Source organism: Natator depressus, chromosome 18 (genome assembly GCF_965152275.1).
Source record: "Natator depressus isolate rNatDep1 chromosome 18, rNatDep2.hap1, whole genome shotgun sequence".
In the NCBI taxonomy this organism is placed as follows: domain Eukaryota; kingdom Metazoa; phylum Chordata; order Testudines; family Cheloniidae; genus Natator; species Natator depressus.
In genome coordinates this window covers 2364316-2648636 of record NC_134251.1, presented here as the reverse complement: position 1 = coordinate 2648636, position 284321 = coordinate 2364316, and the positions used below count along the sequence as shown (strand labels likewise).

The 284321-nt window shown below is 53.3% G+C and overlaps 3 protein-coding genes across 6 annotated transcripts; 1 reads left to right on the top strand and 2 right to left on the bottom strand.

The window, feature by feature from the left end:
- Positions 1 to 58335: 58335 nt before the first annotated feature.
- LOC141974368 (small ribosomal subunit protein uS3mA-like) lies at positions 58336 to 98366 on the bottom strand. Its single transcript, XM_074934045.1, has 3 exons — positions 98271 to 98366; positions 60104 to 60233; positions 58336 to 58619 (listed from the first exon to the last, which is right to left on the bottom strand). Exons 1-3 carry the CDS (start codon positions 98364 to 98366, stop codon positions 58336 to 58338), a joined length of 510 nt encoding a protein of 169 aa, XP_074790146.1.
- A 28741-nt stretch (positions 98367 to 127107) lies between these two features.
- Positions 127108 to 264814, top strand: PHC2 (polyhomeotic homolog 2). Of its 4 annotated transcripts, XM_074933997.1 has the most exons (16): positions 127108 to 127334; positions 169319 to 169415; positions 197695 to 197904; positions 218591 to 218749; positions 219746 to 219823; positions 220923 to 221087; positions 226037 to 226192; positions 226719 to 227022; positions 239972 to 240432; positions 240780 to 240945; positions 256599 to 256801; positions 258983 to 259112; positions 260506 to 260620; positions 261039 to 261180; positions 261943 to 262234; positions 263331 to 264814. In XM_074933997.1, the coding sequence occupies exons 3-16, from the start codon at positions 197782 to 197784 to the stop codon at positions 263483 to 263485; spliced, it is 2649 nt and encodes an 882-aa protein (XP_074790098.1). In that variant the 5' UTR covers positions 127108 to 127334; positions 169319 to 169415; positions 197695 to 197781; the 3' UTR covers positions 263486 to 264814. The 4 variants fall into 4 exon arrangements, with proteins under 4 accessions (XP_074790098.1, XP_074790099.1, XP_074790100.1 ...); XM_074933998.1 differs by lacking the exon at positions 169319 to 169415; XM_074933999.1 differs by lacking the exon at positions 127108 to 127334 and having other exon boundaries at positions 169231 to 169415; positions 226103 to 226192.
- On the bottom strand, positions 187386 to 191687 carry LOC141974367 (small ribosomal subunit protein uS5-like). Its single transcript, XM_074934043.1, is given in 2 exon segments — positions 187386 to 187915; positions 191604 to 191687. Coding segments are annotated over 2 exon segments (588 nt in total). The 3' UTR covers positions 187386 to 187411.
- Positions 264815 to 284321: the final 19507 nt, after the last annotated feature.

Genomic DNA, 284321 nt, shown 5'->3' with positions numbered 1-284321 from the left:
ACAAACCATGAGTAAAACCCACCCCAGAAAATTGGGCCATGTCCTTTCCCTTTGGTTCTTGAGTCCAGCAAATCCCCAAATCACCCAAGGTCCCAAAAGTCCAACAACCCAAAAGTCTCTGTCCCTGGTCAGTGCAGGCCCAGAGTTCGAAAGTTTATCTGCAGAGTTTTACTCCCAGCCTGGATGGAAATGGTTGGGGGGGGGGCGGCTAAGGGGCACCTTACGTGGTCCAAAGCCAACTGCCCTGCCTCTCCCTGGGGTCCACTTCACCAGCCATGCCACAAGTCACTCTGCTCCGCCAGCCGCTCCACTTCACCAGCTGTCCTACAAACTGCTCCACTCCACCAGCCGCTCCAGCCATCCCATGAACTGCTCCACTCAGCCAGCCATCCCATGAGCTGCTCCGCAATATATCTTCAGGCCCCCACACCACTTAACAAGGTACTCAGTGACTTCAGCTCTTAATAATTTTAGCTCTTTATTGATTTACAGCTTGTAGTAGGGGAGCCTCAGTGCTAGGGCACCGTTGGCCCAAAGTGAATTCAGCTCAGCAGCCTGTGACTAGACTCCTAGTAAAAACAAAATTAGCTCTGATATTCCACCATGAACAGAGAAGCAGGTACAACTACTGTTTCAGACCCCCAACTAATACTTATCCCCAACCTCTCAATTCACTGGGTTTTGGAACCCACGACCCTTGCCTGGAAAGTGTTGTTTAGTTGATGGCGAGTCCCTCCATCATAACAAAAGGCCAAGTACAGTTCCTCTGTCCTTGATTCACATAATCAGGATAACAACACTTTATTCTTCTTGCCCCAGTAACAGAGAAACTGGGGCTCCTACAGCAGCCAAAGTGACCATCTAGGCAGGGTGGGTGTGCCTACGCAAATGAGATCAGCCCCTAAAGTCCTTTTCCACAACCCGCCAAAACTCACCACTAGATGTCAGGGTACAGCTCATCCTGACTCTGCTTACATCTAAAAGCCAGGAAATGATTTGTTTCTAGAGCTGCCTTTATTTAGATCTGCTCATTGTGTCTCCTAAGCATAAGGCTGAAATGAACAGCAGAGCCAAAGTCTCCAGCGGGGGAGAGAGATGCAAACAGAGAGCCGAGAACAATCTAAATGCCAGTGTTACAGCTGGCAAAGGAGCCAGCCGAGAGGTGGGTGGCAGAGTGGCTTTAGCTGAGGTGGGAGTAGCGATAGCACTTGTAACCAAAGGGTTACAATCTTTCTAAGGCTTGGCTGGGCCGAGCCTTTCGCGTGATGTCCTGTTACTGACATGACAAGTTACTAGAGATCTCAGGGCTTTGTTAACCTTGGGAAAGTGCATGATTCCCCCCCACCCCGCCCCATCTCTTTTATGTTGCCAGTAGCAACTACCCAAAGACGTCACCTCAGGCTTAAGGCTTTTCCCAGCAGCTCTGCGGTGTTTATTTTCCCTGCCTTCGCTTAGCGTCAGGCGCCTCTTTAATCCACGCCTTTCATCTGCAGCACATTTCCTTCAATCAGTTCAAACAAAGCAAAGTGATGCGTATCCGGGAAAGGAGGGCTGCCCACACCAGCAAAGGGGATTCATTCTAGGAGGATGGATAGCTCAGTGGTTTGAGCATTGGCCTACTAAACCCAGGGTTGTGAGTTCAATCCTTGAGGGGGCCATTTAGGGATATTGGGGATTGGTCCTTCTTCAAGCAGGGTGTTGGACTAAATGACCTCCTGAGGTCCCTTCCAACCCTGATATTCTGTGATCTGATCCAGTGCAGCCTAGGCTGGGGCAGCCTGGACAACCCACTGCCATTAGTGACTGGTCAAGAGGTGGGAACCCCCCACTCCCTTGGACAGTCAGGGTTCAAGATGTTCAGAGTCAAACCCACTGCAGGAGTCTGAATGTCAGGACACTCCCTGCAGCCAGCCAGCTGGGAGGAGTTTAGGAAGAGGAGCTCAAGGCAGATGAATGGGGGGAGGTAGCACCAGTCAGCAGCTGGGTCACTACCTGGGCTGGCCACATTCCAGACCTAGTAGCAACGCAGAGCAGGGCTAGCAGATGCATGGGACCTGCGGTAGAGAGAAGAGGGACTTTGGCTCCATCCTTGGCCTTTCACTGATCCCAGCGCAGACCTGGCAAGGGCTCTCTGTGTGCCATGTAGATAACCAAGCAGCACAGCCCTGCCCCCTAATGCTCACAGTCAGGTACCTCCCTGCATTGAATCTCAAGAGTGTTGGTCCAAGGTGCGCCAATAACTGGAACACAATAGAGTAGAGAAAGAGAGGCCTCTGCAGAAACTGAACCGTAACATTATCCAGAGATCCCAAAGCCAGAGAGGACCATCTAGCCCAACCTCCTAGCCTAGGCCAGAGACCCTCCCCCAGGGACCCCTGCATCCTGTCCAGCGGCCCAGCACTGCTGGGTGAGCTACCTGACCTCAGAGAAAGAAAAGGAGGACTTGTGGCACCTTAGAGACTAACCAATTTATTTGAGCATGAGCTTTCGTGAGCTACAGCTCACTTCATCGGATGCATACTGTGGAAATTGCAGAAGACATTATATACACAGACACCATGAAACAATACCTCCTCCCACCCCACTCTCATGCTGGTAATAGCTTATCTAAAGTGATCATCAAGTTGGGCCATTTCCAGCACAAATCCAGGTTTTCTCACCCTCCGCCCCCCCACAGACAAACTCACTCTCTTGCTGGTAATAGCCCATCCAAAGTGACCACTCTCTTCACAATGTGTATGATAATCAAGGTGTGAGTTTGTGTGTGGCGGGGGGTGAGAAAACCTGGATTTGTGCTGGAAATGGCCCACCTTGATTATCATGCACATTGTAGGGAGAGTGGTCACTTTGGATGAGCTATTACCAGCAGGAGAGTGAGTTTGTGTGTGTATGGGGGTGGGGGAGTGAGAAAACCTGTATTTGTGCTGGAAATGGCCCACCTTGATTTTCATGCAGGTTATAAGGAGAGTGGTCACTTTGGATAGGCTATTACCAGCAGGAGAGTGAGTTTGTGTGTGTGGTTTTTGGAGGGGGGTGAGGGGGTGAGAAAAGCTGGATTTCTGAAGGAAATGGCCCACCTTGATTATCATACACATTGTGAAGAGAGTGGTCACTTTGGATGGGCTATTACCAGCAAGAGAGTGAGTTTGTCTGTGGGGGGGCGGAGGGTGAGAAAACATGGATTTGTGCTGGAAATGGCCCAACTTGATGATCACTTTAGATAAGCTATTACCAGCATGAGAGTGGGGTGGGAGGAGGTACTGTTTCATGGTGTCTGTGTATGTATATAATGTCTTCTGCAATTTCCACAGTATGCATCCGATGAAGTGAGCTGTAGCTCACGAAAGCTCATGCTCAAATAAATTGGTTAGTCTCTAAGGTGTCACAAGTACTCCTTTTCTTTTTGCGAATACAGACTAACACGGCTGTTACTCTGAAACCTGACCCCAGAGAGAAGGTCCATGACCCGAGAATGGAGGAGAACACTTCGAAGAAGGAGAAGGTCTCAGCATTGAAGGGGAGAAGGTCAGCGAGTTAAGGAGGAAGTGTAATGAATTAGAGGGGGAGGAGCTGAGCAAGGAGGTTAGAGGCAATAATGCACAGAGCCTGATGGGCGGAACAAGCGGATTGTCTCATATTGACAGGTTTCAGAGTAGCAGCCGTGTTAGTCTGTATTAGCAAAAAGAAAAGGAGTACTTGTGGCACCTTAGTCTCTAAGGTGCCACAAGTACTCCTTTTCTTTTTGTCTCATATTGTAACTGCCCTGCCCAAGGGTGGAAGGGGACATGAGGAGCCTTCTTTCCTTCCCGTGGCTCAGGAGAGCAGGTACTGCCACCAGCTCGAGCCACCCCAGGAGAGTAGAAGAGGCTGGTGGATGCAGGTCCAGCAGGTTGGGTGCAGAGGCTGTTACCCTTTCAGCCCAAGGGGTTAGCCAATGGTCAGGGCCTTGCAGGTTGTTTGCACTAGGAGAAGAAATTGATGAGGGAGTCAGGTATTTCTTTGATGCAATCCTGTTTATTTACAAAGAACCTACATTGTCCTGTTTTCCTGAACACAGGAGGAATCAAACAACAGGAGACAATTTCTTTGCTCACAGTCCCATGCCCCTTTCCAGCCAGCACTTAGCCCAAAAGCTCTCTCGCTTTTTCTCAGGGTCACACAGCCCATGCTTCTTTGGCTGCCTGTGATAATACTTTGCTGCTCCTCTGTCTCTCTCTCAGGCAAACAATGCCCTGATCCCCGTGTTTGTATTCATAGAATATCAGGGTTGGAAGGGACCTCTAGTCTAATCCCCTGCTCAAAGCAGGACCAGACCAAGTACTGCCCCTTATTTTTGCCCCAGATCCCTAAATGGCCCCCTCAAGGATTGAACTCACAACCCTGGGTTTAGCAGGCCAATGCTCACACGCCTGAGCTATCCCTCCCCCAGTCAATCCCTCCACCCACACAGCTCATATTCCTGATTGGCCTGTGTTTGGGTGGTGGTGGGGAGGGGGTTGTTGGCTTCTCTTGTTTCAGCTCTCTGTTCATAAAGGAGCTGAATTAATTTTACATCTACCCTGAATGAAGCATGACCGTTATGCCCACCAGCTGCAATGAGATTTTTACCCTGTCCCCAGGATAATGAGGATATACACGCGCTGCTCCCATTTTAAGTGTGGTTGAGCTCCCACTGCAGCATGGACTAGCTGAGAGCCACAAGTGGAATTCCAGCTGGCTCAGGCACTTGGTCCTGCAGTGAATCCCTGTCTGCATCTCCCCAGCATGGGGCTGGGCCTTAAAGGTACAACGTAGTCTTTACAGGGGGTGCTGGTGAAAGAGGTTCGTAGGGTAATGTGCCACACAGAGCAAAAAACAAATACAAATGGTGCATCCACCCTTACAGATGAGATGCTGCTCCTCATACAGCTAGACCGGAGCAGGAAGGCTGTAATCACCACTAGATACCCTTAGTGCTGGCAGTTAGGGAAAAGTCACGGCCTCATTTACTAAGTGTTTCCTCTCCCTAGTTATGCAGTAGTAAGATCAGTGTTCCTAGGCCAGGGTGTGCGGCCTGGCTAAGATGGGAATGCTGAGGATCCTCTAGAACTGAAGTCCACACAGGATGGATCCCGGGAGCCTTGTTGCTGCATTTACTTACCTGAGCCTAGTAAAATGGCCTGGAGGAAACAATAAGATGATCGTTACTCTTGGGAAGGGCTTTATTAATAACTTGGCATTACTATATTGGAGGAATTTGCGTAGATACAATTCAGATTGATCAGACTTCCCCTTGTTCCTTAACAGCTGACAAGCAGAGTAACGAGCTCCTTGGGTTGCCAGCAGAAACTGGTGGATTGGAGATAATAATATCAAGTGAACATTGGCTGAAGATTTGTAGCCCCTCAGGCAATGAATATGCCACTCTGGGCTCTGCTTCCGCATCCATGTGAGACAGCAAGGAAAGGTGCATCACAAATCGAAGCCAGAAGCCAATAACCTGGTGTGGAATGGGTTCAGTTACTTAATAGGAATATAACACCCGTGAATCGAACCCTTTTTCCTGATCCTGATCTTGGGGAATGTTCTCATTTGAAACTATTCACCAGAGAATTTGTGGAAACACATTTTTATTTAGGTGCATTTCTATGTATTCAATCGCCTACATGAGATACCCAGTTATGAAAACGGTGCCTTCTGTGTAAATCACACGGGAATATAAAGGAAAATATTTTTGCACCCCTCAACCACACCTAACTGTGCAAAGGCATCTGTCTTTATCTGTCATGCTTACCCAGTAAGGAATTTAAGGCACGCAGGTGTCAGGCCAAAGAATAAAGGTATTTCAGTCTGACCCATGGTCATATGCCTGACACAAGGAGGTGCGTCTCAATCCATAGTTTAATTGCATCTGATTTGTTCCCAGGAAGATGGTTATGGTGCGGCAACAGCTGGTCTCAAGTTGCAGTGGGGGAGGTTTAGGTTGGATTTTAGGAAAAACTTTTCACTAGGAGGGTGGTGAAGCACTGGAATGGGTTACCTAGGGAGGTGGTGGAATCTCCTTCCTTAGAAGCTGTTAAGGTCAGGCTTGACAAAGCCCTGGCTGGGATGATTTAATTGGGGATCGGTCCTGCTTTGAGCAGGGGGTTGGACTAGATGACCTCCTGAGGTCCCTTCCAACCCTGAGATTCTATGATTCTATGATTCTATTCCATTGTAGCCTATTCCCTTTCTCAGGTGGGACTGGATGTACCGGTATAAACACCTTTATGCAGCACAATTGCAGCCGCACAAGGCGTGTTGCACGGCTTTAACTCTCCCACCGAGTTAAGATGGTCTCACTCTCTAGTGGAAGCAAGCCCTAAATGAGCCACTAGGACCTACAGATTTGACCAGCAAAGTTACTCAGCAGCCAGCAAAGCAACACAATGTAACACGCATGTGCCCCTGTGAAATTTCTCAACAGGTGCCATCTCCATGGGCACATCTGGAACATCCAGCGGTACAGCAGCTGCAGTTTATGTGGACATGTCATGGGGCCAATGGCCTTCAGGGAAATTAGGGCCTACTTGGCCCCTGACCACCCTGTGGGCTACACTGGGAGCAGTCACGTGCTCCAGGGGGTGTCCCTTTAGCTAACTGAATTGGAGTAGCTGAGGTAGGCTATATAGGAAGTTGCTCTAGGGAAAGGGAGCTCTCTCCAGGGAGACCCTGTGGTTGCTGCAGGCTTGTGGAACAGGCCAGGAAGAAGGGCTAAGGTTGCCAGTAAGAGCCCCAGGAGAACTGTTAGATCCCTGGGGCAGGGACACAGTGAGGGACTCCTGTCAGTAAGCCCAGGAAAAGGGCTGGTGTCTACCTTGAGAGCAGAGATGCCTACCGTTTGAGCCTGGCTCCTGGGAAAGGAGGAGGAAGAGTGTGCTGGTGAGGAGAGAAAGCCCCTGGATGGGGGCAAGCCATGAAGAGGCTCTGAGCTGGAGTAGCAGAACAAGAGACTGAACCCCAGCGTAGTGGGCCCAGCAGCTGAGTGTGAGCAACAGGAAGGGCTGCTGGCAGCATACAGGTGAGAAGAGGCAAGAAGATGATGACAACTCTGGGAAGGAGTGAGCTGATGCGTGGGACTGTCTCTTTACTCTGGTGTATTGGTTACTGATAAATAAAGTCTCCCCTGGATAAGGTATTCTTGAAGGCAAAATCTGAGTCGGGTCTGATTTATATAGCTAGAAGGGGAAACTGAGGCACAGCCCAGTGTGTAGGCCTGTGACAGGGCACATCTGAGATTCCCAGCAGCACAACAGGTGTTCTGCCCTGATGGCACCTGGTCCATGTACTTGGTCACACCTCAAGACTGTCCAGCAGTAGGAACGGCGTCCTGACTTAGGGCACCTCTTCACTGACAATGTTAAAGTGCTGCCGGCTCATGTAGTCTCCCAGCGCTCTAAAAAACCCACCTCCACGAGGGGCGCAGCTCCCAGCGCTGGGGCACTGTCTACACGGGCGCTTTACAGCGCTGACACTTGCAGCGCTCAGGGGGATGGTTTTTCACACCAGTGAGCGAGAAAGTTGCAGCGCTGTAACATGTCAGGGTAGACAAGCCCTTAGGATCTGCTGAACTCCGTGCAACCGTCCCTTTAATGGCCAAAGCTGAGGGCAGGAGCTGTCCCACCCATGGAGCAGTAGAGTTGCTTGTGCTCACTGAAAGTCGTCCACCTGCAAGTGACCTGCTCACTGTGCTGGCCCAGCTGGCCTGGTTTGGTGATGGGGATGGGGATGGGCAAAGCGAAGCATCTCCCTGGCCAGCTGCCAAGCTAAATTTCTCCCTCAACGCATAAAGCTCCTTAGTGCCCAGCCATCAGCCCAGTATCTGTCGGATCAGCAGGGGCCTGGGAAGAAACATGATTAACACTGAGGGGAGGGGACCTCACCATGCTGCTCTCATCACATTCTGCCCCCTCCCGTCCTTTATTTTTAATTACTTTGGATTTAACGAATTCTTGGCAGGGTCCCTCAGGCCCCTTTGCACGCCTTGGGCCACATAATCCCCTGAATGAGGCTCCCTGGGAGCAAGGTCAGTGTTGGTGCCACTCTCCTTTGGGGAGCTCGGGAGGCAGCTTTCCCACTCCGGGCAAGCACAAAACAGACCTCGGCGAGAACAATGCAGCCCAGGAGAAACAACAAACACCCCGGCCTGCATTGTCTCACCGAGTCCGATTGCAACTGCAAGCACTGTGCAGAGATCCTCCTTTGTTAGCACCCGCTGGATTCATCGCCCTCCTGCTCATGTCTTCCCCAGCACTGGGTCTAGATAGGTGCTGCGTGCTGAAGACAGAGGGGGAGCCAGGTGAGTGCCAGCAGTAGGGGGGGCAGGACACAAGTGCTGTAATAACACCTCCGGGACACTGGGAGGCGCTGGCTAGGCAGGGACGTTTGCTTTGCCTGTAACCGTTGTAGTCACCGTGCCCCCTCCCCAGCATGGCTGGCCCCCTTCCTGCCTCTTGGAGCCTGGCACTGCCCGCAAGGGTGCGCTGGAGCGAAGTGGGAAGGGGCTGCCCCAGCCACCCATCCACCCAGGCCAGCTGTATTCTGGCCCAGAGTTTGCACGGAGAAGCTGCTGGGAGGAGATCTGCCAGGGGAATCTATCTAGTGTGGCCACTGCCGGAGGGGATCAGCGTCACCATGCCCCCTGTGTGGGGGCTGGGATTCATTGACTTCAGTGGGCACTGCAGAGCTCAGACCCTCTGCACAAAGCTATGTCCAGGGTGCAGTTAGCCCTGCAGACCCTGGGAGGTGCAGGAGGAACATGGAGGCAGACAAGTGGCCAATGGAGATGGCTAGACCCTGCTGTAACCCAGAGCCATGGCCACTGCATAAAGTGTCTCCAGACCCAGTGACTTGGCCCCATCACCCCCCTGCCTGCGGGCTCCAGCCCTGGCCAGTTGTCATGCCTGGAGCAGCTGCTCTGTGCCTGAGTGACTGAATCTTCCAGCCTCGTCTCCGCAGCCTGATCCCCCGTGTAACTACAGCCAGACCCACTGCTGGTCTGGCCATGGGACTGAGAGCCAGGAGACCCCAGAGCATGGGGACAAGACTCACTGGCAGGTGCTCACAAGGTTCAAGCATGTTGAAGTAGGGAACAGTGCTAGGGGAAGGCCCTGCCCTGTTTGGGGGCATGGCAGGTGTGCTGGGGGACAGAGAGGAGGCATGTTCCCTGTGCACTTGGACTAGGAGGGGGCACTGGATAACATGCCCACTGGGGCTGGGGTCTGCTGGCTAGGGACATGGGAAGGCCCAGTGTGTATGTCACACTCAGCATGTGCTAAATGGGAGAGCATGATCTGCCGTGTCCCCTACGCCAGCTGGATGGGTCTCACACCCCCTTTGGCTACGTCTACTCTATGAGCTGCGGATGGGATTTCCCCGCTCGATGAGACCTAGCGCGACTGTGGGTAGCAGCAGGGGAGGTATGGCTGAGGCAGGCTGACGACGTACCCACCTGTTTCAGGTAGGTTTCACCCCCCAGCTCATAGTGCCTTCCAAGCCAGCTTCACCCTGCTTCCTGCCCTCACTCCCCCATGTCTATGTCTGGCAAGGGCAGCATTTTGCCCAATGTATCCACATAGGCAGCTAGGTAGAGCCTCTGCAGTCAGCCTTACTGAGCTACCAGTGTGCGTTAGCGGTCAGGAGTAGCTGGTCTCTGCACGCCTCAGGTGTCAGGCCTCCTTCTACAGCACCCTGTGTATCCACCGCGCTTACCCTGCAGATCTGACTTAGAATCATAGAATCATAGAATCATAGAATATCAGGGTTGGAAGGGACCCCAGAAGGTCATCTAGTCCAACCCCCTGCTCGAAGCAGGACCAATTCCCAGTTAAATCATCCCAGCCAGGGCTTTGTCAAGCCTGACCTTAAAAACCTCTAAGGAAGGAGATTCTACCACCTCCCTAGGTAACGCATTCCAGTGTTTCACCACCCTCTTAGTGAAAAAGTTTTTCCTAATATCCAATCTAAACCTCCCCCATTGCAACTTGAGACCATTACTCCTCGTTCTGTCATCTGCTACCATTGAGAACAGTCTAGAGCCATCCTCTTTGGAACCCCCTTTCAGGTAGTTGAAAGCAGCTATCAAATCCCCCCTCATTCTTCTCTTCCGCAGACTAAACAATCCCAGCTCCCTCAGCCTCTCTTCATAAGTCATGTGCTCTAGACCCCTAATCATTTTTGTTGCCCTTCGCTGGACTCTCTCCAATTTATCCACATCCTTCTTGTAGTGTGGGGCCCAAAACTGGACACAGTACTCCAGATGAGGCCTCACCAGTGTCGAATAGAGGGGAACGATCACATCCCTTGATCTGCTCGCTATGCCCCTACTTATACATCCCAAAATGCCATTGGCCTTCTTGGCAACAAGGGCACACTGTTGACTCATATCCAGCTTCTCGTCCACTGTCACCCCTAGGTCCTTTTCCGCAGAACTGCTGCCTAGCCATTCGGTCCCTAGTCTGTAGCGGTGCATTGGATTCTTCCATCCTAAGTGCAGGACCCTGCACTTATCCTTATTGAACCTCATCAGACAAGTTCAGACAAGCCTTGTTCTTCCCTTTGGGAGTCTGTGATCAGCAGTGAATATAGTGACCTGCCAGCCTTCTTAAACCAAAGTATTGTTCACGTCGCAATAGGCACAAATCATACAATAAAAGGATTGTACAACCACAATCTACATATGATCACCTAGGCAGGCCTAGCTTATTCAGAAACCCAGCAGGTGCCTGTGTCTTAGTCTGGTTCTCCTGAACAGCTGCCCCCTCTCTTGAGAGACCCCTTTTAAAGCCCGATAGTCTTTTTGATCTCCGGTGTGTGCTGGCTTGTTCCTGTAATGGCTGTCTCTCTTCACAACTGTCACATCTTTGTGGTGAAGAAACTTATCGCAAGCTCTGTTATCACAAGCTCTGTGTTTCCTTCCGTCTTGTTTCGCCATACAGCCCCTCGTACAGTAAGATCCCAATATCCGGCTCAACAGACAGTATTAGTAAATTAGTACAGGGACGTGCTGCATCCACAAAGCCACAGTCACACAAACTACAATGGCCTTTAAATGACCTGGTGTGATCGGGGTCCCCATCCTCTGTCCCCATCCTCCATCCATCTGATACCACAGGGCTGGCAGTCTGCATTTTGAGAACAGCTTAGACATTTTGCCCGAGCTTTGGAGAATGATGCTGAAGTTCTGGATTTCATCCACTCGTTGAGTGATGCTCATCTAGATCCATCCTCTTTGGAACCCCCTTTCAGGTAGTTGAAAGCAGCTATCAAATCCCCCCTCATTCTTCTCTTCCGCAGACTAAACAATCCCAGTTCCCTCAGCCTCTCCTCATAACTCATGTGTTCCAGTCCCCTAATCATTTTTATTACCCTGTGCTGGACGTTTTCCAATTTTTCCACATCCTTCTTGTAGTGTGGGGCCCAAAACTGGACACAGTTCTCCAGATGAGGCCTCACCAATGTCGAATAGAGGGGAACGATCACGTCCCTCGATCTGCTGGCAATGCCCCTACTTATACATCCCAAAATGCCATTGGCCTTCTTGGCAACAAGGGCACACTGTTGACTCATACCCAGCTTCTCGTCCACTGTAACCCCTAGGTCCTTTTCTGCAGAACTTCTGCCGAGCCATTCGGTCCCTAGTCTGTAGCGGTGCATGGGATTCTTCCATCCTAAGGGCAGGACTCTGCACTTGTCCTTGTTGAACCTCATCAGATTTCTTTTGGCCCAATCCTCCAATTTGTCTAGGGCCCTCTGAATCCTATCCCTACCCTCCAGCGTATCTACCACTCCTCCCGGTTTAGTGTCGTCTGCAAACTTGCTGAGGGTGCAATCCACACCATCCTCCAGATCATTAATGAAGATATAGAACAAAACCGGCCCCAGGACCAACCCTTGGGGCACTCTGCTTGAAACCAGCTGCCAACTAGACATGGAGCCATTGATCACTACCCGTTGAGCCCGACAAGCTAGCCAGCTTTCTATCCACCTTATAGTCCATTCATCCAGCCGATATTTCTTTAACTTACTGGAAAGAATACTGTGGGAGACCATGTCAAAAGCTTTGCTAAAGTCAAGGAACAACACATCCACTGCTTTCCCCTCATCCACAGAGCCAGTTATCTTGTCACAGAAGGCAATTAGATTAGTCAGGCATGACTTGCCCTTGGTGAATCCATGCTGACTGTTCCTGATCACTTTCCTCTCCTCTAAGCGCTTAGAACTGATTCCTTGAGGACTTGCTCCATGATTTTTCCAGGGACTGAGGTGAGGCTGACTGGCCTGTAGTTCCCAGGATCCTCCTTCTTCCCTTTTTTAAAGATGGGCACTACATTAGCCTTTTTTCCGTCATCCGGGACCTCCCCCGATCGCCATGAGTTTTCAAAGATAATGGCCAATGGCTCTGCAATCTCATCCGCCAACTCCTTTAGCACTCTCAGATGCAGCGCATCTGGCCCCATGGACTTGTGCTCATCCAGCTTTTCTAAATAGTCCCGAACCACTTCTTTCTTCACAGAGGGCTGGTCACCTCCTCCCCATCCTGTGCTGCCCAGTGCAGCAGTCTGGGAGCTGACCTTGTTCGTGAAGACAGAGGCAAAAAAAACATTGAGTACATTAGCTTTTTCCACATCCTCTGTCACTAGGTTGCCTCCCTCATTCAGTCAGGGGCCCACACTTTCCTTGACTTTCTTCTTGTTGCTAACATACCGGAAGAAACCCTTCTTGTTACTTTTAACATATCTTGGTAGCTGCAACTCCAGGTGTGATTTGGCCTTCCTGATTTCACTCCTGCATGCCCGAGCAATATTTTTATACTCTTCCCTGGTCATTTGTCCAATCTTCCACTTCTTGTAAGCTTCTTTTTTGTGTTTAAGATCAGCAAGGATTTCACTAAAAGAAAAGGAGTACTTGTGGCACCTTAGAGACTAACCAATTTATTTAAGCAGAAGCTTTCATGAGCTACAGCTCACTTCGTCGGATGAAGTGAGCTGTAGCTCACAAAAGCTTATGCTTAAATAAATTGGTTAGTCTCTAAGGTGCCACAAGTACTCCTTTTCTTTTTGCGAATACAGACTAACACGGCTGTTAATCTGAAATCAAGGATTTCACTGTTAAGCCAAGCTGGTCGGCTGCCATATTTACTATTCTTTCTACACTTTGGGATCGTTTGTCCCTGTAACCTCAATAAGGATTCCTTAAAATATAGCCGGCTATCCTGGGCTCCTTTCCCCCTCATGTTATTCTCCCAGGGGATCCTGCCCATCAGTTCCCTGAGGTTGTCAAAGTCTGCTTTTCTGAAGTCCAGGGTCCGTATTCTGCTGCTCTCCTTTCTTCCCTGTGTCACGATCCTGAACTCGACCTTCTCATGATCACTGCCTCCCAGGTTCCCATCCACTTTTGCTTCCCCATCTAATTCTTCCCGGTTTGTGAGCAGCAGGTCAAGAAGAGCTCTCCCCCTAGTTGGTTCCTCCAGCACTTGCACCAGGAAATTGTCCCCTCCACTTTCCAAAAACTTCCTGGATTGTCTGTGCACCTCTGTATTGCTCTCCCAGCAGATATCAGGGTGATTGAAGTCTCCCATGAGAACCAGGGCCTGCGATCTAGTAACTTCTGTGAGTTGCCGGAAGAAAGCCTCGTCCACCTCATCCCCCTGGTCTGGTGGTCTCTAGTAGACTCCCACCCTTGTTGCTCACATTTCTAAACTTAATCCAGAGACACTCAGGTTTTTCTGCAGTTTCATACTGGAACTCTGAGCAGTCATACTGCTCCCTTACATACAGTGCAACTCCCCCACCTTTTGTCCCCTGCCTGTCCTTCCTGAACAGTTTATGTCCATCCATCACAGTACTCCAGTCATGTGAGTTATCCCACCAAGTCTCTGTTATTCCAATCACATCATAATTCCTTGACTGTGCCAGGACTTCCAGTTCTCCCTGCTTGTTTCCCAGGCTTCTTGCATTTGTGTATAGGCACTTGAGATAACTTGCTGTTTGTCCTTCTTTCTTAGTATGAGGCAGGAGCCCTCCCCTTTCGCGTTCTCCTGCTCGTGCTTCCTCCTGGTATCCCACGTCCCCACTTACCTCAGGGCTTTGGTCTCCTTCCCCTGGTGAACCTAGTTTGAAGCCCTCCTCACTAGGTTAGACAGCCTGCTTGCGAAGATGCTCTTCCCTCTCTTCATTAGGTGGAGCCCATCTCTTCCTAGCACTCCTCCTTCTTGGAACACCATCCCTTGGTCAAAGAATCCAAAGCCTTCTCTCCGACACCACCTGTGTAGCCATTCGTTGACTTCCACGATTCGACGGTCTCTACCCAGGCCTTTTCCTTCCACAGAGAGGATGGACGAGAACACCACTTGCGCCTCAAACTCCTTTACCCTTCTTCCCAGAGCCATGTAGTCTGCAGTGATCCACTCATGGTCATTCTTGGCAGTATCATTGGTGGCCACGTAGAGAAGCAGGAAGGGGTAGCAATCCAAGGGCTTGATGAGTCTCGGCAGTCTCTCCATCACATCATGAATCCTAGCTCCTGGCAAGCAGCAGACTTCTCGGTTTTCCCGGTTGGGGCGTCAGACAGATAACTCAGTCCCCCTGAGAAGAGAGTCCCTGAGAAGAGAGTCCCCAACCACCACCACCACCCGCCTCCTCCTCTTGGGAGCGGTGGTCAAATAAGGCAACTTTATACCAGAATAACTGCATGTCTGCAGCCGCACTCTGGGTTTTAGAAGTAAAACGATGTTGGTAAAAAAATCTCATCCCTATCTGAAATAATGGTACCAGTGCAACTGTGGGCAGCCACTCTAAAACCTGTGGGCTTTATGTGCACCACAACGGCACGTGCCCTCTTCACCAGCACAGATCCCAGACCTACGTGTGTGCGTGCAGGGCAGGTCATCATGCGTGCTCCTGACTGTCTGCAGAGGTCCCTCCAGCTCCCAAGAAGGCAGGATGTGCAAGCACAGTGAGCGCTTGTGCATTGTTGTGGGCACAACTGCGGTGCTAGTATCTGAGCATTTGTCCTTGGGTGTGAAGAGCAGGTGAGTCTCTCATGGAGCTCCCCTGGGCAGCAAACATTTTAGACAAAGAAAATCAATGCTGCTCATCCAGTGTTTCCTGCACAAAGAAACGTTACATTCCAGGTGCAGAGACAGGGACTGTTAGAACTGTCCACAGTGGATTTGATCTGGTTTTTGCTCTGCCTCCGCATACCTTAGAGGCCTGTGTCCATCTGAAGGAGAGGGGCTCTTGCTAGGGGAGCACAAGGGAGGGGCAATGAATAAAGTGGAACAGCTCCATAGCAACTCAGTTGGCATCTGATTCGCAAACAAGCTGGTAATGGTGCCCCAAACCAGCTGTGATTGCAGGCAGCTCAAAAAGGAGCTGGGAAACCACAACCAAAGCCTAGGCGTCTTTCCCAGGGAGGGTTTCTTTTGGAGGAACTTGTCTGAATTTTGTGCAGGTCGGGGCAGCCCTGCATGGTAAAGGTTGAGTGACAGTCTTAGCTCTTTATTATAATCAGGGTGCCAAGCCGGCCAGAGGAAAAGCTTTATTTTAAGAGGGTATTTCTTAATGAGGCAGTGTCACAATTCAGCATGATTCCCAGCAAAGAACCTACGATCTTTAATCCCTGGGCCTGAGAGTTTGTCACGGGGGTTTTGCTCAACAATCACCAGAGAGTATATAAAATCAGTTCTTACTTCTGGTGGCCAAGGTCTTCAGAGCCCCTCCCACACGTACACACTACCAGAGACAGAGGCCACGGTAGATTCCTCAGCCTCAACACAGTCCCCTCAGACAACTGTCCCCAGCTTCAGCAGCTCCACCTGTGCTCCCATCAGTCTGCCCAGAGTGATGGAGTCCCGGGAGCAAGAAGATAAACTTGGCTGCTGAGGAGAAGGGGGCTCCTTACAGACAAGCTATCATCCCTCTGAGCTTCCTGGATGGGGGAGGGGAGAGCAAATTCCCATTCGTCCCCCTGAGACCCAGGCATTAAGGCTAGGATTCCCATAAGCCACCACTTTGCCACCTCCTACTGGCAGACATCTCATCCCAAGAAGGTCCATCCAGAGGCAGCATGGAGTGGATGTTACAGTGCTCCCCCACCCAGGGGAGCATTGTGTAGTGGTGGATCTGCCTGGGGGGCAGGCACTGATGACACCATGCAGCTCAGTGTCCCTTTCTCACTCGAAGGGAGCTATTTTCCATGCCAGGGGTATTTGAAAGGGAAGCTGAGAACTGATGAGGTGCTGATGCAGTGTAAACTCTAGAAATGGCTTCTAAAGCCTCATCCTTCACCCACTTTGTGCCATGGGACCTGGTGGTTACGGACGGTCGGCTAGAATGCAGGAGGATCTCAATCAACTGCGTGCAAGTGATGTGAGTGCAGATTAATTGCCCCTTGCTCAGCATCGGGGGGATGGGTCAATCAGTGACGTTCTGCACTAAGGGATCTCTTGTCATTGGGCTTCTCATGCCTCCAAATGTCTTTCTTCTTCCAGATGTAGCAAATCTTCAAGCTCCTCATTCCAAAAGCATTTCAGAATCATTTTCCCATACACCTCTGTCCTCGCTCTGTGGATTTACAGGAGAGCAGAGGGAAGAACAGACCTTGGCTTTCAATTCAATGCAGCCACACAAATCTAGGCTGTTCACTTTGCCCCTGTTCCCCAGCTGCAGCCTGAAACTCGTGGAGTACAAAAATGAAGGTTCCATAGTTGGATCAGGTAATTTCACCTATTGTTTCTCTCCTGATCTCTGAGGTGAAGACACTAGCAGAGCTGGATTAAGGCACAGGCATGTGCCCAGGACTCCAGCTCCAGAGCCACGTGATTCCATCAGTCTTTGCCTCATGGAGAAAAGTTTGGAACTGCCAGTGTAACTGGTGCAGTAGCGTCTGCCTGAGTCTGCAAACAGCCTGAAACAATTGCTCTGAGAGATGTACTACCTCATGCATCTTACTGGACATCTGTCACACCCAAATGAAGGAGGAGGCCATGGCAGTGGGGCCCCCATGATGAGCCCTCGCAGACTGCCTTAATCCATTCCTGGCCACTAGGTCACACTGTACCACAGCTTGATGCCTGATTTCGGTCCCAATGAAGTCCATGTCCTTGCCATATTTCAATGTTATTACACTGAAGCCATGGCCTGGCTCTCAGAATGCAGGGGAGAGCTGAGCAGTGCGGGTGGGAAGGACAGCTGTATATGGGGGAGATGTCCCTAGACGTCACCCTTTCCCCCTGCCCAGGAATGCACAACAGTTCGGAGAGTGTAGGGCAGCAGTACCCTTTACACAGGGGAGTGGTCTGATGAGCGTGATATGATTTATACTCTGGTAGAGACCTCAGCTGAGCTGTGCGTCCCATTATGCCCAGGGTGGCAGCTGAGTCCTCTAGGTGCTATTGTAATACAAACAATAGTCATCATTACCTGGGTTTTAGGCCTTCAGAGCAAATCTACCAGGACACGAAGGCAAACACCTCATGGTTGAAGCTCAGGGTCCACCTGCCATGATGGCAGCTCAGTGCAGGGTCATGCACCAGCACCAGGGCTTAATGACAGGTTTCAGAGTAGCAGCCATGTTAGTCTGTATCCGCAAAAAGAACAGGAGTACTTGTGGCACCTTAGAGACTAACGAGGCCTTCAGCCAGCCAGCCTGGTCTGGGATCTGGAAGCTGCGTCACCATAATCAGGAAAGCCATTACTTAGCCCAGAGAATCAGTATGTGGGGGTCAGTTCACTGTCCAGACAGGACAGAGCCTGCACACAGTGCCTCCCTTGTTCAGAGCCCTGGCCCTCGCTTTCCATACAGCTGAGACAGTTATTGCTGCCAGGCGAGTTTGTGTCTTTTACACCCCCTTATTTCCCTGAGCAGCCTCTCCTGCGGGAGTCTCACACTCATTATCCCTCATTAGCAAAGCATCAGTCTCCCTTTGTTTGCAAATGGCTGATTTGCCATGGAACAGGGCAAGCTGTCACTGCCCATTGCTCACTGGCCTTCCCTCGCCGGGCCCATGGCTGAGAATGAGACCTGGCCTTCAGTGTCCTGCCTAAGCTCCACTGGGGCAGAACAATTTAATAAAGAGGCAGGAGTCCAGAGGCACAAGGGGTTGCTCTATCCTGAGCAGCCCATTGCCTCATCGCTGTGATTGTACACGGTGGCAGGAAACAGCCTGGTGCTTCTCATTTCCTAGGGGATCATGGCTGTAGGGGCCAATTCCACTCCTGCCGGTCACTTAGGTACAAGCGCCAAAACAATGGGTGAACTTCATGCAAGCGTGGAGGTTCAGCTGCTCTTCGGGCCAGGATGCAGGCTGCGAAGGTCCCTGAGGGAGCAGCTCCCCTGTGAGAGCTCCAGCATTTGGCAAGTTGGAGAATCCCAAGAAAACATCTGTTTTATCACAGCATTCCCATGCTGCTGGTCCCCAGTGTCTGATGATACCAGATCACACACACTCACTTACCGAATAGCCATTGTTATTGGCAGTCAGGCATTACAGTGTCTGTGTGGTGATGGCAGCCCATTGTGACACTTTCCAGGGGGACCCAGTGCTGTGAGGCATCTCACCCTACCTGCCCATAGCTTGAATCATAGAATCATAGAATATCAGGGTTGGAAGGGACCTCAGGAGGTCATCTAGTCCAACCCCCTGCTCAAAGCAGGACCAACCTCAACTAAATCATCCCAGGCAGGGCTTTGTCAAGCCTGACCTTAAAAACCTCAGAGGAAGGAGATCCCACCACCTCCCTAGGTATAGAATCATAGAATAATGATGAAGCAGCTCCCTGAAACCCCAAGCCTCTGGCAGCACCTGCACTGCCTTCCACGCCTCTGCAGGCTAGTCTCTCTGCCTCCATTTCCTCTCCTCTCCTTTATCTGTCTTCCCTATTCTCACAGGAAGATCTCTGCACTAGGGACTGCCTCTGACTCTGTATTTGTCCAGTGCCCAGCCCAACGGGGCTCTAATATTGGTTGGGGCACACAATATATGGGAATAGGACAGTGTCCCTGTGATAAATGAAAGGGGTGGGGGGGAGCTCTCCTTTATGGACCCAGCCAGCCAGTTAGCTATAAAATCCCTCTTAGTAGTTGTTCTCTACTTGCTTTACCTGTAAAGGGTTAAAAAGTTTCCCTGCATAGTTAAACGGAATGATTAGGGGTCTGGAGCACATGACTTATGAGGAGAGGCTGAGGGAACTGGGATTGTTTAGTCTGCAGAAGAGAAGAATGAGGGGGGATTTGACAGCTGCTTTCAACTACCTGAAGGGGGGTTCCAAAGAGGATGGATCTAGACTGTTCTCAGTGGTAGCAGAGGACAGAACGAGGAGTAATGGTCTCAAGTTGCAGTGGGGGAGGTTTAGGTTGGCTATTAGGAAAAACTTTTTCACTAGGAGGGTGGTGAAGCACTGGAATGCGTTACCTAGGGAGGTGGTGGATTCTCCTTCCTTTGAGGTTTTTAAGGTCAGGCTTGACAAAGCCCTGGCTGGGATGATTTAGTTGGGGATTGGTCCTGCTTTGAGCAGGGGGTTGGACTAGATGACCTCCTGAGGTCCCTTCCAGCCCTGATATTCTATGATTCTATGAGTGGGCACCTGACCAAAAGAACCAATGGAAAGGCTAGAACTTTTTAAATTGGGAAAAAACTTCCCCTTTGTCTGTCTGTTGTTGTTCTTGGGGAGAAGTAGAGACAGGGCTGGAACTATGCTGTAAGAAGTTTGGGGCCAGGTATGAAAAATCATCTGAATCAGACCTAGAAACTACTCACTTGAAACCTCCAGGTATGTAAGTAGATCAGGAAATGTCAAGGAAGATGCGATTAGCTTTATTTCTTTGTATTTCTTTATGGCTTGTGGACTCCACTGTGCTAACCCCAAATGTTTTTGTTTTGCTTGTAACCTTTAAACTGGACTTCAAGAAGGTTATTCTTGGTGCTTAATTCTTGTAAGTGGGTTTTTTAAATCTAGCAATAGCATGTGTTTTCAAATGTATTTTCTTTCTTTTTGTCTTTAATAATATTTACCTTTTTTAAGAACAGGATTGGATTTTGTGTCCAAAGAGGTTTGTGAATATGTTGTTTAATTAGCTGGTGGCAACAGCTGATTTCCGTTGTTTTCTTTTTCAGCTGTTTCCCGGGGGAGAGGTGGGGAGGGTGTAAAAGAGCTTGAGGGTACCCCACAGGAAGGAATTCCCAAGTGTGCCTTCCTGGGTTCTCAAGGGGGTTTTTGCACTTGGGTGGTGGCAGCATCTACCCATCCAAGGTCAGAGAAAAGCTGTAACCTTGGGAGTTTAATTCAAGCCTGGAGTGGTCAGTATGAATTGTTAGAATCCTTTATGGGCCCCCACCTTCTGCACTCAAAGTGCCAGAATGGGGAATCAGCCTTGACAGTCTCTTTAAATAGTTTCAAGTATCAGGGGGTAGAAGTGGTGTTTTACCTACGAAAGCTTATGCCCTAATAAATCTGTTAGTCTCTAAGGTGCCACCAGACTCCTTGTTGTTTTTTTAATAGTTTGCATGTCCTCTAGTGGCACTCACCAGGTTCTATATTTTAGAAGCCACCAGAAACCAGTTAGAATAGCAGCATGTAGCTAGGCCATGCATGTTTGGGGATAGTTAGAAAACATGGTGATTTGGGACTCAGTGCGGCGTCTGTGTGCTGATTGGTATGTACAGATCAGACAAAACAACAGGGCATACAAGTGCTATATGGAGATGAATAATAATAGTCCACTTCTATTTCTTGCCATTTCATTTCCTCGATACACACACATGGCTTTTGATTACAGTGGAAGTAGCAGCAACAGCTGTCATTACGGTGGCCTAATGGTTTCCATTTTATCCTTGTTTTCAGTCATTTTTACCCAAAACTTACATCTTTTGGGCTGAGATTTCTCTTGCTTGGTCCCTGCCCAAAGGTCTCTGGAAAACCTGAACAAAAGGGTTGAGTTGCACCATTCTGGGTTCCGAACAGAGGGAAGCTGTGGAGCTGCTCTGCAGTAACGGGCGAATTCTGTATGTTGACCTGGTCATCGGGACATTCATGACTATCCAGGTTTAGCTTAATAGCAGGATGGAAGGAAAGATACAGGCAGGAAGCAATGGCTTAAGAAAAGCCACCCCCCACCCTCCTGGGTAAACACTTGAGGGTTGTTACAGGTCAATGGCAAGGCACTGACTGTGAGGAGTCTGGCTCAGACTCCTGCTGGGTTAGAAGGACTCTGTCTCTCCAGAGAGGGGGTTAATTGCTGGGGAGCTATTTGGGGAAATGAGGTTAATGCTGGCACCTACTCAGATATCTGAAGAAATGCTTAGGCCTACTTAGGTCATCACCCCAGGGGGTAGGGACTATGTACGATAGACACACGAGTAAATGGGTGTTTTAAAATCTTTTTTCTCTAAATGCCTTGTTCCTGCTGTTAAAATTAAACCATGCTTTGGGTTTAGGTGACCGTCTAGTTACTCTATACCTCTCAACTCCCAAAGGGAAGACGTGCTGCTCCCAGAACCCAGTTGGACCTGCTGGGCAAGTACAATTGATGCACAGGTCTGTAGCCCAAGGCAAAGGCCCAAGACCCGATGCCCAAGGGAACGCACTCAGAGAGACCAGGAAGGGGACAGAAGTCTGCTAGCGCTGTAACCATGACAGAATTGAATAGACTTTTCCCAGTTCTGCAAGTGAAGTGGCTGAGACTGACAAGCTGAAATTCAGCCTGGAAACAGCCCTCCTTGGCATTGTCTACAGCAGTAGCAGCAACTGCACAGCTGCTAATTATGATGGGAGCTCTAGGTTCTGTCCAGGGCTCAGTTAAGGTAATCTGAGGTCATGGCCCCAGCCCTGTGAAGTAGTAGCAAGCTTCAGAATTAAGGTGAATGGAACTGTTCACAGCTATTGTTGGGCTACTGTTACAGGCTCTCTGCAAACTCAGGCAGGCATCACTTATACTCAGGTCACATTTTCAACCTTTTCTTTGAGTCCATGAGGGCTAGAAACACACACACAAACACACACACACACACACACACACACACACACACAGTGTGACTCCAGGAGCTAGTTCCTAGGCACAGCCTATAGTGTCTATTTCTTTATCTGTCCCTGCTCTGTTCGGAGCAGGTGTAAGCGACAAGGTGTTTTAAATGGAATAGCATCTGCAGGGCTGCCAACATTGGAGCTGTGACAATGTTAGCAAGGTAGGAACGGTCTGACAATCCCCCTAATGTAGACAGGGTTTAGGATCAGAAGTTATTCCCAATTCCATCTTTGAGGAGCAATATTTTCTAAGCAGGATAAGAATGGGAATTATTAGGGCACACGTAGTGCAGTTTCACTGGGGTTACTTTATGTGATGGAGGAATGTGCTGGAGATATTTTGTCTCAGTTGCATATGCTTGTCCAATCTGTTCTTTCAAGTCCGGCCCTGAGATTGTGCTCCCGGCCATATTTAATTGGCAATGAGCATCTGTATGTGCCATCTGTGAATGCTGCACACAATTCTGCCTCCATACATTTGCAACCGTCTCCTCCCTGAGACTGGTACTATTAAATCTAGCTGTGCGGGGCCTTCCGGGGAATCCAGAGGGGGCATCCCCAGGATCTTTCTAATCTGCAGTCACTGAAGACCGTGTTTCATGCCTGGCCTGAACAAAGGACAGAAACCAGCTGTCGTGGCACAAATCTGATGTGGCAGAACCTCACTACCAGCTCTGCAGAGGCTGAGCAGTTTACTGAAGCAATCAGATTCCACAGGCAAGCCTGGACTCAGCCACCAGGAAACTAGGCAAAAAGCCCTTCGGGCTGGTCATGGGAATGCCTCAGCTGGCACCTGGGAGCAGGTACGGAAATACTTTCCCAAGGAAGGATTCCTTCAGGCCCCCTATGAGGGCCTTAGCCCTCCCCCTTTGTCTCTATTACCAGTGTAGCAGGAGGCCCTGCAGGTATAGCCTGTGGGCTCTGGCATCTCAAGCCTCAGGCAGCACTGGGCACTGCATTGCTTTCAAAACTTGCCCCCAAAGGGCATTTCCTTTCTAGGGAATAGAGCTGATCACCTCCAGCTGCCCCAGGCAGCCTGTCATCTACCCCCTAAAGGACACTTAGAGGGAATCTCAGGTTTAACAATAATAATTAGGGCTGTCAAAAAAGTGAACAGAATGTTGGGAATCATTAAGAAAGGGACAGATAATAAGACACCCACACCCTGAACACTGAGTGCAGGTCTGGTCACCCCATCCCCAAAAAGATACACTGGAACTGGAAAAGGTTCAGAGAAGGGCTATGAAAATGATTGGGGTGTGGAACAGCTTCCGTCTGAGGAGAGAGTAAAAAGACTGGGACTGTTCAGTTTAGAAAAGGAAGTAAGGGTGTTACGACAATAGGGGTCTACACATCATGAGTGGTGTGGAGAGCGTGACAAAGGCAGGGCTATCTACCCCTTCCCATAACACACGAGCCAGGGGTCATCCAATGAAATCAATAGGCAGAAGGTTTAAAAGAAACAAAAGGAAGTGTTTCTTCACAAAACACAGAGTCAACCTGTGGAACTCATTGCCAGGAGATTCTGTGAAGGCCCAAGGTATAACTGGGTTCAGAAAAGAACGAGATAAGTTCATGGAGGACAGATCCATCAATGGCAATTAACCAAGATGGTCAGGGATACAATCCCATGCTCCGAGTGTCCCTAACCTCCGATTGCCAGAAACTGGGACTAGACAACAAGGGATGGATTGCTCCAAAATTGCCCTGTGCTCTTCATTCCCTCTGGAGCATCTGGCACTGGACACTGTTGCAAGACAGGATACTGGTCTAGATGGCCCATTGGTCTGACCCAGTTATAGCTGTTCTTATGTTCTTATGAAATGAAACTGACATTTTCCAGTATTGATTGTGCATGGGACATAAAACCACAGCACATTAAGCCTGCCTGAGCCCTAGGGTGTTTCATGTACCATATGCAGGATAATAATATGAGAGGTCTCCATGTTTTTAAAACTAAACTGGCTCTTTATCAGGAGAACTATTTCCAGAGGTGCTGCAAGTGGATGAGCATTCCAGCCATGTGCACACAGATTGACTTCCTGGGGCCTCTTCAAACTCTTTCCTTTTGCAACCTATACAAGTTCCTCCCTCCAAGGCCATGTCTACACTACAAAATTAGGTCAAATTTATAGAATTCGGTTTTGTAGAAAGCGTTTTTATACAGTCGATCATGTGTGTCCCCACACAAATGCTCTAAGTGCATTTAGTTGGCAGAGTGCGTCCACAGTACCGAGGTAACCGTCGATTTCCGGAGCGTTGCACTGTGGGTAGCTATCCCACAGTTCCTGCAGTCTCTGCTGCCCATTTGAATTCTGGATAGAAATCCCAATGCCTGATGGGTCAAAAACATTGTCGCGGGTGGTTCTGGGTACATATAGTCAGGCCCCCACTTCCCTCCCTCCCTCCGTGAAAGCAACGGCAGACAATCGTTTCGCGCCTTTTTTCCTAAGTTACCTGAGCAGATGCCATACCACGGCAAGCATGGAGCCCGCTCAGCTCACCGTCACCGTATGTCTCCTGGGTGCTGGCAGATGCAGCAGCTCATTGCCTTTTGGCAGCAGACAGTGCAGTATGACTGGTAGCCATTGTCACTGTACTCCAGGGTGCTCTTTTAGCCGACCTCAGTGGGGTCAGTCGGGGCACCTGGGCAGACAGGGGAGTGACTCAGTCAGGTCATTTCTCTTTTAAGTTTCATCTCATGGCAATTCAGTCCTGCTAGCACTCCTACTGCCCCGTCTTCTAATGAGCAGCCAGGAGATGACGATAGCCAGCAGTCGTACTGCACCGTCTGCTGTCAGCAAGATGTATAAAGATAGATGAAGTGGATCAAAACAAGAAATAGACCAGATTTGTTTTGTATTCATTTTCTCCTTCCTCCCTCCCTCTGTGAAATCAATGGCCTGCTAAATCCAGGGTTTTGAGTTCTATCCTTGAGGGGGCAATTCTGTTTCTCCTTGATGCAAAGCCACCCCCTTTGTTGATTTTAATTCCCTGTAAGCCAACCCTGTAAGCCATGTTGTCAGTCGCCCCTCCCTCTGTCAGAGCAATGGCAAACAATCATTTCGCGCCCTTTTCCCTGGATTGCCCGAGCAGACGCCATAGCACAGCAAGCATGGAGCCCGTTCAGCTCACTGCAGCAGTTATGACCATTGTAAACACCTCACGCATTATCGTGCAGCTTATGCAGAACCAGCATCTGAAAAACCAGGCAAGGAGGCGACGGCAGCGCGGTGATGAGGACATGAACACAGATTTCTCTAAAACTGCAGTCCCCAGCAATTTGGAGATCATGGTGTTACTGGGGCAGGCTCATGCCGTGGAACGCTGGTTTTGGGCCCGGGAAACAAGCACAGAGTGGTGGGACCGCATAGTGTTGCACGTTTGGGATGATTCCCAGTGGCTCCGAAACTTTCGCATGCGTAAGGGCACTTTTATGGAACTTTGTGACTTGCTTTTCCCTGCCCTGAAGCACAAGAATACCAAGATGAGAGCAGCCCTCACAGTTCACGAGTGGCAATAGCCCTGTGGAAGCTTGCAGCGCCAGACAGCTACCGGTCAGTCGGTAATCAATTTGGAGTGGGCAAATCTACGTGGGGGTTGCTGTGATGCAAGTAGCCAACGCAATCACTGAGCTGCTGCTATCAAAGGTAGTGACTCTGGGAAATGTGCAGGTCATACTAGATGGCTTTGCTGCAATGGGATTCTCTAACTGTTGTGGGGCTATAGATGGAACGCATATCCCTATCTTGGGACCGGACCACCAGGGCAGCCAGTACATAAACCGAAAGGGGTACTTTTCAATGGTGCTGCAAACATCACAATGGATGTTTCACCAACATCAACATGGGATGGCCGGGAAAGGTTCATGACACTCGCATCTTCAGGAACTCTGATCTGTTTCAACAGCTGCAGCAAGGGATTTTCTTCCCAGACCAGAAAATAACTGTTGGGGATGTTGAAATGCCTACAGTTATCCTTGGGGACCCAGCCTACCCCTTAATGCCCTGGCTCATGAAGCCGTACACAGGCACCCTGGACAGTAGTAAGGAGCTGGTCAACTATAGGCTGAGAAAGTGCAGAATGGTGGTAGAGGGTTTTGGATGTTTAAAGGGTCGCTGGTGCAGTTTACTGACTAGCTCAGACCTCAGCGAAACCAATATTCCCATTGTTATTGCTGCTTGCTGTGTGTTCCACAATCTCTGTGAGAGTAAGGGGGAGACGTTTATGGTGGGGTGGGAGGTTGATGCAAATCACCTGGCTGCTGAATACGCACAGCCAGACACAAGGGCAGTTAGAAGAGCACAGCAGGAAGCACTGCGCATAGAGAAGCTTTGAAAACCAGTTTCATGATTGGGCAGGGTACTGTGTGACACTTCTGTTTGTTTCTCCTTGATGAAAACCCGCCCTCTTGGTTGCCTCTAAATTCTCTGTAAGCCACCCGCCCTCCCCCCTTCGATCACAGCTTGCTTGCAAAGGAAATAAACTCACTATCATTTTAAAAACATGTATTCTTTATTAATTGATTATAAAAATAGGGAGATAACTCACAAGGTAGCCCGGGTGGGTTGTGGGAGGAGGGTAGGAGGGAAGGAAAAGGCTTTAAAACTTCTTGAATGACAGCTTTCTGTTGCTTGGGCTGTCCACTTGGGTGGAGTGGTTGGGTGCCAGGAGCCTCCCCCCCCACCCCGCATTCTTGGGCGTCTGGGTGAGGAGGCTATGGAACTTGGGGAGGAGGGAGAGCAGTTAAACAGGGGTGCAACAACAGTCTGTGATCCTGCTGCCATTCATCAACTTCCACCAGATGCCAGAGCATGTCCGTTTGATCCCGCAGTAGCCTCAGCATTGCCTCACGCCTCCTCTGATCTTCCTGACGCCACCTCTCATCTCAATCATCCCTCCTGTCCTCATGTTCATTGGCCACTTTCCTGTACCATGCTACTGTGTCCCTCCACACATTCTGCTGAGCTCTGTCAGTGCCAGACGACTGCATTAGCTCAGAGAACATTTCATCGCGTGTGCGTTTTTTTCACCGCCTTATCTGAGATAGCCTCTGGAACGGAGGAGGGAGGCTTGAAACATTTGCAGCTGCTGGAGGAAAAAAAGGGAGTGAAGTATTTTAAAAGATACATTTTACAGAACAATGGCTGTACTCTTTCACGGCGAACAACACTATTCACATTACATAGCACATGTGATTTTGGTACAAGGTCGCATTTTGCATCTTATATTGAGTGCCTGCAGCTTTGGTGTTAGAGATCACACTCGCAGTGCCGGGCAACAGAATTTGGCTTGCAGGCAGTCATGGTAAGCCATAGTCTTTCGGCTTCTGCAACCTTCATAACCGCAGCGCCCTCCTCTCCCATACCAAGCAAAGCCCGTTGAGTTGGCCATTTAGAGCTGCGGTTTTCCTGTTAAGGTGCAGCAGCAGAAACCAAACTAACCCCCCCCCATCCAATTCTCTGGGATGATCGCTTTACCCCTCCCCCCACCTCATGGCTGGTATCAGGGAAGATCCCTGCTAGCCAAACGCGAACAGCTCAGCACCAGTGCCCCCCCACCCACCCACCGCGTGGCTAACTGCAGGGAGGATTTATTTTCAGCCACAGGCAAACAGCCCAGTAGGAACGGCCACCTCTGAATGTCCCCTTAATTAAATTCCCCTATTTCAACCAGGTTACCATGAACAATATCACTCTCCTGAGGATAACACAGAGAGATAAAGAACGGATGTTGCTTGACTGCCAGCAGACACCGGGACCATCCGCTGCCAGGCTTTGTCATGCAGTGATACCAGATTACTTGCTACTAGCATGGCGTGGTAAAGTGTCCTACCATGGAGGACGGAATAAGGCTGCTCTCCCCAGAAACCCTCTGCAAAGGCTTTTAGAGTACCTCCAGGAGAGCTTCATGGAGATGTCCCTGGAGGATTTCCGCTCCATCCCCAGACACGTTAACAGTCTTTTCCAGTAGCTGTACTGGCCACGAATGCATCCCAAGTCCTCAGGGCTACTTAATCATTAAAAAACACTTGCTTTTATAAAGTGTATTATATTTAAAAAGGTACACTCACCAGAGGTCCCTTCTCCAGCTTCGTTGGGTTAGGAGGGTATTTCAGTCAGGGTGAGAAAAAGATCCTGGCTGTTGGAGAGAACGGTGTGCTGTGTGCTCTCCCCAAGCTCTTCCTCCTCCTCCTCATCTTCCCCATCCACAAAATCCTCAGGCATGGTGGAGAGTATCCCATCATTGGAGTCCAAGGACAGGGGTGGGGTAGTGGTGGTGGCCCCCCTAGAATTGCATGCAGCTCAGGGTAGAAGCGGCATGTCTGGGGCTCTGTCCCGGAGCGTCCGTTTGATTCTTTGGTTTTCTGGTTTGTCTGAGCTCCTTAAGTTTCACACGGCACTGTGTTGCGTCCCTGCTGTAGCCTCTGTCCCTCATGGCCTCTGAGATTTTTTGAAATGTTTTGGCATTTCGACTTTTGGCATTTCATCTGATAGCATGGATTCCTCTCCCCATTCAGTGATCAGATCCAGTACCTCCCGTTCGGTCCATGCTGGAGCTCTTTTTCAATTCTGGGACTGCATGGTCACCTGTGCTGATGAGCTCGCGTGATCAAACAGGAAATGAGATTCAAAAGTTCCTGGGGCTTTTCCTGTACACCTGGCCAGTGCATCCGAGTTCAAAGTGCTGTCCAGAGCGGTCACAATGGTGCACTGTGGGATAGCTCCCGGAGGCCAATACCTTCAAATTGCTTCCACACTAACCCTAATTCGAAATGGTGATGTTGATTTCAGTGCTAATCCCCTCGTTGGGGAGGAGTACAGAAATCGGTTTTAAGAGCCCGTTATGTCAAAAAAAATGGCTTCGTTGTGTGGACGGGTGCAGGGTTAATTCGACGTAACGTTGCTAAATCCGACATAAACTCGTAGTGTAGACCAGGCCTAAGTTCCATGCAGATTTTGTTACAGGATGTATCCCATGGGTCCAGTTAATAGGGCATTTCTGAGGCTTCACAGATATACTGAGTGTGGGAGCCTGCCTTGGAAATCTCAAGGATGGGCCAGTCAGAGCAGAAGTCTGACCACCTGTGTGGCACTTATGGTGATGTGGAGAAAAGGAGATTGTCATGGACAGGACACTTCAAACTTGGTTGGCTCCTCAGCCAGCCATGGAGCTGGGCTTCTTCAGTGCTTCAGACACTATAGCAAGTATAGTATATATATAGGCGTGGGCAAACTTTTTGGCCCGAGGGCCACATCTTGGTATGAAAATTGTATGGTGGGCCATGAATGCTCACGAAATTGGGGTTGGGGTGCAGGAGGGGGTGAGGGCTCCAGCTGGGGCACGGGCTGTCAGGTGGGGCCAGAAATGAGGAGTTCAGGTGCAGGAGGGGACTCCGGACTGGGGCAGGGGGTTCGGGTGCGGGGGGGGAGGGGAAAGAGTCCAACTGGAGGTCCTGGCTCTTGGGTGAGGCTGGGGATGAGGCATTTGGCGTGTAGGAGGGTGCTCCAGGCTAGGAGCAAGGGGTTCAAAGGGCGGGAGGGGACTCTGGGTTGGGGCAGGGGGTTGGGATGCAGGAGAGGGACCAGGGCTGGGGCAGGGGCACGGGAGGGGGTAGGGGTGAAGGCTCCAGGTGGTGCTTACCTGAAGCAGCTCCTGGAAGCAGCGGCATGTCCCCCTTCCAACTACTATGCAGAGGTGTGGCCAGGTGGCTCTGCATGCTGCCCTGTCTGCAGGCACTGCCCCTGCAGCAGCCAAATGGAGCTGCAGGGGTGGTGCTTGAGGCGGAAGCAGCGTGTGCAGCCCCATGGCTGCCCCTAAGTGTAAGAGCCGGAGGGGGAACACGCTGCTGTTTCCAGGAGCCTTGGCATATGCGCGAGGAGCAGCCTCTGACCCTGCTCCCTGGCTGGAGCACGGGAGCAGGGCAAGTGTCAAACAGAGCTTGAGGGCCGGTTTAAGGTGGCTGGAGGGCCGGATATGGCCCCCGGGCCGTAGTTTGCCCACCACTCCACTATAGTAACTATCTGGCACTACAGTAACTGAGCACCTCCATGAGCACAACCCCTTTAAAAGCAGGTCTCTGGTGGAGCAAGGTTTCTGGGGAGACAATGTTAAATCTGCACCAGTGCCACAAAAAATGATCTCGCAGAACCCTTCAATATCTCTGACTCCCCACCACAGCCTGGGCGAGTGGCACTTGTTAGGGGACACAGCAGCTGTGTCAGGAAGCAGCACAGTAAGCCAGTTTGGTCAGAAGGGTAGCTGGGTCTGGACTAACACAGGGGGATATAGGCTCAAAGAGAGAACAGAGATACTAGTGAAAAGAGGCCCTTAAGGAAAGGATTTTCCAAATTCAAACACAACATTGACCCAGCTAGGTCCGGAGTTTTCAATCTTCCCCAGGCCACAGCCCCCTTTTCTACACCAGGACCACCCTCCCATCCAGGCGGGGACCTCGCTAGCACCCCCTTGTATTTAGCAATGCAAGATGGTCATGACCCCTTGATGTCTGTTTGCAGCTACCTGAGAGTTGTGACCCCCCTCCCCCCCATGCAGCTGAGAATCCCTCATCTAGTCCAGTATAATTACCCTGCTGTGACTTAGACCACTTGCTCCAGAGGAAGGTCAGAACATCCCAGCTTCATGCACCTGGCCAACCACACACCATAGAAACCACATTGTTCAAGGTATTTTGAATAAATCGGAGCAAAACAATGGAAATACACTGCTGGGCCCAAGCCTGGCCTGGCAGGGAATGGCCTAGATAACCCAATAAAGGAGTCATAATTTCTAACCACTGTGATTCTAGGTTGGAGAAATCTCTTCCTGATGATCAGCATATGCTGAGAGACATCCTTTTGTAGATTTGTACAGCTAGTGAACACGTGTGCAGAGTGTGAGAGGAAGGGCTGGAGTGGTGGGAGAGATTTGTGGGTGGACCTAGAAGTGAGAGAAAGGATGGAGGGAAGAAGAGAAATTAGGGGAGGGAGAATGGAAAAAAGCCCAGAGGAAAGGTCTAGTAGTGGGGGAAAAGGAGATTGCCAGGGATTCTCCTACTATTTCGCTGGGTCTCAGTGGGCCACATGTCCCTATGGGACAGTCAGCACTGGATGGGCAGAAGAATCCCATCAAAGAGACTAAGAGAGGGACATCTCAGAGGGTTCCTTTGGGGCTTGATTTAGGTTGCCAGGTATCCAGTTTTTACCTGGAACACTTGGTAAAAACGGGACCCTAGTGGCTCCCGTCAGCACTGCTGCCTGGGCCGCTAAAATTTCAGTTGGTGGCATGGTGGGACTAAGGCAGGCTCCCTACCCGGCTCCGCACAGCTCCCAGAAGCAGCCAGCATGTCTGGCTCCTAGGCGCAGGGGTGGCCAGGAGGCTCCACATGCTGCCCCGGCCCCGCGCACTGGCTCTGCAGCTCCCATTGGCCAGGAACCATGGCCAAGGGGAGCTGCGGGGAAGCTCCTGTGGGTGAGGGCAGTGCACAGAGCCCCCAGGCCACCCCTGCACCTAGGGGCCACAGGGACATACCGGCCGCTTCTGGGAGCCGCCTGAAGTAAACGCCTGAAGTAAGCACCCACACCAGAGCCCGCACCCCACAGACCCAACTCTGCTAGAGGGACCACCCAGTGACAGAGCCAATTTTACCCTGGGAGCCTGGGCAAACATTTTACACCAAATCATTTTTTCAAAAGAAAATTGGGTTTTCCGTAGCAATTTTCTCAGAAAGCATCTCTTTTCCTCCAAAAATGTTGTCAGAAAACTGGAAATTTTGTTAAAAAACTGAAAAACAGTTTTCCGCTGAAAATGTTGAGTTTTCAACAAAAAGTTGATATTTTCAATGACAAAAACATTTCTGACCAGCTCTAGTCAGGGGACCCAGGAATCAGCTGGATCATGGTCCCTGAGAACTCTGAGGGGCGCATCAGTGGGTTAGGTGGAAACTAACACGCGCAGAAGGACAAAGATCTCTCATCACTGGCACCAGAGGAAGGAGGCTCCGTGACCTTATTGCCCAAGCACAGAATCCTTGTGCCTGAATGGGCCCAGGCCATTACGTGAGTCAGTGAGGTGGGCCAAGGCAAAGGAATGACCAAGGTTGGTCCATAATTCCCTGAGGAATGTGGAATAAAAGGCAGCCAATGATGTCACTTTCACATACTCCAGGTTTTAACCAGAGAGGAGACTCAGAAGTCATTGCAGCCTAATCCTTTTAAGAAGGAATTTAAATCTTACCTAATTAATTTAATTTTTATTGATGTTTTTGACTTACAAACTAAGGTCCTGCTCCAGCAAATGCCTTTGACTTCAGTGTGCTTTGGATCAAACCCTAAGACAAAAAGGCCAGAGAGATAGTCAGAGTAACAACCAAAATTTCCAGGAGAGTAGCAAGCAAGCAGAGCATGAATTCTGCTGCATTGAGCTGAGCAGGCATGCTTATTGGCTAAGAGCGCGTTCTCGTTTCCCAGTGCTTACAGGTTACTCAAATCACTTCCCTGAAACAGCTACAAAGATCGGCAAGATTTAGAATGAAAACCTCTGGAAAATGCTTAGGAGGACCTGATGGAGATCAAAGGATAGACCAGGAGTAATTCCACTGCTAGTCAAAGAAGTTACACTGGTATAAAAGTGGTGCAAGAGGAGAAAACAACAGGAGATGCCCTTTGATGGAGAGGCTAGCGCATCAATTTACTAAGGCTTTGTCTACACTGGCAATTGAGCGACACAACTTTTGTCGTTCACAAATGCTTAACCCCCCCCCCCCCCCCCCCCGGAAAGACAAAAGTTTTGCCATGGCAAGTGGCAGTGTAAACAGCACATTGTTGGCAGAAGCGCTCTCCTGTTGACAATGCGAACCCTGCTTGTAAGGGGTGGAAGTATTTTGTTGGCAAAAGTGCCGACAAACAGCGTTTACACTGCCTGACTTTCAGCGACACGGCCACGCCACTGAAAGCTGTGTAGTGTAGACAAAGCCTAAGTAACAGGCTATGGAAGAGCCTCTGGTCTCGATTTGTCGAACTCAAGTTTTTTTTAATATTTGCCGAACTGTAACCCTTGGGCTCACAGTAACCACCGTGCATGTGCTGCCTTGTCAATAAATTGTTGGTTTTGATTAATTCTTTGATGGCATCAAATGTAAGGCAACATAATAATCCTGGGGGCTGTCTACATGTATAAGTTGCCCTGGTTTAACTGAAAGGGGGAACTTAAACTGATTTAGTTAAACCAGAGCAAACCCCAGTATGGCAGCTCTTATTTCAGTTTAAGGGTATGTGTTCACTGCAGATATGGTGTGTTTTGGTATCAGGATTGATATAAAATCTGAGTGGAGAGAAGGCACAGGTAGTTCTGACCTTGCTGTAGCCTAAACCCCAGCTGGGGGACCTAGGGTGACCTCAGCTAAGCGCACTGCGGTATAACAGGGCCTTGTTCCCATTCAGGTTTTACACTGAGACAGCGATCGCCACTTCCCCACATCTGTGTCAAGCCACAACTTTTTTTCGCAGTGAAAACAAAATCTGAGAGCAGCTTTCCCCACTTGAGTTTAAGTTGCCTGGGAGCAGGTTGAAATTAAACCAAAATAAGCTGCTCAACCTGAAATCAAACTGTCCACACGGGGGTTTGCACCAGTTTAACTAAACTGGTTTAACAATCAATTTACATTAAAATGGTGCAAAAAGTAGCAGTGTCTCCCAGAGACTCAGCACCCAAAGGAGAGTCCCTGCCGTAGGCTATGTCTTCAGTGCCAAAAAGGTTGTTTTTACTGCCTTTGTGCTCTTCTCGCTGTCTGTATTTGTCTGTTGTCTCTTATCTTATACTTCGATTATAAGCTCGTGAGGGCAGGAACTATTTTTTTGTTCAGTTTGTACAGTGCCTAGCACAATGGCATCTTGATCCATGACTTGGGCTCCTGAGTGCTATGAGAATACAAACAAGAAATAATAAATATATTGAGATCTCTATCTTGATGTGAAATCCTAGCGAAGACAAGGCACAGGTAATGTTTACCTTGAGGTAGCTAGTCAAAGTCAACACAACTCCCCACACCTAAGAAGCTGACCTCAATTAGCCAGAGACACAGAGGTAAAAGCTACAGCACTTTGTCTCCACTAGGACTTTATAGCAAGAGCACTATATATATTTGCAAAAACTTTCCAGGTTTTGATTTAAAAAGTGAAACCATTTTGGTTTGCAGGAACAGCTTTTGATTTTTGAAAACCGAAAACAATTACCCAAAATGGAATATTTTCCAGTTTTTAGGTTAAAAAAAAGATTCTGTTAAAAAAACAACAACTCCAAACCCCAGACAATTAAAATGGCCAATTTTTGTCTAAAAAAACCTTTTCATGGAATAATTGTGCCTCATTGTAATGAGATGCAAGTTTGCAGATGACACTAAACTGGGAGGAGAGGTAGATACGCTGGAGGGTAGGGATAGGATACAGAGGGACCTAGACAAATTGGAGGATTGGGCCAAAAGAAATCTGATGAGGTTCAACAAGGTTCGGACGGAAGAATCCCATGCACCGCTACAGACTAGGGACCGAATGGCTCGGCAGCAGTTCTGCAGAAAAGGACCTAGGGGTGACAGTGGACGAGAAGCTGGATATGAGTCAGCATTGTGCCCTTGTTGCCAAGAAGGCCAATGGCATTTTGGGATGTATAAGTAGGGGCATTGCCAGCAGATCGAGGGACGTGATCGTTCCCCTCTATTCGACATTGGTGAGGCCTCATCTGGAGTATTGTGTCCAGTTTTGTGCCCCACACTACAAGAAGGACGTGAAAAAATTGGAAAGCATCCAGCGGAGGGCAACAAAATGATTAGGGGACTGGAACACATGACTTATGAGGAGAGGCGGAGGGAACTGGGATTGTTTAGTCTGCGGAAGAGAAGAGTGAGGGGGGATTTGATAGCTGCTTTCAACTACCTGAAAGGGGTTCCAAAGAGGATGGATCTAGACTATTCTCTGTGGTACCAGATGACAGAACAAGGAGTAATGGTCTCAAGTTGCAGTGGGGGAGGTTTAGGTTGGATATTAGGAAAAACTTTTTCACTAGGAGGGTGATGAAGCACTGGGATGGGTTACGTAGAGAGGTGGTGGAATTTCCTTCCTTTGAGGTTTTTAAGGTCAGGCTTGACAAAGCCCTGGCTGGGATGATTTAGTTGGGGATTGGTCCTATTTGAGATGACCTCCTGATGTCCCTTCCAGCCCTGATATTCTATGATTCTGTGATGCGACACATGGTCCAAAGCAAACCCTTCTGCTTATTCCAAGACAGGCTGAGGAGATTGCAATGGAGAGGGGTATAACCCAGCAATCAAGCAGAGACCCATATTGGCCAGATAGTGTCAAGATGCTTAGGAGGAGGGATATCCCAGGACTCAGCTGGTGAAGCCTGAGAAGAGGACGTCATCCCAGCAGTCAGGTCTGAACAAAGACACCCAAGCAATGCCATATCCTCATCTCTCTGAACTTAACAGGGGCTTTGCCATTGCTTTCAACTGGACTGAGGTTTTGGCCTTTCGGTCCGGATCCGGAGTGAAGTCTACCTGACATCAGAACCTGACCCCACCCCAGGAGCCGGACTTGGCAGGTCCACCTCTGCATAAAGAGGGCGACTGGAATGTTTGACTTAGCATCCGGTGCAGGGAGGCGTTGCCGTGGGCCAGGGCAGAATGTCCGGTGCTGAAGAGTTCATGGACCTTCCCGTCCCTGCATTATTTACCCGGCTAGAATGGAGCAGGCACCCAACTGTTCTGTAGCATCCGTCAGAAAGCAAAACATTACGGTAAGTGAGTGGCATGTGACTCACCAACAAGCCAACAGGAAACGATTCCAGCCCCACCACCTTGGACCAACAGCTCTGCCTCTGTCTCTGTTCATGTTTATTAAATAAAAACTTCAAACCAAACCCCACACATCACAGTCACAATGGGTACAATGCACAGCTACAAAAGAAAACATCCGACCCTTCCCCATGCCAGACTCTTTGTCCTGAGAATGAAGAGGTCAGTTTGATGCCACAGGCCCTTGTGCCAACTGCCATTTTGCCAAACTCATCTGTTTTTTCTCCGCCATTGCTAGCAGCTGAATGACTGCACAAGTAGCCCTGCACCTGAAAAGAGGCCAAAGAGCTCTGCTATCATGAACACAGAACTACTGCGTTAGTAACTGCCTGGGGCCCACAGAAACTATATGGCAAATGTCTGACCGGCCTCCCTTCGCAAGGTAACTGCTGAATCCTCTGGTGTCTGGAAAAGTCTAAAAGTCAATCGTCTGTAAGCTGGTCACACGGCCGTGGAACTCTCAGTGCTGAGGGCAACAGATCGCAGATGTGGATGTTAAAGGAGTGGAAGAGCGGAAAGTGTTCCACCATCTCCTCCCTAGGGGCAGCCTTTATCTGCTATGTGCTTCCCTGGTAGGTGACCTCCCGAAGAAATACCCACCACCGTATATCCCTGTACAACATGCCCTCTCTTTCCCTTTGCACCTTGGTGTCACTCAGTCTGGAGATGACTCTGCTCCCAATCATTCCAGGAGCACCACTTACCACCCCGAATTCCAAAGAATTAACGAACACTGGGCCAATCTGCACTCCTAGCCCTGAGAGCTGGGGCTTGGACTGGCCTTGCACGAGGACAGAAACTGGTGAATGTAATCTGCCACAAGGTAGCAATTTGCTGACTCCCTGTGTGCGTCTGGAATGCAGCGGCCTGTGGACAGACAACCACCTTCAAGATCCCATCTGGGGACTGACGGCCTTAGCAATGTATGAAAACACAGAACAAGAGCTCCCCACGCCCACTTTAAAGGGACAGTTCTTACATTAGGGAACGTACAGACCTATGGCCAAAGCTTCACAGCTGTAGGTGGAAGGTCCCTGTGCTTTATGCAGCATTTCTGGCTAGAGCCACGGCTTAGTCCACAGGAGCAAGTGCCTTGCAGCTCCACTCTGCCTGAGCTGCTCTTTTAGTTCTGTGTAAAACATCAAAACCTCGGCCAAGCTTTAATCTTTACCACTGGCTGGGGTGCATGGAGTGGGATCCTGTCTAGCCTCCATTCATTCTGCATGGCCGTAAGGACAGAGATTGCACATCCCATGTCATAGAACATCAGCTCCCAACCCTTCACCCCTTCAAAACTGGTTGTGTTTCCTTATTCCTCTGTGGACTGTGCACCTTTGTGTTGGGACACAGACTAACAGCTCCATCACCTTGAGGTTGGAGCTCTGGGTACCCGCCCCATCAGTCTGTGTTCCTTTCTAAATGAGCTAATGTGTGTGTTATCCTGCATCACTAACCCTCACACCCCCCTGTGGTATAGGCAAGTGCAGTATTAGCACCCCCATTTTACAGAGAGGGAAACTGAGGCATGGAAAGTTTAAGGCCAATTTATTTTCAAAACTGGGTGCCTGAAACTAAATCAGTAGCCTGGTTTTCAGTATGCTGGTGGCCTGCAGAGCCCAAGAGTCTGCAAGTGAATGGAACCTGTGTGCACTACACACCACTTGTGGCTTTGGTGCTGCAATCATTTATGAATGCTCTATGTCGGCCTGGCCAGTGGGGTGTTTTCTGTATAACTATATTGATCTAGCTCATCAGCAGTCTGTCTGGAAGGGTAGACAGGAAGGAAAGGAGTGGCTCAAGATAAGCTATTCAGCAAACCCCTGAGAATTGTTAAAGGACAATTGCAGAGCCATTGGCTCCGAGGATTGGCTCAATCAGCTCCTGAGCCTACAGGGCTGGTTTGGCCCCCATGGATCATAGGCCCTGGACACAGAAGAGCCAAAGAACTGGGGGAGGATTAAAAAGGACCCTCTCTCAGGAGAGGGATGGAAGTTGTTTGAGGGAACCAGACTCAGATACAGGCACCCGGCGGGGTACCTGAAGAAATGAGCTCTGCTTAGGTCATCATCAGCGGATGGAAAGGTGTTAGGTGAGACAGACATGCACGTAGGTGTTGTTTTAAATTTCTTCTTCACGTATCCTTTGTTCCTCTGGCTAAAACTAAACAATCGTTGACCTGGAGGAAGGCTCTGGTGCCAACACTCTTCACAGCCCCGCAAAAGGAAGAGCCAGAGGGACCCGAATTCAGTCGGACCTGCAGGGGAAGCATGCTGGACACACGGGGCCGAGTCTGAAAGTGGGAGAATTGTGAAATCCCCCCATTCCCCCAGAGAGGTACAGGCACAAAGCTGGAGATCCGAGAGGGTGCATCAGAGAGACCACAAAGAGAACAAAAGTTCAGCTAGCCCTGTAACCATGACAACCTCTAAAAATCGGCCCCATTATTTAGATTCTCAAATCTGGATTTAGGTGCCAACTTTAGGCACACAATTCTGACTTAGGTGGCTTGCCCTGTGGTCTCATAACAAATCATTGGCAGTTACAAATATAGAACCCAGGTGTTTTAACTCACACCTCCTTGCCCTAACTCCACAAGGACACACCAAATGCCCCATCACAGGGTGCAGACCTGCCCAGGGCACTGACAGCAACAAGGAAAAACTAAATCAAGGAAGGAGGAGAAAGGGGCACAGAAGAAAAGAGTTCCGTTAAATATCCTGGATTGCATCACAAGCTGTATCCTGAGACACCACCCTGCCCTGTCTTCCCTCCTGCTCACTTTGGAATATTGTTCTTGAGATCAAAGAAGAATATGCACTCACACCCAGAGACGCTGTGATATGCACTCACACCCAGAGACATTGTGATATGCACTCACACCCAGAGACACTGGAGCAAAGGCAGGGAGGTGAAGAACAGAGCAATTCAGGGGCAGAACCATGAATAAACCCCAAATCTCCTCATCTTAGGCCCATGATGACGGCACTAGCCTGGGTTTAGTCTCTTCCTCTTCTACATACACGGCACTTAGGGCTTGTCTTCACTGCATAGCGAACCCAGGTTCTCACCCGGTGTTGCCCCTAACCTGACTCCCCTCCGCACACAAATCCCTAGCACCCCAGGGCGATGGTGCTTTACACCTGGGATAGCTGGCCCACCCTGGGGCACAGGCAAAAGCCCAGGTCCTGCTTTAGCTCAGGTTGGTATATCACCCACTTTGCATTGAAGACACAGGCTAAACCACGCACGTGCTGATAGTCTAGCAGAGCCTTCCCACTGTCCCCCTGACCCTCCGTGTACCCAGAAGGACAGACATATTCTCTCACAATTCACTGGGAAGGAATCACAGGGCGGCTGGGCTCCCTGATGCACCCCCAGAAGTCCTAGTGACACCCCCAGGGGAGCGCAGCCCCAGCGATGACCCAGTAACCCAGACTGGGCTTTGCAGTGTGGCTGCTCACACCCAGGGTAGGCTAACCCAGGTACTAGGGCCCAGGAGCCAATTACTCAGGTTATGTTTGCAGTGAAGACATACCCGTATCTTTCTGTGCCTCAGTTCCTCCTCTGTAGAATGGGGGTGAGATCCCTGCTCCGCCTCCCAGGATGTGGCGAGGTTAAACACATTAAAGTTTGTGACGCCCTCACACTAGTGATAGTATAGTAAGGGAGCTGTGTAGGTATCTGGGATGCTCTAGCCACAAGACCATCCCTCATTTTCCTTCTACCCACTATGACCCTTGCCTGGTGCATTGTGATCCATATGTTCAAGCACTCACCAGGGCTGCTTATCAGCTCCAAGGAGTGAAGCTGAGAGGGCAGCCGTGCAGTCTCTCCTCCCCCATTGCCCATGCTGATTACAAGCGGAATATCCAGCTATTTATAATGAGTTATCCGAGCTGAGCTACCCAGAGGCATTCTGGCTGGTGTGTGTGTTACCACTGCTCTCTACTGGAATCGGACTTGCTTAAGAGTTTTAGTCCACAATTTAGCCCTTTGCTACCTATCCCTGTGAAAAAGGAGCCCAGCCTTCCAGAGAGAGGAGCTGCAAGGTCCCGTGCCATAGGCTATATACATTCGTGGTGGAGCAGAGCCTGCAGAGAAAGGCTGCAACCAGGGCTAGTGCCAACATCAGCTGCTGATCCCGTTTGTACTTTCCTAACAAAACATTGTGTCCCAGTGTGAAGAGAGGGATTATGGCTGACTAACACCATCCCAAAATACCTATTCCAGAGCTTTCTTCGACTGTTACTCAGTGTTTGAAATATGCACACCTAAAAGTTACTATTTAATACGAAGATTAACCCCTTTGTTGTTTATTGGGTCATTATCAAGTTAAAAATCATGGGCCAGATCCTACATGTAAACCCATGTAGCTCCTCCTGTATGCCAAAGCTAACATGGAAATAACTATAAAGAACTAATTCACTTTTCATTCTTTGTGTTTGTTTTAGTTTTTGCATTCCTTTCATCTGGGACAATGAAATAAATGTCCCAGATGTCAATTTCATGTTTCTTGCTAGTCAATTTCACTTTCAGGAATCCTTTGCAGGAGCTACCAGTAAAATGATGCCATGTCTGGGTTGCAAAGCCTGTTAGGGAAAGTTTGATTGTTTTTTTAGAACAGCTGTTTCCACGGAATTTCTTTTATAGCATGGAATGTTCTCTCCAAGTGTTGCTAGAATTGTTTGTTAATATTTGAACATCAAATATAACCTAGGACTGAAAAAATAAAAACTGCAAGCCAGAATCCAATTTCATTTCAGTTGTTTAAATATTAAAAACAAAAATGATGTACCTGATTATGTGCATAAATTGATTACAATTAATGGGAGTTAGATATCTAAATCCCTTAGGTGGCTTTCGAAATCTCAGCCTTAATGTACATAATTGTAAAACCTCTGTTTGGGACCAGTTTTGACCTGACTGTTCCCCAGTCATAGAAGATTCATAGACTCACAGATTCTAAAGCTAGAGGGGACCATTATATCATCTTGTCTGACCCTTTGTATAACACAGGTCAGAGAATGTCACCTAGTTATCCCTATATTGAGCCCAATAACTTGTGTTTGACGAAGGCCGATTGTCCGTTCCAGCAGGGCATCCAGTCTGGATCTGAAGATTTCAAGAGACGGAGAATCCACCACCTCCCTTCGCAGCTTGTTCCTATGAACCACGCTGCCCCAGGGTCGGTCTCAGCGTAAAGACTCCCGCTATATGTCTTTTTTACAGCAGTCTTGCTGTGTGACATGTAATAATTTAAAGAAATGCACATCTAATAGAGCATAAATATTTTCTCTTCTAGCCTTGCCCCCCTGGCCAATTTGTGACCTTCTGTCAGGGTGCATGTGCACCAGTTTCCTTATAACAGGCCCATGGCAAGGCCTTGTGTACAGTAGCGTTTTGCCGACAACTGTCCCGTGTCACACGGCCCCGCTACAGCTCCACAGCTGGACACAGTAGCAGGACTGTTGCTGCTGCTGCTGCTAAGGCTTTTAACAGCTGTGTTATTAGCGTTGCCAACCCTCCGGGATTGGCCTGGAGTTTCCAGGAATTAAAGATTACTCTTTAATTGAAGATTATATCAAGTGATTAAATCTCCAGGAATACATCCAACCAAAATTGGCAACCCCTCCCTCCCACAGCTTGTTACACTGCGAAACAGCTGTTTTGCGGCGGCAAGCGCTGGGAGGAGAAGCGGGGACATCACGCACTCAGGGGAGGAGGCGGAGGCAGAGGGGAACAGGGGTGTGGGGGCAGGGTGGGAAGCTGACGGTGGGTGCAGAGCACCCACCCATTTTTCCCCGTGGGTGCTCCAGCCCCAGAGCACCAACAGAGTCAGCGCCTATGCGTTGACCTAACTCCGTCAGTGTCTACACGACAGCATTGCTTCCGCCGGTGTAATTCGTCCATTGCACCAAACTAATGACTCCACCTCCGTAAGAGCCGTAGTGCTAAGGCTGATGTAGTTAGAACAGGGGTGGGCAAACTTTTTGGCCCGAGGGCCACATCTTGGTATGAAAATTATATGGTGGGCCATGAATGCTCATGAAATTGGGGTTGGGGTACAGGAGGGAGTGAGGGCTACAGTTGGGGAGAGGGCTCTGGAGTGGGGCCAGAAATGAGGAGTTCAGGGTGTGGGAGGGGGCTCCGGGCTGGGGCAGGGGGTTGGGGTATGGGAGGGGGTCAGGGGTGCAGGCTCCAGGTGGCACTTACCTGAAGCAGCTCCTGGAAGCAGCGGCATGTCCCTCCTCCAGCTCCTATATGGAGGTGCAGCCAGGAGGCTTGGGCGCTGCCCCATCCACAGGCACTGCCCCTGCAGCTCCCAGTAGCCACAGTTCCTGGCCAATGGGAGCTGCGGGGGTGGCACTTGGGGCATGGGCAGCACGCGCAGCCCCTTGGCTGCCCCTAAACATAGGAGCCAGAGAGGGGACATGCTTCTGCTTCCGGGAGCCTCAGCACACGCGTGCAGAGTGGCCCCTGACCCTGCTGCCTGGCTGGAGCATGGGAGCAGGGCAAGCCCCAGACCCTGCTCCCCAGCTGGAGCTTGAGGGCTGGTTTAAACCAGCTGGAGGGCCGGATGTGGCCCCCGGGCTGTAGTTTGCCCACCCCTGAGTTAGGGTGATGCAGTATCTATGTAGACACTGCATTTCTTACATTGCCTGTTGGCTGTCATCCCCAGACGGGCTCACAGCTGGACTCCTGCTGCCACCGGGGGCTGAGAGAGTTCTCAGCTCTGGGACAGGAGGGGCCTCCAGCTGTGAGCCCCACACTGGGCTAACAGCTCCAGCTGTCAGCCCTGGAGTGAGGGTGCGGGACGCCAGCTGTCAGTGTCCCACACCGCCCTACTTCAGTAGGTGGAAGCTCCTGGTGAGGACACGCACCACTGGCAGAAGGAGCAAGTGTGGACGTGAACCACCCCTTTCATTACTGTGGTGGCTGTGTGTCGAATTCAGTCGACTTTATTTTGTAGTGCAGACATTCCCTTAGATCCCAGGGTTCAGGCCCTGCAGACGGCCCAGCCAAAGCCAAGCTCTGTTTTGTTACTGAGAGGTTTCTAGGGTGACCAGATGTCCCAATTTTATAGGAACAGTCCCAATATTTGGGCTTTTTTTTATATGGGCTTCTATTACCCCCCCATCCCCTGTCCTGATTTTTCACACATGCCCTCTGGTCACCCTAGAGGTTTCTGAGTGACTGATTGTTATGGTGCCATTATTATTCCTATTGCCATAATGCCTAAGAGCCCGAGCCATGGACCAGGTCCTCATGACTCCCGTTTGAGGCTGGTCACAGCCCTGGTCTGTACACACTGTTTTGGCTTGGTCCTGCAAGCCGTTTCAGGAGCAGCAAGCTGATTGTTCCAGCACTGACAGCTCTGCTTTGGAAAGGGCGTCCACCCTTCTGCTGCAGCATCTGAGCCAGCTCCCAACTAGTGGGGCTCGGGGGGCAAATGCCCCCATGGGTAGGTTATTCCATGATAGCCCGCTACAAGGTTTCTGCCTCTGAAGCATCTAGTACTGGTCTCTGTGAGAACCAGGATCTCAGACCAGTTCAACCACTGGTCTGATCTGGCAATTTCTATGTTCCCAAGAAACCACATACAATGAACTACAAGTCAAGGCTACTGCAAAAACAAAGATGCTATTAGGGAAAATCCTGGGCTGGGCTGCATCTTGGGGCCCCATGGCTGTGATCCCATCCCTTTGAAAACAGCTCTGGTGCAGCAAGGGGATGTCATCTTGCTATACAGCTTTCCGTCCCCTAATGCACAGGAACTTCGCTCACATGTAGCTTAAGCAATTTCCACATGAGTTGGCGTTATTTAAATCACACACAAACAAGACCCAGGAGAATGAGCACAGAGCAGCTCCCAAGGAGAGTAAGGCCAGAAAAAAGGGGATAATTGGCTAGATGGTTTTCATTTTCCTAATGGCATTCCATGCCTGGTGTATATTTATCTGCTTTCCGAGTCTGACACAGAGCCTCAGCCAGAGTCACCAGCGACCCTAGCTACCAGGTGCTTGCTCAGTGCCACTGGATGATACAACACATGTGCCGATTTCTCCTAAATACAGAAATGTGGCCAGTGTCCCCAGGCTATTGACGCACATTCCAAAGAAGATACGGAACAAATTGGGATGTCATTTATTCGTTTTAAAAAAACAGCACTAGCTCTGCAGGCCCCTTTCGATGAATCTCGTACAATTCCTGTAATTACCACATTCTGCAAGCCACTCAGGCCAGGATCCACCAGTGATGGGTGTCAGTGCAAATCTCCCTCAACTTATACTCCAGAAATCTTCATGACAGCCACAGCAGACAGTCGCCCCTGAGGAATGTGCACAGGCTAGGTGTGAAAGGGGTGTGAGAAGCATGAGATTGTAGCTCTGGTGCTGTGAAGAGCAATGTGGTGTTTACAGCACGTTTCATCATCATCTGGAGGCCGAAGGAAGCTCCTGGCAAGGCTCGAGTCTGGTACTGAATGGGCTGTAGTATGGGGATAGAGGTGTCCCATTACTTGGCATTTCCTTGCTCTTTAGAGTTTGTTTTTGGGGGTATCACACTTCCCCAGATTTCATTCCTTTGAAACGAAGTTTTTGCTTATGGAATGACCTGACTTTTTAATACAGCAAATGTAGGAGAGTTATGGGGGAATAGAAGGGGGACAAGGATGTCCCCCCAACTTTCCCTGTGCTGTGTGGGGTTACAGAGTGAGCAGGGATGTCGAATGCACAAGAGCTTTTCACAGTGTCTGTGTTTGAATCTCTTCCTTTGCACCTCTGAAAATGAGCCTTGCCCAAGTGTGATAACCTGCCACGAGAAAGGTAATGGGCGGGGTGGGAGCGGCAGGTGTTTGACAAATGCTGGAACTGTGCATGTGGCAAGTGGAGCTTGAGACAGGGGCATCAGTGCTAGGCACTGTGAGACCCCTGGACCCCAAGCATACTGGGCTGGTGTATTCGCAGGCAACCTACTCCCGCCCGCTGGAGCACCAGAGGGCAGTCCAGAGCAGAGCTGCTCTTCCAGGTGTTACAGCAACTCGGCTCACCTCCCCCACCCACTGCATCTCAGCCTGTCAAATAAACCAGAAAGTGTCGAGCTTTGAAAACCTCCACAAGACCTTGGCTGACTGCACAGCAAGTGTGTCCCCAGCCTACTCCCAGGGGCTGGGACCCCATCACCCTGCACCTCAGGGCACTTGTTCTCCCAGACACCAGGTTTGGAGCATCGAGGGCCAAATGCTGCCATTCCCTCCTTGGCGGGCACGTGGCACTTTCACAGGCCTCAGTGGCGCTGCAAATGGTCCAGCCTCCGGCACCCCTGTCTGACAGACCCACCCACACCCAGCTCCTTTGCTGAATGAATGCCACTCTCCTGGGCAAGCCAGCACATGACTCCGTTGGATTCAGCACACAAAGGTGCTGAAAATGACTCTGCCTTGAATGGTCCCTTACAATATATGCTAACAGCTTGGGCTAAACAATCTGTTCCCCCTTGTATTTAGCTGTGATGGTTGCAATGCCTTTCCCAGCCCCCGAGCAGAGCTCTGTGTGGTCCACCTTGTCTCTACTATACAAAGAGAAAAAGAAACCCCCACAATGCTTTACTGGAGAACCTGTCAATCAACTGATATTAATGAGTTTCAGATGGTGGGTTCATTGCTATTAATGAGTGTGGGGGTGAGCAAATTACCATTCATAATTTGTAGTAATTAATATAAAATAGTGGTGGGCTAAAGTCAGGAATGTTCATGAGCAGTCAGGGAAGCTGGTGGGGTCATTGATACTACTGAGTGAATGGGGTGTTAGTCGGCTAATTAATATTGATGAGAAGTGGGGCTTGGGTGCTGTATGTCAGTGAGCAGAGGGGGTTGGTAGGATAATTAATATTAATGAGTTGGGGGGCCGGTCACTCATATTAATACATTTGGAGAGCTGGGATTTTGCTGTGTAAGCAGGTTAGCAGTGAATCTCTGGCACAGTAAAATTAGTGCCCTAATTGCAATGAGTTTAATTTCCCCCCAAAAAACCTCTTTTTAAGTAGAAGCGTATGGCTGCTCCAGTGTCCTAAGCCCTAAGCCGATTTGTGAACCTTCTCTCCACAAACAAGCCCTCCCATTCAGGCAGGTGCCTTGGCTCTTGCTTCACTGCTGTGACCAAGCCATGCTGTGGGGTCACCTGAGGTAACCCGGGCTCTTGTCTTAAGGGAGATTCCCTGGAGTGGGTGCATGGCTGGGATGGCAACAGCTGCTGGGAGGCATTGTGGCAGCCCTGCACCAGCACACGGGGTGCAAGCTGCAGTACAGGGGATCACGAATGGTCTGTGGAGCCGTCTGTCAATACGTCATTGGCTCAGGGACCATCCATCCTGACACCCAGCAGGCTGGCCTCATGGGGGGCCATCAACAGGGTCCTTGGGGATTTTCTGCCCCCCCACCTGCCCCCTCTGCTGCAAGGCTGGGCCCAGCAGTCTGTGCTGGGAGCTGCACACAGTTGTCAGACTGTGACAGCCCTTTCCACAGCACAAAGTCCCAGACAAGCCAGGGCCTGGCAGTCACTAGCCCCTGATGAGCTTTCTGTCCTCCCTGCTCATGCCTGGGTCCTTTGTCCCATCTCCAGTTGTCCGGTGGCAGAAGCCGGAGCAGCCAGCAATAGTGGCATAAACGTTCAAAGCAGCTGTCTTGCTAATTCCACTCGGTTTCCAGAGAGACTGGCCATTTACCAGGGGAGCACAGTGCAAACACTATGGCCTTCTCAGAGCTTCACAAAGGCAATATGGGCGGACATCAAAACCACCTGCTCCAGGAGGACATATCCTTGACACCTGAGCTAGAGGAGAATCACCAAATAGTTTGGGCAGAATAGGGTCTATGATGCACAGCTTAGCAGTACACTGTAGACGGTTCAGTACTTTGTGAATGGATGGATGGATAGACAGACAGACAGAAGACCAACAGCATATTGGGCTGTATAAGTAGGAACATTGCCAGCAGATTGAGGGAAGTGATTCCCTTCTATTTGGCACTGGTGAGGCCACATCTGGAGTATTGCATCCAGTTTTTGTTCCCCCACTGCAGAAGGGATGTGGACAAATTGGAGAGAGTCCAGCGGAGGGCAACACAAATGATTAGGGGGCTGGGGCACATGACTTATGAGGAGAGGCTGAGGGAACTGGGATTGTTTAGTCTGCAGAAGAGAAGAATGAGGGGGGATTTGATAGCTGTTTTCAACTACCTGAGAGGTGGTTCCAGAGAGGATGGTTCTAGACTATTCTCAGTGGTAGCAGATGACAGAACAAGGAGTAATGGTCTCAAGTTGCAGTGGGGGTGGTCTAGGTTGGATATTAGGAAAAACGTTTTCACCAGGAGGGTGGTGAAGCACTGGAATGCGTTACCTAGGGAGGTGGTGGAATCTCCATCCTTAGAGGTTTTTAAGGTCAGGCTTGACCAAGCGCTGGCTGGGATGATTTAGTTGAGGTTGGTCCTGCTTTGAGCAGGGGGTTGGACTAGATGACCTCCTGAGGTCCCTTCCAACCCTAATCTTCTATGAGTCTATGATTCTAAGACAAGACAGCCAGATCAGTTCTGTGGAATTTAGGCTTATAATGTGAAATTGACCAGATTACAGACAGTCTGTACCTGGCCTTCTGTGCCATTGAAACCCTTACTGTGGAGTTTGAGGCTGGGGTTTTCCATGGAGCCCAAGGGAGTTTGGTGCTTCAATCCTGTTTGATGGCGGAGCCGAGCCTAAGCTTTGCAGAGCCTTGCGCAGACCCTGGCAACGGAGTGATTTTTGCCTGAAATGAACATTTGGACGTTTTTGACACAATAAGCAAAACTTGGTGGGATTCAGGCTGGCCAAGCTTGTCTTAAACTTCTTCAGTGCAGACAAACAGAACAAACTAAGGAGCCGCTGTGATGGAAAGGGAACAAATACCTGATTCAACAGCTTGACACACTTCCTAAATCCAACAACAAAAACATACCCTGATTCAACGGCTGCGTCCCACTTCCTGAGATTAAAACCAAGCTGAGTAGATTCACATGGGAATGGCTCGGAGCCCTGAGTCACAAGCAGAGTGTGTTGGCTGCTCCATCCCTGGCCCTAGGGAAAAGGACAAATGATGCCAGCTCCCAGACTGCAGCTCCGGGTCAGCTGAATGCAGCAGGCACATGTTCAAAGTGCTGAGTGTTCTGCTCCTAGGCTCAGGTCCCTGTCCATGAGGGATCCTCTTTATTTTGGTGGGGCGGGTGTTTCACTGCGATGGGACATGGACAAATATACATGGAGAGACGGGACTGAGATGCAGCAGTCACACAATGAGCTGCCATGTCTGGTGAGATGATGTAGAACTCATCACCCTTCTCTTAGGAACTGGCTACTAACCCGCCATGGATTTTCCTTTGGGTCTCCCAGCGTTATCTACATGTACTCTCTCCTACAATATATTAAGAATGACATGAATTAATGAGCCGGGTCTAAGAGGTGTCTAGGTATTGTGCTGCCCCCTGCACTAGGTGCCTTTTACTCGGTGTGGAATCCCATCTGCTTAGCCAGTGATGCCAGCACACCTGACTCACAGGGAAGGGAGTGGTTCCTTCCTAGCCCCTGGGGCTGGTATTTAGCACCACGGTCTGCAGCACGGGTGTTGTTACAGTGGTGGGGTTGGAGTTTACTGGATGCTGGGGATCCTGGGGAAGTGAAGAGAAGCAGCGTGGTTACCATCCTGCAAACCCTTTAGAAATGACTATGGGGTAATTAGTCCTGCTGGGTCCCAGTCTGTGGGCCAGCAGTCAGCAATGAGCTGTCAGTCGCCTGGCTGGAAAGGTAGCAGGCAATGGAGAAGGCAAGCAATCAGCTGCATGCCAAGAGGGATTTCCAGCACAGAAGGCTGCATGGTACACACCCTGGGCTCACCCCGCTGGCCTGTTCCCTGCCTGCCACCCATCCTCATTCAGCTCCCATCTGGCCTGGGGGCCTTACTTCACCAACAGCCACTCCCAGCAGATGGCTAGAATCAACAGGCCAAGCAGCGCATCATGCTTTCCTTGCCTGCGGTGCGGTTTCACCCAGCCTTCCTACGGGACCTTGGGCTAGTCCCTTAGGCACCAATGTGCAAATTTACAGAAAGCTCCAATGTCAGGGGCCCAATTTTAGCCACCCAATGCCTGATTTTCCAGAGATGCTGAGTACCCATAACTCGAGGGGAAGCTAATGGCACCTGGGGAAACTCAGCATCTCTGAAAATCAAAGCCCAGGAACTGAAAGTGGGACCCCAAAAAGCTCTCTGTGGTCACCGCCCTGGGAAATGGGGCTGATATTTTCCTCCCTCCCAAGGGCCAAGAGGAGGGAGGCACCGGGGCTGAGGGGCTGGGTGGAAGGTGGCTGGCAGAGAAAGGAGAGGGTGAAGATGGGAGATGGATGGGAAGACAGAGAAAGCAGGAGGGCAGATTTCACACAGGCCATGAGAGTGTAGGTAAGCCCTGAAACCCGGGGCATGCTGGCAGGTGAGGCATGAGGATTGTTGCTGGAGCACTAGGAGGGTAGCTGGGGTGGTGTCCAGTCAACACTCGGTTGAAGCTTAGAGTGTTCCCAGAGCTCTGCTTTGTTCTGTAGCCGCTTCCAACTGGCTGAGCAGAGCAACAAGAGCTTCACAGCACCCGGCCCGGACTCTCCAGCTGGGCAGCTCGGCCGTGAAAGGAACAGGCCACAACACCACACATGCCACGTAGGTGGATGGTGCACCAAGGAAAGGGTGGCGGGCAGTCTGCCAAGATCGGGGCTGGTGCACTGAGGTAACATATGACACACGGAGGTGGTGAACAGTACACTGGGGCGATGGATGGGCGCTGGCCATGTGGGTGGATGGTGCTCTGGGGCTGTGGATGGACGCTGGCCATGCGGGTGGATGGTGCTCTGGGGCGGTGGATGGACGCTGGCCATGCGGGTGGATGGTGCTCTGGGATGGCGGATGGCACGCTGGTCATGCGGGTGGATGGTGCTCTGGGGTGGTGGATGGACGCTGGCCATGGGTGTGGATGGTGCTCTGGGACAGCGGATGGCACACTGGCCATGCGGGTGGGTGTTGCTCTGGGGTGGTGGATGGACGCTGGCCATGGGGGTGGGTATTGCTCTGGGGCAGTGGATGGACACTGGCCATGCGGGTGGGTGGTACATGGAGGTAGCCGATGGAGAACTGGGCACTGCACAGCATGCTATGATGAATGACAGTGTTTAATCCTCTGTGAAGGAACAGGAACAAAACAAGATCCATTTTACGGAGTGGTTTTGCAGTCTGAGGGCTTGTCTGTACGGGAGGCTGGTGCACAGCAAGTTGTGGTGGAAATGTATCGCACACGAACCTGCTGTGCGCTAATTGTGCATGTGGACCCTGCTCCCATGCACTAAACATTGGCTGATGCCTGGTGACGTTCTCCCATTTCATTCAGCAACAGATCTAAGTGCACTAAGGAACCTGCAGCGCACTGGAGCAGGATACACAAGACCAGGTAGTGCGTGGCAGGCTAGCGTGCTGTAGATTGACACCCCATGTGCCATGCCCTGACTCTCTGTATAGACAAGCCCCGAGATCTTTCCTGCGACTCTGCAGAGGGATGGCTAGCTGACTCGGAGGCTCCATCTCCCTGGAAACCTGTGGTCCTAGGGTCACTCTCTGTTTCAAAATACATTGACAAGTTTGTTCAAGTTTCTCCAGGTTGGGAACCAAGTGGATTTCAGCTCAAATGAGAGCGTGACTGTCAGAGTATGCGAGGCCAGGGCCTTTTGCCCAGAGCTCACCCTGAACTCCCGCTTTGTCTGGAAGGACTCCAAAGGAAACAGGCATTGTTTGGCTAATGTGGGGGATAGAGCGGAGCAGTGCAGCTGATGTGCTATTGCCAGGAGATGCGGTGCCCCCAGGAAGCAGCCAGAGCTGCTGGAGGCTGCCTTGCTTTCCCCGAGGAGTGGGATTTCTTTCTGTGTCCTTTCTGCAACAACCCTCCTTTCACCAATGAGAGTATCAGCTGCCCTGGAAATCGCTGACAGCTTTGGGCCACATCTCAGCCCACACACTTCTGCCTGGGTCATGTATTGGCTTGGATTACTCCACCCTCTCCCGCCTGATGGGACAGCAGGGTCCTGTGGGTCTCCATCGCATCCATCACTGCCCCCGGGCACTGATTACGATGAACACGTCTCCACCCGTGGGTTCTACAAGGACAGACCATCTGTGCCAGCATCTGGGACTTCAGCTCATCGAAAGGAGGGACGGGAGGGCTTGGGGGTTGTGACTGGGAACCCTGAGTCGCAGGGTCACTGATCTGAATCCAGCCCAGGTGGGACGACGTTGAAAGCTGTTATCCTTGGGTGCCTCATTATTGGTCTGCGGAAAATGAATTGGCAGGTTTCAGTCCATTTCCGAGGACACACCACACCCCCTGCAAGGGGCTCAGCAGAGATGGTTGTTGCAGGGTTCTCACACAGCTCCTGCTCCACAGGGCCAGCGAGCGTAGCAAGCAGATCCTCCTGATCCAGCCCTGCTGTTGCTGAGTGTGGTGCAGGCATCAAGGAAGGAGGCAATGCCCTCCTGTAGTCCGGGGCTCTTGGGGGGCAGCTCAGCCCACGCTGCAGATCAGAGCAGCCTTCTAGGGTTAAGTCACCTAGGCTGGGATTTTCAAAGGGACCTAGAGGAGTAAGGCACCCACTCTCAGAGACATGCTGTGTTTAACTCCAGTGTCTCTAAGGGTGGAATTTGGTCCCTGCGATTTGGGCCCAGGCTCTATTTGGTGCCTTTGAAAATCCCAGCTTTGGGATTGCCTCAGTTTCCTGATCTGTAAAATGGAGATAATAACCTACTGAGCTGCTTTCCCAGGGTGTTGTGAAGTGCTCTGTGATTCCAGGTGTGTGTGATTATGGTGACTGTGATTGGAAGAGCTGCCTGCTTACACGCTGGTCAGACCCAGAGAGGATATCACAGCCTAGCTCCCTTTGACAAATGCACCATGTGCCAACAAAGAAGGGGCTGAGCCAAAGCCCACCAGCAGACAGCTCTTCTCAGGTTCCAAGACAGCATCTGTGGACTGAGAGGTCAATGCTGAGGACTGGAGCCATCTGGATAAGCAGGGCCACTGGATGGGCCTGAGCCATGAAGTCAGGAGTCAGAGGTTTGGCTGCAGCTCACCTAATGTTAATAGCCAGCTCAGCTGCTGTCTCATCATAGAATCATAGAATACCAGGGTTGGAAGGGACCTCAGGAGGTCATCTAGTCCAAACCCCTGCTCAAAGCAGGACCCAATTTTTGCCCCAAATGGCCTCCTCAAGGATTGAACTCACAACCTTGGGTTTAGCACGCCAATGCTCAAACCACTGAGCTATCCCTCATCACAGATGGCCCCCTTCTGGCTTTAAAGCCTATGATCTCTGCAGATTTGTCCTGTGTTACCGAAGGCAGAGATTGAGCCTGGATCCCAGGGTCTGGTCATGGCTGATGAGCGCAGGGAGGTGTTAGGGGCCCTGCGGTGCTACCTCCCCTCAGAACTGCGCAGAAATGGGTCCATGCTGCTCAATGCTGCAGTAACTTCAGCTCTGCCCCGGCACCCTCTTGGAGAATGGGCATTGGCTTAGAAGCGGACATTGCCCTGGCTGCTTAGGGAGAAGGGCTGCATGAAGGAAAGGGAGGGACAAGGAGCAGCATGAAGGCTCCAGAGTATCTCCAGGGAGGCTCAGGTATGTTTACACTGCATTAAACCCGGATCTGTGGGACCGGGCTTGCTGACTTGGGGTTTCCTAGCCCACGCTTGAGCATCCACACTGTATTGTACAACTGGACTTACTATGGCTGGACCTGGGTCTCACAGCTGTTAATACGTCCACACTGCACTGCGCAGACCTCCCGACTCAGGTCTGTGGCTTGAGCTGCATCCATACTGCAGTGTGACTGGGCTTGGACCTGAGTCACAGTGAGACTCACCCCACTAGCAGGGTCCTAGGACCTGGGTCCTGCTGACCTGAGTCAGGCTGATTTGTGTGTGAACAGAAGAGGGGCTTGAGCTCCAACCTGATGCAGGGCCCAGGCTTAGTGGGCAGCGTAGACACACTCTGCAGGACTTCTGCAAAGGCCCTGGCATGGGGAGTGCAGCTAGGCCTCCGACAGCTCTGCTGCTCTTCCCTCCTGGGCAGGTTTCCCCACAGGCCGGAGGCCAGCATTTGTGTTTATCACTAGACAAGAGCACGGCCTGAATTTTTACCTGCACAGTTTGAATTGCGCAGTGCAGTGGTTTCTTACATGGCTGCAATGGGGCATTAGCTCAGCAAGCGCAGGCAGGGGACGATTCAGCTCTCCAGCCCGGGGATTTCCAGGGTGAGACACTTTCCTCTCCTGAACCAGAGCTCGCTGGATCTAAATCCTTGTTACCTACTCCCACCCCCTGGTGAACAGCACTGGTGCAGGGGGCCTTCCTGTCAGGAGCAGAGCCAGGGGTGAGAGGAAGTGTGGCCAGGGTGGTCTCGCATTGGTGATTCCCTGCTGCTGCAATGGGCGATTGCATCGGGGGTGCAAACTAAGGCAGTTCTGAAGGCTGCTCTAGCCAGCTCTCGAGAGGTGACACTCGCCTGGGCCAGCCCTCATCTCCACTGCGGAGCAGTTCCCCACTGAGAGCTATTTTCACCGACTATCAATGCACATATCACAGGAGCTACCATCCAAACACAGTGGCTCCTACTTATTCATCCATCACCAACACAGTTAGAACACATGGACCAGCTTGGATCAAATAAGAAGTGGGTGAACCTTCATCCAAACCCTGAAATTATGATCAATGTGGCTATTAAGCCATGTCCAGCACCTTTAAATTGAGAGGTCATTTTGCTCCGAGCTGCTGCAGCATTTTATGGCCCCTCAAACACACTGCACTCTCCCCTGGTGACTTTACCTTTGTTCCTTCTTGTTGTTTCCTGGACTCGGAAATAAAAGTCATTCCCAAGGAGCCTATGGCTGCTGTGTGGGTGGGAAAACAGGCAGAGACAACCCTTCGAAAGACTCCAGTGATTTCTGGTGTGTTTCCTGTTCAGTTTTTGGCTCCCTTTGCCCTTCCTACTTCCCAAGGGATCTGGAAGGGAAAGGCCTGAAGTATCCCAAGAGCAGCTGTTTGTGTGAAAACTCCATCACAGTCAGAGGTGGGAAACACAGTGGGTGCCAGGCAGAAGAAATCAACATTTACTGCCCGAGGGCAGAGGGTGATGTGATGGGGCCTGGGCTATGGCTCTCCATCCTGCCCAACAGCAGGGAGATCAGGTCAGCTGAGAGCCATTAGACATTCATGACAGGTTTCAGAGTAGCAGCCCTGTTAGTCTGTATCCGCAAAAAGAAAAGGAGGACTTGCGGCACCTTAGAGACTAACAAATTTATTTGAGCATAAGCTTTCGTGAGCTACATTGAATGCATCCGATGAAGTGAGCTGTAGCCCACGAAAGCTTATGCTCAGATAAATGGGTTAGTCTCTAAGGTGCCACAAGTCCTCATTAGACATTCAGCGTATTGACTCCTTCCTGGATTTGTTCACTGCAGATGACGGGCATCCCTGCGCAGAACGAGCACACGGCCCACCGGCCCTCAGGCATAGCTGGACTTCACTGTGACTTTCAAACAACACCTTTCCCAGCTCTTCCTCCTGCCCTGGAGGAGGAGCTCCTCACAGACACCCACAGAGCCACTTCCTTGTCCCCCTAAAGATCTCTCCTTTGCCGGGACACCTACAAACCACTAGACAACGGCTCCACTGCTGCTGTGCTGAGCTCACGGCCTGCCATGCTGACCAGTCGCCTCTGTTCCCTTGCCTGGCTGTGTTCACCTACTGGCTGTGTTTGTACAGCGCCTGGCACAGCAGGACCTGTCCAGGCCAGGGGCTCCCGGGAGCTACCATGATTCACAGGTACAGTGGCCTCAGGCTGGCCACCTGCACAGGCTGCACTTCACCCAGGATGTACAAGTCCTGTTAACCCCGAGACTCTACAAGAGCCACCGCAGGAAAGCCTCGGACGGGTGACTCCAGCTAGAACTCCAGCATCCCAGCAGGGCCTCAGCCTAGCTCTGGGGCCTGCTTTCTCCATACACTCCCCTGTCCTCCGGCCTAAATCACCCCAGCCCAAAGCCACTTCCCCACCCAGCCTTCGGTTCTCAGGGTGAGCACAGGGAGGCCAGATGGGTTGGGTTGGACACTAGACTGGGACTCAGAAGACCTGGGTTCACTTCCTAGCTTTGCCACGGGGAGACCTGGCGTCACTTCTCTTGCAGTGCTTCAGTTTCTCTACCTGTAGAATAGGGATAATGATAGTGAGTCTCTTGCTAAAGAGCTTTGAGATCTCTGGGTGAAAAGAGCTAGGTGCTATTCTCTTTGTTCAGCTCCCAGCCTGTGTCCCCTGGAGCCAGCTTCTCTGCAGGCTCTGTCCAGAAGAGAGTGATCCTAGCGCATAAGTACCAGGCTGGCTGTGCCTGGAGTAGCCAGCTCCTGTCCTGTGCTGCCAATGATCTGCATCAAACCCTTGCAATGGAGTATTTCATATCAAGGTTCCCTGTCCCAATAATCCAGGAGGAGGCATTTCATGACCAGCTGCTCCGGGCACTAGTCACCACATCCCCAGCCCTGCTGAGCAAGAGCATGGCAGAGCAAGGATTTCGGGATTAATCACAGCAGTGCTGCTGGAATTGAGAATCCCAGCTGGGAATGCTCTGGGCTTCCTAACTGCACCTGAGGTGCTCAAGTGCATCGGGGGCTGGAGAGGCTGAGAGGCTGGAATGGGGTGACAAGCTGGGGAGCTGTGCAGAGAGGAGCTGCCCAGTAGAGGCTGCTAGGCTGAGTCTCGTGTTTGTTTTGGAGTTTATGGATCCTGATGCTGCATGAAGGGGAAGCAGCTGGAGATTTTGCTCCTGTGTTTTGAATTGATGGTGCTAGATAAAGCCTGGAAATTAACTTGACATCCCAGAAAGGGTTTTCTCCATGTGATCTGGGGGTCCCTCGAGATCCTGCCCTGGCCCAGCCACGTGTGATGGTCACAGCATCCTGCTCTGTGTACTGCCCAGTAAATACTGGAAAGTCAGGTATCAAGGGCTGCTGAATTATGATTGTCTTCTAGGTAGCAAACAACACTTCCCCAGAGAGATCAGGGCCCCCCTGGCGGAGTGCTGCACAGCCCCCTGTGCCAAAGGGCTTACAGTGTAAACAGACAGAAAGGTGGACAAGGAAGTCAGGATACAGAAAGTAGAGATAACTAACCAAGGGTAGCACAGCTGGTGTGGGGCTAGAACCCAAGTCTGTTGCAGCCCAGTCCTGTAGCCTACCCGTAGGTCCATGCTGTCCCCAGCTTCCCCTACCCCAAACAGTCCCTCAGAATCCCTTCCAACAAGACTTTTAGCCCAGTTCTCCAGGCCTGAGACATCAGAGCAAATGAACATGGGGCTGCTTCCCTGGCTGGAACCACCGGGAAGTTTGCCCATCACTCGGTGCCAGGGTAGAATCTGAAGAGCACTAAGACATAAGGCTGGATCCTGACCCATGTTCATGCCTCTGTGCTCTGGGTTAGATACCTCTAGTGTGGGAGACTCCTTGGCTGCCCGTCATAGCATCATGAGGCAAACTAGGCTGCATGGTCTAGAGATCTGACCACAGGCCCAGGAGCCAGGACCCTGTGTTACTCAGCCTGATCCCCCAGTGACGTGTCCTTGGGGAAGTCACCTGGAGCTGCTGGGGAATTGTTTTGGAAAATGCTGATTTGTCAAAACCAAAACTTTTTGCAGGAAAGTGTCTGTTACGACAGAGCATTCAGCAGGAAGGTCAAGAGCAAGCTCTCAGAATAGTCAATAGCCCATTGGGCTACACACTAGTTCACAGCCCTTCTCTGCCCGATTCAATCCATGGCCCCCACCCCCCGCACCTGGGGCAGTGCCTTAGCCATGGAGCTATTGGTCTCCCTTGTTTCTGTCTGTGAAAGATACTTATATGGCCCCATCACCATAACCTCTGAGCACCTGGAGAGCCTGGGCGGTAGGGCAGTGATATTCCCCCCACTGCATGGAGGATGGCCAGAGACAGAGTCTAAAGCCATCACCTTCAGTCGATGTGAGGCTCCTAAATACCTTTACATCCCTGTCCCCAAGTGACTTGCCCCAGGGCTCACAGGAAGTCTACAGCAGAGCAGGAAACTGGCCGTTGGTGGGCTCACACCCTGACCACTGGCTAACCTGTCCTCTTAGAATCATAGAATATCAGGATTGGAAAGGACCTCAGGAGGTCATCTAGTCCAGCCCCCTGCTCACAGCAGGACCAATCCCCAACTAAAGCATCCCAGCCAGGGCTTTGTCAAGCCTGACCTTAAAAACCACAAAGGAAGGAGATTCCACCACCTCCCTAGGGAACCCATTCCAGTGCTTCACCACCCTCTTGGTGAAATAGTGTTTCCTAATATCCAACCTAGACCTCACCCACTGCAACTTGAGACCATTACTCCTCGTTCTGTCATCTGCTACCACTGAGAACAGTCTAGATCCATCCTCTTTGGAACCCCCTTTGAAAGCAGCTATCAAATCCCCCCTCGTTCTTCTCTTCTGCAGACTAAACAATCCCAGTTCCCTCAGCCTCTCCTCATAAGTCATGTGTTCCAGTCCCCTAATCATTTTTGTTGCCCTCCGCTGGACTCTCTCCAATTTGTCCACATCCTTCTTGTAGCGTGGAGCCCAAAACTGGACACAGTACTCCAGATGAGGCCTCACCAATGTCAAATAGAGGGGAACGATCACGTCCCTCCATCTGCTGGCAATGCCCCTACTTATACATCCCAAAATGCCATTGGCCTTCTTGGCAACAAGGGCACACTGTTGACTCATATCCAGCTTCTCATCCACTGTAACCCCTAGGTCCTTCTCTGCAGAACTGCTGCCGAGCCATTCGGTCCCTAGTCTGTAGCGGTGCATGGGATTCTTCCGTCCTAAGTGCAGGACTCTGCACTTGTCCTGTTGGACCTCATCAGATTTCTTTTGGCCCAATCCTCTAATTTGTCAAGGCCATGTCTGGCAGTTTGGGGAGGCACAGCCTCCCTAAACCTATGCGACCTGCTACCCATGCTCCCAGGCCCACACTTTGACCGCCCCGGGACCAAGCTGGGAGGAATTGGGCTACGGTGACTCCAGAGATGGACACAGGGACCAGAGTGCTTTTATTCCCCATTGCTGGGCCGGGCCACTGCTACGTCCAGAGCCTCGGTAACACCCACACCAGAGCACCCCACGGCCACCACCCACAGGTCCACGGCCTCCTCGGGCCCATGTGGAGCGTGGGTGTCCTGCCCCACAATGGGCCAGTGAGAGACAGGACAGCAGGTGACCTGAGTCACGCACAGACTAGCCCAGGGGAGAGGTGGGGTGCCCGGCTGCCGGGGGGCAGGCCTCGCCCAGGGGCTATAAGTACTTGTAGATGACCTTCTTGGGCAGGGTCTGCACTTCCAGCCGGACGGGGCACTTGTAGAAGAAGGAGAGCAGCGTCTCGGTGTAGCCCACCAGGAAGTAGAACTTGTAGGGCGGCAGTCGCTGCAGGAAGACGGCGCAGACGACCAGCACGTTGGCGCGATGCTTCAGCACAATCTTGTTGGCCAGGCAGCCGTGGAAGGTGCCGTAGATGAACTTGCGGATGAAGACGTCCTGCACGGTGCGCTCGGCCGCCCCGCCCTCCCCATCCAGGTTACCTGCAGGGCAGACAGGGCAGCGGGGGGGTGAGGGGACAGCGCCAGGTGCCCCATGCCCACAGGGCACCTTTAAGAGATGGTACGAGCAGCACCAGCCAGAGCAGGGGGCTGCCTGGGTGTCCGGCCAGGCACTGCATCAGGATCTGGCCACGGAACACACATCTGCCGGGGGACAGGGACTCCTGCTCCCTCCCCTCCCCCATGCCTGGAAAAGAGCTCGGGGAGGGAGAACGGCCCATGCCCAGGTTGAAGATCCCTCACCCCCTTTTGTTAAGTCAGAGGGGCCACACAACAGGGGATGTTGTGGGGAGCGGGGCAGGAGCACTGATTGTGGGGGGAGCTCCCAGCTAGTCCAGCCCCGGCCTCTCCCAGCAGGGGGCGCTGTAGGGAGCAATGCAGGAACACTGGCTGTGGGGGGGGGGGTGCCTCTCCCAGCAGGGGGCGCTCTGGGGGGGTGGGGCAGGAATGCTGGCTGTGCGGGAGCTCCTGGCTTTTCCAGCCCTGGCCTTGTTGTATAGGATTTTATGTTTGCAATTTGTATAATTTAAAATAAAAAATAATAATGTAGCATGTATTACATTTATTGATGTATGATTTGACTATATTTTGCCAGCTATTCTTTTTGAAAGCAGAAAGGAATGGCCTAATGGGCCATTGGTAAAGATGCATCAGCCAGAATTTGTATCGGAGCTGATTTTAAGGCAGTAACAGACCTTTTAGGGTTACCATTTTGTTGTAGGTTTAGTATTTTAAAATAAGTAAAATGCAATGACTTGGGGTTTTTTGCATTGCAATTTGATGTTTTTGTTTAAATGCTTTGTGTAAATTAATTCTGTGTTGTGTGTAAATGAGGAACATGTGTGTTAAGAAATAAGTGTAAAGGCCAACGCTGAACCAGATGTTTTAGGGGAAAACTGAGATGTCAGGGCACCAGGAAGCTGCAATACGCCTATGTCAGAGAAGGGCAGATTGACGACTTTAAAAATAAGACCGGCACCTATCAATGGGGACCAGATAGCTGTGATTAAAACCAGAATGGGGTAACCTTTTAAAAGACTTAATAAAAAATAAAAATAAAAAAACAATGTAAGAAAACAAGCACTCGTCAAAAAACAACTGATTACAGCATGATGGGAAAATCACTATGGAAACAGGGGGCCTGGCCATGAAACTTTGGGTTCATCCTGCCAAGACTCTGTGTGTGTGTGTGTGTGTGTAAATGCATATGCTAATTGTTGCATTTTTAATAAACAGGGTGTATTGCTCTTTCCTCTGAAAAAGATCCTGTGTGCTTCTTATAAGCATAACTGCCTCTCCCAGCAGGGGGCACTGTGGGGAGTGGGGCAGGAGCACTGGCTGGAGGGGAGCTCCTGGCTACTCCAGTCCCAGCCTCTCCCGGCAGAAGGCATGGTGGGGAGCAGGGCAGGCACTGAGAGACAGGGAAGCCCAGGTACCCCCAGGGCAGCAGCTGGCGGGTCACTCACTGGTGTGCAGGGAGAGCCAGCCCTTGCGATGGGCAATATAGTGGGGCGGGTGGGCCTGTTCGTACGTCACCGGCTTGTCTCCTTTCCCGACTCGCACTCGGGCCGCCCGGTTCTTCTTTTCACACGGTTGCTATGTCGAATGGGGGCAGCACAGAAATTCAGTGAGTCCTGACTTGTGGTGGGTGACCTAGAGGCTGGTTTATTTATAGTCCTGAAACCAAAGTGGAACCAGAGCACCAGCGAACTTCACATCATTTTAGTTCAAACAAAATATTTTGTAATATTCTTTCATCATCTGTCTGTTTGGGCAGAATTAGAGACCCCGGCTCCATGTTTAATAGAAACCAGAAAAAGCTGATCTCTCTGAAATCTCTCTGAAATACTGTTTAACCCACACAGATTTTAAGTGTTGCCATCACGTCTGTTTGGGGAACCCTCCTGTTTCCTCAGCAGCGTGTGACTGCAACTCATAGCCAGGCATGCACCTGCTGGGGAAATGAGAGGTGACTGGTGACCCTGGCTGAACGCTTTCAGATGTTAATAATTTAATGATTTGCATGGTGCCTTACACTGTAAGTGGGATCTTTCCTCCAGATCAGTCCATTCAAAGTACCATCACAAATTGGTTTGGACAGAGGTGCTGAAACTGGGCGGGGAGGGCTGCCACACCCCCTGGCTTGAAGTGGTTTCCATCATATCCAGGGTTTACAGTTTGGGTCAGTGGTTCTCAGCACCCCCACTATACAAATTGTTCCAGCACCCCTGGGTTTGGAATTGCCTTCTTTGGGCACCCAAAGCTTTGGAAGTTCTGGATGCTCAAGGGATGCAGGACTATTCACCACCAACAAATCCCAGTTCAGAAAGCCAGGCCACACGCACTGGACTAGGCTGTGTAAAAAGCCATTGTAGTGTATTGGAACTGGGGAGCTTCCCTTTCCATAGTTTGCAAGCCCTCTGCTGTTAGGTTCTGGTGGCTTTTGCATTAGAAGAGGGAGGCTCACTAGAGAGGTCCCAGGCTAGTTAAAGGGATACTCGCAGATTCCTCTATGCTCATCCAGCCACCGGGCTCTGGGTTTGCAAACCTCGAACTAAAATGAGAGATGCCTCCACTGATTATTCGCATTATGGCAGCACAGCAGGGTCCCAATGGAGAGCAGGGCCCCATCATGCTGGGTGCTGTGCACGCTCTTAGTGAGAGACAGCCCCTGCCCTGCACAGCTTCTGATTAAATAGACAAGGCAGATGAAGGGTGACGGGCAGGAAGAATTGCTATCCCCATTTTACACACGGAGAGCTGAGGCCAGAGCAATCAGGATCCCATTTTATTTGAACTCAAGCAGCTTTGCATTTATGGTGCTATTCTTGGGCAATATGATGAGATAACTAGCACTGTGGCTATGGGGAAAGTGGTGGATGTGATATACCTTGACTTCAGCAAAGCTTTTGATACAGTCTCCCACAGTATTCTTGCCAGCAAGTTAAAAACGTATGGATTGGATGAATGGACTATAAGGTGGATAGAAAGCTGGCTAGATCGTTGGGCTCAACGGGTAGTGATCAATGGCTCAATGTCTAGTTAGCAGCCAGTATCAAGCGGAGTGCCCCAGGGGTCGGTCCTGGGGCCAGTTTTGTTCAATATCTTCATTCATGATCTGGACGACGGGATGGATTGCACCCTCAGCAAGTTCGTGGATAACACTAAGCTGGGGGGAGAGATAGATACACTGGAGGGTAGAGATAGGGTCCAGAGTGACCTAGACAAATTGGATGATTGGGCCAAAAGAAATCTGATGAGTTTCAACAAGGACAAGTGCAGAGTCCTGCACTTAGGATGGAAGAATCCCATGCACCGCTACAGGCTGGAGACCAACTGGCTAAGTGGCAGTTCTGCAGAAAAGGACCCGGGGATTCCAGTGGATGAGAAGCTGGATATGAGTGAAGAGTGTGCCCTTGTTGCCAAGAAGGCCAATGGCATATTGGGCTGCATTAGTAGGAGCATTGCCAGCAGGTCGAGGGAAGTGATTATTCCCCTCTGTTCGGCACTGGTGAGGCCACAGCTGGAGTATTGTGTCCAGCTTTGGGCCCCCCACTACAGAAAGGATGTGGACAAATTGGAGAGAGTCCAGCGGAGGGCAACACAAATGAGTCCATGCTCAAATAAATTGGTTAGTCTCTAAGGTGCCACAAGTCCTCCTTTTCTTTTTACAAATGATTAGGGGGCTGGGGCACATGACTTATGAGGAGAGGCTGAGGGGACTGGGCTTATTTAGTCTGCAGAAGAGAAGAGTGACGGGGGATCTGATAGCTGCTTTCAACTACCTGAAAGGGGGTTCCAAAGAGGATGGAGCTTGGCTGTTCTCAGTGGTGGCAGATGACAGAACAAGGAGCAATGGTCTCAAGTTGCAGTGGGGGAGATCTAAGTTGGATATTAGGAAAAACTATTTCACTAGGAGGGTGGTGAAGCACCGGAATGGGTTCCCTAGGGAGGTAGTAGAATCTCCATCCTGAGAGGTTTTTAAGATCAGGCTTGACAAAGCCCTGGCTGGGATGATTTATTTGGGGTTGGTCCTGCTTTGAGCAGGGGGTTGGACTAGATGACCTCCTGAGATCTCTTCCAACCCTAATCTTCTATGATTCTATGATATCTGGTGCTATTCTTAACTCAGCTCGGTCTCACCCATTAAGTATTAGAACGGAAAAGAGCCGTGAGAGTCATTCAAAACACACCTCTGGAGCCCCCTTGTCCACCCCCTGCTAGTGCAGGGTCCCTCGTTCCTGTGCATTGGGTCATGCTTTGTCCATGCCAGACTTCACTGGGCCAAGCAATGAGAACTGCCCCTGCAGACCATCCCCCACCCTAGCACATCACCCAGATGGGAAGTTCTTACTGATGGTCCCTGTCTTGATTACATCCCCATGCTCCCTGTGTCAGCCCCTTGTGCCACCTTGAAGAATTCTCTCCTTCCTCATTCTAATCCGCACCAATCATCTTGTGCCAAGCTGTCATTTAATTGAGCAACTGGCCAATCAGTGCATCCTGCCCCTGAACTATGTTGTTGCTTTTCTCTGAATTAAGGGCAACCTCTTACTCTTTTCTGGCACTGAGGTGCCCAGAAGAGTATGCCATTCCAGAGTGATCTCTGGGAAATGCAGCCAAGGGCTGGGGCCAGGCAAGTGGGAACAGGAGGGGAGCAGGGGCCTGGCAAGTGGAAATGGAGCCTGGAGCTGGGAAGGTGAAGGTATCCCCTGCCTGGGGGTGATCACTACGCCCAGAGAGTGGCTGTGCACACAGCAATGGGAAGGCTGCTGTGAGGGACCTTCTCAGACTATCTGGCTCCATCCTGAGCTCCTTGTAATCTTCTTTGTTTGACTAGCAGCCAAGTGCTGGCAGAGTAAACCCACCCGTGCTTGGAGGTTCTGCTCAACTCAGAGCCAGGTTTCAACCCCCCACTTTCCAGAGTCCCGGGGGACCCTGAGCATGGGGTTGGCCCAACTCTACTGGAGGCATAAGTCTGCTCTGGAACATAAAACTACTGACAGTGTCTGCATTTGTTATGTGGCCACTGGCCCCTTAAAGACCAGAATGACAACGAATGAAACCTGCAATGCCCCTGTGTGAGGCCCCTAGGCAACGAAAGAGAAAATGAAATAAAAATAGTAACACCCCTGTAGCACTCTCCCCCAGGAAGCTGTTAATGGTGGAGCACAGTCAGGGATGCATCATTATCACAAGAAAGAAATCTGGGATCAGAGGAGCCTCGTTAAAGAAAAATGCCGCGTTCCCCAGGAGAGAGTGGCAATTAGACTGCAAATGAATCAAGAGAGACCAAAAGCTGCTCATGCACCGTCCTGTCAGTGCATGAGCACAAAAGCTTCTCCTCTTCTGCAAAGGACTGGGCTGGTTTAGAGCCCCCCGGTGCCGGGCGCTGCATACACGCTCCCTGTTCCAAGGAGATGACGCACAGCGGAGGAGAAAGGGAGCGTTATCACGCCACTGCACATGTGGGGAACCACGGCAGAGAGAGAGCAAGTGACGTGCCCTGGGTCAGAGCTGGGAACGCAGAGCCCATTGCTCTGCAGAGCCCCTCTGAGAAACGCGGGTGAGTGACTCTCTCTAGCTGTATTTCTCCAAGGCAGGCTGGACACCTGCCACTCAGAGCTCCGGAGACGTTCCCAGCACCACCTGGCTCTGTATGGAGCTGGATGGAGCCACTCGTCCTGTGCCTCTCAGGAACTGCAGGGAGCTGGGAATTTGAATCAGACCAGATGCACCAAAGGCCGGCTGTGGCTATGTCTGAAAGCGGTGATGGTGTGAAGACGCGCAGCACCTCTCTGCCTGCAGCCCTCGCCCTGCCACACTGGGCCTGACTTCTCTCATAGAGCCTCGGTGCAGCAACTTTCAGTGACTATTGTGCGTGTGAAGAGACAGACAAATACCCCAGGGCGAGCATCAGGCAGAGCCCAGACAGGTGATGTACATGCTACTCCCACCCAGCTCTGCAGCCTCCTGCTATTCCAGCCTGGTCTTCCCACAGCCCCCCTCCCCCACTGTTCCATCCATGCCCCCCCCCAAGCTCTGCCAATGCCCCAGCAGCCACTCTGCGCTCCCCATCCTCAGCTCTGCCGATACCCCTGAGTTCCAACCCACAGGCCCCTGCTATTCCAGCCCTGGGCTCTCTACACACAGCTCTGCCAGTGCCCCTCCATCCCAGCCTGCAGACCTGTTATCCCAGCCCTGGGCTCTCATCACACAAAGCTCCGCAGAGGAACCTCAGTCCTAACCTGCTGCACCCTCATCTGTCCCAGGAATGAACATTGGCCAAGTGTGCTACGTCACCTCCGTTTTGATCCGCCTTGTGTCCTAACCACAACAGACTTTAAGGCAAGTCTCATTTGCCTGAAGGGCAGAACCCGGCAGTTGGCATGTGAGGATCTGTGGAGACGATTTGCTTTTGAAGAACAAATTGTCACACAAATCCTAGTGATTAACTTGCTCAGATTATAAATCCCCTAAACATGTTGAGAAGGCAAAGTGACTTCTCAAAATACTGAAGTCAGTTACATGTACCTAACAGACGTGAAACAGACTCAACCCAGTGGCAATCCCAATCCCTCCTTTCCTGCCCTGTCCCAGCCCTATTCACATCAGAAAGCACCCGGGTCCATCATCCCTTGGGATGCCCTGTGTCCGTGCTTTGTTTGAAATGGTACATTGCTCTTTTTTTTTCAGCAGAAATATTAAACAAGCCCAAGGATTTAGGCCCAGATCCACAGAGGTATTCTGGCTCCTAACTTTCATTGAAATCAATTAAACTTGGGATCATAAATCCCTTTGAGGATCTGGGCCTCAGGACAGGGGAAGCTGCCAGTCTCTGGGGCTTGCACACTGGCTAGAGCTTTTGGTTTCAGGTGTGTGGTTTGCACAAATGTTTCCCCACTTTTGCAAAATAAAATTTACCCTTGTTTTTCAAGGGACATTTCCTGTTTGAAACCCCACCCTCAAAGTGTTTCAACGGAAATGAAACCCCTGCTGGGTGCAGACAAAGATTTGTGCTTGAAAGCGTTTCCTGTTTGGCTCTTGAGGGCAAGCAGGGGACTAACATCAAATGAATACCAGCAGCAGCTGAGGGCTTGTGCCTGACTAGAATCAGCGGAGCTCCAGCTGAAGAAGCATCAGCCAGTGCCTTCAAGGGACGGGCCTTGCTAGGTGCTAACTTAACATCTGATAGAGAGTTGTGAGCAGGCAAAACTCCCAGTGTCCTGAGGCCTAGATGAAAGCTGATCCATGCACCTGCACCAAAAGAACTCACTCAGTGCAGTTCACAGCTCAGTGATTTCCCTGCAAATTCGAGAGGGGGGACACTCTATTATTTCAGATTAAGAGCATCCTATTTGGATGCAGTTTATCGCCAGGTTTTAGCAATTTAAGCCAAACTGAAAGAAGCCTCCTCTTAACTGGAGAGAAGAGCATCTGCTCGTGGGGTTAGTGACATTGGCTTTTAAACTGATTTAAGGGAAGCTGCTATTACAGTCTCAGGCAGACAGACCTAGATCCTCAAAAGTATTTAGGCTCCTAACTTCCCCTGATCCACAAGGCCTCACTGAGGGGCTCTGATGCAGCATGTTGAGTGTGCAGGTCTGAACCAATTAATTCTCCTGACCAGCACCTCCTAAACAGGATCAGAACCTCATTCCTGTTGTGTGGTTGAGTCTGGGGAACAGAGGGGTGAGCTGATTGGCCCAAGGTCACGGACAGGAAGAGATCTCCTAAGATTCTTACTCCAAGGCCCAGCTGTGTGAGCTCTATCCCTCTGGGCACCTCTGTCTCCAGGGCTGACCTTGTCTCCGTCAGCAGTGTCTGAGCACCTCACAATTGGTAATGGCTTTATCCTCACACACCCCTGAGAGCAGGGCAGTGCTCCTATCCCCAATTGTACAGAGCAGGGACTGAGACCCAAAGCAACTGCGTGACTGGCCCAAGGACACAGGATTTGAGGGTAGAGCAGTGGAATGAACTTGGCTCTCCCAAGACCCAAGCGAGGCCCTGCACCACTGAACCATTCTTCCTCACACTCATCCAAGAGAAAAAGCCGGGGAACTAGTGACACACCCAGTCCATAAAGCTGGGATCTGAGACCACTGAGGCAGGCAGACAGAGCAGCCTGGCGATGCTGTGGTTTTGGCCAGCTCCGACTCTCTGCCATCAGGAGTGTGTTTCACTAGAACAGGAGCACTGACAAGCCCCTAAAAACCTGAGGATCTGGGCCGCAGTCCTTTGGTTTGGTTAAGCTCCTGCTGGCCTTTATGCTACTAAACACCTTGTGGCTCCCATGAACCAATGTTCCCTCTAATTTTTAAAAAAGCCGGAGTGTTGCCGCTGAAGCACAAAAAAAAAAAAAAGCCCCCCCCGAAGCCGGAGTGCACGCGGGGTTTAATATCTGTGAGCGCGCACACACGCACCGCTTAGAGGGAACAGTGCCGTGGACCCTGCCCATTTCTGGCCCTTCTGCCCTGTGAATAAGGCACCGGGCTCTTGTGCTGCCCGTGGCAGGGGTAGTTCATCCCACAGGTGCCGCAAGGCAGGGTCTGTGCCCTTCCGAGGCCTGCCCACCGCAGAGACGAGGCCTTGGCCTGCCTGAGCATCCAGGACAGTCCCCAGATAGAAAGAGGTGAAACTCCTCTGCTCTGTGAGTCCCTGGGAACGATTCCCGCAGCCCAGCCCCCGAATACAACTTCTCAGCCCATCAGTCTCAGTGATTATTTCTATTGCTCTTGTTCCTCACAGCCCCAGACCTGGACCAGGCTCAGTACTGGGTTTACAGTGGTGCCAGGCCCAGACTTCAAAGGGCCCCCGGCCCAGCCCGGTCCAGCCCGCTCTGCTGTGTTGCGTCCTGGGGCCCCCAGCCCGCTGGCTCCTCTCCACCCCCTGGTCCTCCCCACTGCCCACCGCTCACTCCTGGTGGCTCGCAGGCCAGCCAAGGGCTCCTCTATACCTGCTGGTCGGACCCCAGTGCAGCTCTGGCTCTGGGTAGTCTCTGCTGCCCACCACCTGTGGGGGCCCCGCCTGCCTCCCTGGAGCCGAGTGGCCTGGGACCGATGGAGAAGTCAAGCCAGTCTCAGCCAGTGCAGGGGGGCAGTGGCAGGGGGGACTTGGCAGTTGGCTGGGTCCCTCCAGGTAGGGTAACCTAACTGACCAGCCAGGGGCTCGCCCGAGCTGCCCCCGCGGCCCGCAGGACTTGCCAGAATCACCGCCACCCAGGGCTGACCCCCCATCAGATCCATGCCCTGTGCTACTCAGAGCCGAGGTTGGGGCTGAGAGCCCCCCCACAACTGTGCACCACTGCTCCAGGGCTGGGGCAGGGGCTGACCTCTGTCCCTGCTCCCAGCTCTGCACGCCACTGCCCAGGGCTCACCCGAACTCCTTGCACTGCTGCCTGGGGCTAGGACTGACCCCACCCCCCTGAGCTCCGCTGACCCCCCCCAGCCACTGCCAGGACCTCACATCGCTGCCCCATCCCATGTTCCTGCACGCCCCGCTAGGGGGGTGTACCCAGTATGACATTGCATTCTATATGATTTTATGAAAATACGCTAATGAGTATGAATATAATATAACTAGAATATGCTTCACGCAAAAGGTCTCTTGTAAGGTATCATTACAAAGCTTATAATCTACTGAGTGCGGTCATCCTATTTGTATAAATGTATCACTCTTGTATCTGAAACTAGAAATATGAAATATAAGTCTGAGGGCCTATTGTAATTATGCAAAGTGTGGGCCATTAATGGTGGTTTGGAATCTTGATGGCTCCCATCAACTAGGACAATCGACTACAGATGGCTCTGTTTACTTGTAAGTCTTCCTGTGTACCTGTGTGTGTTACAGTGACATGTGCTCATGGCAGCTGAACTGGAATCCATCTTTAACCTGGTGCTTTTCCATTTAGAAGGAGGGGTGGGAACCCAGAGAGGGACAAAGGATTCCCGCCTTGTGCAAAAGCTATATAAGGGAGTGGAACAGAACAAAGGGGGCGTCAGTCATGAGAAATCCCCTACCTACCACCTGAGCTGGAACAAAGGCTGTACCAGGGGAAAGACTAGGAAGGCATCCGGTCTGTGATAGAAGCTTATTGAAACATCTCTGAGGGTGAGATTTTGTCTGTATTGAGTTTTCTTACTGTGTTAGGTTTAGACTTGCATGTTTTATTTTATTTTGCTTGGTAATTCACTTTGTTCTGTCCGTTATTACTTGGAACCACTTAAATCCTACTTTTTGTATTTAATAAAATCACTTTTTACTTATTAATTAACCCAGAGTATCTGTTAATACCTGGGGGGGGGGGGCAAACAGCTGTGCATATTTCTCTATCAGTGTTATAGAGGATGAACAATTTATGAGTTTACCATATATAAGCTTTATACAGGGTAAAATGAATTTATTTGGGGTTTGGACCCCACTGGGAGCTGGGCATCTGAGTGTTGGAGATAGGAGCACTTCTTAAGCTGTTTTCAGTTAAGCCTGCAGCTTTTGGGGAGGATGTTGTTCAGACCTGGGTCTGTGTTTGCAGCAGGCCAGGGTGTCTGGCTCAAACCAGGCAGGGCATTGAAGTCCCAAGCTGCCAGGGAAAACGGTTTAGAGGTAGTCTCAGCACATCAGTTGGCAGTTCCCAAGGGGTTTTCTGTGATCCAACCCGTCACACCCAGCTTTTTTGATACACAACATTTGTTCATTTGCTCTTGCCAATGGGACAAATGCCCTGGTCACCCTACCTTCAGGCAAGTTGGTCCTGAGGGAGCCCGGCTGGGGTTGGGGCAGGCCCTGGCCTGGACGATCACGCAGCTCCTGAGAGGCCAGAGCGATTCCCCACCCCAGGACCAGACTGGCCTCAGCTGCACTGCCAGCTCAGCCTGGCAGACACAGTCACCTTCCAGCAGGGCTGGTGAGTGTGGCCGGGGGGCAGGCAAGGGGAGTGGGTCTCTGGAGGGGCCTGTGGTGGGGTGCTGGGCTGTGAGGGGGCACTGGGCAGTTGGGGGGTCTGTGTGGGGGCTGTGTAGCTGTGGTGGTGGAGCTGTGGGGAAGGGCAGTGGGGGGTGGGGGAGAGCTGCGTTTTGGGATGCTAGGGAGTGGGGGTTCTGTGAGGGGTGCTGGGCAGTTGTGGGGGGCTATGGGGGTGCTTGGCAGTAGTGGTGGGGCTGTGGGTGGGGGGCACTGGGCAGGGGTAGTGGTGTGCAGGGCGCTGTGCATTTGTGGGGAGCCTGTGGGGGAGCACTCGGCATAGCAGGTCTGGGGGCTGTTGGGCAGAGGGGTTGTGTGGCATGGCATGGGCCTGCCCCCAAGGGGAAGGGTCATGCTGGCAGCACAAGCCTGGGTGGGCCAGGGTATCTCTGGCGATTGCTGGTTTGTAAACAGTGCCCTTGCACTGGGCTGGGCAGAGCGGGGCCACCCCCGCCATGTCATGCCCCATAGCCCCTGGCCAGCCCTTCGGTTCGGGGACTGACCTCCCTGCACCATGCTCCATTGCCCCCATAAGTAAGTCCACAAATAAGTTTGGCAGTGGGCCCACAAATGGTTAATCTGGCCCTGGCCCTGCCCCATGGGCCCCTTTGACTTGCTTCCCCTGCGTTCTTGGGCTGAAGTATCCATCACTCCTTACAGCCCAAGTGAGCAGTCCTGGGAGAGTCATAGACTCTCAGACTTTAAGGTCAGAAGGGACCATTATGATCATCTAGTCCGACCTCCTGCACAATGCAGGCCACAGAATCTCACCCACCCACTCCTGTAACAAACCCCTAAATTATGTCTGAGCTATTGAAGTCCTCAAATCATGGTTTAAAGACTTCAAGGTGCAGAGAATCCTCCAGCAAGTGACCCGTCCTCCACACTGCAGAGAAAGGTGAAAAACCTCCAGGGCCTCTGCCAATCTGCCGTGGAGGAAAATTCCTTCCCAACCCCAAATATGGTGATCAGCTAAACCCTGAGCATGTGGGCAAGGCTCACCAGCCAGACACGCAGGAAAGAATTCTCTGTAGTAACTCAGATCCCACCCCATCTAACATCCCATCACAGGCCGTTGGGCATATCTACCGCTAATAGTCAAAGATCAATTAATTGCCAAAATTAGGCTATCCCATCGTAACATCCCTGCCATAAACTTATCAAGCTTAGTCTTGAAGCCAGATATGTCTCTTGCCCCCACTGCTTCCCTTGGAAGGCTGCTCCAGAACTTCACTCCTCTGATGGTTAGAAACCTTCATCTAGAATCATAGAATATCAGGGTTGGAAGGGACCTCAGGAGGTCATCTAGTCCAACCCCCTGCTCAAAGCAGGACCAATCCCCAACTACTTTCAAGTCTAAACTTCCTGATGGCCAGTTTATAGCCATTTGTTCTTGTGTCCACATTGGTACTGAGCTTAAATAATTCCTCTCCCTCCCTGGTATTTATCCCTCTGATATTTTTATAGAGAGCAATCGTATCTCCCCTCAGCCTTCTTTTGGTTGGGTTAAACAAGCCAAGCTCCTTGAGTCTCCTTTCATAAAACAGGTTTTCCATTCCTTGGATCATCCTAGTAGCCCTTCTCTGTACCTCTTTCAGTTTGAATTCAGAAAGGCAGGACTGGCCACCGGCTTCTGGGAGAGCTGCGCCCTGACTTGCTGTAAGCACCCTCCACGGGATCCAAATCCTGGGTGCACATCACCCCATCCAGCACAATACATCCAAAGGCCAGTCCAGGACCCCAGCTGGTTACCGGGGCCTGCTCACCGTGCCAGTGTGGGGCTGTTACAGTATGTACATTATGAAGTCACTCAGGGTTTTGCTCTCTATGGAGTCTGATCAAGTCCGTGCAAAGGCCTCCGACCTGGGGGCCATAAATTACCCAGGGTTTGATATACCTCTGTTTGCATAAGAGCTTTCTCTCTCCCAGCCAGGGTCTAATCCAGGCCAAGCCAATGCCATGATCTCCAAGTGCCTGTCCCAGAGTTACAGCGCCAGAAACAGTGGAGTAGGAGAGCCAGGGAACCATGGAGGGGACGACAGAAAGCCAAGAGCAGGGTGATGGGGAAAGGTCAGTGAGAGTAAATTACTGTGCAGATATGGGCCAGCCTTAGGGGAAATGGTGCCCTGGGTGAACTTGTATTTTGGCACACCTGGCCCCTGTGGGCATGGCGCACTCCCTTGCCCCTGACACCCGTGGGTGCCCTCCCACTGCCCCTGGTCCCCATGGGCTCCCCAGGCTCCCACCCCTCCTGCACCCCTAATCCATGAACTGGCCCCCTTCGCCCCAACCCCTGTACCCCTCCTGCACCAATGTGGGGAAACTGACCTGGATGCACAGAGCAGCTGACCTGCTGCTCACTCCCCCCGCTTGAACGCTGCTCCTCCGCACACCCCTAGAGGACTTTTGTGAAGAGTGAGGAACTCCCTACATCCAGGTCACTTTCCCGACCTGGGCTGTGTACGGGGAGGGCAGGGGAGCAGCAGCTCCCGATGCCTCACAGCACAGCCCAGTCCAGCTGGGGAAAGTGACCTGGATGCAGGGAGCACTTGGTGTTGCTCCTCGCTACCCCCCTCGCAGTCCCTAGGAGGGCGCAGAGGAACATTGCGGGGGGTGAGGGGAGGAGTATCTATGCATCAGCACTTCCCCCCCACATGCAGTGCTCCCCTGCCAACTCCCATGATTGCATCATGAGTCTCATGATAATTATTAGTTTCCTTAAAGCCCCAGCTCCTGGAGTCAAGTGGGTCTGTGATGATTTCAACCTTCATTCTTAAAGAACAGTAAGGGTACGTCCACAGTACGAAATTATTTCAAAATTATTCTATTTGAATTTTCAGAAGCTATTTTATACATTCGGTCTTCTGTGTCCCCACTAAAGCGCGTGAATTCGGCAGATTGCATCCACAGTACCAAGGCTAGCATCGAATGTTGGAGTTGGGAACCACAGTTCCCGCAGTCCCCGCCACCCATTGGAATTCTGGGTTAAGCTCCCAGTGCATGGTGGGGCAAAAACATTCTCGCAGGTGTTTCTGGGTGTGTGTTGTCAGAAAGCTATGGCAGACAATCGTTTCGCGCCTTTTTGGCGTGCAGACGCCATACTGCTTTCAGCAGATGGTGCACCGCTGCTCTCCTGCTACTATGAATCCACCTCTCCAACTCAACTCTGCTTGGCCATCGTGAACCGAGAATCACAGCTTCCACCACCAGCTCTTCTCTCCTGCTATTGCCACGCTTCTGAGCTTCTCCATGTTGTCTGTCCTGGGTTCCCACCTCCGTGAAAGCCACAGAAGACAACCATTTTCAGCCGCTATTCGGCTACCATGAACCAAACAGCACAGCTTCCGCTGCCACTCTGCTCTCCTACGTTTCATGCCCTTTTTCCAGGATTACCCATGAAGGTGCCATAGCACGGCAAGCATGGAGCCCGAACAGATCCCCGCTGCAGTTTTGACCATTGTAAATACCTTGCGCATTATCCAGCATTATGTGCAGTACCTGCAAAACCAGGTGAGGAAGCGACGACAGCGCAATTACTATACTGATGAGGACATGGACACAGATGGCATGGCATGTGGCGATTGGGAGATCATGGTGCTGTTGGGTCCGGTTCATGCTGTGGAATGCCAATTCTGGGCCTGGGAAACAAGCACAGACTGGTGGGACCACATAGTGTTGCAGGTATGGGATGATTCCCAGTGACTGAGAAACTTTCGTATGCGTAGGGCCACTTTCATGGAACTTTGTGACTTGCTTTCCCCTGCCCTGAAGGTCAAAGACACCAAAATGAGAGCAGCCCTCACAGTTGAGCAGCGAGTGGCCATAGCCCTCTGGAAGCTTGCAAAGCCAGACAGCTACCGGTCAGTTGGGAATCAGCTTGGAGTGGGGAAATCTACTGTGGGGGCTGCTGTGCTGCAAGTAGCCAAAGCAATCACTGAGCTGCTGCTATCAAGGGTAGTGACTCTGGGAAATGTGCAGGTCATAGTGGATGGCTTTGCTGCAATGGGATTCCCTAACTGCGACAGGGCGATAGACGGAATGCATACCCCTATCTTGGCCCCGGAACACCAGGGCGGCCAGTACATAAACTGCAGGGGTACTTTTCCATGGTGCTGCAAGCACTGGTGGATCACAAGGGATGTGTCACCGACATCAGCATGGGATGGCTGGGAAAGGTGCATAACACTCGCATCTTCAGGAACTCTGGTCTGTTTGAACAGCTACAGGAAGGAACTTACTTCCCAGACCAGAAAATTACTGTTGGGGATGTTGAAATGCCTATAGTTATCCTCGGGAACCCAGCCTACCCCTTAATGCCATGGCTCATGAAGCCATACACAGGCACCCTGAACAGTAGTAAGGAGCAGTTCAACTATAGGCTGAGCAAGTGCAGAATGGTGGTAGAGTGTACGTTTGGACGTTTGAAAGTGCGCTGGTGCAGTTTACTGACTCGGATAGATCTCAGCACAACCAATATTCCAATTGTAATTGCTGCTTGTTGTGTGCTCCACAATATCTGTGAGAGTAAGGGGGAGACATTTATGGCAGGGTGGGAGGTTGAGGCAACTCGCCTGGTGGCCAGTTTCGCACAGCCAGACAACAGGGCAATTAGAAGAGTGCAGCGGGGCTTGCTGCACATCAGAGAAGCTTTGAAAGCTAGTTTCATGACTGGCCAGGGTATGGTGTGAGAGTTGTGTTTGTTTCTCTTAAAGTTACCCGCCCCCTATATATATATGAAAGGAAATAAAGTCACAATTGTTTAAAAAACATTCTTTGTTATTTGTTGCACAAAACATTGAGAGAAATCAGAAGCTAGATGGGGGAGAGCGGGTATTGGGTTAGGGGGGTGGAAGAGGAGGGAAGGACAAGTCCAGGAAACCAAATTAAAATTTAGGATATGACAGTTTTCTGCTGCTTGTGCAATCCTCTGGGGTTGACTGTGTGGGTCCCCGTAGCTCCCCCCCCACCCCCGTGTTCTTGGGCATCTGGGTTAGGAGGCTATGGAACTTGGGGAGGAGGGAGGGCGGTTATTCAGGGGCTGCAGCGGCAGTCTGTGATCTTGCTGCCTTTCCTGCATTAGATCCACCATACAGCGGAGCATGTCAGTTTGCTCCCACATGAGCCTGACCATAGCATCCTGCCTGCTCTCATCGCGCACGTCCCTCCTCTCTTCATATTTATGTAATGCTTTACATGACTCCGCAATTGTTTGCCTCCACGCATTCAACTGGGCCCTATCAGTGTGGGAGGACTGCACGAGCTTGGCAAACATGTCGTCCCGAGTTCATTTTTTCCGCCTTCTAATCTGGACCAGCCTCTGGGACGGAGTAGATAGGGGCCGCGTTGAAGCATTTGCACCTGCTGCGGGAGGAGAAAAAGGGAGGGTAGTATTTTAAAAGACACATTTTAGAGAACAAAGGGGACGCTGTTTCTCAGAGAAACAGGCAATTCATAGTACACAGCACATGTTCTTTCTGTACAAGGTCTCATTTTGCCTCTTATACTGAAGTGCCTGCTACATTGGTGTGAGTAAGCCGGGCAACAGAATGGCCAGGCAACAGAATTCAGCTTGCAGGCAACCTGCAGGCTCTCTGGGATGATTGCTTCACACAACACCCTCCCCCCCCACATACACACACACCGCGGGGCTCCAAGGAGGCTCTGAGCAGGGATGAGCCCTTTAAACTAAACGTGAACAGCCCAGTGCGGCTGGGTTTCCCTCCACCCCCCACCTCATGGCTCTGATCAAGCTCTCACTCACCAGAAGTGCCTTCTCCAGGGTCATGGTCCGGGAGCATGCTTTGGGAGTAGCGGGAGGCTATTGGCTCCAGCGTTAAGAATAGTTCCTGGCTAGGGGGGAAAACAGATTCCCCACTTGCCGCCTGTACACTGTCCTCCTCCTCCTCCTCCTCTTCGTCCTCCAAAAACTCATCCTCCTCGCTCCGTGCTATTCCCCCTTTGCAGATGTCCATGGACAGTGGTCGGGTAGTGGTGTTGTCACGCCCCATAATTGCATGCAGCTCACGGTAGAAGCAGCACGTATGCAGCTGTGACCCAGAGCACCCGTTCGCCTCCCTGGCTTTTTGGTACACTTGCCTGAGCTCCTTGATTTTTGTACGACACTGCTCTGTGTCCCTGTAGTAGCCTCTTTCCATCATGGCCCTGGAGACTTCAGCGTACGTATTTGTATTCCTTTTTTTGGACCGTAGTTCTGCCATAACAGATTCATCTCCCCAAAATGCAATGAGATCCAGTACCTCCCATTCAGACCATGCTGGAGCTCGTCTGCGAATCCGGGACTGCTTGGTCTCTTGAGATGGTGGACTCTGTATGGTCGCCTGTGATGGTGGACTGTGCTGATGGTCACCTGTGCTGATGGTGACCAAACAGGAAGTTCAAAAGTTTCCTGGGCTTTTACTGCCTACCTGGAGTTCAGACTGTTGTCCAGAGTAGCCACAAGGGAGCATTCTGGGATAGCTCCCAGAGGCCAATATTGTCGAATTGTATCCACAGTACCTGTAACCCGGAACTGCGATCTCGATTTTAGCGCTACTCCACTTGCCAAGGTGGAGTACAGAAATCAGAGTAAAGAGCCCTTTAAATCGAAAAAACTGGTTTGGTCGTGTGGACGGAACCAGTTTTATTTCGAGGTAACTCGGCTAATTCCGAAATAACCGCGTACTGTAGACCAGGCCTAAGTGTCTAGTCCTTGTGGCTATTGGGAAAGCTTTAAAATGAGACCCCAGAGCACCCTAAAGGCTCAAACAGCAGAAGGCGAATAAAAAGACCCCCCCCCCAGTCTTTTTACACAGTCTCAGGATTTTAAAGCCACTCACAGGATTTTTGGTGAGCCTGACTCATGATTTTTGAACCTTTGGGGTTGTCACTACTGTATTGGGCAGTTCTGCTGCAAGCTTTGTGTGGAAAACCAGCCAGCAAAGTCTCAACTGTAGCAAGACTAAAGGGGGTGGAGGTAGGGTGCAGAGCCCTTTTGGTGAGGCTGCTAGCATCTGTCTGTCCATCCAGCCTCATACACATCCGTCCATCATCTAGGTTCTCATGCCAGCGAATGCCCTGGATGGGGGGATGTTCTAGAGAAGGCAAGCTCTCCCAGCCCCCTACCCCTGTGTTGGCACTGCCCTGCCCTGGCCCTTTCCCATTCTACCACTGTGCCCTGCCCTGCACAGGCCCTGTCCCCTGCTGCGCTGGCCTGTCATTGAGCCCTGCCCTCCCATGGTCGCTGGCCCCACACTAACTTTGCTGGGTTCTCAGAGTGGCCCAAAGCTGATGTTTTGCAGACAAACCGGAGAGAAGTTGTTTCCCTTGCAGCCTGCAGCCTTTTCCTGTGCGGGGCTTTTCTGCTTTGCAGACCATGCCCTGAGGTTTCTTAGCAGCTTGTGCCAGTCGCTCTGGGCTGTGCTTCTTGCTCTAAGGTAGCGTGACTGGCAACGCCCACAGCCTTCAGAGCATCACATGGTGACGGAAGACCCGCAAAGCAAGAAGCCACATGGGCCTGCCTATATCAGCAGCAGAACCAAAGCAGAGAGCTGTAATGCTGTGACCAAACTGACATGCACTCTGCTCCCCGCAGCACCTGCACCCCCCAGGCTGGGCCCTTCGGAAAATCTGCCCACTTACTAAGGTGCCTAAGTGGGAGCTGAACTCCTTCGGGAAGCCAGTTGTGGGTTTTGAGCCCCTCTGAAGAGTCCAGCCCATGTGTGTCAGCCAAGTGTGGGGGGCAAAGCAATTGGGGAATCAGCCTCCCACTGTTCCCCGATCTTGCCCCCAAGCCCCAGCCTCCCTCTGGTGTCCCCCTCTTGCTTTTAGTGTTGACCACTATTGACACGAGCAGCGCGGGCTCTGTGCAGACATAACACAGCAAGGGGCTGACCCCACAGGAGCAATGCTGCAGAGCTGTGAGCTTCCTGTGGGGCGGGCCCCATTTGGGGGCCTTGCACACGCTGCCTCCACCTGTCAGGCTTAGGCAGGATCCGCTGGGCCAGATTCAGCTCTTGCTCCAGCGATGCAAACCCGGCGAAGCCAGAGCAGTCGCCAGCAGCCAGGACATTCCAGTGAATCCGAGCCCCAGCTGCACATTACAGCCCTCTGTATTACAGGCCATCTCTGGTCAGCTCCTGCAACCTTAGCTCACCCCCACCCCGCCTGCCGGGCAGGGGAAGGAGAAGTTGGGGCTGTCACTGAGTCCTGTTTCTACATATTTCCCACGACAGCACCTGCTGCCTCGATGACTGTCCCACAGCTCCTTCCCCTTCCCGGATGAGAATAAGCACCACCACCATAATATAATGCAACCACAGGGGGTGGGGGGGAGTTGAGACCATTCTCCTACAATTCTTCCAGGAAGACAAGGACTCGCCCAGGGCACCCAGGGGAGCCTGTGGCAGAACAGGGCCTTGAACGCACATCTTCCAAGGCCCAGGCTAGCACCCTAACCACCACCCCCTCCTTCCCCTCCCTGGAAGTGGAACCAAAATAACTATTTCAGTCGTAATCCCCACCCTTGGTTATTGGGTTTGGACTCTGGCTTTGGTAGGAGAGGGCCTTGTTTTGATCTCACGTATGCTGATTCCTTACTGGCTTAATGACATCTATCTAGAGACACTTTCATGCCGAACTAGGAGGGTCCCCCACCGACTTAACACTCAGGGTGAGAATTACGATCAGTGCTGTAATTGCAGCTCCACTCACCACAAGAGACAAGCTCCGCGGCTCCTGAGTCATGTGGGACTTTTGCAAATGTTACCCTTGTGCTCTAAGCTGTTACGACATGTACACAGAGAGGCCAGCACACGACTGGGGTCTGTACAGGGCCCAGCGCAATGCGAGCCTGACATTGGTTGGGATCTGTACAGTGCCTGACATAATGGGGCCTGATCTTGGTCAGGGTCCGTGCAGCACGTGGCACAGTGGGGCACCTGCCCTGATCTTTCTTGGGGTCTGTGCAGAGCCTGTCACAGTGGGGCCTGATCTCAGCTGAGGTTTGTACAGTGCCGGACACAATGGGCATGATCTTGGCCGGGGTCTCTAGACACTACAGTAACACACATGTAGCTTTTAATTGAAGTCCTGTCCATGTATTAGATACAACTCTGACTCCTAACACCCGTTTCCAAGGTGCATTAATCTCGGCCTCCTGCCTTTCCTTGTTTGAGCACCGTATGTCTCTCTGTATTTGTCAAACAGAACCTGAGCACCTCCTTGGGACAGGGCAGCAGAGACACTACCTTCCTCCTGGGAGTATGAATCCCCACACTCCACCACTGCGATGCGTTCAGGGCTCATTCCCAGAAGCTCATGCTCTTGAATGAAGCTTTTGAGCTGTGTGTGGTTCAGTCCAGTTACAAATAACCCACGTGCACTGTTCCTTTAAAGACCGAAGGCCAGGCCTGTCAAAATATTGACAGTATCCTCTCCTTGGGGTTGTTGCTGAAGCCCCAGTGCTCTGCAGGCTCCAGGCCTCCATCCGCACCCACGCAAGCAGCACAAAGTTTGCGTCATTCGGTACCTTGCAGAGGGCTGAGATAACGCCAATCATTTGAGTGAGCAGAGACCAAATGGCCTTAGAAGAAAACCTGGCTCTGTGTCCCTTTGCCTACGGAAGTTAAGGCCAGAAAGTCTCACAGGAGTCTAGTCTGACGGTCACCTGCTGCATAGCCCAGGGCACGGATTTTAACCCCGGGATGCCTGCACTGGGGAGTTTCTCTTCCCTACTGCGTAAGTGAGGCTGTCAACCCCAATCACTTGTGGTAGCACTAGAACCTACCCTTTAGAACAGGGGTCTCCAACCTTTTATCCCCAGGATCACTTTTTGAATCTAAGGTAACCCAGGATCTATCCCACCCCTTCCCTGAGGCCCCGCCCCTTCCCCAAAGCCCCACCCCGCTCACTCAACCACCCCCACTCTCCGTCACTCGCTCTCCTCCATCCTCACTCACTTTCTCCGGGCTGGGGATAGGGGGTTGGGGTTCAGGAGGGGGTGTGGGCTCTGGGCTGGGGCTGAGGGATTCGCAGTGTGGGAGGGGGCTCTGGGTTGAGCCTGGCCAGGGGATTGGGGTGCAGGAGGGGGTGAGGGATGCAAGCTCTAGGAGGGAGTATGAGTGCAGGAGGGGGCTACGGTCTGGGACAGAGTGTTAGGGTGCAGGAGGGGGTACAGGGTGCTGGCTCTGGGAGGGGGGTCAGGGTTGTGGCAGAGGGTTGGGGTGCAGGAAGGGGTACAGGGTGCTGGCTCTGAGAGGGGGGTCAGGGCTGGGGCTTGGGGTGCAGGAGAGGGTTCAGGCTACAGGAGGGGGTATAGGGTGCTGGCTCCAGGAGGGGGCTCAAGGATGGGGGTTGGGGTGCAGCCTCTCACCGGGCAGCACTTACCTCTGGCGGCTCCCGGTTGGTGGCAGATGCAGTGAGGCTAAGGCAGGCTCCCTGCCTATCCTGGCCCCACACCGCTCCCGGAAGGGGCTAATGTGCCCCTGCGGCCCCTGGGGAAGGGGTGGGGGGCATGTGGCTCCGCGTGCTGCCCCTCTCTGCAAGCACCACCCATGCAGCTGTCCCTGCCAATGGGAGCTGTGGGGGCAGTGCTTGCAGGCAGGAGCAGCGCACAGAGGGAGACCCCTGCCCCCCCCCCAGGGCCGCAGGGCTGTGCTGGCCGCTTCTGGGAGCAGCATGGGGCCGGGGTAGGCAGGGAGCCTGCCTCAGTTTCAGCCACGCTGCGCCACCAGAGATCACGATCGACTGGGAGATCCTCTAGGCTGGTGACGACTACTTTAGAATGACCCCAGCTTAGCTGAGTGCAGTTCTGTGCCTGGCCTCTAGGAGGTGCATCCCACACAGGTGCACCCCAGGAGAAGGGGGCTTTAAGCCAGCTTTGAGCCCAGGAATACTGGGCTGCTTGGGGGCTGTAAAGGCTCCTGATATAACTTGGGCAGCCATTCTAAGTTACGGCCGGGTCTGCCTTTGAGAAGCTCAACAAGCCCGAGCTGCCCAGAATGGCCATTGTGCCACGTGCCCTTCCCTGCCCCTGGCCTGCCCCTGCGCCAGGGCTCACGAGGAGGACTGTGGCCTTGGAGAAGGTTTGGCGAAGAGCTTGGCGAACGGTTCGGAAGCTGGAGGCTCAGGGGAGCTGAATCCATTGAGAGTAGCCAAGAGACAGTTCGGCGGTGATGTGATCGGTCTGAAAGGAGATTTCTGACAGCAGCGGGAGAGCCACTGGCTGGGGCTGGGGCTGAGGCTGGATACATCCCAGTCAGCAAGGCGCTGTGCAGTGACACTGACCAAGCTTTGTAGCCTGGAAGACAGGTTTGGGGAGCGCCCAGACTGGCCTTTACAACTGTTGATTACCGGGTGGTTGATAGCTGGGTAATCAACAGGTTGATAGCTGGGTAATCAACCGGGTGGTTGGAGCGGAGGGGAGCGCCCCCTGCTGGCTGAGTGTGACGCTGCCTCTGGGTGGCTGAACCCAGCACTCGCTCACTCCACTGCACAGCTGATCAACACCCGGGCGTGGGAAGGCTGCTGTGCGGAGAGCCTGGGGCTGGGGCTCAGCTGCGCCCACCCCGAGCAGGCTGGGAGCTGGCGAAGTGGAAACCTGGTAGTTTCCCCCAGTGGTAAGTTGGGGATAACTTCCCCTTCCCCTTCCCCTCAAATGAGACCTATGCTCCAAACACCACATGTTCCAAGCAGGGGGCAGTCCATGGCGGGGGACAATGAGAAACAATGTGCTGAATGATGAGTCCTGGCAGGAGTGGGTGAAGCTCCCCGTGGCTCCACCTGCTCTCACCAGCACTAGCAAGAGGCCATTCATGTGCATGCGATACCCATGGCCCACTGGGTCCTGGGTGGCACCGATTCACCCTGGATGAGTCTCCTGCCTGCAGGCAGGGCCTGGCACCCACGTTGTGCTGCTGGCATGTACGGAGGAATCTGGGGAACGCACAGTGGGACGGGGAATTCGCCAGCTGTTAAGAATCTGCCTGACTACAAAGAGCAGATGCCACTAGCAGATGCCTCTCCCTGTGGTTGGCATTTCCACACGGCCTCCTCTGGACTCTGCCTAAGGAGCTCAGCAGTGCCCGCTGGAGCGGCACAGTCCCTGGCAGAGATGCATGAGGAGGTGAGCGCTTACTGCTTCCTCCCTGGCTTTGAGCTCTCCAAGTCCATAACCCCCGCCCCTGAGAGCCTCACATAGACTCTGTTCAGTTGGCACTTTGGGGTCCCATGTTCTCTCTCAGTGAATTTCGTATCACACCTGCCCATGTCACAAGGCAGCCCTGCCAACTCTCCCTGGGCACTGAGAACCAAGCTGGGCCCTGTCCACCTCCTGCAGCGTCCCCAGTAATGACCATTCTGACAGGACAAACTGCACCCCCAGGCCCCAGTGCAAGTCCTCTGCCTCCCATTTCTACCCTCAGCAACACTTGGGAGAGCCCTTCGCCTTCTGGGGCCTGCACAGGTTCGCAGACTGGAGTGCACTAACCGGTCTAGCTCCCCCTCTCACAGCTGGGTTGGCCCTGGGGGGCTAAGGAGAGTAAAAAGCAGCCAAAGCTTCTCTGTGCCCCTGAATGTCGATCAGACTCACGCTCTTGTTGGCACAGGGCCAGGAGAAAGAAGAGGTCACTTGGGTATAGCCATTTGTCAAAGCAAAACCACATGTTGACTTGCCCAAAATGACATGGTAGCTAAGAAGAGACTCCAGGCTCCCAGTCCTCTGCTCTAACTACCACACTACACTCCCTTCCAGAACCTGGAATAGAACCCAGGAGTCCTGTCTCCCTGCTCTAACCACTAGACTGTACTTCCATCCAGAGGCAGGGCTAGAATTGTCAAGTCCTGGCTCCCAGACCCCTGTTCTAACCACTGGGATTAGCCTTGTAGGCACATGCAGCTTGCAGAGGCTGCAGAAATCCATGGCACTGGGTTCGTCGATACTTTCACTCAGCCTTCTGCCCCTGGGTGCCACTGCCAATGCACAAACCCCTGTGACCCGCTACAGCACGTACATGCGCCAGCTAGCACTTGGTGCCCTCATCTGCAACCAGGGCTGTATTTCTGTACCATGGATCTAAGGGTGGCCGTGGGGCAGCATGCAAAGCCCCTTGCCAAAGCAGGAAGCCGTCTCCCACTTGCTTCTCCTCTGGTGCACACGGGAAGGAGACAAACGGAGAAAGGGAAGGTTTCAGAGTAGCAGCCGTGTTAGTCTGTATCCGCAAAAAGAAAAGGAGGACTTGTGGCACCTTAGAGACTAACCAATTTATTTGAGCATAAGCTTTCGTGAGCTACAGCTCACTTCATCGGATGCTGTAGCTCACGAAAGCTTATGCTCAAATAAATTGGTTAGTCTCTAAGGTGCCACAAGTCCTCCTTTTCTTTTTGCGAAAAGGAAGATACTTTAGGAACGAAAAGGCACCACCCCAAGGCAGGGTCTTTTCATCACAGCAAGAGCCCTGAATTCCCAAGGCCTGTCATAGGAGGGCAGCTAGTACCCCCTGGTGGCAAAAGCTAAAACATTCAGCTCAGTTACAAGGGAACCTTTCACAGCAATTCCATTAGAAGGCTGGTTGGAAAGGGCTCCCACCTCTGAGGGCAAAGGGCTGCCTTTGCAGTGAGCTAGACCCCAAGACAGGGAGTGTTACCTGTGTCAGCAGCATGACAGGTGGGGACTGGCTGTGACTCTTAGCCAGGTTCTCATAGAATATTTCCCAGAGCCCACCATGCCATCTGCTACCACTGAGAACAGTCTAGAGCCATCCTCTTTGGAACCCCCTTTCAGGTAGTTGACAGCAGCTATCAAATCCCCCCTCATTCTTCTCTTCCGCAGACTAAACAATCCCAGTTCCCTCAGTCTCTCCTCATAACTCATGTGTTCCAGTCCCCTAATCATTTTTATTGCCCTCCGCTGGACGTTTTCCAATTTTTCCACATCCTTCTTGTAGTGTGGGGCCCAAAACTGGACACAGTACTCCAGATGAGGCCTCACCAATGTCGAATAGAGGGGAACGATCACGTCCCTCGATCTGCTGGCAATGCCCCTACTTATACATCCCAAAATGCCCTTGGCCTTCTTGGCAACAAGGGCTCACTGTTGACTCATATCCAGCTTCTCGTCCACTGTAACCCCTAGGTCCTTTTCTGCAGAACTGCTGCCTAGCCATTCGGTCCCTAGTCTGTAGCGGTGCATGGGATTCTTCCGTCCTAAGAGCAGGACTCTGCACTTGTTGAACCTCATCAGATTTCTTTTGACCCAATCCTCTAATTTGTCTAGGGCCCTCTGTATCCTATCCCTACCCTCCAGCGTGTCTACCTCTCCTCCCAGTTTAGTGTCATCTGCAAACTTGCTGAGTGTGCAATCCACGTCATCCTCCAGATCATTAATGAAGAGCAGCCCCTGACTCATGTCCCCACTCCCCACAACCCCACACAGGGCAGGTGGAGGGTCCACAGCTCCCCACAACTGTCCCCTCCCTGCGCCACTCTTACCCTGGCTGGGCTATAGTTTCTGGCCTAGCCAGGGGGAGTGGCCTTGGCGGGAAAAGAGGTGCAGGGGGCCGGGCTCATGGAGAAAAGTGGACGGGCCATGGCCCCTTGGCCCCCGCTATTCCAGTGCCACTGGCTTGTGCCCACCCTCCCCTAGAAGGCTGCGGACCCCTGGTTGAGAATAACAACAGCATCAGGCTGGAGTCAATGTTTGAAAATATTGACTGCAGCTCAGCTCTGGACAACTCTGGCTGAATTTAAGCCCTGCTCTTAGCAGCTCTGTACAATCCATGAGCAGAAAGTGGCCACAAGTTTTCTATTCGACAGTCCGAGAACATGCCTTGTGACATCAAAATCAATGGGACAACTTGTGTGCTTAAAGGAAGGCATGTGCTTAAATTCCATGCTGAATGAGAGCTTAAATCACTGTGCCTTGGTTTCCCCAGCTATAAAATGGGAGTGATACACAGCAGGGCCATGCAGGTAAATTAAAAGATGTCTGAGGATGCTCAGAACCTCCGTGATCGGAGCAATGGAAATAGCTGAACAGAGATCATCTTCCTTTACCTTATCACCTCACAGCATTTAATGTATTGATCTTCCCAGTCCCCTTGCAGCTGGGGTGGCGCTTCCAGCCCCCATTAGATAGATAGGAGCTGGGGGACCTCCTGATTTGCCCAAGGCCACATGGGGATTCTGTGGAACAGTAGGAAGTGACCCGCACCCATGACAAGTGCCCTAACCACTGAGCTTTCCTCCCTGTCACCTGACGTGCTCTTCGGCACCATTTTCTAAACTCCCCAGTGCAGATTTTCCCACTTTTAGAGCTCCCAGCTGCTTCACCCAGTGACTTTCTGATTCTTTAATGTCCTGCAAGTCTACACGTGCCTGCAAACCAAACTGGGGGCGGAATTTGCATGAATTTTCCTGGCAGTGTTTCCACCGATTTCCCCCACTCCTACAGCTTTTTAATGTTCTTTGTGTTGTTGATGCCACTGTGATTGCTGAGTGGCTTCCAGTGCGGAGGGCATCACACACAATGCGGAGCCCTTCACAAGTAGCTAGAGGCACTAGTGCTTTTCTGAGTCACCCACACACGTTCCTCTCTACAGCAGAGGCAAGAGGCAGCGTGGGCTAGTGGGCACGGCATGCAGGATATCTGGGTTCTATTCCTAGCTCTGCTATTCATGTGCTGTGGGACCTTGGGAAAGTTGCTTCCCCTCTCAGTGCCCCAGTTACCGCCCATCCTTGGTCTTCCCTGTCTAGTTAAGTGGTAAGCTCTTTGGAGCAGGGACTGTCCCTCCCTGTGCATTTGTACAGCGCCTAGCGCAATGAGGTTTGGCCCCCACATGGGGTGCTGTGATCATACACATAACTCAGCGTTCATGTTATTGTTACGCTAGTTGGGTTCATCCCCAGGGAAGTCAAAAGAGTTGCATCTGCTTACACCAAGGATAAATTTGGCCTGTTATGCTTTTGATCGACGTAGGAAGATGTAACCTAACGCTGCAGGTGTTCAGAAGATCTCTTCGGCTTTTCCTTACGTAGAGTCCTAAGGGGAACTGGGATGCTTGCGACTGACTTCTGGGCCCCCTGCACACAGACCCAGAGACAAGACTGTGCCCTAAGAACTCATTCCTGGGGAACTGTCTGATAACTGAGCTGGGAGGGACGAGTGATGCTGGGGGGTTTCGGTCTCTCTAGGACTCGACGCTTTGCGTTCTGCCTGGTCATGATCTAGATTTGAGCACAAAATCTGGATTCCTGCCAGATATCTGGCCACATTGGGGATTATACCAATTGCCTCACCAATTCCATCCTGTCGCCACCTGGGCTTAATGGCAATGGACAGGGGTTCAAGACAAGTGTAAATGGAGGAATTAGTTTAGTTACCAACTTTGTCAAACACAGATGCCTTAAACCAGTGCTACTCAACCTGCGGGTCACAACCTCCGGGGAGTCGTGGAATGGGGTTAGGGGGGTCACAAGCAGGGATAACAGTAGGGGGAGGATGCAGGGTGATTGCCTGGGGCCCCACCCCTGTGAAGCTAATTTACATGTTTCAGCCCCACGCTGGGCTGAAACCCAGAGCCCCGAGTGGGACTGAAGACCGGAGCCCTGCACCGCAAGCCGCAGGGGGCTGAAACCCCAAGTATAAGGTATGGGGTCAAAAAAATTTCTGAGGGGGGGGTCATGGTTTTTTTAAGCCCAAAGGGGGTTGCCAGCACAAAAGGGTTGAAAACCACTGCCCTAAGCTAACCTTGAAAGGAGGGTCCTACACCAGGAGCAAACTTCTCTTACTTGGAAATCTAATGGCCAGCTGGCGAAAGGATCAGTTGGTGGAGTCTAACCAATGGTAGGTGGCACAGACCAAGCCCTGCAGCCCTATGCTCAAGGCCTCATTAAAGTCACTGGGGGGCGGTGGGGCACAGGTATTGCACATTCAATGTCTGTAGCTATACGACAGTTCGGATTCTGGTTTCTCTCTGCTGAGCCTGGCTCCTCTGGAGGGAGCTGCCACTTAGTGTTGGGTTCAGTGTAGACTCTCCAGGAGGAGACACACTGCGCTCTTGTGATGTTCCTCTGGTGTAATCTGGACTGGTGATCTGCTAGATCACTCCAGTCCTCGACTCTGGGAGCCAGCCTTACCCTGCTCTGCTGTGAGAACCTCCACTCCTGGGCTGTTCACGCACAGCCTCTGGCATGTGAGCTGCTCCTTGGATTGTGCAACCGAATGACACTAGCCAATATCTCCGGTCCCAGACACAACCCTAGGAACCTCCGTCTTGCAGTGTCCAGTTATGCCCGCTGGATGCTGCAAGCTTATATGAGATCATCCTTTTAACAAAGAAATTGATACGTACGAGGCTTGTTGTCCCAAGGGGAGTCTCTGACATCGTTCAAACCAAAGATACTGCTTCAGGTAGAACAAACAAACAAATTTATTAACTATGAAAGATAGATTTTAAGCGATTATAAGTCAAAGCATAACAGATCAGATTTGGTCAAATGAAATAAAAACAAAACACATTCCAAGCTGATCTTAACACTTTCAGTGCCCTTACAAACTTAGATGCTTCGCACCACAGACTGGCTGGTTGCCCTTCAGCCAGGCTCTCCCCTTTGATCAGCACTTCAGTCGTTTGGTGGTGATATCTGTAGATGGAGGTGGAAGAGAAAAGAAGAGCATGGCAAACGTCTCTCCCTTTTATCATGTTCTTTCTTCCCTTTTGGCTTTGCCCCCCGCTCCTTCAGAGTCAGGTGAGCATTACCTCATCACAGACCCAAACTGACCAAAGGAAAGGGGTGACTCACTCGAGAGTCCAGATCCTTTCTTGCTGCCTAGGCCAGTGTCCTTTGTTCTTGTGAGGCTGGGCTGGGTTTGTCACATACATGCCCTGATGAGGTGTGAACTGCCCCTTTGCTCTTGGAGAAGATTTTTCCTGGGCTTGCTTTAAGCCGTGAGGACACATTTTCAGCCTCATAACTATATACATGAAATTACAAACTATAACATTACTATAACAACAATGCTCAGTACATCATGAGCTTTCCAAAGACATACGGCATTACAAACTTTGCATTAGATACCACACAATCATATTATAAGGATGAACATGGGGGTATAGGGTGTTCCCATGAGGTACAGAATGTCACAGCTCTCTCCTGAAAACTACTTTTCTTCCTTCTTGTGCGGAACCCCCAACCCCCAGCCTGTCTTCAAAGGGGCCAACCCTACTCCTGAGCTCTGACTGATTGGGTGAGGGGAAGCAGGGAGAGGAGTGGAGAGGCCTCTGTCCCACCCCCATACCCCTAGTTGGTGGTAGGAAAGCCCACCCAACTCCCTGCTTCTAGCCCTCCTCCCATTGGAGGATGTGGATGCCACTCCTGACAAGGAGCTTAGTCCTGCCCAAGCTGGCAGAGCTGAGTTCCTTTGACAAGGAGCTGGTATGGGAGGGGAGATTGCAGGGACACAACAGGCCCAGACACAGCCAGATGAGGCCAATTTTTACCTCATTTCGGTTTTCTGACACTTTCTTCCCAAGGCAGAAAACTCCCCCAAATCCCACAAAGTTGGAGAGAAACAAATATTTCCAGTTGGGACCCAAACCATTGATGTGATAGAAAAACTCCACTCAGCTGCAGTGTGTGCAGTCAAAGAAGGCGTCTACCTGGTGTGTGTGGAGGCTGGAACTTTCTCTTTGTTCTGGTCATCCAGCGCCTAGCACCATGGGGGGTTGCTACTGCGGTTTCTCTGGGCTGCTGCAGTACAAATAAATAATTACAACCACACTGAGCCTGAGGGATGCTGCTCCCTGTATGCTCCAGTCAGCCTGGCAGTAGGAGGGAGCTTTCAGCAGCATACCTACACCAAGGACAGACCCAGCAGAGACCGGGGCTCACCCCACACCCAGGTGCCAGCCAGAGGAGCAGAGGGGCTGAGCTGGGCAGGCAGCTGAGTCAGGGTTCTCTTGCCAGCTAAGGTCTGGGATTCAGTGCACTGCACTGCCTAGGGCAGCTGTCTGGATGAGCATGAGCCACTCCCCTAGGGCTCAATGGGTGCCTCTTCTGAATGCCCGTGGTTCCGTCCTGGCCTGCCCGAGGGCTAATCTAGTGATTGGTGCTGCCTGAGTGTTGCCAGTGTTCCAGGGCCAATTCCTGCTTCTCAGAAGGCTGTAGACGGGGATGGAGCGGGTTGGATGGGTAGCGGGGCAGCTGGGGTTCTCTGCCCCACATGGGTGGAGTCTGGGAACTTCCTAGCATCTCGGGGACCTCCCCAGAGCACCTGATTAACTTTGCTCTCTTTGTTTCAAACAAAAGTAATTCCGACTCCAAGCCCATTTGCTCCTTGGCTCTGGGAGAAGCAGGCACAGCTCTGGCCCTTCGTGCTGCAACCATTGCAGCCCGTACTGGAGTGTGAACGGGCGTCAAGCCAGATGCAGGGAGGGATGAGACAGGAAACAATTCCATTAATTGATGAGCCACGTGGTTACACGTAGGAGTCCCAGCCAGGGGCTAGGAGCTGTGTTTGTGCAGTGCCTAGCACAACAGAGCAGGGTGAGGAGCCATCCAATAATACGCTCCTCTCTGTCTGTTGCCAAAGCTCAGAGCTGTTGTGACGGGCTGGGTCTGAGGGCAGTGCAACTGTCTGGTTTTAGTACCTGGCTCCGGCCTTTATTTGTATTGACAGTAACATCTAATCATGGCAAACGTGATTAGATTAGACGTTAACAATGCAGAAGAAACTGAGGCCCAACCCTCAAATATTAACTAATTAACAATTGATTAACTAACTACCCCTTGCTGCTCTGAAGAGCTGACAGTCTAAACAGACAAGACATATTGTTAGTCCTAGTTTATAATGGGAAACTGAGGCATGGAGAGACAAGACTTGCCAAACGTGATGGGGGAGACTACAGCAGCACCTGGAATGGAACCTAATTTTACCCTCAATACTTTAACTACAAGCCCAGCCATCCTCTCTGCCACTGGTTGCTCTATTGACTTTATCTTATTGCAATTTTTCAAACAGAATTGAACCAGGCAATAAAAGGACAAGAAACTTCCCCACCCCCTCACAGCTTGTTCAGCTCTCTGTTAAACCCTAGAGCCCATGGGGATGGGCGCCTCGGAGAACTACCCACAAATCAGACACCCAGAGGGACTCTGAAGCTGAGAAGTGGGTAATTGCAGGCAGAGCAGAGACACACCAGTGCTGCCCTCCAGTGGTTTCAACAGCTGGAAATGCCTCTAAAAGAGAGAGCCACACAACAAAAACACTAACCCAGGAACCTATCCTTGCAACAAAGCCCATTGCCAACTCTGTCCACATATTTATTCAAGTGACACCATCATAGGACCTAATCACATTAGCAACGTCACCAGGGGCTTGTTCACCTGCACATCTACCAGTGTGATCTATGCCATTGTGTGCCAGCAATGCCCCTCTGCCATGTACATTGGCCAAACCGGACAGTCTCTACGCAAAAGAATAAATGGACACAAATCTGACATCAGGAATCATAACATTCAAAAACCGGTAGGAGAACACTTCAACCTCTGTGGCCACTCAGTAAAAGATTTAAGGGTGGCAATTTTGCAACAGAAAAGCTTCAAAAACAGACTCCAACAAGAAACTGCTGAGCTTGAATTAATACGCAAACTAGATACCATTAACTTGGGTTTGAAGAGAGACTGGGAGTGGCTGGGTCATTATACATATTGAATGTATTTCCCCATGTTAAGTATCTCACAGCTTCTTGTCAACTGTCAACTGGGCCATCTTGATTATCACTACAAAAGTTTTTTCATCTTAATTAATTAGCCTCTTACAGTTTGTATGGCAACTTCCACCTTCTCTGTATGTATATATCTTCTTACTATATGTTCCATTCTATGCATCCGATGAAGTGAACTGTAGCTCACGAAAGCTTATGCTCTAATAAATTTGTTAGTCTCTAAGGTGCCACAAGTCCTCCTGTTCTTTTTGCGGATACAGACTAACACTGCTGCTACTCTGAAACCCACATTTACTTTGTGCTCGGGGAACTGGCTGTGGCCGGATGGTCGCACAGATCAGGGCTCTGTCTAGAGTTACTGAGGAAACTGGCAGACATTTGAGCTCCAGGAATTGGGCTGGACAGCTGGCTGCAAGACCCTGTCCCTGTGTAATGGGGTCCTACAGCAGCTTTAGGGGACGGGGTGGAACAGGCCTGGCCTGGCCTCTTTCCAGGGTGATGCTTCCATACGTGTGCTCCTAGGGAAGTAAGTCTGGATGACTGTTCACAGGCCTGATCCTGTGAGGGGCAGAGCTCCCTCGGCTCCCAGTGAAGTCAATGGGGAGTGAGGGCACTCAGCACCGCCCAGGACTGGGCCCCGAAGGAGCCAGGCTGGGTAATAAGCATAATAGAAACACCAAGGTCCCAGCCCACTCTTGGGGAGAGGGGAAGGAGCTGGGAGTTAGCAGCCCACACAGGGGCCTGTAGCTGGGTGTGACAGAGCCACAGGTCCGATGCTCTGTAACTGCTCAGCAGGAAGCCAGCCAGGACTCTAGGTAGCATGGCTCCCCCCAGGTACGGTGACCAGGTGTCTGGTTTTCTACTGGAACGCCCAGTCGAAAAGGGACCCTGGCGGCTCCGGTCAGCACCGCCAACTAGGCCGTTAAAAGTGCAGTCGGCGGTACAGCAGCCCTAAGGCAGGCTAGTCCCTGCCGGTCCTGGCACCACGCTGCGCCATGGAAGTGGCCAGCAGGTCCGGCTCCCAGGCGGCGGGGGGGGAAGGGGGAGGCATGGGGCTCCGCACACTGCCCCCGCTCTGAGCACTGGCTCTGCACCGGCCAGTGGGAGCTGGGGTGGTGGTGCCTGTGGACGAGAGCATTGCACGGAGGCTCCTGGCCCCCCAGTCCCGCCTCGGCACCAGACCTGCTAGCCACTTCTGGGGAGCCTGCCTTAGCCCCGCTGCGCCACTGACCAGGAGTCATCCGAGGTAGGCCTGTGCCCCAACCCCAAGCCCCAAACCCCTGCCTCAGCCCTGAGCCCACACCCCCAGCCCAGAGCCCTCATCCTTCCACTCCACCCCTCTGCCCCAGCCCAGAGCCCCCTCCCACACCCTGAACCCCTCATCCCCAGCCCCAACCCAGAGCCCGCACCCACAGTCCAGAGCCCACACTCCCTCCCACATCCCTACCTCCTGCCTCAACCCGCAGCCCCCTCCCACATTCCAAATCCCTCAGCCCCAACACCCAGCCTGGAGCTCCCTCCTGCACCCCAAACCCCTCATCTCCAGCCCCACCCCAGAGCCCACACCTGTACCCTCACCCCACCTGCACCCCAACTCCCTGCCCCAGCCCGGAGCCCCCTCCCACACCCTGAACCCCTCTGCCCCACCCTGGAGCCCACACCCCCAGTGAGAGCCCTCACATCCTCCTGCACCCCTGCCCCAGCCCAGTGAGTGAGGGTGGGGGACAGTGAGCCACCGAGGGAGGGGGAATATAGTGAGCGGGGGCAGGGGCTTGGGGAAGAGCAGGGCCTCGGGGATAGGGGCGGGGATAGGGTGTTTGGTTTTGTGCGATTAGAAAATTGGCAACCCTACCCTCAGGGCACGCTGTCCAGGGCAAGGAGCCTGCTCGGCTTCGGCCTTCCTGGTCTGGCCTCGGAGCATTCAGCATCCCTGTTCCCACGGCATCCTGCCCCTTGGTGGGGGAAGCCAGAGGGCCCTGCACCCCAACTTCGCAGACAGATGTTGTATAGCAGAAGGGTTGCTTGGTCCATGGGAACGCAGCGCAGCATAAAGCTTGGTAGCTCAGAAGTCAGTGACTTTCCAGACCCAGAGGAGGAAGAGGGTATGTCCTGCCACTGGCGGAGAGCATCCCCTGGGCTCCTGGTGCAGGAGTCCTCCCAGTATGGCCAGGAGCTCTAGGAGACATGGAATTACACTGGCCTAGAACACATGCCATTTCCATACTAACCCTTTGTGGCTGCAGCCATAATGGGGGCACGCAGACCCATCCAGAGGAACCGGGTGTTCAGATAAGGATCTCAAGGCATGGCTGCTTCCCTGGACCCCTTGGGCCTACAGAATTGGGCCATGGGCTAGATGTGGTCTACTCTCTAGGCCAGAGGTGGGCAAACTATGGCCTGCAGGCCACATCCTGCCCGCGGGACCTTCTTGCCCGGCCCCGGAGCTCCTGGCCCAGGTGGCTTGTCCCCAGCCTCTCCCCTGCTGTTCCCCCTCCCCCACAGCCTTACCTCGCCGTGCCTTCGGTGCAATGCTCTGGGCAGGGGGGCTGCAGAGCCTGGCCTGACCCTGCTGCGCTGCCATCCACCGGTGCTCCAGGCAGCGTGGTAAGAGGGCAGGGGGGACTGGATAAAGGGCAAGGGAGTTCAGGGTGGTGCTCAGGAGCCGGGGGTGTGGATAGGGGTCGGGGCAGTCAGAGGGCGGGGAACAGGGGGGTTGAATGGGGGCAGGGTCCCGGGGGGCAGTCAGGAAGGAGAGGGTGGGTTGGATGGGGCAGCAGGGGGCAGTCAGGGGCTGGAGTGCTGGGGGCAGTCAGGGGACAGGGAGCAGGGGGGGAGGGGGCAGGAATCCCGGGGGGGACAGTCAGGAAGGAGGGGGGGTTGGATAGGGTGGCGGGGGGCAGTTAGGGGCGGGGGACAGTTAGGGGCGGAGGGTCCGGGGGCGGTCAGGGAGACGGGGTGTTTGGATGCAGCAGGGGTCCCGGGGCGGCAGTCGGGGGGGGGGGGGGTTGGATGGGGCGGCGGGGGGCAGTTAGGGGCAGGGGGGCCGGGGGCGGTCAGGGGACAGAGAGCAGCGGGGGTGATGGGGCAGGGGTCCCTGGGGGGCTGTCAGGGGGCAAGAAGCAGGGGGGGTTGGATACGGGGCGGGGGCCAGGCCATGCCAGGCTGTTTGGGGAGGCATAGTCTCCCCTAACTGGCCCTCCATACAATTTCAGAAACCCGATGCGGCCCTCAGGCCAAAAAGTTTGCCTTCCCCTGCTCTAGGCACTGCCCTGTCAAGGGCTGGGACAAAAGCTGAATTCCCCCAGGAGTAGTCCTGGGAGGCACAGATACATACCCTGTGAGAAATAACGTTTGCTCCTGGGAGATGGTGACTTACTGCTGGCCTACACCCAGACCTGACTGAGTCTCCCTCAGCTGAACTGCACTCGCTGAGCAGGGGTTGGGGGTGCCAAAGGCCAGTGGAAAAGAGGGACGGTGGGGTCAGGTGTTTTTACCTGGCTCTGACTGATGGTGCTATGCCATCTGACCCTTGCATTCTCCACTGCTTAATGACACAGCTGGTGAAGACTCAGTTGAGAGTCTTTTGCTGTGGATTAGAGCTGAAATCACTGATAAGCCTTGGACCCGCTGTAGGACAGTGTCTCTGGGGTAAGAGACTGCCCAGCCTGCACTAGTAGAGAGGCTTCCCCACTGAGAGCGGCGTTAGGTGGTGGGACCTCAGGACATTTCAGAGGTTGCGGTAGAGAAGGCAGCGGTGGAGTGAGCCAACAGCCAGCAGGGGAGTGGGCAGCTGATGGTGGAGTTTCTTTTCTACCCTCTGACTCAGTGCTTGTGAGAGGGGAAGTGTTGCCTGTAGATGCGCCCCAGTGGTGTGTAATTTTCCAGGGTTCCTGGGTGAGGGCTTGAGACAGTTCTATGTTGTATTGTTAAAAAGAAGCCTGTTAGGGGGCTTATTCCTTCACCCACTTCCTTCCCTGGTCCTTCTCGCATGAACAGAGAGCAAGCATACCCGAAGTCCAAAGGTGCAAACAATTTGATGTTTATTGGGGTGAACTTCCAGCAAGCATGATTCCAGTTTCCTTCCTTAGTGTCCCCCTTCCCAGCTCTGACACCACAGAGCCTTACACCTGTGTCCCTGTTCCCATTCCTGCCCTTAGCCAAACACGATTCCAATTTTCTTACCCCCATTCCGTTCCCATTTCCCCCTTTAGCAAAACATGATTCCAATTTCCTTACCCCCATTCCCTGTTCCCGTCTCCCCCACCCACACACCCACCCCCTCACTTCCTGATTGACTGCAGACTATATAATAAAACTTGAGTTCTGCTTAGCTATACCTTAACCAATCATTTTCCGGAAATTTAACGAACCAACCCTAACATATTGTAACATGATTATGTAACCAATTATATCCCACCACCTTAATTAGTTTACACCCAGCAAAATTAATTATACAGCAGACAGAAACAATCACAGAACCAGACAGAGATTATACAGACAAACAATAGCAAAGTGGGAACTATAATGACAAAACAATACAGAAGTGAGGATTTCACATCCCAGCTATTGATAAGTGAGTTCTCGCCAGACAGGATGCTATCAAACTAAGTTTCCTTTTACATTTTCTAGGCACTTCCCTTTCTCTGGAGGTGATAGGCATTATCAGGACAGGATTGTATCCTAACAGCCCAATAGCACCTTCTTTCAATGTGACTAGTTTGGAATGTGAGGAGGTGACCGTTCACTTCCCAGCTTATGGCTGCCTCTGTCGCTTAGCCAAAGGCCTTAGCCTAAGAACAGGGCCTCAGACTGTCACAGTAGGAGAAGGACCTTACACTGGCAGACAGGGATTTTGATTCTTTCTTTTATACCTCTAACTAGCCAAGTGATAAGAATACACCTAAATTCTTCGAGTACAGGCCTTTACCGACAGGCCTGTATATCTATATCCTAACAGAGCCCCTAGATATTGCACCCGGCCCTTGTAGCTGCTGACTCCTCATGGCAGAGGGTTACACGTGAAAAGCAGGGGGAAGTGAAACAACTCATTTACATTGGACTCCCCATCTCACCGTCTCTCCCGTTGTGTCTCTCAGGCACGCCACGATTCTGTGTGTTCTAACAACAGAGCACAGCTCTGCCTCTGGAGCACGCGGGGCTAGGAGCAGGTGTTTCAGCCATGGCAGCTCAGGCAAGAGGCTCGTGCTATAAGGTTGAGGTAAGAATTTGAAATGAATGTGCTACAGAGCAGGGAGCACCAGCACTGACAGCTCCCGCAACTGGAGCAGCGAACAGCGGCCTGCTGGAGTCTGTGAGATGAACAAGTTATGAGAAGACAGAGAGAGGCTGAGTGAAAAGGCAGAGGAAGACGGCAGAGGCGTGTGATGGCAAACCCCTTCCTACCTGGCAGCGTGAAGGCCCCTGCCCCAGGCTGGTGGTCTCTTGGGAGCTGGTTTGGAGGAAGGGTGCTCGGTCTCCCAGCCATCTTCGTGGGACCAGTTGCAGGGAGGAGAAGCTAGTTTTCCCCTGTGCGTGGTGGTGAGCTTTGAGTCACAGGGTGTGTGGGTGGGGGGGTGGATGGGTGTGGGTGTGTTCCCTGTACAGTGCAGATCCAGTACCACTTCCATGCACTGCTCCTTCTCGCCCACAGCACCCAGCACACCGTCTCCATACAGCCCAGCAGCTCCCTTCGCAACCACCTTGCTGCAGCTGGGAAGGGGAATCATTAGAGATTTGGTCAGATAAAAATCCTGACCCAGAGCCTCTCAAATGCTGTTCAATCCTCTTTCCCCCATCCTCAAATAATCCCCGCTCATTGACAGGCCCCAGCCCCCCCAGTCCCCACTCCCTACCAGACCCCTCCCCCCACAACCCCAATACTGTCAATCTCATGAGATTAAAAATCATGAGCCAGACCCCTGAAAATCCTAAAATTGACCCAAAAGATCATGAGATTTTTTCCGGTCTGTCTCTTGATTGTTGACCCCCTCCCTCCCATCTGGCCCCAGTCTGCGGCGGACAATCAGTGCTGCCCACGTGCCGATATGTAGCGGGGAAGGGGATCCTGGCCCTTCTGCAAGAGCTCTCACCCCCACATCTGCCTGTCCTCTGCAAAACAATTGATTCTTCCTCCACCCAGTCCCCACCCCCACTGGTGCAGCCCCCCCAGCTTCCCCTCTGATGCTCCTGGGGTGCCTCAACCTCCCTCACAAACTAACAAATGTATTTGAGCATAAGCTTTTGTGAGCTACAGCTCACTTCATAATCTGATGAAGTGAGCTATAGCTCACAAAAGCTTACGCGCAAATAAATTTGTTAGTCTCTAAGGTGCCACAAGTCCTCCTTTTCTTTTTGAGTTTGCCAAAGTCTGCATTCTTGAAATCCATTGTCTTTATTGTGCTATTCTCCCTCCTACCATTCCTTAGCATTGCCAGCAGAGGGCTGCACAACTCCTTAGAAAGCCACATCTACCTCTCCCTATGCTGACCCAGGCAGGGCACCCTGACCTCCCCAGAGTGCCACGGCAGGGGGCGGGGGTGGGAGGCGAACAGCAGTGCATGCAGCAGGGATACTGCACGGAGCCCGTGCCCTGCTTTGCTCTGCAGTGTTGCACCAGTGGCTGTCACTGGGGCAAGGCAATCCCGCAGTGACTGCAAGGCTGTGGGCAGAAGCAGCTGAGATGCCGGTGCTGTGTGAGATCCTGCTTTTGTGGTGGGGGGAGGGATAGCTCAGTGGTTTGAGCATTAGCCTGCTAAACCCAGGGTTGTGAGGTCAATCCTTGAGTGGGCCATTTAGGGATCTGGGGCAAAAATTGGGTATTGGTTTGAGCAGGGGGTTGGACTAGATGACCTCCTGAGGTCCCTTCTAACCCTGATATTCTATTCTAACCCTGCTAGGACACACTGGGCCATGTAAACATCCCACGGAGTCGGGGGGACTTGGCTGCACCATGGCATATTGCCCCTTTAAATCCAGCTGGCATTATACATGGGATAGGAGGTGGGAGCCCTGAAAGTGGCACTCTTGCTACGGGAGACAATGCCATGCCAGGGACCCTGGGCTGGGACCAAACTGCTGCCCCCTGGATTACAATCACACCGAAGTGATGGGAGCCAATAACATGTTGCTGCGTCCCATGAGAGGGGCCGGTTCCCGTGGCATTTTCAGCGTGTGTTCCTTCCACCTGCTCAATGCAGGGAACCCTGCAACCACCACGGCATGACAACCGCAGCTGGGGACCTGGGCTCTTTAGCTCAGATTTAATAATTTTATTAAGATGATGTTGAAGTAAAAAGAAAACGGCACAGAGTTTAAGCATAGAAGTTTCTGGTTATCAGGGAAAAAGGTACAGATTATCAAGGGGTGCAAAATTCGGTTTAGGAACGGATGGCATAAGGAATACATAATCTGCAATCTCCCCGATTGGGGGTAAAAGGTTAACAGGTCAAAGTACAGACATTGAGCTATGGGGGTATGTTGTCCATATAATGGATATATTCAGGTGTGGAGTATAATGAGTGGATACGATGATGAGGATGGATTTACCCTCATTTGGTGGGATTTAATGTTCAGTGGGTTTATGGTTCCAGTTCATATGGTCCAATGGAAAAAGCCTCTCAGTCCCTTTCCCATAGTGGATGCATGATGTCGTATCGGCTCACACCTCCTGGTGCTGTCGGTGGCCGGTGATGTGCTCGATGTAGATGTCCCTGGACCATCGGATGGTGTCTGAGACCATGAGGCGCCGCATGAGCCGTGCGTAGCGTCGACCGATCCCACAGGTCCGCAGCACACGCTCGTTGCAGGGGTCCCAAGCGCCCAGGGCTCCGATGATCAGGGCATGCAGCTGCACCTCGTAGCCCTTCGCTCTCAGGGTGTCGGCCAGGGGGGCGTATTTTTCCAGCTTACGAGCTCGGGCTTTGCGGAAGGCCGGGGTCCTGTTCTCAAAGACCGTGATGTCGACAAGGGTGATCTTTTTATGGGCCTCGTCGGTGACGACCACATCAGGTCGCAGCTGGCTGTCAGTCCCGGGGATGGCGCAGTTCATGGCGACCTCCTCCAGGCGCGGTGCGATGGCTTTCACCAGGCGGTTCTGGATGGCTTTGTGGTGCAGCTGCCAGGCTCTGGAGTGGGGCTTGCAGCTGCACAGGACGTGGGGCAGGGTCTCGTTGGAGTAGCTGCACTTCCTGCAACGCTTGTCTCGGTTCCCGTGGCGGACGGCTCCGTTGAGCGGGACGCAGTTGAGCCGGGCGCGGTGGACGAGCCGCCAGTCAGCAAAGCAGGTGAAGCCGGCCCCGGCGAGAAAGTGGTTGCTGGCGTCCCACTTGCTGGTCAGTTCGAAGACTTTACCCTGGTCCGGTTTACGCTTCAGGGTTTCCATGTACAGTGAGTGGATGGCTGCCTTCAGGGTCCTCTCCATGCGGGGGACATTGGCACCTCCATGCCTATGGGCGATGTAGACCAGCTCGTTGCTGGCTCTCTGGGGAAGGAACAGCCACTTCTTCACCAGCTACCGGACGATCTTGTCTGCCTGGGCTCTTTTGCTCAAACTACAGCTGGTTCTTTTCGCTCTGGAGGTCTCCTGTTCATCCCAGTGTAACAGCCTCAATAGCATCTAGAGACGCCAGCTGAGGCCAGGGCCCCACTGTGCAGAGTGCTGCAGAGAGCGAGAGACAGTGCCTGACCCAGAGCTCACGATCTCAGTAGCCAAGGGCAATATTATTAGTCCCATTTCACTGATGGAGGAACTGAGGCACAGAGAGAGGAAGGGACTTGTTCAAGTCACATCCGGGGGTTCTGGCAGAGCCCCGATTGGCCCCAGATCGCCTGCATCCAGCACAGTGCCTTAATGCAAGACCATCCTCCTCGTCCACAGCAGCAAGCTTCCAGCAAAGTAATAACGCACCAGCCACTAAAGCAATAAGGTCTCCTTGGCCCCTCAGGAGCCGACGTGCTTCTGGAAGGTGCCAGGTGCAGCTGTGACGGTAGGACAGTGTGGCGCCAACCTGCACATGCCAATCCCTGGGGAAAGGGTACAAGTGGACAATTGCACCTGTAAGCCCTGGACGCCCCATGTCAGGACCCTACGGGCCAGCTCAGGCCTCTCCACTTCCAGGGCTCGCCCTTATCCAGAGGAACTACGAGGAATGTCTACCCTGCAAAACGAAAACTGCATCCACAAGTCACAGAGCCTGGGCCAGCTGGCTCCGGCCTGCACTACAGGGCTAGAACTAGCAGGGAAATATTCGGGCTTGGGCTGGAGCTGCACTCTTAGGCCCATCCCCGCGCTGGGCCTAGGCAGAGAGGGTCCAGCCTTACGCTGCAGTTTTCCAGCCCCAGAGCGTGAGCAGGAGGCAGGTCACCCAGGTTCTGAGTCTTTGCTACCGTGGGCCTTTTTTTGCACGGTGGACATCTCCTCAGGCTCCCCAGAGGTTTGGGGCGCCCCCTGCTGGGCTCAGTGACTCAAACGCAATTCCTCCCCGTGACTGCGGCATAGCCTGAGACCAGGAATGGCTGCTGGGGGGAGGGAAGCATTGCCCAAACTCAGGGGGTCCTGAAAAGCCCTTGGACCTGAAGTCCCTGAGGAAGGATGGTGCCTGCTCACCAGTTCAGTCAGGGATGGCAGCAGGGACCCCCTGAGACGTGGCAGGCCCCGGCTCAGCCCTGTGACCAGTGGTGGATGCCAGGGGTCTGCACGGCTCATGGAGGCAGGATTGGGGCCTTCTAGGCAGATCCTCGGCTGCTGTGAACCAATGCACTGACTCCCGGGGAGCTGATTTGCAGATCCGGCCGAGGATCTGGGCCTGTCTCAGGGGTCTGGCGATGTACGCAGCCTAGCCAGCTCCCACCCACTGTCTGGCACCAAGGGCGGCCAGATCGTGGGAGGCCTGGTAAAGGCGGCCGGGGAGGAGGGGCATTGTACCCCCATTAGCTCCTCCACATCCCCAGTGAGTGAGCTCAGCTCTGCACAGGCTGTGCGGGAGAGGAGCAGCTGATTTGATTTGGGGAATTTGGGTTAAAGATAAAACCAGGTATCACGGAGATCTGGGATTCGCGTTCAGGAGCCATCTTTATGCTTTGTACTCTGCCCCGCCTAGAGCCAAGCTGCCCAGTTTTCAGGCAGGAGTCGTTCATCCCACCAGGAGCTAAGAGGACAAGAACAAGTCTCCGTCTGGAGGGAGCTGAGGCATAAGCTCAGTCGCATCTGCCACGCAGGCCTGTTGCTTTGGACAGGGCCTACAATATTTACATCCCTGCTGGTCAGAGGGTTGGGTCCACGTGGCTCCTTTGTTCTGTTATTGGTGGTGGTGGATGAGAAATAGCCGGTTGCCAGCCTTGAAAATTGAAGCCACAGATTGGCCAGTGGGACGACGTCATCAGCAAGGCAGGCACCTGGGTGAGTTGGTGACTGGACACATGGGGGAATAGGTGAGAAACTGCGGATTTAGGGGCTTTCACCCTCAATTGGAAATTACCTGGGGGGGAGATGGGAAGACAGGGGATGGGGGAGGTAAAGCCCTTGGATTGTTTTGGCTGAATGTGATGCACCCAGTTAGCCAGAGCTCCAGGAATCATGCCCCATGGCATGGCTTGCTGTGCCCATGATGGGACCCTGTTTGAACACAGGAGTCCCTAGGAGAGTGTGGCTTTTTGGCCCCTTAGAGTGGCTGGTCCACCTACGAGGTCTGTACGTTGGCTGTAGCTTCCAGCTAAAGCCCTTCTCGTGGTCGAGGCTCACGCTTTTAGATGCTGGGGTCAAATCTGCTCGCAGCTCACGCTGGGTTGGGACTATGCGCCTGGGTCACAGAGACATAGATTATAGGTCCCGAAGGGGCCACTGTGCGCATCTCATCTGGCGTCTGGTATTACATCGGCCAGGGACCTGCCCTGAGTCAATTCCTGGCTTAGCTAGAGCAGCTCTTGTAAAAGTCCATCCAGTCTGGATTTAAAAATAGCCAGTGATGGAGAATCCACTAGGACCAGTGGTTAATTACCTTCCTTGCTCAAAATGTGAACCTTTTTGCCAGTCTGAATCTGTCTAGCTTCAACCTCCAGCCATTTGTTCTTGTTATAGCTTTGTCTGCTTTGGCAGACCCAGAATTGGACTGTGTTGCTGTGCCCCAGCATAAAACTGACCCATCCCACCCCAGAGGTGGCTGCATTTTCTTGCAAAGGGATTGGGGATGAGAGGAGCTCTGTGATTGTGATTAGCTCTGTCTGTGATTTAGGGAGCAAGGAACAGAATCTAGGATGTCTGAGGCTGGGAACAGCCATGGAAAAATGGGTGACCGTGCCTGACGTGCCCACACCCTTGAAGGTGTGGGTGAGGGGCCTTGCTTCCCAGATGTCTGTCACCTCCACACCTTTGATCTCGTCCCCCAGCCACTGAAGCACAGCTGTTCCAATGGCAGTGGCTCATGCCCAGCAGCAGCCCTTAATGAGTGATAAGCTAGCAGCAGTGGCCTGTCATGACAGTCTGTAATTACCTAACACTGACAGCCCCAACTCTTCCCAACTCTGAGAAGTGCTTGATGTTCCCTGACTCCTCCACTCTCAAAGGGAATCTTTCTTCTCTGAGCGCTCTTCAAAGGGCTGGCAGGGCTGTAATTACTGCGGGGAACTCGTGTGGCTCAGCTCTGCTCTCTCTGACTTGCAGATCTTGGAGTTCTTCAGAAACCATTTATTTGTCATGCCAGTCCCCTTGAGTTCCGTGTATCTGTCTGGCCACCTGTCCCTCTCTGACCATCAGTATAATTCCTAGAGTTCCTTTTATCCCAAAGATCTTTGCAAAATGTACAGCTGGGAATTGGTGCTGAAATGCAGCCACCTCTGCGGTGGAGCATAGCAGCTTTATATCAGTGCATAACAGCAACACGCAACTGTAGGACATGAAGGAGAATCCTGTATCCTGTTAAATTTGCAGCAGGAATTTTGGGGATAATTCCAGTTTGGGCACTGAGGTTATTAGTCCTAAGGGGATGTATGCTGGCAACGGGTGATGGGAAGGATCTGCAATGAACCTCTTACTCCCAGTGAGGCTAATCATGTGGCTAATCTAATTTATTTTGCCTTTTTTCCCCACCTCACCTGCAGTCTGCCCACTAATCCTCCCCCCACCCCTAGCTGGGGCTGCTTCTCACATTCCAGCCCTGAGCAGCTGCCAACGTGCCATGAAAACATCTTGTATCCCGCCCAGGTTACACTGGCTGGCAGCGGTCAGCCTTGTGTCATGATGGTGTGATGATCTGGCCCCTGGTGAGGCTGAAGGGCTAGAAATAGATGCTTTGTGCAGGCTGGGAGTGGTTAATTCATTGGTGTTTCTAGTACTGGTTGAGCCCAGCCTAGGTATGTTAGAGCCCAGCATTGGGATTTCAGGGGGGCTGTGGGTCGGGATTGAGGGGCATTGGCAGAGCAGTGTAAGGGTAGATTAAAGCCTGTGCTATTAGCCTCTCACATTGATCAGCGCCAAGCTTGCAGGCCCATCTATAATGCTGGGCTTGGAGTCTGTTTTCAAGAATAACAATTCCAGTTGGAGGTTGCCTGTGTCTTGGTGACGTTCCTGCCTGTTCCCCCTTGGGCTCCGGTGCCGGGCACCTGGGCATTTGCCCTCACAAAGGATTTATTCCTTTCCCTGGGGGTCGTATCCAAGAGCCCCTCCGCCCTTTGTCTCTGACACCCTGGGGGCTGGCGGGGGGCTTCCATCCACAGGGATGGTTCTATACCAGTCTGCCTGTTGGGCCTGTGTCTCGGCTGGCTGGGTCTGGCCAGCCACTCAGTCCACTGTCTCCTTGTCTCCAGGGCTTTTCCCTCCCAGGCTTCCCCTCCTGGTGTATTTCCCATAGCTCACCGCAGGGCCCTTGTCTCTGAATGCTTAATGGCATTTGCATGAGCCTGGGAAGCATTTGCATGAATTTTGTTTCCCTCAGCATATGTCACATTGGCCTCTCCCCTGGGCCGGGAAGGGGACAGTGGGGTTTCTAGCATGGAGGGGAGGGGATTGGCCTCTCCCACTGGGCTAGGGTGCGGCGAGGGCCCATGGGACATAGGTGAGCTAGACTGGTGTCCTCAGGGCTCACCACCTCCTCGCCGCCTGCTCCCCCAATCGCCTCGACACCACAGCCGCAGCCGCGGCCAGCAGCCTGTTCTGGTTTGGAGGAGAAGTCTGGCCTGGGGGGTGGGCACCAGGGGAGCCCAGCCTGGGGTGCAAACGGCAGCAAAAATGAGCCATGCTCCAGGCCTGATCCTGCAGCCTGACCTATGGGGGCCAGGAGCTGTGGCTGCTCCCTGCTCGGGGTTCTCTCCATGCAGTGGCTGGGAGGAAGGGGGTCTGACCACAGCACCTCCATATTCCTGCTGTTCCCAGCCCCTGGGGGCCATTGTGGCAGGCAGGGTGAATGAGACCAGCTGTAAGCGACATATGAGGGGTTCAGGCTCAGCGTCCCTGCAGCCCTCAGCTCCCCCCATCACCCCACTATGTTCTGTGCCCGGCCATTGTGCCTGTAAGGACTGTGCTCCCATGACAACGGTTTGTTTCTTTCTGGTTGAAAAGGAAGGTCCTTTCCAGGACCTCCATGGTGGCGTTCTCAGAAATGCTGCCAGTTCCAGGAGCAGGGCCAGGTGGGCAGGCAGAGCTTCAGAGTGTCGATGTGTGGATGAGACGATGGTGTAGAGAGGAGGGTTTAGATTTGTTAGGAACTGGGGAAACTTTGGGGATAGGGGCAGCCTATACAGGAAGGATCCAGGCTGCTGGCACTAAACATTAAAAAGGTTGCAGAACAGTTTTTAAACTAAGAGATGGGGAAAGCCGATCGCTGCAGAGGCGCATGTGGATCGGACAGAGACTTCTCTTAGAGGAGAGTCTAGTGATAGAGATTGTCCAGGTTTTAGTCAGGAGGAGAGGATGAAAGAGGACAAAGCATGGGCCAGATCAGACGAGAAACATTCACATAAAGAATCTGACACATCAGAAAAGGGCAGACAAATAAACAGTGACAAGTTTTTAAAGTGCTTGTACACAAATGCTAGAAGTCTAAATAATGAGATGGATGAACTGGAGTGCCTTGTGTTAAAGGAGGATATTCACATAATAGGCATCACAGAAACCTGGTGGAATGAGGACAATCAATGGGACAAAATATATTGGAAGGACAGAACAGGTCATGCGTGGGCGGGGTTTGGGGGGGTGGGGAGTGGCACTATATGTGAAAGAAAATGTAGAATCAAATGAAATAAAAATCTTAAATGAATCCACATGTTCCATAGAATCTCTATGGATCATAATTCCGTGCTCTAATAAGAATATAACTGTAGGGATCTATTATCGACCACCTGCCCAGGACAGTGATAGTGACGATGAAATGCTAAGGGAGATTAGAGAGGCTATCAAAATAAAGAACTCAATAATAGTGGGGGATTTCAATTATCCCCATATTGACTGGGTACATGTCACCTCAGGACAAAATGCAGAGACAAAATTTCTCAATACTTTAAATGACTGCTTCTTGGAGCAGCTGGTACAAGAACCCAAAAGGGGAGAGGCAACTCTCAATCTAGTCCAGAGTGGAGCGCAGGATCTGGTCCAAAAGGTAACTAAAACAGGACTGCTTGGAAACAGTGACCATAATATAATAACATTTAACATTCCTGTGGTGGGAAGAACACCTCAACAGCCCAACACTGTGGCATTTAATTTCAGAAAGGGGAACTATGCAAAAATGAGGAGCTTAGTTAAACAGAAATTAAAAGGTACAGTGACTAGAGTGAAATCCCTGCAAGCTGCATGGACACTTTTCAAAGACACCATAATAGAGGCCCAACTTAAATGTACACTCCAAATAAAAAAACACAGTAAAAGAACTAAAAAAGAGCTACCGTGGCTTAACAGCCATGTAAAAGAAGCAGTGAGAGATAAAAAGGCATCTTTTAAAAAGTGGAAGTCATATCCTAGTGAGGTAAATAGAAAGGAGCATAAACACTGCCAAATTAAGTGTAAAAATGTATAAGAAAAGCCAAAAAGGAGTCTGAAGAAGAAGCTACCCAAAAACTCAAAAGGTAATAACAAAATGTTTTTTAAGTACATCAGAAGCAGGAAGCCTGCTAAACAACCAGTGGGGCCCCTCGACGATCGAGATACAAAAGGAGCACTTAAAGATGATAAAGTCATTGCAGAGAAACTAAATGAATTCTTTGCTTCAGTCTTCACAACTGAGGATGTTAGGAAGATTCCCAAACCTGAGCCGTCTTTTGTAGGTGACAAATCTGAGGAAATGTCACAGATTGAAGAGTCACTAGAGGAGGTTTTCAAATTAATTGAGAAACTTAACAGTAACAAATCACCAGGACCAGATGGCATTCACCCAAGAGTTCTGAAAGAACTCAAATGTGAAATTGCAAAACTATTCGCGAACCAGCTGAGCGGCGGGGGACAGCAGAGCAGCACACAGCAGGAGTTTGCCTGGGATTGGTGAGTATCCGAGTGCTTGTTTGCCGAGTAAGTATCTGAGTGTGTGTGTGTTTGCTGGGAGGGCAGTGTGAGAGCCTGAGCGAGTGCCTGATTGGCTGGTAGCCTGCAGGGGGCGGGCCTTGGGGCTGTCTGTTTGTTTGTTTGTTTCAGGGAAGCCTGGCTGTTTAAAAATAGCCAGAGCTTTGCGAACCAGCTGAGCGGCGGCGAACCAGCTGAGCAGCACACAGCAGGAGTTTGCCTGGGAGTTCGCCTGGAGTGAGCCCAGTGAGGCTTACATCTTGTCAACTTCTCTGAGGAAGCTCATAGTAGGAAAGTGATATGGAAGGGGGGGGGGTTCAGCTGTTGTGACCTGCACTGGATGTGCCATGTTTGTCTTTCTTCCACAGGACAGAAGCGACTTTGTCTGTACAAAGTGCAAGCTGGTCTCCATATTGGAAGAGAAGATTGAAGGTCTGGAGCAACAGATAACGACCCTGCGTTGCATACGAGAATCTGAGGATTTTCTGGACAAACGTCAGGATATGCTTCTACGGGCGCAAAGCTCTAAAGATTTAGAGCAGGTTGCACAGCGGAGCCAAGAGGCCAGTGAAGAAGCTTGCCAACATGTGACCTCCAGAAGAAGAAGGGGGAATGTCCGGGTTCCAGCAATGCAGACACAGGTAACTAACCGCTTTCATGTTCTCTCCACAGGTACCATTGCGGAGAGTGGACCAGACGATACGTCTGGGAGGAGAAAGCAGAAGGAGACTCCGCTGGTTGGAAGGCATGAGATGCGATGTCCTGAGGTTGGGGGTTCCACGACCACCACTCCCAAGAGAAGGAGGCGGGTGGTGGTGGTCGGGGACTCTCTCCTCCGGGGGACTGAGTCATCTATCTGCCGCCCTGACCGGGAAAACCGAGAAGTCTGCTGCTTGCCAGGGGCTAAGATTCGCGATGTGACGGAGAGACTGCCGAGACTCATCAAGCCCTCGGATCGCTACCCCTTCCTGCTTCTCCATGTGGGCACCAATGATACTGCCAAGAATGACCTTGAGCGGATCACTGCGGACTACGTGGCTCTGGGAAGAAGGATAAAGGAGTTTGAGGCACAAGTGGTGTTCTCGTCCATCCTCCCCGTGGAAGGAAAAGGCCAGGGCAGGGACCGTCGAATCGTGGAAGTCAATGAATGGCTACGCAGGTGGTGTCGGAGAGAAGGCTTTGGATTCTTTGACCATGGGATGGTGTTCCATGAAGGAGGAGTGCTGGGCAGAGACGGGCTCCATCTTACGAAGAGAGGGAAGAGCATCTTTGCGAGCAGGCTGGCTAACCTAGTAAGGAGGGCTTTAAACTAGGTTCACTGGGGGAAGGAGACCAAAGCCCTGAGGTAAGTGGGAAAATGGGATACCGGGAGGAAGCACAGGCAGGAACGTCTGTGATGGGAGGGCTCCTGCCTCATACTGAGAATGAGGGGCGATCAGCAGGTTCTCTCAAGTGCTTATATACGAATGCACAAAGCCTTGGAAACAAGCAGGGAGAACTGGAGGTCCTGGTGATGTCAGGGAATTATGACGTGATTGGAATAACAGAGACTTGGTGGGATAACTCACATGAGTGGAGTACTGTCATGGATGGTTATAAACTGTTCAGGAAGGACAGGCAGGGCAGAAAAGGTGGGGGAATAGCACTGTATGTAAGGGAGCAGTATGACTGCTCAGAGCTCCGGTACGAAACTGCAGGAAAACCTGAGTGTCTCTGGATTAAGTTTAGAAGTGTGAGTAATAAGAGTGATGTAGTGGTGGGAGTCTGCTATAGACCACCGGATCAGGGGGATGAGGTGGATGAGGCTTTCTTCCGGCAACTCGCAGAAGCTACTAGATCGCACGCCCTGGTTCTCATGGGTGACTTTAATTTTCCTGATATTTGCTGGGAGAGCAATACAGCGATGCATAGACAATCCAGGAAGTTTTTGGAAAGCGTAGGGGACAATTTCCTGGTGCAAGTGCTAGACGAGCCAACCAAGGGGGGGGAGGTTTTCTTGACCTACTGCTCACAAACAGGGAAGAATTAGTGGGGGAAGCAAAAGTGGATGGGAATCTGGGAGGCAGTGACCATGAGATGGTCAAGTTCAGGATTCTGACACAGGGAAGAAAGGTAAGCAGCAGGATACGGACCCTGGACTTTAGGAAAGCAGACTTTGACTCCCTCAGGGAGCGGATGGGTAGGATCCCCTGGGGGACTAACATGAAGGGGAAAGGAGTCCAGGAGAGCTGGCTGTATTTCAAGGAATCCCTGTTGAGGTTACAGGGACAAACCATCCCGATGAGTCGAAAGAATAGTAAATATGGCAGGCGACCAGCTTGGCTTAATGGTGAAATCCTAGCGGATCTTAAACATAAAAAAGAAGCTTACAAGAAGTGGAAGATTGGACATATGACCAGGGAAGAGTATAAAAATATTGCTCGGGCATGTAGGAATGAAATCAGGAGGGCCAAATCGCACCTGGAGCTGCAGCTAGCAAGAGATGTCAAGAGTAACAAGAAGGGTTTCTTCAGGTATGTTGGCAACAAGAAGAAAGCCAAGGAAAGTGTGGGCCCCTTACTGAATGAGGGAGGCAACCTAGTGACAGAGGATGTGGAAAAAGCTAATGTGCTCAATGCTTTTTTTGCCTCTGTCTTCACTAACAAGGACAGCTCCCAGACTGCTGCGCTGGGCATCACAACATGGGGAGTAGATGGCCAGCCCTCTGTGGAGAAAGAGTTGGTTCGGGACTATTTAGAAAAGCTGGACGTGCACAAGTCCATGGGGCCGGACGAGTTGCATCCGAGAGTGCTAAAGGAATTGGCGGATGTGATTGCAGAGCCATTGGCCATTATCTTTGAAAACTCGTGGCGAACGGGGGAAGTCCCAGATGACTGGAAAAAGGCTAATGTAGTGCCAATCTTTAAAAAAGAGGAACAAGGAGGATCCTGGGAACTACAGGCCGGTCAGCTTCACCTCAGTCCCCGGAAAAATCATGGAGCAAGTCCTCAAGGAATCAATCCTGAAGCACTTACACGAGAGTAAAGTGATCAGGAACAGTCAGCATGGATTCACCAAGGGAAGGTCATGCCTGACTAATCTAATCACCTTCTATGATGAGATTACTGATTCTGTGGATGAAGGGAAAGCAGTGGATGTATTGTTTCTTGACTTTAGCAAAGCTTTTGACACGGTCTCCCACAGTATTCTTGTCAGCAAGTTAAAGAAGTATGGGCTGGATGAATGTACTATAAGGTGGGTAGAAAGTTGGCTAGATTGTCGGGCTCAACGGGTAGTGATCAATGGCTCCATGTCTAGTTGGCAGCCGTTGTCAAGTGGAGTGCCCCAGGGGTCGGTCCTGGGGCCGGTTTTGTTCAATATCTTCATAAATGATCTGGAGGATGGTGTGGATTGCACTCTTAGCAAATTTGCGGATGATACTAAACTGGGAGGAGTGGTAGATACGTTGGAGGGCAGAGATAGGATACAGAGGGACCTAGACACATTGGAGGATTGGGCCAAAAGAAACCTGATGAGGTTCAATAAGGATAAGTGCAGGGTCCTGCACTTAGGACGGAAGAACCCAATGCACAGCTACAGACTAGGGACCGAATGGCTAGGCAGCAGTTCTGCGGAAAAGGACCTAGGGGTGACAGTGGACGAGAAGCTGGATAGGAGTCAGCAGTGTGCCCTTGTTGCCAAGAAGGCCAATGGCATTTTGGGATGTATAAGTAGGGGCATAGCGAGCAGATCGAGGGACGTGATCGTTCCCCCCTATTCGACATTGGTGAGGCCTCATCTGGAGTACTGTGTCCAGTTTTGGGCCCCACACTACAAGAAGGATGTGGATAAATTGGAGAGAGTCCAGCGAAGGGCAACAAAAATGATTAGGGGTCTGGAACACATGACTTATGAGGAGAGGCTGAGGGAACTGGGATTGTTTAGTCTGCAGAAGAGAAGAATGAGGGGGGATTTGATAGCTGCTTTCAACTACCTGAAAGGGGGTTCCAAAGAGGATGGTTCTAGACTATTCTCAGTGGTAGAAGATGACAGGACAAGGAGTAATGGTCTCAAGTTGCAGTGGGGGAGGTTTAGGTTGGATATTAGGAAAAACTTTTTCACTAGGAGGGTGGTGAAACTCTGGAATGCGTTACCTAGGGAGGTGGTAGAATCTCCCTCCTTAGAAGTTTTTAAGGTCAGGCTTGACAAAGCCCTGGCTGGGATGATTTAATTGGGGATTGGTCCTGCTTTGAGCAGGGGGTTGGACTAGATGACCTCCTGCGGTCCCTTCCAACCCTGATATTCTATGATTCTATGATTCTATTAACTATGGTTTGTAACCTGTCCTTTAAATCAGCTTCTGTATCCAATGACTGGAAGATAGCTAATGTAACGCCAATATTTAAGAAGGGCTCTAGAGGTGATCCCAGCAAATACAGACCGGTAAGTCTAACGTCAGTACCGGGCAAATTAGTTGAAACAATAGTAAAGAATAAAATTGTCAGACACATAGAAGAACAAAAATTGTTGCATGAAAGTCAACGTAGTTTCTGCAAAGGGAGATCATGTCTTACTAATCTATTAAAGTTCTTTGAGGGGGTCAACAAACATGTGGACAAGGGGGATCCAGTGGACATAGTGTCCTTAGATTTCCAGAAAGCCTTTGACAAGGTGCCTCACCAAAAGCTCTCCCGTAAATTGTCGTGGGGTAAGAGGGAAGATCCTTTCATGGATTGAAAACTGGTTAAAAGACAGGGAACAAAGGGTAGGGATAAATGGTACATTGTCAGAATGGAGAGGGGTAATTAGTGGTGTTCCTCAAGGGTCATTCCTAGGACCAATCCTATTCAAGTTATTCATAAATTATCTGGAGAAAGGGGTAAACAGTGAGGTGGCAAAGTTTGCAGATGATACTAAACTGCTCAAGATAGTTCAGACCAAAGCAGACTATGAAGAACTTCAAAAAGATCTCTTAAAACTAAGTGATTGGGCAAGAAAATGGCAAATGAAATTTAATGTGGATAAATGTAAAGTAATGCACATTGGAAAAAATAACCCCAACTGTACATACAATATGATGGGGGCTAATTTAGCTACAACTAATCAGGAGAAAGATTTTGGAGTCATGGTGGATAGTTCTCTGAAGATGTCCACGCAGTGTGCAGTGGAAGTCAAAAAAGCAAACGGGATGTTAGGAATCATTAAAAAAGGGATAGAGAATAAGATGGAGAATATCTTATTGCCCTTATATAAATCCATGGTACGCCCACATCCTGAATACTGCGTACAGATGTGGTCTCCTCATCTCAAAAAAGATATACTGGCATTAGAAAAGGTTCAGAAAAGGGCAACTAAAATGCTTAGGGGTTTGGAATGGGTCCCGTATGAGGAGAGATTAAAGAGGCTAGGACTTTTCAGCTTGGAAAAGAGGAGACTAAGGGGGGGATATGATAGAGGTCTATAAAATCATGAGTGGTGTGGAGAAAGTGAATAAGGAAAAGTTATTTACTTGTTCCCATAATATAAGAACTGTCATAACCATAGGGGTAGCCTAAATTCCTCCTTACCTGTAAGGAGTTAAGAAGCTCAAGTGACCTGGTTGGCACCTGACCGGACAAAAGATACTTTCAAACCTGCGGGGGAGAGGTTTTGTTTTGGGTTCTTTGTTTCTGTGGCCATTCGCTCTTGGGACTAAGAGGGACCGGACATCATCCATGTTCTCCAAAGATTCCTGAACAAGTCTCTCATATTTCAGACTTGTAAGTAACAGCCAGGCAAGGCGTATTAGTTTACCTTTGTTTTCTCAACTTGTGAATTTTCCCTTTGCTAGAGGGAGGTTTATCTCTGTTTTGATGTAACTTTGAAACTAAGGCTAGAGGGGGTTCCTATGTGCTCTTTGAATTTTCTGCTACTCTGTAAGGTTAACTACCAGCCTAAGTTTACAGAGATCATAGAATCATAGAATATCAGGGTTGGAAGGGACCTCAGGAGGTCATCTAGTCCAACCCCCTGCTCAAAGCAGGGCCAATCCCCAGTTTTTGCCCCAGATCCCAAATGGCCCCCTCAAGGATTAAACTCACGACCCTGGGTTTAGCAGGCCAATGCTCAAACCACTGAGCTATCCCTCCCCCGCTTAGTCATATCATATCCCCCCTTAGTCTCCTCTTTTCCAAGCTGAAAAGTCCTAGCCTCTTTAATCTCTCCTCATATGGGACCCGTTCCAAACCCCTAAGCATTTTAATTGCCCTTTTCTGAACCTTTTCTAATGCCAGTATATCTTTTTTGAGATGAGGAGACCACATCTGTACGCAGTATTCAGGATGTGGGTGTACCAGGATTTATATAAGGGCAATAAGATGATTCTTTTACCTTTTGCTCTTTAAATAAAATCCTTCTTTTTAAGAACCTGACTGATTTTTCCATTGTTCCAAGACCCAGGGGTATGGGTCTGTAGTCCCTTTCTAACCAATTGGTTAGGATATTATTCTCAAGCCTCCCCAGGAAAGGGGGTGTATAGGCTTGGGGGAATATTTTGGGGGAATAGGACTCTAAGTGGTCCTTTCCCTGATTGTTTCTTAAATCACTTGGTGGTGGCAGCGATCTCAAGGCAAGAAGGGAATCTGTGCCTTGGGGAAGTTTTAACCTAAGCTGGTAAGAATAAGCTTAGGGGGTCTTTCATGCGGGTCCCCACATCTGTACCCCAGAGTTCAGAGTTGGGAAGGAACCCTGACAGGGCCACCAAATGAAATTAATGGGTAGCAGGTTTAAAACAAATAAAAGGAAGTTCTTCACTCAGCGCACAGTCAACTTGTGGAACTCCTTGCCTGAGGAGGTTGTGAAGTCTAGGACTATAACAAGGTTTAAAAGAGAACTTGATAAATTCATGGAGGTTAAGCCCATTAATGGCTATTAGCCAGGATGAGTAAGGAATGGTGTCCCTAGCCTCTGTTTGTCAGAGGGTGGAGATGGATGGCAGGAGAGAGATCACTAGATCTCTACCTGTTAGGTTCACTCCCTGTTGGGCACCTGGCATTGGCCACTGTTGGTAGACAGGATACTGGGCTGGATGGACCTTTGATCTGACCCAGTATGGCCATTCTTATGTCCGAAGTGAAGAATTCCATCTGCATGCACAGGACGGACACTGGGCGCGCTTGAGCATAAGGAGGGCCAAGCATTGGGCATTACAGAGAGATAGCGCCCCGACATCATTGCCCCAGCCTCCCTCATCGTCTTGCCCCAGGTCTCCTACCCATTGCCCATCGGCCCTTCCCATGGCCCCCTCTTGTTAGGATATAGATATTGAGGCCTGTCTGTAAAGGCCTATACTCTAAGAATTTAGGTGTATTCTTATCACTTAGCTAGTTCTAGAGGTATAAAAGAAAGACTCAAAATCACTGTCTGCCGGTGTAAGGTCCTTCTCTTACTGTGACAGTCTGAAGCCCTGTGCTTAGGCTAAGGCCTTTGGCTAAGCGACAGAGGCAGCCATAAGCTGGGAAGCGACCGGTCACCTCCTCACATTCCAAACTAGTCAATTGAAAGAAGGTGCTATTGGGCTGTTAGGATACAATCCTGTCCTGATAGTGCCTATCACCTCCAGAGAAAGGGAAGTGCCTAGAAAATGTAAAAGGAAACTTAGTTTGATAGCATCCTGTCTGGCAAGCCTTCTGGTGGCTCAGAGGGCACACACTGAGTCCTGCCACTCGGTGCAGGGAGAAAGCTTCACTCTTCTGCTCTAGTGCTTGTAGGCAAGGGGAAAAACATAGCGGTAAATATGTGTGCTACGATAGGTGTTAGGTCTTGGCATTGACTCTGGTGGGAAAGGTACATGCACCCTGCTGAGCTATCGCCCAGATCTCAATTCTTAGCCAAAGAAACTAAAAAAATCTATAAATAAATATATGCCACATGGGAACCACAGCTCTGTCCACTGTGCCCACGGACCTGCTGGGGATCTTCGCTAGATGCCACAAACAACAAATTGGGTCCCCCACAATTGCATCCATGCCCCACCCTCAAGCAGTGTCTCTAGGGGCTAATGCAGGGGACTGGGGGTCGAGGGTCCTGCATTCTCTCAACTTGTCTCCTAGCTCCAGGTTGCTTCTCCATGCTGTAGATTGGTGTAACGAGAATATCCACTGACACCCACTGAGGAGCGTTTCTTCTTCCCATTCTATTTTTGGTCACATGGGGGAGGTCAACACTACATCATGTGCCAGATCCTCCAGCTGGGGTTCATGGGCGCAGCTCCACTGGGACGGCTCCCCCAAACGAAGGTATTTATATAGTTCAGGATTCAGGCCCAGGCCTCAAAGGTATTTAGGCTCCTATCTCCCGTTGATTTCAAGGGGAGTCAGGTACTCAAATACCGTTAAGGATCTGGGACCTCATTGTCAGCAGGATCTGGCCCCAGTCAGTTATTCAATGACTTTTACAATTATTTTCCCGTGAAAACATACGTTTAAGCAGAAAGTGTGAGGTCTCCTGTTTCTGATATTATTCAGTGCAATAAACTTTTCAGTCTCAAAGGAGGTCGGTGTAATGTTTTATGCCATTTTCTGCCAAGCTGCTCTGCTAATTATTTCAGCCCTCTGAAGCCTGATGCTTAAATTCAGTAATTGGAGTGAACAGAGTTACCTCATTTTCTTCCTTAATAAAGTCCATTCTCCTAGCATGTTCCTCATTAAAAGAATCTGTTAAAGTGTATGGCTAGTCCTTTCTCTCAGCCCATGGATTTGCTCCGGACAATTTAAAATGGACAATCTATTTTCCATTTAATTCGATGAACATAGAAATTGCCAGACGGGATCAGACCTGAGGTCCATCCACTCCAGTGTCCTGTTTCTGATAGCAGCCACTACCAGCTGCTTCTGAGAAAGATGTAAAAACCCCACAGTAACAGTTGTGGGAAAATCTGCCCCCACATTAAGTCTCATACAGACCCCTGATTGTTATAGGTTGACTGTTCCTTCCAACATTTTTGTTAGTTTTAATGATGATATTACTGGATATTCTTGTTATCCACATATATGTTCAATCACTTTTTGAATGTTGCTAAGTTCTTGGCTTCAACAACTTCCTGTGGCAATGAGTTCCACAGTCTAATTACACCTTGTGTGGAAAATAAAATCCTTTTTTCTATTTTGAACTTACCATTTTGTAATTTAATTGAATGAATTCTATCTTCCGTTATTCCAGCAGCAATCATTCTCAGATTAGCTGCCCAACAAGATTTGCTTGAATACTAATGCTGGGTTCCCCCAGGCCCTGAATCAGAATAGCACTTAAGCACATGCTTGACATCAGAGGGACTAAGCATCTGCTTAAGTGTTTTGCTAAACAGGGCTGGAAGTGATTTGCTGAATTGGAGCCTTTCTAACTTGAAACCTGCCTAAAACTGGAGGTGCTGCCGATAGCAGGTGCGTAAATCCAATGATACATAAGCTGTGTGGAAGACTGTTTTGTGTTCTGTGGTTTCAAGTTGGGGTCCTGCAATATTCACCTAACGATGCCCCTCCTTGAGTCCTCTGTGGGAACGGAACCCAGGACATCTAGATCTAAAAATCATAAGCCTCTGCCACTTACACAAAACCTCCAGGCTTGTGAATTGAAAGGCAGTAGCAGTCTCATAAACCTCCACACATGGGCTAGGCAGTCAAGAGGGATAAAGCCGCACTGTTAGCATGGGTTACGTTCACATTAGGTCTCATTTTTCTGGCTCGTGGATCTATTGCTAAAACAAATAAAAGTGGTAGCAACAGACATTACCTGTGCACAGAGTATTTCTTTAGTGAGGGGCCATTAGAACGCTAGCTCCTGGGGAGAAGTGTAAGACATTCATTTATTTTCTAAAATTGGGGACAAATTTATAGTGCGCATATGGTCCATTGCAAATAACCCGGCCTCTCTGCATCAAACAGCACAGCAATTTCCTACTTCTTTGATTGGACCAAGCAGATGCAGTTCAGGGGCAAATTTTCAAGAGCTCCCATTGTTCTCTGTGGGGATTCTCCACTGTTATCCATGGGATCTGCAGGGTGCAGGAGCTCTTCAAAATACCTGGCCCTCAATTGCACATCATGGACTATCAGAGTACTGCCCAGTAACAATGCCTGTCTGATCTCTGTGTATCGGTTGTTTGAGTTCAGTCTCTGTTGTCGCTGATAGTTTAACATAAATGTTAATGTCTCCATTTAAAGAGCCATCCGTTGGAAGGATCCCCAAGCATCTAAGGGTTTGCTCACCCTGTGTGTCAGGGTGATGATGGTTGCTTGCTGCATCTCCCTGAGAGAATTCCTTTCCTTCAAGCTCCAGGAAAGACTCTGCTTCTTAAGAGAATAGGCTCTTGACTAAAAGTTGTAAAGAATTTGGTGGTGGAGCCCTGGGCTCTTCCCAAGCTTGGGGCAGAGATTTTCAAATTAAAACATATGAGAACTGGGCATCCAGATCTCCCAGGCAGCTTTGTAAATATCACCCTTAAAATTATATTACTTCTGGATTTGGCACCAATGCAACTGCGACTGGAATGCTGCCCTGGTGTCCTCGATTCAAGGATTGGAAAAGGTTCAGAGAAGAGCCAGGAGAATGATTAAAGGATTTGAAACCAGGAGATCTATCCATTTAGCCTATGAAAAAAGAAGGTTAAGGAGTGATTTGATCACAGCCTAGAAGTACCTACATGGGCAAGAGCAGTTTGATAATAAAGGGCTCTTCAATCTAGCAGACAAAGGTCTAACAAGAGCCAATGGCTGGAAGTTGAAGTTAGAAATACGGTGCACGTTTTTAACTATTGGAACAACTTGCCAAGGGCTGTGGTGGAGTCTCCATCACTTGGAATTTTTAATTCAAGATTGGATGTTTTTCTAAAAGACCTGCTCTAGTTCAAACAGGAATTAATTCAGGAAAGTCCTAGGGTCTGTGTTATGCAGGAGGTCAGAGCAATAGGCCCTTTTGGCTTTGTCATGTCTGAATTATGAAAATTTGCTTTATTTCTTGGTGTGCAGTCAGAGAGCGAGAGAGTGAGAGAGCCATTACCAAATACCGCGTATGTCAGGGGAGAGGGAGCAGAGGAACATAGGGACATAGAAGTAGAAGAGAAGAGAGAATGAGGAGGATCTAACATGAACCATGTCTGTGATCCCTCCCCTACAAGGATACACTGAGTCTGCACCCTTGTGATTATTGCACCTAAACATTTACCCTAAATTCAACCGGGAAAAGTATAAAGAAAAGGAGGACTTGTGGCACCTTAGAGACTAACAAATTTATGTGAGCATAAGCTTTCGTGAGCTACAGCTCACTTCATCGAATGCATGTAGTGGAAAATACAGTGGGGAGATTTATATACACAGAGAACATGAAACAATGGGTGTTACCATACACACTGTAAGGAGAGTGATCAGGTAAGGTAAGCTATTACCAGCAGGAGAGCGGGGGGCCCACGGGATTGCCACTGCCGTGGCGCCACAGGGCTAAGGCAGGCTCCCTGCTTGCTCTGGCCCAGCACAACTCCAAGAAGCAGCTGGCACCACATCCCTGCGGACCTTGCGGCCCCTGGGAGAGTGAGGGGCAGATGGATCCGTGGGCTGCCCTCGCCTGCAGGTCCCCGCCCCTGCAGCTCCCATTGGCTGGGAACGGGGAACCGCGGCCAATGGGAACTTTGGGGGAGGTACCTGCAGGCGAGGGCAGGGCATGGAGCCCTCTGCCGCCCATCCCCCAGGGGCCACAGGAACCTGGTGCCGGCCACTTCCAGGAGCAGCGTGGGGCCAGGGCAGGCAGGCAGGGAGCCTGCCTTAGTCCTTCTGTGCGCTGCTGCCACCCTGGGTAAGTGGCACCAGGCTGGAGCCCGTACCCCGAACCCCTCCTGCACCCCACACTCCAACCCCCTGCCCTGAGACCCCTGCCGCACCCTGCACCCCCTGCTGCACCTCAACCCCCTGCCCTAAGCCCCCAACCCCTTGCCCTGAGCTCCTTCCTGCACGCCGCACCCCTTCTGCACACCGCACTCCCTCCCGCACCTGAATCCCTTGCACCAGCCCTACATTCATGGCCCTGCATGCAGAGTGCAGGAGGGGGCTCAGGGCAGGGGTTTGGGGTGCAGGAGGGGTTTGGGATGCGGGCTCCGGCCTGGCGCTGCTTACCTTGAGTGGCTCCAGGGTGGCAGTGGCACGCAGCGGGGCTAAGGCAGGCTCCCTGCCTGCCCTGGTCCCATGCCACACCCGGAAGCGACCAGCACCACGTCCCTAGGGAAGGGGGGACAGAGGGCATGCTGCCCTTGCCTGCAAGTACCACCCCCGAAGCTCCCATTGGTCACAGTTCCTCATTCCCGGCCAATGGGGGCTGCGGGGTGGAAATCCCACAGGCCGGATCCAAAGCCCTCACAGCCCAGATTTGGCCCGCGGGCTGTAGTTTGCCCACCCCTGTTCCAGACAAATTCTTCTTCTACCCCAAAGCCAAAAGTAGCAGCAGAGTGAGTTCTTCTTCGACTGCTTGCTCATGTGTATTCCACAGTAGGTGTGCGTGCTCGCCACGTGCACCGGTGCCGGAAGTTTTTCCCTTAGCAGTACCCAGAGGGGGAGCGCTGCTGCGACCCCTGGAGTGGTGCCTCTATAGTACGCTATAAGGGGAGCCGCGCGCTCTCCCCCACCCTCAGTTCCTTCTTGCCGCCAGTGAGGGTGCGTCGGAACGACGTGCTCCAGCTTCGCTTCGCGGCAGCTCATCCCAGAACTGGTTGTTCACTGTGAGTGGTACCTGTGCACGTTAGTTCAACAAGTTTCGGTTCAGTTAGTTAGCATTCAGGCCGGGGCATGCCCCGTGCCCCCGGGTTTAAATCATGTGACTCTTGCAGGCGTTCGATGCCCAGAAGTGACCCACACACCAACTGTCTCCACTGCTTGGGTCAATCCCACATTAGCAACCCCTGTCAGATCTGCAGGTCCTTCAAACCTAGAACCAAAAAGGAAAGAGTCATTAGACTTCAGCCCCGTCTCATGGAGTTGGCACTGGCCCCAACCCCGGTGCACTGAGCGGATTCGGCACTGGGCACCTCGTCTTTGGTGCACAGTGATCCCCCTGCACCTTCCAGTGGCTGGCACCGCTCCCCGTCTAAGAGACAGAAAAAGGCCCCATCTTCTCAGCGGCATTGAGAGAAAGCAAGGGGAGAGGCTAGACCTGAGTCGGGCAGCCCCATTTCCCCCCCACCGCCCCAGGCTCCAGAGCTCCGACTCATGTCAAGCGGAGCAGCCTGGTTGCGTCGACTCAGGCCTCTCCAGATGTCTGAATGCCTTCAACACCGGAGGCTCTGCAGATGGCCCAAGACATTATGACTCTGCAGGTACCTGGGGCACCACCGGCACCCGGGCCCCACTCTAGAGGCAAGCTGCCGCTGGGCTCTAGGCAGTCGACCCCGACCCAACACAGATCCGAGTCAGGGGACCGCTCTCGGGCCTGCTCGCTGCTCAGCGTCCTGTCAGGGCACAGTCTCCAGCCTCTGCTTTCGTCACCCACTAGGCTGTCTGGTCAGGTGCCATCGGATTGGAGTTCCAGGCACCGCTCCACGCCGAGCAGAGAGTATCAACGGGACAGGCACAGGCGCCATACACGCTCCCCTTCTCATCGGAGCTACCATAGCCGCTCCCGACCCGGGCACCATCGCCATTCACGCTCCAGCTCTCTCTCCTCGAGGCACCGTGCCCACGACTCCCGGTGGGGGTCGCCAGCTCCGCATCATCGCAGATCTAGGCGTCGCAGTGTCTCGAGAAGTAGTGGCTCGAGATGGCACCGTTCCTCGACGTCGGAGTCCTGGTCCCGTGGCAGACGTCATTCTCGGCATCATCGATCGTACCGCTCCCATGGTACCGATAGGTCGTTGGTAACCCCAACCTCGACCTACCCGCAGCCCCCTACGTCCCAGCCCAGCCAACCCGACCAGCTGGTGCCACCAGTGTCGCAGTATGGTCAGTGGCAAGGGCCCCCATGGCAGGGACAGTGGTGCCAGCCAGGAGCTCATTCAGTAGCAAGGGTGTTGGAGGCTCCCTCCACCTCACTATCCAGGCCTCCAAGGGATAGATCAGCAGGTCATGGATCCTCAGCACCGCACGTGGAGTCTGACCAAGGGGTGGATCCCACGGCGCTGGCCAACATGCAGAGCTCCAGACTGGCCTCCTCCCCCTCGCCGGATGACAAGGTTGCAGCCCCACCCCCCTCCACACTGTAGGAGGACTTCAGGGCTCACCAGGCGCTACTGAAGCGAGTAGCGTCGAGCCTCCAACTCCAGGCTGAGGAAATGGAGGGACCCTCAGACTCACTCTTCAATGTCCTCTCGTCTTCGGTACTGGGCAGAGTGGCCCTACCGCTGCACGAAGGGGTGGCTAACATTTCCAATGCCCTCTGGCAAATGCCAGCCTCCCTTGCACCAATATCAAAGAAGGCAGAGCACAAATATTTTGTGCCCACAAAGGGGCACAAGTTTCTCTATACCCACCCGGCCCCCAACTCCCTCGTGGTGGAGTCTGTAAATCATAGGGAGAGACAGGGTCAACCAGGACCCACACCCAAGAAAAAGGACTCTAGAAGGCTGGACTCGTTTGGTAGGAAGCTTTATTCGTCGTCCAGTTTCCAGCTCCGGGTGGCCAACCACCAAGCCCACCTCAGCCGTTATGAGTTTAACTTGTGGGGGTCACTGCACCAAATTCAAACCCTCCCTTCCAGAGTGTGAAAGGAAGGAATTTAAGGAGCTTGTGGAGGAGGGTGCCGCTGCTGAAAAGGCTGCTCTGCAGGCAGCATCGGATGCAGCTGACACGGCTGCTTGGTCCATGGCCTCAGCGGTGTCCATGCGCAGGGCGTCGTGGCTACTGCTGTCCGGGCTCTCTGCGGAGGCGCAGTCTGTGATGCAGGATCTTCCCTTCGATGGCAAGGACCTGTTTGCGGAGCAAACAGACGTGAAACTTCATGGCATGAAGGACTCACGTACTACCCTGCAAACCCTCAGGCTTTACGTCCTGCCTGCCAAGGACAAGCCTAAGCCGCGGGCTCCTGCCCCAGCTCCTCAGCCAAGATACGATCCAGGCCTATAAGAGGTCCAAGACCCAAAAGAGGCGACCTCAGAGGCAGTCTCGCTCTGCCCCGCAGCCTGGGCCCTCGAAGGGCAAGCAGCAGGGCAAGAGGCATTTTTGACTGATTGCAGGAGGGTACCCGGGTGCCTCCTGAGAGGACCCTCCTACCAATAAAGTTTGCCTTTAGCAACCGCTTGTGTGAGTTCCTTGCGGAATGGTCCCGAATAACATCGGACCCTTGGGTCCTCAACACCATTTCCCAGGGCTACACGCTACAGTTTGTCTCACCCCCGCCCTCTCATCCCCCTCCCTGGTACAGCAGGGAAGACCCGTCACGTGTATCCCTGCTAGAGCAGGAAGTGGGTCGGCTCCTCAGCTTGGGAGCTGTGGAGAAAGTTCCAAGGGAGTTCTGGGGAAAAGGGTTTTACTTCCATTACTTCCTTATCCCGAAGGTGAAATGGGGGCTCAGGCCTACCCTGGATTTGCAAGACCTCAATCGGTTCATGGCCAAATGCCGGTTCCACATGGTCTCTCTGGCATGTATCATACCTTCTCTGGAACCTGGCAATTGGTATGCGGCCCTGGACCTTCAGGATGCATACTTCCATATCCATATATTCGAGGTGCACAGACGCTTCCTTCGTTTCTTGGTTGGACAGGACCACTACCAGTTTATGGTCCTCCCATTTGGCCTGTCCACCGCGCCCAGGGTATTCACAAAGTGTATGGAGGTCTTTACGGCCTACCTCAGATGCCGAGGGGTCCAGATATTTCCCTATCTCGACAACTGGCTGCTCAAGGTCAGCTTGCGGTCTAAGGTACAGGACCATATGGAGCTGCTCTTGGCTACGTGTGCCGACCTAGGCCTCCTAGTAAACAAGGCCAAGTCGACATTGGTTCCGGTGCAGCACACAGAATTCACAGGCGCTCTCCTGGATGCCTCTAAGGCCACAGCCTCCCTTCTCCTGGGCAAGTTCCAGACCCTGAAGGGGCTCATAGCCTCGGTCACAGAGTTCCCCATGACCACGGCCAGGGCATGCCTGCAGCTCCTGGGCCACATGGCGGCGTGCACCTACGTGGTCCGCCACACCAGACTTTGGATGAGGCCCCTCCAACTCTGGCTGGCCTCAGAGTTCTCCCAGGCCCGGGACAGGTGGGACAAAGTCCTCACTGTACCGATGCTGGTGATCGCCTTGCTAAAATGGTGGTCCTCCCCGGTCAATATGCTCCAGGGGATTCCCTTCCCTTAGCGACCCCATCGCTAGACCTAGTGTCCAATGCGTCAGACTTGGGCTGGGGGGCCCACGTAGGGAACTTACAGACCCAAAGGATGTGGTCGGCCTTGGAGGTGTCCCTTCACATAAATGTCAAGGAGCTCAGGGCAATACACTTAGCCTGTGTGGCATTCAGCTCACAACTGCGCGGCAAGGTGGTCAGAGTACTCACGGGCAACACCGCCGTGATGTTTTACATCAATAGGCAAGGCGGGGCAAAGTCCTCAGCCCTCTGCTAGGAAGCCCTCAGGCTCTGGGAGTTTTGTATAGCCCATGACATCTCCCTGAAGGCTTTCCACCTGCCAGGCATCAACAACACATAGGCCGATCACTTGAGCAGGGTTTTCTCCTCCCAACATGAGTGGTTGCTCCATTCGGAGGTCACTCACCAGCTCTTCCAAGCGTGGGGCACTCCCCAAGTAGACCTGTTTGCAACCCGACAGAACCGGCGTTGCCACCGGTTCTGTTCCGGGGGGGGGGGGGGGGGAACACGATCTCAGATGCCTTCCCCGTCAAGGTCGGGTCAATTCCTCTACACCTTTCCACCGTTCCCGGAAGGCAAGGTCCTGGAGAAAGTGAAAATGGACAAGGCACGCATCCCCCTGATCGCCCCAGCTTGGTCCCGGCAGCATTGGTACGGGACCCTCCTGAGCTTGCTAGTGGCGCTCCGGCCCGGACCTACTCTCCCAGGACCAGAGCCGCCTCCTCCACCCCAACCTGGCCACCCTCCATTTGCCAGCGTGGCTGCTCAATGGCTAGATGCGGAGGAGAGAAGGTGCTCAGAAGGGGTCAGGCATGTTCTCCTAGAAAGTAGGAAGCCATCCACGTGCCAAGCCTACCTGGCGAAGTGGTCCAGGTTCTCCAGGTGGGTGGGGGAGCGGGGTACTTCCCCAGGGTCTGCCCCACTCCAACTTATCCTTGAGTACCTCCTTCACCTTAGAATTCAGGGTCTGGCACCTTCCTCCGTCAGGATGCACCTGGTGGCTATATCAGCATTCCATCCACCGGTCCAGGGCTGCTCAGTTTTCCTCCATGCCATGACCGGGCATTTCCTCAAGGAGCTAGATCAGTCCTTTCAGTATGCTAGAACCTGCGTTCCTCAGTGGGATCTAAACTTGGTGTTATCCCACCTCACGGGGCCCCCGTTCGAGCCCCTGGCCACATATTCCTGGTCTCACTTTTCATGGAATGTAGCCTTCCTCGTGGCTATCACGTCAGCCCAGCTGGTTTCAGAGCTCAGTGCCCTGACCTGTGACCCCCCCCACATGGTCTTTCACGAGGACAAGGTTCAGCTCCACCCACACCCTGCATTCCTCCCTAAGGTGGTCTCCGCCTTCCACATGAGCCAGGATATCTTCCTGCCTGTCCTCTGCCCCAAACCTCATGCCTCTAATGAGGAATGCTGCCTCCATACGCTCGATGTGCACAGGGCACTGGCTTTTTATCTGGATTGGACTAAGCCATTCCGCAGGTCTTCGCAACTATTTGTTGCTTCAGCTGAGCGAATGAAGGGTCAACCGATCTCCACCCAGAGGCTTTCCTGGTGAATCACATCGTGCATCCACACATGCTATGACCTAGCAGGGCTTCCCTCACCACCTATCGTGAGGGCACACTCGACAAGGGCTCAGGCCTCGTCGGCTAACTTTGTGGCCCATGTCCCTGTCCAGGATATCTGTAGAGCTGCTACCTGGTCCTCAGTTCACACGTTCACCTCGCACTACACGATCGTCTCCCACGCCAGGGATGACGCTGGTTTCGGTGGAGCTGTGCTTCAGCCAGGGAATCTGTGAACTTCTACCCACCTCCATCAGACATAGCTTGCAATCACCTCCTGTGGAATGCACATGAGCAAGCACTCGAAGAAGAAAGGGCAGTTACCTGTTCCGTAATTGACGTTCTTCGTGATGTGTTGCTCATGTCTATTCCACATCCCGCCCTCCTTCCCCTCTGTCGGAGTTGTCTGGCAAGAAGTAACCGAGGGTGGGAGGAGCGCGCGGCTCCCCTTATAGCGTACTATAGAGGCACCACTCCAGGGGTCGCAGCAGTGCTCCCCCCACGGGTACTGCTAAGGGAAAAACTTCTGGCACCGGTGCACATGGCGAGCACGCACACCTACCGTGGAATAGACATGAGCAACACATCTCGAAGAACACCAGTTACAGAACAGGTAACTGTCCTTTTTGATGCCAGACTCTCTGGCTGGCCCTAAGGCAGCAGATGCTTCCTTGGGCCACCCCAGATTAATAGGCTTACCTACCCCAGAGCAATTAGACACAATTAACAAAGTGGCTCCATCCTAATGTGGTTCTCCTTCCCCATCCCCAGGCAGGCTCAGCTCCCTGAATGCTGGAGGTCAACACCCCACCCCTCCAAAAGCAAGGCACCAGAGTAGGAACTGCCTTGCTTCCACTGAGCCACATTTGTTGCACAAGTAGCCATCTGCGTTTCCTTCATTCCCCGGGCTTGGAGAGCACATAGGTGGATTCCCCTGGATAGAAAGGCATGGCCAAGACCAGCTCATCTGCCTAATAAGGAGTCAATGAATGTATGTTCTCGAGAAGCAACCCAGTGCATCAGGACTGTGTCCTGTCTCCTTCATTCTCCTGCAGCGATGGAGATGACAGGAACAGGCTCCTCTGTGCCTTGGAATTATTTCTGATCCTGATAGAGGGCAATGTCACTTTGGGAGCTAACGAGCTAGCCTGCCCTGCGGAGCATCTAGCAGGGACACTTGGCTGCAGGTCCTGCTCTAACACAGCCCATTCCTCGCAGACACATTGTGAGGCCCTGCGTGTTTAACAGGAGCAACAAAATAAACAGAATAGAACAACATGTCCCCCTGCTGGGCTGCAGCCTCCTTGCCCTGACCCCAAGAGCCTAGGGCCAGCCTGGGGCACACAGGGGTGCAGATGACTTCTTGGGTCTCGTGTTTATTTGCCATACAAAAGATGGCTTGCATCTCCCCATTGAGCAGCGGGAAGGGAGAAGGCAGGTGTCTCACTGCCCTACCTCCCACTCTTCCCATGCAGTCTCACATGCACACAGACACCAGTCCCTGAGTGTGCGATGGTATTTCCAGAGCTTCCCCAGCCAGTGTGCCCAGGACACTGTCTGGTTAAAATGTCAACCTGGACAACCTGTGGGTGGGTAGGACGAGGCAGTGCTCCAGTGGAAGCTACTTCCACCCCTTAGTATCCGTAGTGTACTCAGCAGCAGGGCCTAGGGAGGTGCTCAGTCTGATTCGCCACCACCCTGTGTCACAGAATTCACTCAATGCTAGTGGTGCCTCCTCCTGGACATCCTGGGAATTAGCTGTGCCAGGCATTACACCCTCTTCTGGCGGTGTCTTCCCCGGTCCTATCTCACCCTGTGGCCCCTCTCGCTCTAGGAACTGCAGCCTCCTCTTTGTGACTCAGCCCTCCAGCCGGGTCACCACACGCTTTCCCCTTCCAGGGGCATCAAAGTCCCGCTGGATGAAGTGGCAGTCTACCCTTCACAGGTCTGACCATGCCTCTCCTCCAGTGGCTGGCAGGGGAACCCGGGCCTGCCTGCCCTCTACCCTGGGTTCCAGCCCAGGGACCCTACCTCTAGCAACAGTGGCCTGCTCACTCCCAGGCCATGTTGCTCTTCCTCCTGCCCCCCGCCCCCCGGGTTTGCCAGTCCTGGCTCCCTCCTCTCAGGAGTGATTTCCTGCCCTTTCCCAGTAGCTGCTCCCCTGCCTCCCCATCTGATGCCAGTTTCCTGGCTTTAGAGGCCCTGCCTGTTCCTGCCCAGCAATCAATCCCTGCTCCCTGGCTCTTCCTCCAAGTGCAGCCTCTGGAGTTAATAGTCCTGCCTGGCCACCTGAACCTCTTCCAGTCCCGTGCGGTGGACACCCCATTGCATCTTGCCACCATTTACAGGTGCAAATGGCTTTAACCCCCTCCACCTCATAGTGGGAGCATTTGACACCCACACTACACTGGTGCCACTTGACACCCACGCTGCACAAGATGGAGGGCGACAGAGAACTAGAGCCCCTGTGAGGCAAAATGAGGCAGCCCAGACTGCATGAACTGGCAAGCCAGTGGGTACCACAGCATCTGGCTGTGACCAGCAGCCTCCATAAACAATCCCTTTTACACCCATTCCACAACACACTCTGCGGTGGCCACCAAAACATGGGCCCCGTGCCGCTGGCCTAACAGTGAGTGGGGGCAGAGCCCAGAGCGCCAAAAGGAGTCTCAAAGAGGAGTGATGCCAGCTCACTGCTAGTGGGGCTGGCATCTGCCCCACATAATCCACATCTGGCCAGTGAGGGTGGTGTCTGCCCAGTGGGCTGGCATCTTCCCCACACCTTCAGTACATGTCCAGCAGGTCCAGCATCTGACTCGCACCACCAGCATCTGCCCAGTGGGGACAGTATCCATCCGGTGGGCTGGCGTCTGTCCCACACCACCAGCATCTGCCCAGTGGGGCCGGCATCTGCCCATCAGCATTGGCGTCTGCCCACTGCCAGCGCCGGGCTGGCCAGCGCCTGGCGGCAGGGCTCTCTCTGCCCTCCAGATCTCTTCGCCCCCGTCATGTCGGTGGGGCTCAGCACTTGAGGAGCTGGGCTGTGTGGCAGAACGGGGTCAGGGTTTGGGGGCCGATCCCCCAGGGGCAGCTGGGGCACTGGGTGGCACCGCATCCCCCAGCCACAAATGCCTCCCCCCAGGCGCTGTGCTGGAGCCATGGCAGCTCCATGGGGAGGGAATTCTGCTCTTCCCCACACCGCCCCCCTTCCTCCTGCCCCTGTTGCTATGGAGAGTGGCTGAGGCCTGCAGCTCCACTGACCTGCCAAGGCTGTTTCCCAGGAGCGGGAGGAGGCAGGGCCAGGCCAGCCCGGCTGGAGCGGCCATTGGCGGCGCCAGGCACGTGAGCCACTCTGGAATGCTAATGAATTATGGCATTTTTCTCCCCTGCTCGGCTGTCTGACGGGGAGAGGCAGCAGGAGAGCAGGGCACCGCCAGGCGCCCACTGGTAGGCGACGAGGTGTGGGAGCCAGGGAGCAGCTGCAGGGCCCGGGCGCACTGGCTCAGGCTGAGCTCTGCTGGCTTCAGGCCCCTGGCCTAGGGGAGCCCAGCCAGAGCCCACTCCACGCACAAGCACCTTCAGCTTAACCCTTCGGAGGCCAGACTGTCATGGCTGGTGGGAGCAGCGCGCTAAGCTGCGTGGCACATGCCCTGCACACGCGCAGGCGGCAGGTACGTACCGCGGGGCCCTGGCCCTGGCAGCGGGCTTCGCACCTCCCGCTGGCCTTCCAAGAGCCGCAGGCTGGGTGCGTGGCTCCAGAGCACGTGACCCAGAGGTGTCTGGGCCCAGGGCATGAAAGGGAGCAGTGTTCGGTGGGTAGAGAAGGCAGCTGGGAGTCAGGACTCGTGGTTCTCGTCGCTGAGTCCCTGCCCTGCTCTGTGCCTCAGTTTCTCTGCTTGGGGTGATCATTCTGGCCCAGCTTTGTAAGGCACCTTGAGATGCTTAAATGAAATGCACCAGATAAGTGTAAAGGATGGCTATTACTAGCTACTTTAAGCAGCCACCAAAGGGACCTGTGAGGTGTCAGTCACCTAATTAAAACCGGACTGTAATTAAAGGCTGAACATAATTATAGTAGGAATGTTTGTGGCACCTTAAAGCAGTGACCTAGGACAGGGGCATGCCTCCTGGAGGGGCGTTTGCTCACACTCATTCCTCTGGACGAGCGTGCTGGCTGATCCCCCATGCCTGTCCCTGTCTGCAAAGGGTTAATACTTAATCTTGTCTCTTGGTGCCCTTTCTCTGCTGCCCTCCCTTCCCCATATGGCACGCTGATTAGCTCGCGTCCGCAAGGACCATGCCATGGGGACAACCCCGGCTTCGTGGCAGTTGCCGGTGAGGGAAAGGGAGCCAGTGCAGCTGGCTGTGACTGTCTGATGGCTCTGCTGAGTGCCCTGTAGAACATTTCACTTTGATCCCCTAGTGCCGCTGATGCAGGCTCGGAGCCGATGGCAGAGGGAATTTTTGTGGCTCTGGGGTTGATTGTTGTTTGTTGCTTCTCCATGTGCTCTTGGTGGAGATAACCCAACCCTGGATTAGGGTGACCAGATGTCCCGATTTTATAGGGACAGTCCCGATTTTGGGGGCTTTTTCTTATATAGGCACCTATTACCCCTCCACCCCCTGTCCCGATTTTTCACACTTGCCCTCTAGTCACCCTACCCTGGATTCTCTCATGCACTCGCCTTGGCCCAGCAGCTGCCCCGGGTCCTTGGCTGGTGAAACCCTGATGTGGATCCCCAAGGCTTGCGGAGCACAGATCTGCCTTGCTGTACACAGGGGACAGGTCTGCCTGCGGTGCCCCTTGTGTACCAAGAGCAGGCATGGAGCTGTGGTTCCTGGGCATTCCCAACAAAGTGCTGATAGATTACACAGCTCATTCCTTGAATGATCCTTCTCCACATGGCTCTTCGCTCCCTGGTCTGCCTGCCAGTAGCCCATTGAGGCCGCTTGATGGGTTTGCTTTATGGCAGCCTATCCAGGCTGGATTGTTTGAGACATTTTTATGGCACAGACCCAGGGGCAATCAGCCGGTGTGTTCATAGCTGACCTTAGACATCTCAAGGGTTCTGCCCCTCCCCCTGCCCTAGGACACGGTGGATTTGTTACAGCTGTTTGCTGGATGAGCTTCTCTGTGACTCCCAGGTGACGGATTCCTTCCTTGGCCTGTAGCATTCTCCACCTGCCTTACCTGATGATTGTATCAGCAAGATGCTCCAGGCCAGCTCTAGGGCATAGCCAGGGTTAGGGCCCTTCCTTCTATGAGTGGATCTGCTTAGAGAAAAACAAAGGAGGAAAGAGAAAAGTAAGTGGCTGGTTTCCTTACAATGCCCATTCTCTGCCACTCCTCGCTCTGGGTATCTCCATTAACACAGTCATAACTTGGGCTAGGAATGTCACTACTAAGCACAGGCCTGGGCATCCAGTGCTGTGGGATCTGTTCCCAGCCCTGTAATCCCTTCACCCCACGGGGCCCCAGCTTTGGCATCCATGAAATGAAGTTAGTGACGCTCACCCACATGGCAGCAGGGGCTGTGAGGCTGAATTAATTCATGGCTGGTCCCATAGAACATGGACTGTGCTGTTGTTGTTTCATTCTGTATCGGTTTCTTGCTTCCTGGGACTGGAGGAATGCTGGCCCACCAAAACCAGAACACGACTCTTAGACATAATGCTGAGCAGCGACAGAGAGCAGGATGGGATGTGCCTGCAGCTTGCTGGATGGCTGGCAGTAACAGCTAGAGCCGCCCCGCTTTGAGGACATATTTCCTGTTGTGTACGGCTTTACTTGCGTTCAAGAGAGTAGATCCCTGGGGCTCTCATAATCCCCACTTGATTCTTCACAGCTTGGAAACCTCAGGCCAAATCCTTCTGTCCAGAGCCTCACTGAAGTCCGTGGGAGCTTTGCCTGTGAAAGGATTGAGGGATCAAACTTGCACTCATTGGGGTTGATGGCAAAACTCCTATGGACTTTGACATCAACAGAATCTGTTCTGGAGCACAGGCTGGAGGATCAGGCCCTCGAGGTGTGAGGAGGCAGAGGCGTTGAATGAACCTGTGTTATGCTAGCACCCGGAGACCGATGTTGACTGAAGGTTCCAAGATCTGGCTTGGATAAGCAAGCTCTTTGGATCCTCTTTGGACTGAACAGAGGCCAAGTCCAGAGCCTTTCTCCTGGTTTTTCCACTGAGACCTGAAAGCTGATTTCAAGGAGGTGATTTGCAAAATCCTTTCTGGTTAAAGCTCCGAGCACCAGACAGACAGCCTGGGATGTGACTGCAGGCAGGACCCCAGTCTGCGAGCTAGGGCAGGCCATTCCCATCTGAGAGTTCATGTCCCCGCTGGCCAGGGAGTGCCCAAGTTGGTTGACATGCAGGCTCTGTGTAAGGCATGTCCACTCCAGAGTCTCACCTGATTGGTTGGTAGGTTAAGAAGCTAGACTGTGCATGTCAGCTTTTTACAATAAAGCATCCTGAGTGGAGGATAAGCTGACCGGGCTGGTGAGCGCACAGGCCTGCTTGGAACAGAGGGTGGTGTGGAATATGGATATTGGAGTGGGTAGCTCCCTCCTCAAGAAAATGAATATCACACTCTGGGATAGGGGACGTGCTCCAGGGGAAAGCACAAGGCCAGAGCCATGGTTCGGCCTTACGGTGTGAGCTACAGGGACACCGTGTGTCCTTCTGTCTGCAAGGTGGAAGACAGTTTCTCCGTGGCGTCAGTGAGAGTGGTGAATGGGAGGGATGAGTGGCATGGCAAGCAAGTGAAGGGTCCCTTAGCTGGCTGTTCTCACCCTTCTAGGGCTTTGTGGGGCTAAGTGTTTCACTTACACAACCTCACCTGGTTGCTAGTGACTCTTAGGATACGTCCGCACTACAGCAGTGCAGCTTCGGCACTGCAGTTGTGCCACTGTAGCACTATAGTGTAGACACTTTCTCCATTGACGGAAGGGGGGTTCCACCAATGTAGTTAATCCACGTCCCTGAGAGGCGGTCACTAGGTTGACGGAAGACTTTTTCCATTGGTCTAAATGCATCTACACCAGCAGTTAAGTCAAAGCATGACATCTGTCATAGCCCGGAGTGATGTAGGTAAGTCAGTGTAATTTGTAGGTGTAGACTTGGCCTTATTGCACAGGGAGGAAGGATGGCCCAGTGATTCAGGCAGTGGCATGGGACTTAGAAGAACCAAGATCAAGTCCTTGCTCCTCTCCTTGTGTGAGTGGGGGCAAGTCATCTAAGCCCGGCTGATTTCAGTGAGACCTGGGTGCCTCTCTAGGATCTGGGCCATAGTTTCTGGGTGCCTCCGTTCAGCAGCTGTAAAGTGGAGATAATGGCTCTGTGGAGCTGGGCTAGGGAAGGTGCTCAGATAGTCCAGTGGTATGTGCCTTGTAAGTAACATGGAGGGGGATTGTATAGCTAATGCTTTTCATTCGTAGATCTCCAAGTTCATCAATATCATTAGCCCCATTTTACTGGATAAACTGAAAGAGAGAGAGAGGGAAGGAACATGCCCATGGCTGTACAACCCCTCAGTGGTACAACTGGTCTCTCAGCTAATGCCCTCACTCTAGACCATAGAATCATAGAATATCAGGGTTGGAAGGGACCTCAGGAGGTCATCTAGTCCCACCCCCTGCTCAAAGCAGGACCAATCCCCAACTAAATCATCCCAGCCAGGGCTTTGTCAAGCCTGACCTTAAAAATATCTAAGGAAGGAGATTCCACCACCTCCCTAGGTAACGCATTCCAGAGTTTCACCACCCTCCAAGTGAAAAAGTTTTTCCTAATATCCAACCTAAACCTTCCCCACTGCAACTTGAGACCATTACTCCTTCTTCTGTCATCAGCTACCACTGAGAACAGTCTAGATCCATCCTCTTTGGAACCCCCTTTCAGGTAGTTGAAGGCTGCTATCAAATACCCCCTCATTCTTCTCTTCCGCAGACTAAACAATCCCAGTTCCCTCAGCCTCTCCTCAGAAGTCATGTGTTCCAGTCCCCTAATCATTTTTGTTGCCCTCCGCTGGACTCTTTCCAATTTTTCCACATCTTCTTGTAGTGTGGGGCCCAAAACTGGACACAGTACTCCAGATGAGGCCTCACCAATGTCAAATAGAGGGGAACGATCATGTCCCTCAATCTGCTGGCAATGCCCCTACATATACATTCCAAAATGCCATTGGCCTTCTTGGCAACAACGGCACACTGTTGACTCATATCCAGCTTCTCGTCCACTGTCACCCCTAGGTCCTTTTCTGCAGAACTGCTGCCGAGCCATTCGGTCCCTAGTCTGTAGCAGTGCATGGGATTCTTCCGTCCTAAGTGCAGGACTCTGCACTTGTCCTTGTTGAACCTCATCAGATTTCTTTTGGCCCAATCCTCTAATTTGTCTAGGGCCCTCTGTACCCTATCCCTACCCTCAAGCGTATCTACCTCTCCTCTCAGTTTAGTGTCATCTGCAAACTTGCTAAGAGTGCAATCCACACCATCCTCCAGATCATTAATGAAGATATTGAACAAAACCGGCCCCAGGACCGACCCTTGGGGCACTCCACTTGATACCGGCTGCCAACTAGACATGGAGCCATTGATCACTACCCATTGAGCCCAACAATCTAGCCAACTTTCTATCCACCTTATAGTCCATTCATCCAGCCCATACTTCTTTAACTTGCTGGCAAGAATACTGTGGGAGACCGTGTCAAAAGCTTTGCTAAAGTCAAGGAACAACACGTCCACGCTTTCCTCTCATCCACAGAGCCAGTTATCTTGTCATAGAAGGCAATTAGATTAGTTAGGCATGACTTGCCCTTGGTGAATCCATGCTGGCTGTTCCTGATCACTTTCCTCTCCTCTAAGTGCTTCAGAATTGATTCCTTGAGGACCTGCTCCATGATTTTTCCAGGGACTGAGGTGAGGCTGACTGGCTTGTAGTTCCCAGGATCCTCCTTCTTCCCTTTTTTAAAGATGGGCACTACATTAGCCTTTTTTCCGTCATCCGGGACTTCCCCGATCGCCATGAGTTTTCAAAGATAATGGCCAATGGCTCTTTGCAATCACATCAGCCAACTCCTTTAGCACTCTCGGATGCAGCGCATCCGGCCCCATGGACTTGTGTTCATCCAGCTTTTCTAAATAGTCCTGAACCACTTCTTTCTCCACAGAGCGCTGGTCACCTCCTCCCCATGCTGTGCTGCCCAGTGCAGTGGTCTGGGAGCTGACCTTGTACGTGAAGACAGAGGCAAAAAAAGCATTGAGTACTTTAGCTTTTTCCACATCCTCTGTCACTAGGTTGCCTCCCTCATTCAGTCAGGGGCCCACACTTTCCTTGCCTTCCTTCTTGTTGCTAACATACCTGAAGAAACCCTTCTTGTTACTCTTAACATCTCTTGCTAGCTGCAACTCCAGGTGTGATTTGGCCTTCCTGATTTCACTCCTGCATGCCCGACCACACTGAGGGGATGATCTTCAGCAGCTAACGGCAACCCAGGAAGGGTTTCTCAGGTTGCTTTCCTAGAAGCTAAATAGTGCTAACAAAAAGCGTATGGTTTGAGTATAAAAATGTAGGGTAGGAAAAGACCCAGAGGAAAGGAGGAAGGGGCTACTAGGCCTGGTTGTGTTGGAGGCCCCTGGCAAAGGAAGGAAACAGCACCAAAAGGTTGCCACAAAATTCTTTCTCTCATGGTACGTTTGAGTAGCATTCAAAAGGTGGACTGGGGACCCGAGCCTGTGAGGTGCTCTGCACCCTTAGCTCCCATTGACTTTGGAGATGAAAGGACATTCAGCACCGTGCAAGTGCTGGGCCCATGCAGCAAATACTGGAATGGGCCATGTGTGGCTGATCATACTATCCAGCTTTTTTATATATATCTGAGTGTAAGTCTATGGCCTGGAATTTCACAATCAGGATGTACCTGGAAAGAGTGAGAAGGCGTGTGACCATCCATGTGTCTGATCTTTGCCATTGTTCCTTTAGGGCCCTGACATTTTCTGAAGCACTAATGAGATTTTGGGCCCTGACATTTTCTGAAGCACTAATGAGATTTTACCTGTGATCTGAGTCTTTTTCTGTTGCTTCTAAAGTTCCTTCTCTGAGAAGTGGCAATGAAAGGGAGAGAACTTTATTGAGAAGGCTTTGATAAAATGCAAGAGCGAAATTCAATAGCTGGAGTCTTGGAAAGCTGGCATTTGTGCCTGCTGATGAATACAAACCTGCAGCACTCAAGTAGTGATAATACCTAGCTCTTATCTAGCATTTTTCAGCCCTAGAGCTCAAAGCACCTTAGAGTGCAGGTCAGTATCATTATCTCCACTTTACAGGTCAGTGATGTGACTGACCCAAGATCATCCAGCAGCCCAGTAGCAGAGCCAGGAATATAAACCAGGCCTCCTGAATCCCAGCCCAGGGCTCACTGGTTTCCCCCAGGTCTCCAGTGTGGAAATTAGGGCTGGGAACCTCTCTTCTTCCAGAAAAAAGATTCTGCAGCTCAGAAGACAAAAACATTGATTGACATGAGTGAGTGTCCTGCTCCGTGACTGAATGAATTGGCTCAAACTCATGTGGAAAAGTTCTGTAGCATGTTTACAGCAATAGGTCTATAGAAATTGAATGCGATGGATATAAATTGTTCTAGGAAACCTACAGAATTTAATAGAAAATGAGATCCTGCCTATAGACATTCTACAGAATTCTAGAGCAGGAATAGAATTCTCTAGCATGGTCCAAAAAGGCTACAGAAAAAGTAATCATTGTCTGTTAAAAATCTGTGGGCCAGATCAACTGAAGATCAGCTTTTTCTATAATTTTTCTGAGCCATGCTAGAGAATTCTATCCCTGCTCTAGAATTCTACATTATGACTTAAATTCCTATAGACAGGACTCATTACCTAGCCCTATAGATGCTCCATCTGGACTGCAATGACTCTGTGCAGTTAACTAGTAAATTGGAGGGGTTGTTGATTCACCTCTAAATTACCTGGAGCCTGGATGAAAAGAGAAAGGCCTAATTAGCCCACCTAGTTCCTAGAAGACTTGGATCCATTATTCTTTTACCTGCATGGACTCACCCGGCCACTCAATAGAGACTAGGCAGCTCTTGTAATTAACAGAGCCAATCCTCAACTGCAGTGACTGATTCTGAGACAATTACTGAATGGCTAGAGACCAGCACTCCCTTCATTTGAATTGCACTCTCTGTGTAATGTGCAGTGCTCTTCTATTGCTCTTCTATTCTATTCTATTGCTTCTAAGCCATGCTACCTTTGGGGTGCGATGTCACTGGGCCTGAGGGCTTGTCTACACTGGCACTTACAGCGCTACAACTTTCTCGCTCAGGGGTGTGAAAAAACACCCCCCTGAGCGCTGCAAGTGTCAGCGCTGTAAAGCGCCCGTGTAGATGGTGCCCCAGCGCTGGGAGCCGCGCCCCTCGTGGAGGTGGCTTTTTACACTACACAAGCCGCAGCAGCGCTTTAACATTGCCAGTGTAGACTAGACCTCATAAACCAGGTAGTGTCAGGCCTGATCAAAATCTCTAAGGGACACCTCGATGTTGTAGGAGCTGGTGTTAGGGATTCATTGCTGAGTACTTGTACTTCTAAGTCAGAAATGTCCCAAGGGATATTGGGAGAGCAGAGATATAAAATCATGGCCTGCCCACTTGTATCTTTGTACATCTTCCGCTCCCACTAGGGATCCGAGGGGCCTGAACCCAGGAGACTCCACACAGACATATAGGTTGGGGTCAGGAGCGGGAGCCTGTCCACCACCCCACCCATCTGGCTGACGGAGTCTATGGCCTTGGGACCCAGCAAGGGAGCTAGACACCGGGACTTTTCCGCAGCATCCCCCTGGTTCAAATCACCAGCCTGCTCAAAGGCAGTGAGGTGGGCATCCACATCCCACCCCCCTTAACCAGGGGCAGCAATATAGTCTCAAGGTTCCCTGCAGAACTGGCACCCTGGGGTCTATCCCCACTCACCCCTGGGAGGTCCCCTAGGCCTCTCCGCTCCACCATCGCCAGTTCATGCTGCTGCTACGTCTCCTGCAGCTCTTTCTCGGGCTCTCGCTGTCTCTCACAGTCCTCTTGCTCTCTTGGACTCAGCTCTGATCCCCCAGTGGGGAATCCAATCGTGAAGACCCCTGTCTGGTTGAGAACAGGAGTCTTGGGGTTGCCTGGCTACTGCTCCAGCTGCTCCCAGATCCTCTTGTAGCCCCATATGGGTCAGGAATCTGCTCCTTAGAGCAGTCATAGTCCTCCAGCTGCACTATTAGCTGTGCTTTGGTGAACTTTCCAATGCATAACCCTCTCTTTTTGCACAGGGTTACAATGTCCTTCTTAAGGAGACGGTGAGAGGCCATCACTCCACTCTTCCCAAGTTGCTGTGGACTCACAGGCCTGTGTGCTCTCAGCTCCCCACAGTTTCCAGGGAGAACCCCTAGTGTGTCAGCCCTTCTCGAGGTCACCACCTCTTTGCCAGGGTCGAGCTGCAGACTCCTCCGCCCCTGGGACCGCTAGCTGCAATCCCCAGGGGGACCCTGTTAGTGCAAAAGTCCTTCTTGCTGGTCACACACAGGGGTTAATTGCCCCCTGAAACCGTCCCTCTCTGAGCCTTCAGAATGCCTGGTCCTCATTATCCCCCCTTCATTTTACTGTTCCCCAGTCAATTACTGCAGGAAACGCCATCCACGGGGTGCAGTACATCCCACCTTTGCCACCAGTTATCACGGAGTCCCCGGGCGATGCTCTGGAACTGCTCCCTATGAAGCCAGTCAGGACTCTGGGGGAGCCTCGTCTCTGTGAGCAGACTGTCTCCAAGGCAAAAAGCTCACACAGCTTCCACCTTCCTGGGTCTGACCTCAGAGCATTCAGCATCCCCTTCCACACGTGAGCTCCCCAGAGCAAGTCCGCACAGGTGGGGCTCCTGGGGAAGCCAGAGGGTCCTTCACCCCAATTCCACAGTCAGCTGTGACTCTCAGCCAGCCAGTAAAACAGAAGGTTTATTAGATGACAGGAATATGGTCTAAAACAGTGCTTGTAGGTACAGAGAACAGGACCCCTCAGCCGGGTCCATTTTGGGGGGCAGTGAGCCAGACAACCCCGTCTGCACTTCACTCCACGTCCCCAGCCAGCCCAAAACTGACTCACTTTCCAGCCCCTCCTCCTCTGGGCTTTGTCCCTTTCCCAGGCAAGGAGGTCACCTGATTCCTTTGTTCTCCAACACCTTTAGCTATCACCTTGCAGGGGGGAAGAGCCCAGGCCATCAGTTGCCAGGAGACAGAGTGTCGGCCATTTATGTATACTGGCCCTTTGTTCTGCAACAATTACACACCCTTATCCCACCACCTAGAGACTTAAGAAATGCATAGGGGAAACTGAGGCACACCTACAGTATTCAGAGGAAACATTAAGAACAGTCCCACTTCGTCACACACTGACAGACCCGCAGTTGTCGCCGGGCGGGATTGAACCTGGGACCTTTGTGCATGAGCTAAAAGCCAACTGCTTGTTAACTAAAGCTGCAGAGCAAACTCATAAGCTCGCTCTCTTTCTAAGTGGTCTCAGTGCCACTAGATGGGTCAGAACACCACACCCAGAAGGTGTGTGGGTTACATTTGCCCGTCCCTTGTTACCTCTTGTAAGACTTTGTGGTATCTTGGACAGGTACATTCTATCCAGAACTTAGGTTCTGCCTTCCACATCAATTGGATACAGTATTCTTCACTTCCTGTCCTTGGCTTGGATCGTGTCACTGCATGCTGTTAAACGGCTGGTGCTTTCCACTTCAGCAGTGGCTGCGCTTCAGCAATGAGTGTACGTACTGGGCCAGGTTCCCCATTGCCCTGCACAGATGCAGCTTGTATTGTCATTATGCCAGTACAATGAGTGGGAAGCTCTAGAAGACCAGACAGTCAGATTTCGCACTGGCGTAAATGACTTGCCAGGATGCAGATTCACGGGTAATCAAATGCTTTGGGACCATTCCGGGTGAAAGATGCTGTAGAAATGTCAGCTCTCGTGACTGGTTATTCAGAGATTCTAAGGCCAAAAGGAACCACTGTGATCATCTAATCTGAGCTCCAGTATAACCAAGGCTAGAGAGCTCCCCACAATAATCCCTAGAGCAAAGCTCTGAGAAAATGTCCAATCGGGAGTTAAAAATTGTCAGTGATGAAGAATCTAGCACAACCCTGGTAAGTTGTTCCAGTAACCATTGGATGAGAACCATTTACCCTCCCTGTTAAAAATGTGCATCTTGTTGCCAGTCTGAATTTGTCTAGCTTCAACTTCCAGCCCTTGGCTCGTGTTGAACTTTCCTCTGCTAGACGGAAGAGCCTGCTATTAAATATCTGTTCCCTGTGTAGATACTTGTAGACTGAGATCAAGTCACCCCTTCACCTGCTGTTTAATAAGTGAAACAGCTGGAGCCCCTAGACTCTGCTAATGGTGCAGGGTCAGCCCTCCGAGGCAGAGTCAGCTCTTTGTCCCTCCAGTCTGCAACTTTGGGGCCTTGTTAGATGATCAGGTTGCAGCAGAGACCAGGGTGGTGCTTTCCGGCTGGATCCAGCAACAAGACTGAGGCCTTTTCTCCAGAGTCAGACCTTACTACCATTATCTGTGGCACTTGAGACTAGACTGCTGATGATTTGACATGGGGCTGCAGCCAAAATTCAGTCAGAGTAGAATGTATCTGGCCATCCCAGGACCTCAGTGCATTGTGACCTGTATTGGCTGCCTGCGGGACTCTGGGTGGCTTAGAGACTCAGGTCAAGAGTAACCTAGTGCCTCACTGGCATTCTGTAATCAGTGGAGGGGTTCCCTTGGGAGGGGGAGGGGGCTGCTGGCACAGTACCCTCTACGTGAGAGCCTCTTCCTCTGAACCCTGGGTGCCAACCTGCTGGAATCTTTGGCTTCTCCTTCCCTGCTGAGAGCCGGGGGAGGCTGCAGTGTAAGGAAAGGGGCATCCTTTTTGGCACAGCTGAATGGTGTGTTTTTGCCATAAGGGTGTGGCTGAATCTGGGTAGGTCTCTGCAGTTGCAATGAGTGGCTGTGAAAGTGCTCAGAGCTGATGTTCTAGCTCTGAGAGCTGTTGGGCAGGGCCTTTTTTTTTTAAACAAATCCAAAGGCTGGAGAAAGGCTGGCCCAGTGGCTGGCGCACTAGCCTGAGCTGCTAGGAAGAGGTGAGCTCTAACCCAGACTCCCTGTGTGACCTTGAGTAACTCATTACAGCTCCATGCCTCAGTTTCCCATCTGTGCAATGGGGCTAATAGGCCTAGCTCGCAGGGGTGTTGGAGGATAAATGCGTTAAGGGTTGTGAGATGCTGTGACACATCAGTGATGGTGGCCATGGGAGTACCTGAGAGAGGGGAAATGCAGGATTTCAGCAGAGGTCCTGAGATGTGGCAGTCAGAGCCCTGAGTACCCCAGGGCAACTAAGAAATCACTGGAGGCAAGATTTCTAAAAATGGCCTAAAGTCAGATTCGTGTATCCTTAATTAGGCACCCATTTTCCGCAGTGCTGAGCACCCAGCGACTTCAGTGAGGTTACTCCAGATCCGCCAGTGCATGGAGCTCAGACTCTGGCTTGCTCGAGAGGAACAGCTCCCTGCTTGAGATGTCTGCCTGGTACCAACCTGCTCTCACCCTTTGGGAACTGGGTGAGGAGGACACTGGGCATTGCAAAGGGAGTCTGCAGAGAGGACAGGATCTGGAGTCAGTCAAATGAGCTTAGCTGAAGCCTGTGTCTCTGTTTACTTCACCGCGAGCCACCTGTGCTGAGGGACGGGAGCTTTGTAGTAGGGACTTTCTTCCTGTTTGAGGAGAGTGGGAGGATTGCTCTCACTGATGAAAAGCAAATATATGCGAGATCTCGGCACATCAGGGAGATGCTAATACATACAGTCAATTCCTGCGTCTTCCTTTGTGTGGCTGGGGCTAAGAAACCAAAACCCTGTGCTGCATGCACCACAAGCCCATCCATCTTCTCCTGCCTGTCTCATGGCTCTCCGTCCTCTCTCTGCCCCTAAAACAGACCTGTCAGGGGAACGACCCCCATCCAACTCGCACTGGGGAATGGGAAAATGCAAAATATCCCTCCAGAAACCTCACCCCCTTTGCCAAAATCCAGCCCCTCCCCCATCTCCTAGCTTGTTGCCCCTCCCCCTCATGAGCAGGGGCTATTGGAAAAGAAAAAACATGTTGGAAAGAGAGTGAGTGCCCAGGGCACAGCCAGTGGCCCCTGGGCATGGCCTGGGGGAGCCTGCCATGCTCTCCATGGTGCCCAGGCACCCCAAAGTCCTCTCCTGGGCTCTCCCTGGTACAGCTGGCCAGCAGCAGTCTCCAGGGTGCTGTCCATGGTACGCAGGTCTGGTCAGTGGTGCCCTGCAGTGCTGCCCGTGGTACAAAGGTCTGGTCAGTGGTGCCCTGCAGTGCTGTCCGTGGTACACGTACAGGCTGCGCCGTGGGCCTTAGTTACATGTCAGGCCACAACTCCTGACTGTGAGTGCAGCCCTTCCCATGGCACCATCCACGGGACATCAGTACAGCCCCTGGTGCTCTCCAGAGTGTGCGGTGCCCTGCAGCACTGTCTGTGGTGCTGTCACTGCACAGAGACAAGCCACCGGGCTTCTTGTGGTATAGAAGTGAAGCCCATAGGGGTCTCCTATGGCGAGATCCGGGCTGTGGGGTGCTGCCGTGTTCTGCATGCTGCTCTCCAAGGGTGAGGCTGCAGCCCATGGTGCTCTCAGGGGATATAAGGGTGTTCTCCATGGTACATGGTGCAGTGCCGGTCTCTCTGGTGTCTCTCCTGGCCTCACCTACCATCACTTCTGGAAATAAGGGGCTCTCAGTGTTTCCACTGGAAGGCACTGACTTTGGGAGACATTAATGCCTGGGGGGCTTCTCATTATTCCTCCATAAGTGTCTGACAGGGGAGAATGTCTGTGGTGGTGCAGCCGCGTCGGCCCAGGACATTAGTGAGACAAGGTGGAGGAGGTCATATCTTTTATTGGACCTGCTTCTGTTCGTGAGAGAAACAAGCTGGAGAGCTGCACAGAGCTCTGCTCCGGGGCGGGGTGAGACTGTATCGGGCTCCAAGGCTGAAATTCTTAGCAACCTAGAATTTGCGTCACGAAGCACAACAGTGCAGAACTGTCACTGGCCCAGGGCCATGGGTAGAGCTTTTCCGCGCATCAGGCACAGGCAGTCTGGGGCTTCCTACCCGGTGAGGCTCCAGGTCCCGTTGTTCGTGCCGGGAACAGGAGCACGTGAATATGCTTAATCTAGGAGCGGCACATTCTGGGCTGTGTATCAGTAAAACAGTTCCAAGGGCTGCTGTGCCTTTGACCCTTCTAGGTGTGAGCAACCCCAGAGGTACCAGACAGCAGAGATTTTCTCACAGGGACTAGTGTGCCCCAGACACTTTGATCTCCCTGCCCTTTTCTCTCCTTTCCTTTTATCATTCCATCCCCACTTTCTGTCTAGCTTCCCCGGTGGGGCCAGCTCTCCCAAAGTTGCAACAGGAAGGGTCTCTTGTCTCCATGCCAGGACAGGTAGGAAGGTGCTTGACTAGATTTTGCCCTCCGTTCCTCTTACCCTGGGCCTAGATCCCCAAAGGTACCTAAGCACCTAACTCTCACTGGCATCAATGGGAGTTAAGAGCCTAAATACCTTTGGGGATCTGGGCCCTGCTGCCTTAGGCACACCCATCAAATGAACTGCACGTGCTGCAAGGTGCGGGCAGAGGCCTGCACTGGGAGCTAGGATCTGGGCCTGGCCCCCCTCACTGACACTGCTGTGGGTTCGGCATAACCTCACCAGTGCTGCCCATGCTGGTGTCAGTCTGGTGCAAAGAGGCGCTCAGGCAGGTCGCAGATGCAGCTGTTTGCTCAGCGCTGTCTTCCCCATTCAAGGAGGATGGAGAGGATCTTACATTTGATGGGAGCGTGCCTAAGGGCTTTCTGAACCATGCTGCTTGTACCAAGCTCTGTGCAGCCTGGGAATCAGCCAGAAGAGCCAGGCAGCCCCTCTGGGGGGACTGGGGAACTGCAACACTGCACAGCACTTCAGGGAATGAAGCGAGGAAGAACCTCGACCCCTGTTGCAATGGCAGGGAGAGAGTTAGGTCAGAAGCGGGTTGTAAAGGGGCCACCAAATGAAATTAATGGGTAGCAAGTTTAATACAAATAAAAGGAAGTTCTTCTTCACTCAGCACACAGTCAACCTGTGGAACTCCTTGCCTGAGGAGGTTGTGAAGGCTAGGACTATAACCGGGTTTAAAAGAGAACTGGATAAATTCATGGAGGTTAAGTCCATTAATGGCTATTAGCCAGGATGGGTAAGGAATGGTGTCGCTAGCCTCTGTTTGTCAGAGGGTGGAGATAGATGGCAAGAGAGAGATCACTTGATCATTACCTGTTAGGTTCACTCCTTCTAGGGAACCTGGCACTGGCCACTGTCAGTAGACAGGATACTGGGCTGGATGGACCTTTGTTCTGACCCAGTCTGGCCATTCTTATGTTCTTCTTATGTTAGGTTTGAATTCTGCCAGGGCATTGGGGTGGCATCTTGCCTCTTGCAGGCAGTGCCCAGGAATCTTTGCCATCACTGTGTGTGTATTTAATAACATCTGCCACACCCCCAACCCATCTCTCCCATCCGTGGAGTGCAGTCCAAGCACCCTGCATATAATGCTGCCTCTTGTAGGAGTTGTTGCTCTGTTCTTAGGAGCACTCCCATAGTCTGCTTCATGCCCGCAGCTCCTGCACTAGACTCCTTTCCAGCAGCCCTGGCACTGCAGTTCCAGCCCCCAAGGGGCTTGTTGTTCCATGGTGCATGACGGGGGACGCCATCAGCCCAAGGTCTCCACCCTGTTGAGGTCAGGCGCCGAATTAGGCGAGTGTTTTGGTAGTCCTGGTGCAAGTGGGATGGCATCTTAATGGCAGGGAGGGCATCACATGGTGACAGGACCTCTGTATGTGTCACCGCAGCACACACGAGGCAGCTCAGCCCCCCAGTACTGGTATTTTAGAGGTGGGGGCAGCAGAGGGAAGTGACTGCCCCAGGGTCACACAGGGAGTCAGTGTCAGATATAGACTCCCCTGACACTCAGTCCCCTGCTCTAATCACTAGGCCACATTGCCACACTTTCATAATTCAGGATCTCATTAGCACGAGGAGAAGAGATTTGGCCATTCTGGTATCTGCTTCCTAGCCCAACAGCCCCTCCTGCAGCAAAACCCAGTGGCGTGACCTCAGGCCTGCTGCCCGCTCTGTGGCTACCAAGTGGGGCCTGTTCCCAGTGTCACTGCACTGCCCTTAGCATCACGGGGGCAGGGGCAGCTGTTGTTCTTGGCAGGTGATTTTCTGTTACTCAGACTGCGGCTCAGTGACCAGGATTCCCCCCCCCCGGCCCACCACCACCACGGAGCCGGTGCAGCAGAGGGAGGACCCTCCCCCCCACCCCAGGAGGAAACATCAGCTCTTTTAATCACAGAATCATAGAATATCAGGGTTGGAAGGGACCTCAGGAGGTCATCTAGTCCCACCCCCTGCTCAAAGCAGGACCAATCCCCAAGTAAATCATCCCAGCCAGGACTTTGTCAAGCCTGACCTTAAAAATATCTAGGGAAGGAGATTCCACCACCTCCCTAGGTAACGCATTCCAGTGTTTCACCACCCTCCTAGTGAAAAAGTTTTTCCTAATATCCAACCTAAACCTCCCCCACTGCAACTTGAGACCATTACTCCTTCTTCTGTCATCAGCTACCACTGAGAACAGTCTAGATCCATCCTCTTTGGAACTCTTTTAATCTACTATTAGGCCCCCATTTGCACAGCACCAGCTCCCCAAGGCTTAATCTGCCCCGGCCCCTGCAGAGCCATTGTAGGCGGCAAGCAGCTCAGGCAGATGAGGGAGGGAGGGAGCCTAGAAATCTCTGACATTCCTGCGTGTGTGTCACTTTCCCCTCCCCCAGCGCCACTGGCTGAGCCCCTCCTCACACCCAGCCTGTCTCGAGTGCTGGCCCAGTCCTGGCCTTTCCAGCTGCCCTGCAGTCTGACCTGTTCTCATGCCTCTCCTGGAGGCCCTGGCTCTCCTGGTGCCCCCAGATTGGTACCAGGGATCGGCGCAGCACCCGCTCAGCGATGGAGTGATGCAGGCAGGCTGGGCCTGGCTCTTGGCTCGGCCATGCCGGGATTACTGTGCTGATAGAGAGGGGAATTGCACCCGCTGCACCCTGGCGGGGCCTGGTCACTATTCTTAGGGCTTGTCCGAGGGGGGAGAGAATCAAAGTCCCTGGGGGCCTGATTCTCACTTCTCTAGAGCCCTTCTGTGCTGCACTGATAGGGGCCTAGGAGTGTTTGTGACTCTAAGTGACTGCCACTCAGTGGCCCCTTGGCCTGCCAGAGCAGGATAAATGAGGATTCAGGCCATTGGCCTGACTTCTCATTCTGTGTATCCCAAAAGCACCTGCTGACCCCTGCTGAGATTGGAGCCCCATTGAGCTGGGCGCCACCCACGCCCCTAGTGAGAGACAGTCCCTGTGCCAAGGATCCCCCCCTCAATAGAACAGACAGACCAGCAGTGTGGGAAATGGGCAGAGAGGAGCAGGCCTGACCCACAGTCACCAGGGATCTAGTGGTGAAGACAGGACTAGAGCCAGAGGGAAGATCTTCAGCCTTGCTCTGGCCCCTGCGTTCTACACCAGCCGGCCACAGTGGGGCAAAGGGGTTGTTGCAGCCATGTCTGGCTGGGGAGGGCTCTTCCAGTGCAGGACCTGTGGCACACAGCTGTCAGGCTGCCCTCTGTGGCCTGTCCCAGGCTGTGGCGGAGGGCTGTGTGGGGTGGAACCGGGGCAGGAGGGATGCCCCAGAGATGGGGCTATGGCACACAGCACTGTGGGGACGCCCAGCAGCCCACTGGGCAGCCCCAGGGCAGCTGCTGTAACTTAGGCCCCAAGGCTGTCTGAGTGACACCGGCAGTTCGGCCTGCCCCTACCGCAGCCCAGGACTGGGAGGACACAGGGGCATTACAAAGACACCTTACATCCCTCGCCTTGGATGGCACCATCGGCCCAGGTCCCCCCAGTTGGCGTCCTGTGTCCTGCCCACTAGGCCACACTGCCAGGGACAGCCAGCACCTCATGAGGGCAGGCCCCAATGAGAGAAAGCAATGCAAATGTCAACAGCTGAGCAAGTGGGAGGAGAACTCAGAGGGCGAGGGTCCCAGAGGGCTACACCGAGATCTGAAGGGACAAATGGGGAATGGCCAGATCCAATCTCTGATTCCAGGGGCAGGGGGTGGTTCATCGCAGCAAAGCACTTCCCTCTGGGGGTGTGAGAGGCGGCCCTGACACAGGGATACGTCCGGTGGATGGCGCCTGGGCGCTCTCTCAACTTCACAGGTGACCCCAGAGCGTGACAGCTTTCTGTGGGTTCCTGGGCCCCATGCTGAGCCCCGCCTGGCATGATCACCGTGGGACACACGTTTACGTGGAGGGCATGCAGGCCCAGATGCGGATGCGTAGCTGTCTAGGGCTTTGAGTGAACGAGGCACAAACCAACCTCAACCTTCTCTCAGTCCCTGAACAACCAGGGCTCACAAGTCCTGTCCCACAGCACTGCCCTCACCTCTGGCTGCTGGCCCTCTTGGGGCAGGGGGAGATTGACCCAGTCACTTGCTCCCCACTTCTGCCTGTGCACACAATGACTGTAGCAGTGTGATCTGGGGGCTCCCAAGCCTCCTGCAATGGGATCTGCAGCCAGGGCAGGGGGAGCCGCTGTCTGACCACACACAGCTGTGAGAGGATGGGGGGAGATGTGACTAAGCTCAGGGGTGCTCATATCTAAGGGGTTGGTTTGCTGCAGCTGAGCAAAGGGGCCCAGGAGGAGGTTTGGCTCTGGAACAGCCTCCCTGGTCAGGGCTATCTCGCTCCACAGAGACCTCACCTCAGCCTTACCTCAGTCCCTGGAAAAATCGTGGAGCAGGTCCTCAAGGAATCACTTCTGAAGCACTTAGAGGAGAGGAAAGTGATCAGGAACAGTCAGCATGGATTCACCAAGGGCAAGTCATGCCTGACTAATCTAATTCCCTTCTATGACAAGAGAACTGGCTCTGTGGATGAGGGGAAAGCAGTGGACGTGTTATTCCTTGACTCCCACAGTATTCTTGCCAGCAAGTTAAAGAAGTATGGGCTGGACGAATGCACTATAAGGTGGATAGAAAGCTGGTTAGATCGCCAGGCTCAACGGGTAGCGATAAATGGTTCCATGTCTAGTTGGCAGCCGGTGTCAAGTGGAGTGCCCCAAGGGTCAGTCCTGGGGCCGCTTTTGTTCAATATCTTCATTAATGATCTGGAGGATGGCGTGGATTGCACACTCAAACTGGGAGGAGAGTTAGATATGCTGGAGGGTAGGGATAGGCTACAGAGGGCCCTAGACAAATTAGAGGATTGGGCCAAAAGAAATCTGATGAGGTTCAACAAGGACAAGTGCAGAGTCCTGCACTTAGGACGGAAGAATCCCATGCACGACTACAGACTAGGGACCAAATGGCTCAGCAGCAGTTCTGCAGAAAAGGACCTAGGGGTGACAGTGGACAAGAAGCTGGATATGAGTCAACAGTGTGCCCTTGTTGCCAAGAAGGCCAATGGCATTTTGGGATGTATATGTAGGGGCATTGCCAGCAGATCGAGGGACGTGATCATTCTCCTCTATTCGACATTGGTGAGGCCTCATCTGGAGTACGGTGTCCAGTTTCTGGTGGGAGGGGACATCAGCAGAGCTGTAGATGACATCAGCCTGAATTTATACCGGCCACTCTCCCGTTCTCTCAGTGGTGATGGGGGATTGGGTGGTGTATAAACCCCACCCTGGTTAATCAGTGGTTAACAGGCACCTTAGCCCAGCTAGGCCCCTGGGTGGCACCACTGGACAGTGGTTATCAAAGCCCGCTGTGGGGAGATGGGCCTCCCAGAAGGCAGGAGCACAGGAAGTGGGGGACAATGACTGGGGGAGGGAGCTGAGAGCAGCCCAGGAGGCCTGAAGCCAGAACTACAGGGTCCTGAGAAGGTCTGGGATGCAGGGCCAGCGGAGCCTGGGCCAAGGCATGCTGTCCTGAGCAGAGACAAAGCCTACGGGTGTCTGGACTGAAGCTGGGGGAATGGCGGAGAGGTGCTGCAGGGGAGGGGAGATTCCAGGGAGATGCCTGGCAGGCTGTGCCAGGAAGAGCTTTGCAGACACTAGGGCTGAGCCCCAGCACGAAGCCCTGGGAAGGTGGGTGGGGCTGGGACAGGAAGCCAGGGGAGGCTGCCCAGGACAGGGCAAACCCTAGATACGAAGCTCCAGGAGATGGCAACTTGCCCTGCAGCAGGCCCGAGAAAGGGTTCAGTCTGGAGCTGAGCATGAGAAAGGACCAAGCTGCCGGGAGCCAAGTGGTTCTCGCCATGGCGAGCCCACAGTGGGTTCAGTCACATGCTGGGAGCTGAGTGAACACTGGAGTGGGGACTGTGCTGAGATCCCTAGTGAGGGGCTGTGGGTCTCAGTGACCCCCAGGAACAGGGGCAGGAGAGACGGAACTTTGGGCTTTGCTTTGTGTGGATGTGGGATTGGAGAACCTGGAAGGGCTGGGAGTGAGAGGTAGGCTGGCCGGAGGGCCGAATTGCTGGAAGGGACGCACCATCACAGGGCTGTGGCCAGGGGCCCTGGGAGAACAGAGATGCTATGCCACACCCAAGAACGAAGGGGCACAAGGGGGAGAGTCTTCCCTCCCACACAGCGCGATGCACACTCTGGGTGTGCTTTCCCCCACCTCATGCCGGGCCAAATTCTCCTCCGCACAAGCTGTGCCCCAGTTTGACTCATGGATGCTCCTGACTTGCCAGGCTGGGAGTGAGAGGGGAACCAGGTGTTGGCATTGGGATCCACCCACCCTGCTCTCCCTCTCCCCAGGTTGGAGTGATCCCAGGCCGTGGGAAGGGGACGGTCTCACACGGCTCCAGGGAGGTCGAGCTGATGGCAGCCCAGACAGAGGTGCTGTGCCCTGGCTTGTTGCTTTCTGATGCACGGGGAGGGGCGGGGGGTGTGAAACGTTGTGGGCTTTGCTTAGAAATAGCAGTGTATTGAGTCTGGTGCCCTGAGACTCCTTGGGTATGTCTGAGATGTCTGTTGGGAGTGCTCACTCCCATACTGACAGGGCAGGGGTGTTGCGATGGGATTATTCACAGCCACCTAGGGGATTTGGACACCCAATGAATGAGAAATGAGTATCCACATCTCTCTGAAGGCTTTGGAAAATCCCAGCCTGTATCTTTAACCAAGCTGCCCTTTCTCAGTGAGTCCTGCACTTAGGACAGAAGAATCTCATGCACTGCTACAGACTAGGACCGAATGGCTCGGCAGCAGTTCTGCAGAAAAGGACTTAGGGGTTACAGTGGATGAGAAGCTGGATATGAGTCAATAGTGTGCCGTTGTTCCCAAGAAAGCTAACAGCATCTTGGGCTGTATAAGTAGGAGCATTGCCAGCAGATTGAGGGACGTGATCCTTCCCCTCTATTCAGCACTGGTGAGGCCTCATCTGCAGTACTGTGTCCAGTTTTGGGCCCCACACTACAAGAAGGATGTAGAAAAATTGGAAAGAGTCCAGCGGAGGGCAACAAAAATGATTAGGGGACTGGAACACATGACTTCTGAGGAGAGGCTGAGGGAACTGGGATTGTTTAGTCTGCGGAAGAGAAGAATGAGGGGGGATTTGATAGCTGCTTTCAACTACCTGAAGGGGGGTTTCAAAGAGGATGGATCTAGATTGTTCTCAGTGGTAGCAGATGACAGAACGAGGAGTAATGGTCTCAAGTTGCAGTGGGGGAGGTTTAGGTTGGATATTAGGAAAAACTTTTTCACGAGGAGGGTGGTGAAGCACTGGAATGGGTTCCCTAGGGAGGTGGTGGAATCTCCTTTCTTAGAAGTTTTTAAGGTCAGGCTTGACAAAGCCCTGGCTGGGATGATTTAATTGGGGACTGGTCCTGCTTTGAGCAGGGGGTTGGACTAAATGACCTCCTGAGGTCCCTTCCAACCCTGATATTCTATGATTCTATGATTCTCCCAAGTGTCCCTTAGGCACTGGAGTTAAATAGGCATTAACGCAAAGAACAAAATCCCAGGATTAAACAGTCTGACTAAAATGCCTCTTCTCAGTTACTGCAGCTCTCAGTCTCCTGTTATATCATCATCCCAGCTGTCTGTAGAGTCTCCCATGGCAGAGGAGACCTGGGTTTTTAATGGGAGAAAACAAGCTGAAAGGAAAATAAAACCTTCAAGCCTTTGTCACCCATTATAAAAAAGCAAACAAAGTCCCGACCCCCTTTTCCTCCCCAGAAAGTCACCCCAGAGGAAAGGCGAGGCCCTGTGGGACTGGGGGTTGAGAGCACACAGATTACAGCAGCCCTGCTTTGGCTGCTCCATCAGGTTGGGAGAAGACATGAAAGCGGTGTAATCTGGAGGAGGGGGCAGCAGGGTGGGATTCTGAGCCAGACATCACGGAGCTGAACAGAGCCCCGTGCTTGTGTCTGGATAACCGTTCCGTCTGCTGAGCTGGGAGCCGCTCCGTTCCCCTGGCGTGTTCACAGACCCGGAGCCCTGGGACTCCAGTGTGAGTACTGGTTAGCCCAGCCATGAGTGCCAGGGCATGAGTGGTTAGCGCGCTGCCCCTCAGACACTGGGGCAACATGGTTCCTCCAGCTGAAATGCTAGTGCACTGCACTGGGCCCATCCCAGCGTCAGTGTGTGCACAGAAATAGTTCACTGATTCAGGCACAAAACAGCAGTGAGCTGGTTCCGGTGCCCAGGAAGGTGGAGTTGGCAATGGGATGTTGCAGTGGCTTTCGGGTAAATTTTGTGGGAGCGGGAGTGGCTGGGTTATTCCCACGGAGAGCCTCACAGTAGTTGTCAGCAATCCTGCCACACCCTCCATCTCAGAGTGCTTCACGGATGTCAGTTTGGCGGGTTGCTGTTCCACATCTGCTGGATCTTAAGCCCCCCCGGGAGTTGAGGGGAGTTACAAGTGCTCAGCACCTTTGGGAATCAGGCCAGCAAAGACTGATGCCTCTGCTTCTGCTTCCAGCTGCAGGGCTTTAGCTCAATCCATAAGACATACCCTGAGCACTGCAGGTCCTGGGGTCAGACTCTGCCAGCTCCGAGCTGAGCTGGTCCAAAAGCCCTTGCTTGAGCAAATCAGGTCACTAAACGTCCAGTGAGGGGGATATGCACACACTGTGCTGGCCAAACCGCAGCTGCTAACAGAGGTCGGGATGAGGTGGCTAAGAATGTTTGGCCTCAAGAGGCCAGGAAATAAATCCCAGAAATAGCCTTGACTCCCAGATCTCACCAGTCCCGTGTCCCTGGGCTCTGTGCTGGCTGGCTGCTCCCTCTCACCCCCTGATGGAGCTCTCTGGCATTGCTGAGGGCTGTTTCCCATCCCCATGGCCAGAGCAATGGTCCTTCCCTGCACATTACACAGTTGCTGGGGCTGACTGGATTAGCCGGCTGTAAATCAGTCCCAAGGGTGATAGTGTAATTATAGAACCTCTCGCTAGTTTACGATCTCATCAGAGGCCCTGGATTGATTCACAACCTGGCAATCCATCGCCCAGGTTCCATATAAATGGAACCAAAGTGCCAAAATGTCACCCTAAGCAAGGGCAGCCAGCTAAACACTATCCCATAATATTACCCTGTGCCCCTCAAAGGCAGCCAGCAGCTAGAATTCAATAGTGTTGATGTGCAGTAGTGAATCTAGCATGGGCATTGCCAATGGACCTGTCTAGATGATGAATATGGACAGCGAGTGATTTCGCTGTGCTCGCCACAGAGGGGGTGACAAAGAATAGCCGGCTCCTGCTCTGCTCCGACCCAGCTTGTTGTGTGACTGGGCCAGCCACTTCCGCCCACAGTTCCCCCCTGCCAGCCCCGGGCTCAGTTTCCCCATGAGACAATTCTCAACCCAGATCCCTGATTTCACAGGGCTGCTGCTGCTCCATGCTGGGGAGAAGGGCAGAGGGCTGTGGCGGTGACACAAGGGGATCCTCTCCATCACTTACACCCTCAGGGAACACAAAGTCAAGCTGCTGCAGCTTTGCTCTCGGTGTCTGCAGCACGAATCCAGACTCTCTGCTGGCCACAGCACCATCGCCATGTGTTCTGGACATCTCCCAGAGGAGCTGCAGTGCATCTCCTTTGGACCTGTCCTAGATTCCAGGGCCATCAGGGACCACTGTGATCCTCTAGCCTGACTCCTCGGTAGCACTGGCCAGAGACCTGCCCACAGTGATCCCGACAGCAGAGCTTTGAGAGAAACACCCAATCTTCAGTTAAGCATTGCCAGTGATAGGGAACCCACCACCAACCCTGGTCATTGTTCCAATGGTTAATTCCCCTCCCTGTTAACAATTAACAACTTATTTCCAGCCTGACTTTGTCTACCTTCAGCTTCCAGCCATTGGGTTGGGTTCTCCTGCTTTCTGCTGGATCCAAGAGCCTCTTATTAAATATTTGTTCCCTAGGTAGCTACTTATAGACCATAATCAAGTCACCCCTTAACCTTCTCTTTGTTAAGCTAAATGGATTGAGCTTTTTGAGTCTATCACTATCAGGCAGGGTTTCTAATCCTTTAACGTTTCTTGTGACTCTTCTCCGAACCCCTTTCATAGAATCATAGAAGACTAGGGTTGGAAGAGACCTCAGGAGGTCATCTAGTCCAATCCCCTGCTCAAAGCTGGACCAACCCCAACTAAATCATCCCAGCCAGGGCTTTGTCAAGCCGGGCCTTAAAAACCTCTAAGGAAGGAGATTCCACCACCTCCCTAGGGAACCCATTCCAGTGCTTCACCACCCTCCTAGTGAAATAGTTATTCCTAATATCCAATTTAGACCTTCCCCACTGCAACTTGAGACCATTGCTCCTTGTTCTGTCTACCACCACTGAGAACATCCTAGCTTCATCCTCTTCAGAACCCCCCTTCAGGTAGTTGAAGGCTGCTATCAAATCCCCTCTCACGCTTCTCTTCTGCAAACTAAATAAGCCCAGTTCCCTCAGCCTCTCCTTGTTAGTCATGTGCCCCAGCCCCCTAATCATTTGCGTTGCCCTCTGCTGGACTCTGTCCAATTTGTCCACATCCTTTCTGTAGTGGGTGGCCCAAAACTGGATGCAATACTCCAGATGTGGCCTCACCAGTGCCAAATAGAGGGGAATAATCATTTCCCTTGATCTGCTGGCAATGCTCCTACTAATGCAGCCCAATATGCTGGCTAATGTAGCCTTCTTGGCAACAAGGGCACACTGTTCACTCATATCCAGCTTCTTGTCCACTATAATCCCCAGGTCCTTTTCTGCTGAACTGCTGCTTAGCCAGTCGGTCCCCAGTCTATAGCGATGCATGCGATTCTTCCGTCCAAAGTGCAGGACTCTGCACTTGTCCTTGTTGAACCTCATCAGATTTCCTTTGGCCCAATCCTCCAATTTGTGTAGGTCATTCTGGACCATATCCCTACCCTCCAGTGTATCTACCTCTCCCCACATTTTAGTGTCATCTGCAAACTTTCTGAGGGTGCAATCCATTCCATCATCCAGATCATTAATGAAGATGTTGAACAAAACCAGCCCCAGGAATGACCCCTGGGGCACTCTGCTTGATACCGGCTGCCAACTAGACAATCGAGCTGTTGATCACTACCCATTGAGCCCGACAATCTAGCCAGCTTTCTATCCACCTTATATTCCATTCATCCAGTCCATACTTCTTTAACTTGTTGGCAAGAATACTGTGGGAGACTGTGTCAAAAGCTTTCTTAAAGTCAAGCTATATCACATCCACCGCTTTTCTCATATCCACAGAGCTATCTTATCATAGAAGGCAATCAGACTGATCAGGCATGACTTGCCCTTGGGGAATCCATGTTGACTGTTCCTGATCATCATCCTCTCCCCCAAGTGCTTCAAAATGGATTCCTTGAGGACCTGCTCCATGATTTTTCAGGGACTGAGGTGAGGCTGACCAGTCTGTAGTTCCCCGGATTCTCCTACTTCCCTTTTTTAAAGATGGGCACTATATTTGCCTTTTTCCAATCATCCAAGACCTCCCCTGATCACCATGAGTTTTCAAAAATAATGGCCAATGGCTCTGCAACCACATCCGCCAACTCCCTCACCACCCTCGGATGCATTAGATCCGGAACCATGGACTTGTACGTGTCCAGTTTTTCTAAATAGTCCTTAACCTGTTCTTTCACCACTGAGGGCTGCTCACCTCCTCCCCATACTGTGCTGCTCAGTGCAGCCATCTGGGAGCTGACCTTGTCAGTGAAGACCAAGGGAAAACAAGCATTGAGTACTTCAGCTTTTTCCACATCATCTGTCACTAGGTTGCCTCCCCTATTCAGTAAGGGTCCCACACTTTCCCTGACCTTCTTGTTGCTAATATACCTGCAGAAACCCTTCTTGTTACCCTTCACATCCCTTGCTAGCTGCAACTCCAATTGTGCTTTGGCCTTCCTGATTACACCCCTGCATGCTCGAGCAATATTCTTATACTCCTCCCTAGTCATCTGTCCAAGTTTCCACTTCTTGTAAGCTTCCTTTTTGTGTTTAAGCTCACCGAAGATTGCTCTCTTAAGCCAAGCTGGTCGCCTGCCACATTTGCTATTCTTTCTGCACATCGGGATGGTTTGTTCCTGCTCTCTCAATAAGGCTTCTTTAAAATACAGCCAACTCTCCTGGACTCCTTTTCAGTTTATCAACACCCTTTTTGAATTGTGATCTCCAGAACTGGACACAGGATTCCAGCAGCGGTCGCATCTGGGCCAAAATAGTGCTACAATAACCTCTCTGCTTTTACTTGAGATCCCCCTGTTTATGCATCCCAGGATGGGATTAGCTCTTGGCCACACCATCACACTGGGAGCTCATGGTCCGCTGCTGGCATCTGACCTGTGTAGACAGTGCAGCCTCCCCTTCTATGTGTGTTCACAGTGCATTGTCAGCCACATGGGGAATCTCTGTCCACATGACAGACTCCTAGAGCTCCCCAAGCAGGGAGGGATAGCTGTCTGGGCGAGTGGAGACATTATCTGCCTGCACGCCAAAGAAGGGGGACTCATAGCAGAACCCTATCAAGCTGATAAACAGGCAGAGCTACCTAGGATGCTCTTACCAAAGATAGCATGAGTGGATGCATAGACATCCTACCCATATAATACTGTAGGGAAGGGAGCAGCGAAGACCATGTGGCCATGCATCCGCTGTCAGCTGTTATCTCTTGGCTTCCCTATATCCACCCATAGGAGCAATGTGTCTCTGTGAGCCTCCTTCCAGAGCCACTGGGACAATTCCTCAACCCACTCAGGAGTCACCATGCCCGCTGTTGTCAGACCTGTGTAAACAGCACCACAGGCCGCGGGCTGCAGATGTGGTTGTGTCCCCCTCTGGTGGCTGCATTGGGGATAACAGCATACTACTTGCAACTTAGGGGCATTATTCCTCCAGCTCGGGGTAGGGGCTCATGCTGCTGGCGCTGGAAGCCTGGTGTACCTGGGGATAAGGTCACGGGCTCACTGCACATGGGGCGCTGTAGTGAGAATGAAGATGCTGACCCCAGCTAAGGAGCTGAGGGTCTATGGGCTCCAATGGAAATCACAGCCTCACCCTGGGGGGAGGGGTCGAGGCTATGGTTCATCACCCAATGGGAGCTCAGAGAGAGAACCTCAGTTTGTGTTGGGGTGGGGCTGTGCTGTGTTGCCCAATGGGAGCTCAGGGAAGGAATCACAGCCTGTTGTGTGGGTGTGGCTGTATTGCATTGGCCAATGGGAGCTCAGGGAAGGAATCACAGCCTGTGCTGGGGCCCTGGGGGAGCTGGGGAGGAATTCCCAGCACCAACAGGCTGAGCCAAGAGCCTGCAGAGTGGGCGCCTGGGGGTGAGATGTTGGCAGGGGTGGAGCTGTGCAAAGGGGATGAGGACGCAGCGCAACAATGGGTGAAGCACAAGCATTGCCCCAAGTCAAACCCCCAGAAGTGGGTGGCTGGGGTCTCACGACAGCCAGTGTTCTCATGCCAGTCATGGACTTGACACTGCCAGGCACGGCTGCCTAGGCTGCAGGGCTGAAGCTGACTGAGGTGTACCCTCCAGAGGGTGGCAGATTTGGGGCAGGGACTCCCCTGCCCTTCACTAATGGAGCTCGCCCTGCTGCAGCGTGAGGAAGGGAAGAGCAAGCGATGCTCCATTAGGCGGATTTATCTCCTGCTGGATCCGGGTAATAAAATCCCCAGCCAGCCAGGATCAAGGAAATGCAGTAAATTGCCCTGGTTTGTTAAACACCCCAGGCAGCAGCTGGGAATAACAGTGCTGAGATCAGGCTCACTCCGGGGTGGGGGCAGCTCAGCCAGGCACACCTGCCTGCAGAGAGGGAATTCATGCCCAGTTGGCTGCCTAAGTTCTTGCCTGAGGAGTTTCTTCACAAACTCTATCTCCAAGCCGTCTCCTTCCAGGCTCAGCAGCAGGCCGAACCTTGCTGCAGTCAGATGCCCTTAGAGTCAGTCTGACAGTCGCTTCCATGATCCAGCTGGTCGCTTGGTTCTAACCTCCCAGCCAGCTGTTCAGCTGTCAGCCTGCTCTGCTGTGAGCACCAGAGATCTGGACAGCTGTGTGGTGGCCTGTGTGGAACGGGGAGGTGAGTTTCAAGCCAGTGAATGGTGGACAGATGTCCAGGCCACAAAACCCACCATCGCAACTGGCCCTGATCTGCCTCCTGAGCAGAGATGCCAAGGAACAAAGAGGCCACGGAGACAGAACTACCCTCGTGCCCCTGGAGAGCAGGCAGCCAGGTCCCAATCTTAGCGTCCTCTGGACTTTTACTCTAGCAGCCTCAGCGGAGTCTCAAGGCTCATCTACATGGCAAGTGACTGCATAGCAGGCTCAGTGGTGGATTAGCCACCGGGCCAATGGGGCCCATGCCCATACCAATTGGGGTACCCTGGAAAAATGAGCACCCTGCACCCCGACCTGCCCTGCCCACCCAGCGCACCAGCTGCTCCCCGCACCACAACCCGGCTCCCCGGCTGGAGCACTGGGCAGATGGAGCGGGTCAAGCCCCCATGTCACGACCCCATTTCCACTGCAGGTGTGCTGGGAGCCGTGGGGGGGAACTGCAGGTGGAAGGAGTAGGGAGGGGCCCCCACTTGCTCTGGCCCAGGGGCTCCACAAAACCCTAATCTGCCCCTGAACAGGCTGGTGCGCTGGAGAGTCAAACCCTGGCTTGCCACCCACTGTGGGGGCAAGCTCTCCCTGGATTCACCCCGGGGGATTGGGCCCAGGGTGCCTGGGGTTCTGGTTCTACCATGGTGGGTGCAATGAATGAACAGTCAGTTGGCTGGTTGGCTAGGTCGCGGGCTAGTTGGATAGATGGCTAGGTTGCTGGCTAGGTGGAAGATGAATTGGCTGCCTGGATAGTCAGAGATGAGGTTTATCTGCAGGAGGCTGTTAGAGTTCCCCTGAGAAGACTGATGACATTTCTTTATTCAAGCTGGTGTCTAACCAGCTGTCTAGTTGGCTGCTCTCCCCAAAGACCTGTTACAGCTTGGGTCAAGATCTTCATTGTTTGTCACCCTCCTCAGCCAGGAGAAACAAGGCAGGTGAGGTTATATCTGTTATTGGACCAGCCACACAGAGCCCTTCTAAAGGAATCAGACAAAGCCACCCAGGAAGGAGCCGCTCGGGGTATGTCTAAACCGCAATTAAAACCCCACGACTGGCCCACACCAGCTGACTTGGGCTCGCCGGGCTGTTTAATTACAGTGTAGATGTCCAGGCTCGGGCTGGGCCCTGGGTGCTAAAACCCTGTGAGCTGAGAGAGTCCCAGAGCTCAGGCTGCAGCCTGAGCCCAAACGTCTACACTGCAGTTCTACAGCCCCTTATCCCAAGCCCTGTGAGCCCAAGTCTAATTGCAGTGTAGACAAACCTTGTGTGTCTCAGGAGCCATCGCACGGGGGTGACAGCACTGTAGGATAACCTGCCTTGCATGACCCTCTTCCTCAAGGGCACTGTGTGGCAAAGGGCGGGAGGTTGCTGTTTGCCTCAGGACATGTGGGGTCTAATCCAGACCGAGGGCCGCAGTGACAATGTTTGGCACTGTCCTTCTGGCTCCAGCACATGGAGGAGGCGGGGTAGCTTTGCAGATAAAGCGTGTAACTGGCTTTATTTCTGGCTCTGCTGCTGGCTCCCTGTGTGACCTTGCACAAGTCACTTCCTTGCTCCATGCATTGGTTTCCCTGTCTGGGAAATGGGGATGACAATAGAGTAGAACCTCTGAGTTACAGACACCTCGGGAAGGGAGATTGTCTGTAACTCTGAAATGTTTGTAACTGTGAACAAAGTGCCATTCAGGCTCCAGTTCCAGCAGCTGACACACCAAGCCAGTTTCCAGTAGCAGCTGGACTCTCTCCTCAGTGCCCGGCAGCTTTCTTGCAGGCAGCTTCTTTCCCTGGGTCAGACTGCAAGCTTGTCCCCCTCCCGGCTGGGGGAGGGGGGTGAAAACAGTGCCCCGCCTCCCAGCAAGGGCAGGAGAGAGGAGTGAAAGCAGCACAGACCCCAGCGCTGCTCCTGCTCTGCCGGCTGCCTTGAGCTGGCAGGCCCAGTGTCTTCACTCCTGGATGGCATGGGGCTGGGCACAGGCAGCCCAGCTGTGCCTCAGGCACAGTACAGTATTTGCTTCTTTTTCTTTTGTTGTCTCCACTGCTGCCTGATCGGTTACTTCCAGTTTCACGTGGTGTCCGGTTGACCGGTCAGTCCGTAATTCTGGTGTTCGGATCTTTGAGGTTCTACTGTATTTACCTTCCTCCCAGAGGGGTTCTAAGTCTGTACTGTGCTTTGAGATCCTCCAATAGACGGGGCTAGGGAAGGATAGCACTACTAGAATAAAAGCACCATGGCTCGGTTAGCAGTGTCTGTTTAAGTGAGACTTGGGCCTGGGTTAGCTGAGGTCAGCACCTAAGCTGTCTTGACACGGCAGGGGAACTCAGGGCTGGAATAGCAGGGGGCTGTGCGTCGGGGCTGAGGAGGATCCGTGGAGCTGTGGAGGGGGGATGACCCAGGACTGGAAGAGCAAGGGGGCACGGGCACCAGTAAAGCTATTTATGTGTGAGGAGCCCAGGGCTGGACCCACAGGGTGGATGCATGTCAGGATTGAAGGGCAGCAGCAGAGTTGTGGGTGTGTGCCTGGGGGAGCCCAGGGCTGGGATGGCTGGGGGGCTGCAGGTTGAGATTGAGGGGCATCGGCAGAGCGAAGTGTGTGTGGGGAGCCCAGGGTTGGGATGGCTGGGGGGCTGTGGGTCGAGATTGAGGGGCATCGGAGCTGGGTGGAGGGGCCCAGGGCTGGGATGGCATTTGATGTGCCCATCTGTTTACGTGGCCCAGCCCCACTCAGTTTCACTTGTCGCCTGATCAATCGAACTCAGAGCTTCTTGTACGTGTGATTCCTCCCTGCCGTGGAGCTGTTCAGTGTGTCCTGGTCATTAGCTCCTGCCTGGGCAATCAGTCTCCTGCGATATTAAAAAGCGGCTTCTCGACTCCTTCCCCACTGCAGCCGAATCCTGCCTGGGCTTTTATTAATGGCCCTTGCTTTCCCAAGCAGTGAGTTCAGCAGCACTTAGTGAATCAGATGCCTCCCCTCCCTGGTCTCCCCCTCCAATTAGCTGCTTCTTGGAGACAGTTTGCATCTTGCCCCTCGCTGGTGGAGATTAATGGCCGGGGAATCCTACTGGACGACCGGCTAACACACAGAGAGTGAATGAATGGCAGGCGTCCTGGGTACAGGAGACTAGGTGAAATCCATCCCTTTGGGGCCACTTCACCCTGGTGAGGTTGAGCTCCCCAGAGACCCCCGCAGCTCCACAGGGAGACCGTGCTACAGAGGAGCTACCCTGGCGGCTCCCAGCCAGCCATCCCCCCACCATCTGGGGATAGGCTGTGTAGCTGCAGCAGCTGGGCTGACTCATGGTGCTTGCAGCATGCTCGGCGCTGGCGTCTGGAGAGTGGCACTGCATAGGGGCCCTTTCACTGAGTCTCTCTCCACAGCCCTTAACCTTGCCTCGGCACCAGACATCACAGGGACTCATGACCAGACAGAGCTAATAATCCTCAACGGCACGGTGGGCCCCCAGCTCCTCCCAGCTGGTCAGTAACACTCCTACCGGCCCTGTGCCCCCACCCCACACAGCATGGGAACTGAGCAGCAGCCTGAGGCTTTTGCAAGGAAGAATTACCAGTGGGTAGGGCCCTAGCCCAGGACTTAAGAGCCTAGATTCAAATCCCTGCTCTGGCAGAGACTCCCTGTGTGACTGTGGGCAAATCACTCAGCCTCCCTGGGCCTCAGTTTCCCCTTTGCCCACTAAAGATGATAGCCCAGTCCTACGCTGGCAGCCTCGCGGGTTGTCAGGATAAGTCCAGTGACCTGCTCAGACAGTACAGAGATGGGGCGGGACGAATAGTGAGCACGACTTTAGCAGGGCGATGGCTGGGCAGCGTTGCTAAGTCAGCGCACAGAGCCCCTGCGCTGGGAGGATGCAATGACACCCGGTTCTCAGTTTTCAGACTCCACTCTGGGGTGGGATCCGCATTCCCACCCACCTGAGCAGGTAGCTGCAGCAAAGAGGGGATTTATGCCCTGCTCTCCTCAGGGAAGGGCAGCTTTCAGTTCCCATGCGGAGCTGAGTCAGTCCATTTCCCAGCCAAGCACTCCACTGCCTCCGGGGCTGGTCCTGCCCATGCTGGGGTGGTGATGGCTGGCTCTAGGCTCCTGCAGGAGCCTGGGGTCAAGGGTGGGTTGCGCCAGGTCTGGTGCCTGGCCGTGGCCCTAAGGTGAAAGGCGTTTGGTTCTTTTCCCATTCCCTCCAGAGCAGCAGCATCTCTGGAATTTCCATTCATTCTCAAAAAGAAAAGGAGTACTTCAGACTATCACGGCTGCTACTCTGAAAGCATTCATTCTCAGACGCACGAGCATCCTATTCTCTGGCTCCTGGCTGTAAACTGGGGCCAGGATCGGGGCCTGGAGGGCGATCCACACACCAGTGCAGTTGGCTCTTCCTTGACCTGCCCAGGAGTGCCGCAGAGGCAGCTTGGCCTGTTTACATTTTACTCCACGTGTCTGAACAGGGAACAGTCTGCCCTCCCGACGAGGGCAGGGCCCAAGGACCCAGGACTTCTCCAAGTCCAGGGCACAACTGATGGCCCTGAAGAGTGACGCCTACACAGAGCAGTCCTGTCGACTTACCGGTACAGGGGCCTGGCTCCGGGTCCCCAGAAGGGGCGGGGCCTCGGGCAGAAGGGGCGGGGTTGGGGGTCAGCCTCCCCCAGCCAGCCCATCCACACTGCCTGGCCCGCGCTGCCCAGGGCTCCGGTGGCAATTTAAAAGGGCCCGCGACTTGGGCGGTAGTAGCAGCAGCGGCTGGACCCCCAGGCCCTTTTAAATTGCCAGGCCCCGGGCCAACGGCCCCTTTTACCACCCACCCCCCGCCATCGGCGGCCCTGCGGGTAGGGTCCATACCCGCAGGGCCGCTGACAGGGTGGGGTGGGGTGGGGGGGAGAGCAAAAGCGGCAGCGACGTTAACGTCAGCTGCATACAGGCTGGTACTGGCGGCCACTTCTTACCGGTATGCTGTACCAGCCTGTACTGGCCCACTTTCACCCCGATTGCCCTCCAAGGGCCCTAGGTCTGACCATGCCCCCATCTTGGGATCAGAGCGCTGCTCAGACGAGCTCTCCCCAACAGACCTCACTCAAGGGAATCAGCATGAGCTGCGGCGATCCATGGAGCAGGTCTACCACTTCTCTGCCCCTCCCTTCAAGCAGCTGGGGTTCTGGGAGGGGGTGATCCATCCCCTTGTCCTGCCTCTCCTGGGGCCAAGATGCTGCGAGAGAACGCAGAATGCCATCCTGATGCCGGGATGACAACAGCGCCTAGCACTTTCAGGGGACACCTGGCTTCAGAGTGCTGTATGCCCACTAGTTAACCCTCCCTCCTCTGCGAGGTGGGTGTGATTCGCATTGTACACGTCAGGAAACTGAGGCAGAGAGCGGCAGCAGTAGGCTCTGAGGTTCCAGGATGAGTCTCTATGAGAGCTGGGATTAGAACTCCCTAGGCTCCCAGCCCTGAGTTCAGGCTGCACCTGCCTGCATAGAGCAAGGGCCACACTTTGTATTAACATACCACCCAAGGTCAGGGGCCCACAGTGCCCGGTGCTGTACAAACACAGGTGGGACAGGCCCTGCCCTGCAGAGCTAACAATGTACGTAAATAGACAGAGGGCGGGAGGGGAAACAGGCACAGATGAGGGAAGAGACTTGGCCAAGGCCCATGGCAGAGCCATTGCCAGTCTCCTGGTTCCCAGTCCAGCAGAGCATGCTGCCTCCCTGGGCAGTTCTCTCTGTAATGCCTGGCGCATGATGGGCCCCTGGCTGATCGTGGTGAGAGCCACATAGCTTGATTAAGTGGCCATTAAATGGCACCATTTGCTCCCTCGGATCCCACTCGTTCCCCTCGTTCAGAAGAGCGCTCGCCTGGCAGTGAATAAAGTGCCCTGAAAAGAGGCACCTGCCAAGGTCACTGGGCGCCAAGACGCAAGTGGGATGAGCACAACTCCACCTGACTCTCTGAGCTCTGTCAGGCAGAGGAGCCATTGGTGTCCCAGTCACAGCCCCCGCGCCCCTTGGGGAACAGCCCCTGGCTGGCGCTCCCTCGCCCAACCGGCCCCGCAGCACAGAGGCTCCGCTACAAACTTGACAGCGTCCTGACACACTGGGAACCTGCAGATCTCGCAGCAAGCGCTGCCCCACCTGAAAACTCCCTGGCTTGGGTGGCTGCAGACTCATGTCCTGTGGGACCAGTAACCCCCCTCCCCGGTGGCCTAGGCCTCAGAAGGACTATTTACCATCCCACAACCAAGGCTTGCAGGACATGGGGTGCAACTCTCCACTGTCCAGGAAGGAGCAAGCTGAGCTGTGCCTGAACACCCTTAGAGCAGTCCGGGAATCCACTGGCCAGGGGCTCCCTGCCACATCACTGGCCTGGGAGAGAAGCAGGAAACGTGTCCCCCCGCCCCCCAACTCCTCCCCCCGCCCTCCCCCCCCCCCCCGCGCCTCTCGCTGCTGCAGAGAGCAAGGATATCCTGGCTGGTGGGCAGCTCAGGAGTGGGGAGGGGCTTCTGCAGAATGGCCAGCTCCCCTGGACAGAGCTGCCCAAGCCGCCTGTGATCAGCCTGACCCCTGCATACTGCTGCAGGGCGCAGACACCCGCGAGGGAGAGGGAGCATGGCAGAAGGAGCCATAGGCCCTGAGGCGTGCTCCACCCTCACTCTGCCCCAAGGCCCTGCCCCCGCTACACCCCCTCCCGAGGCCCCCGCCCACTGCTCGCTGCTCTCCACCCTCCCCCCAGCCTCTCCATGAGCCTCCAAACAGCAGTGGCTCTGATCAACTGTTTGGCAGTGCCACCCAACAGCTGTGGCTGGTGGGTGCTGAGCTGGAACCCCATGGAGTTGGCGCCTATAGAAAGAGCGATGGGACGGAATGGAGCAAAGCAGGAGTGAGGCTGCACCTGAGGGTGGCTTTCCAGGCAGTGACATGTGTTAGGTTGGGAGCCATCTCCTGGGGGAGAGGTGAGAGCCCCGTTGCTTGGGCCATTTCAAACAAGACTGGACAAAGCCTTCAGGAGGGCAGATCCGGATCCTCAGAGGCATTTTGGCTCCTAACTTCCACTGGAATCAAGGGGAAAGAGGTTCCTAAATACCCGTGAGCCACCCTAGGGGAAGCTGCCAGGGCTGGCGGTGCGGGGCTGTTTCCTCAGTGGGCTTGGTTTGGTTATGCCCATGCTCTGCCTACACGTGCCCAGCACTCTGCTGCCTGTGATGGGGATTCCTGGTTACATTAGGGCCAGATTTTGGAAAGGTGCCTTCTCTTGGTGTGGAGGCAGTTCAGGGTAGGGCCATGTCTGGGGCCCCTGTTCTGCCAACATTCAGACTGAGGTCAGCGAGCCCGCTCCCATGGGTGTGCTTGCAGGGTAGGGGGATGGTCTAGGGGAGATGGGGGCTGGACTTGGCCTTGGGTTCAATTGCTAGCTCCACCACAGACTCCTTGGGTGAGTCACTTCATCTCCCCTGAGCCTTTGGTCCCTGTCTGTAAAATGGGGACAATCCCTTGCCTATCTCCTAGGGCAGTTGTCAGGGTAAAGAGCATGAGGCCTGCAGATGCTAAGGAGATGCGGGCAACTTGACTGAGTTTGTGTGTGCAACCAGGTACTTCGATGTCTCAATGGCCTATGATGCACCCACAGAAAAGGCATTTGCAAAGCTGTCTGTAGTGTATTGAAAACTGGGTTACAATTACAACCTATCACTTTAAGTTTTGAGGAGTTTTCTTGTCCTGCTTGCATGCTAGGGAACGTGCAAGGAAGCATGCAATCTGGGGTTTTCAGCAGTCAGTCTGCAAAGAGCCAAAAATATTGAGCAAGTGGGGTGAGTTGTGTCTCACCACCTGAGAGAGCAGCCTGCTTTGTCTCTCTCTGGTTTAGGTTCTTGTGTGTTCAGGTTCTGGATTTTAAGAAATAAAGTGGTGGTACCTTGCAACCTTTCAGCAAGGATGTGTTCTGTTTGCATCTAGTGTCTCTGTGTGCCATGAACATAATACTGTTGGTGCAACAAGAGGGGCCTGGGATGCAAATCAGCTCCTCACTGGGTCTAACTTGTGATAGTTTGCTGGTGATGGGGCATGGATGGCTGAAGTTTGAGTGCAGCCTCTCCACACTGCTCAACTCTGCAGGCCTGGGAAAGAGATCTCACCCAACTGGCTTTTTGGACTTCTGGGAATGTCCTGCTTCTGGACTGATGAGAGATCCCATAAGAGCAGCTGAGTGAGGGGTAGAAGACCCAGGGAATCCTGGCTCCTGCAGCATCTCCCTCCTTCCTGAGCAGAAGGAGACTCCCATTCTGGTAGTGAAACACTGAAAAAGTATAGCTGCGCCTCCCCATCAAACTGGCAGCTGAGCTCCGGTCAGTGTGCATTATGTGATACAGCATGGCCAGAGGGCAACAAGAGAGTGTTAGAAGGGAGCCTTCTTCCCTGTAGAGGGAAGAAAGTTTACAATAAATTAATTAAAGAACCTGAAGCCAATTAAAGCACCTGAAGCCAGTCGCATGATAAAAACCCCCTGCTTCAATCAGACAAGAGGAGGAGTTGAAGCAGAGTTTGACTCCCTCAGGGAACTGATGGGCAGGATCCCCTGGGAGAATAACATGAGGGGGAAAGGAGTCCAGGAGAGTTGGCTGTATTTTAAAGAATCTTTATTGAGGTTACAGGGACAAACCATCCCGATGTGTAGAAAGAATAGTAAATATGGCAGGCGACCAGCTTGGCTTAACAGTGAAATCCTTGCTGATCTTAAACACAAAAAAGAAGCTTATAAGAAGTGGAAGATTGGACAAATGACCAGGGAAGAGTATAAAAATATTGCTCGGGCATACAGAAGTGAAATCGGGAAGGCCAAATCACACCTGGAGTTACACCTAGCAAGAGATGTTAAGAGTAACAAGAAGGGTTTCTTCAGGTATGTTAGCAACAAGAAGAAAGTCAAGGAAAGTGTGGGCCCCTGACTGAATGAGGGAGGCAACCTAGTGACAGAGGATGTGGAAAAAGCTAATGTACTCAATGCTTTTTTTTGCCTTGGTCTTCACGAACAAGTTCAGCTCCCAGACTACTGCACTGGGCAGCACAGCATGGGGAGGAGGTGACCAGCGCTCTGTGGAGAAAGAAGTGGTTTGGGACTATTTAGAAAAGCTAGACGAGCACAAGTCCATGGGGCCGGATGCTCTGCATCTGAGAGTGCTAAAGGAGTTGGCGGATGTGATTGCAGAGCCATTGGCCATTATCTTTGAAAACTCATGGCGATTGGGGGAAGTCCCGGACGACTGGAAAAAGGCTAATGTAGTGCCCATCTTTAAAAAGAGGAAGAAGGAGGAACCGGGGAACCACAGGCCAGTCAGCCTTACCTCAGTCCCTGAAAAAATCATGGAGCAAGTCCTCAAGGAATCAATTCTAAGCACTTAGAGGAGAGGAAAGTGATCAGGAAGAAGTCAGCATGGATTCACCAAGGGCAAGTCATGCCTAACTTATCTAATTGCCTTCTATGATGAGATAACTGGCTCCGTGGTTGAGGGGAAAGCAGTGGACGTGTTGTTCCTTGACTTTAGCAAAGCCTTTGACACGGTCTCCCACAGTATTCTTGTCAGCAAGTTAAAGAAGTATGGGCTGGATGAATGCACTATAAGGTGGATAGAAAGCTGGGTAGATTGTTGGGCTCAACGGGTAGTGATCAATGGCTCCATGTCTAGTTGGCAGCCGGTATCAAGTGGAGTGCCCCAAGGGTCGGTCCTGGGGCCGGTTTTGTTCAATATCTTCATAAATGATCTGGAGGATGGTGTGGATTGCACCCTCAGCAAGTTTGCAGATGACACTAAACTGGGAGGAGAGGTAGATACGCTGGAGGGTAGGGATAGGATACAGAGGGCCCTAGACAAATTGGAGGATTGGGCGAAAAAAATCTGATGAGGTTCAACAAGGACAAGCGCAGAGTCCTGCACTTAGGACGGAAGAACCCCATGCACCGCTACAGACTAGGGACCGAATGGCTCGGCAGCAGTTCTGCAGAAAAGGACCTAGGGGTTACAGTGGATGAGAAGCTGGATATGAGTCAACAGTGTGCCCTTGTTGCCAAGAAGGCCAATGGCATTTTGGGCTGTATAAGTAGGGGCATTGCCAGCAGATTGAGGGACGTGATCGTTTCCCTCTATTCGACATTGGTGAGGCCTCATTTGGAGTACTGTGTCCAGTTTTGGGCTCCACGCTACATGAAGGATGTGGAAAAATTGGAAAGAGTCCAGCGGAGGGCAACAAAAATGATTAGGGGACTGGAACATATGACTTATGAGGAGAGGCTGAGGAAACTGGGATTGTTTAGTCTGCGGAAGAGAAGAATGAGGGGGGATTTGATAGCTGCTTTCAACTATCTGAAAGGGGGTTCCAAAGAGGATGGATCTAGACTGTTCTCAGTGGTAGCTGATGACAGAACAAGGAGTAATGGTCTCAAGTTGCAGTGGGGGAGGTTTAGGTTGGATATTAGGAAAAACTTTTTCACTAGGGGGGTGATGAAACACTGGAATGCGTTACCTAGGGAGGTGGTGGAATCTCCTTCCTTAGATATTTTTAAGGTCAGGCTTGACAAAGCCGTGGCTGGGATGATTTAGTTGGGGATTGGTTCTGCTTTGAGCAGGGGGTTAGACTTGATGATCTCCTGAGGTCCTTTCCAACCCTGATATTCTACGATTCTATGATTCTATGATTCAGAGTGGATTGGTGTTGGAGCAGAGAGCAGTTTGGAGGAGTTGAAGCAGAGTGGATTGGTGTTGGAGCAGAGAGCAGTTTGGAGGAGTTGAAGCAGAGTGGATTGGTGTTGGAGCAGAGAGCAGTTTGGAGGGAAGCAGGATAGCTTAGTGGTTTGAGCATTGGCCTGCTAAACCCCGGGTTGTGAGTTAAATCCTTGAGGGGCCATTTAGGGATCTGTGGCAAAAATTGGGGATTGGTCCTGCTTTGAGCAGGGGGTTGGACTAGATGACCTCTTGAGGTCCCTTCCAACCCTGATATCCTATGAAGGAAGAGAGTTTGAAGAAGTGTTGTGGTGGGCTAAGAAGACCAAGACTCTAGGTAAAGGGACACCTGGTTTGTGCAGGGGGTGGGGGGGCAGGAAGCCCCACAAGCTGAAGGGCAGGAGAGGGAAGTAGCCCAGGGGAAGGAACCGCTAGTTCTAGTGGTTTACCGCTATCCCTAGGGCCCCTGGGCTGGGACCCAAAGTAGAGGGCGGGCCCGGGTCCCTCCTTCTCCATTCCCCTTCTCTAGGACACTAGTGGGGCAGCTAATACCCCAGTTCAGGGGCAAGAAATGGTGCCCTGAACCCCCATCCAAGAATAGAAAGCGCAAGACCCATCATAGTAGTGCCAGCAATTTGCCACAATTGATTGATCTGCAGAGAGGCAGCTGGAGCTGGTTGGGCAATGGCTGGGGAAGGGATTTTATCAACATTTTCCTCTCGTTTGTTCAATCCAAGAGTTTTCTAGCTTTTGACAAACGCTCCTGCAAACAAAATAACATAAAGGCAGAGAAAAATGTAGGTGACATTTTCATGGACTCCTCCTCTTCCCCCATCTATTTTCTTACCAGCTGGTAGTTTGGGGTTTTGGGGTTTTGTTTATAATTTTGGGGAAAATCTCTTGTCTGAAAATCCAAGGGCAGGACATTCTGAGCACTGCAGAAATGAAGGACTGCGGCCAACGTAACTGACCCTCCCACCCCCTATGTCCTGTTATCCTAGGCCGGGTCCCTGGGCGGGGCTGTGGCAAGCCGTCTCCTCTGTGATCCCCCAGCTCTGCAGAGCCTTGGCAATTCAGGGACAGCACTGCTTAAGGCTGTCTCTGTGGCAGAGCTGCGGAGAGCAGCCGGGCTGTGGAGAGGGGCTGCAGAGAAGGAACGAGCCCTGTAGATAGCTACCAACACCAATGCAAGTGAGATAGTTCAATATAGTCAGATAATCCCGCACCCACTCCATGTGGCGCGCTGTCCCCCTCTAGTGGTGGCGGAGCCACAGAGTGAGGTTGTTGAGCCTCAGCTGACAGAGCTGGGTTTTTTAGCTCAAGGCAGAAGAGGCTCTGGGTTTAAGATCCAGAGATGACAGGTTCGATCCCTGCAGTGGGATGTTACCTCTGTAGGGGAATGGCTGTGCGACCCTGTGCCAAACTTCTGAGCATGCTCATGCTGAGCTGGATCTTTGCAGGAGCCTGAGCAGAGGGCAGCTGAGCCAAGTGCTGAGCCAAGAGAATTAGTCCCATGAGAAACAGTGGGACCCGGACCACCCCTGAGCTCTGCAGCTCCATGGGGCGAGCCCAGTGGCTGGGGCTGCCGGACACATCCATTCTCATTTACCCTCCTGAAACCCGACTGAAAAGAAAATTCAATTGTTCCTAATGCCTTCCCCAAATGGCTAATTTATATGCTAATTAGTGAGATAGGAATCGATGGAGCCTGGTGATCAATATGGGATCGCAGACGCTGGGTAATGAAATTCATTCACAGCCATGCTGGCCGTGGAAATGAAGCAATTATGCAGAATAAATGGAGATGCTGGGGAGATGGGACTGGGTTCATATTTCACTTGTGTTCCTTCCTTCTCTCCTCCAGCCTGGCCCCCGCATAACCCCTCCGGGAACACTCGGCTCCATTGCTTTCGCGGCCCTCAGGGCAGACTCTTCTTACTGGCTCTGGATGGGATGTGTGCCCTGTATTCCGTGTCCAATGGGCGTTGCTGGAGGAGTCTGGGGCTGACGGGGCCACTGTATTGCACTGTCAAAGGGAGACAGTATCTTCTAGTGAGCAATGATCCTGAGGTTAAAGCACAGGGCTTGGAGTTGGGAATGCGGGATCCATTCCCAGTTTGGTCCTGGGCTTCCTAGGAAGTTGCCAAACCTCTCTGGGCCTCAGTTCCCCCACCTGTAAAGTTGGGATAACGATCCTGACCCAGCTGCCAGGGGAAGAGGCGTTGCGGTGCAGAAGGCATGCAGTGCACTGTGCATGCAGTGATTTGCATGCTGCGTTATTGTCGTCATGCCAGGCAGTCTGAGCAGACGGGGACACCGGCCCTGAAGAGAAGGCAAAACACAGGCGCCAACTCTAGAGCAAGGATGCCCCTGCATAGAGGATCAGCGTGTAAACACAGAACAGGCTATGTTGTGCCTCAGACGCTGGAGGTGCTGAGGGCAGAATCCGGCCCATTGTTTCCTGCTGGAGACCTCAAACGCAATGAACAGGGTCTGCAAAGCAGGCCGCTGAGAGGGGGCGTGTGGGGCCCAGGCCAGTGAGCGGTGAGCGGGGCTGAGCCTGTGAGGGGGTGAGGTGAGTAGAGCTCCGCTGAGATGGCGTCTGTGTGACCTGCTCACGCTGGCAGTTGAGGGTCTGTGGCAGCACCAGGAGCCTCGAGCAGGGAATTCCCCTGCATGGGTGGCTAGTTTGGACATGCTTGAGGCGGCATGGTGGGCACTGGTCCTGGGGAAAGGGCTGGGTGATGTAAGGGGTCTCCTGCAGCCTCAGTACTGTGATGCAGGTCAGGCTTGTGCCAGGCCTGGCTAGGAAGCCTTTGTGTGGGGGAGCGCAGGCTGTTTTGGGAGGCATGGGACCCGTGGCTCCATGTGCCTGCCAGGGCTTATCTGAGCATCTAATGTGTCCCCTGAGAGGAGGCTAAGCAGCCTGGACGACCCTGCAATTTCTCCAAACTATTTGCATGAAATACTGCTGGCGAAAAGCCCAGCCCCTGATTGGTTGTTGCTAGGTAACATCATAATCATCAGGAAATTAGGCTGTTTCGCCCCCCCTGCCCCCCCTTCAGAGTGTGTATGCAATTGCAGGGCTGTGCAGAGGCAGGCTGGGGGGAGGGAGTGGAACAAAGAGAGATCAATGGGATGCTGAGGTGTGTGTGGACTCCGTTGGCACCCAACTGCATCCTCCAGCAGGACACGCTGTCTCGCTTCCAGGCTTGTTTCCTCATCGGAAGGTGAACCCTGGCGGTTTGAGTCTCCGACAGCCAAGCCCTGCGCTGCAGAGATGAAGCTGGAGCATGGATCCGCAAAGGCAAGTTTGACATTTGAAGTGGCATTTGAGGTGGTGTTTGCACTGTGTAAGTGGCCATGTGCCCAGAAATAGGGGCATGCACTGCTAGATGGGGGAGCAGATAAAGAGGAGTGAGGAATAATGGCATGTTGGCTGGGGGCAGGGCTGATCTGTGGGTGGTAATGTTTCCATTTGACTCTGGCTCGTAAATAAACGGTCACTATCTAGAACAGTGCAGGCAGCTGGGTGGGAAACTGGGTCCTCCAGTCGCTTTCCTGTAGAGGGTACTTGGGCAGTGGAGTATTAACAGCGTTGCCTTCTGTATTGTATCACAGGAGCGCATGTCTGGGATTTGTGCATGTCTGTAATATAGATCATTGATGACCATACCATTTAGCACTTTAATAGTACTAGACATTTTCCACGCACTGTACAAATATCTTCCATCCATCATGCCTTTTTTAGGCTGGCTTCCCAGAAGGCTCGCCCCTCTTCTAGGGAGCACACTACACTCCCATCCCCGGTCTGGGCCCCCAAGCTCTCTAAGCCTTTTCAAGCTGCCCTTCACCAGAATTTGAGCCCCGGCTTCCCAGAAGCTGTCATGGCCATCAGTGGGTGCAATAATTTGCCGTAATCAGCGGCTTGGGTAGCTGCTCAGCTGTGCCCATGGCGGAGATGGGCTCAGTAATTGCTTTTTGCATAGTATGCCTAGCCTGTCAGATTGATTACCCCTCCTGGGGTCAGCCGCTCCGCTCTGGCTCTATTCCACATGGGCCTCTTTGGAAATCACTCAGCAATAACTCCAACTGACTTTCCTCCCCACTCTGCTCCCGGCTCAGCTAATCTAATGTTCCCATTAAGGTTCCAGTTGGCTTTTTAATTCTGCTTAAATTTAAAAGCTGTTCACTTAATTTGAATGGGGAATGAATTAGCCTATCTGAGGGGGGCCTTCGGCTGGCTAGGGGATAAACTGTGACTGCCGGCATGGGAGGACAGAAAGCAGGGTCCAAAGGGGTGGTTAGCCACAGCTTCCAAGAGCTGCAACTGGGCCTGCCCACCCCACTCCTGCTGCTGGGCAGGGCCTAGGAGTCAAGGATGCAGAGAGAACAGGGCAGACTCTTTAGCCTAGTAAATCTTTTGTTGCGAAGGGCCGCTGTGCTAATGAGGAGGCTAGTCTGGTGGTTACAGACCCTCGAGGGTGAGGTTCACTTCCTTACTCTGCCAGGGGCTCCCTGTGACCTTTGCCAAGTCACAGCGTCTCTCTGGACCTCAGCTGTGCAATGGGAGAGTGTCTGTCCAGCCTGGTCCATTTGTAAACTCGCTGGGACAGGTGTTCAGGTGTCTACAGATGCAGACAGGCACCGGCTGTGATTTTCAGAGCACCTAGGCCCAGAGCCTCAGAGGTATTAAGGGGCCTTGCCGCCCCCGAATTCAATGGGAATTAGGGACTTCCCCACCTTTGAAGGGCCTGGCTTCTAGTGCAAGCTGGAAAACACGACCCTGAAAGTGTCAAAGGCAAAAGAACCCGAGTGGCTTCGTTTTTGGGCCAGTCTCTCAGTTCTGTGGGTGCCTGACTGGTGGTTTACGAATCCTTTGCCATGGCGCTGTTGCTGGCTGCACAGAGGAAGCCATTGACCGGACCCAGCAATGAGTGTTGTTGCTCCTTGAATACCCAGGTACTGCACTACATATTCCTGAGTGCAAACCTACCGGCCCGTCATCTCTTAGCTGTCCATTTACATCTGCACAGAGTAGAGCCTGGCTGGAACACCTAAAGCCCCAAAATGTGAAGTAAATGGAACTGATTGTCATTAATATCAGAAAATTAATCTATTCCCTGGTGCTGGAGAATGGTGTGTACTGCCTGCCTGAGCACACTCGTCTTGCCATCTTCAGAGCTCTCTGGTTCACTTTCCCCCATTGTTTTGGTTCCTTAATCTTTTGGGGTCAAAATCTCAGTGGCAGATTCGTTCACGTGCCAGCACTGGAACGTGGGGCAGCAGTATGTGTTTGCCCTATTCAGGGGTGTCAGGGCCAGTGCATCCCTGGTATAGGCTGGGGTAGTCCCAGGAGCTGCCTTAAATTGCATCCCTGCCTCAGTGGCTCCTATGAAGCTACGCATGGGCACAGAATCATCAGGGCATAGGTCCACTCAGCCACTGCCACACCAATCTCCTTTCCTTGGCTCGCTCCTCCATCCTGTCCCAGCAAAGCCCCCGCACCTAGGGCTGCTGTTGGCAGAGCTGGCTCTGCCCCATGTTTAGGAGCTCCCTGCACTGGGGAAATTCCCAGGGGGGAGCCGTATGTCTGCTCTGTGACTCTGTTTTCCCGCTTTGGCCCAAGCCCTTAGCCCAGATTCTAGTCCTAGCCTGGTTGTTTCTGTTGAGAGGAGAAATTGATGCTACAAGTCACCTCTGAATTTTTTTGGTATAATCTGGTTTATTTACCAAGGCCATACAAAGTCCTGTTTCCGTGAACACAGGAGGAGCAAACATCATCAGTTTCCTTGCTTAGAAATCCCCAAGCCTGCCCCTCCAGCCAGTTCTGTGCCCAAGAAGCCCTGTCTCTGCTTCCTCTCAGGGTCCCTCTCACAACTGCTTCTGCTGGCTTCCCGGCTCCAACATTCCCGGCCTGCAGCTGGACCACAGCCCCTGCCTGTGCAGACAGCCCATAGCTCAGCTCCGACCAGCTGCGCAGCCTGGGCCTTCGGCAGGAGCCTGCGCTCTCTGCAACTGGCTTTGCTCATGAAGAGGCCTGATTGCTGTTTCCATGAAGCCTGAAATAGAGTGCTTGGCACACATTGCCTCTAACGAGGTCTGTGATTGGCTTTGGATTCAAGATGGCAGCCATGAATGCCTTTCAGCACGGCAGACCCCCTTGCACCAACCTGGGGCCATTGGGAAATGGTGAATGGGCCCCTGAGGACCTGACTCCCAACTGCCCTGCACCATGTGTTCTCGTTTACACCAGTGCAAAAGGGATGTAACATGTTGCCTCACCAGAGTGGCCATAAGGTCAAAGGGCACTAATTCATAATGACCATTTCCCCCATGTCTCCAGCCATGTGGGATTTCCTCGTTTGTTCCTGGCTGTAATGTCTAAGTCTCTGGGGCCTTCCAGGGTGGGTGGTGAGGCACTGGCCAGAACAGGGGTGCTCCTCTAGACCTCTGAGTAAGGGCAACTGACAAATACAGAAACATCCCTCCACAGAATGGGAGAAGGCATCATTTGCAGCATTTTATTTCTCGAAGCAAAGTGAGCAATACATGTTAGCTTTGCAGAGAGCCACCACTATGGCCTTCACTTGGAGAATGGATATGTGTGTGTGCGTGCGCGAGTGTGTACTATGAAAGCACAGTTGTGACTCCAAGTTAATGGGCATGTCATCCATATCAGCTGTTTTTTGACACCCCCCTTAATTGTCAACAGGTATGAGCTATTGATACACATTTTTTGGTGATTAATTTAGGGCAGAAAAGCTTTTCTGTAGAGTTTCCAGCTCTCCAGTATGTAGCTGAGAACTGATGAGCTGTCATTCAGGACCCTTTCCAACATTTTGAAAAGAAGAGAAACATTTCAGTCATTAGAACAATTTCCAGGCCTCACCCCCCCAGGTCCCACCTGCTTAGAATCACTCAGGCAGCTGAGTACAATGGGCCATAACCCCTCCTGGTATAAATCAGTGTCATTCCATTGACTTCAACACAGCTAGAATGATTTACCCCAGCTGAGGATCTGGCCCAAGTGTGAATCAATGGGCTCAGCTTTCAGGGTGGATCAGTGTCAACAGAGCTGTCGGTGACAGATTTATATGTCAGCCAGGTTGGTGAGGCAGCGCTTAAAGTGTAAGCGTATAAAATGGATGCAGGGAAGGCTGAATTGTGGGAGCTGTCAGGCTGCCTCTTCCATGCCCGGGGAGCATAACAGTTCCTCAGCCTCTGAATCAACCAGGGACCTTAAAGCTCTCCACTGAGAGAAGTAAAGCAGTTTCTAACTGAGCTATTGAGGTGATCCAGTGCTGCTGGTTTATGCCAACATTTTCAAACCTGGGTGGCAAAAGTTAATCTATATTTAGGCACCAGTTCCTGGCACCCACTGCAGCTCGTGGCACCAAGGGGCCTTAGAGCTGGCTCACCTGGCCAGCTGGGAACAGCCGTGGCAGTGCAGAGCCAGCGTTCACACCTCCCTTTACAGCCCGCATTGGAGGGTGTGTCCAGGGCAGGGCTGTGGGAGGGGCATGGCTGGAGTGTTAATTTGTAGCCAGTGCAAGTTAGATTAGCCCTGTGGCTAGTCTAACTTCTGCCAGGGTCTGAATCAACCCCTGGCCCCAGGATCAGAGAGTCACAAAAGCCACAGGACTGAGACCCAGGCACCCGAAATCAGGGGCTGCTTTTGGAAATGTGGGTCTTAATTTCCAAGCACTCGAAAGCCAGAGTTTTCAGTGACTCAGCAAGAAGCCGCTTTGCTTTCAGCAGCAGAAAACTGTAGGGAGCTTGGTAAGGTCAGTGAGGCCCTAGATCCCGCTCCCCTGGGAGCTGATCAGCTCTGTGGGGTCCCTGGGCTGCCTGGCTAGGAACAACCAAACCACCATTAAACCATGCATCCAAAATGTACCAGCCTCTTAGACTCCTGGCCCCGCCCCAACAGATGGGGATGGCTGGAGCCCATGTTCTTCTCCGTCCAAACCCTTGGCATTTGTTACACAACAGAATTGCAGTGCATGCCATCTCTCTCCTCCCGGCCGGGCAGAGCTTTTCCCAGCATTGGCTGATGAGACATCTCTAACTCGTGATGATCTGAGGCGGAACCTCTCTCCTTGTGCTCCCCGGTGCTTGGGGCCCTGAGCAGAGAGTCTCTGTTGTGGTCTCTCCCCAGCCCCGGCTATGGTCACTGCTGTCAGGGCTTGGGGCACTGGGTGCCGTGGGCTTCCCCAGCGTCAGCTTATGGTGAGAGATGCTATATTTGGGAAGAGTCTGCCATAGTTTCTCCATGTGCATGTGTCTCTGTGTGTGCATGTGTGTTCATATTACCGCGTGTGTCTGTGTACACGTCACTGCGTGTGTTTGTGTGTCTGTATCACTGAGTGTGTGTGTCTCTGATCCATGTGTCTGAGTTCCCAAGGGGGTGTATGTTTCTGTCTGTCACCTTGTCTGCACCTGTGTGTTTCTCTGATCCGAGCATGTGTGTCTCTTTGCTCTGTGTGTGCTGGGGAAGGGGCTCCTGTGCCTTTCCCCTCAGGCAGCTTATTTCACCTCACCCCACACACTGCTCTTGCCCCTCTCTCTGCTCCTTCCCTGTCTTGGTGAGCCATTAGCCAGGCACCATCTGTCACTAACTGTTTCCAGGCAGCCAGCGGCCCAGTGACTGACTCTCCGGGCAGGGCTCTTTTTAAAGCTGCCCACATTGTCTTGCTCCTCAGAGTCCGGTCAGCTCCAGTCTTGGTTCTGGACCACGGTTTGGGTGGGAGACTCTGCACAGCTACCTCCTGTGCCCTCCCTGCCTGTCCAGCTACCCCTGTGAGGCTGCAGTCAGTGACCTCATCCACTTCCTTGAGGATTTAGGGTCAGGGCTGATCTGATTGACTCTGCCCGGGCCTGGCCCGCACCTCGAGGGGTGGTAACTCAAGTGGATGGCACTGGCCCTTCCTCTCAGGGTAGGGGGGCTGGTGCATTGAAACTAGACCTCAGAGAGCCTGATTTCTAACCCCAACATTGCCGCTGGCTCTGTGTGGCCTCAGGCCAGTCGCTTGATGGCTGTGTGTTGGTTTCTCTCTCTCCACTGTGTAAGGGGCTTGTGAGGGTTAATTAGCCAGTGTCTTTGCAAATAGTTTGCATGCCAAAAATGAAATTGAGGGCTCAGGTTACTGAATTAATTGATATAATCTTCATGCAATCTCCATAATTACTGCATGGCTACTAAAAACAAACCAAGCCTCAGAAAGGCAGGAAATGGGTTATTAAGGTGATTCCCATCATTACTAATATTCCATTGACAGTGTGTGATAATCCATATGGTACTTTCCAATACCAGCTGTAACTGGGACCCAGGTGCCTGGTAAGAGTTGCTGAGCACTCTCTGCTTCCATTGAAGTTAAGGGCTTTCAGCAGCTCTGGGGAGGTGTTCAGCACCTTTCAGGGTCTGCCTCTGAGAGCACAGAGTCTTGGGTATGAACAGCTCCCTGCTGGGCTGTCTGCAGGATTGAACCTGGGAGCTCTGGATCTAAAAGTACTGTCTTTGCTTCTGCTTCTGGAGCTACAGAAAAAAGAAAAGGAGTACTTGTGGCACCTTAGAGACTAACTGGTTAGTCTCTAAGGTGCCACAAAAACTGGTTAGTCTCTAAGGTGCCACAAGTACTCCTTTTCTTTTTTCTTTTTACGAATACAGACTAACACGGCTGTTACTCTGAAACCTGGAGCTACAGAGTCTCACTTCGGGAGCTAGGGCAGGCACAGTATTGCACTGACGAACCAGTGTGGCCAGTCGAGGGGGCAGAGATCCACCTGGGGCAATGGTTAGAGCATCTGTTGCATGGGGAAGGGCTGGCAGCTGGCTTTGCACTCTGCCCGGCCCCCAGACAGCAATGGGGGAATTGCTCTGGTCTCTCCACCCCCCATGGAGCTGAGAAAGTCTGTTGGAAAAAGGAGTCTCTGCTTTTTGTCTCCAGCGATGTTCCTGAGCCTTCCCTCCCTCAGGCACCCTGCAGGAGAGAGCCCCTCTCTGCCCAGCCACCCACTCCAGCTCATGCAGATTGTCCTGTCCTTTCTCACTACAAGGCACTAGAATCTGATCTAAGGAATGGAATTACCATTGGGACTCCTTGACTCAGCTCCCACAAGAGCAAGGAGATTGTACCTGGGGAGGGTTTGGACTGTGGGGGAATTTCGGGAAATTGTAGGGTTCCTAGGAAAGTGAGGAATAGAAGCCTTTGTCTAGAGCAAAGAATAATGGGATCAGGAGTTGGGCAAGCTCCTCCACCTCAAACTCTGCAGATGCCTCTCAGCCCTAAGCTGAGATCCCCCCCGCTACTCTTGTCCTAGGTTCTCCACGCTCTGCCACTGCTCCTCAGTCCCATTGCACAGGCCCTCCACTCTTAGTCCAGCCCAGACCCATCCCCCTCGCACCCCAATTCTGCTAGCACCCCTCAATCCTGACTCCGAGCCCTGGGCTCCCCACGCACAACTTTGCCAATACCCCTCAGTCCTGGCCTGCAGCCCCCTCCTATCCCAGCCCCAGGCTCCCCACACATATTTCTGCAAGTGTCCCTCAATCCCAGTCTGCAGCCCCTCAATCCCAGCGCTGGGCTCCCCACACAGCACTGCCAATATCCCTCAGTCCTGATCTACAGCCCCCTGTTATCTCAGCCCTGGGCTTTCCCTGCCGTTCTGCCTGTGCCCCCCACTCCCGACCGGCAGTCCCCAGTATTCCAGCCCTGGTTCTCTTTTGTCCCCCAGGAGATGCGTTGGTGACATGGAAAACAGACCAGAAGAACACAGGAGCTGCCATTGCGGTCAGTCTGGTGCGAGCTGGTTCTGGAACACCAATAAAACCTGCTCTGTTTTGCCCAGGCCATGGGCGGGTCCTGCGTGCCAGGCAGGCTGTGGCACCTAGGCCCGGTGGCCTCAGAGAAAGCTGATCTGGGAGATCACAGCCAGCACTTAATCACTCTTGGCTGTGATTAAATAAAATGAGAACAGATGCCCTAGTCCCTGGCATGAAGGAGGGATTGTGGGGAGGGGGGTTCCTTCCAGGGCAGGAGCCTTTTATCCAGGGCTGCTTGCCAGGTGCCGCCCGTCCGTCCCGAAGCCCCTTGTTCTGACATTCCTGGGCAGTAAGAAATGCAAATGTTATTGCTGCTTGCCCCATCCCGGCGGGCGTGTTTCCTGGCCAGGCCCCCCAGCCGGCCAGGCCCCCCTCCCCCTGCCCCATCCCCACCAGGAAACAGGACCCAGACCCCGGCTGCCTTTGAAGTGTGTTTGTGTAAGAAAGGCAGCAGGCCTGCGCCCCTTGTTTGGGGGAGGAGCCGGGCCAGGGCTGGGGAGGTGTGAGGAGAAGGGTTGGAGATGGGGAGAGACGGAGCCGGGTGGGCGCAGCCAGCAGGGATCAGGGCTCCGGTGAGTGTCGTCCCTCATGGTTTGCGCGGTGCTCAGGGAGATGCCCTGGGGTCTCAGAGCAGAGCTTGAGCCAGGGGTCCATGGGAGGGGGTGTGTGGAAAGGACAGACTGAAGGGAGGGGACTGTGTGGGGACCAGGCCTGGGGAGATCTGCAATAATGTGGGGAGAAGGAGGTTGGGATGTTAGAAGGCGGCAGGGGGGCCTTGCAACAACTGCATGGATTCTGGGAGGAGAGGGCAGGGAGCTTGTCCCCATCACCCAGGACTATGGGGAAAGGCGCACTTCAAAGCAGCTACTGGACGGGCCTGGTTTTCACATGTGGGGGCCATAGCGCGGCTCCTGGATCCACACTGAGGCACCCACATCACTGGGTGGGCATATACACCAGCTGCTTGGGCCCCCAAAGATTGAGGTGGGCATCCAAACGCAGGGTTAGAACAGGCCTGAGCAGGGGTGCTGAAATAATGCGTATAGTGGGGGTGCTGAGAGTCATTCAACCAAACTATAAACCCTATATATAATGGAAACCTCTTCAAGACAGGGGGTGTGGCAGCCCCCCCAGCATCCCTCCTTCCAGCACCTATGGCCCTGAGAGGTGCCCACCTGTGAAAGGACAATTGGGGGGCTTGGGGGGGATGAGCAAGTGTGTTTCTGTGTATTTGTCTGCATGTGGATACATGTGAGTGTAGTGCACATCCTTCGAATAGACGTGAGCCTCTCAGAACCCGGAGAAAGTCTGGAGCATCGGCCTGGCTCTGACACTGACCTGGGACCTGGGGAATCTTGGAGCTGCCCTGTGAGACTAGAGCCCTGCAGCACGACAAACCCATATCAACCACACATGCACACTCATCCCCAAACACGACGTGTGCACATGCTCACCCCCCCAAACACACACACACACCCAAACACAACGCATGCCCACACACTCACGAACACACACACAGCTGCACTCACCCCCAAACACATGTGCACACACATTCTCAAACACACACACACCTGCACGCAAATACTCACCCCAAACACAAACCACACACAGACACACCCTCACACACACATGCTCACTTGTCAGCACACAAAAACCACACACTCACACTTGCCCATTTGCTTGGGGTCCTTGCTCCAGTGGTGCTGGCTGCAGGTACACTCTCAGGGAGTGAGTATTTACCTGCCCAGCTCCTCACCTGGAAAGGGTGGGAAGGGGCGCCGGGGAGAGCAGGCCATGCCAGCTGGGGCAGGTGTGTGCCATGCGATGGGATGGGAGCACATGGAGACGGTGAGATGGATTGATTTTTCCAGTGGACATGAGGCTTGTTATTGCATTAGAGACACCAGCGAACACACCAGCACCTTCCCAGGGGACTGCCAGGTCAGCAGCAGCTGTATTTACCATGGGCACAACAGATAAATAGGGGCAAGGGAGGGGGCTGGGTGATGGGGAGCAGGTGGGGCTGTGCAATGGGGAGCTGGAGAGGATGTGTCTCTCACTAGGCCAAGACTAGATCCCTGTGTCAGACATTGCTGCCTGGCCGGGTCCAGAGCAGCCCATCGCAGGGCTGTTTCTTTTCCCCCCCCGTCAGGCAGTGCCAGCTGCAGTGAGCCCTGTCCCAGCTCCCAGCCACAGAGCCCCTGGAGTGGAGGGAGCCCTCTCCTCATGCACTGGTGAATTCATAAGGGAACAAACACCCACTCAGCGTGGCACGGACATTTCACAGGGCAGCAATCAATGAGGAGGGTGGAGGGCAGCTGGTGCCAGGCTGGAAGCTCTGCTGGGCTGCAGTAAGAGAGGGCCAGCAGAGCCTTTGTGAGAGGCAGATCCACGGTACACAAAGATCCACTGCCCCCCATGAAGGTCCCATGGCAGATCTGCAGGAACAGAAATCCACACTCAGGAGCCAGCCTCCCTCCCTGCCAGGAAGGGGTTAATGCTGAGGCTGGTGCTCCCTGGTAGGCGCTGGTAACCCTACACTGATTCCACTTCCCTGAACAGAGCCAGGCAAGGTGTCTCTGAAGGGAGCAAAGGTCATGTGTCAAGAGGGCTCCAGCAGAAGTTTCCTTTACCCTCCTCCAGTCAGACATGCCCCCCGCCGTCTGACTATGGGACAGCGTCCACCTGCTGATCTAACTGCTCCCACCTTCTAGAGGGCTGTGGGGGGGCTACTTCAGGTGCCCCCGGAGGGAAAGGGTAAATGGAATGTCCTCCTCTTCCTCCTCCCAATTTCCCCTCTTCTGCCCTGTGGGGCGTGTCTGCAGCCTTCGCTCAGACTCCCTCCAGTGGGAGCTGGGCTCAGCCCGCAGGGGTGGGGTTGGGAAGTCTTAGAATGAAGTGGGGCATGGGGCTTGTAAGCCAGGGCCCCTCTCCCTGGATGAATGCCGGGGCTGTGCGTGCTGTAGGCCCTTTGGGGGGCGGTGTTCGGGTCCAGTTACAGGTGGGGTGCTCCAGGGCCGATGCTGGGGCTGTGCGTGCGCTGTAGGCCCTTTGGGGGGCGGTGTTCGGGTCCAGTTACAGGTGGGGTGCTCCAGGGCCGATGCTGGGGCTGTGTGTGCGCTGTAGGCCCTTTGGGGGGCGGTGTTCGGGTCCAGTTACAGGTGGGGTGCTCCAGGGCCGATACTGGGGCTGTGTGTGCGGTGTAGGCCCTCTGGGGGGCGGTGTTCGGGTCCAGTTACAGGTGGGGTGCTCCCTGGGCCGATGCTGGGGCTGTGTGTGCGCTGTAGGCCTTTTGGGGGGCGGTGTTCCGGTCCAGTTACAGGTGGGGTGCTCCCTGGGCCGATGCTGGGGCTGTGTGTGCGCTGTAGGCCCTTTGGGGGGCGGTGTTCGGGTCCAGTTACAGGTGGGGTGCTCCAGGGCCGATGCTGAGGCTGTGTGTGCGCTGTAGGCCCTTTGGGGGGCGGTGTTCGGGTCCAGTTACAGGTGGGGTGCTCCCTGGGCCGATGCTGGGGCTGTGTGTGCGCTGTAGGCCCTTTGGGGGGCGGTGTTCCGGTCCAGTTACAGGTGGGGTGCTCCAGGGCCGATGCTGGGGCTGTGTGTGCACTGTAGGCCCTTTGGGGGGCGGTGTTCGGGTCCAGTTACAGGTGGGGTGCTCCAGGGCCGATGCTGGGGCTGTGTGTGCGCTGTAGGCCCTTTGGGGGGCGGTGTTCGGGTCCAGTTACAGGTGGGGTGCTCCCTGGGCCGATGCTGGGGCTGTGTGTGCGCTGTAGGCCCTTTGGGGGGCGGTGTTCGGGTCCAGTTACAGGTGGGGTGCTCCCTGGGCCGATGCTGGGGCTGTGTGTGCGCTGTAGGCCCTTTGGGGGGCGGTGTTCCGGTCCAGTTACAGGTGGGGTGCTCCAGGGCCGATGCTGGGGCTGTGTGTGCACTGTAGGCCCTTTGGGGGGCGGTGTTCCGGTCCAGTTACAGGTGGGGTGTAAATCGGTGTCACTCCGTTGGATAAATGGGCCAGATCCCCAGTGTGTGTGTAAATCAGCACAGCTCCAGAGAAGCCAATGGAATGAAACAGGTTTATACCAGCTGGGTGTCTGGCCTGCTGACACTGAACTCAAAGGCCGTCTGGATTTGGGGAGAGAGAATCCTTGTGCCGGTCGCGGTGAATTGCTTGGGCTATTGCACATCTCCCATTGCCAGGGTGTGTGGATCAACCCTCCTTCCTGCACTGCCTGCCCTTCTTTGGGGCGGGCGTTTGGGAACAGAGCAGGTTGGGAGCTGGGAGGGGACCAGAGCGTTCACCCCACTTCGGAGTTAGCAGCATAGCAGCCAAACACTTAGAGCCCTGTGCGGATACAAAAATGTGGATCCGCATCCTCCAGGATCAACTTGCGACCTGTCCCGTGATCCGCTAGCCGTCTTTTACGTGAATCCGCACCCGCAGCAGCAAGCCGTCTCACAAGGGCTGGGGCGGGGGGAGGGAAAGGGAGCAAGTGGGGGAGGGGGGTCTTGCAGGGAAAAGGCAGCACGAGGGTGGGGTCTGGGGGTAAGGGACAGTGTGGGGGCATGGTCTCAAGGAGAAGGGGTGGCACGGAGGGGGCCGGCTGGGGGGAAGGGGCATCCCATCGCATGCTGCCCCTGGGGCTCGCCAGCAGCAGTGCATGTTGCATCACAGTGGGGCAGAGGGGTGGGGCTCCGGGGCCCCGCCCGCTCCCAATCCCTGTGGCCGGGGGCAGGCCCTGCTGCCCAGGAGCTGTCGTGCCAGGTCCAGGAATGGGAGTGCGGCCAGTGCTGCTGGGCCGGGCCATAGTGGGGACGCTGGCGCTGCCCAAGGGGCCCGAGCTGCTGGATAGGAAGAGGCGCGGTGAGCAGGTGCTGGACAGTCCCGACTCCAACCTGCTGCCCAGCCCCAGCCATTGGCTGCTGCCGCTGGCCCCAAGCGCACTGCGTCCCCCGAGCTGGACGCCATGGGCCAGGCGCGGCTGGTGCATATGGCCCTGCGTGGCTGTATCCACATCCAGTCCACTCTGCGCAAAAATGGCCCGTGGATATCTGCGGATTTGTAGGGCTCTACAACCCGTTGCCCTGGAAGTTCTCCCCTGGGTTTAGTCCCTCTGCTCGCTAGGTCGGAGTGCCCGGCACCAGCCTGGGGGAGAAGCTGATCGGCAGGGCCGCCAGAGTAGGTGCTCCAGCCCCAGAGCCTTTGAAGGGTTGGCCCAGCTTTGGCACTGATTGTGTTTGAGATGGACAAGGGGGAGGTGGAAAAGGGCAAGTGGGGAGGCCACTGCTAGGTCGGTTAATTTACTTCAGCCCCTGCTCTGATGCAGACACTGATTAACCCATTGGGGATCCCAGTGTGATTCTGTAGCAGCAAGCATGGTGTGAGATCCCTGCCTGGGCTCCCATTGTGGGGCAGCCCCTGCCAGACATGCAAAAAGAGCAGCAAGGTGGCTGCCTCCTGCACTTCTACTGAGGGATCAGGAGATAACCAGGTATGGGGCCAGTGCAGGTCCAAGATCACATATCCCAGCACGTTTGAGGTGCACAAGCAGCAGAGGAAAGAGCAGCTTTATGCATCTCTCCAGCTGCTCCTGCAGCCCATGTCCCCATGGTGTCCGAGCACCTTGCAGTCCCCGGGGGGCCAATTCTTGCTGCGCCCTACATGTGTGGAAGGATTGTCCCCATTGCACAGTTGGGGAATTGAGGCCCAGAAAGGCTAAGTGAGTTGCCCAAGAGCCCACAGCTCCATGGCAGATCTGAACCCAGAGCCCCTGACTCCAAGCCCACTGCCTTTACCGTGGTGGCCCTTGGATGAGAAAGGCCATCATGTCCACCCCCTCCACGAGGCTAGCTCATCCCCAGCGCTGTATCCAGCTTAGCTTTATATATCCTAAGTGGAGGACTCCCAGCCCTCCCCTTGGAGGCGATCCTGCTGGATCTATCTGGAAGTCCTCCCTGAGATTCAGTCTTTGTTAATTTCACCCATTGTCCCTGGCTGTGGCCCCTCAAACATTCTCTCCCTCCCTTTCCAGGGCTTGTAGCAGGTCCCGTGTATCTGGGAAAGCAGGCTCTGCTGGCCCCCTGTAACTCATACCAGTGGTTACATCCCTTCTGCATTTGGCCCCCAGTCTCCAGAGCTGGTCCAGTCCCACGTCCTACAATCCCTTCTCATCCAAGGCAGCCAGTCTCTGCAATGTGACAGTGGGGTCCACAGCCTACACGGGGGAGAAATATCCTGCATGAATTGGTGCCTGGGCAGGGTTAGGTGTGTCCCTGCCCTGCCATTTACATTATGCAAAGTAGGCACAGAGCGCTATCCAAGCCAGGACTCTCCCCTAGCTTGCCCGGTCATTAGTGCCTGGCACCCACTTGGCCCAGGTGCAGATAGCCCCACAAGGAGCAGGGCAGTGGGGTTCTGGCTCTTGGACCTCACAGGCTCCTCTTGCTGGCACACTGACGCCTTCGTCTCCATGAGAAGGAGAAATTAAATCAGCGCTAGCTGTTGGGTGAGCAGAGGGTGATGGGGGCCCTGGCCGAGTCTGTCACAGTCCCTTGCGTTTCTGGAGGCACTTTGGTTTTCCCTCTGCTCTCGATCTGTCTCCATGGCATGTGCTCCGACTCGTGGCCAACACAACAGGTGCAGCAGGGTGTCCAGCATGTGGCTGTTTTCACCGGCAGTTAAAGCCAATCCTCAGCCAGCACCAAGGAACCAAATGTAATGCTCTGCTCCTGGGGCAGGTTGGTTGGCAGCAGCAGGACTGAACCTGGGGCCTCAGGATCTAAAAGCATGAGTTATTCCTGCCTGGGCTAAAAGGCTGGTCTCCTTGAACCTGGTCTGTGATGATCTCTTCAGCCTCTATATGTGCCCCAGTCTCCACTAGTGGGAGACAGAGTGACAAGCAGGGTGGGTGGGGGTTACTCAAACCACACTTAAACTTTGGAGCTGGATCTGCATTGTGCCAGCTCAGATATTGGGGTGTCCACTGCAGAGACTTCAGGACCCAGTGCTCCATGTTCCAACACAATCCACTGGCTGGAAGTTGAAGTTGGAAATAAGGCATACATTTTTTAACAGTGACACTAATTAACCACTGAAACTATTTGACAAGGATCGTGGTGGATTCTCCATCACTGACAATTTTTAAATCAAGACTGGATGTTTCTGTAAAAGTTCTGCTCTAGGAATTACTGTGGGGCAGGTCTCTGGCCTATGTTGTACAGAGGTCACAATCAGGGCTTGTTCCAGCCTTTTTGCCACCCCAAGCGGCGAAGAAAAAAAAAAAAGAAAAACCCGATTGAGCTGCCGATGAATTGCCGCCGAAGGGGAAGAGAGAGAATCAAGGACTCACCACTGAATTGCCGCCGAAGACCCAGACGTGCCTCCCCAATAACGCACACAGTGCCAGCCCTTCGCTGGTGCCTGGAGCCGGCCCTGGTCACAATGGTCCCTTCTGGCCTTGGAATCTATGAGTTTTCACCCAGGTGACCTCTGTGTGGTCCAGCAGCTAAAGCACATGGCTGGGCATAAGAACACCTGTCTTCCCTGCCACTGGCCCACTGTGTCACTCCTCTGTCATGGTATAAGAGGGAAGGTCCTCTCATGGGTCGGTAACTGGTTAAAAGACAGGAAACAAAGGGTAGGAATAAGTGGTCAGTTTTGAGAATGGAGAGAGGTAAATAGTGGTGTCCCTCAGGGGTCTGTATTGGGCCCAGTCCTAGTCAACATATTCATAAATTATCTGGGAAAAGGGGTAAACAGTGGGGTGGCAAAATTTGCAGATGATACAAAACTACTCAAGATAGTTAATTCCCAGGCAGACTCGAAGAGGTACAAAAGGATCTCTCAAAACTGAGAGACTGGGCAACAAAATGGCAGATGAAATTCAGTGTTGATAAATGCAAAGTGATGCACATCAGAAAAAATTATCCCAAGTATATGTACAAAATGATGGGGTCTAAATTAGCTGTTACCACTCAAGAAAGAGATCTTGGAGTTGTGAATAGTTCTCTGAAAACTCTGCTCAGTGGGCAGCAGCAGTCAAAAAAGTGAACAGAATGTTAAGAACCATTAAGGGATAGATAATAAGATGGAAAATATCATAATGCCACTTTATAAATCCATGGTACGTCCACACCTTGAGTACTGCGTGCAGATCTGATCGCCCCATCTGAGAAAGGATATATTAGAAGTGGAAAAGATACAGAAAAGGGCAACAAAAATGATTAGGGTATTGAACAGTTTCCATATGAGGAGAGATTAAAGACTGGGAGTGTTCAGTTTATAAAAGAGGCCACTAAGGGGGGATATGATTGAGGTTTATAAAATTGTGACTGGAGTGGAGAAAGTGAATAGGGAAGTGTTACTTACCCCTTCACGTAATACAAGAACCAGCAGTGTCCAATGAAATGAATAGGCAGCAGGTTAAAAGCAAACATAAGGAAGTATTATTGCACACAATGCATGGTCACCCTGTGAAACTTGTTGCCAGGGGATTTTGTGAAGGCCAAAAGTATAAGTGGGTTCAAAAAAGAATGAGATAAGTTCCTGGAGGTTAGGTCCATCAATGGCTATTAGCCAAGATGGTCAGGGATGCAACCCCATGCTCTGGGTGTTCCTAAACCTCTGACTGCCAGAAGCTGATCCTGGACAACAGGGGATGGATCACTTCATTATTGCCCTGTTCTGGTCATTCCCTCTGAAGCACCTGGCATCAGCCACTGTCTGAAGACAGGATACTGGGCTAGATGGACCCTTGGTTTGACCCAGTGTGGCTGTTTTTAGGTCTTACATTCCTACACAAGTGCTAAGTGTTATTTCATTCTGCCTCTGCTTGGATCAGCCTGGAGCATGCTGTGCTGGGCCCTATCGTCTCCAGGGGCTGCACAAGCCATGGGTTCGAGCTGCAACATTCAGATCCAGACTGGAAAGACCCACGGTCCCCATAGGTGTAGTTTGACTTCTATATTGGGGGGAGGGGTGGCTCAAGTCAAGCCAAAAGGGTCACACATGGGATGGGGGGGGGATTCCGTGCCTGCCCACAGGGGTGCCATTTCAGATTGCGGGGGGACTGCAACCATGATTCCAAGGGCTACTTAGGCAACTGAAAACTCTAGTGTTTTTGTAGATAATAACTTAGAAATTATCTGACAGGAGCACAAAATCTAATTCCTGTATCAAGAAAGAAAATTAAATATTAGACCCACTCAGCTGCAATACTAACATGTTCTGACATCTTGTGGCAAGTCACTTATGGGACACTGGTTAGGTTTAAAATGGTAATGTCTATTCTTACTCAGGTACACTTACTGAAGTCAGAAGTGATCATCATGATCATCTAGTCTGACTTCCTGCACTTCGCAGGTCACAGAACCTCACCCACCCACTCCTGTAATAGATCCCTAAGCTCTGGCTGAGTTACTTACATCCTCAAATCATGGTTTAAGGACTTCAAGTTACAGAGAATTCACCATTTACACTAGTTTAAACTTGCAAGTGACCCATGCCCCATGATCCATGCTGCAGAGGAAGGCAAAAAAAAACAAACAAACCAGGGTCTCTGCCAGTTTGACTTGGGGGAAAATTCCTTCCCGACCCCAAATATCGTGATCAGTTAGTCCCTGAGCATGTGGGCAAGACCCATGAGGAAGACACGTGAGAAAGAATTCTCTGTAGTAACTCAAAGCCCTCCCCATCTAATGTCCCATCTCGAGCCATTGTGGATTTATGCTACAGGCAGTCAACAATGGGCCACACACCATTGTAGGCAGTCCTGTCATACCATCTCCTCCATAAACTTCTCAAGCTCAGTTTTGAAGCCAGTCAGATTTTTTGCCCCCACTGCTCCTCCTGGGAGGCTGCTCCAGCCTTCACTCTTCTGATGGTTAGAAACCTTCGCCTATTTTCAAGCCTAAATTTTTGATGGCCAGTTTATATCCATTTGTTCTGGGGTCCACATTGGTGCTTAACTTAAATAACTCCTCTCCCTCCCTGATATTTATCCCTCTGATGTATTTATAGAGTGCAATCATATCTCCCCTCAGCCTTCGTTTGGTTAGGCTAAACAAGCCAAGTTCTTTGAGTCTCCTCTCCTAAGGTAGGTTTTCCATTATTCGGATCATCCTAGTAACCCTTCTCTGCACTGTTCAGTTTGAATTCATCTTTCTTAAACATGGGAGACCAGAACTGCACACAATACTCCAGATGAGGTCTCTCCAGTGCCTTGTATAAAGGTACTAACACTTCCTTATCTCTACTGGAAATACCTCTCCTGATGCACCCCAGGACTGTTAGCCTTTTCATGGTCACATGACATTGACGGCTCATAGTCATGCTGTGATCAGCCAATATGCCCAGGTCTTTCTCCTTCTCTGTCACTTCCAACTGATAAGTCCCTAGCATATAGCAAAAATCCCTGTTGTTAGTCCCTAAATGCATGACCTTGCACTTTTTTTTGTTTCACTTATCACTTTATTTTGTACAAAAACATTTAAGTAGTTGCCACAGCAGCTGCCTGGGTTCTCTGCACTGAGACTCTGGTGTGGGTCTTAGCCAGATGATCAGTGAATTCCTGATAAGGAGACTTGGTGAACACAGTCTCCTTCCAGAGGTCAGGGGTCAGATAACTGTAGGTCTTGGAGAGTGCTTCAAAGGTGGCTTTAGCAAAGTTGCCCCGTGTAGCAGTACAACCCCTAGCTGAAGTATAGCAATCATCAATTCCAGCCATCATCAGCAGTTTCTTTGGAACAGGGGCAGATACAATTCGGGTACCATGGGGTGCTGGGATCAGATGCACCAGAACAGACCCACAACGACCAGTAACCTTGCAAGGTACACAATGAGGCTTGCCAATCTTGTTACCCCAGTAGACTCATCGTACTGGTACAATGGATAGTTTAGCCAAGATGATTGCCACACGAATAGCAGTGGCAACTTCCTTGGAGCATTTTACACCAAGGCCAACATGACCATTGTAGTCACCAATAGCTTTGCACTATTAAATATCATTCCATTTCTATTACTCCAGTTTACAAGGTCATCCAGATCTTCTTGTATGATATTCCGGTCCTCCTCTGTATTGGCTATACCTCCCCGCTTTGTGTCATCTGCAAATTTTATTAGGACACTCCCACTTGTTGTGTCAAGGTCATTAATAAAAAATGTTTAATCAGATTGGTCCCAAGACTGATCCCTGAGGAACTCAACTAGTAACCTCCCTCCAGCCTGACAGTTCACCTTTCAATATTACCTGTTGCAGTCTCCCCTTCAACCAGTTCCTTATCCACCTTTCAGTTCTCTTATTAATCCCCATCTTGTCCAGTTTAACTAATAATTTCTCATGTGGAACTGTATCAAATGCCTTCCTGACATCCAGGTAGATTAGATCTACTGTATTTCCTTTGTCTAAAATATCAGTTCTCTTCTCAAAGAAAGATAGCAGTAACTTGTTACCACCTCTTGAATAGAACAATTGAAACAATTGCAGAAAAATCTACAATTACTTTCTATCATTTAGGCTACTTACTTTTTGCCGCTCACCAAGCTTGGAACAGATCGTTTAACTTTAGGAAACCTCCTAATAGCCCTTTCTTATCTTAATCACCCGTTAATCACTCTGTTATAAACAAAATTCTGAGGACAACACAAATGCAGCTTGTTGGGGGTGGAAGTTTTTTGTTGCAGGAGAGCCAACAGGCAGCGGCCACACTGCGTGACTTTTAGTGGCTTAGTGGCACGGCTGTAGTGACACAGCCTTGTCACTAAAAGCTGTGTAGTGTAGACGTAGCCTAAGGCTGCCTGTCTGAGGCTTGCATTTTGCCCCATCCATAATCTGCCCATGAAGGCCCCAGAGGCATTTGGATCTCAGCAGACCATAACTCTGGTCTGAAAATGAGGGTGGCTGCAATCTGCTCCTTTTGGTTCAGTTCAGCCTGGCCCACAGGTGTCCACTCCCAGTGAGATGCCAGAGCAGCCCTCACTTGGGCATCATTTGGATGCTGTGGAGGTGGGGGGCCTGGAGAGCTTCCTGTCAGTCATTCAGAGACCTCCACTCTGCTGAGCTGATGGGCCAAAGGCCGCCTGCCGCCATAAGAGGAATGACGCTCTGGTGCCCAGTGGAGCAGTTTAAAGGTGCACGGTGTGGAGTGAGGTCTGCAAGGGAGGAAGAGATTTACATCCATGCCATATATCAAAGGGGAGCTCATGGGTCTCTACCTGCCTTTGTCTGCTAACAGCAGAGCAGTTCCTGGAGCTGTAAAACCCACTTTCCCCAGCCCCCTGCCAGAAACTCCATCTCCACGTCCATTTCCACTGCTGTACCCATCGCAGCAGGATTGCCCATAAAAAAACAACAACATTTGTCTGCTCAAGCCCATAAAAGACTCGAGGGAGCCAGGGCCAGGCTGTGGGATAAATAAACTGGCTTCAATTTCAGCAAGGCTCAGCAGGGCCCTGGGGGTTGCGTCGCCTAGTGGAGAAGGTGTCTGCTTCAGTGAAGGAAAAAGGAGCAGCTAATGAGTCTCCATGAGAGACTGCCTCAGAGATCTGAGGGCAGGAAGAGAAGCCTGCACTGGTAATGAGAAAGGAGAAAGAGGCAACCCAAGGAGGATCTATGAGGACAGATCCTCAGCCTACGTAAATCTGTGCAGCTTCATGGATTTCAATAGCCCCTTATTGGATCTGTGCCAGTTTACTCCAGCTGGGAATCTGGCTCATGAGTCAGTGAAGCATCCACTGGAAAAAGAAGGTGGCTGGAGCTGCCGCGTAACCTCAGGCCAAACCCTGACCGAGTCCAAGGGAGTTCTGCTTGAGTAAGAGCTGCAAGGCCAGTGCTGGGGGCAGAAGGAGACAGGGCTTGCCCGAGGGCTAAGCAGAAGAAGGGCTTTGGGGGGTAGCTGTGAGCAGAGAGAGGAGTAGGAGAGGGGAAGTGGTAAATGCCGTGGTTGACAAACAGCAGGGAAGAGAATACACGGCCTGGAACTAAACAGGTCTGGATCAGCATGGCTGGGTGATGTACATGTCCAGGAATTGAGTTTTGAATCAGTGTGGAATAGTGATCAGAGCACAGGACTGGGACTCAGGAGATCAGGATTCTCCTGGCTCTGCCACTGGCCTGCTACGTGACCTAGAAAAAGTAACTTCCCCGCCCCGTGCCTCAGTTTCCCCATCTATAAAATAATGATGATGATACTGCCCTTCTGTGTAAAGCTCTTTGAGGTCTCCTGATGAAAAACACATGATAAAAGCTAGGTATTATTAGGCTTATAGAAGCTCTGGGGCATGGGAGAGCTCCCAGTGGACTGGCAAAGACAGGTGTGATGCCCAGCTTCTAAAAGGAAAAACAGGGTGATCCTGGCTATTCATCCCTCCCAAGGCCAGAAGGGACCGTTATGATCCTGTAGTCTGACCTCTGTTTAGCATAGTTCAGAGACCTGCCCCCAAATAATCCCTAGAGCAGAACTTTTAGAAAACCAGTCAGTTTTGAGTTTAAAATGGCCAGTGATGGAGAATCCACCATGACCCTGGTCAATTGTTCCAGTGGATACTTACCCTGCCTGACCGTTAATAATGTACACCTTATTTCTGGTCTGAATTTGTCTAGGTTCAGCTTCCAGCCATTGGATCATGTTAGACCTTTCACTGCCAGACTCCTGGGGGAGAGCAGCATCTGCAGGGCTGCTACATCCTCTCCTCGTGCAAGTGGGGGAAGTGGGCAGAATCTGGCTCCACCCCCTCCCATACACAGGAGAGCAGTGCCAGTGCTGGGGGGAATTATGCTGTGCCAGGCCTGGGCACTTCCCGCACAGAGCAGGGGGAACCAGAAGCAAGTTTGGCACAGCATGTCCATCCTCTGGAACTCCCCATGGTGGGAAATGCGTCCATCCGTGCTGGTGAACAAGGGGGAATCGGGAAGCCCAGTCCCCACCCGCCTTGAACCACAGGCTGCTCTAGCCCCATTCCCACCAAACGGATTTCCTGTGGCAAAACTGCTGTTTGTTTTCTTCAAAATCAGCAAAATATTTGAGACCCAGGTGCCCCATTTGGGGCTAAGCTTGACTGGAGTCGGCCAGTTTGGGCCCTGCCCTGCTGTGCCCTGCAGCATGGGGGCAGAGGACCAGCCACTAGTTCTGCTAGCCAAGGCCTGGGTGAGGCTAGAGTGTGAAGAGACTGCAGACTGAGATCTGCACAATGAATTGGGCTTCTGCCTGGTATCAGTGTCAAAAGGCAAGCGAGCAAATGTCACGACCCTGCTCCCCAGGGTGGCATGGAGCCCAGTGTCCCCACCACTCCCTGGCCAAGTGACACAGAGAACAAGGGAAGGAAAACAGATGTCATTGGGAAAAGTACAAGGACCTGTAGATCTGCGGCCTGAGCCTGCCGCCACCACACCAGAGTCAATAGCCCAGCCTGGGGAGTGGTGGGCAAGCTGCAGGGCTGGCCCCTGGTGGGTACTCGCTACTGAATGAACAAGAGCTGGGAAAACTCCCACATGCCAAGGGGGTTCCTGGCCATCAGCACCTGCTTAGTCCCAAGCTGGCTGCCTCCCGGATCCCAGGGAAATCACAGACAGACACTCGGCCTGGGACACTGGTCGGGGGGAGCAGTAAATGGCCTTAGCCCATTGCAGTGATGGGAGGCTCCTAGCCCCTGAATCACAGTCACTGCAGGGTCCTGCTGCTCACTCCGGACTCCACAGTGGAGCTGATTTTCATGACAGTGAGAGGGATATCTGGCTGGCTGGCTGGCACACGCTCCCTGGGCACCATCTGTCTGTCCGACTAACTCCTGCTGCCTGGGCACCATCTGTCTGTCCAGCTTGTGCCCGCTCCCTGGCCACTGTCTGTCTGCCCAGCTGGCACACACTCCCTGGGCACTGTCTGTCTGCCTGACTGGTGCTTGCTCCCTGGGCACCATCTGTCTGTTTGACTGGCGCCTGCTCCCTGGGCACCTTCTGTCTGCCTGCTGGCGCATGCTCCCTCGACACCATCTGTCTGTCCAGCTGCCGCCCGCTCCCTGGGCACCGTCTGTCTGTCCGGCTTGCACATGCTCCCTGGGCAATGCCTGTCTGTCTGCTTGGTGCTCGCTCCTTGAGCACCGTCTGTCCGTCCGGCTGGCGCACGCTCCCTTGGCACTGTTTCTCTGCCCAGCTGGTGCATGCTCCCTTGGCACACTCTGCTCAGCTTGCACACAGTCCCTGGGCACCATCTGTCTGCCTGCTGGTGCAAGCTCCCTGGACACCATCTGTCTACCAGGCTGGCTGTCTGCCTGGCTGGCCCACGCTCCCTCAGCACCGATTTTTTGCCCAGCTGGCACACGCTCCCTCGGCACCATCTGTCTTCCAGGCTGGCGCACGCTCCCTTGGCACCCTCTGTCTGCCTGACTGGCGCACGCTCCCTAGGCACCATCTGTCTGCCCAGCTAGTGCACACTCCCTAGGCACCATCTGTCTGCCCAGCTAGTGCACACTCCCTTGGCACCATCTGTCTGCCCAGCTGACACCAGCTCCCTGGGCACCGCCTGTATGTCCGGCTGATGCTCGCTCCCTGGACCCTGTCAGCCTGGTGAAAATGAGCGAGTGAGTGAGGGTGGGCGAGAACGAGACACAGAGGGAGGGAGGATGGAATGAAGTGTGGACGGGGCCTCGGAGAAGGGGTCAGGCAGGGGCAGGGCAAGGGTGTTCAGTTTTGTGCAAGTAGAAAGTTGGCAACCCTAGCCAGGAGAGAGACCACAAGGTCAGGCCATGAGTCCAAGCACCTGTGAGTCTCGCTCTTCTTTCTTTGCTGTAGCTACTCATGGATGTGTAAAGAAGGAACTCTGGAGGAGGCGTAGGAAGGTTATATTACCTCTCTGTTTGGCACTGGTCAGACCTACTCTGGAACCCGAGATACTATTCTGGTCACCCATGTTCAAGAAAGATGAATTCAAACTGAAACAGGGCAGAGAAGAGCTGCCAGGATGATCGGCAGCATGGAAAGCTGATCTGGAGCCTGGAGAACAGGGGTTGGTCAGCCTCATAGAACCCAGCTGGAGTGGGGTTCTGGTTACTCTCTATAAATACAGCCAGGGGTGAACACCAGGGAGGTGAAGAGCTATTGAAGCTGAAGGACAATGTTGGCACAAGAACAAATGGGGATAAACTAGCCAGGAATCAATCTAGGCTGGACATTAGTAGGTTTCTAATGATCAGAGGAGTTAGGTTCTGGAACAGCCGCCCAATAGGAGCAGGGTGGGCAGAGAACCTAGCTGTCTTTAAAATGGAGCCTGAGAAATGTATGAATGGGGTTATATGATGTTTGATTGCTGCGATACCAGGGGACTGGACTCAGTGACTCAGGACGTCCCTTCCTCTGCTATGTCCCTATGGTGCTTCCCTCATGTAAGCTAGACACCATGTGGACGGACACTGGGATTTCCCCAGGAGTTTAGGGGAGTGAGGTGCCAGATCCCACTGAAATCCGAGGGGAGCAAAGGAGTGTGCTTTGTGTTCGGACAAACATGCAGGATTCGGGCCCAGGCTGGCTCTTGTGTTGCCCCAGCTTGTTCTCCCAATTCAGCTCATAAGCCCTTGTCTTGACAGCAGGGCTGGCAAGTGACTTAACTCTGTTTACCAGGAAGCTGGAGTTTTATTTTATCTGATCCATTCTCCAGTATCATCCTGCAGGGGTATAAAGCAGCCAGTCATTTCATCTCTAAGGGACGGGCTCCAGCTGGATTCATCTCTTGGCACTGGAAGGCAATGGTGCCAACCTTCCCAATTGTATTGGGAGTCTCGTGATAGTTGGTGCTTTGCTGGAACCCCAAGCACCTGGGATTAGGTGATACCCCCAGATTCCCTTCTGGTTATAAGGTGACTATCTAGACCTCACGGTTGTGGAGAAAAGCTGGAAAATGTGAACCGTCAAGACTCCAGAACCAGAAAGCAAAGAGAACCCAGATCTATTATTTTTAAAAATCTCATGATTGTTAAACCAATCTGCAGATTTTAGAGGGCCTGATTCCTGATTTCGGGATGCTTGGAGTTGGCAACGCTGGAGATGCCATGGCTGAAGTCTCTACATCAACCCCCTAAAAGTCAGTAGCCCAGCCCCCGCCCTTCACTACTCTCTGGGCACATCAGGGGCAACACTTTAAAACATTTTAAAGGGGTGGACCTGGCAACCTGACCACGAGATCTCAATGTTCCCACTCCTTGGTATCATATGGGCCCAGATTCTTTCTGACTGCAGAGACATTTAAGCACATGGCTTGTGTGGTGCACACAGGCCAGAGTGCTATCTGTCTTTGTGTACATAAAATAGACAGAGATGGGAAGGACTCAATGCACAATTTCATACCAAGTGACTCTCCAGTCCAGAAATCTCTTAAGATGAGAGTCAGCGTAAGGGACTGGGGCGTAGGCGGTCGCAGCTAGTCTGAGGTCTGCCCACCAGGGATAGGAGTTGCCAGGCCGGAGTTAGAGGAATCACAAGGCCAGGTTCCATAAACAAAAGTCAGGCCAGGGTCAGAGATGCCCTTCCAGCAGGCGGATGAAACACAGACTCCAGGGAGGACTCATTCAGGGCAGAGGGTCTCTTCCCCAAGACCGGGGTGAGAGTGCTGCCTGGCTGGCTTCTGGGCCCAGCTATGTACGTGTACATTCACAGGAACTCCACTGCAGGCAATTGAATCTCCACTGGTGTAGCCAACAGTAGCATAAGGCCCAGGGCTGGGACCTGCCCCCAATTCCTCAGGATTGCTAATAAACCTACCCTATGCCCAGGATACTCCTACGAGGAGGCACCTGCAGTGCCTTCCAGCCAGCCAAGCTAAACTTCCCCAGGCGTCCCTTCACGAAAGTCACTGGTAACAGCACTCCTGGCTGGGCTGTCTGCTGGAATTGAACGCCAGTCCTCTGCATCTAGAGGAGTGACCCTCTATTGCCTGAGTTAAGGGGACAAACTAAGCTAGTCAAAGTCCGTAGCAGCCTCATGAAGCAGCCACTTAAAGGGTGACAAAGAGCCAGATTGTGTTAGCATGGTTACACAAGCATTTACAGAAGGATGGGATTGTGGTAAAGGCACATGACTGGGTAACAAGACAGCACAGTTCTATTCCCACTAATATGCTATGCAACCCTTGGGAACTACAAATAAATGGTAGCTTAAGTATAAATCATCATGACTTGATCACATTCATAATATGTAAGCAGAATAAAGACCTGACCAATAATATATATACTTGGTGCCTTAATAAGGCCAATTTCACAAAGCTGAAAACCATTATGAGCCAGTTCAGCTAGGAATAAGAATTTAATCAACAAAATGTGAATGATAACTGGGAACCTTTTAAGAACACCTTACAAGATGCCCCAAAAGCCACAATCAAGGCCATACTGGTTAAAAAACCAGCCTGGAGTAGAGGAGAAGTGAAGGCAGCTGCAACAAATAAAAATAAAAATATAAAAATGCCGTGAAGGGGAAATTGATAGTAATGAATATAAATCAGAAGTTAGGAACTGTAGAAAATTGATAAGGGAAGCAAAGGGACGCAAGGCGAACTCTACGGCCTGCAGAGTTAAGGACAATAAGAAGGAGTTTTTAAAATATATTAGGAACAAAAAGGATCCTGACAATAGTATTGGTCCATTGCTATATGGAAATGGTATAGTTATCAATAATAATGCAGAAAAGGCAGAAGTGTTTCATAAATGTTTCTGTTCTGTATTTGGGGAAAAACAGATGACATAGTCTCAACATATGGTGATGATAGCACTCTTTCTATTCCACTAGTATCTCTGGAGGATGTTAAACAGAAGCTACTCAAGTTAGACATTTTTAAATCACCAGGTCCAGATAGCTTGCATCCAAAAGTTTTAAAAGAGCTGGCAGAGGAGCTTGCTGGACTGTTAATGTTGCTTTTCAATAAGTCTTGGAACACTGAGGAAGTTCCAGAAAACAGGAAGAAAGCTAATGTTGTGCCAACTTTTAAAAAGGGTAAATGGGATCAACAAGAAATTGTCAGCCTGACATCAATCCCCGACTGGATAATGGAGTGGCCGATGCAGGACTCAATTAATAAAGAATTAAAGGAGGATAATGTAATTAATGCAAATTAACCTGGGTTTGTGGAAAATAGATTCTGTCAAGCTAACTTGATCTCTTTTTTTGATGAGATGATGAGTTTGGTTGATCAAGGTCATGTGTAGAAGTAATAGACTTCTGTAAGGTGTTTGACTTGGTACGGCACAACATTTTGATTAAAGAAGAATGATATGAAATTAACCTGGCACACATTAAATGGATTAAAAACTGATAGGTCTCAAAATGTAACTGTAACCTGGAATCATCATTGAGTGGGTGTGTTTCCAGTGGGGTCCCTCAGGGATTGGTTCTTGGCCCTGTGCTATTTCACATTTTTATCAATGACTTAGAAGAAAAGGTAAAATCATCACTGATAAAGTTTGAAGATGACACAAAAATTGGTTGAGTGGTAAATAATGAAGAGGACAGGTCCCTGATTCAGAGCAGCCTGGATCCCTTGGTAAATTGAGTGCAAGGAAACAACATGCATTTTAATATGGCTAAATGTAAATGTATTCAACTCAGAACAATGAATGTAGACCATACTTACAGGATGGGGGACTCTATCCTGGGAAGCAATGACTCTGAAAAAGCAATGGGGGGGGAGGTGGATAATCAGCTGAACATGAGCTCCCAGTGTGATCCTGGGTTGCATAAACCAGAAAATCTCTAATAGGAGCAGATCTCTCTATTTGGCACTGGTACGGCCTGCTGGAATCCTGTGTCCACTTCTAGTGCCCACAATTCAAGAAGGACATTGATACATTGGAGGGTATTCAGGGAAGAGCCACAAGAATGATTGAAGTATTAGAAAACCTGCCTTATCATGGTAGACTCAAGGAGCTGAATCTATTTAGCTTAACAAAGAGAAGGTTAAGGTTAAATTGATCATAATCTATAAGTATCTACATGGGGAACAAATACGTAATAACGGGCTCTTCAGTCTAGCAGAGGAAGGTCTAACACAACCCAATGGCTGGGAGTTAAAGCAGGACAAATTCAGAATAGAAATAAGGTACAATTTTAACAATGAGAGTAATTAACCATTGGACCAATATAGCAAGGATTGTGGTAGATTCTACATCACTGGTTATTTTTAAATTACGACTGGCTGTTTTCTCAAAGCTGTGCTCTAGGAATAATTGTGGGGCAGGTCTCTGGCCGGTGCTGTGCAGGACGTCAGACTAGGTGGTCACAGTGGTCCCTCTAGCCTTGGAATCGATGTGCCTTAGTTTTCCCCTCTGTTTAAAGGGGCAAATTATCCTCACAGCGCACCCCAGAGAGCTGGTGAGACTGGATTCATTCCTCTTTGCAAAGTGCTTTGAGATCTTCGGGTCCCTAGCCAGCAAAGAGCCAGCAGAATCAGCTCCTACATGCACCTTCCTTACGGCAGCCCCGTGTGTGCGTCAGGGGGCTGGGGATGTGTTGAGGGAAGGAAGGGGCAGGGAAAGAGACTGCCTGGAACAGGCTGGTTCCTTGGGGACTGCAGCCAGCTGGCACAGTTTAGAGCAGCCCTAAGTCTGTTCTTACCTGCATCCAGAGATAGGCCGTACCTGGCTCCTGATGCTGCATGCAGCAGAGAATGTGGCCCCAGAATTCCTCATGGCTGCAGCATCTCATCAGCTGTGGGCCAGTAAGAGGGGTCAGTGCCCCAGCTGGGGTATGAGGGGTTGGGACTGCCCCAAGCCTGACTGCCTACTTTTGTCTCCTTCCAGCTCTAACCTGACCAGAATCCCCTTTCCCACCACCTCGGCCTTAGTATTTCCTTCTTCCTGCCCCCGTCGGTGCCCAGGACCGTTACCATGGAGAATGAGCAGCTGCAGGTCCCACCTCCCTCCAGCACCGCCAGCAGCAGCAGCAGCGGGCGCCAGCCGGGGCCCCAGATCTCCGTGTACAGCGGGATCCCAGACCGCCAGACCGTCCAGGTAAGGAGCTGCAGGGTGGGGGTGGGATCCAGGCTGTGCTGCTACAGAGGTGCCAAGGACTGGGCAGGATCCAGGGTGCCCTAGAGCTGAGTGTCACTCTTGGGTGGCTGGGATGGGAGAAAATACCAGGCAACCCCCATGCTCCCCATTCACATCCTCTTAGAGACCCTGCTCGGCACACTGAGACCCCAGAGCCCTGGTGCTGACGGGACGAACTCTGCTCACTGCGACCCCTGAGGCACAGTGCTGACGGACGAGCTCGGCACACTGAGACCCCGGATCCGCAGCGCTGACAGGTCAAGCTCTGCACACTCAGACCCCCAAGGCCCGGCGCTGATGGGACGAGCTCTGTGCACTGAGATCCCAGCGCTGACCGGACAAGCTCTGTGTCACATGTATCCGTGATCCGTTGGTACCAGTGAGGCTCTATACACCCCAGCCCTTCGGCGCCTCCTTCTGGGTGAGATGAGGGACACTTGCACCCTCCCCACAGGCATTCAATGAGAACATGAGGTTGGCTGGGCAGTCGGTTCTATTCGTCCAGAGGCTTTACCCCATCCTGGTGCTTTCATTTCTGATGGGGCCTTGACCCCTTAGAAAAGTCCTGCAGAGCAATAGGCCTGAACCTAGCAGGAGCTATAGAAATGACTCTGCGATTCTGTATGTTTGTCAGCAAGTGGGACTTTTCCACTCACAAACCCTGGGGTCTCTTTCCTTCCGGTGCACTTGGAATTTCTCCCTGCTTGCCTAGGGAGCCCTCCCCAGTCAGGGGAAAATCAGCACCCAGTCAGCTCTCGTGGTCACTTCCCAGTCCCCGCTGCTTCCCGCCACAGCTTCAGACATTCTGGGGTTCCCTGGTTTTGCAGCCAGAGCAGGGCCAGGCCCCTTTGACCAGCTGCATACAGCAGCCCCCTCACCAGCACCCCGTCAGGCTGTAGGGGCTGTGGTCAAGCAGCGCCCTCTACTGTACTCCAGGCCTCTGACCATGAGAAAGGTAGAGAAAGGGTCCAGAGTGACCTAGACAAATTGAAGGATTGGGCCAAAAGAAAGCTGATGAGGTTCAACAAGGACAAGTGCAGAGTCCTGCACTTAGGACGGAAGAATCCCATGCACCGCTACAGGCTGGGGACCAACTGGCTAAGCGGCAGTTTGGCAGAAAAGGACCTGGGGATTACAGTGGATGAGAAGCTGGATATGAGTCAATAGTGTGCTCTTGTTGCCAAGAAGGCTAATGGCATATTGGGCTGTATTAGTAGGAGCATTGCCAGCAGGTCGAGGGAAGTGATTATTCCCCTCTATTTGGCACTGGTGAGGCCACATCTGGAGTACTGTGTTCAGTTTTGGGCCCCCCACTACAGAAAGAATGTGGACAAATTGGAGAGAGTCCAGTGGAGGGCAACAAAAATGATCAGGGGGCTGGGGCACATGACTTACAAGGAGAGGCTGAGGGAACTGGGCTTGTTTAGTCTGCAGAAGAGAAGAGTGCGGTGGGATGGGCGGGCGGATTTAACAGCAGCCGTCAACTACCTAAAGGGGGGTTCCAAAGAGGATGGAGCTCGGCTGTTCTCAGTGGTGGCAGATGACAGAACAAGAAGCAGTGGTCTCAAGTTGCAGTGGGGGAAGTCTAGGTTGGATATTAGGAAAAACTATTTCACTAGGAGGGTGGTGAAGCACTGGGATGCGTTACCTAGGGAGGTGGTGGAATCTCCATCCTTAAGAGAAAAGGAGTACTTGTGGCACCTTAGAGACTAACCAATTTATTTGAGCATAAGCTTTCGTGAGCTACAGCTCACTTCATCGGATGCATACTGTGGAAAGTGTAGAAGATCTTTTAGACACACAAAGCACGAAAAAATACCTCCCTCCACCCCACTCTCCTGCTGGCAATAGCTTATCTAAAGTGATCACTCTCCTTACAATGTGTATGATAATCAAGTTGGGCCATTTCCAGCACAAATCCAGGTTTTCTCACCTCGGATATGTCCCTGGGGCTATTTGCCCCAGTTCCTACTGGGATAGAGAATCTGTCCAGATGTACCTTGAGGGAGGCGGTGAGCTTTCACAACCACGGCCCGATACCCCTACCCAGTGTGAATGGCCTTCCTGCACTTCAAAAGATTTTAGAACATTACGCCATTTCCCAAGAGAAATTTTGTGGAGCAGGTGGTGGGGGGTGCAGATGGGGAGTGAGGGGGAGGCAGCAGGAGGGGGGTGCAATATCCCCCCTCTCCTCAGGAGGGGGTGGGGAGCTGGCACTGGGTGCTGGCAGGAAATGCTGGGAGCTCCAGAAACACCCCAGCCCAACCTGGGGAGTGGTCACTGCGCAGCCAGGGCTGAAGGGTTGCCTGGGGGGCAGGGGTAGGGCATTTGTCCTGTGCTCGAGGGGAGATGCACCCCTCTGCTCCCCCCATCCCCCTGCCTTATCCCTGAGCCTGGTCCTTTCACAGGCTTCCTGTCACTGAGCACCTCCCCATGGTGCTGCGGGTCTGAGCCGTCTGGCACCACGGAGTGGGCCTGAGGAATGTCCTGGGCTGGGTCTTCTGTGGCTGTTGGGCTTCTTGGGGGCTCAGAGATTTGCAGCTGCAGAAAATTATCCTGGATTTACCCCTCAAAGCGACAGTCTTTGCCTTTGGCCTTGTCCATACACAGCCTGGCAGCAGGTTGGTCAGACGGGGGCAGATCCCTGTGTGGACACAGCCAGAGTGGTTGGAAGCTGGGTCTGTGTCTTTAGTTCCCCTGCAAAGTGTGGGCCTTGTTTACTTGGGAAAGTTGCACTGGTTTTAACCTAAATCAGTTCTTGATTTAAATTGATGTGGTTGAACAGCAGCAGCCCCGGTGTGGACACATATTCTGGTGTAGTTTAGCCTGCTCTACACACAGTTCTGCTGTCAGTTTGCGGTGTGAGTTTTTACTGATATAACTAAGGCTCCGAGTCTTTCACAGAGGTCATGAAGTCAGGGATTCCATGACTTTCCGGGACCTCTGTGACTTCTGCAGTGGCTGGTGCAGCTGGCCCCAGGGCTGCCCGAGGAGCTGGGGTGGCCCTCGGGCCAGCCGCACTGGCTGCTGCTCTGGTGGCCCCAGGCAGCTGGTCCCATGCGCTGTCCAGGAGCAACAGTGGTGCCCCAGGCTGCCCCGCCCCAGCAGCAGCGGCAGGGCTCCGGAGCGCCCCCCCGCACAGAGCAGTAGCGTCCGCAGGAGCGCCCCCAGCACCTAAGATTTAGTCAGGGGTATTTTTCGTAAAAGTCATGGACAGGTCAAGTGCCATGACTTTTTAGTTATTGCCCATAACCAGTCCATGACTTTTACTAAAAATACCCGTGACTAAATCATAGCCTTAGTTATACCGCTTCCAGCCCCCATCCTTGTGGGGATGCGCTTATACTGTATAAAGGTGCCTTAGACCAGTCTAGCTTATTCCCCTCCCCCATAGGACTAGCTATACTGGGACAAGCACCTTTGTACCTGAACCCAAGGTGGCAGCAGTGATGCTCTAGGCAGAGGGGTTTGCCTCTGGTGGCACGTTCACACCCACAACTGGCCAATTCAGGGCTGGTTCAGGAAGCTCCTGCCTTCCTCGCTGATTCTGAGCTCTTCCATAGCAGTGTCTGTGGATGACGCTTTCTCCCATCTCCAGTTGGCTGAGACACTGTCTCATGCTAGCAGGTGAGGACTTGGCTCTTGTTATTCATACCTTCACCACCTTCCAGCTGGATCTATGCAGTGATAGACCTAGGCACCAAGCCTTCAGTACTTGAGAAACTCCAGCTAGTACAGCCTGTCTACTCAGCAACCTTGAGCACATCAGCCAATCAGTCCATCTCCTACTCTCTACGCTGCCTTCCCACAGAGCAGAGTCAAGTCCAAGGTCTCAGTCTGTATCTTCAAGGTGCTCAGCAAGCACAGCTCACATTGCAGGATGAAGACCGTGGGCGATAACTGCTCCACAGGTCCTATGGAACGCTCTACAATCATAGAATCATAGAATATCAGGGTTGGAAGGAACCTCAGGAGGTCATCTAGTCCAACCCCCTGCTCAAAGCAGAACCAATCTCCAACTAAATCATCCTGGCCAGGGCTTTGTCAAGCCTGACCTTAAAAACTTCAAAGGAAGGAGATTCCACCACCTCCCTAGGTAACGCATTCCAGTGCTTCACCACCCTCCTAGTGAAAACGTTTTTCCTAATATCCAACCTAAACCTCCCCCAACTTCAACTTGAGACCACTGCTCTCTGTTCTGTCATCTGCTACCACTGAGAACAGCCTAGATCCATCCTCTTTGGAACCCCCTTTCAGGTAGTTGAAAGCAGCTATCAAATCCCCCCTCATTCTTCTCTTCTGCAGACTAAATAATCCCAGTTCCCTCAGCCTCTCCTCATAAATCATGTGCTCCAGCCCCCTAATCATTTTTGTTGCCCTCCGCTGGATGCTTTCCAATTTTTCCACATCCTTCTTGCAGTGTGGGGCCCGAAACTGGACACAGTACTGCAGATGTGGCCTCACCAATGCCGAATAGAGGGGAATGATCACGTCCCTCGATCTGTTGGCAATGCTCCTTCTTATACAGTCCAAAATGCTATTAGCCTTCTTGGCAACAAGGGCACACTGTTGACTCATATCCAGCTTCTCGTCCACTGTAACCCCTACGTCCTTTTCTGCAGAACTGCTGCCGAGCCATTTGGTCCCTAGTCTGTAGCGGTGCATGGGATTCTTCCGTCCTAAGTGCAGGACTCTGCACTTGTCCTTGTTGAACCTCATCAGATTTCTTTTGGCCCAATCCTCTTATTTGTCTAGGGCCCTCTGTATCCTATCCCTCTGTATACTATCCCTATCCTATCTCCAGCGTATCTACCACTCCTCCCAGTTTAGTGTCATCTGCAAACTTGCTGAGAGTGCAATCCACACCATCCTCCAGATCATTAATGAAGATATTGAACAAAACTGGCCCCAGGACACTCTGCTTGATACCAGCTGCCAACTAGACATGGAGCCATTGATCACTGCCCATTGAGCCTGATGATCTAGCCAGCTTTCTATCCACCTTATAGTCCATTCATCCAGCCCATACTTTTTTAACTTGCTGGCAAGAATTCTGTGGGAGACCGTATCAAAAGTTTTGCTAAAGTCAAGGAATAACATGTGTCACGGAGTCCCCGGGCGATGCTCTGGAACTGCTCCCCATGAAGCCAGTCAGGACTCTGGGGAAGTCTCCTTTCTGTGAGCAGCCTGTCTGCAGGACACACAGCTCACACAGCTTCCACCTTCCTGGGTCAGACCTCGGAGCATTCAGCATCCTCTGCCCCTCCGTGCGCTTCCCCCAGCGAGTCCGCTCAGGCGGGGCTCCTGGGGAAGCCAGAGGGTCCTGCACCCCAACTCCCCAGTCAGACGTGACTCTCAGCCAGCCAGTAAAACAGAGGTTTATTAGACGACAGGAACATGGTCTAAACCAGAGCTTGCAGGTGCAGAGAACAGGACCCCTCAGCTGGGTCCATTTTGGAGGGCAGTGAGCCAGACAACCACGTCTGCCCTTCACTCCATGTCCTAGCCAGCCCCAAACTGAAACTCCCTCCAGCCCCCCCTCCTCTGGGCTTTGTTCCTTTCCCAGGCCAGGAGGTCACCTGACTCCTTTGTTCTCCAACCCTTTAGCTCTCACCTTGCAGGGGGGAAGGGTCCAGGCCATCAGTTGCCAGGAAACAGGGTGTCGGCCATTCTCTGTGTCCAGACCCCTGCACACACCTGCCCTCTAGGGCTCTGCAGTGATCATACACCCTTACCCCACCACCTAGATACTTAAGAACTGCATAAGGGAAATTGAGGCACCCCCACAATATTCGGAGGAACCATTACGAACAGTCCCACTTCGTCACATCTCTCCCCCCTTCGAGATCGAACTGAGCGGGGTCACTTTAGGCGGTGACCTGGGGAAGTTCGAAGCCACCAACGTTCCCATGGATGCCCCAGCGTCTCTGCCATTCCTTGGTAGGAGTTACACCAGGCCCTTCCAGTTTCACGCCCTCCCTTAGGTCGGGGGTGGTCGATAGCACTCGCAGGCCGCATGTGGGAAGGTTTCTGCGGCCCGCCCTTTGGCCACCCCAAAACCCCAGGGGGTCAAACTTGGATTGGGTCTTCCCCCCAACAAGCTGGCCAAACACAGCCACTTGGTTATAGGACTGTTTAAGTTTCTTAACAGCTTTCACTCCATCTGAGACCTTCTCAAAGCTATCCACACTGGGTCTTTCAACAGGACAGTCAGTGGATCCATTCACAACAGAAAATTTCTGGCTGTTAGGAACTGAAACTTTCTTGATTAAATCACTTTCACACCCTTCAGTTGCAGTAAACTGCTTGCAAAGACTCCATGAGGATTCCTTTCCCTAGGGCTTTTCTATGCAACAATTCACCCCTCCCAGAAATTCTGCTCTTACCCTCTTTACCTAGGGCTTGCTCTAGAGGAACACATTCCTGAGCAACAACAGACTCTTTCTGGGTCTCCCTTACATCCAGAATTACCTATGGCCCGTCCGGTGGATTCCTACACAATCCCCTTTCAGGCAAACTGACAGACTTCCTAGATAAATGGTCAGAAGCCTTCTCCTTCCCTTTGCCACACACAAGTTCAGGAATCTTTTCCTTCTTGCTACAGGTTTCCACACCCTCCATAGGTAACACAATCACATCACCTTCACGCTCTCCTTGTGCCCTGGCTAGGATCTCACCCTGATTAGACAGAGTTGCGACACCCTTTCCCACAACACACTAGCAACAGACAAAATACAAGCACCAGAATTGTCTGGTCTCTGGGATTCTACATAGACCCTAACTGGATGCGACCTAGTTACAGGGCCATTTTCCTGAGCAGACCCAAACTTAGGACCCTTCCCTTCCTGGGCTTTAGCTGAATCCAGAACCAACTCTGAGACAACTGCACGACCCTCAACCAGCACAGGCTGAAAGGCCCCTTCTGTCTGCTCCACAGACAAAGAAGAGCCGGACACACTTTCTCCCTTCCCAGACACACAGCTTGGGACCTCTCTCCCCTTGTCCCAGCACACAAGGCTGGTCACAGACACCTGCTTGGAGATCAGGGTAGCTCCCTCCATAGGCAAGTCAATACCCCTGGCAGACACAGGCACATTTCCTTCCCTGTCCAAATTCTCCACCCAGCTAACAGGTAAGGTCCAGGGACACTCATCTTCCACTCTCCTCTCCTTCTCGCCCTGCTGACTAGACACAGCCATCAGCTCACAAGGCTGCCTAGGCTCATCCAAACTTTCCTTACCGAGCACCTTGCCACTCCCCACAGATCCCCTGCCCTGCCTGTGTCTCCCCCCACTCAGCTGGGGTCTCAGCTCCCACTGTGCTCAGCGCTGCCCTTGCTGTGCCAGTGGGGGTAGGCAGCGAGCTCCCTGCTTTCCTCACAGCATCAGAGCCAACGTGAGCCCCCTCTCCGGTGTGCAAGGGGGGCGGGGAGCATCTCTCTGTCCCACCCAGCCCCAGGGGTCTGGTTACAGGCAGGCAGGTAGCCTGAGCCTAGCCGCTCCTCCCTGCTGCCAGCCAGGTCATCTGCATTTTCACTGACCATTTCCCTCTCCGCCGATTGGTTCCCTGGATTCAAATTCAAACCCTTGGCAGTTACAGGAGCAGGGCCTGGATCCTGCCCCAAAGAGACACAGTCACCCCACAACAGGGTCTCGCAGCTGGTATCCTGGAGAACCCCAACAACCAGCCAGCCCCACCCCTCCTGGGTCTGCCCAGGGATATGGGCCATAGGCAGGGCGAGGGGCTTCATCCCTGGGACCCTCACCCAGCTCACACAGCCCCTCAGCATCTGAGGCTGCACCACCAGGAGCCTGACAACAGTTCTCTCTGTCCCAGGATCTCGCCCCCCCAGGAATGTCTCCCCATTGACCATCACCTTCCGCTCCCACTGGGGGTCCGAGGGGCCGGGCCCCAGGAAACTCCACACAGACATATAGGCTGGGGTCAGGAGTGGGAGCCTGTCCACCTCCCCACCCATCTGGCTGATGGAGTCTATGGCCTTGGGACCCAGCAAGGGAGCTAGACACCGGGGCTTTTCCGCAGGGTCCCCCTGGTTCAAATCTCCAGCCTGCTCAAAGGCAGTGAGGTGGCATCCACATCCCCCCCTCCTTAACCAGGGGCAGCAATTGAGTCTCGAGGTTTCCTGGCCAGTTCTGCAGCTGCTGCTTCTGCAGCTCTTTCTCGGACTCTCGCTGTCTCTCACAGTCCTCTTGCTCTCTCGGACTCAGCTCCAATCCCGTCCGTCTCCGATCCCCCGATGGGGAACCTGATCATGAAGACCCTCGTCTGGTCGGGGACAGGAGTCTTGGCGATGCCTGGCTACTACTCCAGCTGCTCCCAGATCCTGCTATAGCCCCATTTGGGGTCAGGAATCTGTCCCTTAGAGCGGTCACCCTCCTCCAGCTGCACGATGAACTGTGCTTTGGTGAACTTTCCAATGCTCAACCCTCTCTTTCTGCACAGGGTTACAATGTCCTTCTTAAGGAGATGGTGACAGGCCATCACTCTGCTCTTCCCAAGTTGTTGTGGACTCACAGGCCTGTGTGCTCTCAGCTCCCCACGGTTTCCAGGGAGAACCCCTAGTGTGCCAGCCCTTCTCGAGGTCACCACCTCTTTGCCAGGGTCGAGCTGCAGACTTCTCCGCCCCTGGGACCACTCGCTGCAATCCCCAGGGGGACCCTGTTACTGCAGAAGTCCTTCTCTCTGGTCACACACTTCCAGGAGTTAACCGCCCCCTGAAACCGTCTCTCTCTGAATCTTCAGCACGCCTGGTCCCCGTCAATCCCCCTTCCTTTTACTGCTCCCCCGTCACTTACTGCAGGAAGCGCCGTCCATGGGGTGCAGTACATCCCACCGCTGCCACCAGTTGTCACGGAGTCCCCGGGCGATGCTCTGGAACTGCTCCCCATGAAGCCAGTCAGGACTCTGGGGAAGTCTCCTTTCTGTGAGCAGCCTGTCTGCAGGACACACAGCTCACACAGCTTCCACCTTCCTGGGTCAGACCTCGGAGCATTCAGCATCCTCTGCCCCTCCGTGCGCTTCCCCCAGCGAGTCCGCTCAGGCGGGGCTCCTGGGGAAGCCAGAGGGTCCTGCACCCCAACTCCCCAGTCAGACGTGACTCTCAGCCAGCCAGTAAAACAGAGGTTTATTAGACGACAGGAACATGGTCTAAACCAGAGCTTGCAGGTGCAGAGAACAGGACCCCTCAGCTGGGTCCATTTTGGAGGGCAGTGAGCCAGACAACCACGTCTGCCCTTCACTCCATGTCCTAGCCAGCCCCAAACTGAAACTCCCTCCAGCCCCCCCTCCTCTGGGCTTTGTTCCTTTCCCAGGCCAGGAGGTCACCTGACTCCTTTGTTCTCCAACCCTTTAGCTCTCACCTTGCAGGGGGGAAGGGTCCAGGCCATCAGTTGCCAGGAAACAGGGTGTCGGCCATTCTCTGTGTCCAGACCCCTGCACACACCTGCCCTCTAGGGCTCTGCAGTGATCATACACCCTTACCCCACCACCTAGATACTTAAGAACTGCATAAGGGAAATTGAGGCACCCCCACAATATTCGGAGGAACCATTACGAACAGTCCCACTTCGTCACAACATGTCCACTGCTTTCCCCTCATCCACAGAGCCAGTTGTCTCATCATAGAAGGCAATTAGGTTAGTCAGGCATGACTTGCCCTTGGTGAATCCATGCTGGCTGTTCCTGATCACTTTCCTCTCCTCAAAGTGCTTCAAAATTGATTCTTTGAGGACCTGCTCCAATAGGGTGAGTTGGTCTGCCCTCAACAGGGCTTCCTCAGGGCCAGCGCCAGACTGGGGAACTATCTCCCATGGGGACCTAGGACCATCCCAAACCTCCCAGTCCAGGTGCCAGGTGCTGCTCCATCCTGCCTTCACTGATACAAACACTGAGCAGCCTGGATGTGTAAACAAAACCCGACCAAAACAAACCTCTCCACTGCACAAACAATTCTCTCCTGGGGAGAGGAGATAGACAACGAACCTCACATGTCAAATGTTAGTCACTTGGCTCAATGCATAACTGGATGGGGCTCAGATACTACGGTGATGAGGGAGAGAAAAAAACCTATTGAGTCCAGGGGTCAGCAACCTTTCAGAAGTTGTGTGCCAAGTCTTCATTTATTCTCGCTAATTTAAGGTTTCACATGCCAGTAATACATTTTAACATTTTTAGAAGGTCTCTCTCTATAATATATAATTAAACTATTGTTGTATGTAAAGTAAATAAGGTTTTTAAAATGTTTAAGAAGCTTCATTTAAAATTAAATTAAAATGCAGATCTTATCAGTTTAGTGTGATCCTTGCCCTTGCTTTTCCTTGTTGAGGTTTCCAATGTCTGGCACATATTTGGATACTTTAAGCTGCACACAGGCTTGTGAGTGATCAGTTGTTAACCGGCTCCGAGAGGGACAGAGGACAGATTTCATGTGCGAAAATACCTGTTCACACAGGTATGTAGATCCAAATGCTGAAAGCATTTCAAACGCAATTTTCTTCAAACAATTAAATTTCACTGGCAGGGACGTCCAGCAGGTCAGAATAGAGGCCCCCTGATCTCTCTCAGTAGCTTTAAGTGCACTCCGCAGATCTCCAAACTTTGATGCCCACAATTCTGAGCTTTTTAACTGAATGAGCTGCATTTTGAAATCTTCAACACCCATCCACTGAAATAGAGACAAATCCAAGTTCCTTTCATTGAACTTTTCAGGTTTAATTAGAAAAGAAAGCATTGGGCCAAATCGCCGGAAATCTTGAAATCTGTCAGAAAATTCTGATTCCAGTTCTTGCATGTACATTCCAATCTCATTGACACTGACAGTGCAACGTGTCGATAGCTCTTTTACGTACTGGAAGTAGCGGAAAGTCGAAGTTTGAATATCCCGAGAAAAAACTGCCAGTTTTACAACAAATGCCTTCCAGGTTTCATAAAGATACGGAACCGTTTGCCCTGCACCCTGGAGACGGAGGTTGAGTTTGTTTAGGTAAGCGGTGATGTCCGTTAGAAACATGAGCTTACACAGCCACTTGTCATCATCCAGTTTGGGGTAGTTTTGTCCTTTTTCCAACAAAAAGGCCTTGATTGCATCAAAACAGTTTACAAAGCGCTCCAAAACCTTGCCACGACTTAGCTACCAAATGTTGCTGTGAAGTGGAATGTCATTATAAGCACTGTCCATCTCTCCTAGCAGTGCTTGAAACTGTCTGTGAGTCAAAGCAGGTCGAGCAACAAGGATATTCACAATTTGCCCCACTGTAGTCATCACATTATTAAGCTCTGAATTAGAAATTGTAGCACACAGGTTTTCTTGATGGACGATACAGTGAAATTTGCCTGTCAGGCAGCCAATTTGATCTTCAAGTAACTTGACAAATCCCTTCTGTTTTCTGACCGTGGCAGGAGCACCATCTGTTGTCACACAAAATATTTTTCTGATGTCAACTCCTTGTTCTTCAAAATGGTTTACAAAAGTTTCCGCTATATTTTCTCCCTTTGTTGTGCCATGCAGTGGTTTTAGACAACAAAGTTCCTCTTGGATTTCATCGGAAGCACAATATCTTGCAACAACTGCCAAACTTGGAACGTTGTTTATAACCACGCTCTCCTCAACTGCAACGCTAAACACTGCTGTGTCTTTTAATGCAGTCGTCTGCTTTTCGTTAATGTTTTCTGCCATTTCGCTTACGCGTCTCTCAACTGTTCTGGCAGAGACAGGCAGTTCTTTTATTCTAGATATGCATCTTTATTTGGCAAATCATTGAACAAAACCTCCAAACTGCTGAGAAAAACTTCTTTTATATATTCCCCATCTGTAAACGGCTTTCCATTTTTTGCAGTGCACTGTGCAATCTTGAAGTGAGCTGTAGCTCACGAAAGCTTATGCTCAAATAAATTGGTTAGTCTCTAAGGTGCCACAAGTACTCCTTTTCTTTTTGCGGATACAGACTGACACGGCTGCTACTCTGAAACCTGTGCAATCTTGTAACTTCCTTCTGTGGCTTGATTTTTACTTACACTTAAGCATTTAAAAACACTGCTTTGCTTCTCATATCCTGCTACTGCCTTTTTGATCGATTCAGTCTTGTCTGCTTTGTCAAGAAAGGTTTTTTCGTGCTTCGTTTGAAAATGTCGTCAAACACTTGATGTGCAACAAACAACACTTTCACAACAGAAAGCACAAACAGAATGGTCCTTCTTCTAAATAAATCCAGATGTGTCTGTCCAAGAAGGCTGAAATGAATGGACATCTAACTTTGCTTTCTTAGGAGCTGACGTTTTGTCAAATGTACCCCGCAACTTACAATGGGGAAAAAAATCCCCATGCACTTCTTCCACGTGGCGTGATAGTGATGTAAGCGGCAAATCAGGACTTAAAAATATCCCAGTACAATGGCGCTGGAACAATTTTTAAGGGGGGGTGCTGAGCTGCGCCTCCTCTTGCCCCTGTCTGCACCCCTCACTCCCCCAGGCTGGGGCTAGTGGGCCACAGCTGGGGGCAGCTGCTGAGCCCCAGGCCGGCGGCTGGAACCCCAGGATGGCAGCAGAGCCCCCGGGACCCCCCGGTGGCCGGGACCCGGGCAGTGTGAGTGCCACTCAGAATCATCTCCTGTGCTGCCTTTGGCATGCGTACCATAGGTTGCTGACCCCTGCTGTAGGGAATAGAGTGGCGTAGAACAGGACAGAAATAAAAGTTCACTGCCTCCCCATTAGGGAGGGCTGTACTGCTGCAGCCATTCTGGGGTGAGTTACAGTGGTACAAGTTTTGTGCCTTAGACCTCTTCCAGAATGACTGAACGGAAAAAGCCCACCCTGAAAGTGACATAGGACTGCCCACACCAGGGTTTGCACCGTTTTATCTAAAGTGATTTCACACCTTAGGTGAGACTGGGCCAACTTTCCCATGCAGAAAAGCCCAGAGAGGGCAAATTAAACTGATATACGCCAGGCTTACAGCGATACGCTGTTCTCCCACAAAGTTACACTGGTTTCATTAACCCAATTCCAACACCCTAAGGCCAGGTCTGCACTGAGTCAGCGATCAGATCCCAGCCCAGCCTGATGGCCAGGGCGATGTCCATTGTGTGGACCTGCCTTAGCGAAAGTGGCAGACGTGCTGTGAGTAAGACTAGCCCTGAGTGGCTGAGCCGCAAGAGGATGGTCAGACTCAGGAACGTTTCACACTAAGAGCTGTTTTTGGCCTTATTGAAAAATCAAACACATCTGGAGAAATTGACCACTATCGACGCTTCTCATTTTCCTGAACATTTCCCACCATATTTTTTTTTATCAGAAACCCTTTTGCCATTTGTCACTGGCCAAAACCCTGGCTTCCTGGGGGGGAAATGCAAGTGAAAAACTTCAACAACAATTCTGTTAGAAACATTGGTGAGAACTGGTTCTGGAAATGGGCCCAATGGGAACCATTTTGAAACCGGGAGAGTTCCCCCAAGCTTGTTTCTCCTGGTTTTGGAGCAGCTGTAATGATGGTGGCTGGGCAGGGAGAGGGGGAATGTGAATGAAGGAGATGTGTGAAGAGAGAGGGGGGATATGACCAGCAGGGGAAGGGACTCAGTCACCCTGTATTTCCTCATGCAGGAGAAATCACCAGGGTGAGTTTTTCTCCCTTGCTGAGCCACCCTGTAACCCTCAGGGTGTGACTTCTGAATGGTTCCCCTCTGCGGAGAGGGACCCCTGGCTGTGCTGGCCTTCCCTCCCTCTCCCCGCTTCCCCCCCCCAGAATTAATCCTGGTCCTGCAGCTGCCGGTCATTTGGAAATGTAACCTCTGCTGCACCCCAGGGGAACCCAGCTCCAGGAGAGAGCCAGCTCCTGACATTCCTCAGATCATTGTGTCCTACAGCTGCTTGTGTGCAAAATCACGCGTGGGACTGAAACACACTGCCTTTCCATTGTGTTGCGCGCCCGCTGCTGTGTTATTGTAGGGTTGCTCATGAGCAGTGTGATGTGCATATGGTTTTGTTATTGTAGGGTTGTGCTTGAATGCTAGGCTTCTGTAGAAGTGAAAATCATTATTATATAATAAAATGTAAGGACCCCCCCATCCTCCCTTCGCTCTGTGACGTGCTACAGCACTAAACTGGTGCTGGGAGAAGCCAGGCCTCTGTCCCTTTGGGATTAAGTTCTGGTGCGTCTCATTCCTCACAAGGTTTTGACTTGGCAGTCACTTGAACTCCTGATATACATAAGTAATTGGCAGCTCATTAACAGCTTGTTAGGGAGCCTGAAAGTAGTGTAACAAAAATAAACCCAGTTGTGCAACACAGAGACTGCATGTACGAGAGCGCTTCCTAGTTCCTCCGTGGGGGACCCCCCCATAACAGATTGGGGGATGGGCATTCCCAAGTCTGCCCATCCTTGGCCCACCTCACACTGTGCCCTGGCACAGAATAGGTGCTGCCATCGCTCCTTTTCTTTCCTCTCTTCTGCCGTCTCCTTCCCTTTCACTCAGGAGCCCCAGTTCTGCAAAGTGCTGAGTAGCTTCAAATCTCACATGACCGAGGGAAGCTCAGCACTGTAATATTATTTAAAGTCACCAGGTGGCACTGTTACACAGCCCTACAAGTTCTGTCTAAATCGCTGAATGGGCAAGTAGATCTTGGAGACATGCTTATTGTTAGTTGTGGTGCAATTCTCTTTAACAGCTGAGTGTATGAGACAGTAATGTTCACTCTGCCTTCCTCTGTCTCTGACTGAATCATTTCTTAATTTCAGAGCTGCTGCCCACAGGTCATGGAAACAAAAATAATGCCTGGTATTAAAGCATTACAAGCACCTTGTAGGTGTCAGAGCAGCGGCCGTGTTGGTCTGTATCAGCACAAAGAACAGGAGGACTTGTGGCACCTTAGAGACGAACCCATTTATTTGAGCATGAGCTTCCGTGGGCTACAGCTCACTTGTGGCACCTTGTAGGACTGGGTTCTAGAACAGCAAAGGGTGGCGAGCAAAGAGGAGAGGCAGATCTAGAAGGATAAGGGCTACACAGAACAGAATGTAACATATCTTTATCAGCTCACTCCATTTAAAGGCCGCCTGTGAAGCAGTTGGTCACAAAGAGAAGTTGCACAGAGCTCCACACTGACTGTGGTACAGGGTACAAGGTGTCATCTGCAAGGAGGAAGTGCTCAGGGAGGTATTTGGGAGTAAAAATTTCTTCCCTAGGGGAAGTCTTACACTAATTGTACACAAATGATCCAAACCGCCCTGGCTCACAACTGCAGCACTGCAGGGCCTGGGGTGTTTACTGCAGAACTGCTCTGTAATGGAAAGTAGTGGGATGGGATGAAACTGAGGGAAGGGAAATGTTCATCTCAGGAAAGCTCCCATGAGGCTGAGATTTCTGAGGGGGTGTGTGTCCACACTAGAAAGTTGTACAGCTTTAACGATATCAGTATAGTTCAAGCAACACAAGCCCACAGTGTGGATGTAATTATACTGGCATACCGCTGCTTATACCATGAGGGCGTCTTGCCAGGGGTTGCACCAGTACAGCTGGATTGGTACAAATCACACACGCACCCCCGAACTGAAAAGCTACACCTGTGTACAGAGTAGGCCAGGCTGTGTCCCAGTGGTGGCGTGGGGGGACCCAGTACGGTGACAAAACAAGGGACACAGAGCCCTGCACCACCTGAGGGCTTGGCAAGGGACTAGCTGACCCCTTGGATCTCCTGCAACTCCAGGGCTTGAAAACAACCGGCCAGCACCAGGAGTGTGGCTGGGGGAGGGCAGGCCCCAGGCTGGGCCAGGGGCTGCTTGGGGCTCGCAGGAGGCCTGTCGCTGGCACTGCTGGCCCCGGGGCGGCAGCAGCTGGCCGGCTCCGCAGTCTCGCTCATTTCACCGCCTGCTCCGCCGCAGCTCCGAGCCACGCTCTGCTCCGGGGGAGGCGGCCGACCTGGAGCCGGGGGGTCAGGGGCAGCTCTTTGTCCCGCACGCCGGCCGGAGCAGCGCGGGGAGCGCCCGGCGGGCTCCCTGGGGCCACCCGCAGCCAATCAGGCGGCCGGCCGGGCGGAGGGGCGCTTTTGTTGTTGGCCGGGGCTGGAGCCGGGCGCTGCCGGGAGCTCGCTCCGGCGCGGGGAGCGGCCGGCAGCTGCTGCGGCGCCCGCGGGACCCGGCAGCGCGCCCAGCCCTGGGGCCGGACCCTGCGGCTTGTGCCTTCCCGGCAGGAGGAGCGGCGGCGCAGCCAGAAGCGAAGTAAGTGCGGCCGGGGATGCTGGGGGCTGTTTGCGGGGCTGGGTGGAAGGGGGCGCGGGGATGTTGGGGAGGCGGAAAGAGCTGGGGGGGGGAAGAGGTTTTTTGGGGGTGGGAGGGTGTATTTGGGTGGGTGAGGGGTTGGGGAAGGATGTGGGGGAGTATTTGGGTGAGGGAAGGAGTTGGGGGGAGTATGGGAGGGGGTATTTGGGCGGGGTTGCGTGGAAGGAGCTTTTCTTTCTGATTTGGGGCCTCAGCAAAGTCAGGGACCTGATTCTGGAACCTGACATTGGGGGACTGGTACTACTGGCCCCCTGAACTCTCTGCACCCCCATGCATGATACAAGAACGAGCTCCCCGCTCCTGCCAGCTGGTCCCCAGCCTCCATGGGGCCTGGGGGAGGAACAGCAACCTCTGGGAATCCGCCCCCTGAGGAGAGAGACATGCGTGCATGGCCCTGTGTGCACTGAGGCCTGGCTGTGGTACCATTCCTCGAGGAGCAGTGCCCAGAGGATGGGCGCGCACACACGCTTACCACCGAGGTCCCTGAGCCCTGCTCCTTGTGCGGCCATCTGCCCCAGGCGGGGGAGGGGCAGACCCCCTGGGGTTGGCACAGCAGTGGTTTATACCCCCCGTGGACGCACTGGCCACAGGGAACGAGCAACATGCCATGGGTGCCATGGGCCAGACACAATGGAGGAGCGTGTGATTTGCAGATACCCCCACCCGTGTTTCTTTGTCTTTGGGGGTTCTGTCAAGTCTGCTCTGCCCCTCCATTGGCTGATCCCCATTAAAGGCCCTAGACTGGGAGGGGTGGAAAGAGGAGAGGGCATTGGGCTCACAGATGAGTTCAGGGAGGGCGTGCTGCCCTGAGGAGATGGGGGCTGCCCAGGCTAGTGTCCCGGGGTGGGCAGAAGTAGCCCAAGGTGGGTGAGTTGGGGAGCAGAGCCGCAAAGGGCTGCGGGGATGATGGACTTTGACACGGTGTGCAGTGGGATCTAGAGAGGCGGTGACATGGTCTGAACAACGGGCAGGGGGCCTGGGGATGAGTTCAGCAGTGTTCTGAATGGGCTGTGGGGGAGGGGTGTGCCAGGGAGGCTGCAGTGGGGGAGGGGATGAGGGGGCTGGTTTGGCGCATATTGATAAACCCTTTATTTTAGCCATTGGATGAACTTTGCTGTGTTGCATAGAAGGGGCAGTGGATCTCTATTTGAAGGGGTGGGGGATGAAATGGAGTCTGATTGTCGCTCAGAGGTCCAGCTTGGCCTGGCCCATGGCAGCTGGGATGCTCTGGGCCTGTGGGGCAGGTTTGCGATCTCTCCGGAGCAGTCATGCAAGTGAGAGGGGCGATCCAGGATCACTGTGCCATGGGGTCTGGGTGCATCTGACACCTGCTGCCATGGTGCAGCTGGAGGTGGGGCTCAGGGTGGCCCATGGCAGCAGGGGGGCAGTGGAGGTGTGCTGAAGTTCGCCTGGCACTGCCCTTGCTCTGTTGCTGAGGTGCAGAGGGGAGCAACGATTTGCCCAGTGTTTTCTTACATCTGTTTTTTCTATCTCTTGGAGCCTTGTTTGGAGCACTACAATGTTCTCATCAGGATTTTCACCCCCAAGCCAGTGCCCTCTGCTCTCAACTTCAAAACCTGTTTGGTTAGAGAGGGGAGCTGGGTTCTATCCCTGGCTCTTGGTTTGTGGCTTTGGGCATGTCCCCTCTTTGTGCCTCAGTTTTCACACCAGTAAAAAGGGGGTGAGCATTCTGACCTGTCCCAGCATGTTGTTTAAGGTATTGTTTATGAATGTCTGCAAAGCGCTTGAAGGTCATTTGGTTACAGGTGTCTCATAGCTATTAATAAATCCTGGGTGGGTTTATGCCCATGATGGCAGGACTGTATGGTCAATATACTAGGGTCTAACATGGAACTGACTGTTACCACTCCATTCAGGCCAGAGGTCACAGTGGAGATGAAGAAGGGCTGACTCCACCCCGGATCCCAGGTGGGCTAGAGAGGACCAGTTATTAAGATGTGAGCACATGGCTGGAGAGCCCTAGGGCCAAGTCCCTGCTCGGCCACAGACGCTCTCTGTGACCGTGGGAAAGTCACTTAGACTCTCTGGGCCTCAGTTCCCTCCCTGTACAATGGGAATAACAGTCCTGCCCTGTCTGCCAGGGGGGTGGGAGGAGAAATATATTTAATCTGGAGTGCAGACCTACAGTGGTGGGGCCAGATAACTACCTACAATAAAAGAAAAGGAGTACTAGTGGCACCTTAGAGACTAACCTACGATAGGTAGATATTTGTGATCAGATGACCAGCAGTGAAAGAGTTAATGTGGCCATGTCATTTGCCACTAAGCCTCAGAGTCTGAGGTGAGCTACAAAGACACAGGCAGGTTTGGGCCTTTTTCCTTCTCTCTGATGCAAGGTCTGGATGGTTCTTTTTATGCCTTTATTAACCCTAGGAGGTAGATCAGGGCTGCCAAGGCTTGGCTGGAGGACACCTTGGAAGGCTCAGGGCAGTAGGGTGGAAGTTAGTTCAGTCCTTAATCAAAGGAGCTGGGATGTTGGCTCTTTAACAAAGACTGCTTTTCTGCCAAGGATTTGTTAGGTATGTGAGTTAAATGCAAACCAACCCCAGGGACTGGATTTGACAGCTCTTCCTGTCTGCGGGAACCAAGTATCACTCTCATGATATGTGTGATTTCATAATGCAACTAGTTCTGTCCTCCATATAGCTCCCAGGGAACAGAGATCATCCGAGCTGGATTTCTGACAAGAAGACAACCAGAAAAATGTCTTTTAAAAAGAGCAAACCTTTCCAGACATTCTTTACTCCCCTGTTCAGATGCAACAAAGGGCACAAACTCTTTATTTTTCTCTTTGCAAGTCACCTTTAGCACCGCATTGAAATGAAAGAGGAAAGCTTGACATCTCTCTCAGAGCTTCTGGGCCTGATCTGTAGCTGGTGTAAATCAGCCTACTCAGTGGAGATATGTTGAAGGGCACAGCTGGGGATCCGTCTGCAGACTCGGGCACTGCACACACCTTGCTGTGTTTTCCATTCACTAAGATCAAAGTGAGCCTTTCACTGTGACTGACTTGGATTAAGGGAAATCAAGACAAGAAAAAGTAAAGTGTCTGGGAGAGAGCACAGTGTGGGTATCTCCTCTGGAATATGCTGCAGTGGCCCTGCCCCACAGAATGGCAGTTCCCCCTACTGCTTTTGGGCTCCTAGATATTTAAAGGTGCAGTGCACAAAACAAAGCTGGAGCAGTCCCAGCCCCCATCCCTGCTGGCCCTGAGGCCAGGATTTGGTGCTGCTCATAGCAGCTCAGCAATTGCTCTGCTTGGTGATTTGTGAGTGTCTTTAGCTGGGGCAGGGTTAACCCGGCCCCCTGAACTCTGTATAAAGCACTGGTGTGGGACTCGGGAGCCCGGAATTCCATTCCCAGCGCAGCCTCTGGCCTTGGACAGTGGCTTCTCAGCTTCCCCAGGAGCGTGGTGTGGGTCGTGTCACTGACCGCTCTGTAAACCCCTTTGAGAGCTGCTGCTGGACAGTGCTGCCTGGGCACTAGAACCCAGGTCCTGGCAGGCCGGTTGGGAGGACCCCAGCTTCAGCTCTTCTGTTGGAAAGTGTATTTGTACACGCAGGGCCCGATCCTGTGCAGTGCTGAGTGCTCAGTTCCCACTGAAAGGACCTGGAGTTGAAAGGACTTGTGCCTCCCAGAAGGCTCTTGGCAGGTCATGTCGGGTCCCGGAGCCTGTGACTGGGCTGAGAGTGCTCGAGAACCGCAACCAAGACTGGATCCAGCCAGGCACTCGGGCACTCAGATGCTGTGGGGATCAGGGCTGCAGAGAGAAGCACCCACTACTTAGCTCTAAGCCTGGGGGTCTCTGGCTTTGCTGGGGCTGGTCCACTGTGTAGGTGAAGCATGGTGTGTAAATGCTCTGGTGCAGGGCCATTGGCCAGTCCACTCCCAGATGCCTCCTGTTCCAGGACTCCCCTGGCTGAAACCACTTGGCCAAAGCCCCATCATTCACCATAAGTTCCCTGCATTCCCCGAGCTGGCCTCCAGGCCTGGGTCAGATGCCAGACAGGCTGGCCAGAGAAGAGCTGTCAGCCTGCTTTGTGTGGGGTGATGGATCGCCCGGGGGCGGGGGAAGGGGTCTGAGCGAGGCGGGCAGGCCCCAGGCAGTGATGGATGGGGGAGCCCTCCGCATCGTGGCCCCAAGCAGAGTGACGCTCCCTGGTCTCTCTGGCCGCCCCTCAGCAAAGCTGCAGAGGCCGCTGCTTGTTTTCCACGCGGCCCAGGGGCCTCCCTCTGCTCTGCTCTCGGAGCAGAACGCAGCCCTGGCTGGAGGGCCCAGGCACCGGGGCTGTGCCGGGCCCTTCGCTGAGGGCCCCGCTCCGCCGCCTCTCTTGCCAGGTGATCCAGCAGGCCCTGCACCGGCAGCCCAGCACGGCGGCACAGTACCTGCAGCAGATGTACGCCGCGCAGCAGCAGCATCTCATGCTGCAGACGGCCGCCCTGCAGCAGCAGCAGCTCAGCAGCGCCCAGCTCCAGAGCCTGGCGGCCGTGCAGCAGGTACGGGGGGCCGGTTGCAAGCGCCGTGGGGTGCGGCTGCGGGGGGCGGGCGCCTCTCCCCGCTCCCTGCCGGAGTCTCCCTTCCGGCGGTTTACATCGCCCCCATCCTGCGGGCTCCAGGCTGACCCTGGGCTCGGGGCCCTGCTAGTCGTACTGCGGTGATGGGCCCGGGACAGGGACTTGGAGCCCTCCTCTACGTGCCGAATCTGTGCCCCACACTCAGCCATCAGCTGTCCCCACGCACCCTCCTTCTCACCTGCCCGTCACCGTGGCATCTGGGTACCACCCATGGATTCCCAAGGGCCATCCCACAGGTGGGGCACCAGGACCCTCTGTCAGGCGAGGAGGAGCCCCTGGGCATCGGGGCTGGGCCACTCAGCCACCTGCAAGCTCTGTGCCCTTCAGGGTGAGTCACTGGGCTGTTGCCCCATGGGCGAGAGGCAGCTGGAGGGGAGGAGTTGGGAACAGGTCCCACTGACCACTCCGGTGCGGCTGATAGGCAGAGGTCTGCGCTACCTACCCCGCGGATCTGGGGACCCAGAGGAGCGTCTTGAATGCTGGCTCTGTTTGTGCCCCAGTGCAGCTGGGTGAACAGGAGCAGCCGAGCCCCTGCAGCCACCTGGGTGTGACGCCAGCCATCGGAATGGGGGACAAGTGTCTGGCTCTGGGCACAAGTCCTGCCCAGCGGGGTGTGAGCCTGTGTCTGGCGGCGCAGCTGATGCCAGGGGGCACCACGCGTACGGGGTCGCGGCCAGAATGAACTCTGCTGAATGACAGGGTTTGTTCTAATTTCATTCAGGAATTAGGTGTGGATGGGTTTTAATGGGGCTGGGGTTTGCAGGGAAACTTTAGAGCAAACATTTCCAGGGAAGAGCTCTGTGAACCCCAGGCCCCGTATTGAAGGGCCGGGAGGGACCAGGGGGCTGTTGGAGCAGGGCCCCCCACCTGGGCTGGGCTCCGGGGTGGGGATGACCTGCCTTTTGCTCTCTCTTCCAGGCGAGTCTGGCTGCTAACAGGCAGGGCGGCTCCTCCAGCAGCAATGCCCCTTCACAGACGCCATCCCAGCAGCCCACGGTAAGTCCAACCGCAGGGCAGTGCCCCTCTGCTCTGTGTGGCTGCCCCCAGCACTGGGCCCAGCGGGCTGAGTAACCCCTGGTGGGACCATTGGCTGCTCCAGCTCTTCCTGGGCAGTGATGCCAGGAGCTGCCCGGAGCAGATACCGTCCATGTATTCATAGGTGCCAACTTCTGCTTCCGTCGGTGGGTGCTTGGCTCCACCCTGACTCCATCCTTGCCCCGCCCCCATTCCAACCCCTTCACCAAATCTCCGCCCCGGCCCCGCCTCCTCCCCTGAGTGAGCCACGTTCCTGCTCCTCCCCCTCCCTCCCAACAGGCCGCCAAACAGCTGTTTGACGGAGGCCAGGGGGAAGCACTGGGAGGTAGGTTGAGGAGCGGGAATGCGGCGCACTCAGGGGAGGAGGCGGAGGAGGAGGTGGGGCGGGGGAGGAGGAGAGTATGGCTGCAGGTGGGTGCAGAGCACCCACTAATTTTTCCCTGTGGGTGCTTCAGCCCCGTAGCACCCACAGAGTTGGCACCTATGCATGTATTAACACACACACACCCCCGCGCGCCATGCTGCTGGAGCTCCAGGACAGCTCCCTCCGGCAGCCCTGGGAGCAGGGCCCTAGAGCTCTTGAGTCCAGCCACCAGGGGGCATCCCCCAGGACTCACTGTGCTGTGCACTGTGCTGCAGGGCGCTGGGCAGGGCTGGCCTGGGAATTCCCGGGGGGCGGGCGGGCTGTGCAGCTGTTCAGTGAGACGGTGAGGGGCACGGGGCCAAGCCCTCTGGCAGACGGGCGTTGGGGGAGGAAGAGAGTCTCAGCCCCTGTAGGAGCTGAGCATACTTCAGAGCCCCAGTGCCCACAGCACCCATCTCCACCCCCTCCCTCCTGGGCTGGCATCTGGACACAGGGAGCCTGACTGCAGCTGCCCCCTCCTCTCCTGGCCAGAGGCTATGGGACTCCCCTCCCCCACGACACAGCCTCCATCCTCCTTGACTCTCGGGAGGGCACTTGCAAAGGCAGGGGGATCCCTGCGGGAGGGGAGGGGCTCTGAGCCCGCAGTGGGTCTGAAAGGCAGCATGCCCCATCCCACGGCTCCTTCTCTCTCCCCAGATAAACCTGGCCACGTCCCCTGCCGCCGCCCAGCTGATCAACCGAGCTCAGAGCGTGAACTCTGCAGCTGCCTCAGGCATCGCCCAGCAGGCTGTGCTCCTGGGGAATGCCACCTCCCCGGCCCTGACGGCCAGCCAGGCCCAGATGTACCTCCGGGCCCAGATGGTAAGAGGCAGGCGCAGAATGTGCCACATGCAGGCACCACCTGCCCTCCCTCCCTCCCCTGCTGCTTTTAAAGAGACGCTAGTGAGGGTGGGGGGCCTTAGTGTAAACTCCCCCTCGCTCCCCCCCCCAAGGATTATCGGTCATGGGCCTGCCATGGCGCTGGAAGTGCCAGATCCCTGGGGCTGGAATAGCACCCCTGCCCCATACCCATGTGCAGCTTGGACTGCTACCAGCAGAGGGCAGTGGTGAGGTACATGCAAATTCACACCTGTGAGCACTTCCAATTCTCTCCACCAGAGGGCAGCAGTGACCCTTAGAAGAGCCACCTGCTCTGGTCCTAGCCCCACATGCTGGCACATCAGAGCTCCCTGGCCACCCTGGTGACAGGCTGGCACAGGGCTGAGGGCTCGGAGGTCGTATCGCTCATCCCCACCCCTCGCCAGCCCTGAGCCCTGCCTAGGCAGCCTGTGTGTCTCATGCCTCTGGGGTCCCCTTGCTCTGCCGCTGTCCCCTGTCAGGCCCCTAACACTCATGCTTCCCCCATGGTGCTGTGCTGCTGGAGAAGCAGGATGGCTGGTGAGCAGCCAGCCCTATGGCTGTCGAGGGACCTCGCTCCCGTCTGGATGCACTGTGGGGCTGGACGTGTGCTGGGGAAAGCAGGGAAACCGGCCAGCCCCATGGAGTTCCTCAGCGCTTAAGAACGGCCATACAGGGTCAGACTAAAGGTCCATCTAGCCCAGTATTCTGTCTTCCAACAGTGGCCAGTGCCAGGTAGGAATGAACAGAACAGGTACTCATCAAGTGATCCATTCCATTGCCCATTTCCAGCTTCTGGCAAACAGAGGCTAGGGACACCCTCCCTGCCCATCCTGGCTAATAGCCATTGATGGACCTAGCCTCCAGGAACTTTTCTAGTTGTTTTTTGAATCTTCTGCCTCCCCGCCCCGCCCATGGCAGTTAGTCAGGTGGGAGTGAGTCTGTCTGTCTGTGCCTCTACCCACATCTGCAGGTCTGTCTGCCTGCCTGAGCTGCGGGGATCGGAGGAAACTGAAGGAAAAGCCTCTGGGGCCTCTTAGCTACAGAAAGTGGGGAACTCGGTGCTCATGGAAATGAATGAATGAGGCTGAAACTCTGGCTAGCACAAGGCATAGGACAGGCTTCTCCCCGAGCTCTGCCAATGCCCCTCAATCCCAACACGCAGGCCCCTGCTCTCCCAGTCCCCTGCACGTCAGCTGGCTTCACCCTATGCCAAAGCAGCCAGCGGCGCGGGTTTCCTGCCTGGGTACTCAACAGGCTCTGTCGAGCTGGTGGTACAGCCCCCTACTGTTCCTTGGTTTGCCCCTCACAGCCCCTGTCCCAGCCCCCTGCTCCCTTTCCCCGCAGCCCTTTCTCCTCCAGCAGCTGCCCTGGGCCCAGGAGTGTCTTTAGCACCAGTGCTTGGGGAGCCCTGGTCCCCCCGTGTTTGTGCCATAGTTTGGCTGCGTGGCCCTGTTCCAGGCCCTGGGTGGCTTGGCCTTGCTTGTGCCTCCCCTGCGCAGTGTTTATACCTGAGACTCTCTGTGTTTCCTCCCTTTTGGGCTCCAGCTGGAAGTGAGCAGGGGCCAAATGCAGAGGGGGAGGGGCCCCCAGCGTTGGCTCCAGAGCCCCTCCCGGGCCTCCCCGATACCCCAGCAGGAGCTGCTGTTGCCCTGGGGCACCCGCGCTTGGGTAGGCACAGGGGAACCGGGGTGCCTGCTGATCTAGCGGGGTGGGGGTGGTGCCGCCCAGGGCTGGGCACTTTGCACAGATGCCTGGGAGGGGAGCTCTGATTTCTGGCCTCTGCCCTTTCTGCTGGGGTCTGTGGAGAGCCTGGGGCTGAGCCTGGATTGTGCCACAGTCCCCAGGCTGGAGTTGGGAGGGCACCAGGCCATTCCTCCGGGCCTGCTGGGCTCAGGCAGGCAGGGGTTTTCAGGGACCCCAGTCATCCGTTATTAGAACGTTTCCCCTCGATGGCTGATCCACACAAGAGGATAAGAGCCTATTGCTATTGCGAGGCAGTGAAGCTACTCCTGGATCTTCCATGCTAGAGGGTCCTGGCTCAGAATGCTCCGGGTCTACCCCCAGGCAGCCCACAGGGAGGAGGCTGGAAAGCAGGTGACATATTTAATCTCTAGTCTCTTGGGAAACTCAGTTCAAATCCCGGCAGCAGCGTCCCAGGATTTCACACTCGGGGGGAAGGGAGGCAGGACTCTCAGCTCCACCTGTTCAGCCTGGATGCAAGACGCCTTTGGGTCAGGGCTGGGCCCCCAGGGGCGCATGATTTGCAGAAATCAGTCACCTGGCAAGGTAGGGCGCCCCCTGCTGGCCCTGCAGCGCTCACAGCTGCCCTGCTGCCTGCGCACAGGGGAGGGGGCACAAGCGAGTGCTGATTCCGAGGTGGGTGAGGGCGCAGTCTGGGGGTGCTGCTGGTCAAAGCCCCAAGTTAAGAGGCACTATCCAGGCTGCAGTAGGTGGTGGATCAGGCTGCTTGCTGGCTCCCCGGCTCACAGTGGGTCTGTCAGGGGCACTTCCGATTGGTTATTGATGTCAGCAGCTGTCATTGGCTGAGGCCATGGCTTGATGCCTCCTCCCAGAGCCAGTCAGCCGTGAAGAAAAAATATTTCCTGGGGCCACGTTGCCCCCCTCCCCCCCTGCCACCATTGTCCCCTGTATACCCCTCCCCCCCCGCCACCAATGTCCCCTGTGCATCCCCCCAGTGTCCTCTGGTCACACACACATAGTCAGGGTCACAGCCCCCAGAGTCAGGGACATGCACGCGTCAGTCCGGGGGGGCACTCCCCAAGACTCGGGCCACTAGGCCAAGGGTTTTCAAACTCTTTTTCTGGTGACCCAGTTGAAGAAAACTGTTGATGCCCGCGACCCAATGGAGCTGGGGATGAGGGGTTTGGGTGTGGGAGGGGCTCAGGGCTGGGGCAGAGGGTTGGAGTGCAGGGGTATGGGCTGTGGGGTGGGGCAGGGAATGAGGGGTTCAGGGAGTGGGAGGGGGCTCTGGGCTGGGGGTACAGGTTCTGGGGTGGGGCTGGGGGTGAGGGTTTTGGGGTGCAGGAGGGGGCTCTGGGTTTGGGGGGCTCAGTGCTGGGGTTGGGGTGCAGGAGGGGGGTCAGGGCTCTGGGATGGGAGTACAGGCTCTTGGATGGGGCCGGGGATGAGGGGTTTGGGGTGCAGGATGGAGCTCTGGGTTTGGGGGAGTGCTCAGGGCTGGGGCAGGGAATTGGGGTGTGGGCTTACCTCGGGCGGCTCCCAGGCAGCAGCGGTGCTAAGGTAGGTTTCGTGCCTGTCCTGGCACCGCAAACTGTGCTGCGCCCCGGAAGCAGCCAGCAGCAGGTCCGGCTCCTAGGCGAAGGTATACAAGCAGCTCTGCACAGCTCTCACCCGCAGGTACCGCCCCCTCAGCTCCCATTGGCCGGGAACTGGCCAATGGGAGTGTGGAGCTGGTGTTCGGGACGGGGCAGTGCACGGAGCCCCATGGCCCCCCCGCCTAGGAGCCAGGCCTGCCGCTGGCCACTTCTGGGGCGCAGTGCAGTGTCAGAACAGGTAGGAACTAACCTGCCTCAGCCAGTCAGCACCGCCAACCGGACTTTTAACGGCCCAGTCGGCGGTGCTGACCAGAGCTGCCGCGACCCAGCGCCTTCCATTCCACGACCCAGTACTGGGTCACGACCCGCAGTTTGAAAACCACTGGCCTACAGCAGGTGTGACAGACAGACCTGGGGAGGGAATCCCACCTGGGGGGTCAGACCCACTCAGCCCGAGGACTCTCTCTCACGCTTCTCCAGCTCGTCCTGCCATAAGATCCCAGTGACCTGACCTGAGCATCGGGTTCCCACGTGTGGGGCTGCAGCCGCCTGGGGCCAGGATATTAGTGCTCTGACAGAGACTGCGCAATAGCTCCATGGAGTTCGACAGCTTCATCCCTCACCACCACCATTCGATCCAATCGCAGAAATTCCCTCCCCCACGCACAATCATCCAGTCACTGCCTCAGTCAGGCGCTCACACCCCACCCTGGTACACACTCACCGCGCTCCAGCCTCACACACTTGCACCCAGAGTCATATACACATGCTCACCCACCCACCCCCAGTCTCTCTCTCTCAAGATGGTCAGGGATGAAACCCCATGCCGGGGTGTCCCTAAACCGCTGACTGCCAGAAGCTGGGGCTGGATGACAGGGGATGGATCACTCGATAATTGCCCTGTTCTGTTCATTCCCACTGGGGCATCTGGCTCTGGCCACTGTCACAAGACAGGCTACTGGGCTAGCTGGACCTTTGGTCTGACCCAGTGTGGCCGTTCTTAGGTCTCTCTCTCTCTGTTCAGGTTAAGATTCTGTCATGGGTGGTGTTAGTAACGGTCAGGGACAGGTCGCAGACCATAAAAATTCACTGAAGCCTGTGACCTGTCCCTGACTTTTACTAAAAATACCTGCGGGCGGGGGAGGGCAAAGAGTCGGAGCACTGCCGGGGACTTGCAGCTGCTCCAGCCCCGCCACTGCTCCTGCGCGGGGCTGACCCACCCCAGCCGCTGCTCCGGTGGCTCCTGGGCTGACTGCCGGCCGCTGACCCAGCCCCACCCACTGCTGCAGCCCCACTGTGGTTCGAACCCTACCCCAGAAGACGTCCCAGAAAGTCACAGAATCGGTGACAGAACTGTATCCTTTGTCATAGACACCCACTCCCCCCATCACACACCCTCACACCCAGTCTCTCACTGTCTCACACCCCCCGCTCTTCTGTCTCTGCAGTGACCCACCTCCCCTGGCCTTGCCTTTGCCCGAGCTGCCTCTGTGCCCCCAGGCCTGTCCCGGGGCCGTCCCCAGCCCTGGGGGACTCGGGGCTGCTGGTTTTGCTTTCTTGGCCTGAGCCAGCAGCGGGTGACGTAAAAGGCAACACATTTCATGTAATTTCCAGGCCCAGCAAAGTAACCTTGTGCAAGTAGCTAGGAGCCTAGGCCGTGCTGTTCCTTTATCCCCCCAGCTCATCTTCACTCCTACGGCCACAGTCACCGCGGTGCAGCCCGAGGGCAGCGCAGCCCCCACCTCCCAGCCATCCACCACCACTGCTCAGGTGAGAGACGGCCTCGCTTGCCTGCCGCCCCGGCTGCGGGAGGGGAGTGGGTGAGGAGAGCCTAGCCCTTGAAGTGCCCAGAGCCGGCCCACGCACTCCCGCCAGGGGGTGCCAAGGCACCGTCAGCAAATACCTTCCCCATGACTGAGTGTGCTGGGGATGTCAGTGCTGCGATGCAAGGCGCTGGCTGGAGAGGTGGGGCATAGGCAGGAGAGCCGGGTGCCAGAGGGAGGGGCTATCGGCGGGAAAGGTCATGGGCGGGGGGGGTGGCTCAGAGGGGCTTTTCCACTCTATCCCGCTGGTTCCAATCCAGCTGTGCCCAGGGGTGTCTGAACTGGTGCTGCCAGAGACTTGTGGGGCCATTTCCCGGCGGCTCGGTGTCCACCCCATCAGTCACTCTCTGGCCCCCAGGGGCTGCGTGAAGAGGCCGATCCTGCCAGCCCAGCCCCGTCCCTGGGATGCGTGTCTGGGGGCTGTGTCTGGGCCCCATGCTGAAGCCTTGGGCCCTCCTGCCCCTCTGCTCCAGGTCCAGAATTTGGCCATAAGAGCCCAGCAGACAGTAGCGCAAGGAGTGGCTTCCTCCCAAGCCCAGCAACTCCCCACCCTGGCCATGAAGCCAGCTCTAAGCAGCAGCCAGCCGGCTTCCAACACTTCTCAGGGCAAGGCCGCGGGGCCGGCTCCCTCTGCAGGCGCCAAGGGCAGCCAGGCTGAGCAGGCAGCAGAGCACCTTAAAAAGGGAGATGGCGGCATGCCCACCAGCATGGACAACCGAGGGCACCCCATGAGCCGGACAGTGACACCGGTGACCACCCACCCGCTCATTGCCCCAGGTAAGGCCCCGGTGTCCTGGGTGAGGGGGCTGGAGGGCGGGAGCCACACTGTGCAGGGAGTGCAGAGTGGCAGAACCTCTGACCAGTGTGGCTGTGCTGGGTGGTGATGTGGTGGTGACGCATGCCGGTGCCCCACAGCGGTGCCGGTGCCCCACAGCGGTGCGCAGTGCCAGTGCCCTGCAGCAGCGAGTGGTGCCGTGTGCTGGTGCTCTATAGAGACGCTGCAGTGCCACATGCAAGTACTTGGTGGCGGTGACACGTGCTTACACGCTGTGGTGAAGCTATGGGCCCACACCCTGGTGGTTCTGCATGCTGGTGCTCTGTGGCCTAGTGCCAGGGTTGTGGCTGTGGGTGCTGGTCCCCTGGGGTCAGACACATCATGATGTCACAGTGTGATGTGGCTCAGGGTTGTGCCAAAGTCCCTTGGTTGTTTATTGTTGCACATGCCACGCTCTGGCCGGTGGTGCCTGCTGAGGGATGGAGTAGAAGGCTCCAAGGGCTGGGAAGGGTGAGTGCATCCTTGAGACTGACATGGAGGGGATGAATCACGGGTGTGGATGCGACGCTGGGTCCCTGGGCTCAGCCCAGTTGCCAGTCAATCAGAAGGTGCAGGCCAAAGCATGAAACTTATCTGTAGCCATGTGTGTTCACATGTACATGTGTTGCATATGATGACTGCTCAGACTCTCTAGCTGGGCTGGGTGGGCAGCTCCCAGCAGTGCTGGCTGCCTGCTCTTTGTCCCACAGCTCAAGCATGTGGACCTGTTGCTGCCCACGGGGGATTCCTTGGTCGTCCCTCCCTGCTGCGTGCCAGGCCACTAGCCAATGGCAGGGCCCGGTGCAGTCTGTCAGGATCCGCCCGTTGCTGGAGGATCAGGCCCCAGAATCTCAGATAGATCGTTCAGCCCTTATGGCTGAACTTGGGAAATAGGAGCTGTAACTGGCACAGGAATGTCCGCCTGAGTCTGCAGAAAGCCTGAAACAGCGGGCCAGCTGCTCAGCCCAGGATTCTCTAAACTCAGCCAAGGGGAGGGGAGAGCTGCAAAGGAAACCACTGCAGCTCCCTGATTCCAAGGCTGGTTCTACGCCTGCCCTGACCCCAGTACATGTTACAGGAGCCGGGGTCTTCACTAGCCTACACCAACAGTCCCCTGAGCGTGTCTGCCAGCTAGGGATTGCTGGAGCACAGTAGTGCTGACACAGCTCCTATGCTGGGGACTGCAGGGCAGGGGCAATCCCCAGCAGGGGAAATTGTGCCACTTTCCCAGCACAAAAGGGACCAGGTCATAATATGGGATGAGGCTTAATAGTTTGGAGCTGTTCATCTCAAAGATGTGTTGACGCTGAAACCTAATGATGGCAATTTTACTCTTTCACTGCTGAAACCTTCAGCGGATGTATTTATCCCACAGTACCATGCCACCTCCTAGGTGCCAAAACCTCCCACTTCCCCTCTGGCCTCTAGGATACAGTAACGCCCTGTCAGTGCAAGCAGCTGAGGCAGATGGAAAACAGATGCTGTGGGACAGCCAAGAATGAATTACATTTAATACCAAAATAAACAGCCCAGGGATTCTGCCCTGACTGTCTCATATCCCGGTCACCTTGATTACTGTCCTCCCACTGTTAATGTCAGAGATGCAGATGCACCATTGCCAACCGGAGAGCTGCCAAATCTTGGCTGAGCTCACTGTGGAGAACGTGATCCCTTGGCACTGGAGAGCGTGCTGTGTGGTTGGTGCCCTGCACTCTGTGACCCTGTCCCATCATGCCATTCTGCAGCACTGCCCCCACTCCACACACCCCCCTCCTACCCTGGGAGATCCACAGTGACCGTTTCCCAGGCAAACCCTGCATCCACACATAGGGCCAGTCCCACGTGGCACCAGACGCTGTTCAGCACTGGCTGGCGTGCAGGCCACGTGTTCAGGGCGGGGCGGAGGGAGGGTGTTTGGGGCAGGGGAGTGTGTAGTAGTGACTTGTGAAGGGAGAGGAGCAAGGGTACCGGGGGGACTTTCTGGCTAACCCCTACCCCAGAGAGCCCTTCAGAGGAGGGCAAGGGTTGGCCACAGGCCATTCTGGGAGGAATGGGGCCTAGAGCGGCATCTAGCCAGTTGAAGACACTGAGTGAGCCAGAGTGACCGGAGAGTGGCACCTGGGGGCAGGAGACAGGGAGTGGGCCAATGTGTTCCAGGATCAGGCTGCAGACAGGAGCTGGCTGCAGGGGGAAGCCCCAGATGGAGCAGGGGCAGGGTTGGGAGAGGGAGAGCAGCTGAACAGGGAGGGGAGGCAGTTGGTGGGGCTGGGACAGGCCCAGGTCGTGGGTGCTATAACCAGCCAAGCTGCAGGAAGAGCAGCCTGAGCCAGGAGCTGGGGCAGCAGCAACCTGGAGGATAGTAGAGAACAAGGTGCAGGGGGAACCTCACACAGAGACACTTGGGTGGGGCCAGGCCTGTCAGTCTGCAGACCCAGTCCAGCCTCAAGCGGAGTTAGAGGGCAGCTTGGCCGGGAGGAGAAGTGTGAGGCCTTTGAGGCTCCCCCCTCCGTGCATGGGCTGCTCCCATGAGCTCAGTGAAGGGGGGACGAGAGGGGTAGCTGGAGGGGTGCAGAGCTGCTCCCAGGGATTGAGAACATGCTTGATGTGGTGTCGCAGCCTGGCTGGTTCCCCACTCTGTACTTACCCAGCGGGCACTGCTTTCTCCTGCCCGTGGGGCCAAAATGACATTCACTGCCAAGCCTGGGCTCTGAATTTGGAGGCATGCCATTGGGGCTAGCTACATCCCAAGACATTTCAGAGGCTGGCACACGTCTTCCTGGCTGACTCTACAAGGAGTTTGCTGCCTGGTGGTCTGGAGGACACCAGTTGGTGGTAGGTCACTGGATGAACATCTGAGGAAGCTGGAAGCTGCAGATTGTCAGCCTGAAAGCAAAATCCTCCCAGTGTCCTTTGCTCTGCAGCACAGGGGAGGTGTTTGGGACTTAAGTTCCCTCTAAGATGCGCACATGCATGGCTGTGCAGGAGGCCACCAAGGGCTGCGCACATAACTCCCCCTGCCCTGGGTCTGCAGCACGGCAAGGAGACATGCCTCCCTCCCCCAGCTCTGGGGCTGCAGCGGGGAGAGATGCTCTCCCCAAGCCCTGGTGCTGCTGAGGGGAGTCCTCTCTCTCCACTACAGCTCCAGGGCACCCTGCACCCCAAACCCCTCATTCCTGGCCCCACCACAGAGCTCTCACACACACACCCCCCGCACCCCTGCCCCAGCCCTGAGCCCCCTCCCACACCCTGAACTCATCATCCCCAGCCCCGCCCCAGAGCCTGCACCCCCAGCCAGAGCCCTCACCCCCTGCCCTCCCGCACTCTGAACCCCTTGACCGCACCCCCACCTCACATCACCTCCATATTGGTGCACATAGCAAAATTCATTCCACACATGGATGAGAAAAATTAGAGGGAACGTTGTTTGGGATGCCTGGTTTCTGCCGAGGGCAGCTCTGATCTGCACAGAGTGGAAACCACCTTCAGTAGAGAGGTGCAACGCTTTGTCGGTGTAACTTCATCTCCCAGATTAGCTGCTGGGAGCTAAGCCTCTCCAGGGATTTGTGGAGGAGCGAACTTGGTGCATGGCAGGAAGCATTTTTTGGAATTAAGGAGCAGACTGCTGTCAGCACCAGTTTTGGTTTCCCATGATCCACAGCCACCAGTCACATTGCAGGCAGATGCAAGTGAGGACGCTGTGTCTGCTGCTCTTAATTTGCAGCCTTCTGCAGTCAAGGAGACAGTCACGTATGCCAGGAAGGCGCTGTCCAGGGCACAGCACAAGGACCTGCCTGCTAAGGGTCGCTGTCTGTTGGGACATTTACCAGGCATTTCAGAATCCCCTTACTGGGAAAGCAGTTGCTGTTGAGCACTGGCCATAGACCACTCCCTGACTGTGAACGTCCACCAGCCAGGGCAGGTAGGCTGCTAATTCCTTTCCAGCCTGTGACGGCATGTTAACCCCACACCACCCTGAAGGGGTTAAAATGGCTCAAAAGGGCTACTTGGCAGGATGGGTGGCACCTGGGTGTGCTGTAGGCTGGACATACAGCCCTGATTGAACCTGGCGCCTGGCTGGGCAGGAACAGGCTGGGCTTGTGTAAAGCCAGGGAGTGGAGAGCAGAAAGGGGCTGCAGGGGGAGAGAGTCGGCTCTCGCTCTCAGGGTTGAGAGAAAGGAGTAGGAAGGAACCTAGGGAAAAGAGCAGCAAGGAGTGAGGCCGCGGGGGCCTTAACTGCTGATGGTAGGGTGCCTGGGCTAGAACCCAGTGTAGAGGGCAGCTCTGGCTTCCCCTACCAGCCACGGAGGGGTGGCACAGCCAGGGGGGTGCACTTTGAAGAGTGCCTGCAGCAGTTTGTTTAGAGAGACTCTGTCACCCCAGCAGGGGAGGAACTCTAGTGAGCTGGCCCAGAGCCAAGGCACAAAGGGGAAGTGCTGTGTGAGATTGGGAAAAGGGGGCTGAGACCTCCAGAGGTGGTGTCAGCCCAGGGGTGAGTGAGCCCCAGATGAGCCCTAAGGAGGTGCCAGCCTGGCGAGTGGAGCAAAGCCTGTGACCCTGCTCCAGGCTGAGCATTGCCCGGGCACGTAACAGTGCCGCCGCGGTGCTCCGCCTGAAGAGCTCCAGATCAGAGGCTCCTGAGCAGCTTCAGCGCTGGGATGTGAGTGCCCTGGATGCGAAGGGAGGAGAATGGCTGCTGCACCAGGAGCCCTTGGAGGAGCTAAGAGGGAAGCCTATGGCTTCCCCTGCGGGAGCAGGGACAAAGTCAAAGCCTCCCAACAAGCTTGGCCTGAGTTGCCTCCGCAGAGGGGCCGGCTAGTGTGTCAGGCGTAAGGGACGGTGGGCAGAGGCCTCCCGGAGCCGCCTGGGAGCTGAATCATGCACCCCCAAACCTGCAGTCGCTCTGTCTAGCCAGGCTGGTGTCTGTGTGTACCCCCGGGTGGGTGCCCGGGGAGGGGATGGTGTGAGAGGGGGAATTTTCTGGGGAATTAAGGGGCATTAGGCCTGAATTTTGTGAGCTACTCAAACGCTGTCTGTGCCGCCAGCTCCGGCCTACCTCTGTGCATGGCAGCAGACGAATCCTCCCATTGCACTTCAGGCTGGGGCTGCATCTTTTCAATGGCACTGACCCATGTCTCCAGCTGCCACAGCTTCTCTTCCCCTGCCACCCGGCGCCCGCTGGCCTCTCCCCTGCCAGCCATGTGCCCAGAAGCCATTACCCACTGGCCTCTCCTCTGACAAGTGCTCTCCGTGGGGCGTTCTGGGCTGGGCCTTTCAGTGGTTCAGCCTCCAGGCAGGCCCCCGTGTCAGTCCCTGGGCCCAGGCTCCCCTCTTTGGCCCACGTGGCCTGTCTGAGCTCTGCCCAGCTCCCTGGGTGTATTGGGCCCTTCACTAGACTCCCCAGGGACTCCAGCAGCTGCCTCATTGGAGGCACCTTTTCCTGGGGCCTCCCCAATACAAACGACTCCTCGTGCCCCCCTGTGGGCTGGATCCCTAGCCCCACCTTGCCCAGAGCTGCCCAGTACCAGCCTAGCGCCAGCTTTACCTCGCGCCAGCTCCTGCTCTGTTTGGGGCTCCCTCATTACACCCTCCCAGAGCAATTGGGTGCATGGGGAGGGGCCCGCTGAGCAGCTAAACCTCCCAGGCCTGTCCTAAGGGGGCAACAGGGGGCCGGCGTGGTGGGTGGGGGGAAGAAGAGGGCACACATGCTACTGCTTGAAGTGGACTGGCGCCCCGGCACTTGCCTTACTCTGGCGCTCAACCCCATTCACCCCCATTCTCCGTTTACTTCCCATGCTCCCCATTCACCCCATGTGACCCCATTCTCCGTTTACTCCCCATGCTCCCCATTCACCCCATGTGACCCCATTCTCCGTTTACTTCCCATGCTCCCCCATTCACCCCACACTCTGCCCATGCTGACCCCTGTGCTCTCCTTAGGGCTCCCTCCCCCTCCCTGTTCTTCCCCTTCCTCCTCCTGCTATTATTGGCTTTGGCCACCTGGTTGTTGGTTGCCATGGAAGTTGGTTGCCATGGAAACAGCGGCTTCGCTGTGGGGTATAAATAAATAACAGCCTCAGCAGGAAGGGAGCTGGCAAAGTGGGCGGGGGGGGGGGTAGCAGCAACCAGCTCTGTGTGAGCCCCTCTGACCCCTCTCTCCCGACTGTGTTCTTATGGGCATGGGGGAGCTGGGGCCCCTCCGCCCTTCCCACTGGGGGGCATCCCCTCTCCAGAGCCTGCGGGGTTGTGTCTCTGTGGCCCCAGCCTGGATGGGGCTTTCACAGGCCTTGGCTAGTAGCCAGAGCAGAGACAATGGGCACTGAGCTCTTGTGAGGAGTGGGGTTTGGCTTCAGCCCGGAGATAAGATGCCTCCTGCTGTGGGGGCAGCTGGGCTGCAGCTCCTCCAGACAATGACTGCAAACCTGAGCCAGCAGCCCCAGCAGATCCCCCTGCAGGTGCCGTGCATTTGGGGGTCTGACTCAAAGCAGACCTGTTAAATGGGGCAACACATTTGGGGCTGAGAGTGCCAAAAGCAGCAGATGTGCTCAGGTGGGCTGAGCTAAAGTGGGCAGAGGGGCTCCCTGAGCAACAGATGGCACTTGGCTGCCTGTAGAAATCCCTCGTTGCTTGGAGCTGCTGGGGGGGATCTGGCTGGCTTGCAAGTGGCATGCTGTCTCCCAGACCACTGGGCCTTGCTGCTTGCAGCCAGAGAGGCCTGGCTGCGGTGATCATTAGGGGATACCATTACTGCACTTGTTAATTCTTTGCACCAACAACCTTGAATCATGTTACAAAGGTGGGGAAACTGAAAAATTGGAGCAGGTTCAGAGAAGAGCCACTAGAATGACTAAAGGATTGGAAAATATGCCGTGTAGTCAGTGATGAGCTGGCAAAAGCTGAAGAACTGGTTCCTTCAGTTGCTCTGGGTCTTGGGCGGCACTGAAGGACCTGTGCTGCCAAAGACCCGGAGAGAGTAAAGGACCCGCTGCCGAAGACCCGGAGCACCGCCGGGTGAGTAAAAATTAAAAAGGGATTCTCAGGGGAGCCTCCCCAGCCGAGAGCTCAGGCGGGCCGCACAGGACGGTCCCACGGGCTGGATGTGGCCTGCGGGCCGGAGTTTACCCACCCCTTTAACAACCGGTTCTAAACCGGCTTCAAAATTTAACAATCGGTTCACGCAAACCGGTGCGAACTGGCTCCAGCTGACCACTGCATGTAGTTACAGACTCAAGAAGTGCAGTCTATTTCGCTTGTCCAGGAGAAGGCTAATGGGTGACTAGATCATAATCCATAGTGCCAACCTGGGGAACAGAAATTTGAAATAGGGTTCTCTTCAATCTAGCAGACAAAGGTCTAACATGATTCACTGGCTAGAAGTTGAAGCCTGACAAATTCAGATTGAAAATAAGGCCAGATTTAACAGGGAGGGTAATTAACCACTGGAACAACTTACCAAGAGTTGTGGTGGACTCTCCATCACTGGAAATCTGGAAATCGAGGTTGGATGTTTTTCTAAAAGCTACACCCTAGTTCAAACAGAAGTGAAGTCAGAGCAGTCCTATGGCTGGTAGTATACAGGCGGGCAGACTAGATGATTGCTATGTCCCACCCAGTCTTATGAACAGCCCTATCCATAGCTAAAAGGGGCACAGAATCCAGAACCCTTGATTACCTGGCTGCTGCACTCACCACACAGCCTGGGCCGCACAGCATCTTTCTGTACCTTTGGTTAGGAGCAAGAGCTGTAGCTAATAACACTCTGAGGCTGAATCGTGCAAAATAAATGGGTGATCTGGAAGGAGGGGAAAGGCTCCCTTCGCTCAAAACTGTCTGGGTTCTGGGCTGACGCACCTCTACTATACTTACGTTAACCCCATGATATTATTTCTGCAGAAAAGGACCTAGGGCTTACAGTGGACGAGAAGTTGGATATGAGTCAACAGTGTGCCCTTGTTGCCAGAAAGGCTAATGGCATTTTGGGATGTATAAGTAGGGGCATTGCCAGCAGATCGAGGGACATGGTCATTCCCTTCTATTCGACACTGGTGAGGCCTCATCTGGAGTACTGTGTTCAGTTTTGGGCCCCACACTACAAGAAGGATGTGGAAAAATTGGAAAGAGTCCAGCAGAGGGCAACAAAAATGATTAGGGGACTGGAACACATGAGTTATGAGGAGAGGCTGAGGGAACTGGGGATGTTTAGTCTATGGAAGAGAAGAATGAGGGGGGATTTGATAGCTGCTTTCAACTACCTGAAAGGGGGTTCCAAAGAGGATGGCTCTAGACTGTTCTCAGTGGTAGCAGATGACAGAACAAGGAGTAATGGTCTCAAGTTGCAGTGGGGGAGGTTTAGGTTGGATATTAGGAAAAACGTTTTCACTAGGAGGGTGGTGAAATACTGGAATGCGTTACCTAGGGAGGTGGTGGAATCTCCTTCCTTAGAAGTTTTTAAGGTCAGGCTTGACAAAGCCCTGGCTGGGATGATTTAATTGGGGATCGGTCCTGCTTTGAGCAGGGGGTTGGACTAGATGACCTCCCGAGGTCCCTTCCAACCCTGATATTCTATGATTCTATGATTCTATGGGGCAGCTTTAAACATGGTGAGAAAATGCTGGAGGCTACAATGGGTTTGGCATATATTTGACCTAAATGGGCGAAGTGCTTCGGAAATGCTAATTATATTCTAATGAAGAGTGTGTGTGTGTGTGTGTGTGTGTGTGTGTATGTATGTCACTGCCCTCTACTGGAACAGATCAGCATTGCTTGTGTGTCATACACCCCGTAAGGCTAACAGAGAGTTTTTTGGGGCTGGGGGTGGTGAGCTCCACCCCAGCTGTAGCCATGAAGTTGCGTGCACTAGCTGTGTGTAGCACAGGGAAAGTCGGAGGAGCTCGTGGATTGGCTACATCACTGTTGTTATTACCTAGCCTGTGGGGCTGAGGCCCAGCCAGGTGGGACCCACTCTAAACAGTATGAGAGCCCTGGGCGCTGCCCAGCAGCGGAGAGTTTTGGAGCAGTGTGTCCCCACCCACAGTAGTGGGTGAAAGTGTTTTTAACAAAGTGTCAGGGCCCAGCGGGCTGGGGGTGCTGATCTCTGGATGGGGGCCTGGCGTGGGGATGGGGGCTCTGTGTGTAGTGAGGCCCGTGCCCTGGTCTATGGAGATCCGAAGCTCCAGCTCTAGGGGCCTGGGGTGGGGGTGGGGTGCTGAGTTCTGGAGCTGCCCAGGGTCTCCCCAGCTTTCTCACTCGCACTAGTAAATAGCAGCTGGTTTAGCTCCCTGGCACTGGCCCCACTTTGTCCCCATCTGTGCTTGGCCGACAGGACCTAGCTCCGCCTGCCCTGATCACTGACCTGGCAGCTTTGGAAACACCACCATCGCCCCTCCTGCGCTGAGGTTGCCATGGCAACTCCTCTTTTTTGGAGGCATTTCAAGCAGAAAGGCCAAATCTGCATTTAAAAAGCTGAGGGCGGGTGTGAGGGGATTAGAGCTAAAGGGCCTAAACCAGCCCAGTCCTAACCCCTGCCCTCCACACACCTGCACCTGCCTGCCCCCGGGGCTAGGTGCTGGGAGCATCAGGAGGCAACTGGGGCCTCGCTGGATGTCTCGCCTGGTGAAGGAAGAAGGGGTTGAGTTTGGGCACCTGGCAGTGCAGCTCTTTCCTGGGCCTGGGTCAGGGACTCTGGCCAGGTCCACACCAGCGATGTGCCGGTTAGCTCTGCCAGCAAACCCTCCTCACCAAACCAGTTTAGCCAGCCAGGGAGTGCTTTGGCTGGTCCAGCTTAGACCAGTTCAGCCAGTGAAATAACCCCCCCCCAGGCAGGGACCCTGCCCCCCGATCCCTGCACCCCACAGGGAGCCTAGGTAGGGACCCTGCCCCCCAACACTTGCACCTTGTGCCCCACATGAAGCTCAGAGAGGGACCCTTCCCACTCAAACCCCTCCCCCCTGCACTCCACATGAAGCCCAGACAGGGATCCTTCCCCCAGATCCCTGTGCACCCACGTGGTGCCCAGACAGGGACCTTTCCCTGGGCCCACACCTCCAGCTATTGTAGGTTGCCGGACTGGTTTGTCTAATTCACAAAGTGGAGAGACCCCTTTAAAACCAGCTTGGCTAGTGTGAGCCCGTGATCTGTCAGTGATGGCACAAAATGCAGCCAACCCCCTGGGGTCCCCTGGAGCCTGCATGATGGCTGGGAGGGGTGACTAGGAGATAATAGCCCCACTCCACAATAGCGTGGACTAGGAGATAATAGCCCCACTCTCCCTTAGCTGCTCGGGTCAGACCACGTGGCGGGGGAGTGGATCTGGGTTCTCTGCTAGGCTCTAAGCCAACCTCACCTGCTCTGGGGCTTCTGCAACTGGGGGGCAGCTGAGCATGCTGGGGAGGGCTGAGGGGCTTGGCTGCAGGTTCAAGGCAGCCCCTGGTTCAACTCCCAGGCTGTTGTGTGAGGACTGGATCTAGGCCTCTGCCCTGCCCTGCTGCTACACCAAATCCAAAATCTCCTGCTCCTTCTTCCCCCAACCCCTTCCCTCAGCTCAGGCCTGAAGGGCTCCCCTGAGCTGCCATGGCTGCGGTGTAGCCTGAGGTCAGGTCTTGACCCCCCTTGCATCCCCCTGCCAGGCGGAGGCGCAGAATGGCCCCCGCTAAGTGCTGGCGCCTGGAGCTCCAGCTCTGAGGACCATCTGCTGCAGCGGCACAGACTTTAGTTCCTGGCTGCTGGATAATTGTGCAGTGGGTGGGCGGGCAGCTTGCAACCGGAGGGGAAAGGCCAGAGCAGCAGGGTCTACCCTGAAACAAGGGCAAGCCCCTGCCTGGCCAGAGACAACTGCTTTAACTGCTACACTGCTGAGGACGTGTAAGCTCAGTCTTGGCTCCTCTGGACCCTCCAGCCATGGGGATGGGCTGAACTGGGGTTTGCAAAGCTCCATTCCAGGCTCAGACTTGGGGCCCGTGGGTTCCGAACGCACAACGTACAGGGGCGTTTGGGTCACCGGTTCCAGTTCTGGCCACATCTATAGCTCCAGCCGCTAGGCCCTCCTCGAAGAAGCTGTGGGCCCTTTGCAACTCCCTCACCCACTCTCAGAGCCAGCTCCCCCCAGCCACTCCAGCCCCCCGCCCCAAGCCCACAGACCCAGTCCGAGAGGCCAGTTTGGGAGTGGGTCTCACTGCCAGGGAGGCTGGGCTGGCTGAGAATCACCCCATGCCAGAGCTCTCCCAGTACCAGGCCCCTACTGGCCCCTCAGCCTGCTGTAAACAGCCAGTCTCCAGGTGTCACCCACCTGGCAAGCTGTTCCTTTCTGTGCGTAAAACCATCCCCAAGGCCTCCACTTCAGCTCTAGGTCCTCCATTTAGATGCCCAGGCAATGGGTGCCTGAGGAATGCCCTTGAGAGAGGAAGACTGGACAGTGGGTTCCTGGCACATAGATGAGCCCTCAGCCCTGTTCTAAGCACCCTGAGATCCCTTAGCCCTGGTGGGTGGGGACAGCATTGCTATCCCCATTGCAATCAGGGAAACTGAGGCACGGACCACGGCATTGACCTGCCCAAGGTCATGAAGTAACAGATCTGAGGTTAGCATCCCATTCACAGGCCTGTGCTAAATGCCCTGCTCTCCTGACAGCTGTTACATTTGGCCAAGTAGCCATGCAAATGCCCCGTGTGATCCCGTTTTTCCCCCTCATGGCTCCAGTTCCAGTGGGCTCCGTTCCCAAGTCACTGGGGAATGTTCCTAGCTGTCCAGCATGGCTGGCTCCCCCTGGGGTCCGCAATCCCATCTTGGTCTATCCTGCCTCTGCCCCTCACTGGGGATGGACTCTGGGGTTGGTACCTGTCCCAGCAGCCAGGTGATGGTGCAGAAGGCAGAATGGCTCCAGCTGGCTCCCTGGTGGCTGCACTATCCGCTGCAGGGCTGGCAGGAACCACCGTGTCTCTGTGATGGGGAAGCCGGCTCATCGGGGGGCCGAGACGTGAGGGAAAAGGCACCGTTTTACCTTGTTGCTTTCTGAGCGCTTCCTCTCTGCCAGGAATGGGGCAGGGTCTCACCAACATACAGCACTTTCCCTTCAGGAGTCCTAGGGACCCGTTGTATCCCTACCCAAGAGAAACCTGTGCTTCCGACATGCAGAGAGATTTTAGGCAGGATGCGGAATTGTGCTCTACTGAAGCTCTACCCCAAAGCCCAAGCTCCGCCCACAATCGCAGGATGGCCACTTATTTCAAAGTGTTTTGTGGTTGACAGTGATATCATTAGGCATCAGAGTGAACATCCACTGAGCGGACCAGTTCCCATTCCTCGTGTTCCAGCCTGCAGGCTCGGGCACACATCACGCAGCGGGTCACATCCCGAAGCTTTCCCTTCCAACCAGCTGGGCTAGAAATGACCAGCCTGAGGGGCCAGGAGGCCGGAGGGAAGGGTCCTGGTGGCAGCAGCGAGGATTCAGCAAACGGCCTCTGTCCCATGGGTGACATGGAGTCAGAGGGGGCTCAGGGTCCCTGTTCACGGGAGACCAAACGCCACAGGGCCTGTGCTCTCCCCCTCATGCCAGTTCCCTGCCCGCCTGCCCCTTGCTCATGTGCCTGGGGGAGCAAAGGAGGGGCGTGCCACTTAGGCAGACTCAATAAAGCCACCGGAGTTACGGTCCAGCGCCTCATGCATCTCCCCAAGGGGAGTCTGGCCCTGGCTGTGCATGGGGGGAGGGGAACAGAAGGGGCGAGGCACCTTGTGCCTGGGCACCTTGGAGGGCAGGGGTGGCCGTGCCCCCGGTGCAGCTGGAGGGGGCTGGCGGGCGTGGCCAGCCCTGGTGTCTCTGGAACAAAGAGGCCAACGTTCCATGAGCGTGAGCAGGGGCTGCGCAGCTGGGAGCGCGACGGCCTCGTGACGAACAGCTCTGTGCTGTGCTTCCCCCTCCAGCCTACGCCCAGCTGCAGCCCCACCAGCTCGTTCAGCAGCAGAAGCAGATCCAGCACCAGTTTGTGATCCAGCAGCAGCAGCTCCAGCCCAGGTCTCAACCTCAGCTCATCCAGGGCGGTGCCAACACCTCACCCCAGCTGCAACCACTGCCCCCGCCCACACCTAGCCTGGCGGTGCAGCCCAGCCTGCAGGTGCAGGGCCAGAGCCACACCGCCCCACAGGGCCCAGCCCCTCTGTCCCACCCACCGCAGTGCCAGGCTTCCAGTCAACACAAGCCGAGTGCCAACCAGCCATACCAGCCTGCTCTGCACGCCCCTGGGCTCCAAGCTGTGGGCCCAGCCCAGCCAGCGCCTGAGGGCGGGCCTCAGAACGGACACCCCGGGTGCCTGAACCATGCCACACATCGCAAGTTCCAGCATGCCTCAGCCGTGATCCTGCAGCTCCAGCCAGCCATCGGGACGGTGAGTGTGGCATGGCCGGGGAATGTGGTGCCAGCCACTGGGGGACATTGGGAGATTTGGTCCCGGGTTTGGGTTTGGTTGTGATTCGGAGGAGGAAATGTAGGGATCTTACTGTAAATGTTTGATTGTTAACAGTGTCCCCCTCAGCTGGATACAGGATTCTTCTTCACGTCCTGGCCTCAACTGTTGTGGGATGTTTCTGTGCGCTGTTAAACAGCCACCACGTTCCACCCCAGAGGCACTCGTTTCATTGCTGGGCGACGTGTTGCCTGTGTGTGGAGGAGCCCTGGGATAACTCAGAGCACTGGCTGCTGTTACACTCTCCTTCTCCCCTGCCGCTCTGACAGCCTCAGCTCAGCATCCAGGAGAATGCCAGGAAAGACGTCCTTCCTGCTGATAAGAACCCGGAAAGCCTGCCAGCTCAGCTGCCACCACCGCCGCAGGCTGCCCTGATGCCCCCAGCTGCACCCCCGGACCCAGAGGTCTCTGAGGGCAACAGGCCCCCTACTCATGGTAAGGAGCCTTGGCTGTGTAAGTGGGGTGTTACCAGGAGTGGCTGCCTTGCCCGCCCCCTGCTCTGAGACATCTTGCGTCCTGGCTCAGACAAAGTGGAGGCGCAGGGCCCTGCTTAGGGAATGGGGCAGAGCTGGATTGCTGGGGAGTGTTCAGGGTGAAGCTGGGGCGTGGGGGGAAGAGAGGCTGAGGGAACTGGGATTGTTTAGTCTACAGAAGAGAAGGATGAGGGGGGATTTGACAGCTGCTTTTAACTACCTGAAAGGTGGATCCAAAGAGGATGGATCTAGACTATTCTCAGTGATAGCAGATGACAGGACAAGGAGTAATGGTCTCAAGTTGCAGTGGGGGAGATTTAGGTTGGATATTAGGAAAAACTTTTTCACTAGGAGGGTGGTGAAACACTGGAATGCGTTACCTAGGGAGGTGGTGGAATCCCCTTCCTTAGAAGTTTTTAAGGTCAGGCTTGACAAAGCCCTGGCTGGGATGATTTAGTTGGGGATTGGTCCTGCTCTGGGCAGGGGGTTGGACTCGATGACCTCCAGAGGTCCCTTCCAACTCTGATATTCTATGATTCTATAAGTTCCTGAGTGTGTTCTGGGCAGCACCTTGGAAATAAACCACACCCCAAGGGGCTTTGCAGCCTCACTCCCCATTGGATCCCCGTGTGCACGCCAACAGTGCACAGGGCCTATCAGAGAGTCAGAACAGGGGAGAATGCCCCAGGCACAAAGATACTGCACGTGGGCCCCCCGTGCCCAGCCCAACAGGCGATGCCCCAGAGCGTGCCACCACCAGGATCTCCATAGGCCACCCAGCCTTCTCTAACTCACGCTGAGGGAGCAGCTCAGCCTACAGGGGATGTACATCCCCCTGTGCCCCATTCTCCGGCTGAGCTCCAGGTGGAGAGAGAGGAGTGCCCGCACAGGGGGTAAGAGGTGCAGGGAGGACGAGGTGAAGAGCTACCGGAGGCTGCTGCCATTGGCAGGAGCTGCAGAGGAGAAGGCTCTCGCTGTGTGTGGGGGGCAGATAGGGGCAGCTCCCAGACTCCAGGGCATCAGACCTGGCAGGGGTAAGTCCTTCGGGCTGGCCCCCGAGCACTGGTAGTTTGGTGCAAAGCAGATTCTTAGAGGAGGGGTTACTCTTCCTGCTGCCCTCCAAACACCATCAGCAGTCAGTGCCTGCCCGGCTAGGAGACAGAACCATAGCTCTAGGTGTCCTGGGGTGACTAGCACTATTGGTTGGTGCTGTGGCCGGTTCCCCGGTCAGTGACTCAGTCATGCGGTGGCTTGCCTGTGTTGTGATGCCAGCAGCATGACGTGTGTCTGGGCAGTAACACCAGCGGGGAATCCCAAGCTGTGGCTGGCATGCCCGGGCAGTAAGGATGGCAATGTAGCAAGCCTGCATGGGTGGTGGCATCAGCCCCATCACCAGGGAATGCTAGGGGTGCAGCAGGTTCCCTGACTGGTGATGCTGGTCCTGCCTTTACAGGGGAGCTGCACTGGTGCAGGTGCACCCGAGAGCTGGCTGCTCCCATCTCTGGGGAGCCATGGCCCTGTTCACCCTGCAGCACGGGCACCGTGCTGATGGGAGCTGTGGAAGTGTCTCGGAGGGGTGGGTTCCAGCAGCATGTTTCCCAACACAAGAGATGAGAGCGAGGTGCTATTGCCACACCTGGTCAAGCTGCACTGAGCACTGCTGTTCTGAACCCACAGTTGGCAGCTGAGAAGGTTCCCGTTTTCCAGCCTTGTGCTGTTTTAGTACTACTGGCTGGGGTGGAACCAGCCTGGGGAACCTGTCCTAGGCCCAGCTCAACCCCAGGCCTCCTGCACCCTGGCTGTGAGCTGGTGTCTGGGAGCTGTGATGAATCCCTTGCTCCCTACCCTGAGCTGGGCACAGCTTGGCATGGAGCATTTCTCTGTAAGGCAGGAAGCCCAGGCAGAGACATGCCCAGGGCACATCATTGCAGGGTGCTGCCGCACTCCTTAGGCCCCACGTTTCGATCTGGCTGGTTTTATAAAGCCAGAGCCTTTGTCAGGATTTTATTTTGTTTGAATTCCAATGCAAACAGGTTGGGGGTCAGATTCCGCATTCCCAGCCCAGCCCTTGCAGCACTGTGCCAGGGCACGGGAGCCAGTGGGGAACTGACCAGCCGGCCCATGGGCAGCAACAGCACAAATTGCAGGTATGTGGCAGGAGACTTCAGCCACTCTCTGTGCTGCAATGAGGTCAGGGGATGCGAACAACACAGGGCAGAAAATGGTCAGAGGAGCCGTCAGGCTAGATCTGTCCAGTCTAGTGTCACTAGCCAGAACCACAGCTATCTGACCACCCCCGTCAGTGGGGGGCTACCAGACGCCGGGGGCAGGAGGGCTCCTCTCCCCACACCCAGTCATTCTTGTTATTCCAATGTCTGATCGTCCCCAGCCCTGGCTTGTCTTGAACAATCTGACTTGCAGCCAGTCAGCAGACGAGCTGCGCGTGGAAACGTCATGTTCTCCCGGACAGTCAGCCCCCGAAAGCCAAGTGCCGGGGGCATAGTCAGCATGGGGCCAGCCTCATTAATGCCATCTGCCCGCTAAGTGGAGCCAGGCTCCCCTGAGACGCCACGTCCCTGGAATATTCTCCTGAACTGGAAAAGCCACAGCACGACATGGACCCATCTGTCAGGGTCACTGGGCTGAATCCATCCCCATAGCCTCCTATGGCACAGCATCTTCCTGCTCCTGTCGGGAGGGGACACGGCTTCACAGCTGCAGATGCTCCTTGGGAGGAGCCTGTGTGGGATGTACCATGAGGGTGTGTGTCGTGGGGGGAGGGCATGTATTGGGTTGTGGGGTTGTGTGCTGGGAGTGTGTTGGGTTGTGCAGGGGTGTGTCTTGGAGGGGTGGGGTTGGGTGAGTGAATGGGTGTTGTTGTGGGGCTATGCACTGGGAGTTGGGGTGTGCAGAGCTCTTGTGTGCAGATGTGGTTTGATCATTTATTCAACAAACGAATGTTTTCCATGTCATTTTCCCATGTTGGAACATAACTGCCCCAGTGACTCCATCTCCCATACTTTGCCCGCTGTAGTGGGCATGGGGGGTTGTGCATGTGGGGCAGTGTGCAGGCATGATCACAGAAGGGATCATACCAGGCAAACCTGGCACAGACTGGGGCAGAGTGCCCCTGCATGGGGATCTGCGATGGAAGAGAATTCCACAGTGTTTCCCTGTGGCCCTGCAGCTTGGCCCAACGCAAAGTGTGGGGAGACATTGCCGGGTTAGGCTGGTGGCCTTTCACCCCCACTGTGCACTGATGTAAATGGTGGCACGAGGCTCAGGCCATGGCATCTGGGCAGGCAGGAGAGCTTGCTTCTCAGCTGGGCCTGGGTAGCAAAGAGCAGGTGAGAGCGAGCTGGGGTGAGGTCAGGTCGCAGTCACCATCTCTGTGAAAGACACACACCCAGTCTCCCTCATCCCCCCTCCACGCTTGGTCTAGGCCTGTGCTTTGTCCTTGGTCCCACCAGAGCGTGAACTACCATGGAGCAACCACTCCCTTTATTCTTGGCAACAGTTCTTTTCCCATCCCTGCCCAGCAGAGACCAGAGAATGGCTGGAATCAGCGCTGGATGCACCGTGCCAGGAAAGCAGGAGGCCCTTGTCTCCCTACGATTCCTCCTGAGTCTTAGCGCAGCTGGGACATCAGTGAAGCCTGGGGTTAGTGCTGCTCAGGTTGGAGCCCAGGGATAGGATGATTGTGGGCTCCACATGCATCCCCAGCTAGCCTGGTATTCCCCAGCACGGGCTCCTGCCTGCGATGCCTGTCCCCATTGCAAATAATGTAGGAGTCCTGGAGTGTGGAAAGTCCTCACTCTTTGTTGCCAGCAACTTTGAAGGCTGCAGGCTTCCCATGCTCAGGCAGGGCCCTGGGCACCCATTCACCTTGCTTTTTTACAGCACCCTGCAGGATCCCAAAGCACTGCAAGACAGGGAAATAGCCTTATCCCCATTCTCTAGATGGGGAAACTGAGGTATGGACCAGGGATGTGATTTGATTGAGACCAGACAGTGAACCCGGATAGGGAAGAGAACCCAAGACTCGTGACTTCAGTCCCTAACTCCAATCACTCCTTTACATCTGTACATCTTTACATCTGTGAGCACTGAAATGCAGCTGCAACTGGGGTGGGACATGTCAGTTCACAGGAGTCCTTCCACAATAGTTTAGAACAGGAAGCAAAGTAGAAGAGAGCAGTGAATTGAAACTGCACCTGGAGATGTAGGGAGGCAGGCTATAGGTAGCCATGTGGAATTTGGCCAGGATGCCCAGGCTAACATAATGCTCTTGCAAAGTGCCATGGGACCTGCACTGCGGAGTGGCCAGAGTCTCTGGTGCATCTCTTGTTTGAAAGAGCCCAGCTCCTGCAAAGTCCTGCTGGGGCACTGGCTCAGAGTCAGCTCTACCACTTCCCACCGCCTTCGGCCGTTCTTTGAAGGGCTCCCACATCCTGACAAGAATCCACCCAAATGAACTCCAAACCACAGCCCCAAAATAGCAGACTGGGGCTGAACATTGTGTGTCTCCAGCAACCAGCGAGCACGTTCAGAGTAGCTACCCTTTGAGACAACACCCCACTTCCCTGGGGAGCTGCCCAGCCTGCAGCCATGTGCTGCATAGCCCAGCTGGGAGAGCCCAGGGCCTAGAAGGCCCATGGACGGGGAAGCTGGGCTCACAAATCCCCTTGGGTTACAAAGGACAGCCCAGTGTGTAGTGGCTTCAGGGAATTCCCATCTGACCATGCCAGGGGCCTCTGGGAAATTCATTTGGTGGGTCTACCCTTGTTGGCAGCCTCAGTAGAAGGCCGAAGACTGAGCTCCCCTCTCAGGCAGGGCTGAGGCACCTTGGTGGGGGCAATGCATCGGGGGAGGTTGCCTGCACTGGGGTTGAAGGGCAACAGGCTCCTGGTGCAGCCGCTGGGCCTTCAGACAAACGAAATGGAGCAACCCATCCCCGGCCCGGCTGGCTGGCTGAGCTCACAGCTGAATTCAGGTGCAGCCTATGCAGGGACTGATCCCTTGTGGGGCTGTGCAAATCTGCCCTCTGATCCCATTGACAGCCCCTCCCCCCACCACTGGCTGCTGGGGGAGCCTGTCAGGAGGGGCTCAGCCCACACAGCTGCACATCCTTACAGGTGCTTCCAGGGTTCCTCCGCCACACACCAACCCTAGCTAGCTCCCTTCTGTCTGACTCAGTTTGCTTGGGGGCCTGTCTGGCCTGGAGGGGGATGCAGCACGAGGTTAAAGCCAGTGGGGGCAGATCAGGCTCAGATGGACCTGGGGAGAGCAGGGGTTGCAGTGCTGTCTCTTCAGCCCCCTGATGTGCTCCATCCTGGGCCTGGAGGGGCCACCACTAATGCTGAGGGGGAAATTCATGTTACCCCATTCCTCTGCACAGGATGGGGCGGGGGCACAGGTGGCTTTAAGCCACGTTCCAGCTTCTCAAACCCCTGGCCATGCCCAGCCTCTGGTGTAACTTAGAGCAGCCTCAGGGCCACTCTGATTTATTCTCATTTCCCACAGCCCAGTGTCGGCCACGGGCAGCAGAGAACAGTTGGAGCACTCCAGGTGCACCCCTCCATGCCTGCTCAGCTCCCTTACAGCACAGGCTGGGAAAGGAGTTGGCCTAGAGTCCTGACAGACATTCCATTCTGCTGGAGGGAGGTGGGCGCCATGCAGGAGGGTTTCCCTGGGGCACCTTCAGGTCCCCTTTTGCCTCCAAAACAGTATAAAGGAGCTGAGAGCAACAGACGCAAGCCCAGAGAATCCAGAGGATTTTTCCTGTCACAGACTGATGCTCCTAAGGGTCAAGTTGGAGCCTAAAACTCTGGAATGTGCCCTCCTCTTTGGAGCCTGGTATGGACTCAGCAGTCCAGCGTAATTTGGAAAAAGCTCCTGCACCTCCACACTGTCCCTCTTCAGGGTGGGAGCAGAAAGGACAGGAGAGTTTGATGCATTAGCCCATTATAACCTGTGGTGGCCATTTAAGGTCATCTGAATCCTTTTGCAACAGAGGGAGTCTGGGCCCCACTCCAGCCTGGGTGGCTATATTCTGCCTGTTTAGATCCCCATGAGGTACCAGCTAAAGAAGCTGTTTTTCACCAAAGTCGTGGAGAATGGGAGATATGCTGGTGGAGTGGAGAGAAGCAAATGTAGTACCCAAAAGCGAGGAGTGATTTTGGCAGTTACCAGCTGGGAATTGAGCTTCCAAGCTGTTCTGTATTGCTGGAGTGGGACAGAACGTGATTTCTGGGTAGACACTATCCTCATGTATTCTATGTCTTCCCACCTGTAGTTACAATGTAAAGAATTACTTCCTCACGCTGCTGCAGTGCTTCCCGTTCTGAAGGACCCAAAAGCACAGGACATAATAGCCTGGTCCAGTTCCCTTATGCCAGTCTAACTCCATAGACTTCATGGGAGTTAGTCCTGATTTACACAGGTGTACGTGAACTCAGAATCAGGCCTTCACTGAAATTCACACACCTCTATGATGGAACGATGCCACCCCCCTTTTTCCCCTGGCATAAGTGAGAGACCAGCTGTGGGCAAGAGGGTGGGGGCAAACTGCCTGCGTACTCCAGCTACCCCTGGCTGCTGGAATGGCCCTTTGGGGCCAGTGGGCAGCTGGGTGTCAACTAGAAAAGTCTGTGAGCTGTTCTGATTTACACAGGGGGCTAGCTGCAGGACTGGGGAGTCACCAAGGTTATTTGCCCATCACCTCAGGTCCTTCACAAAGTACAGTTCAGATAGACCTTATCTATCTAATCTAATCCAGCCCCTTGTCTACACTACTGAAAAGTGTTGTCAGAAGCTACCGGTGTGGTGCTCTGCTCGTGTTCAGTGATGATGACAGTCGGCTGCGTGTGTGTTCCCTCCGTGTGCTGTCCCAGCTCTGCGCAGATAGCTAACGCAGCAGACCCCGAGAGACCCCAATGACCACAGACTCTAGTAAGGTACGAAGGCACGTCGGCCAGGTTTATTGCTCAAATGAAGCACAGTGATAGTTCCCTATAGACTCTACAGGGCATACTACGAATTTGTGACCCCTGGCAATGGACTCAGCTCAGTCAGTGGCGGGACTTTCCACTGCCCCCTAGGCCAGACAAAGACACCACCCCAGGGATGTATCTTATACACAGGTACAGGAAGTTACATAACGCTCCTGACGTATTGAGGTGCAACCCCTTTACGTAATTATGCGGCACCCTTCTACGTAGTGAGGTGCCGCCTCTCACCTTGTACATGTTGGTTCGAACAAAACAACTCTCTCCATCATCCTAGCCTTTGCCCCTGTCCTTGTTATCTATGTGGATGGTATCAGAACGTTCTTGTGCCATTTGTAGACGGTCCTGGTATCCAGTACACTTGAGATCTATGTCTGTGCAACAGCATATCTCTATGCAACATCAGCCTTTTCCTTGTCAGCTTCTGTGAGCAGAGCCTGCCTCTGGCTCGCAGCTTAACTTTGCTTTCTGTCAGCAAAGTCTTACCCATTACTTTAGCTCAGGCCTTAGGTCTCATACCGGGCCTCTGATACTAGGGTTTTATGTTTCAGGGCCTCATCTTACTACAAAAAGTTTTGCCAGTGTATCTGGATATTTACTTAAACCACTAAAATCCGCTTAGTGTAGGTGTGTTCTATCCGTATATACCAGTATACCAGGGACCTGGCATCAACTAGACTGGTATAGTCACTTCTGTACCAATGTAACTATCTACACTAGGGCTTTTAATGGCATAAATACCCTGATAACTCTTTTAAGTATAGACCAACCCTTAGGATATTATCCAGCTGCCCATCACCATAGTCTCTGGGCACCCTCCACATAAAACCAAGAACAATAGCTAAATCCCTGGTGGATTTCATGGTATCTCTGGCACCCTGTATATTGCAAACAGCTGTTCCTTTATGTGTGTTGCTAAAAAACACATGAAATCTTTATAAGGGAAAGTAGTACTTGTGGCACCTTAGAGACTAACCAATTTATTTGATGCATCCGATGAAGCTCATGAAAGCTTATGCTCAAATAAATTGGTTAGTCTCTAAGGTGCCACAAGTCCTCCCTTTCTTTTTGCGAATACAGACTAACATGGCTGCTACTCTGAAACCTGTCATAAGGGAAAGTGCTTGTAAAATCTCTGATTTGTCCCTCTTTCAGTGTCTCTCACTGTGTAGGCAATAACAAACATTAGCATCTGGTGCTGCCCTTTGGTTACTTCTCAGTTTCAGTTTCACTTTGAGGTTCTCAGCTCTGCAGCCTTTGGGCTGAAAACGCTGCATGGGGAAGTTTAAAAAACATTGTCTCCACTGGACTTAATATTTGTTGTTTTTAAGCCATGGAACCTGTTTCTGTTTGTGTTACAAGGTTTGCTTTATACGACCCAAACTGTGCAGTGCATAGGGATAGCAGAGGCCTTTTAACCAGGTGATGCCTGACCCAGAGGTCACTATTGTTCATCTAAAATAACAACCTCTTTATGTAGGAACCTCTGCACATTGTCACAGAGACAGTGTCCGCTTGCCAGGGTTGTTTCCTAGCAGTGAGGTTGGTGCAGGAACCAATCGGAAGGCAGGATTCCAAAGACAGGGCTCCATTACATTTATAATACACAAATATCCTGACTCAGTATATTTACAAAGTACTTTACATGTCCAGAGCACTCTGCAAACATTTGCTTTTACAGGTGGGGAAACTGAGGCACGGAGTAGCAAAGGACTTTGCTCTTATACAAGGAGCCAGCGTTAGGGCCGAGTTGAGAAATCAGGGGTCCCTGGCTCCCAGCCTTGTACCTCACACTGTGACACCCACGGAGGACAGGATATAATGGAATTATCAAGCATGTACCTGCGGTCTGTGGAAGTGCCTGATTTGACATCTAGGGTGTGTGCAATGTGTTTGAGAATGGTGCATGGGAGTGTGTCTGCGCATAGCGGGTGGGTCTGTGAAGAGAGCAGATGTGGGGGGTGGGTATTGTATATTATGATAGTTTATTCATGCTTACAGGCTATGGTACAATTTTAAACACAATAACTAGTAACACAGCTGACAATCCTTAACAGCATCAGACTGCGCCGCTCCCCCTCAGCCGGCTACACCGCCATGGACCAGTGTACCACCCCGCAAAGAGCCGAAGGCCTCCCTGCTGCGCTGTGCACCAGCCCCTCCCGGCACCCCCGGCCGCTGCTCTTCCGCCCATGCCCGGCCTCGCACAGGCACGGAGCCTTTCGTGGCCACCGAGCAGGGGCAGGCCCCTGGCTCTCTGCGCGCAGGCCGCGGGGAAAGGAGCGCGCTCTGTGCGGCGCAGGGGCTGCTGCCCGCGCCCGCGCCCGCGCCCGGACCCTCCTTTGCGGCCCGCCGGGCCTGGCTGCGCAGAGCCGCTTCCCCCGGCGCGGCCAGCCGGGCCTTGCCCCGCGTGGAACCCCTGGGCGGGGGGCGGGCGCAAGCGGCGCCTCGCGCAGGGATTGGGGGCGGGCCCGGCCCGGGCGGCCAATGGCAGCCCTCGCGTGCGTGGCTCGGGCGGCCTTACAAAGAGGCCGCCGCGCCCTGCCCGCTCCCCCCGCGCAGGCTGCGCGCTCCCGCATTGTCCGCGCCGCCCGCCACCGCCTCGCCCGGCGCCCGATCGGCTGAGCGCGGCCGCCCCGCCTGGGCCGGCCCGGGGGATGCGGCCGTTCGCGCCCGCCGCCTGACGCCGCCCGGGAGCCGGAGCGAGGGTCCGATCCGCGGCCGCCCGGTGATGGGCGCCCTGTGAGCGCCAGCGCGGAGCTAGAGCGCGGCGGGAGGCGCGCAGCCCGACCCCGGGGCCGGCGGGGCATTGGCGGCGGCTCCTTTGTCTCGACCTCCCCCGATGCGCCGGCGCGGGAGGCCGGAGGCTGCGCTGGGTGCCCCGGGCCGGAGCTGGCTCCGCTCCCAGCCGTAGCGCCAGGGCGCAGGGAGCGGCAGCGGGGCTGGCCCTTTGTTCGTGCCGAGCGCTAGTTCCGGAGATGGGGCTGCGGGGGGGCCGCCCCCTGGCGGGATCGCGGGACCGGCCGCCGCGCCTTTGAGTCGCTCAGGTCAGTGCTCGAGGGCGCCGGACCCACCGAGCGCGGGGGCGCTGCGAGCTCGGCTCCCGGGGTCAGCGGAGGACACGCGGGGCGGGCGAGCCCAGCTGCCGGTGGCTGTTCGTCATGGGGCCGCAGGGGCCGTGGGCGTTTCAGCTCCGCGCAGCCCAGGGGGCCGCCTCCTTGGCGCACGAGAAGGGGTTGGCGGGGGAGGCTGCTAGCCCCGGGCCGGACTAGTTGCCCCTCTGCCGCTGTGCAGCGTGTGAACAATGGGGGAGGGTGGTTGTGCCCTGGGGCTCACGTGGGTCGGGTGACCAGGCTGGTGGGTGGATTGCGTGTGTTGCACCTTTGGTAGATGGAAGCTGTAGCTGGCCCCGGCAGACTGGAAAAAGCCAGATCCGGATGGGGCAGGTTGTCTGGCAACGCCCAGATCTAGAACCTGCTGGAACCCGTGTGCATGCACATTCCTGACCTGACTTTCAAAGGTGCTGAGCATCCATAGCTCCCAGTGACTTTACCTGTTGCTGGGAGCACTAGCACCATCAGGCATTGGGCCCCAGAAGTATTCAGCATTCAGTGCTGATGCAGAGTGAGCCACAACCAACTACAGGCCTGGACATAATTAGGTGGCTGAAAACTCAAGAGCCAGCTCCTCACACCAGCCTCCAAGTAGAGCGTGAATAAGCCACTCGGCTGAGGCTGCCAAACTGTGATCAGAGCTGCATTGTAACCCATGCCAGGGAGCAGGGGCAGGATAGGGCCTGGTCCATAGGCCTAGCTATTGGCATGTGCCAGGCCCAATTCTTCCCTCTGCTCCCAGCCTGGCGGAGTGTAGTGAGAGTGCATTTTGCAGTGCTGCTGCATGGATGGTGATGGGGGAGGCAGTGAGCATGGGGTTTTCTGGTGAGGATTTCCCAGGCCCCAAAGGATCCCTGTTCTGTGTGTCTCCTGCTTCTGATCTCAGAGGGGCTGGTGGGGTCCCTGGAGTGCTCACTGTGTGGCAGGAAGGTGGGCTGGCTGCTTCAGGGGGTTAGAGTCTTGACTCTAGCCCAGGCTGGTAGTGACAGAGGAGTGCTGCTCTCAAATAGCTTCAGGAGCCTCTATATGCAACGAGTTGAGGGGTCTCAGCTGACAGGTGTCCACATGACAAGAAATCCACCCTCGCAGCTGTCACTGTTGGGGCCGCTTGTCTGGCAGCCTCTGCAGAAAAGAAAAGGATGATTGGGCCATGGAGACAGCTCCCCTCTTGCTCCTGGAGGGGGTACGCTAGCTCAGGGAGGAATGATGCTACTCCCCCTGCAGTGCATGGAGGCCTTTGGCAACTTTTTGCAACACGACACTGATGTTAAAGGGGAGTGCAAGAGAAAACAAAGGTCACCCCACCCCCAGCACTGACCAGCCTGAGCTGTCCGTGGCCACTCCGATTGTAAATGCTGCTTTCTCCTAGGGGAGTGTTGCAGAGATGCCCCATGTCAGCACAGAGGGTTACCCCCTGCCACAAGCGCCCTTAGCACAGCAGGAGTCTCCCCTAGAGCATGGCTCCCCCAGCACTGGGACTGCACTTCCTGGGTGGCCAGAGCCTTGTATCTTATCTCACAGCATCAGTCCCAGCTGGGCTTTTGATGCAATTGATCTCCCTGGGCTGGAGCAGCTGGAGTCTCCAGTCTGGTCTGCTTCTGGACTTGCTAATACTTCATCCTTTGTTCCTGGAGAGGCCTGCCCTGGGGTCTGGGCTCCCTGTCCCTGGGGTGCCCTATTGCTTGCTTTGACCTGGATCGTCTCCTTGCCCAGCAGCTCCTGGGACTTGCTCCCAAATCTCTCCATCCCCATCTGCCATCTCCTTTGGCCTTTGCTCGAGGAAACCCCCTGAAGCATGTGGACTCCCTCCTCGGCCTGGCTCCTCGGGGCCATTGTTCTCCTTAACTCAGGCTCCCGCTTTGCTCCCAGTCCCAGGAACCTAAGGCAATCAGTGACCCTGAACATGTTTGTTCCTTCCTCTGTCTGTGTTGTCTGTCTGTCTGTCTGTCTAGCCCTATCAGCGGCACAACCCATGGTCTGGGGGGGCCCTGCTGGGGCTGGACTCCTTGTGATGCGGAGCGCTGCACCCAACCTCACAGGCTTTCCAGCCGCTTCCAGGCTCAGTCCATTCCCCCTTCTGGCATCTCTAGTCACCCCACCTGCTGACCTCTGATCACACAGACCCTTCTCTGAGGGGAGACAGGGTTCTGGTGTCCCCATTCTGTTGCTACTTCCCAGCCACCCTCAGCTGGCTTCCCTGTCAATCCTGTCAATCTTCCTTTTCATTCTGGGGCTGAGTGTCATTCCTCCTCCTTGGCAATGGGCAGAGACCCTGACTCCTGCATTGTTAGTCATGATCTCCTGCTAGCGCTGCACCATCCCTTCTGCCCCCATGGGGGAAGAGGGCAGGATCTCAGTGTTCGAGAGGAGCCTCCCTGTGTCCCTCCTCCACCTGGTTGTGGCTGAGCTATAGGGAGTACAGAGGGTCCTAGCCTGTGCTCAGGCTCCTCTTCAGAGCCTTGGGTCTGTGCCGCTCTCCTCCCATCGCCCTGAGTGCCCTGTCCTGCCCACTGCGCTGTAATGTGGCGGGGGCTGAGGGGCCAGCCTGAGAGGGGAGTGGGGCTGCAGCTGCAGGGGGTGGGGGGCAGTAGGGGGAGGACCCTCAATTCCAGCCATTGGGGAGAGATGTGGGGTTCTCTAATTGCAGACTCTGCACAGGTGGTGTTTTCTTGGTCCCGTCCTGGGGGGAGGGGGCTAACTAGATGATCTTTAGTGACCCCTTCCAGCCCTACTTTTCTAGGTTTCTCAGCCCCCGCCTCTGCCTCCTGCTGCCCCATCTCTTCTGCCCACCCCACTCCCATCTGCTCCCCTCATTCGCACAGTCTGTGCACTACGCTATCTGCACACGCACCCACAGTCTGAACCCACCTACTCATACCCAGCACTCAGCCCACAGCCATGCCCAGCAGCCGTGGCAGCCCGATTCCACCCCTTCCCCAGGGCAGTAAGTTAAACCGCAGCCTGCTTGCCCTGCCTTAGCCTAGCCACATTGTTCTCCTAAGAGGAGCTAATTAGACTCTAGCAGGGGCTGGGTCCAGCCAGCGGCATGCCGGTTCTGGGAACCTCCTGCTCCCAGCCACACTGGGCCCCTTCCCGCTGCATGTGTTTAATGTTTAATGACTGATGTTTGCTGGGAAGGCAGGGGTGGAGGTGGAGGGAGGGAGAAGAAAATGCCACCCTCTGGGGAGGGAAAGGGTGCGTGGGCTGGAAGGACAGGAGCGGGCAGCGATTCCCCCTGCCATGGACGTAAGGTGCGCTGATGAGGGCAAGAGAGGCTCCTTTGCAGGGGTTGGCGCACACCCATGGGGCTCAGCTCTGCTGGGAACCAGGCCTGCCCTGGCCTGTGCTGTTCTCCGGACATGTAGGGGTTAGGACCAGGACCCGCTGCAACCACAAGGTTTGCAGCAAGCAAATCACCGGGCTGCTGCTCTGAGTCCACACTGTGCTTCCTGTGAGGGATTCTGGGTAGTGTAGTCCAAGGCAGATTTCCTTCAGTGAATAATACTTTGATACGTGCTGGCGCTGCATGCCCACAGAGCTGCCTTGCCGTGCTCTCAGCCCTGGCTCTGCCCGGGACGTTACTTTGCACAGTCCTACTGAGAAGAGGCACCTTGGTAACTTGGGGGGTGGCACAGCTTTGCCATGGGAAAGGCTCCCTGCTGTTAAGACGGAGGTGAGTGCCTCCAGGGCCCTGCTGTACATGGATGCCATAAATCCCCTGCCTGTGCCCTGCTAGCACTGTTCTCGCAGCCTAGCCCCTGCCCAGGTGGCTGGAGCAGCGCCTCAGGGGCACGAGTGATGAGTGCTCGCTCTAGCTTGGCAACCTCTGTTAAATGGTCTGGTGGTGGGACAGGCATCCCACGCATGTGGCTTCTTTATGTTTCAGCACTGACCCAGAGGGGATGCTGTTGCGGGGGGGGGGGGGGGGCTTGGACGTCACGGGCCCTGGATCCACAGTGTGCCTGTTCTGCTGAGAGTCTGGCCTTATGCCGCCTCCCCCCCTCCCCACCCCTGCTGGCTGAGACGGCTGAGGAGAGGGTGTTAGTGGTCCCTGTGATGGCGTTTATTGGACACCTGCCCACATGGGACTAGGCTGAGACCTGCCAAACTTGGTGTATGTGGGGCCAGAGAGTAGCCACGGTGAACAGGGCTCGACTCAGGTGCATTCTCTATCAGCCAAAGGCTCCGTAGCCAGTTCGTGGGCCCTGCACTCTAATGGCTCCTCCTTGTGTGGAGCAGCCAGGGCTGAGGCTCTGCTAATGGCTAGGCAGCCCTTCCTGCTCTCTACAGATTCTTATATCGCTCTCCTCACCTTAGTATCATGGTTGGCCCCAGCATAACCTAGAGTAGCCCTGGACAGCTTTGCAGTCTGGATCAATCCAGTATCTCTGTGTTCTCCGTGCTGCTGGCCCAGCCCTGCCCCTCAGAGACCCTCCTGTGCTGGGGGAGCAGGGGGCACTTAGGACAGCGTCCAGGGGCTGCAGCAGAGGAGGAATCGCTCCACTACTTGGCAGGGATCCCCTTCGTGCCAGATTATATGCGGGAACCTCCTCGGAGCACCCAGAGGCTCTCACCCCCATCCCGGCTGGCCCTGCTTCCAGCACCCTGCCCTGGCCAGCTGAGCCCTCCCGTAGCAGAGTCAGATGAGGAGGCTGGCAGAGGTGAGGGGCTGGAGAGGCCTGCTGCCTGGCACTGGGGGTAGGGCTCTGGTGTCTGTCTAGGCCCCTAGGTGGTCAGAGAAGGATGGTCAGTATGATCCCATGGGGGATGGGGGTCCCCATGCTTCATTGCTTGCCTACCCTGGTTTAAGTGCCAGGAGTGATGGAGCTGGGGGGAGGAGGGGCTGTGCACAGGATCTGGTGTATTGTAGTGTATCCCCTGTAGAGATCGGGCCCCTCTAATTCCAGATCCTCTGGGCACAGTGGAGTCAGCTGCCCACAGACCTCCTGGTGCTCCCCTCTGTTCATTGTGCCTGAGAGAGTCCCAGCTGGAGGGGAGTGAGCTCTGTCCATTGACTCTGCGCATGGGGGTTCTTGGAGAGCATTCAGCTGCATACAATCCAGCCTGTGTGTGCCGGCTGGCCGGCCCGGGGGGGGAGAGTGCCATGTGACTCGCTGCTCTGGGCCCATTCATCCTGCCCTGGGGAACAGCTGGGGAGTCAGCTGTATGGTAATGGCTGCCCCACTGAACGGTGCAGAGGCCTGAATGGAACAGAGGGGCAGATCCCGCACAGGCTAAGATCAACCGTCTTGCCACATGCCCACCCCACCTGGGGAGAGCAGGGGGATGGGAGGCCTGGCCCACCCTGCCACTCCTATCTGTGTGTGCCCGCGTGCTTGTAGCACTCTGTGTGTATGCTGTCACTGCTCGAGCTGGCTGCCTTCTGCTGTGTGGCAGTGCGCACCCATCGCTGTGTGTGTCACCAGTTGCGGGTGTATTTGTGTCTCTCTCTGCAAGCCCCACCCCTGCAGCTCAATCTCGTCTCCCCCCTGCAGAGCCGGGACAGGACCGTGTTCATGTGCAGAACGACCCCAGCAGCCCCGGCATGACATCAGGGAACGGAAACTCTGCCTCTACTGTTGCTGGCACTGCCCCCCAGAATGGTGAGAATAAACCACCACAGGCCATTGTGAAACCACAAGTCCTGACGCATGTTATCGAAGGGTTTGTGATCCAGGAGGGGGCAGAGCCGTTCCCGGTACGCACCTTCTTCTTTTCCCCCCTTTACCCTGTTCTCTTTTTGTGTTCTCGCTTTGGCGCACGCGCAGGTCCCGCTCTGTGTTTCCCTGACGATAGCAGGAGCCAGCTGAGCATAGGCCTCCAGTCACTGCCGTGCCGCAGCTCAGCCTGAGGGGGGCGCTCACCTCTGCTGTGAGAGAAGCAGATGCTGCCGCCACAGTGGGGTGCTATTCTGGGCCAGGTGGTCTAATGGTTAGAGCACAGGACTGGGGGTCAGGACTCCTGAGTTCCAGTCCTCGCTCTACCACTGACGGGTGATCCTGGGTAAGGCTCCTTTTCAGAAGGGGCCTCTGAATTTGTGTGCCCAGTTTGAGACACTTTGGGTCTTGTCTGGGACGGTGCACGCCCACAGAGGGTGCTCAGTGCTTCAGGAAATCAGGCCTTAGGTGTGTCCACTGGAGTACCTGAGGCCCCCCAAATCCAAGGCCGCTTTTGGAAAATGGGGGCCTTAACAGCTCTCCCTCTGTTTCCCCATGTGAGCCATGGGGATAATGAGACTTTGGGAAGCGCTGTGAGAGGCGGGGGTGAAAAGCACTAAGCAAAGGGTTATGATTCAAACTTGTTGCTGTTTTCAAATGTGCTTTGAAACCCTTGGATTCACCGTGCGCTGTAGGTGAAAGTGCGGAATGGCAGTTACTGTCTTTGAAAGGGGCAGGGGACACTTCTGGGCATCGATATCAGTTTTATTGTTACAATATTTATTTAAAGGTCCTTGTAAATAAAGTTACTGTTAACCTGTCTGGCTTCCTAGCAGAGCTAAGAAGTGCTCAGGAACTGGGGGTGGGGGGCCTGGAGCCTAGTCAGAGCTTCAGCCTGAGGGTAGAAATCTTATTTATATGACCCCTCCCCCCACTTTGCCGAAGCACTTGGGTCAGTACAGGGAGCGACAGGCCCAGCAGCGCATGACGTAAAGCGCTCCTGAGGGCGGAGCAGCAGCTGCTGTGCGTAAAGGGGTCCGTTCCAGCCACTCTGAACTTGCTCAGTCTCATCTCAGCCTGGTCTCTGTCCAAAAGGGAATATTCCACTTGGAGCGAAAATGGTTGAGCCGCTTTAGAGCGAGAGGAAAAAGATCAACTTTCCTCCGAACAAAACCAAAACCTCCTTCGACCGTCTTCCCGGGTGAGCTGGCAGGGCAGGAGCCAACCCTCCCTGGGGAGAGAGCCCTGGGGAAAATAAGCAGAGAGGTGACTGAACTGTGAGACTCTGCAAATTGCAGCAGATGAAATTCACCCCCACACAGAGGCCCCGCATGAGATACGCGCCCCTCCTAAACCTGCGGGATATCGGTGGTGCCGAGGCCTTCTGCCCGGGGTGGATTTCACTAATGCTTGTGTATTCATGTGGCCCTTCGACTCAGGCTCCGGTCCTGCATAACTGTGATGGGACTGCTCGCAGCAGATGGGTAATGCAGGATTGGGGCTTGCGTGTGTACACTGCGTGACTGAGGGAGGCTGCACTGAGCACCTGAGCTGGGTGCTGAAGGGGGGAGGCAGGGATGAGGCAAAGATCGCTGCACTCTGTGTGAGTCAGAAATGCACCTTAGAGGCACAGGAGAGGGGTGGCTTTCTCCAGTGTGTGGGGCTGGGCAAATCGTTTCAGCCTCTGGACCTGGCACCCTCTAATGCCAGTTTGCCTGGATAGGCAAAGTTCCAGCTCCACCTCCAAACCCGAGTGGGCTTCTGCTGTGCCAGTGTGAACAAGGGTGTGCCCCTGAGTAACTCAGCTCCATGCAGGCCAGGAGCTCAGCTTGGAGCCAGCTGGTGCGGCAGGGAGCATGGCAGAGGCAGCATGCTTGGTCCTGAGCAGAAGCCTTGCTTTGCTCTGCATCCCCCTGCCCACCTAGCTGGCCCACCAGAACAGCCTGACTTGGTGGGTCACTGCTGTTGCCCTTCCGTGGCTGCATCCCAGAGCTGCTAACAGACCTACCACTGCCGCCAGCTGGGGGAGCTCTCCTCCAACTCCCACAGCAAAGGTCTGTGGTTTTGGAGCTGAGTTCTAGGCCGAACTCCCCAGAGGGGCAGGGAGCAGCCCCCTCCTTTCCGCCCACCACAGGGTTTTTGGAGGCCTGCCGAGAGCCAGCCCGAGGTTGCAGGCAGAGCAGCCCTCTAATCTGTCTTGCCCTGTGTCTCCGGCTCTCCAGGTGGGGCGCTCTTCACTGCTCGTGGGGAATCTCAAGAAGAAGTATGCCCAGGGCCTTTTGGCCGAGAAACTCCCACAGCAGGACAATACAACCACCACTGACTCTGAAATGGAGGAGCCCTATCTGCAAGGTAGGCCCCAGCCAGCAGAGGCGCTAGAGAACTGTGCCACCTGCCACTGATCCTCCCACGCCACTAGTCAGGGGAGGGAGCAGCTGTCACATTCGTTAAGAGCTGAGGTCGGGGGCTGCCTGATCCCTTCAGAACCCAGTGGGTGCTGAAGGTCAAACCTCCCCACTGCCCCCATCAAAGGGGGCGCTATGGGATGGCCATTTCACCCTAGCACAAGCAGAGCAGCCCTTGACACTATTCCCACTAGGAAGAGGGGGAGGAGGAGACAGCAGGGAATAGGGTGGTGGGAGCACAGGCTAATGGTTAGAGCTGGGACCAGGGTTCTATTTCTGCCTCTGCCACTACCCTCCTAGGTCACTTTCCCCTTTTGTGCCTCAGTTTCCCCATCCATAAGATTTGGGGGAGGGGATGATGATCCTGACTCCCCTCCCAGGGGCTGTGAGGGCCCGTGAAGGCTGCAAAACACTTTGTTCTCCACCCTCAGCACCCTTTTCTCACCCACAAAAGAAGTGCAGAAGCAGGGAGGGCAGATAAGCAGGGAGCTGAGAGGTAGCTGTGCTCTCAACCTTCAGCTTGTAGGCTTATGGGCTGGGGCCAGGGCCTATCCCCTGGGGCCTTTCCTGGGACCCTGGCCTGGTTTCCAGGTTCGGGGGCAGCCTGGTGTCTGGCAGTGGGGGCCAGGACGCAAAGGGGGGTGAGTCATTCAAGCCGATTGTGCAGCAACCGTTTGCTAATGTGGGTAAAGTGGTGGTGGGGGGACACGTAAAGGCTGAGACGCCCCCAATACCCAGATGTTCTCCAGTCTCCTCAGGGCTGCTGGGTTAAGATGCAAGAACATCTCAGGATCCCTGTGTAGAGCAGACCCACATGTGCTGCTGCCTCGGGCCCATGGCTCCAGGAATAACACTCATTTGCCCACCCACCAAAAGCAGGATCCCATGGCGCCCAGAGGCAGGCCAGCCTGCCTGTCTGGCATGGGAGAGCCCAGCAATTTGAAAGCCAGAGCGTCTGCAGGGTGCCTGTATCTCCTCGTCTGGCCTTTGAGTGGGAGGGAACAGTCAGGGACAGTCACCCCCTCACCTAGAGCAACCGAGGCACCTGCCAGGAGTGGCCTGCTGGGGGAGCTGTGTGGCCAGGGGGAGCGGGGAAGTGGCCTTGCCTATGGGGGGTGGGGTGGGGGAGGATTGGCTGTGCTGGGGGCTGGTGCTGGCCTGTGGCCCAGGGGACTGCAGATGGTGGCTGTGCGGGGGGGGGGGGGCGCGGCGGCTATGCCGGGGGGGCAGGGTTGCTCTGTCCAGGCAGTGGCTGAGACCCCACTGCATGCCAGGCTTGTGCAAGCCGTCACTAAGAGCCAGGTGTGTCTGTTGGTCCCTGTGTCCTGCTTTGTCCCCAGAATCCAAAGAGGAAGGGAACCCCCCGAAGCTGAAGTGTGAGCTCTGTGGCCGCGTTGACTTCGCCTACAAGTTCAAGAGATCCAAACGCTTCTGCTCCATGGCCTGTGCCAAGAGGTAACCACTACTGAGCAGTGCCTGACAACCACCCCTCCCCCCCCCCCCCCCCCCAAGAGCGGCTCCTGACCCCGCTACCAGGCAGCACTCCCGGCTCTGCCGCTGGGCAAGGCAACCTAGCGTTGCCCTACCCCTTCGTGCATGTCATCCCCACCGTGGGTCAAAGCCCCTGAGTCCCACTCCATCCCTCAGCATCATCTGCCTCATGCGGGGGCTAGGGGATCTTCCCCCCCCACCAACATGTTGGCTCTGGGGGCTGGGATGCTGGCAGGGCCATGCTGTGGCTGGTGCATCTGCCTAGTGCAGGGCTCCCCTAGGCGCCATCTGCACTCATCCGGCCACTGTGGGGAGTATGGCAGGGTTGTGAGGCCGCTGAACTGAGACCCCATCACTGACCTGCTCCTGGCTCCCCTGTCAGGTACAACGTGGGGTGCACGAAGCGGGTGGGGCTCTTCCACCCTGACCGCAGCAAGCTCCAGAAACCGGGGGCAGCCGCACACGGGCGCCGCCGCACCTGCAAGGGAGCCTTACCTGTCCTCAGCAAGGACACCAAGAAACAGGTGAGCTGCAGCCTTCCCCCCAGGGTGGTGACCCTCACCCCCTTCCCTCCCCCAGGATCCCCGGGAGGCAGCTAGTGCATGAGCCTGGAAGTCAAGGACCTGGGCTACCCATTGGCCCTTGGCAAATCGCTGCAGCTCTGCAGGCACCCCCTGCTCGCCTGAGAGCTGAGAGGGGTAGTTACTGCTGGAGGGCAGGTGCGTGGAGGGTCTCAGGCAGATGGGGCTACAATTTTGAGATGTTAAAATAAAAAAAAAAAAAAAAAAAGGTACAGAGTTTAAGCATAGAAGTTTCTGGTTATCAGGGGATAAGGTACAGATTATCAAGGGGTGCAAAATTCGGGCTAGGATTGGATGGCATAAGGAATACATAATCTGCAATATCCCCGATTGGGGGTAAAAGGTTGATCTTAACCATCAGTTAGCCCCATTGCCCAGTCAGGAGGGAGGACCAGCAATGTGCTGAGAGGGCGTGGGGGGGAACAGAACCTAAGAACCTCTGGACAGACCAACTTTCTGCTGAAGCTGAGACTAGAACGCAGGACTTTGGGCTCCACCCCCTGCCCTCTAACCACTAGACTGCACTCCCTCCAGCACCAGCAATAGAACCCAGGAGTCCTGCCCTAGTTCCCCAGAGGGAGCAATAGGACCCAGGCGTCCTGGCTCCCAATCGTCTGCAGAGCAGAAGAGACTGGGGAGGTGGGTGTTGCATGGGGCGGTGGGGGGCTGGCCCCCCACAGACTGACCTCTCCACTGCCCCTGCAGACGCCAGTGTCCCTCTCCACGGGCTCGGTGCCGCTCTCCGTCACAGCCTCGCTCCAGCTCAACCGCAGCCAGGAGGATTCCAGCCGCTGCTCCGATAACTCGAGCTACGAGGAGCCACTCTCACCCCTCTCGGCCAGCTCATCCACCTCACGCCGGCGGCAGGGCGAGCGTGACCTGGAGCTGCCCGACATGCACATGCGGGACCTTGTGGGCATTGGGCACCACTTCCTGCCCAGCGAGCCCACCAAGTGGAATGTGGAGGATGTCTATGAATTCATCCGCTCCTTGCCAGGTGAGGGACCCTCCCTGCCACATGGGCCCTGGGCCAACCAGGGCCTGCGGGATCTTTGAGGCCTACATGTCTGGGGTGTTGCTTTGCCCACTGCTGGCATGCAGCTAGCTCTGGGGTGGAGTCCAGCAGCTGTTCTGTGCTATCCAGCGAGGTGGGCTGGAGTTAGCATGGAAGGAGCATGGGGAACGAGGCTTTGACTTCCAGGGAGAAGCTAGTGAGCTCGGCAGCAGGTTTCAGCTAAAGCAAACCACTCTGTCCCCAAATCTGAGAGCAGCTGGCCAGGCTAGGAGGGCCCTCAGCAATCACCCCACCCTCCCTCTCACCTGTGCTGACCCTGAGTGTCTGCCTCCAGTGCTGGGGCCTCAGACAGGCCACTGACCCCCCCTCTGTCTGAGGCGTCAGTCTATCCTGCAGGGGTTCCCCCAGGGGCATTCCTGCACCTCTTGACTTCTCCTGGCCTCTGCTGTCAGCATCCTTCGGCCCCACCTGTCACTTCCCTGCTCACTGTGAGATGCCCTGACCTGTCCTGCGGGACCCAGGCAGAGGGTTTGTCTGGGCCTCCCTGGGAGGGAGGAGTCTTCCCAACCTCCCTCCACCACAAAAGAGACACCCCAGAGCCCTGTGCTGACTGCCCTCCCAGTGGGGGGGCGTCGGGTTGCGGTGCACTCCCTGCTCCTGCCTCAGGAGCACTGCAGCCACCTGTGGGGTGGGACACAGGAGCTACTTAACAGCTCACAGCAGGAGATTGGGACGGGAACAAAACCACTGTTGGCAGTTACAGCTGCCAGGGGACCCCAGCGAGGGCTCCCCTGAGCTAGGTGTGGCCGTGGTGCCTGGGTAACGTGATCAGGTTCTGTTCTGTTTTTCTGCCAAGACGGTTTCAGCACAACTGGGGCTGCCTGTGAGGGGACAGCACCCCCTGCCAGTCCTGCTCCCCCGCACTGGCTCAGGCTCCCATCCAGCACTGAGCTAGCACGGATCTGCTTGGCGTAGGGAGGTGGTGATGGCTCCCCGGAGAGGGCAGAGCTAGCCGGGAGGGGGGTGGGTGGAAGGCTGGGCTGGCACCCACTCTGATGGCCTCACTGGCTCCCTGCAGGGTGCCAGGAGATCGCGGAGGAGTTCCGCGCCCAGGAGATCGACGGGCAGGCCCTGCTGCTACTGAAGGAGGATCACCTCATGAGCGCCATGAACATCAAGCTGGGCCCAGCGCTGAAGATCTACGCCCGCATCAGCATGCTCAAGGACTCCTAGAGGCGCCCGCATGCATGGCCCGGGCAGCCCACCTAGCCACGCCCACGCAGGGCAGAGGCACCTGCCCACGGAAGCCCTTTGGGAACAGGCTGTAGCTGTCGCTAGGAGCTGGGGGGACAACACTGGGCCCATGAGCTCCATGCTGCCTGGAGCACAAAGGGCCCCTGAATCCCACAGCTGGGGTCTGATGCCTGGATATCCCTGTCGTCCCACCTCCTTGCCGGGAGCGGGAGGCTATGGCTTGTGGGCTATACATATTCTGTAGCATTAGCTTCCCCTACTGCTGTCCCAGACTGCCCTGCGGTGTACAGGGGAGAGGGGATCCTGGCTGCAGGGCAGGATGGGGCTGTTCAAGGGGCAGTGGCCCCCATGGCCAGGTGCTGGCTGGCAATAGTCAGGGCTGGGCTGATTCCCCTCTACCCACCTAGCTGTGTGACCTACAGGAGCCCCACTCCCCTCTCTAGCCCCTCTGGCACCCCCGGTCACCCCCTAGAACTGCAGGCTCGCCACCCCCTGGAGAGGCTGAGGGGTTCACGCTGGACCCAACCCCTACTCTCAATGCCAAACAGGACGGTTGCCTTAAAGTTGTGTGTGGTTGTGGTGCCAGGCATGCCCCCCCAGGCAGGCTGCCAGTTCCTGGGCCCCCGTTTGTGCTCCCAGCCTGCGGCCAAGGCTGCTGGGGGTGGCAGCAAGTCCTGTGGCTCAGACTGTTAACTCAGAAGCCAGCGTGTCCCACTGGGGAGGGCTCCTGGGCGGTGGGGGACCTGCTCCTGGGACAGCACAGTGGGGAGCAGGCTCCTGGCTGGCTGCGTGTGGGGGCAAGAGTGCCTAGTGCCCCTTGGCAGGGGGATGCATTGCAGCAGGGCCTGCTATGTTCCCTGGGCATGGGCAGTGCTGGCCCCAGTGCCCTAAGAGCATCCGTCCCTGTGCTGTGGAGGGGGCAGGTGGGGCTGTCCTTCCAGGCTACCGGGGCCAGAGTAGCTGGCTCATGCCAACAGAGCAGTCCCCCATGCTGGCTTGGGGGGCATCTGCACAGGCCTCCCTGGGGCTTCCCTTGGCACCTGTCCTCAGGCTGCCATAATACTGCCAAGGCTGCCCGCATGCAGCGGGGTGGGGGGCTCCAAGCCCCACTGAGAATCATTCCTATCTTAAGAGGGGGAGAGATGTAGCTCTATCCTCCCCTCCCTACTGCAGAGCTGCCGGCTGCAAGTGTCCCCCAGCACCTAGGGAGCCACTCCTGGCTCTAGAGTGAGGGAGGCTGGGCTGGGAAGGTCTTTTTAACCCCCTTTTTTTTTCCTGTTGTTTTTAATAAACATTACAAAAAACCCCCACAAACCTCCGCTCGGGGGCTTTTCTGGGCCTAGATGCATGCTGGGCACCAGCCACTCTTCGGCTGGTTAGTAGCAGGAGCGGGGGCTTGGCTAGGTGAAACCTTTCAGCCCTGCCCTGAGTGGAGACCCCCATCTGGGATATGGTTCGCCACTGAAGGCTCTGGCAGTGCTGTGTTAGCTCCGGTTTACCCAGTCTCCCCAGTGATAAGAGCTGGAAAGGGTGGGATGGAGAGGGAGTTGAATGAAAGGGGGAGAGGAGCCAGTGTCAGCCCCTTGGGGTGGCTGGAGCTCATGAAATCCATGAGGAAGGGGCAGGGTGAGAGCAGCTGCTCTGTTGGGTTGATGCTGAGCAGGGCCCAGGGGCTGAAATTCTTCTTTTCACTTTTGAAAATATTTTTCGAAACTGAAACTTCCAAGCCAGAAAGTTGGCTGACCTGTGCCCCGATCGACCAACCAGCTGGGCCAGGGAAGGGGGCAGAGAGTTAGAAACCAACGAATGGAAAAAACACCACACCTCTTGGATGGGCCCTAAACAGGAGCAGCCTCCCCCCTCCAAGAGTCCTGGAAAACTTGGGAAACCAACTGGTTTCACAAACAGAGTTTCTGAAAAATGCCAGTTTCTTGGCAAAACAGTCCAACAACTGCCCCCAGCTCTGTTCATATCCTTTGCTCTCCCCCATAGTCACAGCCCAGTGCCTGGCAGCTGAGCCCCTCCCAGTCTTCAATGGATTTAGCCTCATGTAGGGCAGGGCTGTTATCCCTGTGGGGGAAACTGAGGCACAGATCCCCAAAGGTACGTGGCCACCTAACTCACGTTGAGCTCAATGGAAGATCTCACCTCTGAAGACCTGGGCCTAAGAGTCTTCCCCTGGCAGGTCCTTGATCCTAGGTCTCTCCCACCCTAGCTTAGAGCCTAGCTCCCTCAGTATGGCACTCACTTGCCCTCAGTATTGGCAGCACTGTGGATTCTGGCTGCTGGGGGGCAGCAGGGAGTGTGCTCTGTGCCCTGCCATGCTCCAGGATGAAGTGCCCAGGAGCTGAGCATGCTCCTGCCACCTGGAGTTGCCGAGGCAGAGATGGCCAGTGTCTCCTGTCTGCAGCCCTTGTGCAGCCCTCTGCTGAGGCCGCATGTGCTGGATGCTCCCATTAGCTTCGGTGGGAGCAGATGCAGAATCCGCTCTTGCAAGGTGCCAGTTGCACCATTCATGCTGTGGCTCAGGCCCTGCTTCAGGTAGCCAACAAGTCCAAAGTCCCCCCAACCCTGGCTCAGTATCCTCCCCCCAGCCCCTTTGCTTGCAAGGGTCAAAGCAGGAGTGCTGGTGGGGCAGTGAAGGGGGCGAGAGGTAGCACCTCATTAGAATGGAGTCTGGCAGCTTAGCCACCCACTCAGCTGGAGTTTAGGAACAGGTTCGATCTCCCGCTGGACATTCCCTGGCTATGAATGGTGTTGCAGGGTGTGGAGGGCACAACGCTGAAGGGTTCAATGCTGGCTCCTGCTGCTTGAGGTTTCCACGCCTGGGGGTAAGTGGTGGGTTAACCTTGTGTGCTGATCACGCCCTGGGAGGCTTTGCAAACAGCCCAGGGAAGGACACAGCGGGTGTGGGAGAGGGTAGAAATATGAGCCGGGCCACTCATGATGGGTGCTTTAGAAATGGGTCTGATGCAACTCACAGTCACCCTACAGCACGCTGACTAATGGATGGAGAGCTAGTGTGCAGAGGGGCCAGGGAGCGTCCCTGGCCGTGGCTGGTGCAGGAGGGTGGGGGACAACCGAGGGGGTTCAGAGGTGAGCAGTGGAGGAGTTAGCCCATCTGCTGGAGGTGGGCATGAAAGAACCTTCTACAGCTAGAGGAGAGCGAGAGCACCCCAGGGAGAGGGTTAGCCGTAGTGGTAGCACTGCCAGTAACCAGGGGAAAGGGAAACCCCCCACCGGTGAGATCTCCTGGACCACAAGGGGGAGGGGCCCTTTGGGGGGGTGGAGCTAGCTCACAGGTGGCCTGGCCCTCTCATCTAAAGTAGGGCAAGTCACCGGAACCTGGGCTGCAGGCAAGGCTCCTGCCCTGCCTGGGGTTAGCCTGGATGATACACCTCTTCCCCTCCTCTGATTTCATGGCCCAGGGCCCTAGGCTGAGTGTGGTCCCACATGTCTCCATGGGGTTCTGCTCTCACCTGCTGGCAGTGCCAGGGTATCATATCTGGAGTGGGTAGGTGGCAGGCCCGCTGCCTGCAATAATGGGGTGCTCTGGGGAACCTCCGTCTGACAACCTGGAGGAGAGCACGTCAATAACCAGGGTGCTGAGCAATGGGGAAAGGGTTAAATCGGCTGGGTGGGGCCATGATCCCCAGGTACCAGCACAAGGGGGAGGGGCCCTTTGGGGAGATGGCTGGGGTGAGTTTAGCCCACTTTGCAGTTTGCCTGGGGATCAACGAACACGAAGGGTTAATGGGCTGCCCCTGGGAAAGCCCATTTGATTTCAGTGGGGCAGGGGATGGCATGCATCCTTGGCAGGGGCAGCTGAGCTCATCCCCATGGCTACTGGCCCAGTAAACTTTCCCCTCCCTCCACTCTGTTACAGGCTAAGCCTGGGGCTGCCTCTGGCATTTTGAGCCTCTGCTGACACCTAAAGACTGTGCATGGAAACAACAGTGCTGCAATGGCACTATGGGTCTGTCTACACTGCAGTGGAAGCCTGGGGTTCAAACTCAGGCTAACCATCCTTTCTGTCTACACACAAATCACACTAACCCAGGGCTTGGACCCAATGGGGGTGGAGGGTCTGAGCCTGAGTCAATCTGGGACCCAGGGTTCAAGCCGTGTTGTTTTGCAGTGTACGTGCAGCCCCACTGGATTCATGCTCTTGAGTGTGAAAAGGATCCCACAATCCCACAGGACAACTTTCTTTGTCCTCTGGACAGTCAAGTTTGTTTGATAGATGTTAAGTCCAGAAGGGACCATCATGATCATCTAGTCTGACCTCCTGCACATCGCAGGCCACAGAACCTCACCCACCCACTCCTGTAACAGACCCCTAGCCTCTGGCTGAGTTACTGACATCCTCAAATCATGGTTTAAAGACTCCAAGTTACAGAGAATCCACCATTTACACTAGTTTAAATCTACAAGTGACCTGTGCCCCATGCTGCAAAAGAAAGTGAAAAAAACCCCAGGGTCTCTGCCAATCTGACCTGGGGGAAATTCCTTCCCGATCCCAAATATGACTATCAGTTAGCCCATGAACTTGTGGGCAAGACCCTCCAGCCAGACACCTGGGAAAGAATTCTTTGTAGAAACTCAGAGGCCTCCACAGTTAGTGTCCTATCACTGGCCATCGGGGATATTTCCTGCTAGCAGTCACAGATCAGCTACATGCCATTGTAGGAAGTCCCATCATAGCATCCCCTCCACAAAGTTATCAAGCTCAGTCATAGAATCATAGAACTAGAAGGGACCTTGAGGGGTCATCTAATCCAGTCCCCTGCACTCAAGGCAGGACTAAGTATTATCTAGACCATCCCTGACAGGTGTTTGTCCAACCTGCTCTTAAAAATCTCCAATGATGGAGATTCCACAACCTCCCTAGGCAATTTATTCCAGTGCTTCACCACTCCGACAGTTAAGAAGTTTTTTCTAATGTCCAACCTAAACTGCCCTTGCTGCAATTTAAGCCCATTGCTTCTTGTCCTATCCTCAGAGGTTAAGAAGAACAAATTTTCTCCCTCCTTGTAACAAACTTTTATGTACTTGAAAACTGTTATCATGTACCCCCTCTGTCTTCTCTTCTCCAGACTAAACAAACCCAATTTTTTCAATCTTCCCTCATAGGTCATGTTTGCTAGACCTTTGATCATTTTTGTTGCTCTTCTCTGGACTTTCTCCAATTTGTCCACATCTTTCCTGAACTGAACTGAACACAATACTCCAGTTGAGGCCTAATCAGCACGGAGTAGAGCGGAATAATTACTTTTCGTGTCTTGCTTACAACACTCCTGCTAATACATCCCAGAATGATGTTTACTTTTTTTGCAACAGTGTTACTCTGTTGACTTATATTTACTTTGGGATCCACTATGACCATTCCGCAGTACTCCCTCCTAGGCAGTCATTTCCTATTTTGTATGTGTGTGATTGTTCCTTCCGAAGTGGAGTACTTTTCATTTGTCCTTATTGAATTTCATCCTATTTACTTCAGACCGTTTCTCCAGTTTGTCCAGATCATTTTGAATTTTAATCCTATCCTCCAAAGCACATGCAACCCCTCCCAGCTTGGTATCGTCCGCAAAGTTTATAAGTGTACCCTCTATGCCATTATCTAAATCACTGATGAAGATATTGAACAGAACCAGACCCAGAACTGATCCCTCCGGGACCCCACTCGTTATGCCTTTCCAGCATGATTGTGAACCACTGGTAACTACTCTCTGGGAACAATTTCCCAACCAGTTATGCACTCACCTTATAGTAGCTCCATCTAGGTTGTATTTCCCTAGTTTGTTTATGAGAAGGTCATGCGAGACAGTATCAAAAGCCTTACTAAAGTCAAAATATACCACATCTACCACTTCCCCCGCATCCACAAAGCTTGTTACCCTGTCAAAGAAAGCTGACTGTTACTTATCATCTTATTATTTTCTGGGTGTTTGCAAATTGATTTCTTAATTATTTGCTCCATTATCTTTCAGGGTACAGAAGTTAAGCTGACTGGTCTGTAATTCCCCAGGTTGTCCTTATTTCCCTTTTTATAGATGGGCACTAGATTTGTCCTTTTCCAGTCTTCTGGAATGTCTGCCGTCTTCTATGACTTTTCAAAGATAATTGCTAATGGCTCAGATATCTCCTCAGTCAGCTTCTTGAGTATTCTAGGATGCATTTCATCAGGCCCTGGTGATTTCAAGACATCTAACTTGTCTAAGTAATTTTTGACTTCTTCTTCCCCTATTTTAGACTCTGATCCTACCTCATTTTCACTGGCATTCACTATGTTAGACTCCACCAACCTTCTTGGTGAAAACCGAAACAAAGAAGTCATTAAGCACCTCTGCCATTTCCACATTTTCTGTTATTGTCTTTCCCCACTCATTGAGTAATGGGCCTACTCTGTCCTTGGTCTTCCTCTTGCTTCTAATGTATTTGTAGAATGTTTTCTTGTTACCCTTTATGTCCCTAGATAGTTTTATCTCATTTTGTGCCTTGGCCTTTCTAATTTTGTCCCTACATACTTGTGTTATTTGTTTATATTCATCCTTTGTAATTTGACTTGAGTTTCCACTTTTTGTAGAACTCTTTTTTTGCGTTTTAGATTCATAGATACTAAGGTCAGAAGGGACCATTATGATCATCTAGTCTGACCCCCTGCACAACGCAGGCCAGAGAATCTCACCCACCCACTCCTGCGAAAAACCTCACCTATGTCTGAGCTATTGAAGTCCTCAAATTGTGGTTTAAAGTCTTCAAGGAGCAGAGAATCCTCCAGCTAGTGACCTGTGCCCCATGCTACAGAGGAAGGCAAAAAACCTCCAGGGCCTCTTCCAGTCTTCCCTGGAGGAAAATTCCTTCCCAACCCCAAATATGGTGATCAGCTAAACCCTGAGCATATGGACAAGTTTCACCAGCCAGATACTACAGAAAATTCTTTCCTGAATAACTCAGATCCCACCCCATCTAACATCCCATCACAGGCCATTAGGCCTATTTACCATGAATATTTAAAGATCAATTAATTACCAAAGTCATGTTATCCCATCATACCATCTCCTCCATAAACTTATCAAGTTTAATCTTAAAGCCAGATAGATCTTTTGCCCCCACTGCTTCCCTTGGAAGGCTATTCCAAAACTTCACTCCTCTGATGGTTAGAAACCTTCATCTAATTTCAAGTCTAAAGTTCCTGGTGGCCAGTTTATATCCATTTGTTCTTGTGTCCACATGTGTACTGAGCTTAAATAATTCCTCTCCCTCTCCAGTATTTATCCCTCTGATATATTTATAGAGAGCAATCATATCTCCCCTCAACCTTCTTTTAGTTAGGCTAAGCAAGCGAAGCTCCTTGAGTCTCCTTTCATAAGACAAGTTTTCCATTCCTCGGATCATCCTAGTAGCCCTTCTCTGTACCTGTTCCAGTTTGAATTCATCCTTCTTAAACAAGGTTAAGCCAGGGTGGTCTCTTGCCATACTTCTGATCTTTCCTACACAGTGGGCTAGTTTGCTCTTGTACTCTTAATAATGTCTCTTTGAAAAACTGCCAACTGTCTTCAATTGTTTTTCCCCTTAGACTTGCTTCCCATGGGATTTTACCTACAAACTCCCTGAGTTTGCTAAAGTCTGCCTCTTGAAACCCATTGTCTTTAGTGTGCTGTTCTCCCTCCTATCCTTCCTTAGAATCATGAACTCTACCATTTCATGATCACTTTCCCCCAAGCTGCCTTCCACTTTCAAACGCTCAGTCAGTTCCTCCCTATTTGTCAAAATCAGATCTAGAACAGCCTCCCCCACCCCAGTAGCTTTCTCCCCCTTCTGAAATAAAAAATTGTCTCTGATGCATTCCAAGAGCTTGTTGGATAATCTGTGCCATGCTGGGTTATTTTCCCAACAGATGTCTGGGGAGTTGTACTGTGGGGCCCAAAACTGGACACAGTACTCCAGATGAGGCCTCACCAATGTCAAATAGAGGGGAATGATCACGTCCCTTGATCTGCTGGCAATGCTCCTACTTATACAGCCCAAAATGCAATTGGCCTTCTTGGCAACAAGGGCACACTGTTGACTCATATCCAGATTCTCATCCACTGTAACCCCTAGGTCCTTTTCTGCAGAACTGCTGCCTAGCCATTCGGTCCCTAGTCTGTAGCAGTGCATGGGATTGTTCCATCCTAAGTGCAGGGCACTTATGATTACGGGGCTGGAGCACATGACTTATGAGGAGAGGCTGAGGGAACTGGGATTGTTTAGTCTGCGGAAGAGAAGAATGAGGGGGGATTTGACAGCTGCTTTCAACTACCTGAAAGGCGGTTCCAAAGAGGATGGATCTAGACTGTTCTCAGTGGTAGCTGATGACAGAACAAGGAGTAATGGTCTCAAGTTGCAGTGGGGGAGGTTTAGGTTGGATATTAGGAAAAACTTTTTCACTAAGAGGGTGGTGAAGCACTGGAATGGATTACCTAGGGAGGTGGTGGAATCTCCTTCCTTAGAGATTTTTAAGGTCAGGGTTAACAAAGCCCTGTCTGGGATGATTTAGTTGGGGTTGGTCCTGCTTTGAGCAGGGGATTGGACTAGATGACCTCCTGAGGTCCCTTCCAACCCTGATATTCTATGATTCTATGTCCTTGGTCTTCCTCTTGCTTCTAATGTATTTGTAGAATGTTTTCTTGTTACCCTTTTATGTCCCTAGCTAGTTTGATCTCATTTTGTGTCTTGACCTTTCTAATTTTGTCCCTACATACTTGTGGTGTTTGTTTATATTCATCCTTTGGAATTTGACTGAGTTTCCACCTTTTATAGGACTCTTTTTTGAGTTTTAGATCATTGAAGATCTCCTGGTTAAGTTTGGGTGGTCTCTTGCCATACTTCCTATCTTTCATACACAGAGGGATAGTTTGCTCTTGTACCCTTAATAATGTCTCTTTGAAAAACTGTCAACTGTCTTCAATTGTTTTTCCCCTTAGACTTGCTTCCCATGGGATTTTACCTACCAACTCCCTGAGTTTGCTAAAGTCTGCCTCTTGAAACCCATTGTCTTTAATATGCTGTTCTCCCTCCTACCCTTCCTTAGAATCATGAACCAGCCTCCCCCCTAGTAGCTTTCTCCACCTTCTGAAATAGAAAATTGTCTCTGATACATTCCAAGAACTTTTTGGACAATCTGTGCCCTGCTGGGTTATTTTCCCAACAGATGTCTGGGGAGTCGAAGTCCCCCATCACCACCAAGTCCTGCGCTTTGGATGATTTTGTTAGTTGTTTAAAAAAAGCCTCATCCACTTCTTGTTCCTGCTTAGCTGGTCTGTAGTAGACCCCGACCATGACATCACCCCCCTTTTTTTTTAACCCCTTTTATCCTGACCCAGAGACTTTCAGCAAGTCTGTCTCTTATTTCTATCTCAACCTCAGTCCAAGTGTGTACATTTTTAATATATAAGGCAACACCTCCTCCCTTTTTCCCCTGCCTGTCCTTCCTGAGCAAGTTGTACCCTTCTCTACCAATGTTCCAGTCATGTGTATTATCCCACCAAGTCTCCGTGATGCCAACTATGTCATAGTTGTGTTTATTTACTAGCATTTTGAGTTCTTCCTGCTTATTCCACATACTTCTCGCATTAGTATACAGATATCTAAGATACTGATTTGATTTCCCCCCATCCTCAGTTCTGTCTTGTCTCTCCCTTATTTCTGCTATAACAGCCCATGCTCCCCCCAGATTCTGACCCTTCTCCCAAGTCTCCATGTTTTTGACTTACCTTTGGGCTTTGGTCATCTGACCCCTTCAAACCTAGTTTAAAGCCCTCCTCACTAGGTTAGCCAGTCTGTATCCAAATATGCTCTTCCCCTTCATCGATAGGTGGACCCCATCTCTGTTTAGCATCCTTCTTCCCGGAACAGCATCCCATTGCCAAGGAAGCCGAAGCCCTCCTGGTGACACCATCCTCGCAGCCAGGCATTCACCTCCAGGAAGCATCTGTCTCTGCCTGAGCCCCTAGCTTTGACTGAAGGACTGAAGAGAAAACCACCCACGCTCCCAACTCCCTCACCCTTGCTCCCGGAGCCCTCTAGTCACTTCTGATCTGCTGAGGGTCAGGCCTTGCAGGGTCATTAGTGCCCACATGGATGTCTCGGAGAAGTCATGAGGCCAGCTAGGTCTTTTGCCTCCACTGCTCCCCTAGGGAGGTAGCTCCAGAACATTGCTCCTCTGATGGGTAGAGTCCTTTGTTTACTTTCAAGTGAAAACGTGTTGATGGCTAGGAATGTTTTCCCACACTGCACCATGAACAAAGGGCTAGAGATGCCACCTTTCCGGCTGGAACTAGGAAGTCTGGGATATGGGGTTACAAATCAGTGTAGACGCTCCAGCCCTAGGTTAACAAACCCCTGGTCTGCTAACACGCGTTCTACTCACCCTGGCCTGGCACTGCATTGGAGACAGATTCTGTGGGGCCAGGGCCACCTTCAAACCTGCTGAATGTCCAGTCCTATAGCTGCTGCTGCCTGCATGGAGCCAGGCACGAGGCTGGGGCTGAGGCTTACACAGAACCCCTGGGGCCCCTCTAACGTGTCACAGTGACCTCCTGTTGCTGCTCTGGGGGGGTTCAGCAAGAAAACCACAGTGGTAAATCTCCCTCCCTGCTCCCCTCTGCCATGGGTACAAGCTGCTCAGCCTGACCCCCTGGGTGTGCGCCGTGCACGTCGCACATTCCCCCGGACGCTGAGAGCAGCACGCCAGCTGCCAGCATGTGGCAAGGAAATGCCTGAGTGTCTCCAAAGCTGAGGGGCCTGCCCACTGGCAGCTGCCAAAGAAGCTGTCTGGGGCACCTGTCCTAAGACCTAATGTGCCCTCTGGCAGCCACTCCACACCACTGTCTGGCAGACACCCCTACTCTGGGTATCACTGGCTTGAGCTCCAGCAGTGACAACACGAGACCTGATTGTGCACGTTGAGTCACTGGGGAGGGGGACCAGAATCATTTCCTCTCCTCTGACCTCCTGAGGTCCCGTCCAACCCTGGTATTCTATGATTCTATGATTCATGTTGCTGTGGGCAGTGAAAAGCAAGGGGTGGTTCTGGGCTCCTAGCAAATGTGCAAGGTGAACGCAGCCTTGAGTTCATGTCCCTGCAAGAGACTCCTGCTGAACACGACGTGCTCAGAACAGTGTCCCAGAACTATCGCGTGGGCCCTCTGGCCTGCCCAGGTTCAGCGTGGGTGTCCTGGCTCCCAACACACGGCCCTGTTCAGGAATCTGTTGCCTGGATTTGGTGAACCATTTGCAGAACAGGAATTACCTCAAAGCCTCAGTCGCGCTCCACTTCCCAGCAGCCCCAACTCCTGCATGACCCCAGGTCCCAGCTTCTTCATTTATGCAGCAGCCCCTGCATGCAGGCTAGGGGCACAAAGTGGGAAGTCTCATGCCATTGGACAAGCTAGTGATAGAAAGGTCAGGGCAGCGTCATTTGATTCGTGACCATCTACAGAATCAGGATTTCCGTGGTATCACCCTCTGTGGAGTGGCGGGGAGAGGGGCGGGCTCACTGACTTCCCCCCCCACTCCCACCTCCAGGTCCTCCAGTTGGTGGAAATTTTTGATAATATGTCATAGGAAATGGGTCAACTTGGGGGTTAATTCGAAAGCTCTTTCCAGGGGTGAAAGTAACACTCAACGCTTACCGGTAAGTGGGGCCGGCTCTGGCCCCCAGAAGGGGCGGGGCCTCAGGCAGAAGGGGCGGGGCTGGGGGGGGTCAGCGTCGCCCAGCCAGCCCATCCGCGCTGCCTGGCCCGCGCCGCCTGGGGCTCCACCAGCGATTTAAAGGACCCAGGGTTCTGGCCGCTGCTGCCGCTACCATGGCAGTGGCGGCTGGAGCCCCGGGCCCTTTTCAATCGCCGGCCCCAGAGCAGCTGCTCCTTTTGCCCCCACGCTGCCCGTCGGCGGCCCGGGGGTGGCAAGGGGCGACAACGTTCAAGGGCTGCCCTGGCAGCACTTGAAGCAGGGTCCTTTGCTGCTGTAGCACTTAAATGTCGGCTGCTACGGGCTGGTGCTGGTGGCCACTTTTCCCCGGATGCCGCACTGGCCCATCCTGGCCCATCCTGGCCCACCCTGGCCCACTTTCACCCCAGCCCTTTCTCCTGCAACACACCGGCCCCCAAGCCAACAAACCTCGAAACCTGTGTAGACTATAGAGCTGGGAAGACCTGGGGGAGGCCACACAGTGCACGTCCATGGGAGAGTCATGTGCCACCGGTTAGGTTAGAACAGGAGAGGACCCCACGTGTGTAAAACTAAACAGGTGCTTTATTAAGAGACCTGTTTAAGGGGAAGGAGTTGCACTGTATGTAAGGGAGCAGTAGGACTGCTCAGAGCTCCAGTATGAAACTGCAGAAAAGCCTGTTGAGAGTCTTTGGGTTAAACTTAGAGGCACGAGCAACAAGGGTGATGTCATGGTGGGAGTCTGCTAGAGACCACCGGACCAGGGGGATGAGGTGGACGAGGCTTTCTTCAGGCAACTCACGGAAGTTTCCAGATCGCAGGCCCTGGTTCTCGTGGGGGACTTCAATCACCCTGATATCTGCTGGGAGAGCAATACAGAGGTGCACAGACAATCCAGAAAGTTTCTGGAGCGTGTTGAAGGAACCAACTACAGGCCGTGCTCCTCTTGACCTGCTGTTCACAAACAGGGAAGAATTGGTAGGGGAAGTAGAAGTGGGTGGCAACCTGGGCAGCAGTGACCATGAAGTGGTTGAGTTTGGGATCCTACCAAAAGGAAGAAAGGAGAGCAGAGGAATATGGACCCTGGACTTCAAAAAAGCAGACTTAGACTCCCTCAGGGAATTGATGAGCAGGATACCCTGGGAGGCTAATCTGAGGGGGAAAGGAGTCCAGGAGAGCTGGCTGTATTTTAAAGAAGCCATCCTGATGTGCAGAAAGAATAGCAAATATGGCAGGTGACAAGCTTGGCTTAACAGAGAAATCTTCAGTGAGCTTAAACACAAAAAGGAAGCTTACAAGATGTGGAAACTTGGACAGATGACTGGGGAGGAGTATAAAAATATTGCTCGAGCATGCAGGGGTGTAATCAGGAAGGCCAAAGCACAATTGGAGTTGCAGCTAGCAAGGGATGTGAAGGGTAACAGGAAGGGTTTCTACAGGTATGTTAGCAACAAGAAGGTGGTCAGGGAACGTGTGGGACCCTTACTGAATAGGGGAGGCAACCTAGTGACAGATGATGTGGAAAAAGCTGAAGTACTCAATGCCTTCTTTGCCTCGGTCTTCACAGACAAAGTCAGCTCCCAGACTGCTGCACTGGGCAGCACAGTGTGGGGAGGAGGTGAGCAGCCCTCAGTGGTGAAAGAACAGGTTAAGGACTATTTAGAAAAACTGGACATGCACAAGTCCATGGTTCCGGATCTAATGCATCCGAGGGTGCTGAGGGAGTTGGCTCATGTGACTGCAGAGCCATTGGCCATTATCTTTGAAAACTCATGGCAATTGGGGGAGGTCCAGGACGATTGGAAAAAGGCTAACGTAGTGCCCATCTTTAAAAAGGGGAAGTAGGAGAATCCGGGGAACTACAGACTGGTCAGCCTCACGTCAGTCCTTGGAAAAATCATGGAGCAGGCCTCAAGGAATCCATTTTGAAGCACTTGGAGGAGAGGCAGGTGATCAGGAACAGTTAACATGGATTCATCAAGGGCAAGTCAGGCCTGACCAACCTGATTGCCTTCTATGATGAGATAACTGGCTCTGTGGATATGGGGGAAATGGTGGATGTGATATACCTTGACTTTAGCAAAGTTTTTGATATGTTCTCCCACAGTATTCTTGCCAGCAAGTTAAAGAAGTATGGTTTGGATGAATGGACTATAAGGTGGATATAAAGCTGGCTAGATCAGCGGGCTCAATGGGTAGTGATCAACAGCTTGATGTCTAGGTGGCAGCCAGAATCAAGCGGAGTGCACCAGAGGTTGGTCCTGGGGCCAGTTTTGTTCAACATCTTTATTAATGATCTGGAGGATGGTGTGGATTGCACCCTCAGCAAGTTCGCAGATGACACTAAACTGGGAGGAGAGGTAGATACACTGGAGGGTAGGGATAGGTTACAGAGGGCCCTAGACAAATTGGAGGATTGGGCCAAAAGAAATCTGATGAGGTTCAACAAGGACAAGGGCAGAGTCCTGCACTTAGGACGGAAGAATCACATGCACCGCTACAGACTAGGGACCAACTGGCTAAGCGGCAGTTCTTCAGAAAAGGACCTGGGGATTACAGTGGACGAGAAGCTGGATATGAGTCAGCAGTGTGCCCTTGTTGCCAAGAAGGCTAACGAAATATTGGGCTGCATTAGTAGGAGCATTGCCAGCAGATTGAGGGAAGTGATGGGGGGGTGCTTTTCTTGACCTGCTGCTCACAAACCGGGTAGAATTAGTGGGGGAAGCAAAAGTGGATGGGAATCTGGGAGGCAGTGACCATGAGTTGGTTGAGTTCAGGATCCTGACGCAGGGAAGAAAGGTAAGCAGCAGGATACGGACCCTGGACTTCAGGAAAGCAGACTTCGACTCCCTCAGGGAACAGATGGCCAGGATCCCCTGGGGGACTAACATGAAGGGGAAGGGAGTCCAGGAGAGCTGGCTGTATTTCAAGGAATCCCTGTTGAGGTTACAGGGACAAACCATCCCGATGAGTCGAAAGAATAGTAAATATGGCAGGCGACCAGCTTGGCTTAATGGTGAAATCCTAGCGGATCTTAAACATAAAAAAGAAGCTTACAAGAAGTGGAAGGTTGGACATATGACCAGGGAAGAGTATAAAAATATTGCTCGGGCATGTAGGAAAGATATCAGGAGGGCCAAATCGCACCTGGAGCTGCAGCTAGCAAGAGATGTCAAGAGTAACAAGAAGGGTTTCTTCAGGTATGTTGGCAACAAGAAGAAAGCCAAGGAAAGTGTGGGCCCCTTACTGAATGAGGGAGGCAACCTAGTGACAGAGGATGTGGAAAAAGCTAATGTACTCAATGCTTTTTTTGCCTCTGTTTTCACTAACAAGGTCAGCTCCCAGACTGCTGCGCTGGGCATCACAGAATGGGGAAGAGATGGCCAGCCCTCTGTGGAGATAGAGGTGGTTAGGGACTATTTAGAAAAGCTGGACGTGCACAAGTCCATGGGGCCGGACGAGTTACATCTGAGAGTGCTGAAGGAATTGGCGGCTGTGATTGCAGAGCCCTTGGCCATTATCTTTGAAAACTCGTGGCGAACAGGGGAAGTCCCGGATGACTGGAAAAAGGCTAATGTAGTGCCAATCTTTAAAAAAGGGAAGGAGGAGGATCCTGGGAACTACAGGCCAGTCAGCCTCACCTCAGTCCCTGGAAAAATCATGGAGCAGGTCCTCAAAGAATCAATCCTGAAGCACTTACATGAGAGGAAAGTGATCAGGAACAGTCAGCATGGATTCACCAAGGGAAGGTCATGCCTGACTAATCTAATCGCCTTTTATGATGAGATTACTGGTTCTGTGGATGAAGGGAAAGCAGTGGATGTATTGTTTCTTGACTTTAGCAAAGCTTTTGACACGGTCTCCCACAGTATTCTTGTCAGCAAGTTAAGGAAGTATGGGCTGGATGAATGCACTATAAGGTGGGTAGAAAGCTGGCTAGATTGTCGGGCTCAACGGGTAGTGATCAATGGCTCCATGTCTAGTTGGCAGCCGGTGTCAAGTGGAGTGCCCCAGGGGTCAGTCCTGGGGCCGGTTTTGTTCAATATCTTCATAAATGATCTGGAGGATGGTGTGGATTGCACTCTCAGCAAATTTGCAGATGATACTAAACTGGGAGGAGTGGTAGATACGCTGGAGGGGAGGGATAGGATACAGAAGGACCTAGACAAATTGGAGGATTGGGCCAAAAGAAATCTGATGAGGTTCAATAAGGATAAGTGCAGGGTCCTGCACTTAGGATGGAAGAATCCAATGCACCGCTACAGACTAGGGACCGAATGGCTAGGCAGCAGTTCTGCGGAAAAGGACCTAGGGGTGACAGTGGACGAGAAGCTGGATATGAGTCAACAGTGTGCCCTTGTTGCCAAGAAGGCCAATGGCATTTTGGGATGTATAAGTAGGGGCATAGCGAGCAGATCGAGGGACGTGATCGTTCCCCTCTATTCGACACTGGTGAGGCCTCATCTGGAGTACTGTGTCCAGTTTTGGGCCCCACACTACAAGAAGGATGTGGATAAATTGGAGAGAGTCCAGCGAAGGGCAACAAAAATGATTAGGGGTCTAGAGCACATGACTTATGAAGAGAGGCTGAGGGAGCTGGGATTGTTTAGTCTGCAGAAGAGAAGAATGAGGGGGGATTTGATAGCTGCTTTCAACTACCTGAAAGGGGGTTCCAAAGAGGATGGCTCTAGACTGTTCTCAATGGTAGCAGATGACAGAACGAGGAGTAATGGTCTCAAGTTGCAATGGGGGAGGTTTAGATTGGATATTAGGAAAAACTTTTTCACTAAGAGGGTGGTGAAACACTGGAATGCGTTACCTAGGGAGGTGGTAGAATCTCCTTCCTTAGAGGTTTTTAAGGTCAGGCTTGACAAAGCCCTGGCTGGGATGATTTAACTGGGAATTGGTCCTGCTTCAAGCAGGGGGTTGGACTAGATGACCTTCTGGGGTCCCTTCCAACCCTGATATTCTATGATTCTATGATTATTCCCCTCTATTTGGCACTGGTGAGGCCTCATCTGGAGTATTGCATCCAGTTTTGGGCCCCCCACTACAGAAAGGATGTGGACAAATTGGACAGAGTCCAGCGGAGGGCAACTGAAATGATCAGGGGGTTGGGGCACATGACTTATGAGGAGAGGCTGAGGGAAATGGGTTTATTTAATCTGCAGAAGAGAAGAGTGAGGGGGGATTTGATAGCAGCCTTCAACTACCGGAAGGGGGGTTCCAAAGAGGATGGAGCTAGGCTGTTCTCAGTGGTAGCTGATGACAGAACGAGGAGTAATGGTCTCAAGTTGCAGTGGGGGAGGTTTAGATTGGATATTAGGAAAAACTTTTTCACTAGGAGGGTGGTGAAGCAGTGGAATGTGTTACCTAGGGAGGTGGTGGAATCACCTTCCTTAGAGGTTTTTAAGGCCCAGCTTGACAAAGCCCTGTCTGGGATGATTTAGTTGGGGTTGGTCCTGCTTTGAGCAGGGGTTGGACTAGATGACCTCCTGAGGTCTCTTCCAACCCTAATCTTCTATGAGTCACAGAGCCAGCATTCCTGGTGCCCCCTCCAAATCCTTCTCTCCTGCAACCCATGCAGGGCTTAATTTGTGCTCGGGCCCTGGCACCTCTAGGCTTGGCAGTTCATAGCCCTGGCACCTGTGGGCTTGCTGCGTCAGTTATGAATGTAAAAAAATTGCTTGAGCCCCAGCATCGCTTTTATTACAAATGAAGCTCTGCACTCCTGCTCCTCCCTCCACGTTCCGGGCAGGTTGCCATAATGCCATCCTCTCCCTGGGCCTGTCCCCAGGAAAGCCTCCCTTCGATTCACACGCTAAGAAGGCCTAAGTGCAGAGTACCCCAGCTGCTCCGCCAAGGACATCAGAGGTAAATTTGTGTTTCTGGTGAAACTGACCTTTCCCCATGTGCTTCCCCTTTGGGCTGTGCAGCTGTCAGGCCAGGAGTTGGACGTCCCTTCTTCCGGCTGGCCACTTCCTCATGCCGCCCCATCCCCTCCTCAGGGGAGATCAAAGGAAATCCATCATTTCCTGCTTCAAGGCCAGTGGCTGCACGTGCACTAGAGCACATCTGTTTGCAGACCATCCCCTTACGACCTGAAAACTCCCAGTGATGGAGAACCCACCATGTCCCCCGGTGAGTTGTGTCTTGTTCCCAGTCTGGGTTTGTCTGGCTTCACCTTGTTAGATCTTTGTCAGCTAGAAAGAAGAGCCCTTTGCTATCAGATTTCTGGTCCCATGTACCGCCTGGACTCAGGTTATCCTGCCCTTCGTTAAGCAAAATGGGTTGCGATCCCTGAGTCCTTCGCTGGGAGGCAGGTGCGATGAGCACGCAGAGCCACGTGTTGACAGGGCAGCCCCCTGACTGGGCTGAGAGCTGCAGCTTGCTCCACCAGGCCATTCCCAGCAAAGCAAGTGTCGCTTCTGGGACTTGTCACTGCCACAGGCTGCACTTCTGCAGCGCAGAGCCTGGCAGCTGACAAGGCCGCAGTGCCCATCAAGCGTCGCCCTGGGATGCCAACCTGCTGCCAGTGGGGCAGTCTGATAGGAGAGCGAGGCCTGTCACACCGCTCGGGACGGTACCGCGGTAAGCACAGCCTAGAGAGTGCCACTGTGTTCGCTGTACGGCCCAGGTCAGCGCTTAATGTCTTGGCGGCTTGTAGCAGAGACCAGTCTCAGGCTATGTCTACACTGCCAAGGGGAAAAAAAGGTGCATTCTTAACTCAGGTTAGCTACCTGGGTTCAAACAGCAGTGACAACACTGCAAGCAGGCTTTTAAAACAGGCTGGCAGCCTGTTGGGGAGTCTACGGGTCAACTCCAGCTGCTAACCCGAGTGGACAGCCAAGCTGACGTAGCTTCCTACTAGCTGACTGTGGGTTAGCTAACCCAAGGTAAGACCATACCAGTTTTTCAGTATAGACAGACCCTTGCAAGAATGTTGTTTGCTGCTCTTAAAATTGAACCCAGGACTTTCTGAGGGCTTGTCTGCATGGGAAAGGTTTTTTTGATTACATTTTATTTTAGCTCATTCCACATTGATTCAGTCCGCTCTGGAAGCGGAAAGAAAAGGAGGACTTGTGGCACCTTAGAGACTAACAAATTTATTTCAGCATAAGCTTTCCTGAGCTACAGCTCACTTCATCGGATGCATGCAGTGGAAAATACAGTGGGGAGATTTATATACACAGAGAACATGAAACAATGCGTGTTACCATACACACTGTAAGGAGAGTGATCAGGTAAGGTGAGCTATTACCAGCAGGAGAGTGGGTGGGTGAGGGGGACCTTTTGTAGTGCTAATGAAGGTGGGCCATTTCCAGCAGTTGACAAGAATGTGTGAGGAACAGTGGGGGGGGGGAAATAAACATGGGGAAATAGTTTTACTTTGTGTAATGACACATCCACTCCCAGTCTTTATTCAAGCCAAAATTAATTGTATCCAGTTTGCAAATTAATTCCAATGCAGCAGACTCTCTTTGGAGTCTGTTTTTGAAGTACTTTTGTTGAAGAATTGCCACTTTTAGGTCTGTAATCGAGTCACCAAAGAGACTGAAGTGTTCTCCGATTGGTTTTTGAATGTTATAATTCTTGACGTCTGATTTGTGTCCATTTATTCTTGTACATAGAGACTGTCGAGTTTGGCCAATGTACATGGCAGAGGGGCATTGCTGGCACATGATGGCATATATCACATTGGTAGATGTGCAGGTGAACGAGCCTCTGATAGTGTGGCTGATGTTATTAGGCCCTGTGATGGTGTCCCCTGAATAGATATGTGGGCACAGTTGGCAACGGGCTTTGTTGCAAGGATAGGTTCCTGGGTTAGTGGTTCTGTTGTGTGGTGTGTGGTTGCTGGTGAGTATTTGCTTCAGGTTGGGGGGCTGTCTGTAAACGAGGACTGGCCTGTCTCCCAAGATCTGTGAGAGTGAGGGATCGTCCTTCAGGATAGGTTGTAGATCCTTGATGATGCATTGGAGAGGTTTTAGTTGGGGGCTGAAGGTGATGGCTAGTGGCGTTCTGTTACTTTCTTTATTGGGCCTGTCCTGTAGTAGGTAACTTCTGGGTACTCTTCTGGCTCTGTCAATCTGTTTCTTCACTTCAGCAGGTGGGTAGTGTAGTTGTAAGAATGCTTGATAGAGATCTTGTAGGTGTTTGTCTCTGTCTGAGGGGTTGGAGCAAATGCTGTTGTATCGCAGAGCTTGGCTGTAGACGATGGATCGTGTGGTGTGGTCTGGGTGAAAGCTGGAGGCATGTAGGTAGGAATAGCGGTCAGTAGGCTTCCGGTATAGGGTGGTGTTTATGTGACCATCGCTTATTAGCACCGTAGTGTCCAGGAAATGGACCGCTTGTGTGGACTGGTCCAGGCTGAGGTTGATGGTGGGATGGAAATTGTTGAAATCCTGGTGGAATTCCTCAAGGGCTTCTTTTCCATGGGTCCAGATGATGAAGATGTCATCAGTGTAGCACAAGTAGAGTAGGGGCATTAGGGGACGAGAGCTGAGGAAGCGTTGTTCTAAGTCAGCCATAAAAATGTTGGCATACTGTGGGGCCATGCGGGTACCCATAGCAGTGCCGCTGACCTGAAGGTATACATTGTCCCCAAATGTGAAATAGTTATGGGTGAGGACAAAGTCACAAAGTCCAGCCTCCAGGTTTGCCGTGACATTATTGGGGATACTGTTCCTGACGGCTTGTAGTCCATCTTTGTGTGGAATGTTGGTGTCGAGGGCTTCTACATCCATAGTGGCCAGGATGGTGTTTTCAGGAAGATCACCAATGGATTGTAGTTTCCTCAGGAAGTCAGTGGTGTCTCGAAGGTAGCTGGGAGTGCTGGTAGCGTAGGGCCTGAGGAGGGAGTCCACATAGCCAGACAATCCTGCTGTCAGGATGCCAATGCCTGAGAGGATGGGGTGTCCAGGATTTCCAGGTTTATGGATCTTGAGTAGTAGATAGAATACCCCAGGTCAGGGTTCCAGGGGTGTGTGTGTGCAGATTTGTTCTTGTGCTTTTTCAGGTTGTTTCTTGAGCAGATGGTGTAGTTTCTTCTGGTAACCCTCAGTGGGATCAGAGGGTAATGGCTTGTAGAAAGTGGTGT

Excerpts from the sequence above, each read along its gene's own strand:
- LOC141974368 (XM_074934045.1), bottom strand. The coding sequence starts at position 98,366 with ATGAACTGCGCCATCCCCGGGACTGACAGCCAGCTGCGACCTGATGTG. Across the intron at positions 60,234-98,270 it reads TCACCCTTGTCGACATCACG|CAACCGTGTGAAAAGAAGAA; the intron begins GTCTTTGAGAAC and ends CATTCGACATAG. Across the intron at positions 58,620-60,103 it reads CTGGCTCTCCCTGCACACCA|GTAACCTGGATGGGGAGGGC; the intron begins GTGAGTGACCCG and ends TCTGCCCTGCAG.
- PHC2 (XM_074933998.1), top strand. The coding sequence starts at position 197,782 with ATGGAGAATGAGCAGCTGCAGGTCCCACCTCCCTCCAGCACCGCCAGC. Across the intron at positions 219,824-220,922 it reads CGCCATCCCAGCAGCCCACG|ATAAACCTGGCCACGTCCCC; the intron begins GTAAGTCCAACC and ends CTCTCTCCCCAG. Across the intron at positions 221,088-226,036 it reads TGTACCTCCGGGCCCAGATG|GCCCAGCAAAGTAACCTTGT; the intron begins GTAAGAGGCAGG and ends TGTAATTTCCAG.